We start from the raw sequence: 245,721 nt of genomic DNA, 5'->3' as shown, positions 1-245,721 counted from the left end.
TTATAATCAGGCATGCAGCACCGTGCCCGGCTAATTTTTGTAGTTTTAGTAGAAACAGGGTTTCACCATGTTGGCTGGACTGGTCTCGAACTCCTGACCTCAGCTGATCCATCTGGCTTGGCCTCCCAAAGTGCTGGGATTACAGGTGTGAGCCACCATGCCCGGCCCGGCTAATTTTTTTGTATTTTTAGTAGACATGGGGTTTTACCATGTTGGCCAGGCTGGTCTCAAACTCCTGATCTCAAGTGTTCTGCCTGTCTCAGCCTCCCAACGTGCTGAGATTACAGGCATGAGCCACTGTCCCCAGGCTTGCAGTAGATATATTACCTATTTATGTGGTTTTTTTTTTCTTTATATGGAGTAGATACATTTTCTAAGGCCAGAAAACCTACCCATGGATTATGTTCTACAAAAAGGACAGAAGAACTAACCTGCTAAGATGACATCGTATCACTAACAAACTCAGTGATCTGGGCATGGTGGTATGTGCCTGTAGTTCCAGCTGCTCAGGAGGCTGGGGCAGAAGAACTGCTTGAACCGGGGAGTTTGAGGCTGCAATGAGCTATAATGGTGCCAGTGTGCTCCAGCCTGGGTGACAGAGTGAGACCCTGTCTCAAAAACAAAAACTGGGTGCGGTGGCTCACGCCTGTAATCCCAGCACTTTTGGGAGGCTGGGGCAGGCAGATCATGAGGTCAGGAGATTGAGACCATCCTGGCTAATACGGTGAAACCTCGTCCTACTAAAAATACAAAAAATTAGCCGGGTGTGGTGGTGGGCGCCTGTAGTCCCAGCTACTCGGGAGGCTAAGGCAGGAGAATGGCGTGAATCTGGGAGGCAGAGCTTGCAGTGAGCCGAGATCGTGCCACTGCACTCCAGCCTGGGTGACAGAGCGAGACTCCTTTTCAAAAAAAAAAGGCTGTTACAGAGCTGTATGGCAGGGCCACCCCTGAGACTCCAGACCTGTAGAGCCATCAGCATGCAATACCTGCCTGAGAGAGCCCAGGTACCTCTCTTCACCTGCTGAGAGCTGCTGGGTTGGAACTGTGCCCAGCAAAACCATGGGGTAGGGCTGCCCCGGGGCTTTGGGGGTCCAACCCCCAGCCCAATGCATCCTGAAGGCAAGATACTGAGTCAAGAATTATTCTCAAGCTTCAAGAGTTAATGTTGTTTGCCCTGTTGGGTTTTTAACTTACTTGGGACCTATTACTCCTTTCTTCTTGCCTATTTCTCCCTCTTGGAATGGGAATGTCAATCCTATTCCTGGCCCATCATTGTGTTTTGGAAGCACATGTATTTGATTTCACAGGCTCACAGCTGGAGGAGAAGTTGCCTCAGGATGAGTCATGCCTTGAGTCTCATCCATATCTGATTTAGGCGAGACTCTGGACTTTATAGTTTTGAGTTGGTGCTGGAATGAGTTGAGACTTTTGGGGCTACTGGGACGGACAAATGTATTTTTGGGTTTTTTGTCTGTCTTTTGAGACAGTGTCTCCCTTTGTCCCCCAGGCTGAAGTGCAGTGGTACGATCTTGGCTCACTGTAAACAACTTCCACCTCCCAGGTTCAAGCAATTCTCATGCCTCGGCTTCCAAGTAGCTGGGATTATAGGTATACACCACCACGCTCAGCTAATTTTTTTATTTTTAGTAGAGACAGGGTTTCACCGTGTTGGCCAGGCTGGCCTGGAATTCGTGACCTCAAATGATCTGTCTGCCTCAGCCTCCCAAAGTGCTGGGATTACAGGTGTGAGCAACAAGCGTCCAATAAATGTATTTTGCATGTGAGTAGGACATAAATTTGGGGGGCCAAAGGCGGTAAGCTATGGTCTGACTGTGTCATTCAAAATTCATCTGTTGAAAATTGCTAATGTGACAATACTAAAAGGTAGGGCCTCCAGGAAATGATTAAATCATGAGTACAGAGCCGTCATGGATGAGATTAAGGCCCTTAAAAAAAGGTTTGAGGGCCACCACAATGGCTCACACCTGTAATCCCAGCACTTTGGGAGGCCAAGGCAGGCGGATCACCTGAGGTCAGGAGTTCGAGATCAGCCTGGCCAACACGGAGAAACCCCGTCTCTACTAAAAATACAAAAATTGGCTGGGCATGGTGGTGGGCACCTGTAATCCCAGCTACTCGGGAGGATGAGGCAGGAGAATCACTTGAACCCAGGAGGGAGAGGTTGCAGTGAGCAGAGATCATGTCACTGCATCCAGCCTGGGTGTCACAGCGAGACTCTCTCAAAAAAAAAAAAAAAAAAGAATTATCGGCTGGGCACGGTGGCTCACACCTGTAATCCCAGCACTTTGGGAGGCTGAGGCGGGCAGATCACGAGGTCAGGAGATCGAGACCATCCTGGCTAACACGGTGAAACCCCATCCCTACTAAAAATACAAAAAAATTAGCCTGGTGTGGTGGCAGGCACCTGTAGTCCCAGCTACCTGGGAGGCTGAGGCAGGAGATTGGTGTGAACCAGGGAGGCAGAGCTTGCAGTGAGCTGAGATGGCACCACTGCACTCCAGCCTGGGTGACAGAGCAAGACTCTGTCTCAACAAAAAAAAAAAAAAAAAAAAGAATTATCACAGATGAATGGATAAGCAAAATGTGGTATACACATATAATGGGATATTTTTCAGCCTCAAAAAAGAAGGAAATTCTGGCACATTCTACAACATGAATGAACTTTGAAGACATGCTAAGTGAAACAAGCTAATTACAAAAGGGCAAATACTGTTATGGTTCCACGTACAGTAAGTACCTACAGTAGTCAAATTCATAGAGACAGAAAGTAAAATGATAGTTGTCAGAGGTTGAGGGAAGGAGGAATAAGTTTTTGTTTAATGGGTACAGTTTCTGAAGATGGTAACAATTGCCCAACAATGTGAATGTACTTAATGTGACTGAACTGCACATTTGAAAATAATTTAAATGGGGCCAGGCGCAGTGGCTCTCACCTGTAATACCAGCACTTAGGGAGGCCGAGGTGAGTGGATCACTTCAGGCCAGGAGTTGGAGATTAGTCTGACCAGTATGGTGAAACTCTGTCTCTACCAAAAATACAAAAATTAGCCAGGCATGGTCGCGGGCGTTTGTGATCCCAGCTACTGGGGAGGCTGAGGCTGGAGAATTGCTTGAATCCTGGAGGCGGAGGTTGCAGTGACCTGAGATCATGCCACAGCACTCCAGGCTGGGCAACAGAGCAAGACTCCGTCTCAAAAAAAAAACCCACAAAAACAAAACAAAACGGGTTAATGGCATATCTACAGACACTGAATCCCAATAGACCATATCTGGGTTCAGTAATTTATATTTCTAAAAAGATCCCAAGACTTAGAAATCACTGATGTATATCATCAAACACACTGGTCACGCTTACAATACTATATATAACCTAAGCATTATCACAGAACGTAATGTAACTTTTTTTTTTTTTTGAGACGGAGTCTCCCTCTGTTGCTCAGGCTGGAGTGCAGTGGCGCACCCTCGGCTTACTGCAACCTCTGCCTTCTGGGTTCAAGCAATTCTCCTGCCTCACCTCCCGAGTAGCTGGGACTACAGGCACCCGTCGCCACGCCCGGCTAATTTTTGTATTTTTAGCAGAGACAGGGTTTTACTATGTTGGCCAGTATGGTGTCGAACTCCTGACCTCAAGTGATCCGCCTGCCTCAGCCTCCCAAAGTGCTGGGATTACAGGCGTGAGCCATAGCGCCCCGCCCGTAATGTAACTTTGGGGGAAAGATATGGGTGGCTTACGTTTCAAACATTTCTGAATTTTTGAGTTATCTCAACTTGAAGCAAAGGCCCAGCAGTTCAGTATCAGGAGTAATAAACGGTAAAGAAAACAGAAACAAAGTACAATCAAGCAATGCCAATCAGCAGGAGACTGTGACATGGCCCTTCTTAAGCCAGAGTAAACTCTTGTGAGCTTGCCACTAACTCCCGTTTTAACAAAATTATTCATTTTAGGAAACCTCAAGGTTTTTTTTGTTTTTAATTTTTTTAATCTTTGCAAGACCTGTCAGATCAGAAGGTTGTATTATTTATTTGGTTCTAGATAAAATTTTGAACTATATCGAAATTATAAACTGGCTTTCTGGAAAGGAAATGGTCCTAGACAATTTATAGGCTAACGAGCAGAGACCCACCATAACAAAATTTTGTCCCCAAAACGAAACAATAGAACACACGTGGGTGGATCCTAGCAGGGAGAAGGGGTGGGCGGGGTCAGGCACGGGGCGGAGCCAGCCCCTCGGCTGAGGAGAGCCCAGTCCGGTCTCCGCCTCCGTGACGTTTCGGGAAGCGCCGCCCACAGCTGCCCGGGACTCCGGTGATCGCTGCGGCTCGCTCGCGCCCCGGAAACTGCCCCTTCTCGGGGGTCATGATGGGCAGCAAGATGGCGTCTGCCAGTAGGGTCGTTCAGGTAAAGCAATTTGTCGCGTTTCCGCATCTTGGGCGGTAGGGACGGTGCTGACTATGGCGACGGCGTCGGGGAGTAAAGGCGGTGGCAGAGGCTGAGCGGTGACCGCGCCTCTGCGGAGGGCCAGTGGCGGCGCCCGCGGGTGTGTGTGAGGATGGGACTCTGAGCCTGTTGGACCGGGCAGTGAGGTGGGTCCGGCGCTGAGGGTTCGAGCCTTGCGGCAAGCGTGCAGCAACTTGGCAGGTAGGTCCTTTACCTACTGCCGGGATCCCCGGCTCCTCCGCCAGGACCTTGTTAGTCTTAGGCGTTTGCGGGTGAGGCGGCCCTGGCGGTAGCCGTCTAGGATTGGCTGTGGTGCCCCCGCTCAGCCAATCGGAAGGAAGGCGGTAGCGGGGCGTGGAAGGAAGCGAACCCTGGATCTGACCCAGTGTCCCTTCAAGGTCTCGGGAATGGTCGGGCAACTGGCCCCGCGTACTGCGTCCTCGCCGGAGCGGGTTCTCCCCAACCTCTCCAAGCGTCTGGCTACAGGCCAGATGAGGGAAATCGAAAAATGTTATTTAAGCTTAATTAGTGTGTGTGTGTGTGTGTATAAGCGTTGGTTTCACAAGCCTATTTTCCCTTGGTTTAGATAGACAGCTAAAGTAACTTTGTTAATCCACCTATCAGCTACTAACTCCTGATAGCCTTTTTATTTGTTCCTTCAGCTGTGGTTCTAACTTAGGCAAAATTACTATATAAGTGGAACACAACCTCCACTTTTGTGGTTGGTTTACGTAGTCTTTGAACCCTGAAACTGTATTATTTTATAATTGACTTTTATTTTTGATATGAGAAGTACATTCCGCTTTATATAAGTACATCTCTTAAAAGACCTTTTTCTAAGTTCCTGAAATTGTTGTCTGAATGATAATCCTAGATCCCAGTCTTTGGTCCCATTGCAATGAATGATCCTTACTTATTCAGTGGGTAGTTATTGAGCATTGACTAGTTAAAGATTCTGTAAGGACTGAGAGTATCTGACAAAAGTCTGTTATCCATAATATATAACCATATGTATCAATAATATATAACAATTTAAAAATGGGTAAAAGACTTAGCGTGTTGCACAAAAGATACCCAAATGAGCAATGAACATTTTTTTTTTTTTCTTTTTATTTTTTTTTTATTTTTTTTATTTTTATTAATTTTTTTTGCATACAAAAACAATAAACATTTTCTAAAAATACATACAAACAAAAAGATGCGTATCAAACATATTAGGAAGGTTGCACATGGGAAGTCGGGGAATAGAAATGGGGGTGGGAGTTAAAATAAATGATAGAGGGACTTTATATGGATCAGTGATAATAACTCAATCCTCTATTTGACAAAGAAGAGGGAGAAGGAAGAGGAAGAAAAAGAAAGTGGGATAAAGGATCAGAAAGGGAGGAAAATAGAAAAAATTAGAGTATGACTCCAGGGTAGACCTGTTTTGTTGTCACTGAGTTGGTTGGTTGGTTTGTCTGTTGTATTCCTCATGTTTCGCCAAGTTGGCCAGACTGGTCTCGAACTCCTAGTCCGAAGTGATCAACCCGCCTCACCCCCCAGAGTGCCGGGACCACAGGCGTGAGCCACCACGTCCAGCCCCCACATTGCTTCTGGCCTCCATGGTAGACCTCCCAGACGGAGCGGCCAGGCAGAGGAGCTCCCCACTTCTACCCAGACACGGGGCGGCCGGGCAGAGGGGCTCCTCACTTCCCAGACGGGGCGGCCAGGCAGAGACGCTCCTCACTTCTTCCCAGACGATAGGTGGCCGGGCAGAGGCGCTCCTCACTTCCCAGACGATAGGTGGTCGGGCAGAGGCGCTCCCCACTTCCCAGACGATGGGTGGCCGGGCAGAGGCACTCCTCACTTCCCAGACGATGGGCGGCCGGGCAGAGGTGCTCCTTATCTCCCAGACGATGGGTGTCCGGGCAGAGGCACTCCTCACTTCCCAGATGGGGCAGCCGGGCAGAGGCGCTCCTCACTTTCCAGACGATGGGTGGCCGGGCAGAGGCGCTCCTCACCTCCCAGACGATGGGTGGCCGGGCAGAGGCGCTCCTCACCTCCCAGACGGGGCGGCCGGGCAGAGGCGCTCCTCACTTCTTCCCGGATGGGGCGCCCGGGCAGAGGCGCTCCTCATTTCTTCCCGGACGGGGCGGCCGGGCAGAGGCGCTCCTCACTTCCCAGACGGTGGGTGGCCGGGCAGAGGCGCTCCTCACTTCCCAGACGATGGGTGGCTGTGCAGAGGCGCTCCTCACTTCTTCCCGGATGGGGCGGCCGGGCAGAGGCGCTCCTCACTTCTTCCCGGACGGGGCGCCCGGGCAGAGGCGCTCCTCATTTCTTCCCGGACGGGGCGGCCGGGCAGAGGCGCTCCTCACTTCCCAGACGGGGCGGCCGGGCAGAGGCGCTCCTCACTTCTTCCCGGACGGGGCGGCCGGGCAGAGGCGCTCCTCACTTCTTCCCGGAAGGGGCGCCCGGGCAGAGGCGCTCTTCATTTCTTCCCGGACGGGGCGGCCGGGCAGAGGCGCTCCTCACTTCCCAGACGGGGCGGCCGGGCAGAGGCGCTCCTCACTTCTTCCCGGACGGGGCGGCCGGGCAGAGGCGCTCCTCACTTCTTCCCGGACGGGGCGGCCGGGTAGAGGCGCTCCTCACTTCTTCCCGGACGGGGCGGCCGGGCAGAGGCGCTCCTCACTTCTTCCCGGACGGGGCGCCCGGGCAGAGGCGCTCCTCATTTCTTCCTGGACGGGGCGGCCGGGCAGAGGCCCTCCTCACTTCCCAGACGGGGCGGCCGGGCAGAGGCCCTCCTCACTTCCCAGACGGGGCGGCCGGGCAGAGGCGCTCCTCACTTCCCAGACGGTGGGTGGCCGGGCAGAGGCGCTCCTCACTTCCCAGACGGTGGGTGGCTGGGCAGAGGCGCTCCTCACTTCCCAGACGATGGGTGGCCGGGCAGAGGCGCACCTCACTTCTTCCCGGACGGGGCAGCCGGGCAGAGGCGCTCCTCTCTTCTTCCCGGACGGGGCGCCCGGGCAGAGGCGCTCCTCATTTCTTCCCAGACGGGGCGGCCGGGCAGAGGTGCTCCTCACTTCCCAGACGGGGCGGCCGGGCAGAGGCGCTCCTCACTTCTTCCCGGACGGGGGCGGCCGGGCAGAGGCGCTCCTCACTTCTTCCCGGACGGGGCGGCCGGGCAGAGGCGCTTCTCACTTCCCAGACGGTGGGTGGCCGGGCAGAGGCGCTCCTCACTTCCCAGACGGGGCGGCCGGGCAGAGGCGCTCCTCACTTCTTCCCGGACGGGGCGGCCGGGCAGAGGCGCTCCTCACTTCTTCCCGGGCGGGGCGGCCGGGCAGAGGCGCTCCTCACTTCTTCCCGGACGGGGCGGCCGGGCAGAGGCGCTTCTCACTTCCCAGACGATGGGTGGCTGGGCAGAGGCGCTCCTCACTTCCCAGACGGGGCGGCCGGGCAGAGGCGCTCCTCACTTCCCAGACGGTGGGTGGCCGGGCAGAGGCGCTCCTCACTTCCCAGACGGGGCGGCCGGGCAGAGGCGCTCCTCACTTCCCAGACGGTGGGTGGCCGGGCAGAGGCGCTCCTCACTTCCCAGACGATGGGTGGCCGGGCAGAGGCGCTCCTCACTTCCCAGACGGTGGGTGGCCGGGCAGAGGCGCTCCTCACTTCCCAGACGGTGGGTGGCCGGGCAGAGGCGCTCCTCACTTCCCAGACGATGGGTGGCCGGGCAGAGGCGCTCCTCACTTCCCAGACGGTGGGTGGCCGGGCAGAGGCGCTCCTCACTTCCCAGACGGTTGGTGGCCGGGCAGAGGGGCTCCTCACTTCCCAGACGGTGGGTGGCCGGGCAGAGGCGCTCCTCACTTCCCAGACGGTGGGTGGCCGGGCAGAGGCGCTACTCACTTCCCAGACGGTGGGTGGCCGGGCAGAGGCGCTCCTCACTTCCCAGACGGTGGGTGGCCGGGCAGAGGCGCTCCTCACTTCCCAGACGGTGGGTGGCCGGGCAGAGGCGCTCCTCACTTCCCAGACGGTGGGTGGCCGGGCAGAGGCGCTCCTCACTTCCCAGACGGGGCGGCCGGGCAGAGGTGCTCCTCACCTCCCAGACGGGGCGGCCGGGCAGAGGCGCTCCCCATCTTCCAGATGGGGCGGCGGCCGGGCAGGGGCTGCAATCCCAGCACCCTGGCAGGCCAAGGCAGGCGGCCGGGGGGTAGAGGCTGCCGCGAGGCCAGACCATGCCACCGCACTCCAGCCCGGGCAACACCGAGCACTGGGTGAGCGAGACTCCGTCTGTAGTCCCAGTACCTCGGGAGGCTGAGGCGGGCAGAGCACTCGGCGTCAGGAGCTGGTGACCAGCGTGGCCAAGATGGCGAACGCGTGCCTGCATCCAAAGGAGATAAGGCAGGCAGCGGTGGCGGGCGCCGGCAGTCCCAGGCAGTCCGCGGCGCGGGCAGCAGCAAGCCGAGTAGATTGTAGCCTGGGCCAGAGAGGGGAAAGAAGAAAGAAAGAAGGAAAGAAAGAAAGAAAGAAAGGAAGGAAGGAAGGAAGGAAGGAAGGAAGGAAGGAAGGAAGGAAGGAAACATTTTAAAAGGTGCTCAATATCATTACTTGCCAGGAAGGAAAGAAGGAAGGAAGGAAGGAAGGAAGGAAGGAAGGAAGGAAGGAAGGAAACATTTTAAAAGGTGCTCAATATCATTACTTGCCAGGAAGGAAAGAAGGAAGGAAGGAAGGAAGGAAGGAAGGAAGGAAGGAAGGAAGGAAGGAAGGAAGGAAGGGAACATTTTAAAAGGTGCTCAATATCATTACTTGCCAGGAAAATAAAAATTAAAACCATGAGGTCCTACACATCCACCAAAATGACTAAAATTTAGAAGTCAGTGGTGATGAGAATAAATGTTCATAGAAAAAAAAGAGTTACTAGCAAAGAACTGGGGTCCAGAGCTGAGGAGTTCCAGCCTGGCAGCAGGAGTGTGGCATCTCAGCAGGCAGGTACTGTACATACTGCCCTCGGGTCCCTGGCTCTATTTCTGATAGCCCCCAAACCACAAACAATCTGTATGTCTGTCTTTTGCATAAACAAATTGTGGTAGTTTGTTAAAATAGTAGAGTCCAAAGCAATACTAACAGCTGATGTATGCAAACAAATGAAGAAACTGTGAGATACACAGTAAGGAATGGTCTGTGCCCTTGTAACATAGGAACAAAGACCTGTACTCACCTATTTAGAATTCAAACCAGGTTCATGACTGCGCTCTAAAAAAAAAGAAAAATAAAAAGAATACAACCAATATGCTAATATAATATCACTTGAGCCTAGGAGTTTGACGCTGCAGTGAACCACAATCATCCCACTGCACCCCAGCCTGTGTAACAGGCTGTGTAACAGAGCAAGATCTGGTCTCAAAAAATAAATAATAAAGTATGTGCTAATATTATGTAATAATTACATATAACATTAGCAAAATTTGTTGAGTATCTCTGTGACAGGCCTATAAAGCTAGAACTACAGTACCAGTAAGAGATAGAGTTTAGGCCAGGCTCACTGGTGTATGCCTGTAATCCCAACACTTTGGCAGTTTGAGGCAGGAGGATGGCTTGAGCCCAGGAGTTCAAGACCAGCCTGGGCAACATAGCAAGACCCCATCTCTATAAAAATTTTAAAAAATCAGCTGAGCATGGTGACGTGCACCTGTGGTCCCAGCTACTCAGGAGGCTGAGGTGGGAAGATTGAGCCCGGGTGATCAAGGCTACAGTGAGCCATAATCATGCCACTGTATTCCAGCCTGGACAATAGAGCTAGACCCTGACTCAAAAAAAAAAAAAAAACAACATAGAGCTTAGAATTTGGTTGTTGATCCATATCTTGAAGGAAGAGAAGAGTGCCAAAAGACTGATTGGTACAAACTGATAGGAAGTCACAAAGCGTGGTCTCAGAACATTAAGTAAAGACAAAGCCGGCTGGGCACAGTGGCTCACACCTATACTCCCAACACTTTGGGAAGCCAAGGTGGGAAGATTGCTTGAGCCAGGAGTTCAAGATTAGCCTAGGCAACATAACAAGACCCCATCTCTATAAAAATTAGCCAGGCAGGAGGGGTAGTGTGTGGGTGTGTACTTGTAGTCCTAGCTACTCAGGAGGCTGAGGTGGAAAGATCACTTGAGCCCAGGAGTTTGACGCTGCAGTGAACCACGATCACTCCACTGCACCCCAGCCTGTGTAACAGAGCAAGACCTGGTCTCAAAAAATAAATAATAAAGTAAAACATTTTCAGACTAGCTAACAAATGAAAATCCAGCGCTATGCTATTTATAAGAGGCATAGCTAAAACTAAGATTTGGAAAGGTAAAAATAAAGAGACAGTCAACTGATCTTTGACAAAACGAGCAAAGGGAATACAATGGAGAAAAGATAGTCTTTTCAACATGGTGCTGAAAAAATTGGATATCCATCTAGACACAGACCTCACGTTCTTCACAAAAATTAACTCAAAATGGATCCTAGACCTAAATGCAAAATGCAAAACTATAAAACCCTTAGAATATAACATAGGAGAAAATAAAAATAACTTTAGGTTTAGGAATGACTTTTTAGATATAACACCAAAGGCATGATCCATGAAAAATTAATTGATAAGCTGGACTTCATTAAAATAAAAAATTCTGCTCTGTGAGACACTGTCAAAAAAAGGCAAGCCACATATTGGGAGAAAATACTTTCAAAAGACATTATCTGATAAAAGACTATTATAGAAAACATAAGGCTGGACACGGTGACTCATGCCTGTAATCCCAGCACTTTGGGAGCCCAAGGCGGGCAGATCACCTGAGGTCAGGAGTTTGAGACCAGCCTGGCCAACATGGCGAAACCCCGTATCTACTAAAAGTACAAAAATTAGCTGGGAGTGGTGGAGGTTGCAGTGAGCCGAGGCAGGAGAATCGCTTGAACCTGAGAGGCAGAGGTTGCAGTGAGCCCACTGCACTCCAGCCTGGGTGACAGAGCAAGACTCCGTCTCAAAAAAAAAAAAAAAAGAAAACAAGAACTCAACAATAAGAAAATAAATAAAAATAAATGACTGAATTTTAAAATGGGCAAAACAGCTGGACACCTCATCAAAGAAAATACACACACTTTGGGATGCTGAAGTGGGTGGATCGCTTGAGCCCAGGAGTTCAAGACCAGCCTGGCCAACATGGTGAAACCCTGTCTCTACAAAAAATACAAAAGTTAACTGGGTGTGGTGGTGCACGCCTGTAGTCCCAGCTACTTGGGAGGCTGAAGTGGGAGGATCGCTTTAAGTGGGAGGATTGCTTGAGCCTGGGAGGTTGAGGTTGCATTGAGCTGAGATCACACTACTGCACTCCAGTGGGCAACAGAGTGTAATCCTGTCTCAAAAAAAAAAAAGAAAACTGATATATTTAAATGACATAAAATAGGTGTCATGAATGACACCTAGGTCTAATGAAAAGATACTCAGTCAGGCACGGTGGTTCATGCCTGTAATCCCAGCACTTTGGGAGGCCGAGGTAGACGGATCACCTGAGGTCAGGAGTTCGAGACAAGCCTGGCCAACATGGCAAAACCCCATCTCTACCAAAAGTACAAAAATTAGCCAGGTGTGGTGGTGTGCACCTGTAATCCCAGCTACTTGGGAGGCTGAGGCAGGAGAACTGCTTGAACCTGGGAGGTGGAGGTTGCAGTGAGCCGAGATCACGCCATTGCACTCCAGCCTGGGCGACAGAGTGAGACTGTCTCAAAAAAAGAAAGAAAAGATATTCAACATCATATGTCATTAGAGAATTTCAAGTTAAGACAGCCATTACACACCTATTAGAATGGCCAGAATCCAAAACACTTGACAACACCTAATGTTGACAAAGGTGTGAATTCTCATTACTATCCCACCTAACAGGAACTCTCATTCATTGCTGGTGGGAATGCAAAATGGTACAGCCACTTTGGAAGACAGTTTGGCAATTTCTTTCTTTCTTTTTTAGGCACATACCACCATGCCTGACTAATTTTTGTATTTTTTGTAGAGTCAGGTTTTCACTATGTTGCCCAGGCTAGTCTTGAACTCTTGGACTCAAGTGATCCACCTGCCTTGACCTCCTGAAGTGTTGGAATTACAAGCGTCAGCCACAGCGCTGATCCCAGTTTGGCAATTTCATACAAAAGGAAACATAATCTTACCACACGATCTAGCCATTACACTCCATAGTAGCTACCCAAGTGAGTTGAAAACTTACGTCCACATAAAAGCTGCACACAGATGTTTATGGCAGCTTTATTCATAATTACCGAAATTTAGAAGCAAACAAGATATCCTTCAGTAGGTGAATTGATAAACTGTGGTACATCTAGATATTGAAATATTATTCAGCACTAAAAAGAAATGAGCTATCAAGCCATGAAAAGGCATGAATAGGCCGGGCGCGGTGGCTCACGCTTGTAATCCCAGCACTTTGGGAGGCCGAGGCGGGCGGATCACGAGGTCAGGAGATCGAGACCACGGTGAAACCCCGTCTCTACTAAAAATACAAAAAAATTAGCCGGGCGTGGTGGCGGGCGCCTGTAGTCCCAGCTACTCGGAGAGGCTGAGGCAGGAGAATGGCGTGAACCCGGGAGGCGGAGCTTGCAGTGAGCCGAGATTGCGCCACTGCACTCCAGCCTGGGCGACAGAGCGAGACTCCGTCTCAAAAAAAAAAAAAAAAAAAAAGAAAAGGCATGAATAAATCTTAGATGGGGCCGGGTGCGGTGGCTCATGCCTGTAATCCCAACACTTTGGGAGGCCGAGGCGGGCAGATCACAAGATCAAGAGATTGAGACCGTCCCGGCCAACATGGAGAATCCCCATCTCTACTAAAAATACAAAAATTAAGGCCGGGCGCGGTGGCTCACGCTTGTAATCCCAGCACTTTGGGAGGCCGAGGCGGGCGGATCACAAGGTCAGGAGATCGAGACCACGGTGAAACCCCGTCTCTACTAAAAATACAAAAAAATTAGCCGGGCGTGGTGGCGGGCGCCTGTAGTCCCAGCTACTCGGAGAGGCTGAGACAGGAGAATGGCGTGAACCCGGGAGGCGGAGCTTGCAGTGAGCCGAGACTGCGCCACTGCACTCCAGCCTGGGTGACAGAGCGAGACTCCGTCTCCAAAAAAAAAAAAATAAAATAAAATAAATAAATAAATACAAAAATTAGCTGGACATGATGGCACATACCTGTAGTCCCAGCTACTCAGGAGGCTGAAGCAGGAGAATCACTTGAACCCGGGTGGAGGTTGCAGTGAGCCGAGATCGCACCATTGCACTCCAGCGTGGGCGACAGAGCGAGACTCTGTCTCAAAAAAGAAAAAAAAAAAAATCTTAGATGGATAGTTTGACCTTTTCTAGAATGTCATATGGTTGCAATCATACAATGGGAGACTTTTCAGATTGGCTTCTTAGTTATCCAACTAATATACAATTGGAGTTATTTGTTTGTCATATTTGTATTTAGAATCTAAAAAGACAGTTGAGAAGGGGAAATTTTTGTTTTGTTTTGTTTTGTTTGAGACAGAGTCTCACTTTGTCACACAGACTGGAGTGTAGTGGCATGATCATGGCTCATTGCAGCCTTGACCTCCCGAGGTTCAAGTGATCCTCCTGCCTCAGCCCCCCAAATAGCTGGGACTAAAGGTGTGCAGCACCACTCGCAGCTAAGTTTTTGGTATTTTTTGTAGAGACAGAGTTTCGCCATGTTGCCCGGGCTGTTTCAAACTCCTGAGCTCAAGAAATCCACCTGCCTCAGACTCCCAAAGTGCTGAGATTACAGGTGTGAGTCACCACACCCAATCAAGAAGGGGAAATGTGAGCATAAGCTAAATATTAGATGATAGTAGGAATTATTGTTAGTTAAGTGTAGCAAAAGTATTGGGGCTCACCTGAACAAAAACTAGGATGAACTAAGGTGTCTACCATGATTATATTTGGAATCTCATTAGTTAATAAAGTGACTTTTTTTTTTTTTTGAGACAGGATCTTGCTGTTGCCCAGGCTGCAGTGCAGTAGCATGATCTTGGCTGATTTACTGTAGCCTCAACCTCTTGGGATCAAGTGATCTTCTCACCTAAGCATCCCAAGTAGCTGGGACTACAGGCCCACGCCACCATGCCCAGCTAACTTTTTAAAATTTTTAGTAGAGACAGGGTCTGACTATATTGCCCAGGCTGGTCTCTAACTCCTGGGCTCAAGTGATCCTCCTGCCTCAGCCTCTCAAAGTGCTGGGATTACATGCATGAGCCACTGAGCCTGACTTCACTGCTTTCAAATTGGAAAAAAAAAAAGTATTGGAGTTATGATTTAACAAAAATTCTGTTTGTCAGTAATGTGTGGAAGGTATTAACAGATGAGATGGGATTAAATGTATGAGATTTGTTTAATCAGGGAAGGGATTATGAAATAAGATTGACTATATTATTGTTGAAGTTGTGTGATGAATATATCAGGGTTTATTTTATTTTATTTTATTATTATTATTATTATTTTTTTTTTTTTTTTTTTTTTTTTTTTTTTTTTGAGATGGAGTCTCGCTCTGTCGCCCAGGCTGGAGTGCAGTGGCGCAATCTCGGCTCACTGCAAGCTCCGCCTCCCGGGTTCACGCCATTCTCCTGCCTCAGCCTTTCCGAGTAGCTGGGACTACAGGCGCCCGCCACCACGCCTGGCTAATTTCTTTTTTTGGATTTTTAGTAGAGACGGGGTTTCACCGTGGTCTCGATCTCCTGACCTTGTGATCCGCCCGCCTCGGCCTCCCAAAGTGCTGGGATTACAAGCGTGAGCCACCGCGCCCGGCCTTATTATTATTATTTTTTGAGACGGAGTCTCACTCTGTCGCCCAGGCTGGAGTGCAGTGGCACCATCTCGGCTCACTGCAAGCTCCGCCTCCCGGGTTCACACCATTCTCCTGCCTTAGCCTCCCAAGTAGCTGGGACTACAGGTGCCCGCCACCACGCCCGGCTAATTTTTTGTATTTTTAGTAGAGACGGGGTTTCCCATGTTAGCCAGGATGGTCTCAAACTCCTGACCTCATGATCCACCCACCTCAGCCTCCCAAAGTGCTGGGATTACAGGCGTGAGCCACTGCGCCCGGCCTATATCAGGGTTTATTTTATACCATTCTACTTTTTTGCATTTAAAACACTTTCTAGGGCTGGGTGCAGTGGCTCATGCCTGTAATCCCTGTACTTTGGGTGGCCAAGGCAGGAGGATCGCTTAAGCCCAAGAGTTCAAGACCCACCTAAGGAACATAGGGAGATCCCATCTCCACAAAAAATTTTAAAAATTAGCCAGGCGTGGTGGTGCACACTCATAGTCCCAGTTACTTTGGAGGCTAAGGTGGGAGGATCACTTGAGCCTGGGAGGTTGAGGCTGTAATGAGCTGTGATCATACCACTGCACTGGGCGACAAGAGCAAGACCCTATCTGAAAATAAAAATTTTTTTGTTAAAAAGTAGGGATACCAAACAGTGCGAATTAAATTTTTAAGACCATATTATTATTATTGTTGGGTTTTTTTGTTTTTGTTTTTGTTTTTTTTGAGATGGAGTCTCACTCTGTCGCCCAGGCTGGAGTGCAGTGGTACAATCTTGGCTCACTGCAACCTCCACCTCCTGGGTTCAAGTGATTTCTCATGCCCCAGCCTCCTGAGTAGCTGGGATTACAGGCCTGCGCCACCACACCCAGCTAATTTTTGTATATTTAGTAGAGACGGGGTTTCACCATGTTGACCCGGTTTGTCTTGAACTCCTGACCTCAAGTGATCTGCCCGCTTTGGCCTTCCAAAGTGCTGGGATTACAGGTGTGAGACACCGTGCCTGGCCTATAAGGCCATATTAAATCATGTTTTTAAGTATATAAAAGCAATGTTGCAAATGATTCCTTCTCTGCAGTGTATGTATATTTGTATAAGTATATAATACATATTTACATGCCTATACAGTTAGACCTAACTTACAAATGGTTTATTCACTTATTTGGCAACTGTTACTTGGGCATTTACCATGTAACAGGAATGCTGCTGCAGAAGTGCTTAATTTTCTGTCTCTGACTGTCCAGGAGCTTAGCGCTCTCCTATAATCATTGGCTAACTTATCTGTCCTCTGAAAACATAAGGAGAGTTTTTAACTCAGACTTTGGAATTTGGGAAAGGTTCTTAGAGAAGAGTGACATTTGAGCTGTTGTAAAGGATAAGCAGTCAGAAGGATAGGCATGGAAGTGGAATGGGATGGGAGGGAGATTTCATGGCAGAGGACGTAAGCTCTAGATGGAATGAGGATAAATAGCAGGATGAATTGGGGAAAGGAAAAATACTTCAGAATACTTGGAGCAACCGGTACATAAGAGAGTAGGGGAGAAAGGCTGGCAAAGTAAGGAGAGGCCAGATCACAATGGGTGTTGTGGGTGCCAAATGAGAGTTTGAACTTTATCCTGAAAGCTGTGGAACATTTTTCAAACTTTTTTTTTCTTTTAAGTTGTAGAGAGGGAGTCTCATCTTCTTGATCAGGCTGGTCTCAAACTCCTGGGCTCAAGCCATCCTCTTGGCTCAGCCTCCCAAAGTGCTGGAATTACAGGCATGAGCCACTGAGCTCAGCCAGTTTTCAAACTTTTAAATAGGGGAGTGACAATAGGATAGATAGAACATTCTCTTAAGAAGCTTGGCTATGAAAGTGAAGAAACAGTTAATAGAGAAGTTTTTGTTTTTTTTTTTTTTTGAGACAGAGCCTCTCTCTGTCACCTAGGCTGGAGTGCAGTGGCTTGATCTCGGACTTCCACTTCCCGGGTTCAAGCAATTCTCTGCCTTAGCCTCCCGAGTAGCTGGGATTACAGGTGCCCACGACCACGCCCGGCTAATTTTTTTATTTTTTTAGTAGAGACGGGGTTTCACCGTCTTGGCCAGGCTGGTCTTGAATTTGTGACCTCATGATCCACCTGCTTTGGCCTCCCAAAGTGCTGGGATGACAGGCGTGAGCCACGGCAACAAAGTCTTTCTCTTTTGCCCAGGCTGGAGTGCAGGGGCACGATCTCGGCTCACTGCAACCTCTGCCTCCCAGGTTCAAGCAATTCTCCTGCCTCAGCCTCCCGAGTACCTGGGACTACAGGTGTGTGCCACCACGCCTGGCTACTTTGTATTTTTAGTAGAGACGGGGTTTCTCCGTGTTAGCCAGAATGGTCTCGATCTCCTGACCTCATGATCCACCACCCACCTCGGCCTCTCAAAGTGCTGGGATTACAGGCGTGAGCCACCATGCCCAGCCGAGAAGTTTTTTAGTGTGGAAGACTTGAGCATGATTTTATGGTGAGGTAGAGAATACATTCCAGCATTTTCTCACAGCCACAGAATTACAGTGGTGAATTTTTAGGTCAATCCCATACCTATTTGCTTCTGTGCCCATATAAAATGCATAATATGTACTACAAATATATTGCAGATAAACACACCTCAGTCTCATTCGTTACATAGCAATTTATAGATTAGTTGAAAATAGTACTTTGTTCATTAGATTCTTAGCATTGTATATTCAGAAGATTTCATATTGACAGGTTCATTTAAGGTCCTCTATACCACTATCTGGAATTTTACGGACAAAATTGTTAATACTTTTCAAACATCTGTTATAAAAACAGTATTCCAAAAATATGTATTCCAGGCCAGGCATGGTGGCTCACACCTCTAATCCCAGCACTTTGGGAGGCCTAGTCAGGCAGATTGCCTGAGGTCGGGAGTTCGAAACCAGCCTGGCCAACATGGTGAAACCCTGTCTCTACTAAAAATATAAAAATTAGCTGGGCGTGGTGGCGGGCACCTGTAATCCCAGCTACTCGGGAGGCTGAGGCAGGAGAATCACTTGAACCCTTGAGGCAGAGGTTGCAGTGAGCCATGATTGCAGCACTGTACTCCAGTCTGGGCGACACAGCAAGACTCTGTCTCAAAAAAAAAAAAAAAAAGTATTCCTATGGGTATAGGAAAAAGACTAAAATAAAGTGCTATCAAATGTTTTAATTTGGGCTGGGCATGGTGGCCCACGCCTGTAATCCCAGCACTTTGGGAAGCCGAAGCAGGTGGATCATTTGAGGTCAGGAGTTCAAGACCAGCCTGGGTAAAATGGGGAAACTCCATATCTACTAAAAATACAAAAATTAGCGGGGTGTGGTGGTGCAGGCCTGTAATCCTGGCTACTCAGGAGGCTGAGGCAGGAGAATTGCTTGAACCTGGGAGGTGGAGGTTGCAGTGAACAGAGATTACGCCACTACATTCCAGCCTGGGTGACAGAGGGAGACCCCATCTCAAAAAAAAAAAAAGTTATTATTTGTTTTATGTGGGTCTTGGGATGATAGTGTTTTCTTCTTTTGCTTTTCTGTGTTCTTCCAAATGTTTTACACAGAACTTGTGTTACTTTTGTAGTCAAAAAAAGTATTCTTTAATTTTCTCATTTTCAAAATGATTGTTTTTTCTTACCTGTTAGGTATTAATATAGTAGGGAAATAACACTCAAAACAAGTCAGGAGGCCAGGTGCAGTGGTTCATGCCTGAAATCCTAGCACTTTGGGAGGCTAAGGCGAGAAGATTGCTTGTACCTAGGAGCAAGAGGTGGAGGTTGCAGTAAGCCCACATCATGCCAGTGCACTCCATCCTGGGCAACAAGCCAGACCCTGTCTCAACAAAAAACTTAAAAAGTCAGTAAATTTCCGCCGGGTGTGGTGGCTCACACCTGTAATCCCAGCACTTTAGGAGGCCAAGGTGGGCGGATCATGAGGTCAGGAGATTGAGACCATCTTGGCTAACACGGTGAAACCCCGTCTCTACTAAAAGTGAAAAAAATTAGCTGGGTGTGGTGGCACATGCCTGTAGTCCCAGCTACTCAGGAGGCTGGGGCAGGAGAATCGCTTGAACCCAGGAGGCGGAGGTTCCAGTGAGCTGAGATCGTGCCGCTGCACTCCAGCCTGGGCGACAGAGTGAGACTCCGTCTGAAAAAAGGGAAAAAAAAAAGGCAGTAAATTTCCAGTGTTTTTTGTTTGAGATGGAGTCTCACTCTGTCGCCCAGGCTGGAGTGCAGTGGCAAGATCTGAGCTCATTGCAACCTCTGCCTCCTTGGTTCAAGTGATCCTCCCACCTCAGCCTCCCAAGTAGCTGGAACTACAGGCACATAGCACCACATTTATTTATTTATTTTTTTTTGAGATGGAGTCTCACTCTGTGGTCAGACTGGAGTGTGGTGGCACTATCTCTGCTCACTGCAACCTCTGCCTCCTGCGTTCAAGCGATTCTCCTGCCTCAGCCTCCTGAGTAGCTGGGATTACAGATGCGCACTACCACCACGCCCTGCTAATTTTTGTATTTTTAGTAGATATGAGGTTTCACCCTGTTGGTCAGGCTGCTCTCGAATCTTGACCTTGTGATCCACCCGCCTCGGCCTTCCACAGTGCTGGGATTACAGGCGTGAGCCACCATGCCCAGCCACCTTTTTTTTTTTTTTTTTAAGATGGAGTCTCACTCTGTAGCCCAGGCTAGAGTGCAGTGGCACGATCTCAGCTCACTGCAACCTCCGCCTCCGGAGTCCCGGTTCAAGCAATTCTCCTGCCTTAGCCTCGCAAGTAGCTAGGATTACAGGCATGCACCACCATGCCCAGCTGATTTTTGTATTTTTAGTAGAGATGGGGTTTCACCATGTTGGCCAGGCTGGTCTTGAACTCCTGACCTCGTGATCCACCCGCCTTGGCCTCCCAAAATGTTGGGATTACAGGCGTGAGCCATCACACCGGGCCTTGTTTTTCTCTTTTTGTTTTTGTTTTAATTTTTGGTAGAGACGGGGTTTCACCATGTTGCCCAGGCTGGTCTCAAACTCCTGCACTCACGCAATCTGCCCACCTGGGCCTCCCCAAATGTTGGAATTACAGGCATAAGCCACTGCGCCCAGCCAGCTTTCATTTTTACCAATCAATAAGTCATGCAACATAAACTCTACATCATCTCCTCCATTGGGTTGCTTTGAAGTGAAGTACACCTTCGATAGTACAATGAAAGTCTTGTGATATATAAAGTACAAAGTTGTGTTTACCGGGTAGACAAGTTAATAATTCATACACCAGCTTTCCTGGTTGGGGAAGAGTATAATTTAAAGTTGCTGTCAAAGAGTAATTTTAACAAAAGTATCTACTTATGAGGTTTAGTAGATCATTTCTTTTAGTTAATGAGATTGTTTTTCATGCATATTATTTTTCCTTTAGGTAGTCAAACCACACACTCCATTAATAAGGTTTCCTGACAGAAGAGACAATCCTAAACCCAATGGTGAGTTGTATTTTATTTAGATTTCTTTTAAAATTGTGTACATGAATATTTATAAATGAGTATTTTATTATAGGCAATATTTCTCATTTTAAAATCAGTTAAGACTATTGCAGCTTAGATCAAAATAGTGCCTTATGTAGCATGCAAGTAGAAATTAACTTATGGCTGGGCGCGGTGGCTCACGCCTGTAATCCCAGCACTTTGGGAGGCCAAGGCAGGCGGATCGCCTGAGGTCAGGAGTTCAAGACCAGCCTGGCCAACATGGTGAAACCCTGTCTCTACTAAAAAATACAAAAAAATTAGCCAGGCGTGGTGGCGGGCTCCTATAGTCCCAGCTACTCAGGAGGCTGAGACATAGAATTGCTTGAACCCAGGAGGCGGAGGTTGCAGTGAGCCGAGATCATGCCACTACACTCCAGCCTGGGTGACAGGGCAAGACTTTGTCTCAAAAAAAAAAAAAAATTATTACCTCTATTTTATTTTATTTTTTGAGACAGGGTCTTGCTCTGTCGCCCAGGCTGGAGTGCAGTGGTGTTATCTTGGCACACTGCAGCCTCCCCCTCCCGGGTTAAAGCAATTCTCGTGCTTCAGCTTCCTTAGTAGCTGGGATTACAGGCATACACCAGCACGCCTGGCTAATTTTTGTATTTTTAGTAGAGGCAGGGTTTCACCATGTTGCCTAGGCTGGTCTCGACTCCTGATCTCAGGTGATCTGCCTGCCTCGGCCTCCCAAAGTGCTGGGATTACAGGCGTGAGTCACTCACCGGGCCTTTATTACCCCTATTTTAAAAGGTAGTGACTCAATAGAAGATGTCTCTGAATTTCTAGTGAGTTTATATGGGCAAAATTTTATCCTACATTTATTCTCTCCTATCCTTTAGAAGATTCTCCCATGCTTACATTTGCAGAGACTGGGAAAATAATAACCATTCCTGTTTCTCTCCTCACCAACCATCTTTTCTTTCATTCATTCATTTATCTGTTCATCTAGTCAGTAAATATTTTTTGGATTGCCTTAATCCTTAGCATTTATTCAAAATTAATGGGAGAAAATTCTGAAAGGGTTCTGTTTTTCTCTGATTCCCGCCCTTTTTTAAAAAAAAACCAGATCCTCTGTGCCTCTCTTGATCTTTAATTCAGGCAATTTTAACACATTTTATAGGTATATTTTTAACTTATTGTAACTATTGAAGAATGAAGATGTTTAAACAAGTGTAAAGATATTGAGAAAACTACCCTCATTTACATTTACTGACTTTCTTATTCCTTATTGTAAGATATTACCTGTAAACTCCACCATGTGTTGGCCTATGAGGGGTTATGTGACATAAGCTTAAGTAGTGTAGGTTCCCCTAAAGGGCTGAATTCCACTAACTAGAAATTTCATTATTTTACATTTTTGTAATTCGTTTACTTAAGACCGCCCCTTAGCTGGGTGCAGTGGCACATGCCTATAGTCCTGACTACTCACAGGCTGAGGTGGGATGGCTGGCAGGATGCTTGCTTGAGCCCAGGAGTTCAAGATCAGCCTGGGCAACAAGGCAAGACCCCATCTCTAAACAATAAATATATAAAAATTTTAAAGCTATCTCCTTAGTTTTTAAAAACCTTTATGAAATTATATATAGCCAACTGAGTTACTCTACAATATTTACCTTTTGGAATTATAATACTTCAAGAGTTATTTGAAGAATGACTTTATTTCAAGAATGACTTGATTATTTGATAGTATTTTAAGACTCAGTATTTTGACATCTGAACAATTTCTCTAATAAGGTCTTTTTTTTTTTATTTCAGTATCAGAAGCTTTGAGATCAGCAGGGCTACCATCTCACTCTTCTGTAATTTCACAACATTCTAAGGGAAGTAAATCACCAGATTTGCTGATGTATCAGGGTCCACCAGACACTGCAGAAATAATAAAAACATTACCTCAGAAATACAGAAGGAAACTTGTGTCTCAAGAAGAAATTGAATTTATCCAAGTATGTCGTTGCTCTTTGTCCCAAGACTACGCAAAACACCATAACATTTTGGCTTTGGGGATTTCATTTGCTGATTTACATGCTATTCCTATTGTCTTGTCAGAGTGTGGTCAGAGCTAAGACAGGATGGTCAGGTAGGCCAAGACTATGAGAAAGAAACCATAGTCAAATCCCTCTGTAAATATGCGTGATATATCAATATCAAAAGATATAATCACATAAAAAACAGTTCTTTGGGGTCCTCAATTCAGAGTATGAAGAGCTTCTGATACCAAGAAATTTAAGGACGGGTCAACCTTGAGTCCCTTCCAGGTCTGAAATTATGTTTATAAGAATTGATAAGAGGGCTGGGCATGGTGGCTCACGCCTGTAATCCCAGCACTTTGGGAGGCCAAGGCAGGTGGGTCACCTGAGGTCAGGAGTTGGAAACCAGCCTGGCCAATGTGGTGAAACCCCGCTTCTACTAAAAATACAAAAATTAGCTGGGTGTGATGGCGGGCGCCTATAATCCCAGCTACTCGGGAGGCTGAGGCAGGAGAATCTCTCGAACCCTGGAGGCAGAGGTTGCAGTGAGCCAAGGTCACACCACTGCACTCTAGCTTGGGCAAGAGTGAAACTCCGGAAACTCCATCTCAAAAAAAAAAGAAAAGAATTGATATGAGTACCCAAAAGTTTTGACTAATTCAAAACTATTTTTAAAAACTGAAGATTACGGCCAGGCGTGGTGGCTCACGCCTGTAATCCTAGCACTTTGGGAGGCCGAGGCAGGTGGATCACAAGGTCAGGAGATCGAGACCATCCTGGCTAACACGGTGAAACCCCATCTGTACTAAAAATACAAAAAATTAGCCGGGCGCGGTGGCAGGCGCCTGTAGTCCCAGCTACTCGGGAGGCTGAGGCAGGAGAATGGCGTCAACCCGGGAGGCGGAGATTGCAGTGAGCTGAGATCCCGCCACTGCACTCCAGCCTGGGCGACAGAGCCAGACTCCGTCTCAAAAAAAAGAAACCGAAGATTACTTACTGAAGATTGTATAAATTTGTAAAATTGCCATCAAAACATTTCCTGCGTCAATTTAACATCTAATCTTACTGCTTTATTTTTTCCTTTTCAGCGTGGAGGTCCTGAATAACCATGGTGGCTGCTGTTTGTCATCAGACAATAGAATTGTCTTTACAATAAAGGACTTCCAGAATGACAGATGAGAAACTGTATATTAAACACCTTTAATAAATATTATGAAAAAAATGAAATATAGAAAATTTAGGTGGACACTTGTATTTCCTAATTTATGTATCTTGGTCAGCTTCTCCACAAGCTTACCTAATTGTTTATATACTTTATACTTATTAAAGTATATATTTTTAAATGTTAGCCTATTAATTTACTCTTGATTATCAAACATTACCAGTGTTAAACTATTAAAAGCACACAATGTATAGTAAACTATCATAGGATTCCCGTAATTTCACTTTACTTTCTGTTCAGACATGGAAAAATTTATCAGTCAGAATTGCTGTTTTAGGGACATGATTTTCCTGAAATTGGGTGAGGATTAGTGAAATAATTGCTCTATTACTTGTTCTTAATTCTCTGTTCTCTAATGTTTTTTCATTCACAAGTTTACTGGAGTATAACTGGCTTAGTAAGTATATCCTACTCGGAATGATAAAAATATAGTCAAGCTAAAATAGGTGACTATACTATTAAGATAGAGGAGATCATACAAAAGATTCCAAAGATAGTCAAAAAGTGTAAAATGGAAAATAAGAGATCAAAATGAATCTAGCATAGGAATAAAGATTTCACTAGAAATTGCAATTTATTATGTTTCAGAGGTTGTAAGGAAGTCTTGTTCTTTGGTTTATTTTACTGTTTTGTGATCTTGTATGCAAATCCTGATAACCATTAACTTTCTCAAACTTAATGTCTGAAAGCCTCATAAAATCAACATATTTACTTATTAAGCAGTTTATGAAACTTTCATGGGGCCCCTCCTGTGCCAAGGGTATGTATACTGTGAAGTAAAGCCTCACAAAGCTAAATAAATTCTCTTCCATACCTTTAATGATTTCTACAATATGCTTTAAAGAAGTCCTCCCTGAGAGTTAAGGGTAGGTCATGAGCAAGAAATAGAATTGGTTTTGAGTATGCTTCTGTATTTACTGAGTTGCCTGTGGGTTAATTTTTACTTATTTCTACTACTCCACAGAGTTGATCTACTTCTCTTATAAATTTTTTGCTGTGGCCTAGTGTAAATGTTCAGCACAAATATGAGATAGGGATTGGAGTTTGATGCTGGCAATAAGCTGTTCAGGTGACTCATTGAAAAACATGATTCAGGCCAGGTGCAGTGGCTCATGCTTTGTAATACCAGCACTTTGGGGAGCCAAGGCAGGTTGATCACCTGAGGTCAGGAGTTCAAGACCAGCCTGGCCGACAGGTGAAACCCCGCCTCTACTAAAAATACAAAAATTAGCCAGGCAATTGTGACACGCACCTGTAATCTCAGCTACAGGGAAGCTGAGGCCAGAGAATCACTTGAACCCAGGAGGCAGAGATTGCAGTGAGCCAACATTGTGCCACTGCAATCTAGCCTGGTCAACAGAGCGAGACTCCATCTAAAAAAAAAAAAAAGAAAAGAAAAACATAATTCATTTCTTTATTATTTAAAAATGTATTGCCAGGTGTGGTGGCTCATGCCTGTAATCCCAGCACTTTGGGAGGCCAAGGCAGGTGGATCACCTGATGTCAGGAGTTCAAGACCAGCCTGGCCAACATGGTGAAAACCCACCTCTACTAAAAATACAAAAATTAGCTGGGCATGGTGGCAGGCACCTGTAATCCCGGCGACTCAGGAGGCTGAAGCAGGAGAATTGCTTGAACCTGGGAGCTAGAGGTTGCGGTGAGCCGAGATTGCACCATTGCACTCCAGCCTCTCCAGCTTGGACAATAAGAGAAAAACTCCGTCTCAGAAAAAAAAAAAAAAAAAAGCCCAGGGCCATTATTTTGCTTTCAGAAATAAATTCGGATTCAGGTAGTGAAGAGTGGTATGAGTAATACTGTGAGCCAACAGTTAGAAATCCTAATACTGAACTGTGGATGTATATCTGAGGGCAATCTTTACTACAGCTGCTGCTGTGAAAGTCAGAATGAAGCCGGGCGCGGTGGCTCACGCTTGTAATCCCAGCACTTTGGGAGGCCGAGGCGGGCAGATCACGAGGTCAGGAGATCCAGACCACGGTGAAACCCCGTCTCTACTAAAAATACAAAAAATTAGCCGGGCGTGGTGGCGGGCGCCTGTAGTCCCAGCTACTCGGAGAGGCTGAGGCGGGAGAATGGCGTGAACCCGGGAGGCGGAGCTTGCAGTGAGCCGAGATTGCGCCACTGCACTCCAGCCTGGGTGACAGAGCGAGACTCCGTCTCAAAAAAAAAAAAAAAAAAAAGTCAGAATGAAGAAAATCTGTCACTGTTAGAGAATTTGTGAGTATAGGTATGGCAAAAGGTATGCCAGTGGGAATTGCTGTCACAGGATGAGCTCCCAAGGAGAGTATTATAGACTTCTGGTGAGGCTTACAGTCAAATAGCCTGTATTTTCATTTAGAGGTTAGGCACTTAAATATATGTAATCAGCAAATTGCTTAATTTGTCCAAGTTTCCATTTTTCTTTCCAGTACTACACAGTGTGATAGGCAGGATCAAATTAGTGTATTATCTATTACTTTGTAACAAATGACCCCAAAATTAAGTGGCTAAACTCTTAATTTCTCTGGTTTCTCTGGGTCAGGAATTCAGAAGCAGCTTCACTGGGCAGTTTTGACTTAGTGCCTAATGCGGTTGCAGTTAGAAGCCACTGAGGCTACAGTCATCTGAAGGCTTGGCTGAGGCTGGCTGATCCACCTCCAAGATGGCTCACTCACAGAGCTGACAAGCCGATGCTGGCTGTTGGTAACAGGCCTTAGTTTCTCTCCACATGGTTGCCTGAGTGAATTCATGACATGGCTGGCTTTCACCAGAGCAAATAATCCAAGCATGCGAGTCAACAGCATCCTTTTATGTTCTAGCCTTATAAATCACACTTCAGCCATATTCTATTGGTCGCACAGAACAGCCTGTTTCATTGTGGGAGAAGACTACACAACAGGATTAATACCGGAAGGCAAGGATCATCATAGCCATCTAACAAGTTGGCTAATACAGATGCATGGAAGTGCTTTTAAACTGAAAAATGCTTTGCAAATGTGTAATGCTATTTTTTTTCTTTTGGTTCAAAGTGCTCAAGTGATATTTTATATATACAGTGTCTCACTGTCTCAGAATATCATCTAAATGCTGTCTTCATTATCCTATTTTAAATGTCCCAGAATGGGAATTTACTTGTCAGCAGCATGCTGTAATATACTGATTATCAACTCATACGCCATGGCACACTTGGGGACCTCAAGTCTCACAACGGTATCATCAAATTTAGCTCACTAGCTTCTCTCTCTCTCTCTCCCTTTTCTTCCTTTCTTTCGACGGAGTTTTCACTCTTGTCGCCCAGGCTGCAGTCCAATGGTGCCATCTCTGCTCACTGCAACCTCCGCCTTGCGGGTTCAAGTGATTCTTCTGCCTCAGCCTTCCTAGTAGCTGGGATTACAGGTGACTGCCACCACACCCAGCTAATTTTTGTATTTTTAGTGGAGACAGGGTTTCACCATGTTGGCCAGGCTGGTTTGGAACTCCTGACTTAAGGTGATCCACCTGCCTCGGCATCCCAAAGTGCTGGATTAAAGGCGTGAGCCACTGCACCTGCCGCTCACTAGCTTATTTCTACAAGTGAGGTTAAATTATTATTTCAGTGATACCTGTCAGAAGAAACTAGGACAACAGCATCACTAGGTATGACTTGCCTCAAGACAGATGGTGTGTTTTCTGCAATGTGTGAGTTTTGCCTAGACCCAAGTAATGACAAGGGACTGAAAGATAATGGCTAACATATAGTAAACACTTAACTGTCAAACATTATTCTAAGGGCTTTGCAGGTGTGAGGTCATTTAAGCCTTGGAGCAATCCTTTGAGTAGATCCTATTAGGGACGAAGTAACTGGAAACAAAGTAAGTAATTTGCCGTAGTTGTATCTAGTGGCTGAATACTGATAGGGCCGCTATTCAAATGCAAGCAGTCTGATTCCAGAGTTAAAAAAAAATAACTAAATTATTGGCCTTGGTATTTTGCTACTTTCTTCAACATATCTCTGAAATTTAGGATTTTCAACTCTTAGAAATACCAAATGTAGGCTGGGCGCCGTGGCTTACGCTTATAATACCAGCACTTTGGGAGGCCGAGGAGGGTGGATCACCTGAGGTCAGGAGATTGAGACCAGCCTGGCCAACGTGGTGAAACCCCATCTCTACTAAAAATACAAAAATTAGTTGGGTGTGGTAGAGCAGGCCAGTAATCCCAGCTAATCGGGAAGCTGAGGCAGGAGAATCGCTTGAACCCGGGAGGCAGAGGTTGCAGTGAGCTCAGATCGTTCCAGTGTACTTCAGCCTGAGCAACAGAGTGAGACTGTCTCAAAAAAAAAAAAAAAAAAAGAAAAAAGCCTGCGGGAGGGGGGCACATTTCCATGTTGACAGCTGCTCTGGCTCAGAACCTTTTAATTATCCACTAGTAGAGCCATCTGGATTACTGCAATAGTTCTCTAATAGGCCTTTTTTCTTTTTCTTGTCCCTCAAAATCTATAATATAGTCTCCCAGCAGCAAGAGTGAACCTTTTAAAAGCGAGTCAGGTCATATCACTTGTCTGCTCCAACCCCTCCAGTGGGTTTTCAGTGATGCCTTTCTTGTACCACCCTATTTAAAACCTCCATCCCTGCCCCTGCCCTGATTTGCTATCCTTTATCTGCTTTATTGTCTCTATAACACTTACCACCTATGTATCATAACACATATTTGACTTGTTTTTTATCTCCTCCCATTGGAAGGCAGGGATCTTTGCTCCCTGCTGATATCTCAGATTCTACAATGGTGCTTGGCACATAGATAACACTCAATATCAGCATCCTAAGAGAGGGAAAAATGAAAAAGGAAAAGCACTCAATGTATGTTTTTGAATAAATGAATTAGTGTGTTATGACAATTTATGATAATCAAGGAGTTGGGTACTCATTACTAAGTTAATTGAGCTCTGTCTCAATTGAGTTAATGTCTAAGCTTTCTGCATGTTTCATTTAATACCCACAATCACCTGTGATGTAGTTCATTTTTTTTTTACATTTTACCGAGTAGAAAACTGAGGACTAGAAGCTGATTCCCATAGCACGTTTCAGTTGAGTTGGATTTTGTTTTCCTGGGCCTGCTTCTTCATAAAGGGACTGGACTAATACTCTTGACCAGCCCGTAAGAACTTGGCACTCGTCTCAGTAATCTGAGATAGCAGGGTTTGGCGTCCATAGCAACCATGGCGACAGGACGCGCTCGAGCAAGAACCAAAAAGCGAGAACAGGTACAAGGCCAAACCTTCTACATTCACAGACACCTACCAAATCCCGAACATGGAACACCAAGTTAGAACGCTGACCAGTCCCTGGTAATGTAGAAAATACCCAAGTTAAAACGGTAACAGAGTGACACAGCAGACCTTGAAGATGCCCCACTTCAGGCACCGACAGGCGTCACGTGACGGGTGGGGAACGCAAACCGCCTGGGCCTAGCGCAGCTTCCTCCGCCCACCACGGAAGTGGGGCGGGGATACTAAAGCGACAGAGCCCAGTGGACGGAAGTGGCTGTTGGAGGCTTTAAGGTAGCTTTAAATTCGTGCTGTCCTGAGAGCTCGTCCCTTTCGGCTGCAATCCGGCTTTACGGGGCCGTGATGGCTCTGGACGTGAAGTCTCGGGCAAAGCGTTATGAGAAGCTGGACTTCCTTGGGGAGGGACAGGTGAGGCTCTCTGGAGGGACGGGGAGGGCCCCGAGCTGACAGCCCCGCGCCGCCTCCACCTTTGCCGGTTTTCCCGTGGAGGCCAGAGGTCTGGCTTGGCTGCTCGTTCTCGTTGGGGGAAACCGCCCAGACGCACTTGCTGCCCCTTTACATCCTGGGGGTGAATCCCTGAGCGGCCTTTCCTTGCCGAAGAGTAGCCTGGAGCTGGACGGAGACTGACCCGCCACGTTTCCAGCCGCCGCGAGTCTGCTTAGGAACTCTGGGCTCTTTGCTTCGCGAAATGTAAAAATGCAAAAAGGCAAACACAAAAACTCCCATAAACTTATGTTATTCCTATTCTTCTTTCTAGTTTGCCACGGTTTACAAGGCCAGAGATAAGAATACCAACCAGATTGTCGCCATTAAGAAAGTGAGTTACCTTTTTATGTTGTTTTTCTTCAAGTCTCCTTGAAGATGTCTGTATTATTAATTGATAGCCATTTTATTAGTGTTGACCATACTCTGATAATGAGTTAATCATGTCATTTTCAGAGACAAAATAATTAATTAGTGCTTTGTGTTCCCAAACGGAACTCTAGGGTTGAACCCGTTTTAATTTCTATTGAAATGAAGAAGAAGCTGTATGTTATTTTCACTGCATAAACTCGTATGTTGTGGGCAAGTACTGCCCATCTTTTCGGTCCTCAGAACTATTTGATACCATGATCTTTCTAGGTCACTGTTTATGCCTCACCTGCATCCACTCAGTGTGTCGTATCTGTATTTTCTGTGTACGGATTTACCATGAAAGACTTTCATGAGCATTAACAACATTGATGTGAAGTCTAAAATGAGTTCAGTAGCTTCTTATATTCATTCAAAAGACTTGGGTCGGATTCAGTAGCTTCTTATATTCATTCAAAAGACTTGCGTCGGGCCGACAGCGGTGGCTCACGCCTGTAATCCCAGCACTTTGGGAGGCCGAGGTGGGCGGATTACTTGAGGTCGAGATCGAGACCATCCCGGCCAACATGGTGAAACCCTGTCTCTACTAAAAATACAAAAATTAGCTGGGTGTGGCGGCACGTGTCTGTAATCCCAGCTACTCGGGAGGCTGAGGCAGGAGAATCACCTGAACCTGGGAGGTGGAGGTTGCAATGAGGCAAGATGGTGCCACTGTGCTTCAGCCTGGTGACAGAGGGAGACTCCATCTTAAAAAAACAAAAAAAAAACTTGGGTCGTCATTACATAACTCACGTTCACCTACATTGTTTCTTTTAACCTTTAAAACAATCTGTAAAGTGGTTAAAAGTAACCCTATTTTACACTTGAGGGACCTGAGGCTGAGCGATCAGGTGATTTGTCAAGATGACACAGTTAGTAATTGCCGAAGCTGGGATTTAAATCCAGGTGTCCTGATGTTGCTTTTGTTACCGTTGCTACTTTGAATCTGCTTCTCCTCCTTCAAAAACCCTAACTCCTTGGAAGTTATCCATATTTAATATTAATTCCCCCCTTTTTTGGTCATCTTCCAGCCTCCAGGCACTCTCTTGCATTCATTTAAAACCTGGCTGACTCCTTCTTCTCAATTATTCCTGCCATAATTTTTTAATTTTTTATTTTTATTTTATTTTATTTTTTTTTTGAGACGGAGTTTTGCTCTTGTCGCCCAGGCTGGAGTGCAATTGTGCGATCTCGGCTCACTGGAACCTCTGCCTCCCAGGTTCAAGCGCTTCTCCTGTCTCAGCCTCTCCAGTAGCTGGGACTACAGGAACCTGCCACCATGCCCAGCTAATTTTTGTATTTTTAGTAGAGACAGGGTTTCGCCATGTCAGCCAGGCTGGTCTCGAACTCCTGACCTCAGTTGATCCACCCACTTCAGCCTCCCACAATGCTGGGATTACAGGTGTGAGCCACCGTGCCTGGCCTTTTTTTTTTTTAGTTTTTTGTTTTTTAACTTTTTTACTTTTGTTATGTCCTTGTTTTCCGGTTTATGTTTTATGATCCACCACTACAGCCATTCCCTTTAAAACCCTTAACTCTCCTGAATCTTTCATCATCTTTCTTTCTTTTGTGGTGGCAGGGTGGGAGGAGGTCTCACTCTGTCGCCCAGGTGGAAGTGTTGGAGTGCAGTGGCACAGCCATAGCTAACTGCAGCCACGAACTGCTGGACTAAAGTAATCCTTCCACCCCAGCCTCCAAGGTAGCTGGGACTATAGACACATGCCACCAAGCTTGGCTTAGTCATCTTTTTAATTCTCTCTCTGGTTCACTATATAATAGCCACACTGACTTTTCTGTCCCTGTACAAATTAAATTTATTCCAGTCCCAGAATCACAGGATCATTGCATTTGGTCTGGCTTCTTGGTTGGTATATTTTCCCTCTAGAACATGGCGTGGCTGATTACTTATCATCCAGGTTTCACTCAAATGTCTCCTCTATAGAGGCCTTCTTTGTTCATTCCAGCTAAAACAGGTATGCCTCCCTCATTCCCTATGCTTTGCTGTATTTCTGTCATCGATGTGGCATTTGTCAAAATTTGAAATCCTCCTATCTATGAGTTTATTGTCTGTTTAATTCCATTCACACTGTACCTAGGGCCATGGCTAGTACATTTGTAGACACTGTTAAAAATGTATTGGCCTTTCGGCTGGGCACGGTGGCTCACGTTTGTAATACCAGCAGTTTGGGAGCTCGAGGCGGGCAGATCACCTGAGGTCAGGAGTTCAAGACCAGCCTGGTCAACATGGTAAAACCCCTGTCTCTACTAAAATGCAAAAATTAGCCAGGCATGGTGCCCCTGCTAGTCTCCTGGCCTCAAGTGATTGTCCTGCCTAGGCTTCCCTAATTGTTGGGATTACATGTGTGAATCACTATGCCTGGCTTGTTTCTTGAGGTGTTTTTTCTCCTCCAGTTTTAGACGTTGTGTATACTTTCTACTATGAACATTGAGGATTTGGTGTTGTAGACCTTATTCCAACACTCATAATTTCTACTCCCATTCATTTGCTAGCATGTGTTTAATTTTATAAAAAGAGAAGGAATGATTAAATAAGTTACTCTGTACTCATTCACCTGTTGTGTCTTGGACTTTAGAAATACTGATTTATCTCATCCTTTTAAAAAGATTATGTGGAATTTGTTTCCCAATTTATTTAACCAATCCCCTATTGATGGCCTTTTGGATTATATCTCCTTTTTCAGTGTGTGTCTCAAATCTGTGTATCTCAAAACAATACATAGTATTGCATACTTTTTTTTCCTTTTTCTTTTTTTTTTTTTTTTTCTTTTTTTTGTGAGACAGCAACTTGCTGTGTGTTTCCCTGGCTGGAGTCTAGTGGCACAATCACAGCTCAGTGAAGCCTTGACCTCCTGGTCTCAAGCATTCCATCTGCCTCAGCCTCCCAACCAGCTAGGAGTACAGGTGCATGTCACCATGCCCCACTAAATTTGTTCTTTTTTTGTGGAGACAGGGTCTCACTATGTTGAGTAGGCTGGTCTTCAACTCCTGGGCGCAAGTGATCCTTCCACCTTAGCCCCCCAAAGTGCTGAGGTTACAGGTGTGAGCCACTGTACTCAGCCAGTATTGCATACTTTAAGCTATATATGTATATTTGGTATATTCTTTTTTTTTTTTTTTTTTTTTTTTGAGACGGAGTCTCGCTCTGTCACCCAGGCTGGAGTGCAGTGTTGCGATCTCCGCTCGCTGCAAGCTCCGCCTCCCGGGCTCACGTCATTCTCCTGCCTCAGCCTCCGGAGTAGCTGGGACTACAGGTGCCCTCCACCACGCCCGGAGAATTTTTTGTATTTTTAGTAGAGACGGAGTTTCACCGTGTTAGCCAGGATGGTCTTGATCTCCTGACCTCGTGATCCACCCGCCTCGGCCTTCCAAAGTGCCGGGATTACAGGCCTGCGCCATCGCGCCCGGCCGGGTATATTCTTCTGCAACTTCTTTTTTTTCTTTTTTTTTTTTTTTTTTTGAGACAGGGTCCGACTCTGTCACACAGGCTGGAGTGCAGTGGCGTGATCTCGGCTCACTGCAACCTCCACCTCCCCAGGCTCAAGCAGTTCTCCTGCCACAGCCTCTCAACTGCTGACCTCAGCTGTTCCGCCCACCTCGGCCTCCCAAAGTGCTGGGATTACAGGCTTGAGCCACCACACCCAGACTGCAACTTGTTATTCTGAGTCAACATATTTCCGAAATCCTCTATATCATATGATACATGTAGATCCAGTTGATTCACGCTCATTGATTATTAGATTCCATTATGTGACTACACTGAAATTTTCTATGCAAACTCTCATTGATAAACATTTAGGTTGCTTTTTTTTTTTTTTTTTTTTTTTTGAGACGCAGTCTTGCTCTGTCACCCAGGCTGGAGTGCAGTGGCGCGATCTCGGCTCACTGCAAGCTCCACCTCCCGGGTTCACGCCATTCTCCTGCCTCAGCCTCTCCAAGTAGCTGGGACTACAGGCGCCCGCCACCACGCCCGGCTAATTTTTTTTGTATTTTTAGTAGAGACAGGGTTTCACCGTGGTCTCGATCTCCTGACCTCGTGATCTGCCCGCCTCGGCCTCCCAGAGTGCTGGGATTACAAGCGTGAGCCACCGCGCCCAGCCTTTAGGTTGCTTTTTAATGTTTTCATCTAATACATTCCTTCTCTGGATAGTCATCTGTGAGTCATCTTGTATGCAGGTTTAAGTTTCTCTAGAGAATGTATCTATAATTGAAACAAATTATGAATTGTTGCTTCAGAGTATCACAACCATCAGCTTTACCAGATATGGTCAAATTGCTCTCCAGAATGATTGGACCAGTTTACTGTCCCACCACATTCTCAACATCATTTGCATTGTCAGACTTTAAAACGTTTGTCAATTACGTAGATTGAAAATGGTATGTACTTATTGTTTCAATTAACATTTCTCTGATTACTGGTAAAGTTCATCATCTTACACTTACTGGCTTCTTAGATTTTCTCCTGTTTTCTGTTGGATTACTTACATTTTTTTGTCCTATTGATTTATTGGACTTATTCATACTTTTTGTTTTTTTTTAATAGAGACAAGGTTTCACTTTGTTGTCCAGTCTGGTGTCAAACTCCTGGCCTTAAGCAATCCTTCAGCATCAGCCTCCCAAAGAACTGAGATTACAGGTGTGAGCCACAGTAACCAGCCAGAATTCTTTTATATTCTGGATATTGATCCTCTGTCAGAAATATACATTGCATATATCATCTCCCAGTCTTTGGCATGGCTTTTAGTTTATTTATGGTATCTTTGAGGTACTTGAAAGTTAAATTTTTTTATTTTTATTTTTATTTTTTTTTGAGACGGAGTCTTGCTCTGTCACCCAGGCTGGAGTGCAGTGGCGCAATCTCGGCTCACTGCAAGCTCCGCCTCCCGGGTTCACGCCATTCTCCTACCTCAGCCTCTCCGAGTAGCTGGGACTACAGGCGCCCGCCACCACGCCCGGCTAATTTTTTGTATTTTTAGTAGAGACGGGGTTTCACCGTGGTCTCGATCTCCTGACCTCGTGATCTGCCCGCCTCGGCCTCCCAAAGTGCTGGGATTACAAGCGTGAGCAACTGCGCCCGGCCGAAAGTTAAATTTTAATATGATTGAATTTGTTAATTTTTTTGAAACCTTTAAAGGCTTCCTTTTTATGTGCTTTCCTGTTTCTGGATTACAAAGAATTCTCCTGTATTTTCTTCTAAAATTTTTAAAATATTGATTTTAATACTTAGATCTTTATTCCATCAGCAAGTTTTTTTCTTTGTTGTATGATATGAGGATCCAGTATTTTTTTTTTTTTTCAACAGAGACAGGGTCTTTTTTTTTTTTTTTTTTTTTTTTTTTTTTGAGACGGAATCTCGCTCTGTCACCCAGGCTGGAGTGCGGTGGCGCAGTCTCGGCTCACTGCAAGCTCCGCCTCCCGGGTTCACGCCATTCTCCTGCCTCAGCCTCCTGAGTAGCTGGGACTACAGGCGCCTGCCACCACACAGGGTCTTTCTATGTTGGCCAGGCTGGTCTTGAACTCCTGGCCTCAAGCCATCCTCCTGCCTCAGTCTCCCAAAGTGCTTGGATTACAGGCATGAGCCACTGTGCCTGGCTAAGATTGAGTATTTTTTCTCCAGTTGTCCCAGTACTATTAATAGTCTGTCCTTTTCCCAATGAGTTGTAATGCCATATTCCCCATACCCTTGCAATACCAAGTTCCAGTATTGGAACTTGGGTCCAATTTCTGGGCACACTATTCTGTTCCAGTGGTGGGTTTTTTTTTTTTTTTCCCATTGCTGCTGAAATACTACAGTGGCTTTAATAAGTCTTAAAATCTGTCAGCTCCCATACATCTTGTTTTTCTTCTTCAAAATCGTTTTGACTACTCTATGAGACAGTTGGGAAATCTGAATCAGGAAAATTTGAATAGGAACTAGATATTAGATGCTACTGTGGCATTATTGTTAATTTTGTTAGGTGTCAAAATGGCATGGTTATGTAAGAATGTCTATTTTAGAGATGCTTACTTAAGTATGTTGGAGTGAAATGACATGAAGTCTGGGGTTTTAAAATATTTTAGCCAACAGAAAGGAGAGGTTGGATGAATGAAGTAAGTTTGGCAAAATATTGATCACTGTTGAATCTGGGTGATGGAGTAGAGGGCTTTATGAAATTACTCTATTTTTTATTATGTGTGGAAAATGTAAGAATTTTAAAATCAACTGTTCTTAGCTCCTTCCTTTTTTTTTTTTTTTTTTTTTGGAGACGGAGTCTCCCTCTGTCGCCAGGCTGGAGTACAATGGTGCAATCTCGGCTCACTGCAACCTCCGCCTCCCAGGTTCAAGCAGTTCTGCTGCCTCAGCCTCCTGAGTAGCTGGGATTACAGACACATGCCACCACACCCAGCTAATTTTTTGTATTTTTAGTAGAGACGGGGTTTCCATGTTGGCCAGGATGGTCTCTATCTCCTGACCTCAAGTGATCTGCCTGCCTCGGCCTCCCAAAGTGCTGGGATTACAGGTGTGAGCCACCGCGCCTGGCCTCTTTTTTATTTTTGAATGTTACTCTTTGTGTATATGCACCACATTTTCTTTATTCATTCATTTGTTGACGGATGCATAGATTGCCTCCAACTCTTGGCTATTGTGAATAGTGCTGCAATAAACATGGGAGTTCAGATATCTCTTGGACATACTGATTCCGTTGGTATATATACATAGCAATGGAATTGCTAGATCATATGATAGCTCTATTTTTAGTTTTTTGAGGAACCTCCAAACTGTCCTCCATAGTGGTTGTGCTAATTTACATTCCCACCAACAGTGTACCTAGGGTTCCCTTTTCTCCACATCTCTCACCAGGATTCATCCTTATCTTTTGGATAAAAGCCATTTAAACTTAGGTATCTCACTGTAGGGTTTTTTTTTTTTTTGAGATGGAGTCTTGCTCTGTCACCCAGGCTGGGGTGCAGTGGCGCAATCTCGGTTTACTGCAACCTCCGCCTCCCAGGTTCAAGCAATTCTCCTGCCTCAGCCTCCTGAGTAGCTGGGATTACAGCTGCGCACTGCACCACCACACCTGGCTAATTTTTGTATTTTTAGTAGAGACATAGTTTCACCATGTTGGCCAGGCTGGTCTCGAACTCCTGACCACGTGATCCGCCCGCCTCAGCTTCCCAAAGTGCTGGGATTACAGACATGAGCCACCGGGCCCGGCCCTCATCATAGTTTTCATTTGCATTTTTCTGATGCTCAGTGATGTTGAGCACCTTTTCTTATGCTGTCTGCCATTTGTATGTCTTCTTTTGAGAAATATCTACTCATCTTTTGCCCATTTTTAAATTGGATTATTAGATTTTTTTCATATAGAGTTTGAGCTTATTATATATTCTAGATATTAATCTCTTATCACATGGATAGTTTGCAAATATTTTCTCTCATTCTGTGGGTTTTCTCTTCACTGTGTTGTTTTCTTTGCTCTGCAGAAGCATCTTAACTTGATGTGATCCCGTTTGTCCATTTTTGCATTGGTTGCCTGTGCTTGTGGGGTATTACTCAAGAACTCTGCCCAGTCCAATGTCCTGAAGAGGTTTTCCACTGTTTTCTTTAGTAGTTTCATAGTATGAAGTCTTCAGTTTAAGTCTTTAATCCATTTTGATTTGATTTTTGTATATGATGAGAGATATGGGTCTAGTTTCATTCTTCTGCATATGGATATCCAGTTTTCCCAGCACCACTTATTTATTTTGTTTGCAGCAAAGAAAGAGTTTAATTGTCACAGGGCCAACCAAGTGAGGAAGACAGTAGATAATTCTCAAATCTGCCTCCCTGAGAATTCGGAGGCTAGGGTTTTTCAAGGATAGTTTGGTAGGCAGTGGGCTAGGGAATGGGGAATGCTGATTGGTTGGGTCTTGGATAAAATTGTAGGGAGTTGAAACTGTCTTCTTGCCCTGAGTCAGTTCCTGAGTAGGGGTCACAGAACCGGTTGAGTCGGTTTCTTCTTATGGGCTCCTGGTCCAAGTGGCACCAATTGGTCCATCAAAACGCAAGGTCTGCAAGATACCCCAACCACCAGTTTTACATTTTACGATAGTGATGTTATCTATCGGAGCAATTGTGGAGGTTGCAAAATTCTTGTTACTTTTGGCTACATAACTCCTAAACAATAATTCTAACCTCGTGTAATTTTACGAAGATGCTTTTAGTCTCTGAGCAAGGAGTGGGTTAATTTTGGGAAAGGACTGTTAATCATCTTTGTTTTAAAGTTAAACTCTAAACTGGATTTCTCCCAAGTTAGCATTGCCAACACTCAGGAATGAGCAAAGAGCTTGTGAGATTAAAAGCAAAGATAGGGCCAGGCGCAGTGGCTCATGTCTGTAATCCCAGCACTTTGGGAGGCGGAGGCAGGCGGATCACCTGAGGTTGGGAGTTTGAGACCAGCCTGACCAACATGGAGAAACCCCGTCTCTACTAAAAATACAAAATTAGCCGGGCGTGTTGGTGCATGCCTGTAATTCCAGCTACTCGGGAGGCTGAGGCAGGAGAATTGCTTGAACCCAGGAGGTGGAGGTTGCGGTAAGCTGAGATTGCACCTTTGCACTCCAGCCTGAGCAACAAGAGCAAAAACTCCGTCTCAAAAAAAAAAAAGCAAAGATGGAGTCAGCTATATCAGATTTTGCTCACTGTTGTAATTTTTGCCAAGGTGGTTTCAAAAATATGCCTTTTGGCATGTTGATTATTGTGAGCTGGTCATCCTGAGAAACTGCAGATACAGGAGTAGTTCTGAAAAGTTGCCCTTTTTTAAGGGAAGTGTACGTTTGTAAAGGAGTATCTGTTTGACAGGTGTCTCCCTCTCTGCACCAGGAAGAGAAGAAAGACTAGAAAGACTAAATCTCTAGAGACTATCAATGCAGAAGGCATCAACTTAAATCTGTACAGCAAACCTAACCTCTGCTTAAGGCACAGCACCATTTATTGAAGAAACTGTCTTTTCCTCATTGTATGTTATTGGCACCATTGTTGAAAATGAGTTTGCTGTAGATGTATGGATTTTTTTCTGGGTTCTCTATTCTGTTCCATTGGTCTGTGTGTCTGTTTTTATGCCAATATCATGCTGTTTTGGTTATTATAGCTTTGTTGTATGAAGTCGGGTAATGTGATTCCTCCCTTTTGTTCTTTTTTCTTAGGATAGCTTTGGCTATTCTGGGTCTTTGTGGTTCCACACAAATTTTAGGATTATTTTTCCTATTTCCATGACGAATATCATTGGCATATTGATAGAGATTACATTGAATCTATAGATTGCTTTAGGTTGTATGGACATTTTAACAATATTGATTCTTCCAATCCATGAATATGAATTATCTTTCCATTTTTTTGGTGTGTGTCTTCAATTTCTTTCACCAATGATAGTTTTTTTTTTGTTTGTTTGTTTTTGAGACGGAGTCTCACACTGTTGCCTGGGCTGTGGAGTGCAATAGTGCTATCTCAGCTCACTGCAACCTGTGCCTCCTGGGTTCGTGCCATTCTCCTGCCTCAGCCTCCTGAGTAGCTGGGATTACAGGTGCATACCACCACAGCTGGCTAATTTTTTGTATTTTTAGTAGAGACGGAGTTTCACTATGTTGGCCAGACTAGTCTCGAACTCCTGACCTTATGATCCGCCCTCCTTGGCCTCCCAAAATGCTGGGATTACAGGTGTGAGCCACCGCACCCATTCAATAGTTTTTGTTTTGGAGATCTTTCACTTAATTTGGTTAATTCCTAGATATTTAATTTTATTTCTAGCTGTTGTGAACGGGATTACTTTCTTTTTTTTTTTTTTTTGAGACGGAGTCTTGCTCTGTCACCCAGGCTGGAGTGCAGTGGCTCGATCTCGGCTCACTGCAAGCTCCGCCTCCCGGGTTCACGCCATTCTCCTGCCTCAGCCTTTCCGAGTAGCTGGGACTACAGGCGCCCGCCACCACGCCCGGCTAATTTTTTTTGTATTTTTAGTAGTGACGGGGTCTCACCGTGGTCTCGATCTCCTGACCTTGTGATCCGCCCCCCTCGACCTCCCAAAGTGCTGGGATTACAAGCGTGAGCCACCGCGCCCGGGGGGATTACTTTCTTGATTTCTTTTTCAGATTGTTCACTGTGGGCATATAGCAGGGCTACTGATTTTTGTATGTTGATTTTTGTATCCTGCAACTTTTGTGAATTATCAGTTCTAGTCGTTTTTTGGTAGAGTCTTTAGATTTTCCCAAATACAAGATCATATCGTCTACAAACAAGAAGAAGAATTTGACTTCTTTGCTTGCTCTAGCTAGGACTTCCAGTACTGTATTGAATAACAGTGGTGAAAGTGGGTATCCTTCGTGTGTTCAAGCTCTTAAAGGAAATCAGTTTTTCCCCATTCGGTATACTGGCCGTGGGTGTGTAGTATATGGCTTTTATTATGTTGAAGTATGTTCCTTCTATACCCAGTTTTTTAAGAGTTTTTATCATGAAGGGCTGTTGGATTTTATCAAATGCTTTTTCAGCATCAATTAAAATGATTATATAGTTTCTGTCCTTCATTTGTTGATATGATGTATCACATTGATTGATTATAGCATATGTTGAACCATCCTTGCATCCCCAGGATAAATCCCACTTGGTCATGATGATCTTTTTATGTATTGTTGAATTCACTTTGCTAGTATTTTTTTGAGGATTTTTACATCAATGTACATCAAGGATATTGGCCTGTAGTTTTCTTATTTTGGTGTGTCTTTGTCTGATTTTGGTATCAGGGTAATACTGGCCCCATAGAATGAGTTTGGAAGTCTTTACTTCTCTGTTTTTTGGAATAGTTTGAGTAGTATTGGTATTAGCCCCCTCCTCTCCCCCCTCCTCCGTCCTTTTCCCCTCCCTTCCCCCTCCCCTTTCCCTCCCTTACCCTACCCTCTTATTTATTTATTTATTTTTCTCGCTCTATCGCCCACCCAGGCCTGGAGTGCAGTGGCGTCATTTCAGCTCATTGCAACCTCCACCTCCTGGGTTCAAGTGATTCTCCTGCCTCAGCCTCCCAAGTAGCTGGAATTACAGGCATGCACCACCACCCCCGGCTACTTTTTATATTTTTAGTAGAGATGGGGTTTCACCATATTGCCCAGGCTGGTCTCAAACTCTTGACCTCAAGTGATCTGCCTGCCTCGGCCTCCCAAAGTGCTGGGATAGCCACTGTGCCCAGCCTAGCCCTTCTTCAAATGTTTGGTAAAATTCAGCATTGAAGCCATCAGGTCTTGGGCTTTTTGCTGGGAGATTTTTTACTATGGCGTCAATCTCATTACTTGTTACTGGCCTGTTTAGGTTTTCAATTTTTTCCATGGTTCAATCTTGGTAGTTTGTATGTGTTTAGGAATGTATCTATTTCTTCTAGGTTTTCCAGTTTCTTGGCGTATAGTTACTCATAGTAGCCACTAATGATCCTTTGGATTTCTGCGGTATTGGTGGTAATGTCCCCTTTTTTCACATCTGTTTTTATTTATTTGCATCTTCTCTCCTTTTCTTTTAGTCTAAAGGTTGGATAAGTTTTTTAGTGGTCAGGGTTTTTATTGGGACTGGTCATGTAGGCATTTTCTGCCTGGCATGTACCAAAAATCCAGACTTAATCATGGCAGAAGGTGAAAGGGAAACAAGGCACCTCTTATGGTGGCAGGAGAGATTTTTTTTTCTAGAGCAGGAGTGGAAGTTTGTTTGTTTATTTTTTGAGATGGAGTCTCGCTCTGTCACCAGGCTGGAGTGCAGTGGTGCGATCTCGGCTTACTGCAATCTCCACCTCCCAGGTTCAAGTGATTCTCCTGCCTCAGCCTCCTGAGTATCTGGGATTACAGGCGCCTGCCACCACGCCCGGCTAACTTTTGTATTTTTAGTAGAGATGGGGTTTCACCATGTTGGCCAGGATGGTCTCGATCTTCTGACCTCGTGATCTGCCCACCTCAGCCTTCCAAAGTGCTGGAATTACAGGTGTGAGCCACCGCACCCGGCCAGAAGTTTATTAAAAAGCTTTCGAGTAGGAAAGAAACAAAAGTGCACTTGGGAGAGATCCAAGTGGGCAACTTGAAGAACATGTGTCCAGTTTTGATGGTCTTTTCAACACACCAACTTGTTATTTTGTTGATCTTTTGTATTTTTTTGTCTCAATTTCATTTATTTCTGCTCTGATTTTTATTATTTTCTTCTAACTTTGGGATTGGTTTGCTCCTGCTTTTCTATTTCAAGATGCATCATTGTTTATTTGAAGGTTTTGGGTTGTTTTTTTTTTTTCATGTAGGCAGTTACAGCTATAAACTTCCCTCTGAGTACTGCTTTCCCTGTATCCCAAGGTTTTTGATATGTTGTGTTTTCATTATCATTTCTTTGAAGAAATTTTTCAGTTTTCTTCTTCATCTGTCCATTGACCCACTGGTCATTCAGGACTGTATTGCTTAATTTTCGTGTATTACATAGTTTCCAAAATTCCTCTTGTTATTGATTTCTGGTTTTATCCTATTGTGGTCAGAAAAGATACTTGATATGATTTCAATTTTTTGGAATGTTTTAAGACCTGTTTTGTGGCCTAACATATGGTCTGTCCTTGAGAATCATTCATTTGCTGAGGAGAAGAATGTTTAATCTGCAGCCATTGGATGACATTTTCTATAAATATCTATTAGGTCCATGTGGTCTGTAGTGTGGATTAAGTCCAATGTGTCTTTGTTGATTTTCTGCATGGATCTGTCCAATGGTGAAAGTGGGGTGTTGAAGCCTCCAGCTATTATTGTATGGGGTCTGCCTTTCTCTTTAGTGCTAAAAATATTTTATATATCTGAGTACTCCCTTGTTGGGTGCATATATAGTTTCAATTTTTATATCCTCTTACTGAATTGGCGCCTTTATCATTATATAGTGACTTTGTCTCATTTTACAGTTTTTGCTTGAAATCTATTTTATTTAATATAACTACTCTTGTTCTTTTTTGGTTTCCATTGGCAGTGAATATCTTTTTTCCATCTCTTTATTTTTAGTCTGTGTGTGTCTTTATAGTTAAAGTGCTTCTGGTAGGCAACAGATCATTGGGGCTTCTTTTTTTATCCATTCAGTCACTCTGTGTCTTATGATTGAAGCTTTTAGCCCATTTATATTCAGTGATATTATTGATAAGTAAGAACTTTTATTCCTGCCATTTTCTTACTTGTTTTCTGGTTGTTTTGTGGTCTTTTCTTCCTTCTTTCCTTCCTTCCTGTCTTCCTTGTAGTAAAGGCGATTTTCTCTGGTGGTATGTTTTAATTACTTAATTTTTATTTTTAGTGTATCTATTGTATGTTTTTAGATTCGAGGTTACATGAGGCTTGCAAATAATATTTTAAACTGATGACAACACTGATTACATAAACCAACAAGCAAAAAGAAAACTAATAAAACTCTACGTTTTAACTTTGTCTCCCCACTTTGTTGTACTATGTCTTGAAAAATTGTTATTGTTTTTGATTGGTTCATTTTTTATCTTTCTGCTGGATATGAGTAGTTTACATACCACAATTACAGTGTTATAATATTATGTGTTTTTCTGTGTACTTACGATTACCAGTGAGTTTTGTATCTTCAGATGGTTTCTTCTTGCTCATTAACGTCTTTTCTTTCTGATTGAAGAACTCTCTTTAGCATTTCTTGTGGGACAGGCCTGGTGTTTATGAAATCTCTCAGCTTTTGTTTGTCTGGGAAAGTCTTTATTTCTCCTTCCTGTTTGAAGGATATTTTTGCTGAATATACTATTCTAGGTTAAAAGTTATTTTCCTTCAGCACTTTAAATATATCATGCCAGTTTCTCCTGTCCTGTAAAGTTTCTAGTGAAAAGTCTGCTGCCAGACATATTGGGGGCTCCATTATATGTTATTTGTTTCTTTTTTCTTCTTGCTGCTTTTAAGATCCTTTCTTTTTTTTTCTTTTCTTTTTTTTTTTTTTTGAGACCGAGTTTCATTGTTGTTTCCCAGGCTGGAGTGTGGAGTGCAGTGGCATGACCTTGGCTCACCGCAACGTCCTCCTCCCAGGTTCAAGTGATTCTCCTGCCTCAGCCTTCCCAAGTAGCTGGGATTACAGTCATGTGCCACCATGCCCAGCTAATTTTGTATTTTTAGTAGAGGCAGAGTTTCTCCATGTTGGTCAGGCTGGTCTCGAATTCCCGACCTCAGGTGACCCACCCTCCTCGGCCTCCCAAAGTGCTGGAATTACAGGTGTGAGCCACCGTGCCTGGCCTAGGATCCTTTCTTTTTTTTTTTTTTTTTTTTTTTTGAGACAGTCTGGCTCTGTCCCCCAGGCTGGAGTGCAGTGGCACCATCTCGGCTCACTGCAAGCTCTGCCTCCCAGGTTCACGCCATTCTCCTGCCTCAGCTTCCTGAGTAGCTGGGACTACAGGCGCCTGCCACCACGCCCTGCTAATTTTTTTGTATTTTTAGTAGAGACAGGGTTTCACGATGTTGGCCAGGATGGTCTCGAACTCCTGACCTCGTGATCCGCCCACCTCGGCCTCCCAAAGTGCTAGGATTACAGGCTTGAGCCACCACGCCCAGCCGGATGCTTTCTTATTCCTTGACTTTGAGAGTTTGATTATTAAATGTGTTGAGGTAGTCTTCTTTGAGTTAAACCTGCTTGGCATTCTATAACCTTCTTTTCTTTTTTTTTTTTTTTTTTTTTGGAGATGGAGTCTTGTTTTTCTTGCCCAGGCTGGAGTGCAGTGGCACAGTCTTGGCTCACTGCAACCTCTGCCTCCTGGGTTCAAGTGATTCTCCTGCCTTAGCCTCCTGAGTAGCTGGGATTACCGGCGTGAGCCACCATCCCCAGGCCAGTGTTCCATAACTTTCTTGTACTTGAATATTGGTACCTATTTCTGCATTTGGGAAGTTTCCTGTTATCCCTTCAAATTAACTTTCTTCTTTGCCTCTCTCTCTATCTCCTTTTTAAGGCCAAAAGTGCTTAGATTTGCCCTTTTGAGCCTGTCTTCTAGATCTTGTAGGCATGTCTCATTTCTTTTTTATTTTTTTCTTTTGTCTCCTCTGTTTTCAAATAGCCTGTCTTCAAGCTCATTAATTCTGCCTTCTGCTTTATCAATTCTGCTATTAAAAGGCTGATGCGGCTGGACACAGTGGCTCATGCCTGTAATCCCAGCACTTTGGGAGGCCGAGGTGGGTGGGTCACTTTAGCTCAGGAGTTTGAGACCAGCCTGGGCGACATGGTGAAACCCCATCTCTACAGAATGTAGAAAAATTAGCTTGACATGTTGGTTTGTGCCTGTGGTCCCAGCTTCTTGGGGGGTATGAGTGGAGAGGATGGCTTTAGCCTGGGAGGCGAAGGTTGCAGTGAGCCGAGATTGCACCGCCACACTCCAGCTTGGGTGACAGAGTGACAGAGCAAGACTCTGTTTCAAAAAAGGAAAAAAAAAAAAAGGGTTGGGCATGGTGGCTGACACCAGTAATCCCAGCACTTTGGGAGACCACGGCGGGTGGATCATTTAGGTCAGGAGATGGAGACCAGCCTGACCAACATGGTGAAGCCTCGTCTCTACTAAAAATACAAAATTAGCTGGGCATGGTGGTGCATGCCTGTAATTCCAGCTACCTGGGAGGCTGAGGCAGAAGAATTGCTTGAACCCAGGAGGCAGAGGTTGCAGTGAGCTGAGATTGTGCCATTGCACTCCAGCCTGGGCAACAAGAGCAAAACTCCGTCTCCAAAAAACAAAGACTGATGCATTCTTGAGTATGTCAGTTGCATCTTTCCACTCCAGAATTTCTGCTTAATTCTTTTTAATTCTTTTGTGTATTTGTTGAATTTACCTGATAGGATTCTGAATTTCTTCTCTGTGTTATCTTGAATTTCTTTGAGTTTTCTGAAAACAGCTATTTCGAATTCTCTGACTAAAAGGTCACATATCTTTCTCTGCAGGATTGACCCCTAGTGCCTAATTTAGTTCATTTGGTGAGGGTATGTTTTCTTGGATGGCCTTAATGCTTGTGAGTGTTCACTGCCATCTGTACATTGAAGAGTCAGGTATTTATTATAGTCTTCACAGTCTGGACTTGTTTGTACCATTCTTATTGGAAGGTATTCCAAGTATTCAAAGGGAATAGAGTGTTGCGATCTATGTCTTTGGTCACTGTAACCGTATGTGCATTAGGGGGTACCCCGAACCCAGTAATGCTGTAGTTCTAGACTCATAGAGGTACCATGTTGGTGGTCTTGGATAAGGTCCAGAATTCTCTGTATTACCAGACTCTGTATTACCATTCTTTCTTCCCCTTTCCTCAGGCGGAGGAGTTGCTCCTATGTCCACCAGCACCACAGGCCCATGGGGAGGGGAGTATTGCCAGGGTACCACCAGTGTTCACTTAAGGCCCAGGGCTCCTCAGTCAGCTTATGCTGGATGCTGCCAGGCCTGGGACTCACCTTCAGGGTAGTGGGTTCCCCTCTGTTCCAGGGGTAGGTCCAGAAATGCCATCCAAGAGCCAAGGCCTGGATTCAATGACCCTAGTAGCCCACCTGGTGCTCTTCCCCAGGGCAACCAGGCTGGTCCCTAAGCTGCAAGACAGAATCCCCCTTACTCTTCCCTCTCATTTGCTCAAACAGGAGTCTCTCTTGGTAGCCACTACAGCTGTGAATGTGCTGTGTCATACCTGAAGCCAATATGTCTCAGAGTTTCACCTGAGGCCCATGGTGAGGCCCTGGTTACCACTGCTGATTATTCAGGGCCCAGGGGCTCTATAGTGAGCAAATCATGAATCCTAAATGGCCTACTTTAAGAAATTCTGTGGGTTTTTTTTGTTTGTTTGTAGAAGTAGGATTTCCTGTTCTGTTGCCCAGGCTGGAGTGCAGTGGTGCAATCATAGTTCACTGCAGCCTCGAACTCCTGGGCTCAAGCAGTCCTCCCACTTCAGCCTCGCAAGTAGATGGAACTACAGGCACATGCAACCGTGCCCCGGTAACTTTTTTGTTTGCTTGTTTTTTGTTTTTTGAGACGGAGTCTTGCTCTGTCACCCAGGCTGGAGTGTAGTGGCACGATCTCGGCTTACAGCAAGCTCCGCCTCCTGGGTTCAAGCGATTATTCTGCCTCAGCCTCCCAAGTAGCTGGGACTACAGGCATGTGCCACCATGCCTGGCTAATTTCTGTATTTTTTTTAATGGAGACGAGGTTTCACCATATTGGCCAGGCTGGTCTCAAACTCCTGACCTCATGATCTGCCTGCCTCGGCCTCCCAAAGTGCTGGGATTACAGGCATGAGCCGCCACACCCAACCAATGCCCCGATAACTTTTTACATTTTTTGTAGAGACGGAGTCTTGCTGTGTTGCCCAGACTGATCTTTAATTCCCGTACTCAAGCGATCCTCCTACCCAGGCCTCCCAAAATACTGGGATTACAGGCATGAGCCACCTGTGTTTTTGTTTGTTTGTTTGTTTGTTTGAGAAAGTCTCTCTCTGTTGCCTAGGCTGGAGTACAGCAGTGTGATCATGGCTCACTGTAGCCTGGGCTCAAGCAATCTTCCTGCTTCAGTCTCCTGAGTACTTGGGACTGTAGGTGTGTGCCACCACTCCTGGCTAATTTTAAAAAATGTTTAGTAGACACAAGGTCTTGCTATGTTGCCCAGGCTGATCTTAAACTCCTGGGATCAAGTGATCCTCCCACCTTGGCCTGTCAAAGTGTTGGAATTTACAAGTGTGATCCACCACGCCCCGCCAGTGTTTTCTTGATTACTGACAGTTTTTTAAAAAACAGTGAGAGAATGTTCTTTACCCAGGTAATTTATTTTGTGTAAGACTAAACCTGCTAATGTAATTTGTTATGTTTATTCAGAGTAACAACATTTTAACCATCACAATTTGGAATTTTGCTTTTTGAAAAATGTGTCTAAGAGCATATTATTGGGCTTACTACCAACTATACAGCATGTTATTTTCTGTATCTTTCCTCCCAAGTGGGCTAATTTGAAGTTACGTATTTATTTTTAATCAGGATACTCTTAGTTATTTGGTCCACGTTGAACCTTGAAAAGATAAAATAGATTTTTCTTAATTTTATTATTTGAATGTGTAGTTCAGAAACTTAAGGGACAAGGGTAGGTATTTGATTCTCTCTTATATTGTTTATCTTTCTGATCATGATTCCTACTCTCTTTTTGCCTAGTAGGTACATATCGGTTGCTAATTGTTTTTTTTCTGTGGCGAAGTATTTGAAGTGTTTACATATTATTCATTGATTCTAAATAATTTAACACATTTTTAATATATTTGGGTTTTTTTCTCTTTCTACCAGATCAAACTTGGACATAGATCAGAAGCTAAAGATGGTAAGTATTTCATGTAATCTGACAGATAGGAAAAGTTTTCTCCTTTTTTTTTTTTTTTTTTTTTTTTTTTAAAGACAGGGTCTTGCTCTGTCACCCAGGCTGGAGTACAGAGACACAATCGTAGCTCACTGCAGCCTCAAACTTCTGTACTTAAGCAGTTCTCCCACCTCAGCCTCCTGAGTAGCTAGGGCTGTAAACATGTGCCACCACTTGTGGTTAATGTTTTATTTTTTGTAGAGACCAGATCTGGCTGTGTTGCTCAGGCTTCTCTCAAACTCCTGGCCTCAAGCTATCCTCCCACCTCGGCTTCCCAAAGTGCTGGGATTACAGGCTTGAGCCACCATGTTTTCATTCTCACTGAAGAAACGAGCAAAGTATGAATTAATAAGAGTTCGTAATGGTTCTGGATAGAGTTACTGCAGGGTCCCCGAAGAGTAAAGATAGACTCAGCATAGAGAAGGAGTATTTGGTGATTTTTACCAACTGGATGTTCAGAGAAACATTCCAAATCACCCACATAAATGGAAGGCAGCAAGCTTAATTAGTCCTTCTGTCTTCATTACTGTTTTAGGTGTTACAAGCCATTGTTTTTTCTGTTTCTGAGTTTCTAATTACTTTGAAAATTCAGGATACATTTTCATGAAAGTACATAAAGTTTACTATGGAATAGATACACGAGGAAAAGATTTCATTAAACTTTCTTCCAAAGTCTTATTTATTAGGAGTCATCTTAAAATAGCTCTTATAAAAGAGATCCATTGTCTGTGTAAGTGCCAATACTATATCTTATTTTTATTTTATTTTTTTTGAGACAGAGTCATGCTCTGTTTCCCAGGCCGGAGTGCAGTATCGCGATCTCGGCTCACTGCAACCTCCACCTCCCGGGTTTAAGCGATTCTCCTGCCTCAGCTTCCTGAGTAGCTAGGATTACAGGTGCACATCACCATGCCCAGCCAATTTTTTGTATTTTTAGTAGAGATGGGGTTTTGCCATGTTGGCCAGGCTGGTCTCAATCTACTGGCCTCAAGTGATCTGCCCACCTAGGCCTCCCAAAGTGCTGGGATTACGAGCCACCACGCCCGGCCTGTATCTAATTTTTAATTTTGAAATCTGTCATTTGTATTGGAAAATATAATATCTTATCACTAGTTTGCTTTTAGCACAAACAATATGCCACTAATATTTGTAGGGCAAGAGTAGGGAAGCTTATCACCTATATGCTGCACCCTTACATATGTTGTTAGTCTAGTAGTGGTCTTCAGATCCTGATATAGATGAAGTGAAATTGTTTTCACCATTTGCCATAGTCTTTGTTAAGCTATTTGAAAAGTAAAGCAATATAGGCCTGGTATGATGGCTCACGCCTGTAATCCCAGCACTTTGGGAGGGTGAGGTGGGTAGATCGCCTGAGCTCAGGAGTTCGAGACCAGCCTGGCCAATATGGCAAAACCCCGTCTCTAACAAAAATACAAAAAATTAGCCAGGCGTGGAGGTGCATGCCTGTGGTCCCAGCTACTCGGCAGGCTGAGGTGGGAAAATTACTTGAGTCTGGGAGGTGGAGGCTGCAGTGAGCCGAGATCATGCCACTGTACTCCAACCTGGCTGACAGGGTGAAACCCCATCTCAAAAAAAATAAATAAAAATAAAGCAATGTAAAAGAACAACAGATTTGACATAAAAATTGTCAAAGTAGCCCTTATTTTTGTGTGTAATGTTCACTATTTTCTGAGATTACTAACCTTTCTTTAAAAATATGTGTTTGTGGGCCGGGCGCGGTGGCTCACGCTTGTAATCCCAGCACTTTGGGAGGCCGAGGCGGGCGGATCACGAGGTCAGGAGATCAAGACCACAGTGAAACCCCGTCTCTACTAAAAATACAAAAAAAAAAAAAAAAATATGTGTTTGTGGCTGGGTGTGGTGGCTCACGCCTGTAATCCCAGCACTTTAGGAGGCCAAGGCAGGTGGATCACAAAGTCAGGAGTTCGAGACCAGCCTGACCAACATGGTGAAACCCCGTCTTTACTGAAAATACAAAAATTAGCCAGGTGTGGTGGCACGTGCCTGTAATCCCTGCTACTCTGGAGGCTGAGGCAGGAGAATTGCTTGAACCCGGGAAGCAGAGGTTGCAGTGAGCCGAGATCATGCCACTGCACTCTAGCCTGGACGACAGAGTGAGACTCTGTCTCAAAAAGAAAAAAAAAAAAAAAAAAGTGTAAGGTTTGAGATTTCGGAATTATTCACTTTTTGCTTTGCCTTTTTATATAGGTATAAATAGAACCGCCTTAAGAGAGATAAAATTATTACAGGAGCTAAGTCATCCAAATATAATTGGTGTGAGTATGATCAAAACTGTTACTGGAATTTGGGACTCTGCCTTTTCTTAATATAATGGATGTTGATTAAAGGCTTAGCACGATGACTTGTTCTAGATGAGCCTTGCAGAAGCTTAAAGGAAATACATTTCTTATCCCAGTTGTTTTGGTAGGCATTGTCTTTAAAACAATACCACTGATTAAATAAATGAAATATTGACATGTAGGCTAATTTTGTCGGAAATAATTTTGAAGTCTAGGGAGCTCTAGCATATAGTGGCTGAGCGTGTCAACCTGAATTCAAAACCTTTCTTTCTGCCTGTGTGAGACCTTGAGTGTGTTCACTCACAACTCCCCAGAGTCCCTGCCTCATAGGGTAGTTGTGAGACTAGCCAATTGAATAGATGTAAAGTATCTGGAATAGTGCCTACCATAGAAAATGTATTCATTCATTCAATGATAGCTGCTGTTATTTAGAGGATTTCTTAAGAATCACGTTTGGGACTTTTCTTTTGAATTGGAGACTGGAATGAGGTTTTCATTTGTCAATTTCTTAATTCTAACTCCAAATATTTGGGGAAAGAGGTTGGGTATTTTTTTTAAGTAAAATTTAATATTTTTGTGCTTCAAAATACTAATTCCTTTAGTACTGTCTAAAAAAGGACAAATGTCAAATTTAATCAAATGATTTAAGCTTTATAGGGAATTACCAAGAGTTTAAATGCTTTTTAAATTTTTAAAAATTGCCTCAGTTGCTATGATACTGTCAGGTATTAAATAGTGAATCACATTTTAATTTTTTAACTTTGCAGCTCCTTGATGCTTTTGGACATAAATCTAATATTAGCCTTGTCTTTGATTTTATGGAAACTGATCTAGAGGTAAGATTAAGATTCCTGGAGAAATTCCTTTGTCCCAGTTTATCAAACAAGAACCTAAATATTTGTTTTCTACCTAAGAAGATACTGGTAGTAAAAGAAAAAAAGCTTAATTTTGTTGAAATTTGGATGTACTCTGAGTCAAAAGGATCTCTTGAGTTATTTTCTTCTAATCATTTAGTGATATTCCCAGTGTTACATACAAAGATTTGGATTTCATTGGCATTTCTGCCTTCTCAGTTCCCATAGCTAGTTGACGTCATTTTTGGAGAAATGAGCATTAGACCTATAAGATTTTTTTGTTGGTTTTTTTTTTGTTTTTGAGATGGAGTCTCACTCTGTTCACCCAGCCTGGAGTACAATGGCGTGATCTCGGCTCTCTGCAGCCTTCACCTCCTGGGTTCCAGTGATTCTCTCACTTCAGCCTCCCAAGTAGCTGGGATTACAGGTGCCACCACGCCCGGCTAACTTTTATATTTTAAGTAGAGATGGGGTGTCACCATGTTGGCCAGGCTGGTCTTGAACTCCTGACCTCAAGTGATCTGCCCACCTCAGCTTCCCAAAGTGCTAGGATTACAGTTGTGAGTCACCATGCCCAGCGACCTATAAGAATTTAAAGTTTATTTCTGGCCAGTGCAGTGACTCACGCCGGTAATCTCAGCATTTTGAGAGGCCAAGGCAAGAGGATTGCTTAAGCCCAGGAGTTCAAGACCAGCCTGGACCACATAGTGAGATCCTGTCTCTACTTTAAAAATTATATTAAAAAATAAACTTATTTCCATATAATCAGAGTAATAGTCATTCTTTTGAAAGCCAAGTTTTCTTTGTTTTTGTTTTTGTTTTGTTTTTTTTTGAGACAGAGTCTTGCTTTGTTACCCAGGCTGGAGTACAGTGGCGTGATCTCAACTCACTGCAACGTCTGCCTCCCAGGTTCAAGTGATTCTCGTGCCTCAGCCTCCCGAGTAGCTGGGATCACAGGCGCCCATCACCATGCCCAGCTAATTTTTTTGTGTTTTTAATAGAGACGGGATTTCACTATGTTGGACGGGCTGATTTCAAACTCTTGACCTCTGGCGATCCACCTGCCTCAGCCTTCCAAAGTGCTGGGATTATAAGTGTGAGCCACCATGCCCGGCCTCTTTTTTCTTTTTTTGAGACGGAGTCTCGCTCTGTCGCCCAGGCCAGAGTGCAGTGGCGCAATCTCGGCTCACTGCAAGCTCCGCCTCCCGGGTTCACGCCATTCTCCTGCCTCAGCCTCTCTGAGTAGCTGGGACTACAGGCGCCCGCCACCACGCCCGGCTAATTTTTTGTATTTTTAGTAGAGACGGGGTTTCACCGTGTTCTCGATCTCCTGACCTCGTGATCCACCCGCCTCGGCCTCCCAAAGTGCTGGGATTACAAGCGTGAGCCACCGTGCCCGGCCTCGGCCTCTTTCTTTTAGATAAATACTAGCAGTGGTATTGCTAGATCACAAGATTATTGATTAGTGGTATCGATCACAATATTAGTGATGCTATTATAGATCACAATACTAATGGTATTGATGCTGGAAGGACCTATCACAATAGGCTATGGACTCACCACTAGGCTATGGATTGCACCACTGCACTCCATCCTAGGTGACAGAGTGAGACTCCCATCTCGAAAAAAGAAAAAAAGAAACAAAAACATATGCCAGAATTCAGTTGGTACACAGATGTTTGGTTTATTAATAATTTTCAAAACTGGAACAATTCAAACATCCCTCATTCTAACTGTACAAACAAACTGAAATACTACTCAGGAATAGAAACACGCTATTGATAAATGCAACAACACAGATGAATCTGAAATGCATTATACTAAGTGAAAGAAGCCAGGCTAAAAAGACTATGTATTGAATCATTTCATTTATATGATATTCTGGAAAAGGCAAAACCAGATCAGCAGTTATCGGGGCTTTGGGGTAAAGGAAAGGAGTAAGTACAGAGGGGCCTCAGGGAATTTTGGGAGGTTACGGAACTATGCTTTGATTATAGTGGTGGTTACATGACTGGATGCATTTGTCAAAACTCATGGAACTATACACTAAAAAGGGTATGCTTTACCTTAAATCTGATTTTAAAAAAAGAAAAGGGGAACTTTTAGTACCTAACTGATAAATCTAGAATAAACTGACATTAGGCACAGCTCATAAATAATGCCATCAAAACTCAGTCTTACACTTTAAATCAGCTCCGTTTTCTTTTTTTTTTTTGGAGACAGAGTCTTGCCCGGGCTGGAGTGCAGTGGCTGGATCTCTGCTTGCTGCAAGCTCTGCCTCCCGGATTCACACCATTCTCCGGCCTCAGCCTCCCAAGTAGCTGGGACTACAGGTGTCCGCCACCATGCCCGCCTAATTTTTTGTATTTTTAGTAGAGACGGGGTTTCACCGTGTTAGCCAGGATGGTCTCGATCTCCTCACCTCATGATCCGCCCACCTCGGCCTCTCAGAGTGCTGGGATTACAGGTGTGAGCCCGGCCAAATCAGCTCCGTTTTCTTCTCTGTTGCATTCTTCATGTGTACAGTTCTCAATATGGTGTTCCAGATGCTTCTAGGTATATGTTTGTAGAGTTTAATAATACCTGAGGAACGAAAGTGCTTTCTTTTCTTTGATTCTAGCACAAGTACTTGCCCTGGTTGATTGACTTGTCTTGTATCCCTGAACCAGTTACTTGGCCAGGAGACTGCAGTGTGATAATGGGGATGCCTGGGTCATGTGCCTACCTCTGGAGGCCTTAGGTTGGCTCAGTCCTACCTTAACCATTTGGACTAAGCTGAGAAGAGACGGCTTCCCAAAGGAACACTTAACTGCTGTTGTCAGAAGACGCAAGCAAAAACAACAGGTGTTTGCTACTTTCATGCAAAAGCAGTAGAGGACAAAGCACTGCTTTCTTTTCAAACCAGAAATGCTCTGCCTACCCATCTAACTCTGGAGATTCTGACAGTTCTTCCTGAGGAAACTTAGATACTCTTTCTTGAGAGTCTCCTGTATTGATACTTACATTTTAAGTCTGTAAATTGTTTTATGTGGTAGAGTTTATTTGAAATAATAAAGGGTACCTGTATATTGTATACTTGCTTTACAGGTTATAATAAAGGATAATAGTCTTGTGCTGACACCATCACACATCAAAGCCTACATGTTGATGACTCTTCAAGGATTAGAATATTTACATCAACATTGGATCCTACATAGGGTAAGGTTTTTAATATTGCTTCTTTATACTAGTCAAGTTTGATATAGCCAATTTGGTACATAATGGTCTGAATATGTAAATTGTTTAACAATTAATTTATAGCTGACCGTTTTATCCCATCTTTTTCCTATATATTGTTCCCTTCACTTGTTGCAGCAGTTGGTGCTGTGAGGACTCCATATTACTTTGTGAAATTTAGAACTGGAAGAGATCCAGTCCCTTATTTTATTTATTTATTTATTTTTTTGAGATAGTCTTGCTCTGTCACCCAGGCTGGAGTGCAGTGGCATGATCTCTCACTCACTGCAAGCTCCGTCTCCTGGTTTCATGCCATTCTCCTGCCTCAGCCTCCTGAGTAGCTGGGACCACAGGTGCCCGCCACCACACCTGGCTAATTTTTTGTATTTTTTTTTAGTAGAGACGGGGTTTCACCGTGTTAGCCAGAATGGTCTCGATCTCCTGGCCTCATGATCCGCCCATCTTGGCCTCCCAAAGTGCTGGGATTACAGGCATGAGCCATTGCGCCTGGCCCCTAAGTGACCTGACCATGGTTATATTTTTTTTCAAGGTTGGCTGCTGATAATGGACAGAGTATTAAAACATAGGTTTTGACCCAGGCATGGTGGCTCACTTTTGTGTTCCCAGCACTTTGGGAGGCTGAGGCAAGCAGATATCTCGAGCCCAGGAGTTCTAGACCAGCCTGGGCAATATAGCGAAAACTCGTCTCTACAAAAAATACAGAAATTAGCTGGGTGTGGTGGTGCATACCTGTAGTCCCAGCTGCTCAGGAGGCTGAGGTTGGGGGATCACCTGAGCCCAGGAGGCAGGGGTTGCAGTGAGCTGAGACCTCACCACTGCACTCTAGCCTGGGTGACAGGGTGAAACCGTGTCTCAAAAAAAAAAAAAAAAAAAGAACATAGGTCTTTTGGCTTTAACTTCAGTATTCTTTGTGCCATAATGTTGTTGTGGGGAAAAAATATAGTTATAGTGATGGTCTCGGATTAACTCATACAATGCCAAAATACTAGAAAAGTAGTGTTTCTTGTAGCTCTAAAATTCAAGGTACAAAATACGGTTTATGAAATAGTGGGAACATTCAGCTTTTAGAACAACGCTGATAATTTAGCTAGGTAGATGCTAGCTACCTAGCTATTTAGATAAGTAGCTAAGAATATATAATTTATAACTAGTAATTCTCATATCGTAAGTTTAGAATCCCTCTTAGGTTATTGCTGATGTCTTTAGCATAGATTTTGAAGAATGTCATCCTCATTCTTATATTATACATTAACAAATGTGTATCATGAAAGTTCATATTTATTATTAAATTAATAGGAACCATTTATTGAATGCCTACTATGAGCCAGTTATTACACTAGACTACAGAAAATATCAGATTTAATCCTCACAGAAACTCTATGAAGTATGTAAATTATGGCTTAGTGAAATTAAGTGCCTTACCAAGGTTATATATTATAACCAATCCAATTTTGCTTTGATGGGATTTTATATCAGTGGAAAAAAAAATGATTGTTTAGATTTCAGGTGTTACCTTGTTTTTGCTAAGTTTAAAGTTATGCCAACTAAATGTAGCACTACAGTGTTCTCCCTTACCCTGCTTATTTGTTTGTTTAAAACTTCCGTCATATAGGATCTGAAACCAAACAACTTGTTGCTAGATGAAAATGGAGTTCTAAAACTGGCAGATTTTGGCCTGGCCAAATCTTTTGGGAGCCCCAATAGAGCTTATACACATCAGGTTGTAACCAGGTAAGAATCCCTTAAAGCTACATGTACAGGAGGTTGATTAGAAATGAGCATCAACTGGCTTCTCTGAACTATCTTGGCAGAGTTAAGGAATCATTGTTGATTGATATCCTCTTAAAAAATACTGCCATTTGGCCAGGCGCGGTGACTCACGCCTGTAATCCCAGCACTTTGGGAGGCCAAGGCAGGCAGATCACGAGATCAGGAGTTCGAGACCAGCCTGGCCAACATGGTGAAACCCCCGTCTGTACTAAAAATACAAAAAAATTAGCCGGGCATGGTGGCGCGCCTGTAATCCTAGCTACTCAGGAGGCTGAGGCAGGAGAATTGCTTGAACCCGAGAGGCAGAAGTTGCAGTGAGGTGAGATTGCGCCACTGCACTCCAGCCTGAGCGACAGAGAAAGACTCCCTCTCAGGAAAAATAAACAAACAAAAAAATGCCATTTTTATGTTAGGTATACTTTACCATGATGAAAAAATACATAGCCCCTTTTCAAACAGAGTCTAACTCAATCCTAAGACATTTACCTTGTAAATGGGAACAATTTATACTTTTACATTTTAGTTAGATAATCTAGAATTTCAGTGGCTATTCTTCTACCTAATCATCTGATTTATTGGACCCATGTTTATTATGTTGGTCAGTGCTGATTCTGTATCCTTCTATGTAAATGAAAATACTGTAAACAGAGCAATGTCTTGATATTTGAATTTTTCATATTGGTAATTATATTTTCCATTTGTATTTTTGATGTGAAAAAACAGAAAATCACATTAAATAGGAATGATAGATTTTATAATTTTTGTCCCAGTGGCATTTTGTTAATTTCCAAGACCGTTTTAAGGATCTGCAGATTTTCAAATTCTCTATTTTTTCTTTTTCTTTTCTGAGACAGGATCCCACTCTGTTGCCCAGGCTGAAGTGCAGTTGTGCAAACAGTACTCACTGCTGCCTTGACCTCCTGGGTCCAAGCAATCCTGCTACCTCAGCCTTCCAAGTATCTGGGGCCACAGTCATGCCCCACCATGGATGGCTAATTTTTTTAAAGTTTTTATAGAGATAGGTTTCGCCATGTTGCCCAGGCTGGTCTCAAAGTCCTGCACTCAAGCGATCCTCCCACCTCAGCCTCCAGTAGTTCTGGGATTACAGGTGTGAGCCATTGTGCCTGGCCCCAAATTCTCTAGTTTGAATTATTTTGCCACCTTCTTCCAAATAGATGTCACTGAGTATAAATCACCTAAGCCCTGAGTAAGAAGTAGGGGATGTGAGTAATTGTTTATGTAATTGCTAGAGCAGTTAAGCTCAACATTCAGGAACTCATAGAAACAGGGGCCTGTGTACAAGAGCATTGTTAACAGAGCTTTCTTATCTACCAGTTTCTCATATTTTCTCTGTCTGTAAATCAAATTAAGATGAAGACTCTGAGAATTGACAATGGGATTTAGCAGTGTGGACATGACTGATAAGGTTGATAAGAACAGTTTTGGTGGAATGGTAAGGATGAAAGCCTGATTGAAAAGGTCCTTGTGTGCGTGTGTGTGTGTTGTGTTTTGTTTTGTTTTGTTTTGAGACGGAGTCTGTCACTGTCACCCAGGCTGGAGTGCAATGGCGCAATCTTTGCTCACTGCAACCTCTGCCTCCCGGGTGCAAGCAATTTTCCTGCCTCAGCCTCCCAAGTAGCTGGGAATTACAGGCACCCGCCACCATGCCCAGCTAATTTTTTGTATTTTTAATAGAGACAGGTTTCACTATGTTGGCCAGGCTGGTCTCAAACTCCTGACCTCGTGATCCGCCCGCCTCGGCCTCCCAAAGTGCTGGGATTACAGGCGTGAGCCACCGCACCCGGCCTGAAAAGGTTTTAAGAGAGGATGGAAGAAAAGGAATTAGAGACAGTAAGAATAGACAATTCTATGAACTAACCAGAGAATGAGGAGGCACCTATTAGGGGAGGTAGGGTCCAGAGAAGTTTAAGACTGGAAAAATACTAGTATGTTTGTACACTGTTGGGAAAAGTCTAGTAGAAAACAAGACTGATGCTGTAGGAGAAAAGGTAGAGAACTGCAAGAGTATTATATTTAAAACTTCATGAAAGAGTATGGCATCTAGTCCTTAAAGTAAGGGATTGGCTTTAAAAACAGACAAGGATCGTTCAGCTCTAGAGATAGAAGTGCTTTGATAATTTCATGCTAAAATGATACTAATTCTTTTTGTTCTTTAGGTGGTATCGGGCCCCTGAGTTACTATTTGGAGCTAGGATGTATGGTGTAGGTGTGGACATGTGGGCTGTTGGCTGTATATTAGCAGAGTTACTTCTAAGGGTAAGTCTAAATTAATGTACACACTTTAATATTGTTGTTGCAGTTATTTGTTCTTACAGTTTGTATAAGAATTCTTGTCCTAGGCCAGGCACGGTGGCTCACGCCTGTAATCCCAACACTTTGGGAGGCCGAGGCAGGTGGATCACTTGAGGTCAGGAGTTCAAAGCCAGCCTGGCCAACATGGTGAAACCCCATCTCTACTAAAAATAGAAAAATTAGCTGGGCATGGTGGCGGGTGCCTGTAGTCCCAGCTACTCCGGAGGCTGAGACAGGAGAATCGCTTGAACCTGTGAGGCAGAGGTTGCAATGAGCCAAGATTGTGCCACTGCACTCCAGCCTGGACAACAGAGCAAGGCTCCATCTCAAAAACAAAAAAAAAAAGAAAAGAAAAAAAAAGAAAAAGAATTCTTGTCCTGCCAATGTCCTTACAACAAAAAGCCTACAAATAGTCCAATTTTTAAAAAGCCAAGTGCAGCATTTTTTAATGTTAATATGAAATGAGAATATATTCCATTTAGAACAATAAGAACTTTATTGTAGATAGTTTTATACTTCAGAACATAGAAATTCACTTGTAATATGGAAGTATCTCTATAATAACTAAATATGTTCAGATAAACTTTTGTCCTCCTGAGGGGTTTTTTATTTGGGGCTGTTTTAAGTACGCTTTAGGAGATGTATAATACCAACCACTGCAGCTACTACTCTGTATAACTTAAACCTTGTGTGAGACCATTATTTTAGTTCTGTTGAAACAGAACAGATACAATGTTACTATAGCATTTCTGTGACTGAGACCATCATCTTACAGTAAAAAAAATCCCCTATTTCCCCTCACCAGAGAGAAAGATGCTGACTTGGAAACTTCTCTTTAGCTATGAAGTTTAGATCTCCAGAAAGACTAGCCCTTATGAATGATGAAGGTAAAGGGATACAGAGGAATCCTGAAGCTGGGAGTTTTTTTCTCTCCATATTCCGACCCCTGCTCTCCCTCTCCTTAAGCCATATGTATTTAAAGAAATTCAAACCAAGATTGAATAGCTTTTTTATCTCCTTGAACACAGAAAACAACTTCTGTACACCAAAGAGAAAAACACTAAACTAAAAATGTTTAGTTTAAGCATAGTGGTGGCTCACGCCTATAGTCCCAGCTACTTGGGAAGCTGAGGTGGGAGGATCACTTGTACTCAGGAGTTTGAGGCAAGCCTGGACAATATAGCAAGATCCCAATCTCTTAAAATAAAAAAAAGTAAATTCTGTGCATCATTTTGAGAAACTTACCCAATGGGCATTTGTAGAAACACACATTCAAACTTGGAAGGCAATATGGGAATCACAGTGCTAACAGGGGGTCCTGTGAATCAGCTGGCATGATAACTCTGCTACTTAGCCTGAACACAGAGTATACCAGAAATTCACATTGAGAATTTATCAACCACCACAATCCATTCATGGCCAAGAAGAAAACAGAATTCCATAGCCCCTAATGTTTTGACTGATCACTGCATTGAGAAAGCAAGTGAAGAGAGACAGCAGTTGAGAGTTAACAGGTTAGAGATTGTGGACCTGTTAACAATCATACTTGGAAGTTTTTTAGTCATTGGCATTGTTGCTGGAATCATCTTTAAAGTTATAAGGAAAATGACATGCAGACTAAAGAATCGTTCTTCTGCCATGCCTTTTGTCCTGTTTTAAGCTGTCCCTGTGCTCAATTGAAAAGGTAAAAATGTTGCCCATATGAATGCTTAGCCAGGGATCACCAGATAGTTATTAAGGATCTTCAGATAGTAATGAATACTTCCAAAATGAAAGGCAGACTGAAACAAACTAAAAAGAAACTTGGAAAAAACGGAAACAACCAAAGCAGAAGAAAATTCACTGCCCCCAGCCCCCTTTCCAAATCTTCAGGGATCTAAGAGATTATAGTGCATCTATAGAATAAGCACACCATACTTTTTTAAAAGGGGAACAATCAAATAAGAGATACTTGAAATATTAAAAATAGAAGATAGCCAAAGGCAAACAAAAACAGTGAAAGGAATGGGAAAGTAAGCTGTAAAACTCTTTCATTAAGTAAAATCAAAAGATGAAGAGATGGCCAGGCACAGTGGTGCACACCTGTGGTCCCAGCTACGTGTGAGGCTGAGGCCGGAGAATCTCTTCAGCCCAGCAGTTCAAGACCAGCCTGGATAACATTGTGAAACCCTGTCTCAATAAAAAGATAGATGGACTATAGTAGAGAAAAGATAAAATTAACAGATTGATCCAGGATTGATTCTAGAATGTACCAAGAGAAAACAAAGAAAATGGAGGGTAGGAAATCTCAAAATAGTGAAGCATTGCTAGATGTGAATCGTCAGACTAAAAGTGCCATGAAGAGTACAATTTTGAGGCTGGGTGCCGTAGCTCATGCCTGTAATCCCAGCACTTTGGGAGGCCGAGGCGGGCGGATCACCTGAGGCTGGGAGTTTGAGACCAGCCTGGCCAACATGGAGAAACCCTATCTCTACTAAAAATGCAAAATTAGCTGGGTTTGGTGGAACATGCCTGTAATCCCAGCTACTCGGGAGACTGAGGCAGGAGAATCGCTTGAACCCGGGAGGTGGAGGTCGCAGTGAGCCAGAGATGACGCCATTGCACTCCAGCCTGGGCAACAAATGTGAAACTCCGTCTAAAACAAAAAGGCCAGGCACGGCGGCTCACGCCTGTAATCCCAGCACTTTGGGAGGCTGAGGCAGGCAGATCACGAGGTGAGGAGATTGAGACCATCCTGGCTAACACAGTGAAACCCCGTCTCTGCTAAAATTACAAAAAAAATTAGCCAGGCATGGTGGCGGGCGTCTGTAGTTCCAGCTATTCGGGAGGCTGAGGCAGGAGAATGGCATGAACCTGGGAGGTGGAGCTTGCAGTGAGCCGAGATTGCACCACCGCACTCCAGCCTGGGTGACAGAGCGAGACTCCGTCTCAAAAAATAAAAATAAGAGTACAATTATGAAAATTACAAAGAAAACTTTTTAAAAAAATACTGTAAAGTCTCTGCATAAATAAATGAAAAAAATACCTGTACCAAGACACACTGTTGTGAAATTTCAGAATACGAAGGGATAAGGAAAATTTTATTTCCACAGAGAAGAAAAGCAGCATACATAGAAAAGAAAAGAAACTGTTAGTGAAAAAGAATGACATGAGCCTTCTCAACAGCAGCACTGGAATCTGGAAGTGTTCACATTGTGAGGGAAAATGATGTTCAACCTAGAATTCTTTGCCTGTTCATATTTTCAGTTAGCTCTGAGGGCAACTACAATTTATTACATCAGAAATTTACATCTAGGCCAGGCGGGGTAGCTCACTCCTGTAATCCCAGTACTTTGGGAGACCAAGGTGGGTGGATCACTTGAGCTCAGGAGTTTGAGACTCACTTGGGCAATGTAGTGAAACCCCGTCTCTACCAAAAATATAAAAATTAGCCAGGCATGGTATTGAGTGCGTGTTTTCCCAGCTACTCAGGAAGCTGAGGTGGTAGGATCACTGGAACCTGGGAATTTGAGGCTGCAGTGAGGGTGAGATCGTGCCACATCACTTCAGCCTGGGTGACAGAGCAAGATACCATCTAAAAAAAAAAAAAAAAAAAAATCAAGAAATTAGCCAGACATGGTAGTGCATGCCTGTAGTCCCAGCTGCTTGGGAGGCTGAAGTAGGATTGCTTGAGCCTAGTTGTCAAGGCTGCAGTGAGCCACATTTGTGCCACTGCATTCCAGCCTGGGCAGCAGGCTGGGGTTCACCTTTAATTCGGCTCTGCAGGCGCTTCCGTGCTCTCCACCTGGTGTGTATAGGGCATTTGGGGCCTTTAGAGGGCGCACTTGCGGTCAGCAGGCTGAAGAGGCTGCAGCGGCGAAGGCTGGGGAGCTGAGCTGAGCTGGTGCAGAGACAGCACAGGAGAAAAACAGAACTGAAAAATTCACACCAAATTAGAGGAGACAGACCTTGTCTCAAAAACAAGAAAGTTTAGGGCTGGGCGCGGTGGCTTATGCCTGTAATCCCAGCACTTTGGGAGGCCGAGGCAGGTGGATCACCTGAGGTCAGGAGTTCGAGACCAGCCTGGCCAACATGGTGAGACCTGGTCTCTACTAAAAATACAAAAATTAGCTGGGCGTGGTGGCGGGCGCCTGTAATCCCAGCTACTTGGGAAGCTGAGGCGCTTGAACCCACAAGGCAGAGGTTGCAGAGATAAACCAACAGGAAGACATGAGATGCAGGGAACATAAGATTCAACACAGGAAAGAGGCAATTCAAATTCTCATTTAATAGTGAAGGAAAGTTCTGGGAAAGCAGGTATGCATCAGGCCTGGAGAGTAGCTAGTCCAGATGGGAGCAGGTGGGGTGAGGACTTCAGCAGGAGTGGCTTCCAGGAAAAAAAAAAAAAAAGGAACCAATGGATATGATTGGTTTAGTCATATAGAAACTGATATTTAATAACTGGAATATTTAGCTTTTATATAAACCAAGTTGCCAAAGAGCAGGCATTACAAGTTGGTGGCGGAGGGCTAGGAAATCATTACCTTTAGGAAAACCAAATTGTATAAGAAGGGGAATTAATCTTAATTTTGGCTCTGCACTGAGCAAAAGTTACATAATTATCAAAAGTGAGAGGGAGTTGATGGGTCAAAGAACCAATTTTTATTATAAGTCCTTAGTACTATTTAGTGTTTTAACAAGGTTCATGTATTTAATACAAATAAGACATTTTAAACACACAGCTTAAGTCCCAAAGCAGCTCTTTCTTTAGGGAAAAATAGTTTTTTTAGTATGGATATTTTCAAACATGCAAAAGCAAAGACTAGTAAAATGAGCCTCTATACTCATCAGCCAGTTTCAACAGTTTCAACATATGATCCATTTTATCAGTACTCTCCCACACTAGATATTTTTGCCACAAATCCCAAACATGTAACTTTATCCATGTTTCTTTCGTATTTTTCTCTATAAGGATTCCTTTTTTTTTCTTTTTCTTTTTTTTTTTTTTTTGAGACAGAGTCTTACTTTGTCGCCCAGGCTGGAGTGCAGTGGCATGATCTCAGCTCATTGCAACCTCTGCCTCCCAGGCTCAAGCGATTCTCGTGCCTCAGCCTCCCAAGTAGCTGAGATTACAGCCGTGCACCATGACACCTGGCTAGTTTTTGTATTTTTTAGTAAAAATGGTTTTGTGATGTTGACCAGGCTGGTCTCGAACTCCTAGCCTCAATTGATCCACCCGCCTCACCCTCCTAAAGTGCTGGGATTACAGGAGTGAGCCACCACACCCGGCCATCTATAAGGATTCTTTAATCATAACCATAATACCACTGTCATCTGAAAAAAGTGAACATTAATTCCTTAATAAAATTAAGTCTGTATTCAGATTTTCCTACTTTTTCTCATAAATGTCTTTTACATAGGCTTGTTCAAATTGGAGTGTGAAATCCATACATCAGACAGCTTAGTTTCATTTTTACATCATACAACAGCACACCAATTCTTAAAATTTGTTTAAATTACAAACTTGTCCACAATTTGGTCTGCAAAGTGAGGGTACAGGTGCCCTACAAAAGAAAAAAGATAATCCTTTTGGGTTTAAGAAGAAAATTAGTATGTCTAAAAATAGTTGTAATATTATTTAATATCCTTTTAGTTTTTTTTTTTTTTAAGATGGATTCTTGTTCTGTCGTCCAAGCTGGAGTACAGTGGCTCCATCTCTGCTCACTGCAGCCTCCATCTCTCAGTACAAGTGATTCTCCTGCCTCAGCCTCCTGAGGAGCTGGGACTACAGGCGTGCACCACCATGCCTGGCTAATTTTTGTATGTTTGGTAGAGACAGGGTTTCAGCATGTTGGCCAGACTGGTCTTGAACTCCTGACCCATCTAGAGTAGGTGCCCTTTCGATGTGGTCTAGGATCTTGTACTTACTCAACACACCAAATTGTAAATGCTTGTTTATGTGTATCAGCACTGCTTACCACCTCCACCTAAGGGGAGGGCAGGGAATGTCTCATTTTCCTCTCTTAATTCCTGAGGCTTAGCACAATGCCTGTTATACGGTGAGTGTTTATTAAAATTTGGAGTGAATAAAATGGATAATAAAGGTGCTATTCTGTTGGTTAGCAGTGGCAGGATCTAATAACATACCCAATATACTTCATACTAAATTTTCAATATTTGTTGCAGAGTTTTTAAGTTTTTCTTAATTACATTTATAGTATTTGTCTAACAGGTATCAAAAACCACCTCGAAGGCCAGGCATGGTGGCTGACGCCTGTAATCCCGGCACTTTGGGAGGCTGAGGCGGGCAAATCACGAGGTCAGGAGATCTAGACCATCCTGGCTAACACAGTGAAACCCTGTCTCTACTAAAAATACAAAAAAAAAAAAAAAATTAGCCAGGCATGGTGGTGGGTGCCTGTAGTCCCAGCTACTCTGGAGGCTGAGGCAGGAAAATGGCCTGAACCCAGGAGGCAGAGCTTGCACTCCTGCACTCCAGCCTGGGCAAAAGAGCGAAACTCTGTCTCAAAAAAAAAAAAAAAAAAAAAAAAAAAAACCCACCTCGAAGCCTGGCGTGGTGGCTCATGCCTGTAATCCTAGCACTTTGGGAGGCCGAAGTGGGCAGATCACTTGAGGTCAGGACTTCGAGACCAGCCTGGCCAACATGGCAAAACCCCATCTCTACTAAAAATACAAAAATTAGCCAGGCATGGTGGCATGCCCCTGCAGTCCCAGCTACTCGGGAGGCTGAGGGAGGAGAATCGCTTGAAATGAGGAGGAAGTTGCAGTGAGCCAGGATCGCATCACTCACTGCAGCCTGGGTGACAGAGCGAGACTCTGTCTCTCTAAAAAAAGAAAAAAATTAAAAAAAAAAAAACCCACCTTGAAAAGTCTCCCTCTTACTTTCTTTCAGGTTCCTTTTTTGCCAGGAGATTCAGACCTCGATCAGCTAACAAGAATATTTGAAACTTTGGGCACACCAACTGAGGAACAGTGGCCGGTAAGCCTTTATGCATTTTCTTTGAAATGTAATTAGGACTCTGTAAAGTTCTTAAACTGTCATATACTTTATATAGTGCTGTCACGTGAATATTAAAGACATTCATTATAATATGTACTCAGAACATTTTAAATGATAAAGTATATAAAGAAGTTACAATTGTGATATACCATCCAACCCCTTGTATACATGTAGTCCTTTCCCCCCACCCCAGTAATCCCGACCTCGGAGTAATAACTATTAATAATTCAGTGTAAAGTCATGTTAGGAGTTTATATGCACACTGTGAACATAAAAGGGTTGCACGTTCTTTCACTCCTTGACAAAAATGGGTTCACGTCGTATATATACATGGTGTGAACCCATTATATATATAAAACCCATTACACACACGCACACACGTAGGTATACATATATGTATATATGATGTTTCTCTTAGATTTTTTTAAAATCAATTTTTGTATTTTTTTTTTTTTTTTTTTAATAGAGATGGGGTTTCACCATGATGCCCAGGCTGGTCTCAAACTCCTCGTCTCAAGCAGTTCTGCCTCGGCCTCCCAAAGTGCTGGCATTACAGGCATGAGCCAGCGCACTTGGCTAACATGATTTTCTACATAGTAATTGCTTACTGATGTTTCTCTTCGATTTTTTAAAAATTAAACTTCTTGGCAGGTGCGATGGCTCACGCCTGTAATCCCAGCACTTTGGGAGGCTGAGGCGGGCAGATTATTTGAGGCCAGGAGTTTGAGACCAGCCTGGGCTACAGAGTGAGACTCTGTCTCCAAAAAAAAAAAAAAAAAAATTAAACTTCTTATTTTGAGAATATTATTCACATGCAATTGTGAATATATAATTCACAATTATATCTTGTGGCTGGGTACAATGGCTCATGCCTGTAATCCCAGCACTTTGGGAACTGAGGTAAATGGGTCACTTGAGCCCAGGAGTTTAAGACCAGCCTGGGCAACATAGTGAGACTTCGTGTCTATAAAAAACAAAAATTAAAAATTAGCCAGGCATGGTGGTGCACACATTATGGTCCCAGCTACTCAGGAGGCTGAGGTAGGAGGATTGCTTGAGCCTAGGAGGTCAAGGCTGCAGTGAGCTGTGATTGCACCACTGCGCTTTACCAGCCTGAGTAACAGAATGAGTCCCTGTCTCAAAACGATAATAGTAATACTACAGACATATTTCATGGACCCTTTACCTAGCTTTTACAAGATGGGAGCATCTTATAAATAAAATCAGTACAGTATCACACCAGGATGCTACAGTCAAGATACAGAATATCACCACAAGAATCTCATGGTATTCTTTTATGGCTGTGCTTACTTTCCTTGTACCCACTCCTTAACTCTTGGCAATCACTAATTTGTTCTCCAGCTCTGTAATTTTGTCATTTCAAGAATGTTATGTAAATGGATAAATGGAATCACACAATATGTAACTTGGTGGGATTAACTTTTTCATATCCATCATAAATGGAAGTTCATTCAGGTCATTGCATGTTAATAATTCATTCTCTCTTTTGTTAACTGCTGAGTATTGTGTGGATTTATTTCAGTTTCTTCAACCGTTCACCCATTGAAGGACATCTGTATTTGTGTTGTTTCCAATGTGGGGCTATTACCAATAAAACTGCTCTAAACATTTATGTACAGTTTTTTATATAAGAATATATTTTTATTTCTCTGGGATAAATGCCCAGGAGTTCAGTTCTTGAGTCATATGGTAGTTACATATTAATTTTTAAATAACCTGCAAAACTCCAGAGCAGCTGTACTGTTTTACATCCTCATCAGCAGTAAATGAATGCTCCAGTTTCTTGGAATCCTCTCCAGCATTTGGTGTTGTCACTTTTTAATTTTAGGCATTCTAATGAGTGTGTCATGATAGCTCATTTTGATTTTAATTTTTCACTGCCCTAATGGTTAATGGTGTTGAATATCTTTTCTTGTGCTTATTTGCCATCTTTAGTTAAATGTCTCTTCCCCATTTTCTGATTGGATTCTTTGATTTTTGACTGTTGAGTATTGAGAGCTCTTCATATATTCTAGATAGTAGTCCAAAAAGTATATGTAGTTTGCAGATGTTTTCCCTTGTGCTGCCTTTTCATCCTCTGCAAAATTGTAATCAGGCTTGTCACTTTTTCTTTAATTGATCATCCTTTTGATGTCAAGTCAAAGAGCTCTTTTGCCCAGCCCAAAGATTTTTTGACAATTTTTTTTTTTTTTTTTCCTCAAGACAAGATCAGGCTCTGTTGCCCAGGCTGGAGTGCAGTGGTGTGATCTCAGCTCACTGCAACTTCCACTTCCCGGGCTCAAGCCATCCTCCCACCTCAGCCTCTTGAGTAGCTGGGGCTGTAGGCGTGCACCACCACGCCCAGCTAGTTTTTGTGTTTTTTGTAGAGACAGGGTTTCTGCATGTTTCCCAGGCTGGTCTGAAACTCGTGAGTTCAAACGATTTGCCCGCCTTGGCCTCCCAAAGTGCTGGGATTACAGGCATGAGTCACCATGCCCTTGGCTGTGACAATTTTTTTTTGTATTTTTTTCTACAAGTTTTGTGGTTTTACACTTAAGTCCAAGATCTGTTTAGAGTTTACCTTTATATGATGTGTGAGACTTAGGGCAAGGTTCAGTTTTTGTTTTTGTTTTTTTCTTTGACATGGTCTCACTCTGTTCCCCAGGTTGGAGTGGGGTCTCATTTTCTTGTCCAGGCTGGTCTCGAACTCCTGAGCTCAAGTGACCCTCCTGCCTCAATCTCCCAAAGTGCTGGGATTACAAGCGTAAGCCACCACACCCAGCCAAGTTCAGATTTTTGCACATGTATGTCAAAGTGCTCTAGCAGTATTTGTTGAAATGAATGACTGTCTCTTCATTTAGTTTTTCACTTTTTTCAAAAATCCTTTTGGCAGATTTGTGTGGATTTCTAAGTCCTTTATTGAGTTCCATTGATTTATGTATCTCTCTGCCAATACAACACAGTCTTAATCAAAGTAGCTATATATTAAATCTAGAAATCAGGTAAAATGAGTCCTCCCACTTTATTGTTCTTTTTCAAAATCATTTTAGCTACTGTAGTCCTTTGCCTTTCCATATAAATTGTAGAATAATTGGTCCTATATCTAAGATAATTTTGCTAGGATTTTGATAAAAATTACATTAAACTTGCAAATCAATTTGAGGATAATTAATGTCTTTCCTCTGTTGAATATTCCAATATGTGAACATGGTATGTTTCACCATTTATTGAGATCTTTTGATAATTTTCATCAGTATTGTATAGCTTATAGTATATTACCCTATACATGTTTTGTTACATTTTTCACCTGTTTCATTTTTCTTTTTGGGCTGATTAGAAATAGTACTGTGTTTTTAATTTTGATGTCCACATATTCATTGCTAGTGTACAGAATTACAATTGATTTTTAAATTTTCAATTTATATCATTTTCAGCCTTGCCTTACTACTAGTTCTAGGACTTTTTAATAGATTTCTTGGAATTTTCTATATAAACCACCATATCACCTGAAAATGATTTATTTCATTTGCAATCTATATGCCTTTAATCCTTAAGTTTGAATTATAAAATTATTTTTACAGGACATGTGTAGTCTTCCAGATTATGTGACATTTAAGAGTTTCCCTGGAATCCCGTTGCATCACATCTTCAGTGCAGCAGGAGACGACTTACTAGATCTCATACAAGGCTTATTCTTATTTAATCCATGTGCTCGAATTACGGCCACACAGGTATTTTAGTGTATCTTTTTTATACTAGGAAATATAAAAATAATCTTAACTGTAGCATTGATAAAAATAGAATTTCATAAAATTAACATTTTTTAAATACTGGAAAGATGTGTTTTTGTTTTAAGAAATAACAAACTTTGTATCTTTTCCCCAAACCACAAACACTATTAAGACTGAGATTAAATTATATGCACCCAGAGACACAGGAGAGTTTACACTTATTACACTTGCTTAGGGACACTTAATTGGCTTGTAAATACTTTACTTAGAGAGAAAAAGAAAACCAAGGCTTTTTATTTGTTAAGAAACTGGTATATTTCAGTTGAGCTCTTTCAAATTCATTTAAATCTTGTAGCAAGCCTAATGCTGAAAGTAGTTTGTTCGGCTTATTTTTCCTTCCCTATATAATGCAATCCAGGTATGCATGCTGGTCATTTTCACATTCAGAACATGGGGAGGAAATGGTATAGTCAGATATAATTGTATGCTTACAAAAGCTTGAAAAATATTTGAAATAAAACAAAAACTGAAACTAACTGCTGTTTAAAGGAAATAACAATCAAACTCATGAAAAATTTGGAAGACCTAGAATAACTTAGGGCAGAGCAGTGTACAACACAGTGCAGTGATTTTACCTCATGAAGGGAGAGACTAATGAAAGTGGGATCACAGGTCTTTATGGAAACATATTAATGTACAGTAATATTAAGCATACAAAATAGATTTTTTTCTCTTTAGGTTTGTTCCAGGCTACAAAATCATTGTTTAATGCATTTGCTTGTATAAGCCTTCTCTTTTTAGCAATATGTGCTATGTGAATATAGAGATGGATGGATGGATGGATAGATGGATAGATAGATAGGTAGATATAGATGGATAGGTAGGTAGGTAAGTATATGCTGGGTATTTACCATTAGAATTATTCTTCTAATTTCTTTTTTAAAAATTTTTCTTTATTATTTTTATGTCCATGTGTACACATACTCTTTTAATTTCAAACAAGTAATTTGTTGCCTTTTCACTCATACTTCTATGTATATTATTTCCATCATAATAAACTTGAGACCACATTTAATTATCTAGAAAGTTGTTTTCATTGGTAGTATAGTTTGAAACTTAACAGAAAAATACTAGTTGTTGTATTTGGGTTGTATTTTAATAGAATGAAGTTTTTAAAGTGAGTTTGGTTTCATGGATGTCTTTATTAAAGTTGGAATGAGGTATTTTCTTAGATCTTTAGCACAGAATTAGCCTAATTTGCATATAGAACTGCTGTGATTTAGAAGTAATGCCTTCAAAATGCAGCTGTAGGCTGGTGCAGCGGCTCACACCTGTAATCCCAGCACTTTGGGAAGTGAAGGAGCAAGGATAGCTTGAGCCCAGGAGTTGGAGCCCAGCCTGGGCAACATGACATCATCTCTACAAAAAATAAATAAATAAAAAATGAAAATGCAACTGTTGAAGTAAGGAATCTCTAAATTACTGCAAATAATATTGGGAGTGGTGAGGAATGCTTGCAAAGTTTATATGGGCTTCATCTTTCTTAAAGGATTATCCTAAAGGAAGTATTTATTTATTTATTTTTGAGACGAAGTCTTGCTCTGTTGCCCAGGCTGGAGTGCAGTGGCACTGCAACCTCTACCTCCCAGGTTCAAGTGATTCTCCTGTCTCAGCCTCCCTAGTAGCTGGGATTACAGGTGCACACCACCATGCCTGGCTAATTTTTGGATTTTTACTAGAGACAGGGTTTCACCATGTTGTCGAGGCTGATCTCGAACTCCTGACCTCAGGTGATCCATCTGCCTCAGCCTCCCAAAGTGCTGGGATTATAGGCATGAGCCACCCTGCCCTGCCAGAAGTATTTTAAATCATTGTAGCCACTGGACAGCACTATGCTGCTGATGTAAATAGACAAGCATGTGAACCCAGGAGGTGGAGGTTGCAGTGAGCCAAGATTGTGCCACTGCACACTCCAGCCTGGGCAGCAGGGTGAGACTCTGTATCCAAAAAAAAAATAGACAAGCATGACCTGACAAACTTGTCATTTAGGATATAATTGTTTTTATCAGAATTGTGGACCCAAGTCAAGAAAATGTCATACTATAGCACTATAGTGGGGGGAAGAAAGAGAAAATGTATTATAGAACATTGGCCTGGTAATTAATAGAAATAATCTTGGAGAAGCCCTTTCAAGTAAAATTTCTGTCCATTTGCAATGGATTGTTGAATTAGAATCCATTGGTTCCAACCTACTGTATTTTTTTTTTTTTTTTTTTTTTTTTTTTTTTTTTTTTGAGGGAGTCTGGCTTTGTCGCCCAGGCTGGAGTGCAGTGGCGTAATCTCAGCTCACTGCAACCTCCACCTCCCAGATTCACGCCATTCTCCTGCCTCAGCCTCCTGAGGAGCTGGGACCACAGGCGCCTGCCACCACGCCCAGCTAATTTTTTGTATTTTTAGTAGAGACGGGGTTTCACCATGTTAGCCAGGATGGTCTCGATCTCCTGACTTTGTGATCCGCCTGCCTCGGCCTCCCAAAGTGCTGGGATTACAGGCATGAGCCACCACGCCCGGCCATACTATATTTTTTAAAAAGCCTTATTTTTTAAGAATTTATATTTTACATGACTTGGAATTTGAATATATATGGATAGTGTGGCCAACTTGTAAGTTCTTTTTAAATTTCTCTCTTTGCATTTTGAACTGTAGAGCTCAATATGTAGAGAATGGAAATGTACAATATTTCACTAAGGATAGCTCATAATTAGTATAGGTTGAGCATCCTTAATCCAAATATCTGAAATGCCCCAAAATCCAAAGCTTTTTGAATGCTGACGTGACGCCACATGTGGAAAATTCTACACATAAGGACATTAACACAAACTTTGTTTTACGTACAAAATTAAAAATTTTGTCAAATTAAAAATATTTTATAAAATTACCTTCAGCCAGGCGCGGTGGCTCACACCTGTAATCCCAGCTCTTAGGGAGGCAGAGATGGGAGGATGGCTTGAGCCCAGAAGTTCAAGACCTTCCTGGGCAATATAGCAAGACCCCATTCTCCACAAAAAAAAAAGTGTAAAATTACCTTCAGTTTATATGTATAAGCTGTATATGAAACATAAATTTCATTTTTAATCTTGGCTTCCATCCCCAAGGTACGTCATGTATATGCAAATATTCCACAGTCCAAAATCTGAAGCACTTCTGGTCCCAAGCATTTTAGATAAGAGATATTCAGCCTGTATAGGCTATTTAATTATGGAAAAATTAGAAGGGAATCTCTTTTTCTTTCCTTTTCTTTTTTTTTTTTTTTTTTTTTTTGATATGGAGCCTCGCTCTGTCGCCCAGGCTGGAGTGCAGTGGTGCGATCTCGGCCTACTGCAACCTCTGCCTCTGGGTTCAAGCAATTCTCCTACCTCAGCCTCCCGAGTAATGGGGACCACAGACGTGCACCACCACGCCCGGCTTATTTTTGTATTTTTAATAGAGATGGGGTTTCGCCACGTTGGCTAAGCTGATCTTGAACTTCTGACCTCATGTGATCTACCCACATCAGCCTCCCAAGGTGCTGGGATTACAGGCATGAGCCACTGTGCCCGGCCAGTCTTTTAATGGAATTATCAGCCAATCTTAGGATCCTAGATGTTTATTTGTAGTAATTTCCATTTGTAAATACTTGACATTAATTTTGTTTTGTTGGGAATGAGGGCATTCACATAGTATTTTTAATGCTCCCTATAATCTTGAAGGTAAGATTTTCCTCAACACATTTCAGATACTCACCTACCTTACTTTTGGTGTCTTTTAAAAGGCACTGAAAATGAAGTATTTCAGTAATCGGCCAGGGCCAACACCTGGATGTCAGCTGCCAAGACCAAACTGTCCAGTGGAAACCTTAAAGGAGCAATCAAATCCAGCTTTGGCAACAAAAAGGAAAAGAACAGAGGCCTTAGAACAAGGTAAGATTCCCACTTTTATAAGAAATTAAATGAATTTAGAAAACTCCAAATAGCTCATGTATGGCTAGCGACTGAACAACAGCAAAGAAATGTAGCTTGCTAGCTATTTAATTTTTATAAATTTAATTGTATGAAGTAGAGAGACTGTGCTGTTTTAGGTATGTTTACTTTCATTGTGAATACTTCAGCAACTTTTGTGTATACCTCAGAATTATGGCAACTATCTATGTGTACCTTGTTCCCTTCATAAATTCCTTCTGTAAACTGCATGCTAAATGTTTAACAAGTGCTGCTGGAAAAATGTGTCAGTGAAATAATGTAGTTGGAATGCAGTGACTGGTTAAAATTGCTATGAGAATGTGAACTTTGTTAAATGTGAACAACTTTTTTTTTTTTTCTTTTTTTTTCTTTTTCTTTTTGGTTCCTAGGAGGATTGCCCAAGAAACTAATTTTTTAAAGAGAACACTGGACAACATTTTACTACTGAGGGAAATAGCCAAAAAGGCAAATAATGGCAAAATAGTAAACATTAAGTAAATGCTGTAGAAGTGAGTTTGTAAATATTCTACACATGTAAAATATGTAAAACTATGGGTTATTTTTATTAAATGTATTTTAAAATAAAAATTTAATTCTGGTTTTTCTGATTAGAGTGCAAAAGTGAGAAAAGTTCAATTCTCTTGAAATGTAGAATTGAAAATGCATTAGGGAAAACTTAATAAAAATTATTACCAGTTATTCGGAAGATCTGACCCATATAGTATCACAAATCTGTAGTAGCATGGGTAGAGTTTAAAAATAAAAATGTTGGCCAGGCGTGGTGGCTCACGCCTGTAATCCTAGCACTTTGGGAGGCCGAGGCAGGTGGATCACAGGTCAGGAGATCGAGACCATCCTGGCTAACACAGTGAAACCCCGTCTCTACTAAAAATACAAAAAAAATTAGCTGGGCGTGGTGGCGGGCACCTGTAGTCCCAGCCACTCAGGAGGCTGAGGCAGGAGAATGGCGAGAACCCGGGAGGCAGAGCTTGCAGTGAGCCAAGATGGCACCACTGCACTCCAGCCTGGGTGACAGGGCGAGACACTGTCTCAAAAAAAAAAAAAAAAAAAAAAAAAAATGTAGTAGTGGTGTAGTAAATACTACCCAAACTTAACAAATATTAATATACGGGATGTACTAAAAAAAGAAAACATTACAGATAAAATTGAGATTCCCCCCAACCTTTTTTCTGAGGCAGGGGACAAAGTCTCACTCTGTCACTCAGGTTAGAGTGCAGTGGCGCAATCCCAGCTCACTGCAAACTCTGCCTCCCAGGTTCAAGTGATTCACTTGCTTTAGCCTCCTGAGCAGCTGGGATTGTGGGCACGCACCACTACACCTGCCTAATTTTTAAAATATTTTTAGTAGAGATGGGATTTCACCATGTTGGCCAGGCTGGCCTCTAATTCCTGACCTCAAGTGATCTCCCCACCTCGGCTTCCCAAAGTGCTGGGATTACAGGCATGAGCCACTGCACCTGGCCAGAGGTTCCCTCTTAATTCACTTTTTTTTTTTTTTTTTTTTGAGATGGAGTCTTGCTCTGTCACCCAGGCTGGAGTGCAGTGCCATGATATTGGCTCACTGCAACCTCCGCCTCCTGGATTCAAGCAGTTCTCCTGCCTCAGCCTCCCAAGTAGCTGGGATTACAGGCATGTGCCACCACGCCCAGCTAATTTTTTTTTGTATTTTTAGTAGAGACAGGATTTCACCATATTGGCCAGGCTGGTCTCGAACTCCTGACCTTGTGATCCACCTGCCTTGACCTCCCAAAGTGCTGGGATTACAGGTGTGAGCCACCGTGCCCAGCCAATACTTCATTTTATTTCTATTTTTTCCTTTTCACTTTCCCCAGAGGGAAATAACTCTATGAAATTGGTGTGTATCTTTCCATGATTTTATGCTTCTATTCTGTAAGAATGCATGTAGTGAGATGCATAACAATGTACAGCATTGTTTTGGGTCTCAAAATTGTATATAAATTGATAGAATCTCTCTCTCTTTTTTTTTTTTTTTTTTTTTTTTTGTGAGAGAGTCTCTGTTGCCCAGGTTGGAGTGTAGTAGTGCAATCATGGCTCACTGCAGCCTCGAACTCCTGGGCTCAAGCCATCCTTCCACCTCAGCATCCCCAGTAGCTAGGACTACAGGTGCATACCACCATGCCTGGTTAATTTTTCTTTTTTTTTAATGAGACAGAGTCTTGCTCTGTTGCCCAGGCTGGAGTGCAGTGGTGCAATCTCAGCTCACTGCAACCTCTGCATCCTGGGGTTCAAGTGATCCTCCCACCTTAGCTTCCCAAGTAGCTGGGATTACAAATGTGTACCACCATGCCCAGCTAACTAAAGTAACACAAAGGTATTAGCTCACAGTTCTGTAGGCCATATATCTGGCTCAGCTGTGTTTTCTGCTTAGGGTCTTACAAGGCCAAAATCAAGGTGTTAGTCAGACTACAGTTTTATTTGGAGGCCCCTGGAAAGAATCTGCTACCAAGCTTATGCAGGTTTTTTTTTTTTTTTTTTTTTTTTTTTGAGATGGAGTCTTGCTCTGTCGCCCAGGCTGGAGTGCAGTGGCACGATCTCGGCTCACTGCAACCTCTGCCCCCCGGGTTCATGCCATTCTCCTGCCTCAGCCTCCCGAGTAGCTGGGACTACAGGCGCCCACCACCACACCTGGCTAATTTTTTGTATTTTTAGTAGATATGGGGTTTCACTGTGTTAGCCAGGATGGTCTCGATCTCCTGACCTCGTGATCTGCCCGCCTCGGCCTCCCAAAGTGCTTGGGATTACAGGCGTGAGCCACCACACCTGGCCACTCATGCAGTTCTTATAGCTGGAATCCTTGTGCTCCATTGCCCCATTTCCCTTTTGACTGTTAGCCCAGGGCCTCTCTCAGCTTCTTAAGGAAACTTCCATGCCTTTGTCCTGTGGCACTCACCACAGGACAGCAGCAGTGCATCAAACCCACTTGTGCTTCAGATGTGTCTGATTTCCTTATCTGTGTGTGTGTGTGTGTGTGTGTGTGTGTGTGTGTGTGTAGACAGGGAGCTGCCAAGGGAGAAGCAGCTAAGAGTCCAGGAGATAATAGTGCCAAAGGCATCTGAGGACCCTCATAAAATGTGTCTAACACGTGAGGCAGGATAGGAGTGTATTATTCCGTTCTCACCCTGCTATAAAGATACTACCCAAGACTGAGTAATTTGTAAAGGAAAGAGGTTTGACTCACAGCTCCACATGGCTGGGGAGGCCTCAGGAAACTTACAATCCTGGCAGAAGGGGAAGCAGGCATGTTTTACATGGCAGCAGGAGAGACTACTATGTATAAAACCATTGGATCTTGTGAGAATTCACAATCATGAGAACAACATGGGGGATACCACTCCCATGATCCAGTCACCTACCACCAGGTCCCTCCTTCAACCTGTGGGGATTATGGGGATTACAATTCAAAATAAGACTTGGGTGGGGACACAGCCAAACCATATCAGGTAGTCAAGGAAATGACCATGTTCTCATGACCATACAGCCAACACAATAAACCTCAGCATTCACATTGTAATTGAGCTCATTTAAGCAAAGCTATCTTCAGTAGGGACTTTCCCTTCTAGAGAGCATGCACATTTTGATTTTACCTGTCCTCAAACTGATCCTTTGCACATTATAATAATAAAAAACATACCTCTAGGTGGAAATTTAAGATGCTAATGAGACATGTGATGTACGAGCAAGCATTAACAGCTACTGCACCTGTGCAGAGGACCACCCAGGACATGATTACTAGCAACACTTCACCTCCTTATGAATAATAATGCAAAATTCCCATAAAGGGAGTTTCTCCAGCAATGATCAATGCTGTCTCACCCTTATGAGCAGCCGGCCCTGAATTCTCTCTCTCAGGTGTACTGTCTATTCTGCACCTAACTTTCAAAATATTCCTTTTGCAATAAGTTATGCTGCATCTCCTTTGCTGTCTCATTTAAATTCTTTTAAACCAAGAAGATAAGAACTGAGGTATCACAACAGCTGTCAACACATGCATTTTGCTTTATTCATTTGCTTTATCTTATGGAGCTCTCCATTTTGTAGAGTATTCCATTGTATGGCTGTACAGTAATTTAGATAAACATTTTTGTATTGATAGCCTTTTCTTTTGGAGACGGGTCCCTGTCACTCAGGCTGGAGTGCAGTGGCACAATCACAGCTCAACTGCAGCCTCAAGCTCCTGGGCTCATGCCATTCCTCCTGCCTCAGCCCCCTGAGTAGCTGGGACAAGAGGTGCATGCCACCATGCCTTGCTGAGTTTTTGTATAGATGGGGTTTCACCATGTTGCCCAGGCTGGTCTTGAACTCTGGACTGGTCTGGACTCAAGAGATTCAGACCAGATCTGTGAGCCACTGCACCCGGCCTTGATAGCCATTTGTTTTCATACACAGAGCAGCATTTAGTAGCCATTTAAGATATCTGTGCGTCAGGCTACAAGAAATACAAATGTACAGGGTAAAATCCTAGCTGGATCAAATATGAGCTTTGTAAATTTTTAAAAACTTTTTTATTGAGTTGTGGTGGTGTATGCCTGTAATCCCCGCACTTTGACAGGTTGAGGCAGGAGGATCCCTTGAGGCCAGGAGTTTGGGACCAGCCTGAGCAACACAGTGGGACCCTGTCTACACACACACCCCACCCCCACACACCCCAATTCACATACCACAAACAAACTCCTAGAAATCACCTTGGCTCAGGCAGCTTCTTCAGATTCCTGAGACCCCATTTCCTGGATCATCACAACCATCTCACAGGATGCAATGAAAAGAGCTGTTAAGCACTTTATAGACTTGGCTACAAATCTGTGCAGATTTGGTTGCAAAATGTTACTACCCTGACAAGAAGCCATGAACGTAGCCGACAATGACTCAATATACTTCTGCCAAGGTTCCACCATCATAACTGTCTTATTGAAGTTAAGGAAATTGTTATTTCTAAACTTTATATGGTAAATGAAAAATACTGAACAAGGCAAATAAGATAAATGAATTCCAGAAATTAACATTCAGTCACTCCTAGGTATTACTTTTTAGAGCATTAAGATATATTGCTATATTGTTGATTTAGCCAATCTAAGATCCCTATAGTCAATCAAAATAGTTAAATAATTTTTTGTTTTCCCAAAAATCATTATTATTTTTTGTTTTAGGATGTTGGCAAACACTGTAATGTGTTTTTTTTTCTTTTTTTGAGACAGTTTCACTCTTGTTGCCCAGGCTGGAGTGCAATGGCACAATCTTGGCTCACCACAACCCCCGCCTCCCAGGTTCAAGCAATTCTCCTACCTCAGCCTCCCAAGTAGCTGGGATTTCAGGCATGTGCCACCACGCCTCGCTAATTTTTTGTATTTTTAGTAGAGACGGGTTTCTGCATGTTGGTCAGACTGGTCTTGAACTCCAACCTTAGGTGACCCACCATGCCCAGCCTGTAATGTAATTTATAAATACAGTAATGTAATTTATAAATAAAATGTCAACACAGAATACTAATTTCTTGTAGAAAATGTAGAAAATAGGCTGGGTGTGGTGGCTCACGCCTGTAATCCCAGCACTTTCGGAGGCCAAGGCGGGCGGATCAATTGAGGTCAGGAGTTCAAGACCAGCCTGGCCAACATGGTAAAACCCTGTCTATTAAAAATACAAAAATTAGCTGGGCATGATGGCACATGCCTGTAATCCGAGTTACTCAGGAAGCTGAGGCAGGAGAATTGCTTGAACCGGGAGGCGGAGGTTGCAGTGAACCGAGATCACACCACTGCACTCCAACCTGGGTGACAGAGCGAGACTCCATCTCAAAAGAAGAAAAAGAAAATGTAGAAAATATTTGATTTAAGCGACCTCCTAAAATTCAGAAATACCTAGGAAACACAACTTCTCAAGATGCAGCAAAATTTACAAAATCATTTCTCAAAGTATCTTGATAGAAACAACTCAGTTCCAGTTTCAACTGGCTTGTCTTTAAAATAAGATACTTGATGGCAAAGAATGGGATCTTTTAAGAGTTCTATAGTTTGGATCTATTTGAGAGTGCTGGATTGAACAAATGCAGCCCACAGAATTTAAAATGCAGACACTTGAATGCATAGGATCACCCAAAACAGAGAATTCTGAAGCCTTACGCCAGGGGTTGTTGAAAGAGAAATTCTGTTTTATAGGATTTTTTTCTTTATTCTCTTTTGAAGCAGTGTCTTTGTCTTCCAATGCCCGAGCAAGCATGTAACTAACTTTTCTTTGATGAGCCAAAGCTTCTTCTTTATCATTAAGCTGCATGCACAGAAATTAAATATCTACAAGTTAGTCAATAAATCACAGAATATATTCAGAGAAATATTGTACTATTTTATAAAATATTCAACCCTAATATTCATATTGATCTGTCCATCAGTATGAATAAATTAGGTATCACCTGATCCCCAAACATTATACTGCGTGTTATTCACGATTCTTTTTTTTTTTTTTGAGACGGAGTCTGGCTCTGTCGCCCAGGCTGGAGTGCAGTGGCACGATCTCCACTCACTGCAAGCTCCACCTCCCAGGTTCACACCATTCTCCTGCCTCAGCCTCCCAAGTAGCTAGGACCACAGGTGCCCGCCACCACACCCAGCTAATTTTTTGCATTTTTTAGTAGAGACGGGGTTTCACTGTGTTTGCCAGGATGGTCTCGATCTCCTGACCTTGTGATCGGCCCACCTCTGCCTCCCAAAGTGCTGGGATTACAGGCGTGAGCCACCGTGCCCAGCCAGTTCTTTTTTTTTTTTTTTTAAGACAGGGTCTGGCTCTGTTGCCCAGGCTGGAATGCAGTGATGCCATCTTGGCTCACTGCAGCCTCTGCCTCCCAGGCTCAAGTGATTCTTGGGCCTCAGCCTCCCGAGTAGAGTAGCTGGGACTATAGGTGTGCACCACCACACCTGGCTAATTTTTGTAGGCTGGTCTCGAACTCCTGGCCTCAAGTGATCCACCCGCCTCAGCCTCCCAAAGTGCTGGAATTACAGATGTGTGCCACCATGCAAGGCCGACAATTTTTTTTTTTTTTTTTTTTTGAGACAGAGTCTCGCTCTGTCACCCAGGTTGGAGTGTAGTTGCACGATCTTGGCTCACTGCAAGCTCCGCTCTCCCGGGTTCACACCATTCTCCTGTCTCAGCCTCCCACATAGCTAGAGACTACAGGTGCCAGCCACCACACCTGGCTAATTTTTTGTATTTTTAGTAGAGACGGAGTTTCACCGTGTTAGCCAGGATGGTCTCGATCTCCTGACCTCATGATCCACCCGCCTCGGCTTCCCAAAGTGCTGAGATTACAGGCGTGAGCCACTGCCCAGCCCCGACAATTATTTTTTAAAAGAACAGAAGACAGCATTGAAAATTTTGCAAGTCGTCTGGAAATGAAGGGAAAATATAGATCTATATGAAGTGTGTATAGATATATCAACATATAAAAAATATATCAACGTGCATATTTATAAAAGAATGTTGAAGTTATTAGTATATAAAATTGCTTTCATATATTTGTATGCAAATATATAACAGCCTAGAGATAAGTATGTTCATATAACCTGAGTCTCAGTGTCTTAGTTTGAGTCATCTGTGGAATGTGGGTAGCAGGACTGTAAAGGATATGATGTGTGAGGAAATGCCTTGAACACTTTAAAAATGCCTCAATAAACAGGCAGACTTGTCACAAACTGTATATATATAAATGTAGATGGCAAAACTGGGCTGGAGTTAACTACAGGAGCCCCCTGTTTTCCAAGATGGAGCCTTTAAACCTGCACGGAAAGAATATGGATGACGAGAAAAGAGGAGCTGAGGGAGATAAAGATCATGAAGGTGGAGTCTGGTACTCCATCTGGGAAAAGGACATAGAAGGCAAGTGCAAGTCTAGAGAGATGAAGAGTTGAATTAACAGGAAGCAAATAGATTAGCTTAACCTAGGGGTGAACAATCTTTTGGCTTCCCTGGGCCACACTGGAAGAAGAAGAATTGTCTTGGGCCACACATAAAATATGCTAACACTGGCTGGGCACGGTGGGTCACGCCTGTAATCCCGGCACTTTGGGAGGCCAAGGCGGGCAGATCACTTGAGGTCAGGAGTTCAAGACCAGCCTGGCCAACATGGTGAAAATATCTCTACTAAAAACACACACACAAAATTAGCCAGGCATGGTGGCGGGCACCTGCAGTCCCAGCTGCTCTAGAGGCTGAGGCAGGAGAATTGCTTGAACCCGGGAGGTGGAGGTTGCAGTGAGCCGAGATCGCACCACTGCACTCCAGCCTGGGCGACCAAACAAAACAAAAAACCAAAAAACAAAACAAAAAAATGCGCTAACACTAATGATAGCTGATGAACTAAAAAAAAAATAATCTCAAAAAGATCTCATAATGTTTTAAGAAAGTTTACGAATTTGTGTTGGGCCACATTCAAAGCTGTTCTGGGCTGCATGCTGCCCACAGACCGTGGGTTGGACAAGCTTGGCTTAACCATAACCTGCAAAAAAAAGAAAGCAAAGACACTAACCAAATCTATGAGCATCTTAAGGACCTCTTGAGGACTGTCCTGGTCTTCCACCCTCTTAGAACTGTTTTCTGAAGGGAGCATATCCAACAGTCTCTGCCCGAAGGTTTTCTTACTCCTTGGAGATGGAAATCCTAAAATTGAACATGAAAATCCGCTGAGACATTAAAATATCTTCACTGATATACTTCCAGCAAAAGAGGTAACTTGATCTCTAGGACAAGTGAGTCCAGGAGCACACAGTGGAATGTAGTGAGCAGAGCACTGCCTTCAGAGCGAGGAGCAACGCAGGTGAGAGGCAGCAAGACTGCTACCCTGCCATGCAGCACAGCCACCCCTCTGTGCCAGCTGACACACAGGCCACACAAGAACACAGTCCATGTCACTGGATCATCACAGTCTTCAAGAGCTGCCAGAAATGCAGATCTGCCGTGACATCTTCCAATTCTAAATGTCAGCCACTAGTCTTATTGTTTGAATACACTAAGCCAACCTAACAAAACATGTCTGCAGGCCACAGGGGGCCTCTGAGCCATGCAAACTCTGCTTCCGAACCGCAAAGACCTGGACCTGAATCCTCATTCAGCCACTTACTAACTGTATGACCTCAGGTGAGTTTTCTCGGCTTGATTTCCTCATCTCTAAAATGAAAATAGCATTACCTTCTTCTCAGGGAACTGTGCCATTAAATAATAAATCACACGGGCTGGGGAAGGGGAAGTGAGGAGTTAACTGTTTCATGGGACAGGGTCTCTGTAAAGAAAGATGAAAATGTTTTGGAGCTGGATGATGATGAAGGTTACATTACAATGTGAACATACTTAATACCACTCAAAAACAGTTCAAATGGTAAACTTTAGATATATATATATATATATATATATATATACACAATTTTTTTTTTTTTGAGATGGAGTCTCATTCTGTCGCACAGGCTGGAGGTGCAGTGGTGCAATCTCAGCTCACTGCAAGCTCCGCCTCCCGGGTTCACGCCATTCTCCTGCCTCAGCCTCCCGAGCAGCTGGGACTACAGGCACCCGCCACCACGTCCGGCTAATTTTTTTGTATTTTTAGTAGAGACGGGTTTCACTGTGTTAGCCAGGATGGTCTCGATCTCCTGACCTCGTGATCCGCCCACCTCCGCCTCCCAAAGTGCTGGGATTACAGGCGTGAGCCACCGTGCCCGGCCAACTTTAGATATATTTTTCCACCATCACAACAACAACAAAAAATACCACAATTGTCAAAGGCCCTGCCCAGGTATTAGCATAATACTTAATATTTCACGTTCATCCACTGATGTCCTTCTTCATCCATTGAAGGAAAGTAATTTACAGAAGGTACAAAATCTCAGATTGTACAAGGAAAATTTCAAGAATGTTTTTGGAATATTCTCCAAAAGTGGTTTAGTGGGAAACTGAGAGCAGATGAGGGGAGATCCCCTTCCCACCAATCCTGACAGAGCACAGTGACGAGGGCGGCCCTGACCCCTCCCACGAGGAGCTGTGGCAAACAGAAGTCAGAGAAACTGACACTTTGATGAGTGGATGAATCTGTGTCCCTATTTTCAGTCTAAAAAAAGAAATAGCTCGGTGTGATGGCTCAAGCTGGTAGTCTGGAGGATTGCTTAAGCCCAGGAGTTTAAGATCAAAAAGAAAAAAAAAAACCCAAAAACAAAAAAAACAAAGAAAGAAGTATGCTTATAAACTACTTCCGAAAACTTGTCTAAACTGCCATATCAAAAAGAAAGTTGATATTAAGTGTTACTAAACATAATCTGTATCACCCTGTACCTCTTAAGATTACTGAAATATACTAATAAAATGAATTAAAGTCTTGTCACTGAGAAACTGCAGAAGAACTACTGAAACTTGTATAGATTTATAAAAGCTGTGAGAGATTAATCCATTTTTTTTTTTTTTTTTTTGAGATGAAGTTTCGCTTTTGTCGCCCAGGCTGGAGTGCAACAGCGCGATCTTGGCTCACCACAACCTCTGCCTCCCGGGTTCAAACATTTCTCCTGTCTTAGCCTCCCGAGTAGCTGGGATTACAAGCTAATTTTGTATTTTTAGTAGAGACAGGGTTTCTCCATGTTGGTCAGGCTGGTCTCAAACTCCCCACCTCAGGTGATCCACCCGCCTCAGCCTCCCAAAGTGCTGGGATTACAGGCATGAGCCACCACACCCAGCCATCAATTTTTTTTTTTTTTTTTGAGACAGGGTCTTGCTCCATCACCCAGGCTGGACTGCAGTGGTGGGATCATGACTCACTGCAGCCTCAGCCTCCCAGGCTCAAGTGATCCTCCCACTTCAGCCTCCCTAGTAGCTGAGACCACGGGTATCTACCACCATGCTTGGCTATTTTTTTTTTAATAGAGACAGGGTCTCCCTATGTTGCCCAGGCTGGTCTCAAACTCCTGAGCTCAAGCAATCCTCCTGCCTCAGCCTCCCAAAGCACTGGGATTACAGGCATGAGCTACCATGCCCTGCCTAAATCAATTATTTAAAATTCTGCCTTCGGTCTCTCCCAGTGCCTTACTGGAACTCAGAGTTTGGGAGCTATACCCCTCTGAATTGAATTTTTTGTGGGAATCTTCCTCAGATTTGTCAATAGCTGAGTGTGATATTGTAATATAAGAAATATATATTTGGTCTTTGCCCTAAGTTCCTGACACAGAGCTCCTAAAATCCTAGTAGATAGGGGTGTTAGGTGAATCTTTTCTCATAGTTGGTCTTTGACCCCAGTTCCTAACACACAATTCCTGACTGTAATTTCCTCAGTGCTAGAAGCATCTGACACGGAGCCCCTAAATCCCTTGGAATTTCCTGGGTAATAGGATCATGTTTTGTTCTAATGAGGCTCTTGGTGGGCTCCTGGACAGCCTCAGGACGGGGGCTGGTTGTTAGGGGAACCAATCTTGTGATTAGAAAGCTGGAACTTTCAGCCCCAATCCCCAAACTCCGGGGAAGAGAGAGGGGCTGAAGGTTGAGTTGATCGCCAATGGCCAATGACATACCATGTCCATGTAATGAAGCCTCCATAAAAACCTAAAAGGGTCTGGGGAGCTTCCAGATAGCTGAGCATGTGAGGTTCCTGAGGGGTGGTGCGCCAAAGAGAGCATCCCTTCCCACGTGCCTTGCCCTGTCCATCTCTTTATCTGGCTGTTCATCTGCATCCTTTGTAAGATCCTTTATAATAAACTGGTAAACGGAAGTGTTTCCCGGAGTTCTGTGAGGCATCCTAGCAAATCAATGGAGCCTGAGGAAGTGTCATGGGAGTCCCAATGTATATACAGCCAGTCAGTCAGGAGCAGCAGACACAACCCCGTGCTTTTGACTGGCATTTGGAGTGCAGGCCATCTTGTGGGACTGAGCCTTTAACCTATGGGATCTGACTCTAACTAACTCCAGGTAGACAATGTGAGAACTGAGGGAAATGATAGGATACCCAGCCAGTGTGTGGGGAACCCCCCACCCCCAACATCTGGTGTCAGATGTGCTGAGCTGAGTGGTGAGTGCTGTGTGAATAGGAAAACACTTTGGTTTTTCCTGTCTCTTACACAGAGGAAGGTAGGAATTATGGAACATCAAATGCACATATTCTCAAGTGCTGAAATGAGTATGAATCTAGCTCTTGAGAAAAATGCAGCTTTGTCTACACTGCACTATCCTAATGGCCAAGCTCCACACAGGGTTGTAGGCCTTGCATGCATGTGACAGGGTCTGACAGACTTTCATAAGATTAAGATTACTTTAACCCTGACTTTCCCCTTCGTCTCTTCTTTTTCCCATCACTTTTCTTTCCACCTCTATCAAAACAAACAAATATTTACAATCTGACTTTCTAAGAAGATCTGCCTTCAATTAGCACAAAACACCAGGGCTTTCCTCAAAGAGGATTTTACAATCCAGCTGCTATTAAGGGCTTAGCTGAGAGAGGAGGTGTCTGAGGAAGATTATCTACACATAGCTGTGGTCCGTGGTAGAACCAGGTATTCTTAGTGTTTTCCACTTGTTCCTAAAAGGCTAAATACATGGACCGTGTTAGCTTTTTCCCTGGCAAAATCACCTACCCTGGATTGAACATTAAAGTTCTACCTCGGCCAGGCGCGGTGGCTCACGCTTGTAATCCCAGCACTTTGAGAGGCAGAGGCGGGCGGATCACGAGGTCAGGAGATAGAGACCACAGTGAAACCCCATCTCTACTAAAAATACAAAAAATTAGCCGGGCTTGGTGGCGGGCGCCTGTAGTCCCAGCTACTCGGAGAGGCTGAGGCAGGAGAATGGCGTGAACCTGGGAGGCGGAGCTTGCAGTGAGCCGAGATCGCGCCACTGCACTCCAGCCTGGGTGACAGCGTGAGACTCCGTCTCAAAAAAATAAATAAATAAAGTTGTACCTTCAGCTTTTATCAAGAGATCATTATAGAAAATGACCATATTATCTAAATACATTATTTTGTATTTATTATAAAACATTGTTGGCCAGGTACAATGGATCACATCTGTAATTGCAGCATTTTGGGAGGCCGAGGAGGGAGGACTGCTTGAGCCCAGGAGTTTGAGACCAGCCTGGGTAACATAGTGAGACCTCACCTCTACAAACAAATACAAAATTTAGCCTGGCATGGTGGCACGTGCCTGTAGTCCCAGCTGCTAGGGAGGCTGGGGTGGGAGGATTGCTTGAGCCCATGAAGTAGAGGCTGCAGTGAGTCATGATCACACCACTGCACTCCAGCCTGGGCAACAGGACAAGATCCTGTCTCGAAAAAAAAAAAAAAGCTAAAACATTGTTGGGAATTTAGCCATTATATTTTCTCAAAACTTTCGTATCAGAAAACATTTTTAGAAATTAATTTCAGGATAATATGAATTACTTTCTCAGAATGACTGTTATAAAACATTATATTTTCCTGTTTTGCCCTGGCTTCCATCTAATGAACACTCCAAACTTGTAGCTTCTATGATCTGTTTTTCCCTACTCTGTAGTTCTGATTTACTGCTTCTGTTTGTATCATCCCTCTGCATCACTTCTTACCCTTTTCAGCAAAGAAAAGGAGGAAAGCTTAGTTAACGAAACTAAAATTCACAACAGCTGACTCCTATACTATTAGTAATATATACTGTTCGAAAAGAAATATTTCAAACAAAATGGCTATCTATTATAAAGGTTTCATTTTCTTCTTATTATTATTTTTTTTTGAGACAGAGTCTCGATCTGTCACCCAGGCTGGAGTACAGTGGCACGATCTTGGCTCACTGCAACCTCTGCCTCCCAGGTTCAAGTGATTCTCCTGCCTCAGCTTCCCGAGTAGCTGGGATTACAGGTGAGTGCCATCATGCCCAGCTAATTTTTGTATTTTTAGTAGAGATGGGGTTTCTCCATGTTGGCCAGGCTGGTCTCGAACCTCAGGTGATCTGCCTGCCTCAGCCTGCCAAAGTGCTGGGATTACAGTTGTGAGCCACCGCGCATGGCCAAGTTTCATTTTTCTTTTCTTTTTTTTTTTTTTTGAGACAGTCTCGCTCTTTCCCCCAGCCTGGAGTGCAGTAGTGTAATCTTGGCTCACTGCAACCTCCACTTGCCAGGTTCAAGTGATTCTCCTGCCTCAGCCTCCCAAGTAGCTGGAACTACAGGCGCCTGCCACAATGCCCAGCTAATTTTTGTATTTTTAGTAGAGGCAGGGTTTCACCATTTTGGCCAGGCTGGTCTCAAACTCCTGACTTCAAATGATCCACCCACCTCGGCCTCCCAAAGTGCTGAGATTACAGGCGTGAGCCACCACACCTGGCCACCAGGTTTCATTTTAAATATTTTCTATGATGGTGTTCCCCTAAGATCATTTTAAATATTACAAGATGTGTATTAGTCTTTCTAAATTCACCTGAATATGAGATATTAGAATTAGAATTATAGATCTGACAGATAAGAAAATATTTAGAAATACAGTCATCCTAGAATTTTTCTATAAAACATTTAAAATTCTTATAAACTTCACTTGATTCTTTCTCAACTGATAAATGGTTTCAAATTATAATTTGGCATTTTAAATTGAAGCAATATGAATTGTACAGAATAATAGTGATAAATAAAAATTGATATGAACTACTTAGAGAAACTAATATTTCTAAAAAATAACAGCTACTTTGTTTATACTGGAAGATCCTCAATTCTCTCAGGCTATTTTAATATATTTTTTAATATACAGATATAATAATACTCAATACTGATCATTAACTTTTTTTTTTTGAGATGGAGTCTCATTCCATCGCCCAGTGGCGCGATCTCAGCTCACTGCAACCTCTGCCTCCTGGGTTCAAGCGATTCTCCTGCCTCAGCCTCTCAAGCAGGTGGGATTATAGGCGTGTGCTACCATGCCCGGCTAATTTTTGTGTTTTTAGTAGAGATGGAGTTTTGCCATGTTGGCCAGGCTGTTCTTAAACTCCTGACCTCAGGTGATCCACCCTCCTTGGCCTCTCAAAGTGCTGGGATTACAGGCGTGAGCCACTACACCCAGCCTGGCCATAAACTTTTGATGGGCTCATGTACCAAAACCTAAACTTCTGCTTCATGTTTTCTAAGACTATTTTATTAATTTGTCCAACTTAAGGTTTTTCCTCTATTCCTCAATATCCTTCTGAGAAGGATACATTTCAATAAAGTTTAATTAGATAGATACATTTAATGTCATGTTTAAATGACATTTTTCACATTACTTCCTTCTTGGCAGTTTCCCTTTAATCACCTAGCACTTTTATTGTAAAGTTTTTTCACTAAACATGGTCTTATTTAAATGAAACAGAAGAGTACTAGAAAAGAGATATTCCTGTTATGTTATGGTTTGTAGATTCCAATAGTTCATCTGCACATGTAATATCCAATGACTACTTTTCTTCCATAGTTGCTAAGTTTTTAAGTAAACCACAACCACATGTGAAGTTTCAATTATTTTTGCCCACATTGGATTAAGTGTGCTTCATCAACTTGGATTATAAACAAAACAAAATTACACCTACTTATTGCCATTATAATTCATAGTTACCATCCTCTTTAAGGCGCTTCCAATTCATCCATTTTGTTGCTTTTTTACGCATTTTATCCATTTGTGTCAATTGTAGTGCCTGGTCATTTTTTCTCATTAATTGTTGCTCAAATGCAATTCTGAAAGCATCTGCCATCACGTAAGCTTCTTCTTTACTCTTCTGCAAAAGTTCCAACTGATTTTGAAAGAAAGTTTAGAGGTGTCAGAGGCAAAACCAGAACAATTCTTGCTGAATGGGGAGTCAAATTAACATATGCAATCTCCCTGCCTAGCACTGGTCTATTGCCTGTGTCTGATCTAGTTTATCTGCTTATGCTAATTAATACTTGCTACTTCTGCAGTAGCAACTTATTCTGATCCAGATTATCAGCAGTTTCCCTTGTGGTGCCTGTCAACTGCCTGCTAATCTAACCCCTGGACCTCACTACCCCATGCAGGCCCTGCTCAAGTCCTGGGACAAAGGGCCCAGCATGAAAGATAAGAGGATGCCAAAGGCTGCGTTTCAACTCAGCTTTGGGCCATTCCAGACCACACCACTGAAAATAATGATGAATACCACCTTTCAAATACTTCTCATAGATGACCTTGACTTTGATCAATGTAATCTCATGTTTTTCTTTTCTTCTTCTTTTTTTTTTTTTGACGGAGTCTCGCTCTGTCACCCAGGCTGGAGTGCAGTGTCACAATCTCAGCTCACTGCAAGCTCCCCCTCCTGGATTCAAGCAATTCTCCTGCCTCAGCCTCCTGAGTAGATGGGACTACAGGTGCATGTTGCCACGCCTGGCTAATTTTTTGTATTTTAGTAGAGGTGGGGTTTCACTGTGTTGCCCAGGCTGGTCTCGAACTCCTGAGCTCAGGCAATCCACCCGCCTCAGCCTCCCAAAGTGCTAGGTTTACAGGCGTGAGCCCCTGCACTTGGCCTTTTTTTGTTTGTTTTTGAGACAGGGTCTCTCACTCTGTCACCCAGGCTAGAGTGCAGTGGTATGAACACGGCTCACTGTAACTGTGATGTCTTAGGCTCAAGTGATTCTCCCACCTCAGCCTCCCAAAGTGCTGGGATTACAGGTGTAACCCATTGCCCCCTCATGCTTTTCTTAATGAATGGCTACTGTCCAACTGTTGGCTTTCCTATATACTTTAAAGACTTTATTTTGGCTGTGTGCAGTGGCTCACGCCTGTAATCCCAGCACTTTGGGAGGCCGAGGTGGGCGGATCACAAGGTCAGGAGTTCAAGACCAGCCTGGCCAACATGGTGAAACCCCATCTCTACTAAAAATACAAAAATTAGCCAGGAGTGGTGGCAGGCGCCTGTAATCCCAGCTACTCAGGAGCCTGAGGCAGAGAATCAGTTGAACCCAGGAGGTGGAGGTTGCAGTGAGCCGAGATTGCACCACCGCATTCCAGCCTGGGCAACAGAGTGAGACTCTGCCTCAAAAAAAAAAAAAAAACTTTAATTTTTTTAAATGTAATTTTGTCCTATTTTATTCTATTTTAAGTTCTAGGATACAGGTGCAGGATGCAGGTTTGTTACCTAGGTAAATGTGTGTCATGGTGGTTTGCCACACCTAAGGACTTTAAATTCCATAACTTCAAAGACCAAATATAATGGCAGCTATCATTTGAATTAATGTCTGGCATGTTCATGGTGCTGTGCTAAACATTTTATGTCTATTTCCTCACAACAACCATCCAAGGTAGTTATTAACCTCCACTTAACACAGTAGGAAAACTGAGACCTACCCCATCCAAAGCCACACAGCTAGTAAATGGTGGAGCAAAGATGCAAACCTAGGTCTGGCTGGGACAAAGTTTCCTTTCACTGTGCCTTGCTGCTGTTCAAATACACTCCATGCTTATCTCTCCATTAATCAGTGTTGCTGATCCTAGTGATTTTAAGCATAAATGTACATTTTCCTTCTGTTATATAGTAATTTTAGGGCCATGTATAGATGAGAACAATATAAGTTTTAGGAATATTAATTATGAGCTTAAGCAAATGACTTTAGGTAACTTCAAATATCATGCCAAGTACTTTTTTTTTTTTTGGAGACGGAGTTTCGCTCTTGTTGCCTAGGCTGGAGTGCAGTGGTGTAATCTCAGCTCACTGCAACCTCCGCGTCCCAGGTTCAAGTGATTCTCCTGCCTCAGCCTCCCAAGCAGCTGGGATTACAGGTGACTGCCACCACGTCTGGCTAATTTTTTGTATTTTTAGTAGAGACGTGGTTTCACCATGTTGCCCAGGCTGGTCTTAAACTCCTGACCTCAGGTGATCTGCCTGCCTTAGCCTCCCAAAGTGCTGGGATTACAGGCGTGAGCTACTGCACCGTGCCCCAAGTACTATTAATATTTGTATTTTGGAACCAGGTAAACAAAATCCAGTTAATAAGTTGATGCTATCACATGAAAACTAAGCATAAGTTCCATAGTCAATAACTACTAAAATGAAGTTAATTATTGCAAACATGTCCATTTATTCTACTATTAATAGAGAAACAAAACTAAAGCTTTTGCTGTTGCGATAACGCAATACCTCTTGTTTGAGCTGAAGAAGCAGTTTCCGAGTGGATGCTGCCATTCTGGCACAAGAACAGGGGTTCCCTCCAGGCCCATGACAAAGGCAGGCTCCGAGGACTGCAAGCTTTAAATTGAAAAGCATTGCTCCTGTTACTAAGTGTCACACTGTTTTAGCTGCACACAAACACGGGGGCATTTACACACATATCCATGCACACTACTACTCAGGCATCTGATCCAAAAAAACTGGAAAGGAAAAACAAAATAGAAGAAAGCTGAGACTGGGATCTTAGAATACAAATAGAAATTAACTACAAATGATGAAAAGAATGTCATGACTTGGACACAAACAAAAGGGAATTTTACTTTCCTTCATCTCACTCTTAAAACCTTTAATCCTGGGCCGGGCGCGGTGGCTCACGCTTGTAATCCCAGCACTTTGGGAGGCCGAGGCGGGCGGATCACGAGGTCAGGAGATCGAGACCACGGTGAAACCCCGTCTCTACTAAAAAATACAAAAAAATTAGCCGGGCGCGGTGGCGGGCGCCTGTAGTCCCAGCTACTCGGAGGCTGAGGCAGGAGAATGGCGTGAACCCGGGAGGCGGAGCTTGCAGTGAGCCGAGATTGCGCCACTGCACTCCAGCCCAGGCGACAGAGCGAGACTCTGTCTCAAAAAAAAAAAAAAAAAAAAAAAACCTTTAATCCTGGCGCCACTCTCCTATAGGTCTGAGTCCTTGGCAGGAGTTTAGCCTAACAATATGGTTAACGCTAACATCCACAGCACACCTTTCCTGTGACAGTGTGGCCCTGATGCCTGGCATTCACTACTGCCAGTTTCCTCTAAGCTGAGTCATCTACTCAGAAATGACGAGGGAATTTTAATATATAATGAGAAAAAGTCATCCCTCCACTCCTAAAAAAAATAAAAAAATACGATTGATTCCTGTGTAAAAGAATAAAACTTTAGCACCATCCAAACTTATGCCAAGGGTGAAGTTAAGCCCTGGAGACTGAGTCAGGTAGCATGTTTGAAATTCTGCCTCTAGATTAGAGAGTAACCCTCTTCCTTGTTGCTCTTGTTCTGTAAATGAGGAGGAGAGAACAGAGACCAGATCTTTCTGCTTCCATCACTGACCTCTGTTACAGATTAGCTGTCTTATTTTCTTATACCTAACTCAGACTAGATGACTTCCAAAAGAACCCCATGGCTGTTACATCTTCAGTGTGGAATGTTAAATATACCTTCCCCAAAAGAAAACGATCACCTCAACTAATAAGATCTCTGTAACTATGCACCAAACCATACCATCAAAAGATGCTGAAATTCTGTTAAACTTCCCTAAACATTGTCCATATAAGCCAGCACAAACTTCTACACTTTAGAACACTGACTTTTTTTTTTTTTTTTTTTTTTGAGACAGAGTCTCGCTCTGTCGCCCAGGCTGGAGTGCAGTGGCGCGATCTCGGCTCACTGCATCCTCCGCCTCCCAGGTTCACGCCATTGTCCTGTCTCAGCCTCCCGAGTAGCTGGGACTACAGGTGCCCACCACCATGCCCGGCTAATTTTTTTGTATTTTTTAAGTAGAGACAGGGTTTCACCTTGTTAGCCAGGATGGTCTCGATCTCCTGACCTCGTGATCCGCCCGCCTCAGCCTCCCAAAGTGCTGGGATTACAGGCGTGAGCCATCACACCCGGCCTAAAACACTGACTTCTTTGGAATATGTGGCTCCTTGGGTGATCCATCCTCCACTTTTGTGCTTGAATAAACTCTTTAAACTAGATTCTGGCCAGGCGTGGTGGCTCATGCCTGTAATCCCAGCACTTTGGCAAGCCAAGGCAGGTGGATGACCTGAGGTCAGGAGTTCAAGACCAGCCGGACCAACATGGTGAAATCCCGTCTCTACTGAAAATACAAAAATTAGCTGGGTGTGGTGGCTCATGCCTGTAATCCCAGCTACTTGGGAGCCTGAGGTAGGAGAATCACTTGAACCCGGGAGGCAGAGGTTGCGGTGAGCTGAAATCATGCATTGCAACTCCAGCCTGGGCAACAAGAGCAAAACTCTGTCTCAAAAATAAATAAATAATAAACTAGATTCTGATCCCTTATTTTTGGTTGACACTTGGTTGACCACTGTAGTTGGAAGAAAAGTAGTATAATAATTTTACTTTTTAAAACTCCACTTTAAAAGCTAACCACAAGTGGGCCAGGCATGGTGGCTCATGCCTGTAATCCCAGCAATTTAGGAGGCTGAGGCAGGTGGATCACCTGAGTTCAGGATTTCGAGACCATCCTGCCAACATTGTGAAACCCGTCTCTACTAAAAAATACAAAAATTAGCTGGGCATGGTGGTGGATGCCTTAATCCCAGCTACTTGGGAGGCTGACGCAGGAGAATCGCTTGAACCCGGGAGGCAGAGGTTGCAGTCAGCTGAGATTGCACCATTGTACTCCAGCCTGGGCAACAGAGCAAGACTCCATCTCAAACACAAAGCTAACCACAAATACTTTCCCAACATATTCCAGTATGTACCAATTTCACAGGAGCAATCTATACAACATAATGTGCCATATATTTTATTTTATTCTTATTTATTTTTGAGATGGAGTCTCACTCTGTCACCTAGGCTGGAGTGCAGTGGTGCGATCTCAGCTCCCTGGAACTTCTGCCTCCAAGTTCAAGCTGAGATTTCAGGCATGTGCCACCATACCCAGCTAAATTTTTTTTGTATTTTTAGTAGAGATGGGGTTTCACCTTGGTGGTCAGGCTGGTCTTGAACTCCTGACCTCAAATGATCCACCTGCCTCGGCATCCCAAAGTGCTGGGATTATAGGTGTGAGCTACTGCGGCTGGCCTGTGCCATATTTATTTATTTATTTATTTTTCTGAGACAGAGTTTTGCTCTTGTTGCCCAGGCTGGAGTGTAATGGCATGATCACGGCTCACCACAACCTGCGTCTCCCAGGTTCAAGCAATTCTCCTGCCTCAGCCTCCCAAGTATCTGGGATTACAGGCATACACCACCACACCCAGCTAATTTTGTATTTTTCCTGGAGACAGGGTTTATCCATGTTGGTCAGGCTGGTCTCAAACTCCCGACCTTAGGTGATCCACCTGCCTCAGCCTCCCAAAGTGCTGGGATTACAGGCGTTAGCCACTGCACCTGGCCCATATTTTAAAGTTTCATATGGGCTAGGTGTGGTGGCTCACACCTGTAATCCCAGCACTTTGGGAGGCCAAGGCAGGCAGATAGCTTGAGCACAGGAGTTCGAGACCAGCCTGGGCAACATGAGACACTGTCTCTACAAAAAATAAACAAAAAACATTAGCTGGGTGTGATAATGGTGTGCACCCGTAGTCCCAGCTACTTGGGAGGCTGAGGTCAGAGGATGACTTGAGCCCAGGAGGTCTAAGCTGCAGTGAGCTATGACTGTGCCACTGTACTCCAGCCTGAGCTACAGAGTGAGGCCCTGTCTCAAAAACAAAACAAAACAAAACAAAAAGATAAATTAAAAATAAAGTTTTGTGTGGAATTTACTGTAAAATTGTTATCTAAGCATCTTCCTGTTGCTGTACATTTCACATGGATGAGCTGACATAAAATATAATCCTATTTTAGAGGCTTTTCAGAGAGGAAAATTCCACTGCCTCCCTTAGTGTAAAGGCCATTTCGGAACATTCTTTCTCACATCAATGATAACCGTGAAGCACAGAGTGAGCTTTCAGTTGAGCTGAATGTACAAATGGTGGATCTGTGGCAGAAAGGTCTTTTCCCTTTTCATTTTCCTACTTCTGATAATCGCCCATGCCTAAGTTGCCAAAAGCAGCTAAGACCTGGGAAGGGCCAATATAAATCACAGCAGGTTTCGGCCAGGACCCCTGACTCCCGGTGCTACTTCCTCACCTCAGTGCTCCCTCACCAGCTATGTCGGGGCCTTTGTTCCTGCCTGGCTGGAGGTAAGGCTGGCCCGTAGTCTACTCGAGACTATCATAAAACACCCTGTCCCTAAACTTTCTTTAAGCTGTTTCTTGCATTTTTCCTTTTTGCTATTATACTAGTTTTCCACCCATGGCAGTAGAACATGGTGCTCAAAAGCACAGACTCTAAGCTCAGTCTACAGGCTGCAAATCCCAGCTCCACTATGCACTAGCCATGTGACACCAGGCAAATTACCTAACCCCTCAATGCCTCTGTTACCTCATTTGTGAAGTGGGGGTTATAACAGTACCCACTTTATGGGGTATTTGTGTAGACTAAATACATCAATGTATGTAAAGCACTTAGAACATCATCTGAACTTGCTCAGGACTATACAGGTATTTGCTATTGTTATTACCAATTTTTCCGAAGTCCTACAATAAGTGCATGGCCGCCCCCTATCACTCTACTGCTCCATTATTTTTTTGTGAGTCCCAGGCCCCTGCTGACCTCATTAGCCAAACTCCCACATTGCCAGCCATTGGCATTGCACCAGCAGATTTTTTTCTGAACCTGGCTTTACCACAGGTTGACCTTGCCACCTCAGGAAAGTAACTGAACTAATTTGAGCCTTAGTTTCCTCTTCTCTAAAATGGTGAAAATACCTGCTTTGCAGCCCTCACAAGACTCTGATGAAGATCAGATACAACAATGTGTATGAAACCACTCAAACGGTTAAGTCTCGACCCACATGTGAGACATTACCAACACAGCTTCTGCTGGAACTGTAAAGATGAGAAATAAACGGGGCAGAAGTGGCCAGCACATTCCCTCATGTCCAAGAATGTCCTGTATGAAGGGCATGGAACCAGCAGAACTGGAAGAACCAACCTGGGCCCAGGGGCGTCTCTCACTGTCATCCTCAAATTGCTAAGTATGTGCTATCCTAGAATGTGTACACAAGGGCAATGAGGGAAAGAAAAGGAAAGTAGAAAATGTCCCTTCTGTTCAGCTTTCCTGCATGCTTACCTACCTCAAGACCTGAAGCCTCTGCAAAGCCACTTTTATCACAGCTCATGTTTTCCTGAGCCATCTTCTGCTGTTTGATATCAAGCATGGCGAGGGCCTCCAAATACCGTTGATTCAAAACTAGGAAGGGCCATATGAGAAAGTATTCATTATGAAGCCTAACTCCACCCTCATCCAATCTAGTTACCCCAACATCACATATTCATTTCGTACAAGCAATACACTACCCACAAGATCTGGCTCCATTCAGAAAACCTATCTGATAGAATAGTGAGTATCACGTAAGATCATATATATGTAATACTAGATGAGATGGTGTCATTTTTAATGGAAAAGCATCTTAACTTTGCAACTGAAGTTGGATTCCTGTTTCCTCTTGGAAAATTTGTAGGATTTTCCAAAAGGGAATATGTAAAAGGAAATTATTCAGAGACTTTATGGTTAGTGAGAAAACTGGATGGTGAGATCTCATATATTGTATCCATATCAAACATACCAGCTATCCAAGCTCCATCAGATTTTTGTATTAGGAGTTTTCACAAGAAGACCTCAAACCAAACATTTAGAAAGAGAGGGGTCCTGATGTCTACTGGAGAGCAGAAAACAGTATCTTTTCCCTGTCACTGCAGGGTGGAGTGGTAGGACAGAAGGGGAGGACTTATGATGGTGAGCAGCGTCTGTCCTGAACTTATCTAACAGAGGAGACATCTGGAGTCCCTGGTGCTGAGAAGCGCCAGCTGTGTGTGCAGATCTCAGCTGGAGGCGTTTATACAACTCAGCTAAGACACAGCATAAAGTGCCGCTCTCAGCCCCAGGGCCTAATTTAGAGCTTTTTTTGTCCTTTTCTTCTTTTTTTCCTTCCTTTTCTTTGTTTAAGAGACAGAGTCTTGCTCTGTCACCCAGGCTGGAGTGCAGTGGTCCAATCATAGCTCACTGCAACTTCAAACTTCTGGGCTCCAGGGATCCTCTCACCTTAACCTCCCAAGCAGCCAGGAAGTTGCAGTGAGGTGAGATTGCGCCATTGCACTCTAGCCTGGGCGACAGAGCAAGACTCCCTCTCAAAAAAAAAAACCAGGTGCATGCTACCATGTCTGGCTAATTTTTGTTTATTTTTTGTAGAGGAAGAGTCTCGTTATGTTGCCCAGATTGGTCTCAGACTCCTGGCCTCAAGCAATCCTCTCCCCTTGGCTTTCCATAGCACTGGCCATTACAGGCATGAGCAACAGCGCTTGGCTTGTGTTTTGTCCTCCTCAAGCCACCTCTTTAATTTCTGCTAAGAAGGAAGAACTAGCCTCTTCTCTAAATTTTTAGGGCTGGGTGCAGTGGCTCACACCTGTAATCCGAGCACTTTTGGAGGCCAAGTTGGGAGGACTGCTTGAGCCCAGGAGTTGAGCCCTCACAAAGTGAGTCACCCCCATCTCTACAAACATTTTTTTTTTAATGTTGCACTTTGGGAGGCCAAGGCGGGCGGATCACCTGAGGTCAGGAGTTCAAGACCAGCCTGGTCAACATGGTGAAACCCCGTCTCTACAGAAAGACAAAAATATTAGCTGGGCATGATGGCAGGTGCCTATAATCCCAGCTATGTGGGAGGCCAAGGCGGGAGAATCCTTGAACCCGGGAGGAGGAGGTTGCAGTGAGGTGAGATTGCACCACCGCACTCCAGCCTGGGCGACAGAGTGAGACTCCGTCTCAAAAAAAAAAAAAAAAAAAAAATCTGGGCATGGGGTGGGTGTCTGTAATCCCAGCTACTCAGGAAATGGAGGCAGGAGAATCACTTGAACCTGGGAGGCAGAGGTCATAGTGAGCCGAGATTGTGCCACTGCACTCCAGCCTGGGCGACAGAGTGAGATTCTGTCTCAAAATAATAATAATAATAATAATAATAATAATATATTTTTTAATTAGCTGGACATGGTGGAACATGCCTGTAGTACCAACAACTTGGGAGGCTGAGGTGGGAGGATCTCTTGAGCCCAAAAAGTCGAGGTTGCAGTGAACTGAGATTGTGTCACTGCACTCCAAACTGGGCAACAGAGCAAGATCGTGTGTGAAAATAAATAAATAAATAAATAAATAAATAAATAAATAAATAAATAAATAAATAAAATATGTAAAAAGTTAACATCAGTTCGGACATGGTGACTCATGCCTGTAATCCCAGCACTTTGGGAGGCCAAGGTGGGTGGATCATTTGAAGTCAGGAGTTTGAGACCAGCCTGGCCAACATGGTGAAACCCTGCCTCTACTGAAAATACAAAAATTAGCCAGGCGTGGTGGCGGGCACCTGTAGTCCCAGCTACTTGGGAGGCTGAGGCAGGAGGATCACTTGAACCGGGAGGTGGAGGTTGCAGTGAGCCAAGATGGCGCCACTGCACTCCAGCCTGGGCAACAGTGAGACTCCATCTCAAAAAAAAAGGCCAGGCGAGGTGGCTCACACCTGTAATCCCAGCACTTTGGGAGGCTGAGGCGGGCGGATCACAAGGTCAGGAGATTGAGACCATCCTGGCCAACATGGTGAAACCCCTGTCTCTACTAAAAATACAAAAATTAGCTGGGTGTGGTGGCATGCACCTGTAGTCCCAGCTACTCAGGAGGCTGAGGCAGAAGAATTGCTTAAACCCAGGAGGCAGAGCTTGCAGTGAGCTAAGATTGCACCACTGCACTCCAGCCTGGCGATACAGTGAGACTCTGTCTCAAAAAAAAAAAAAAAGTTAACATCAAATATCTTAGTATCCTTGCGTCAACTTTCATCGTAAGGTAGACCATTATATAAGAGATATATAACATATAAATTATATACATATATATATCATTTCTACTTAGGTTCTTCAAATATCAGGTGCTCTACAATTTTGCTTTAAGTGAAAACTAAATAAAAAGGAGAAAATAGGGAGAAATTGCTTAATAGATATGAGATTTTACTTTGGAGTACTGGAACTGTCTGGAACTAGACAGAGGTGGTGGTTAGGCAACTTTGTGAATGCCACTGAATTGTTAACTTATTTTTTCGAGACCGAGTTTCGCTCTGTCACCCAAGCTGCAGTGCAGTGGCACAATCATGGCTCACTGCAGCCTCAACCTCCTGGGTTCCAGCAATCCTCCCACTTCAGCCTCCCAAGTAGCTGGGACTACAGGCCAGTGCCACCACATCTGGCTAATTTTGGTTTTTCTGTTGTTGTTGTTGTTTGTTTGTTTCTAAAACAAGGTTTTGCTATGTTGCCCAGGCTGGTCTCAAACTCCTAAGCTCAAGTGATCCTCCTGCCTTGGCCTCCCAAAGTTCTGGGATTACAGGCATGAGTCACTTTGCCTGGCAAGAATTGTTCACTTTTTTTTTTTTTTTTTTTTTTTTGAGATGGAGTCTCACTCTGTTGTCCAGGCTGGAGTGCAGAGGCACAATCTCGGGTCACTGCAACCCTGGCCTCCAGAGTAAAAGTGATTCACCTGCCTCAGCCTCCTGAGTAGTTGGGACGACAGGTGCACACCACCATGCCTCGCTAATTTTTGTATTTTCGGTAGAAATGGAGTTTCATTATGTTGGCCAGGCTGGTCTTGAACTCCTGACCTCAGATGATCTGCCCACCTTGGCCTCCCAAAGTGCTGGGATTACAAGCATGAGCTACTGCGCCCAGCCAGGAATTGTTCACTTTTAAATAGTTTTATGTTATGTGAATTTCACCTTGATAAATTTTCTTAAATTTAAAAAACCTAAATGATACATTTCTTCCCTCTATTATACTTAATGTATATTATTTCAAAATACTAGCATGTTATCTTTACTGATACATGTGCTCTTAATACAAAAATCATCATTACCTGCATTGTCAGACTTCAGCATTTTAATTTCTTCTGTTTTCACTTTCAAATTCTCTTTGAGGACTGCATTTTCACAGTTTAGCCTGGAAAAAAGTAGCCTTCAAATAACTAAAACATTAAAACTTCCTTGCTGAGTGAGAATATTTTTATTGCCATAATTGGAACACAAAAATCTAAATATAGTTTTTCCTACTTCAAAATAGTGTGGAATTTACATGTATCATAAAAATAAAAACGATTTAAAGGAATGTGGTAAGATTTTTTTTTTTTTTTTTGAAATGGAGTCTCACTCTGTCACCCAGGCTGAAGTGCAGTGGCACAATCTCAGCTCACTGCAACCTCAACTTCTTGGGTTCAAGTGATTCTCCTGCCTCAGCCTCCCAAGTAGCTGGGATTACAGGCGTCTGCTACCACACTTGGCTAATTTTTGTATTTTTAGTAGAGATGGGGTTTCACCATGTTGGCCAGGCTGGTCTCGAACTCCTGACCTCAAGTGATCAGCCCGCCTCAGCCTCCCAAAGTGCTGGGATTACAGTTGTGAGCCATCATGCCCAGCCAAGATTTTAAATATACCCCTTTTTTTTTTCTCTTTTTGAGACAGAGTCTTGCTCTGTTACCTAGGCTGGAGTGCAGTCGTGTGATCTCAACTCACTGCAACCTCTGCCTCCCAGGTTCAAGTGATTCTCCTGCCTCAGCCTCCTGAGTAGCTAGGATTACAGGTGCCCGCCACCACGCCCGGCTAATTTTTGTATTTTAGTAGAGAAGTGGTTTCACCATGTTGGCTGGGCTGATCTCAAACTCCTGACTTCAAGTGATCTGCCCACCTCGGCCTCCCAAAGTGCTGGGATTACAGGCGTGAGCCACTGCACCAGGCCTAAACATACTCTTAACCCTTCTTAGTTGAGACATAATCAGAACCAGAAGTATTTCTAAGCCATCCATTTTGCATACTCATTCTCTTTACTTAATAACCATTTGAATATCAACTATATGCTTAGGTCACCTTCAGAAACTTACATACATAGGTCCTCATGTAAACTATGGACTTCGGGTAATAATGATATATCAACATTGGTTATAAAAAATGTACCACTCTGGTGGGGGATGTAGTCAGTGGGGGAGGCTGTGTATATGGGAAATCTCTGTACCTTCTGATCAATTTTGTTGTGAATCTACAACTGCACTAAAAAAAAAAAACCAACAAAGTATTTCACGGAAAAAAAAGATACATAGGGTACACCCATGTTCATAGCAGCATCATGCAAAATAGCCAAAAGGTAGAGTTAACTCAAGTGTCCATCAGGAATGAATGGATAAACAAAATGGCCTACATACGTAACACAGAATATTATTCAGTCTTTGTTTTTTTTTTTTTTTTTTTGGATACAAGGTCTCGCTCTGTCATCAAGGCTAGAGTGCAGTGGCCCAGTCTCAGGTCCCTGTAGCCTCTACCTCCTGGGTTCAAGCGATTCTCCTGCCTCAGTCTCCTGAGTAGCTGGGATACAGGTGTGCGTCACCATGCCCAGTTAATTTTTGTATTTTTGGTAGAGACAGGGTTTCGCCACATTGGCCAGGTTGGTCTAGAACTAACTCCTGGCCTCAAGTGATCCACCTGCCTCAGCCTCCCAAAATGCTGGGATTATGTAGAGAGCCGAAAGCCAGAGGATCATGACCAACTTAGCATTCCACTGAGGCTATATGATCCAACAGCAAACTGTTTATCATGAATGCAGGATGTGGGCAAACTCACATCTGCACCTGCCACCAGAAGGTTTGCTGACGGCAGTCACTCTCTGGCACCGTGCTCCTTGACGTTATCTACTGGAACATCTGGATACTACTGTTCAGAGAATGCCGTTCTGCAAGCCTGCACCGAGTCACGCAGCTGACTGACAACCACCTCCTCCCTATCTCCTTTACTCAGTAAATACGAAGGGTGCTAAAAGCTCAGGGCCCTTGTTCACTAGAGCAAGGAGCCCCCTGACCCCTTCTTCCAAATATACTCTTTTGTCCTTATTTTTATTCCCACGTTCGTCCCCCTTTGTTCAGTCCAACAGGGATTGGGGTGCGATAGGATTGTGTGAGCCACCATACCCAACTGAAATGACTGACTTTATAGTAAGTGTATAACTTAAAGTTATTAAATAAACTCACACAAATAAAAGAGTTGTTCCAAAGATATTTTTTCTCTCTTTGGAGTTGATTGTCAGAACATAAAAATTTACCATCTTAACTATCTTATTTTTCATCTTTTTTTTTTTTTTTTAACAAGATGAGGATCTTGCTATGTCATCTAGGCTGGTTTTGAACTCCTGAACCAAGCAGTCCTCCCACCTCGGGCTCCCAAAGTGCTGAAATTACAGATCTGAGCCATCATGCCCAGCCCCTCAAAAGATTTTGTTTGAAAAAAACAAATAGTTCCAATTCTAAAATAATTCTTACACTGTATTTTAAGATAGAGTTTATACTATTTTGGTTTTAGTTTTTTTGTTTTGTTTTATTTTTGAGACATGGACTCACTCTGTCATCCAGGCTGAAGTGCAGTGGCACAATCATGGCTCACTGTAGCCTCCAACTCCCGGGCCCAAGTGATCTTCACACCTTAGCTTCCCATGTAGCTGGGGCTACAGATGCAAGCCACCACACCCAGCTACTTTTTGTATTTTTGTAGAGATAGGGTTTCAACATGTTGCCCAGGCTGGTCTCAAATTCCTGGACTCAAGTGATCCTCAGATCCAAGTGCCTCAGATTCCCAAAAGTGCTGGGATTAAAGGTGTGAGACACCACACCCAGCCTATGCTATTTTTTTTCTTTAAGGAAAATTAACACTAACAAAAATATGTGACTAGTAAGTGGATAAGCAATAAAAATTTTATAATCTTTTGCACTTGGCTCAAAGAAGAAAGCATAAATTACTTTTGAATTACATACATTTTAAAGGTTGTCAAAGAAAAATAATGGAGTAATATACAAACCTGTCATATTTTTGGATCCAAGATTCCTCTATATTTTTAAATCTATTATGATCAAATTCTATTTCCCACTGCAAGGCATTTATTTCCTATGGAAAGAAAATAGTACCTTCGTGGCAAATTACTACAAATAAATCATTTCAGGACATTGTGAATAGCTGAAATAAATCATATAATCAGTTCTCAGAAATGGTTTAAAGAGAAAAATTAATTATTGCTCTAAAAGTATCTCTGACATTTGCAAACACATATGCCTCTTTAGCACTCAAAACAACTCTGCCAAAACTCACTTAATATAGAAAAAATTTCAAATTGTTTGCCTTCAAAATTTGCTGGACTGCTACACCTAGATTTCTCAGTGCCCACCTCCGCTGCATGTAGAGACCTCAAGCAAAATCCACTCCTGGAAATCTTAGCTCAATTGTCCCATCAAGGGAGAACACACCAAGCACAGGAGACATGACCATCTAGGATGATTCCTAACTACCTTTATAGTGAAGATGAGATGGTCAGAAAGACATACGTCCTGCCAGGCAAGGATAAGGATTTAAAAAAAAATTTTCTTTTGAAGAAAAATGGGCTGGGCACGGTGTCTCACTCCTGTAATCCCAGCACTTTGGGAGGCCAAGGTGGGCAGATTACAAGGTCAGGAGATCGAGACCATTCTGGTTAACACGGTGAAATCCCGTCTCTACTAAAAATACAAAAAATTGGCCGGGCGTGGTGGCAGGCACCTGTAATCCCAGCTACTTGGGAGCCTGAGGCAGGAGAATGGCGTGACCCCGGGAGGCAGAGCTCATAGTGAATGGAGATCGCGCCACTGCACTCCAGCCTGGGCGACACAGCAAGACTCCATCTCAAAAAAAAAAAAAAAACCGAAGAAGAAATGAGAAGTACCAATTTGGCAGGCTTCCTACTACCTTAATATGGGGAAATAAAAATAACCTGAATTCATTGTGCACATGACAATCTGTTTTAGATTGTAAACTCCAAAAGGGAAGACCATCAGAACTGAAGCACACCTAGCAGAGGGTATGCACAAATGACAGATCCATTAGTATGGTGAGTTTAGGGAAATTATATTTAAAGCTTATTGGATTCAGTAAGTCTACACTGAAAGCACCAAATACCTTCTCCAAGGATCTGTTTTGTTCCATAGTTTTTTGAAGCACTGCCTGCGTATGACTTGTGGCTTTGCCAAGTATTGCCTAAGAAAAATAAAACTAGCATCAGTATAAATTAAATCTGTAATCACTCCTATGTACATCATGAAGTTCTCTTCTATTTTAAGGCAATGGAAAATTAAGATGAATTGAGATAAGAATTTCCCAGTGACCACCTTTTATGGAGAGTCTGATAGTTCAAAAGTCAGGAGATCTTGGTTTGGCTCTTTTCCCATGAATGTGGAAATTAATGAATGAATTTTCCACACAAAGAAAGTGTTCAGAACAGTACTATTCATCAGTCAAAAAGTGGAAACCACCTGATATGGTTTGGCTCTGTGTCCCCACCCAAATCTCATTTTGAATTGTACTCCCATAATTACCACATGTTGTGAGAGGACCCAGTGGGAGATAATTTGAATTATGCGGGCGGTTGTCCCCATACTGTTCTCATGGTAGTGAATAAGTCTCACGAGATCTGATGATTTTATCAGGCGTTCCGCTTTGGCATCTCTCTCATTTTCTCTTGCTGCTGCCATGTTATAAGTGCCTTTCGCCTCCCGCCATGATTCTGAGACCTCCCCAGCCATGTGGAACTGTAAGTCCAATTAAACCTCTTTTTCTTCCCAGTCTTGGGTATGTCTTTATCAGGAGCATAAAAATGGACTAATACAGTAATTTGGTACCAGTAGAGTGGGGCATTGCTGAAAAGATACCCAAAAATGTGGAAGCTACTTTGGAACTGGGTAACAGGCAGAGATTGGGACAGTTTGGAGGGCTCAGAAGACAGGAAAATGTGGGAAAGATTGGAACTTTCTAGAGACTTGCTGAGTGTCTTTCACAAAAACACTGATAATGATATGGACAATGAAATCCAGGCTGAGGTGGTCTCAGATGGAGATGAGGAACTTGTTGGGAACTAAAGCAAAAGTGACTCTTGTTATGTTTTAGCCAAGAGATTTGTGGCATTTTGCCCCTGCCCTAGAGATTTGTGGAACTCTGAACTTGAGAGAGATGATTTAGAGTATCTGGTGGAAGAAATTTCTAAGCAGCAAAGCATTCAAGAGATGGCTTGGGTACTGTTAAAGGCATTCCATTTTAAAAGGGAAGCACAGCATAAAAGTTCAGAAAATTTGCAGACTGGCAATGCAATAGAAAAGAAAATCCCATTTTCTAAGGATAAATTCAAGCTAGCTGCAGATATTTGCATAAGTAATGAGGAGCCAAATGTTAATCCCCAAGATAATGAGGAAAATGTCTCCAGGGCATGTCAGAGACCTTTGCAGCAGCCTCTCTCATCACAGATCCAGAAGTCTCGGAGGAAAAAATGGTTTCGTGGGCAGGGCCCAGGGTCCCCGTGCTGTGTGCAGTCTAAGGACTTGGTGCCCTGCATCCCAGCCACTCCAGCAGTGGCTGAAAGGGGCCAAGGTACAACTTGGTCTGTGAATATAGAGGGTGCAAGCCCCAAGCCTTGGCAGCTTCCACGTGATGTTGAGCCTGTGGGTGCACAGAAGTAAAGAATCGGGGTTTGGGAACCTCCACTAGATTTCAGAGGATGTATGGAAATGCCTGGATGTCCAGGCAGAAGTTTCCTGCAGGGATGGGGCTCTCATGGAGAACCTCTGCTAGGGCACTGCAGAAGGGAAATGTGGGGTTGGAGACCCCACACAGAGTCCCTACTACACCACTGCCTAGTGGAGCTATGAGAAGAGGGCCACCATCCTCCAGACCCCAGAATGGTAGATCCACCCATGGCTTACACTGTGCACCCCGGAAAGCCACAGACACTCAATGCCAGCCTGTGAAAGCAGCCAGGAGGGAGGCTGTACTCTGCAAAGCCACAGGGGCGGAGCTGCCCAAGGCCATGGGAACCCACCTCTTGCATCAGTGTGACCTGGATGTGAGCCCTGGAGTCAAAGGAGATCATTTTGGAGCTTTAAAATTTGACTGCCCTGCTGGATTTTGGACTTGTATGAGCCCAGTACCCCCTTTGTTTTGGCCAATTTCTCCCATTTGGAATGGCTATATACCTACATCCTCATTGTATGTAGGAAGTAACTAGCTTGCTTTTGATTTTACCAGCTCATAGGCAGAAGAGACTTGCCTTGTCTCAGATGAGACTTTGGACTGTGGACTTTTGGGTTAATGCTGAAATGATTTAAGACTTTGGGGGACTGTTGGGAAGGCATGATTGGTTTTGAAATATGAGGACATGAGATTTGGAGGGGCCGGAGCAGAATGATATGGTTTGGCTCTGTGTCCTCACCCAAATCTCATCTTGAATTGTACTCCCATAATTCCCATGTGTTGTGGGAGGGACCCAATGGGAGATAATTTGAATCATGGGGGTGGTTTCCCCCATACTGTTCTGGTATGTGAATAAGTTTCATGAGATCTGATGGTTTTATCAGGGGTTTCCACTTTTGAATCTTCCTCATTTTCTCTTGCTGCTGCCATGTAGGAACTGCCTTTCACCTCCCACCATGATTCTGAGGCCTTCACAGCCATGTGGAACTGTAAGTCCAATTAAACCTCTTTTTTTTCCCCCAGTCTTGGGTATGTCTTTATCAGCAGCATGAAAATGGACTAATACACCACCCAAATGTCCATCAACTGGTGAATGCATAAGCAAAACATGGTGCATCTACACAATGGAGTATCACTTGGCAATAAAAAGGAAGAAAGTACTGATACATGCTACGACATGTATGAACCTCTAAAACATGCTAACTAAAAGAATCTCAATGCAAAAGAATCCAGTCACATATCTTATGATTCTATTTATATTAAATAGAAAAGGCAAATCTACAAACAGAAAATAGATTACTGGGGATAGGGGTGGGAATGAAGAATGACTGCTGATGGGCACCAAGTCCCTTTTTTGGTGTTGGAAATGTTCTAAAATTAGATTATAGTGATGGTGGTACAACTCTTATATCTAGTAAAAATGAATTGTAGTGTACATTTACATGTGAACTTCATGATATATAAATTATAAAGCTCTTAAAAATATATATACCTAAAAAAACCCTCAACTATATTAAGTCCTTCTGCTTTGGTTTTAAAAGTTAAAACCATACCAACATTATTATTGGAATGTGTAAGTGGTGAAAGTTTAAAAACAACTTCTTACCATGCTTTGAAGAATTTTCAATGCTTCCTCTTTACCTCTGAGTTGTCTTTGAGATGCCTCAAGTTCAGTTTTTAAAATTTCTACCTCCTGAGGACAGAAAGAAAATTAGTCTTCCTATCTGCAAGATATGCAACCCTAAAATTATCAGTTTGGCTAGTCTACATTTACCCTTGGCTCAAACCACTTACAAATGAGGCTGAAAATTCTTCTAAACTTAGTGAGTGAACCAGACCTACTAAAACTGAAAGCCTCGGCCGGGCAAGGTGGCTCACGCCTGTAATCCCTGCACTTTGGGAGGCCGAGGTGGGTGGATCACCTGAGGTCAGGAATTCATGACCAGCCTGGCTAACATGGTGAAACCATGTCTCTACTATAAACATACAAAAAATTTGGCGGGCGTGGTGGTGCATGCCTGTAATCCCAGCTACTCTGGAGGCTGAGACAGGAGAATCACTTGAACCCGGGAGGCGGAGGTTGCAGTGAGCCGAGGCTGAGGCACTGCACTCCAGTCTGGGTGACAGCGAGACTCTGTCTCAATTAAAAAAGTAAAAAATAGCTGGCCATGGTGGCTCACACCTGTAATCCCAGCTACTCCGGAGGCTGAGGCATGAGAATTGCTTGAACCAGGAAGGTCTTTGAGACAGTCTCACTCTGTCACCCAGGCTGGAGTGCAGTGGTGTGATCTCAGCTCACTGCAACCTCTGCCTCCCAGGCTCAAGCGATTCTCCTGCCTCAGCCTCCTGAGTAGCTGGGATTGCAGGCACGTGCCACTACTGCCTGGCTAATTTTTGTATTTTTAGTAGAGACAGGGTTTCACTATATTGGCCAGGCTGGTCTCGAACTCCTGACCTCAAATGATCCACCTGCCTTGGCCTCCCAAAGTGCTGGGATTACAGGCATGAGCCACTGCCCCCAGCCCCAGTTGGCTTTCATGTTGTTTACATACTGAGGTTGCAGTTCCTTATGTAGGGACTCAAGGTGAGGAGGCAGCTGCAGGCCCCAATCCAATGACTAGTGTCCTTATAAATCGAGGGAAATTTGGACCCAGATTCATAGGGAGAAGGCCATGTGACAGGCAGAGGCTGGATTTCTGCAGCTACCAGCCAAGGAACACCAAGGATTGCAGCAAGCATCAGAAGCTAGGAAGAGCCAAAGGACTCTCCTCTAAAGCCTTCAGAGGGAGCACGGCCTGATGAAACTTTGGTTTCAAACTTCCGCCTCCAGAACTAAAAGCAAACAGATTTCTGTTGTTTTAAACCACCAGTTGTGGTACTTTGTCTCGGCAGCTGAATACAGTAGCTTTCACGGGAAGAGTCCCAAACACACACTAAGGTGGGCTTCCTATTTCCCAAAGGACAGACACCGCTCGCAGAAACTGCTATTTCCACCAAGGCAGTGGGCTACTCAGTCTGCCTGAGACTCTGGGCTTCTGACTTTAATGAGGTTAAATTAAGTCAGATTGTTTGAAGCCACACATACGGGGAAGGCAGGTGGAAGGAAGTGATAACTTACTTTCTCAAGGAGGAGATAGGAGAAGTGGGGTGGAAAGGAGAACTGGTGGGCATGTTTACATAAGTAGTTTCTTTTAAGAGATGAGGTGGATAAGAAACAGAGGAGGCCAGTTGAAAAAGATGAGCTCTCAAGTTCAGCAAGAATATCTGGAAAACCAAAATTTGCCTTCCACACAGATTTGGTACCATTTAAACAAAATATCTATCAATGGACTTTATTCACTTGAGAATTTTTTTTTTTTTGTAATCGAAAGTCTCTTACTGGTCCTGCTTCCATGAGTAGCAGTGACCAGGGGAAAAGGGAGAGGAACCAGCCAGCACAGGGAGGGGTCATCTCCACAACATTCCATTTATACACAGAACTAAACAGACAAGCACAGAGTCACTATTGCAGTTACCAGTCAGCAGCAAGGGAAGGGGGAGGAACGGGTGGGGAGTGGGGGTGTTGTTAAAGAAAATACAGGCCGCCCCATAACTGGGGTGCCTGGGGGGAACTTGGTCTTCTTCAACCCAAGAGGAATCAGAAGATCGAAAGCAGTTTCAGAAGGCCAGAACCATCAGGGATGGAGGGAGGAGGAAAATCCAGGGGGTGGGGGGTCTGTTTGGCAATTGGGGTGAAGGGATTGCCCTTCCTCTGCTGGGATTCCCCCAGCCCCTCCTATCTGGATGGAAGGGGGCAGCCTGCAACCCCCAAGGACAGGTGTGGGGCTGCCAGATGCTCTAGGCAGGGGGCCAGAAGGGGCTCACAAAGGCTTGCCCTCCAGGGAGATGATGGCACTGCCCCCCAGCTTCTCTGCCAGGGTGCAGTGGTCCTTGACCTCCTCATAGTAGTTTGCTTGTAATTCTTGCTTGATTCCTGTCAGCTTCTTGTTGATGGCGTCCTTGGAGCTGGCACTGATAATTTTGCTCTTAAGGGGCGCAGACTCAGGGGCCCAGAAGATAAACACCAGGTCCTCCTTCTTGCTCTCCTTGGTCTCGTAGGTTGCGTCATAGAGGGCACAGAGGCAATCCTTATCTGGTAGCATCTTGACAAAGATGGCATAGGGGTCATCAATGTTCTGGTCCACATCGCCCAACAGGATCTCCTTGCCCTCCCCTTCAAGATGATGTTCTTCTTGTCTTCACTCAGGCAGAAGAGCACCGCCTTCTTGCGCTTCTTCACCTCCTCTGGTGTTGAAGACTTACACACCTTCATGTCGTTGAACACCTTGATGACACCATCAGAGACAGCCACACCAGAGGCCATGTTTCCGGAAGCGAGAAGGAGAGGGCATGGAGAGCTGCAGAAGACAAGAGCACTGCAGCCGCTGCTGGGACCCAGGTAAACCGAGAATTTTTATATTAGCTAGAGTACCTACCTCTAAAGTTTCATGAAGACATTGCCTTAATTCTTCATTTGACAATTCTGAATTCGAATCTACTTGGAGGGGAGGAGAAAAGAATCTATTAGGGGAAAAAATTTGAATATTTTAACTAATTAAACAGGACATTTGTTTACAAATTACCAAATACAGGTATCCCCTAAATTGCAAAGAGAAGAAAATTATAATATACCACCAGGTGCAGTGGCTCACGTCTGTAATCCCAGCACTTTGGGAGGCCAAGGCGGGCGGATCACTTGAGGTCAGGAGTTCAAGGCCAGCCTGGCCAACATGGTGAAACTCTGTCTCTACTAAAAATACAAAAATTAGCTGGGCGTGGTGGTGCCTGCCTGTAGTCCCAGTTACTTGAAAGGCTGAGACAGGAGAATCACTTAAACCCGGGAGGAGGAGGTTGCAGTGAGCGGAGATCGTGCCACTGTATTCCAGCCTGGGCGACAGAGTGACTCTGTTTCAAAAAGAAAAAATTATAACAGACCAAATTATGGTAAAAATAGGAGTGTAAAACATTTCACAAATGAAAAGACATATACTGTACTTTTGAATAAAAAAAATTTTTAAATAGACTCTAAGGATCACTTGAGGCTAGGAGTTAGAAACAAGCCTAGGCAACACAGACCTCCGTCTCTACAAAATATGAAATAAAAAATTAGCTAGACGTGGTGATGTGCCAGCAGTCCCAGCTACGTGGGAGACTGAGGTGGGAGGATCACTTGAGTCCAGGAGTTTGGGGCTGCAGTGAGCTATGACTGTACCACTATACTCCAGCTTGAGCAACAGAGCAAGACCATCTAAAAAAAAACAAAAAAGGACTCTAAAATAAAACTGATGTTAATGAGTTGGTTAATTGCTACATTCAAACAAAAATATAGAAAAACATGAATATTGGTGAGTAAAATAAATAGATTTTGGTGTTTTGGCTTAAGCTTGAATGATGTAGTGGTATAAATACATAAGAAATAACTTTGGGCACAGTGGCTCACGCCTGTAATCCCAGCACTTTGGGAGGCCGAGGCGGGCGGATCACTTGAGATAAGGAGTTCAAGGCCAGCCTGGCCAACATGGGGAAACCCCGTCTCTACTAAAAATACAAAAATTAGCTGGGCATAGTGGTGCCTGCCTGTAGTACCAGCTCCTCGAGAGGCTGAGGCAGGAGAATTGCTTGAACCTGGGAGGCGGAGGTTGCAGTGAGCCGAGATTGCACCATTAGACTCCAGCCTGGGGGATAGAGCGAGACTCTGTCTCAAAAAAACAAAAAAAAAAAGGCCAGGCGCAGTGGCTCACGCTTGTAATCCCAGCACTTTGGGAGGCCGAGGCGGGCGGATCATGAGTTCAGGAGATCGAGACCACAGTGAAACCCCGTCTCTACTAAAAATACAAAAAAATTAGCCGGGCGTGGTGGCGGGCGCCTGTAGTCCCAGCTACTCGGAGAGGCTGAGGCAGGAGAATGGCGTGAACCCAGGAGGCGGAGCTTGCAGTGAGCCGAGACTGCGCCACTGCACTGCAGCCTGGGTGACAGAGCAAGACTCCGTCTCAAAAAAAAAAAAAAAAAATTAAACAAACAAAAAAATAAAATAAAATAAAATAAATTGGCCAGGTGCGGTGGCTCACGCCTGTAATCCCAGCACTTTGGGAGGCCGAGGCGGGTGGATCACGAGGTCAGGAGATCGAGACCATCCTGGCTAACACAGTGAAGCCCCGTCTCTACTAAAAATACAAAAAATTAGCCGGGCGAGGTGGTGGGAGCCTGTAGTCCCAGCTACTTGGGAGGCTGAGGCAGAAGAATGGCGTGAACCCCGGGGGGTGGAGCCTGCAGTGAGCCGAGATCGCGCCATTGCACTCCAGCCTGGGCGACAGCGAGACTCTGTCTCAAAATAAATAAATAAATAAATAAATAAATAAATAAATAAATAAATAAAATAAAAAACCTGAAGGCTGAGCGCGGTGGCTTACACCTGTAATCCCAACACTTTGGGAGGCTGAAGCAGGCAGATCACCTGAGGTCAGGAGTTCAAGACCAGCCTGTCTACATGGTGAAAACCTGTCTCTACTAAAAATCCAGCCTAGGCAACAGAGCAAAATTCTGTCTCAAAAAAAAAAAAAAAAGGCCGGGTGCGGTGGCTCACACCTGTAATCCTAGCACTTTGGGAGGCTGAGGAGGGTGGATCATCTGAGGTCAGGAGTTCTAGACCAGCCTGGCCTACATGGTGAAACCCCATCTCTACTATCAAATACAAAAATTAGCCGGGCATGGTGCTGAAATTTCATTAACATGACAGTATCTAAGGCAAAACCTAAATCATGTTTGTACTGTGATGGATGATACAGGTTTCCAAGGAGGGACAGAGTGACTCTGGGTTGGTGGTGACAAGTTCTATTCTATTAATACTTGTGGTAGGCAGAATATGATGTCTACATGCCAATTCCCAGAAGCTGTGAACACATGGCAAAAGGAACTTTGCAGATGTGATGAGATTAAGGATTTTGAGATGGGAGAGTACTTTGGATTATCCAAGTGAGTCCAGTGTACCTCATAAGAGTCCTTATAAATGAAAGAGGGAGACGAGAAGGTCAATGTCAGAGTGATACGATGTGAGAAAGACTCAGCCATTGTTGGCTTTGGAGATGGGGAGGGGCCACGAGCCAAGGAATGCAGTAGCCTCTGGAGCTAGAAAAGGTAAGGGAGTAGAGTCTTCCCACTGAACCTCCAGAAGGAATGCATCCTGCCAACACCCTGGCTTTAGCCCACTGAAATTTATTTGGGACTTTTTTTTCCACAGATAGAGGGTCTTGCTTTATTGCTCAGGCTGCAGTGTTCCTGCATCAGCTTCTCAAGTAGCTGGGACTACAGGTGCACACTACTACACCTGGTTAATTTTTAAACATTTTTTTGTGGAGTTGTGGTCTTTCTATGTTGACCAGGCTGGTGTCGAACTCCTGGCCTCAGGTGATTCTCCCACCTTGGCCTCCCAAAAATGCTGGGATTATAGACATCAGCTACCACACGTAGCCTATTTGGGACTTCTGACCTACAGAACTGTAAAATAATAAATTTGTGTTGTTTTAAGCCATTAAATGTGTGGTATTTTGGAAATTATCTATTAGTGATAGGGCCAACTTTAATAAAAAGAAAAGTTCATAACCCAACAAAATGGGAACTCATACTATCACTATTTAAATCTTATTTATACCCCAGTGTTTCTTAATGCTGTTTGTTTGTTTGAGACAGAGTCTTGCTCTGTTGCCCAGGCTAGAGGGCAGTGGTGTGATCTTGGCTCACTGCAACCTCTGCCTCCCGGGTTCAAGTGATTCTCCTGCCTCAGCCTCCCGAGTAGCTGGGATTACAGGCACCTGCCACCATGCCCAGCTAATTTTTTTGTATTTCTAGTAGAGACGGGGTTTCACCATCTTGGCCAGGCTGGTCTCAAACTCCTGACCTTGTGATCCACCCACCCCAGCCTCCCAAAGTGCTAGGATTACAGGCGTTAGCCACTGCACCTGGCCTATTCATGTTTTTATAAAGGCATCTTAGCATCATGCTCAGTTTTCAACATTTTGCTTGCAAAACAGTATCCATTCTCTATACACAATAAGGAATTGGAAGAAAAATATAAAAATAATCCCATTCTAATTTCAGAGGGATTTTGAAGGATGGGGACGAACCCTGAGCTATCATGTATTTTTGTAAATCTCAAACCATGTTTCTTAAATCACTCTCATGTTGTTCTAATTTGTGTTTGTTCAACTTTGAGGGGAAGTTTCAGAAGAGGAAGTTTTACAACATAGATTACAAAATATTTAGCCAGATAAGAGCTGGTGCCATGGTACAGGCATGGGCTTATCCACAAATTCCCGATCATTTTGGAGTTGTAACATTTTATCACAATATGATGCTAAATTTTATTATTTCCATAAGGTAAGGTATAATTTCTTTTTGGTTATGATAAATTAAGACGAACTGTTTTGACAATTTTTGAGAGTTTCATGGCATCCTAAAATAACCAGAAGCATCTTTTTTCTTCCTGGAACACTCCTTTCCTAAAGATCCACTGCCTTACTCCCCCCTTCATTCTGGTGCTCAGGCCAAGGTGGGAGGACTGCTTGAGGTCAGGTGTTTGAGACCAGCCTGGGTAACACAGTGAGACCTTGTCTCCAGAAAAAAAAAATTTTTTTTTTTTGAGACGGAGTCTTGCTCTGTCGCCAGGCTGGAGTGCAGTGGCACAATCTCAGCTCACTGCAACCTCCACCTCCCAGGTTCACGCGATTCTCCTGCTTCAGCCTCCTGAGTAGCTGGGATTACAGGTGCATGCCACCACGCCTGGCTAATTTTTGTATTTTTAGTAGAGATGGGGTTTCACCACGTTGGTCAGGCTGGTCTCGAACTCCTGACCTCGTGATCCACCCGCCTCAGCCTCCCAAAGTGCTGGGATGACAGGCGTGAGCCATGGCGCCTGGCCGAAAAAATTTCTTTTAAATTAGCTGGATATGGTGGAACATGCCTGTAGTCTCAGCTACTCAGGAGACTGAGGCAAGAGGATTGCTTAAGCCCAGGACGTTGAGGTTGCCGTGAGCTGTGATCATGCTACTGCACTCCACCTTGGTGACACAGTGAGACCCTCTCTTTTTAAAAAAGAAAAAGGCCGGGCACAGTGGCTCACGCCTGTAATCTCAGCATTTTGGGAGGCCAAGGTGGGTGGATCACTTGAGGTCAGGAGTTTGAAACCAACCTGGCCAACGTGGTGAAACCCCATCTCTACTAAAAATACAAAAAAAAAAAAAAAAATTAGCCAGACATGGTGGCGTGTGCCTGTAATCCCAGCTACTTGGGAGGCTGACGCAGTAGAATAGCTTGAACCCGTGAGGTGGAGGTTGCAGTGAGCTGAGATCGTGACACTGCACTCTAGCCTGGGCGAAAAGAGTGAGACTCCACCTCAAAAATAAATAAATAAATAAAAATAAAAAGAAAAGAAAAAAAAAGTCAACTTACAGAAGCCTTCCTAACCCTGACTTGAAATACTAGCACCCCATTCCCCATAATCACTCACTATCCCTTCACTTACCACTGCCCAGTGTTACACATCTGTTGATTTGCAGGGTTTTGGTTTTTTTTTTCTTTTTCTTTTTTTGAGACAAAGTCTTGCTCTGTTGCCCAGGCTGGAGTGCAATGGTACAATTTTGACTCACCACAACCTCCGCCTCCCAGGTTGAAGCAATTCTTGTGCCTCAGCCTCCCGAGTAGCTGGGACTACAAGCACGTGCCACCACACCCAGCTAATTTTTATATTTTTAGTACAGATGGAGTTTCGCCATATTGGCCAGGCTGGTCTCAAGCTCCTGACCTCAGGTGATCCACTTGCCTGGGCCTCCCAAAATGCTGGGATTACAGGCGTGAGCCACTGCACCCGGCCTGTAGGTTTATTTTCTATCTCCTCTGTTAGAATGTGAAATCCATGACATTAGGGCCTTTGTCTATTTTGTTTACTGACATTATTCTCAGAAATTAGACCTGTGCCTGATACCTAATGATGCCCAATAAATATTTATTGACTACAAAAAAAGTACATCACAAAAAAGGCAAGGCTGGTAATCACTTACAGACATCATTAACAAATATATTAGGTGCATAACTACTGTACTTCAAATCTGTACAATTTTAGAAATATAAACATCAATTACTTTTGTACTACCACCAGTCCCAAGAGATGAATGAAGATAAATTTCTAAAGGCTGGGTGCGGTGGCTCACGCCTGTAATCCCAGCACTTTGGGAGGCCGAGGCGGGCAAATCACTTGAGGTCAGGAGTTTGAGACCAGCCTGGCCAAGATAGTGAAACCCAGCCTCTACTAAAAACACAAAAATTAGCCAGGTGCAGTGGCTAAGCTGTAATCCCAGCTACTCCAATGGCTGAGGTAGGAGAATCGCTTGAACCCTGAGGGCGGAGGTTTCAGTGAGCCGAGATCACGCGCCACTGCACTCCAGCCTGGGTGACAGAGCAAGACTCTGTCTAGAGAAAAAAAAAAAAAAATTCTAAAATGCAATGTGATTATTTATTTTAGATTTTGGAAGGGTTATAGCTTTGATACTATTCACAGGAGAAAGAAAGGAGAGGAAATTCAGCATTCTTACCAGTGCTACTTTGTCGTCTGTAATTGGAAATTCTGGACACTTGAGGGAATGTATCTTGCAGGCTGTTATGCTTGGAATACTGAAAACTCGCTTCACTTCTTTCTTCTCCTTTTCTCGGAAATGGAGGAGGGCTAAAATTCTTTCCATCTGATCTTTTTCTAGACCTATGTGAAACTTCTACCTCATAAATCCCACCAGGTTTCCTTCCAAGGCCATACCCTAAATCACCTTCTGTCATGTCATCCTCTTCTGTTTCCCAGAGCTGCACGTCTGACTCACTTGATGACCTCGCCACCTTGCTCATGAGCCAAATGCCGTCTTTATCATAAGAAAGAAAGGGTTGTCTGTAGTTAAGAAGAAGAGTAGTTAGGAAATCATCAGTAGATCCAGCAACCCCACTTCTGGGTATTTACCCAAAACATTTGAAATCAGTATGTCAAAAAGATGTCTGCATTCCCATGTTCACTGCAGCATTGTTCACAATAGCCAACATATGGAATCAACCTAAGTGTCCATCAAAGATGAACAGGTGAAGAAAATATGGTGTAGTGTGTGTGTGTGTGTGTGTGTGTGTGTGTGTGTACACAATGGAATACTAGTCAGCCTTGAAAAAGAAGGAAATCCTGTCATTTGGGACATCATGGACAAAGCTGGAAAACATTATGCTAAGTGTAATACGCCAGGCACAGAAAGATAAATGCCACATGTTCTTTCTTATGTATAAAATAAAAAACTATCAAACTCAAAGGAGCAGAAAGCAAAATGGTGGTTACCAGAGGCTGGGGGATGGGAGGAATGGGGAGATGATGGTCAAAGGGCACAAAGTCCTAGTTAGACGGGAAGAATAAGGTTCTTTCCTTTGCCATACATTGCACAGCACGGTGAATATAACAAAAATGTATTGTACATTTCAAAATTGCTCAGAAATTTCAAATGTTCTCACCACAAAAATGGTAACATGATGGATATGTTAATCAACTTGATTTAATTACTCCAAATTGTATTCATAAATCGTAACATCATTTTGTACCTCATAGACAGCTATAATGTCAATTTACAATTAAAAAAACAAAAAACCTAACAAACAAAATGAAGAAAACCCATCAGTAAAGTCATGTGTCACTTAATGATGGGAATACATTCTGAGAAATGTGTTGTTAGGCAATTTTGTCATTGTGTGAACATCGTAGAGCATACATACACAAACTAGATAGTACAGCCTACTATACCCCTGGGCTACATGGTGTAGCCTACAGTTCCTAGTCTACAAACCTGTACAGCATGTTAAAGCACTGAATACTGTAGGAAATCGTTACACATGGATCAATATTTGTGTATGTAAACATACCTAAACATAGAAAAGAAACAGTAAAAATACAATAGTATCTTATGGGACCACCACTGTCTATGTGGTCTGTCATTGACTGAAACATAATTTGGTAAACAACTGTATAATAAAGCTGAATTTTTCAGGGAAAAAAGTTTCTTCCTGTATTATACAGGCATGAATATCCCAGCAATGCACTCACATATAAATGCCCTTGCAATCCAATTATAAGTATTTAACATTTCAGAATTCTTTTTTTTTTTTTTAGACAGAGTTTCACTCTTGTTGCCCAGGCTGGTGTGCAGTGGCACAATGTTGACTCACCGCAACCTCCACCTCCCGGGTTCAAGCGATTATCCTGCCTCAGCCTCCCAAGTAGCTGGGACTACAGCCATGAGCCACATGCCTGGCTAATTTTCTATTTTTTTTTTTTAGTAGAGACGGGGTTTCTCCATGTTGGTCAGGCTGGTCTCAAACTCCTGACCTCAGGTGATCTGCCTGCCTCAGCCTCCCAAAGTGCTAGGATTACAGGCGTGAGCCAACGCGCCCAGCTGGGTTTTGTTTTTTCATTTGTTTGTCTGAGAGATGAGGTCTAGCCATGTTGCCCAGGCTGGTCTCCAACTCGTGGGCTCAAGTGATTCTCCCAACTCAGCCTCCAGAGTAGCTGGGATGACAGGAGTGAGGCACCACATGGGGGTGGGGAGCAGATATACTCCACACTCAATAAATACTTGTTTAATAACTGAATAAAGGAAGACAGAAATAAAGAAACAAACTGAAATACAATCATCCCAAAGAATCCAAGGGGAACTGGTTCCAAGACCTCTATGTATTTCCTTGGATCCTCAAATTCTTAGCCAGGCATGGTGGCTCATACTTGTTAATACCAAGGCTTTGAGAGGCTGTGGCTAGGAGAGGATTGCTTGAGCCCAGGAGTTTGAGGCCAGCCTGGGCAACACAGTGAGAACCTGTCTCTACAAAAAATGTTTTTTAAATTAGCTGGTGGCACATGCCTACTCAGGAGGCTGAGGTGGGAGAATTGCTTGGGTCTGGGAGGTGGAGGCTGCAGCGAGCCATAACTGTGCCTCTACACTCCAGCTTGAACTATAGAGCAACACTCTATCTCAAAAACATTTTTGTTAATTTATTAATAAAAAAGGTATCATATTTGCATATTATCTAGGCACATCCTCCTGTGTACTTTATATATATTTTCAATTGTCTCTAAATTACTTATAATATCTAATACAATGCCTATACATCACTTCATTCCCGTGGATTTAACCTCGTACTCTGAGTGCTGCAAACTCGTCTTTGTTTTTGGAACACTGTGGATTTTTTTTTCCAAATATTTTCAACCCTGGTTGGTTGAATCAACCAACTGGAACCCACGGAGCTCCTATCCTACCTCAGGCCATGCAGAGCAGGTTTGCTTAGACTGTACTTGCTTTTAGGGCAGAAAAACAAAGCCAGCACCCTAGCAGGACTCCACAGCAGATACAAAGGAGTTACGCCTCCCTTTCTTCCCAGCAGAAAACTTCTCCTGGCAAAAATGCCTACCAATCAACTAGTATCACTGAGCCCTCCCCATGTGGAGGCCACCCCAGTCACCTACCTGGTGACAGCGAAGCAGCCAGGAGAAGCAGAAATGCTCAACCTTGTGCCTCCAGTACAGAGTGCAGTTAAGAGGGACTTTCACCACCAGGCATTTCAAAACAGCTGCTTTGCTATAGCTATTTAGAAATATTTCATCCTTCTCTCAAGTCTCATTTAAAAAAAAAGTGGAGTGTGGGGGTTTAAACACATCTAACATTTTTCTCTAAATATCCTGCTGTTTAAGTAGTTGCTTCCAAAACTTCCAAAGAAATTTAATCTCAGTCTTGCATTTGTTGTGGAGATCTCTCCATTCTTCCACTATTAAAACCTTATGTAGATACCAAATAAATCTGACCACGTATTAAGGAATTTCTGTCATTTTTAGGGTCAAAATGCCATATATTTTCAATGTTAAAAACAAAGACCCTTAAAAGATTCGAACAGATATGTCATAAAAGAAGATACATGGATGGAAAGATGCTCAGCTTCATTAGTCATCAGGCAATTATAACTTAAACCACAGTGAGATTCTACCTCACAGCACTGACAATTCCAAGTGCTGCTGAGGATGTGGAGTAACTGAAAGTCTCACACATTGGTGATGTGAGTTAAACATGGTACAACCACTGTGGAAAACAATTTGATAGCTTCTTATAAATATGTGACATGGCAACTGCATTCTTAAGGATTTACTCAAGAGAAATAGAACCCTATGTCCATATAAAGATGTGTGCATGAATATTCATACATCACTCAATTTGTCAAAAATTGGAAACAACCCAAGTGTCCATCTCCAGTAAAACAAAGGAATTATAGTCTGTCCATACAACAGAATATACTTGTCAGTAAAGAACAATGCATTTCTGATATATGCAATGAATTTCCCAGACATTACGCTAACAAAAAAGCACATACTAGGCCAGATGTGGTGGCTCCCGCCTGTAATCCCAGCATTTTGGGAGGCTGAGGTGTGAGGATCACTTGAGGCCAGGAGTTCGAAACCAGCCTGGACAACATAGCAAGATCCCCATCGCTAATTAAAACAATAAATAAATCAACAGCAGCATATACCGTATGAAATACTGGCAAAAACTAACATACAGGCCGGGTGCGGTGGCTCACGCCTGTAATCCCAGCACTTTGGGAGGCTGAGGCGGGCGGATCACGAGGTCAGGAGATTGAGACCATCCTGGCTAATATGGTGAAACCCCGTCTCTACTAAAAAATACAAAAAAAAAAAATTAGCCGGGCATGATGGCGGGCACCTGTAGTCCCAGCTACTCAGGAGGCTGAGGCAGGAGAATGGCATGAACCCGGGAGGTGGAGCTTGAAGTGAGCCGAAATCGCGTCACCGCACTCCAGCCTGGGTGACAGAGTGAGACTCTGTCTCAAAAAAAAAAAAAAAAAAAAAAAAAAAAACTAACATACAATGATGGTAAACAAATTAATGGTTGCTTGGCATGGGAGAAATGACCACAAAGGGCATGACGGAAGTTTTCTGGGGTAATGGAAAACTTCTATATCTTCACTAGAGTGGCTACTTATCAAAACTCATTAGGCTAGGTGTGATGGTTCACGCCTACAATCTCAGCAGTTTGGGAGGCCAAGGTGGATGGATCACCTGAGGTCAGGAGTTCAAGACCTGCCTGGCCAACATGGTGAAACCCTGTCTCTACTAAAAAATACAAAAAATTAGCCAGGTGTGGTGATGCACGCCTGTAGTCCCAGCTACTTGGGAGGGTGGGGCAGGAGAACGGCTTGAACCTGGGAGGCAGGGGTTGCAGTGAGCCGAGATTGGACCACTGCACTCCAGCCTGGGCAAGAGTGAGACCCTGTCTCAAAAAAAAAAAAAAAAAGATGTAATAATACCTAGCACTTGTTGCCTGCTTTCCATGTGCTAGACAGTTTTAAGTGCCTTAGATTATTATATTTATTCTTTACAAACACTCTGCAAGACAATACCATTATTAAGTATGAAAATTAAACTGAAGCAGAGACTGAGTAACACAGCCAACCAGAAGTGGACATGGATTTTAAGAGACAGGGTCTTGGGCTGGGCATGGTGGCTTATGTCTGTAATCCCAGCACTTTGGAAGGTCGAGGTGGACGGATCACGAGGTCAAGAGTTCAAGACCAGCCTGGCCAACATAGTGAAACCTCGTCTCTACTAAAAATACAAAAATTAGCTGGGTGTGGTGGCGGGCACCTGTAATCCTAGCTATTTGGGAGGCTGAAACAGGAGAATCACTTGAAACCAGAAGGCGGAGGTTGCGGTGAGCCAAGATCGTGCCACTGCACTCCAACCTGGGTGAGAAAGCAAAACTATCTGTCTCAAAAAAAAAAAAAAAAAAAAAAAAAAAGAGCATCTCATTCTGTTGCTCATTGCTTAGGCTGAAATGCAGTGATGCATCCACAGCTCACTGCAGCCTCAACCTCTTAGGCTCAAGTGATTCTCCCACCTCAGCCTCCAAAGTAGCTGGGACTACAGATGTGTACCACCTTGCCAGGCTAATTTTTAATTCATCTTGTAGAAACAGGGTCTCGGACCAGCCAGTCTTGAACTTCTGACCTCAGGGGATCCTTAGACCTCAGCCTCCCAAAGTCCTGGGATTACAGGCGTAAGCTACCACCCCTGGCCCAGAGACAGATTTTTAATCCAGATGCCTGATGTCAGAGCCAACACTCTTAGCCACTATTTTGTATTATTTGCAGAATTTCAATGAAATTAACATCAGAGTATACCAAGTTTCTATTATTTATGACTTCAGATAGAACTTAAAGTCTAAAATACCTAGTTTGAGCAATATCTAACAGAGATTCTGGATCCATTTTTTCCCAGATTTTTATAAAATCATCTTGGTTCTTTTGCAAGATTATTTCCTTAAAAAGGAGATTTATCTATGTTGTCAAGGTAGATAGGAAGATATTTATTGAATCAAAGAATAATCCCTCGGGAGGCTGTGTTTTACCTCTAGTGCAGTAGACTCCTGCTTATTAAGGCAACCTCTTGCCTGCGTTAAGAAGGGTGTGGTCAGGATTAGGCAGGCAGCAGAGAAGAAAATGGAATTGGTCAACACAAAGGGGAAAAGCTGTAAAAGGAAAAAGTAAGCAATTGTAGAGTTAGCTAAGAACATTTTTCAATGCACCACATAAATTCAGGCATCATGGGTACGTCTTCCTGCTATTCAGAGTTGAATATAATGAGGTGGTGGTGGTGTTGTTTTGTCTGTTTTTTATCCCTGCCTACTGTTTCTTAAACTTAACTTCAGGATGGGAATGGTGGCTCACACCTGTAATCCCTGCACTTTGTGAGGCCAAAGCAGGACTGCTTGAGCCTAGTAGTTCAGACCAGCCTGGGCAACACAGTGAGACTCATCTCTACAGAAAAAGGAAAAAAAAGAAAATTGCTGGGTATGGTGGTGCACACCTGTAGTCCCAAGCTACACAGGAGCCTGGTGGGAAGTCGAGGCTGCAGTGAGCTGTGATCACACCACTACACTCTAGTCTGGTGAACAGAGCAAGACCCTGTCTCTAAAAATAAATAAAATGTAACTTCAAGGACTGCTGACTGTATATTCTCCCACCTTTTTTTTTTTTTTTGAAAGGGAGAATGCTCTGTCCCCCAGATTGGAGTGCAATGGCGTGATCTCAGCTCACTGCAAGCTCTGCCTGCCAGGTTCACACCATTCTCCTGCCTCAGCCTCCTGAGTAGCTGGGACTACAGGTGCCCGCCACCACGCCTGGCTAATTTTTTGTATTTTTAGTAGAGATGGGGTTTCACTGTGTTAGCCAGGATGGTCTTGATCTCCTGACCTCGTGATCTGCCCGCCTCAGTCTACCAAAGTGCTGGGATTACAGATGTGAGCCACCCCACCTGGCCTATTCTCCCACTTTTTATATGCTAATAGTAAGGTAACATGAAATACCATACAAATTAAACTTCACTTTTGAAACACATTACTTCCAAGAAAGTGAAAATATTTGAAGTCACTAAACTATTCAACCAGTTTTTTTTTTTTTTTTTTTTTTTTTTTTTTTTTTTTTTTGAGACGGAGTCTTGCTCTGTTGCCCAGGCTGGAGTACAGTGGCGCAATCTCGGCTCACTGCAAGCTCCGCCTCCCGGGTTCACGCCATTCTCCTGCCTCAGCCTCTCCGAGTAGCTTCAACCAGTTTAATGTATTCAGGGTTGATGACGAGGGAAGCAGCAGGATGTGTTAACGGAGAAGGCACTGACTCGAGAGGTCTGGGTTCAAATCTCACTTCACCACTTGCCGCTTTTTGATCTTAGGTAAGTCATTTAACTTCTTAGAGCCTGTTTTATTTCTTAACAGGGGTTTAAGCATAACTACTTTATCGGGACACTTTTGGGCACCATTGAGATATTTGAAATCAACTGTGGTAGCCAAATCAATGTTTATTGAATTTGAATACTATTTTCTTCAATTGTCAATTTAGGGGACTAGATTTTTGGTTCTTCAGAGCTCTAAAATTGTTTCTGTATCAGCATTTTCCAAAGTGTGCTCCATGGAACATGTTCTCCAGACTATTAGATTTTGCTAGGAATAAAAGTGTCCTTTTGGTTTTATTGAGGGCTTTTTTTTTTCTTTGAGATGGAGTCTCGCTGTATCACCCAGGCTGGAGCGCAATAGCGCAATCTCAGCTCACTGCAACCTCCGTCTCCTAGGTTGTAGCAATTCTCGTGCCTCAGCATCCCAGGTAATTGGGATTGTAGGCACCTGCCACCATGCCCAGCTAAAATTTGTATTTTAGTAGAGACAAGGTTTCACCATGTTGGCCAGGTTAGTCTCGAACTCCTGACCTCAGGCAATCTGCTCGCCTCTGTCTGCCAAAGTGCTGGGATTACAGGTGTGAGCCACCATGCCCGGACTTTTTTTGTTTTAATTTTTTAAATTAAAATGAGTCTGTATTTATGCCTGTTTTATGTTCAATCCATTCAGCGATTTACTCTACCATTTAATTTCCAATTGGACAAAATTAGGAAATAATAAAATATGTTGAACAATAAAGAAACAGTTAAATCTTGGTTTAACAACTTTATAAAATACTATGCAATTAAACAAAAGTAACTAAATAAGTATTAGAGTTATAGTATATTTAACATAGTTTAAGAATAATCTCCAGCCTGGGCAACAAGAGTGACACTCCATCTCAAAAAATAAAAATAAAATAAAAATAAAAATAAAAATACTATGTCGTATAGACTAGGCAGCAACATGATAAATGCTCACATATACAAGTGTAAAACATAAAAAGCAGAATTCAAAGTTGTCTGTACTAGGGACAAAGATTAGAAGAAAAACAAAAGATAAAAATAAATTAGTAGGATTAGAGTATTTTTCCATATACCATTTTTACAATATTGTATTTTTTAACAGTACCACAAAATCTAAGAATATCTACAGCTGATTCTGTACTATATGGTAATCTTGAATAGATAAACACAGAGGTTCCTTCATACTTTATACCTTTGACTTTTTTTTTTTTGAGATGGAGTCTCGCTCTGTCACCCAGGCTGGAGTGCAGTGGCGCCATCTCAGCTCACTGCCAGCTCCGCCTCCTGGGTTCACACCATTCTCCTGCCTCAGCCTCCTGAGTAGCTGGGCCTATAGGCGCCCGCCACCATGCCCAGCTAATTTTTTGTATTTTTAGTAGAGACGGGGTTTCACCGTGTTAGGCAGGATGGTCTCGATCTCCTGACCTCGTGATCCGCCTGCCTCGGCCTCCCAAAGTGCTGGGATTAGAGGCGTGAGCCACTGCGCCCGGCCTACCTTTGACTTTTTTTTTTTTTTTTCTACCTTTGACTTTTAAAAGACGGCTTGAACCAATATATGCTGTCTAAAATAGATGTGTCAACTTTTAGGATTAAAGTATTTATTTTTATATGGACGGAGTCTCAGTCTGTTGACCAGGCTGGAGTGCAGTGACAGCTCACTGCAGCCTCGACCTCTGGGCTCAAATGACCCTCCCATCTCAGCCTCCCGAGTAGCTGGGACTAGAGGCATGTGCCACCACACCTGGCTAATTTTTTTGTTCCTGTAGAGGCTAATTTTTGTATTTTTTGTAGAGACAAGGTCTCCTTATATTGCCCAGGCTGGTCTCGAACTCCTGGGCTCAAGCAATCCTGCCTCAGCCTCCCAAAGTGCTGACATTACAGGTGTGAGCCACCATGCCCAGCCAGTGGGACGGAGTTTTTTTGAGACGGAGTTTTGCTCTTGTCACCAAGGCTGGAGTGCAATGGCGTGATCATGGCTCACTGCATCCTCTGCCTCCTGGGTTCAAGCGATTCTCCCACCTCAGCCTCCCCAGTAGCTGGGATTATAGGTGCCCACCACCACACCCAGCTAATTTTTGTATTTTTAGTAGAGATGGGATTTCCCCATATTGGCCAGGCTGGTCTCGGACTCCTGACCTCAGATGATCCACCTGCCTCGGCCTCCGAAAGTGCTGGGATTACAGGCATGAGCCACCGAGCCTGGCTCGGATGTATTTTTTTCTATTCCAGTCCAGGCATACATGACTTGCCCCAAATACAATGGTAATTAGCAGCAGAGCCAGGACTAGAAACAATATTTCTGGCTCTTTGTCCAGTCCTCTGGCCACTTGGGAAAGGCTGTAGGATGAATAGATTATAGTCTGTTAGCAGTCATCTCACTTTTCCACTAAAACAACTCTTTAAAAGATAACCAGTTACTTCCTCATAGATAAATCCAAGATCAAGTTTCATTCCTCAGTCTCCTCTACCTTTGCAGGAGCTGTGACACTACTGACTCACTAAGTCCAGGTCCACCTGACTCCTGAAGCCCCAAGAAATAGAAATCTGATCCTCCTCCTTCCCTGACTCATATCTCCTCATATCTGTCCTCTAAGGCTCTTTTTCTTTTTCCTGTCCCTTTTGTAAATGTTTGGCTTCCTCTCTTACTACTCTTAAATACACATCAACTGGATATTCCGCCAGCAATCCAAGCACATCTTGCTCAAAAACAAATTCACGGCCGGGCACAGTGGCTCATGCCTGTAATCCCAGCACTTTGGAGGCTGAGGCAGGCAGATCATGAGGTCAGGAGTTCAAGACCAGCCTGGCCAACATAGTGAAACCCCGTCTCTGCTAAAAATACAAAAATTAGCTGGGCACAGTGGTGTGCACCTGTAGTCCCAGCTACTCGGGAGGCTGAGGCAGGAGAATCACTTGAACCCGGGAGGCAGACGTTGCAGTGAGCCGAGATTGCGCCACTGCACTCCAGCCTGGGCAACAGAGCAAGACTCCATCTAAAAAAACAAAAAAAAAATTCACTATCCTCCCAGCCCCCAATCCAGGTCTCCCTCTGAGTCCTCTATTTCTGCAAATGCATCAACCATGCTCCAAAACACTCAGGAGCAAAACTTTAGAATTGTTTTTTCCTCTTTGGTCTTCACATGCCTTCAGTTGCTAGGTCTTCTAGACCCACAAAAATCTCCCCAAACCATGTCATTCTTTGCACATTAATTTCACTGCCCTGGTGGAACTTCTCTTTAATTCCCCAAGACTAGCCTGATAATTCCCTAATTGGTCTACTTCAAGCCAACCTACATACTGCTGCCAAGTCAGTAATATCCAAGTGCAAACCGAATGATGTCTCTCTCTTGCTGTAAAACATTCCATGGCTCCCATGGCATGTATAATTATAGTCAATGTCACCCTGTTTTCCTTTTTAAAAAAAATTTAGGCTGGGCACAGTGGCTCACACATGTAATCCGAGCACTTTGGGAGGCTGAGGTGGGCAGATCACCTGAGGTCAGGAGTTCGTGACCAGCCTGGCCAACATGGTGAAACCCTGTCTCTACTAAAAATACAAAAATTAGCCAGGTATGGTGGCAGGCACCTTTAATCCCAGCTATTTGGGAGGCTGAGGCAGGAGAATCGCTTGAATCTGGGAGGTGGAGGTTCCAGTGAGCTGAGACAGCACCATTGTCTGTCGCCCATGCTGGAGTGCAACGGTGCGATCTCGGCTCACTGCAACCTAGACCTCCTGGGTTCAAGCGATTCTCCTGCCTCAGCCTCCCCAGTAGCTGAGATTACAGGCGCCCACCACCATGCCCGGCTAATTTTTGTATTTTTGTAGAGACGGGGTTTCACCATGTTGGCCAGCCTGGTCTAGACCTCCAGACCTCAGGAGATCTGCCCACCGGTCTCCCAAAATGCTGGAATTACAGGCGTGAGCCACTGCGCCCAGCCGAAACTCTGTTTCAAAAAAATAAAAATAAAAATAATGTATCCAACTGAAGTGTCACCCTGTTTTCTACAACAAAGCTACAGTTTTCACCTCCAGTTTCATCTGGCAGTACTCCCTGGATGTACTCTGTGCTTCCACGTAAGAGGAACTGCACTTGCTCCCAGGGCTCCTCCCTCAGCTCAGCTTGGTCACCTGCAAGCCTCTGTTGGTGCCATTCTTCACCCCGGGAATGCTGTCTCCTCTCAGACCCCCCTCAGTTCAGGACAGCACTCCCTCCAGTAGCCTTCCTGACTCCCTTGGACCAGATGTGATTTCTTCCACATCTGAGTCTTCCCAGTTCTGGGAGGTTTTATTGAATCTTTTTAATAGTGCTTACTTCCTACCTGACCTAGACTGACTGTATATTCCCTTGTGCAGAGACTTTGTGTGTCTCGTTTGCTTATGCACAACAGGTGTTCCAAAGATATTTGATAGAATCGAAAGAGAAAACCGATTCCTGCCCGGAAACCTTTGGACAGAAGAATCTACATTCAGTAGCCTGACAACTCTGCCTTAGCAAACAAGTTGGTCAAACACGCCTAACTCCCTGACAAAGAGGAACTCACTTGAGCCCTCCCTGGTGAACAATGGCCTGCTGCACTTTGCTTTAGGATTTTGTTTCTTAATTTTTCATTTTAGAATAATTTTAGATGTACAGTAAATTGCAAAGATAGGACTAAGAATTCCTGTATACCTTTTCCCCAAATTCCTCTAATGTTAACATTTGTGCACAATTTGTCAAAATTAAGAAATTAACATGGGTACGTGCTATTAGCTAAACCACAGCCTTTATTATTTTTTCCACTAATGTTCTTTTTCTGTTTCAGGATCCAAACCAGGATACTGGCGCTATAGTTTTATGAGGCTCAAAATTAACAGAAAAGAAAAAAAATAAAGCAGGTGGGGAGGGAGACAGAGAGAAATAGGGTCTCTGAAATCTATTTCTTATTTTTTTCTTATCAGACGAGGCCACTAAACTGGCATTCAGGGAAAAGGAGCCAGTTTGGGCAGTTTGTCCACAACCTGCAGAGTTTCCACGAATCTGCGCATCCCGCCCCCGCCCTGGGTCCTCCCCACTCCCGGTTCCCACCTGCCAGGTCTGACCCCGGGTACCCTCTCAAGGTCCGTGGCGGGGACCGGAGCCCGGACTCTGGCTCAGCGAGCAGCGCCCTCTTACCGCCCCGGCGCCCCAGTCAGCTCGCTCACCTGGCAAGGAGCCTCCTCTCCGTGCGCGTGCGCAGCTGCCGCCGCGCGTCCTCTGGGCCACCACGTGACCGCGTGGGCGCAGTCCCAGACCGGAAACGCCGGTGAGGTCGCCCTGGGCCTTCGAGGCAGCTTGCGCTACTTTTTCGCGACCTCACTCGGTTCCTGTGTGCAACCTGATGTTAGCTCTGTCCACCTTCAGCTCCAAAGCCAACCACAGGTAACCAATATACAAACAATGACATGAGATTTAGAAAAACAACAAGACGGGGCGTGTGTCAATACAGGTAAAATTCGGTGGTTCAAACATTGAGGCTCAGACCGGCGCGGGGTTCCACATCTGTAATCCCAGATTTTTGGAGGCCAAGGCGGGAGGATCGCTTGAGGCCAGGAATTCGAGACCAGTATGGCCAACATAGTGAGTCCCCACTCTACAAAAAAGTTAAAAAGTAGGGCCGGGTGCAGTGGCTCACGCCTGTAATTCCAGCACTTTAGGAGGCTGAGGCGGGCGGATCACGAGGTCAGGAGATGGAGATCATCCTGGCTAACACGGTGAAAACCCTTTTCTACTAAAAATACAAAAAATTAGCCGGGCGTGGTGGCGGGTGCCTGTAGTCCCAGCTACTCGGGGGGCTGAGGCAGGAGAATGGCGTGAACCCGGGAGGCGGAGCTTGCAGTGAGCCAAGATCGTGCCACTGCACTCCAGCCTGGGCAACAGAACGAGTCTTCGTCTCAAAAAAAAAAAAAAAAAAAAATTAAAAAGTAGCGGGTGTGGTGGTGCGTACCTGTAGTCCCAGCTACTCGGGAGGCCAGGAGGCCGTCAGGTGGGAGGATCCCGTGAGCCTGGGAGATCCAGGCTACAGTGACCACTGCACTCCAGCCTGGGCGACGGAGCGGAGACCCTGTCTCAAAAAAGAAACAAACCAAAACCAAAATATTAAGTCTCTAGGAATCCTGTAAGAGAAAGGTAGATCGGGCCAGGCGCGGTGGATCACGCCTGTTAACTCAGCACTTTGGGAGGCCGAGGTGGGTGGATCACCTGAGGTCAGAAGTTTGAGACCAGCCTGGCCAACATGGTGAAACCCCATCTCCATTAAAAATACAAAAATTAGCTGGTCGTGGTGGCAGGTGCCTGTATTCCCAGCTGCTCAGGTGGCTGAGGCAGGAGAATCGCTTGAACCCGGGAAGCAGAGTTTGCTGTGAGCCAAGATCGCGCCACTGCACTCCAGCCTGGGTGACAGAGCGAGACTTTGTCTTAAAAAGAGAGAGAGAGGGAGGGAGGGATGGAGGGAGAGAGAAAGAGAGGGAGAGATCTAAGCTGAAGTTCAGAGGTAGGGGCAGTCATTGAAAAACAGGCTTTGGGGGGCGGGCGGCGTCCACTGCAAGGATGTGCTGTCTGGCTCCCTCTGGAGCCCTTGAGCCTGTGGATGCTGGCCTCGGCGGCCGGCAGGCCATGCTGGAGTATCTGCCAACCTGATGAAGACCAGGACGTCCCATAAGTTCCAGACAGACATGGCCGCCAAATTAATGAGGAAAGAAAAGGAGTCTTTTTTTTTTTTTAAAGACAGAGTTTTGCTCTTGTTGCCCAGGCTGCTGTGCAGTGGTGCGATCTCAGCTCACTGCAACCTCTGCCTCCCAGGTTCAAGTGATTCTCCTGCCTTAGCCTCTGGAGTAGCTGAGATTACAGGTATGCACCATGCTCAGCTAATTTTGTATTTTTAGTAGACAGGGGGTTTCTCCATGTTGGTCAGGCTGGTCTCGAACTCTTGACCTCAGGTGATTTGCCCGCCTTGGCCTCCCAAAGTGCTGGGATTACAGGCGTGAGCCACCGTGCCTGACCAAAGGTGTCTTAGGCTTAGAAAAATTATAAAAGATATAAAAGCTGCCTAGGAGTGAAACTACTGGTCATATGAGGCTCCTTCAGGGTGAGCAAAGGCCTGAAAACCAGCATACAGATAAGGAAGGAAAGAGACCATCAGTCCATGCAGTTGTCAGCTGGCTGGGAGCTGAGGAGAGTCACTTGTGGAGGCACCTGGTCTTTGTCTCCCATGTCCCAGACAAGCCAATATCTCACCTTCAGAACTAAGATGCTTGGGAAACCAAGACAAGGAACTGTGTATTGCAAACAGCATTACCCTAGAGAAGAGGTGGCAGGAGATGACCTACAAAAAAGTGGAGCAATAGCCTAGAGCAAGAAACACAGAACAAAAGAGAACTGAGACATTATACCACCTCCTGGAAGGTCACATGAGATAAGCACATATTCAGGGGCCTCCAGCATCCTCAGATGGGGCTAGACACTTTTTACATAGACATTCAAGACTAGAGAACTCAGGGACATCTGATTTATACCACGAAATACATACACAGCAGATGTGTGCCTGTGGAGCAGAATTCTGGAAAAGCTCACAGCCCAGAACATAATGCAGACTCCCCCAGCCACAGCACCTTCTCATCCTGAGAAGAGTGCTGATTCTCCATCTGAGCACCCATTCTCCTGCAACATTATGGGAGAGGAGTTCACCTAAGGATCAGACCAGTGTCTCCAAACCCAGCTCCCCACCTCTGCGTGTTGGTGGCACTTGTGGGTGAAGGGGAGATGGTATGAAAAGACTCACAACAGGAGTCACCTGAACAGGGTGGGGCTTGGTGGAAACTGACATTTGTTCCTGTTGGAGGCAAATGTGGAATTTGGCATCTTGCCCTAGCATCAGACACATGAAATTCTCCAGTGCCCAGGACTTTTGACAGTGACTTCAAAGCACAGCTGGGAGACCCATGTGGCCCAGGCTCTACCCAGGCAGGAGCTCAGCTTCACTCACAGCAGAATTCCTAGTGCCAAGAACACCATGGGTGCATAGCAGGTGATCAAAATAATTGTATGTGGCTGAATCAGTGAGAGGTAAGAGAGAGGACTTGAGGCCGGGTGCGGTGTCAGCTGTCCATGCAGCTGACAACTGCATGGACTGATGATCTCTTTCCTTCCTTATCTGCATGCTGGTTTCTAGGCCTTTGCTCACCCTGAAGGAGCCTCGTATGACCCAGTAGTTTCACTCCTAGGCAGCTTTTATATCTTTTATCATGACCGTAATCCCAGCACTTTGGGAGGCTGAGGTGGGCGAATCACAAGGTCAGGAGATCAAGACCATCCTGGCTAACATGGTGAAACCCCATCTCTACTAAAAACACAAAACATTAGTCGGGCCTGGTGGCACGTGCCTGTAATCCCAGCTATTCGGGAGGCTGAGGCAAGAGAATTGCTGGAAGTCGGGAGACGGCGGTTGCAGTGAGCTGAGATTGCACCACTGCGCTCCAGCCTGGGCCACAGTTCGAGACTCCATCTCAAAAAAAAAAAAAAAAAAAAGAGAGAGGACTTGATCCTAGCGGCAAACTAAGAGACCTCATTAAAACCTAAAATGTGGCCGGGCGCGGTGGCTCATGCTTGTAATCCCAGCACTTTGGGAGGCCAAGGCGGGCGGATCACGAGGTCAGGAGATCGAGACCACGGTGAAACCCCGTCTCTACTAAAAAAAATACAAAAAAATTAGCTGGGCGTGGTGGCGGGCGCCTGTAGTCCCAGCTACTTGGAGAGGCTGAGGCAGGAGAATGGCATGAACCCGGGAGGCGGAGCTCACAGTGAGCCCAGATCGCGCCACTGCACTCCAGCCTGGGCGACAGAGCGAGACTCCGTCTCAAAAAAAAAAAAAAAAAAACCTAAAATGTGAGGCCCAGCAAGGTGACTCATACCTGTAATCCCAGCACTTTGGGAGGCTGAGGCTGGAAGATTGCTTAAGCCCAGGAGTTCAAGACCAGCCTGGGCAACATAGTAAGACCCTGTCTCTTAAAAAAAAATTAGATGAGCATAGTTATAGTCCTAGCTGCTTGGGAGGCTAAGGCAGAAGGACTGCTGAAGCCCAGGAGTTTGAGGTTAGAGTGAGCTATGATTGCACCACTGCAATCCAGCCTGGGCAATGGAGCGAGCCCTCTCTCTCTCTACAAAAATCATATATATATAATATATATATAACAGATACATAATATATATAATGTATGTAATATATAATATATACATAATATATATAATATATACATAATATATATAATATATATTTAATGTGTGTGTGTATGTGTGTGTGATATCAGAAAAAAAAAAACTATTCATCGTGAAGTAAAAAAGAGCCTGACTTTGGAGGCATATAAGCATGGCATTGGGTTCAAATCAAGCTCTGACCATTACCAAGCTCAGCCTCAGCATCTCTACCTGTGAAATTGGCTTGATTCAGTACCTACCACACAGGGCTGCTATATGAATTAATGTTTGTGAAATATTTAGAATGGTGCCTGACACGTGGTTCACAGTAAGAAACAACTATTGCTATTATTAAGTGCTTTGCACTTTGGTTTTCACAGAGCTAATGGTTTTCACAGAGCTAACAATTTTTACTGTCTAGCTTTGCGTCTTTGAAAGATTTTTGAGGTCTAAGAATGCCCTTTTAAAACCTCTCAACACTCCTGGAAGAGTTCACACCTTGAGCTTCAATAACTGCCTTTTTTTTTTTTTTGAGACAGAGTTTCACTCTTTTGCCCAAGCTGGAGTGAAGTGGCGTGATCTCAGCTCACTGAATCCTCAGCCCCCTGGGTTCAAGCAATTCTCCTGTCTCAGCCTCCCGAGTAGCTGGGATTACAAGCACCTGCCATCACGCCTGACTAATTTTTGTATTTTAAGTAGAAACAGAGTTTCGCCATGTTGGCCAGATTGGTCTCAAACTCCTGACCTCAGGTGACCTGCCCGCCTCAGCCTCCCAAATTGGTAGGATTATAGGCGTGAGCCACCATACCCGGCCAATAGCTGGCATTTTTGTCAATTAGTTAACAGTGTGCTTAGAGCAAGTCCCTGTAGAGAGTGTCCATGGGCATAAGCCACAGGGAATACAGTGCGAGGCCTGCCACCCAGGACAGTTCTTTGTTAGCTACCCGGTGGCAGCCCGGACACCTGAAGATAGAGTTGAAGACACCTCTAATGCAAGAGGTGGATGCCCCGGAGATGTGGCTGATTCCTGCAGCCCCGCCATCGTGCAGCTTCGAGACTTCCTGGAGAGCCTTACATGCAAGCAGAAAAGTCCCAGAATAAAGCAATGTGGATATTGCAAACATTTTTTTTTTTTTGAGACGGAGTCTCTCTGTGTTGCCCAGGCTGGAGTGCAGTGGCTCAATCTCGGCTCACTGCAAGCTCCGCCTCCTGGGTTCACACCATTCTCCTGCCTCAGCCTCCAGCGTAGCTGGGACTACAGGCGCCCGCCACCACGTCCGGCTAATTTTTTGTATTTTTAGTAGAGACGGGGTTTCACCATGTTAGCCAGGATGGTCTTGATCTCCTGACCTTGTGATCCACCCGTCTTGGTCTCCCAAAGTGCTGGGATTACAGGTATGAGCCACCATGCCTGGCCAATTGCACACATTTTTAAAAGAACTGGAGGGGTGAAGAGGACCAGCTGTCCCTACTGGGCCAGGACTGCCCTGGTTTTAACACTAAATGTCCCACATCCTGATAACCCTTAATCGCAGGCAAATCAGGCCAGATGGTCATCTACTTGGAGGTTATCAAAGGAGGTGGGTTTTAGCGTCCCTTCCCTTTCCTGTTACATTGAGACCATGGGGTGCTATTAACTTGATTTAGTTTCTTCAAAAATGCCAGAAATTGAGCTAATACGTTTTCCTTATATTTGTTAATTGAATTAGACTATATACAGTCTGCATGTTTACCTTATTTTCCATTATATAATGGCACCAAATATTGCAATAATTTTTTTAAATTAATGTCTTTGGTAGTGGATTGCTAGGTGTTGAAATGCTTTAATATATTTATGAAAACATTTGTACAAATAATTTTATCCTCCACATGACATTTAGAAAAGTTTAGTCTGGCTGGGCATGGTGGCTCACTCATGTAATCCCAGCATCTTGGGAGGCCGAGGTGGGTTGATCACCTGAGGTTAGGAGTTTGAGACCAGCCTGGCCAACATGGTGAAATCCTGTCTCTACTAAAAATACAAAAATTAGCTGGGCGTTGTGGTGCGCACCTGTAGTCCCAGCTACTCGGGAGGCTGAGGCAGGAGAATCACTTGAATCACTCTGGGAGGTGGAGGTTGCAGTGAGCCAAGATTGCACCACTACACTCCAGCCTGGGTGATAGAGTGAGACCCCGTTTAAAAGAAAAAAAAGAAAAGAAAAGAGAAGAGAAGAGAAAATAAGAAAATAAAAGGAAAGGTTTTGTCTGAAATTCCATTACTGAAAGTTCTTGGGGTTGGGGGAGGTGGAAGGCAGTATCTTTTTGCTGTTATATTTCTTATACTGCAGTGTCAGTGAAACTACATCATCCTTTGTAAAATCAATAAAATCCCTGATAATTAAAAAAAAAAAAAAAGAACAAAAGAAAAGCAGGCTTTCATTACTGAGAAACCAAGCAGGCATTGTAGGCCAAAGGAATTCCTGGAGCAAAGGCATGGAAGTGGAAACCAACAAAAGGGAATGGCCCTGTGGGCTTAGAAAGCTACTACTGGAGACTGTTACCTATTCCTGGTGGTTTTCTGAGATGGGTGCTACCTACCTATAACCCCATGAAAGCATGCTGGATCATAACTTCATTACCTTGGTGAAATAATTTTGGTTTTATTTCCTAATATCCTACAACCTTGGAATAACTGAAGGGACGTGGTAGTCGTCAAAAAACTGCTGGGTCTAAAGATCATTCTGCATTAACGACAAAGACAAGTAATAAACACTTTCCTCACAGTGACAAACCTCTTTATTCTTTCTCTTCTTAAGATCCAGCTCACATTTGCCTTAACCACTTATACCCCAAAAGTAAACATATCTAGGTATACTGGGAAATATACGAGACTTAAAATTGAGGCTCTAAAATTTCTCCTGATTATAAATAAGATCAATGCTATGTGCACATTAGATGCTCAAGGATTTAAGATTATTTTAAAAGATTAATACATAGGCTGGGCGCAGTGGCTTACGCTTGTAATCCCAGCACTTTAAGAGGCCGAGGCAGGCAGATCACGAAGTCAGGAGTTCGAGACCAGCCTAGCCAACACAGTGAAACCCCATCTCTACTAAAAATACAAAAATTAGCCAGGCGTGGTGGCAGGTGCCTGTAATCCCAGCTACTCAAGAGGCTGAGGTAAAAGAATCACTTGAACCCAGGAGGTGGAGGTTGCAGTGAGCCGAGATCGCACCACTGCACTCCAGCCTGGGCAACAGAGCTAGACTCCGTCTCAAAAAAAAAAAAAAAAAGATTAATACATTTATAGTTTTAAAGTCAGTTTGCCTAGTATCTATTATGGTAGAGTAGGCACATCAAATAGCTTTTGCAAACCAAAAATAATTTTTCTTCACTTAAAACTCTGACATGTGGCTGGGCGCGGTGGCTCACGCTTGTAATCCCAGCACTTTGGGAGGCCAAGGCGGGCGGATCACGAGGTCAGGAGATCGAGACCACGGTGAAACCCCGTCTCTACTAAAAAAAAAATACAAAAAATTAGCCGGGCGTGGTGGTGGGCGCCTGTAGTCCCAGCTACTCGGAGAGGCTGAGGCAGGAGAATGGCATGAACCCGGGAGGCGGAGCTTGTAGTGAGCCGAGATCGCGCCACTGCACTCCAGCCTGGGCGACAGAGCGAGACTCCGTCTCAAAAAAAAAAAAAAAAAACAAAAACAAAACTCTGACACGTATTTAAAACAGCAGTCTTTACCCTAAAAATATTTCAAGGTTTACTCCCACCTGTCCCCCTTTAAAAAACTTTAAGATAACCCTAATTTCTTTGTCAGAACTTTTCCAAAATTTAGAACTGTGGAGGCATGGATATAAAATTTATTTTTGGACTGGGCACGGTGGCTCACACATGTAATCCCAGCACTTTGGGAGGCTGAGGCGGATGGATCACCTGAGGTCGGGAGTTCAAGACCAGCCTGACCAACATGGGGAAACCCTGTCTCTACTAAAAATACAAAATTAGCCAGGCATGGTGGTAGGTGCCTGTAATCCCAGCTACTTGAGATGTACTCAAATTGCACATAGAGCTTTTAAAGACTTTCAGCATATATTTGTTAAGCAATAGTTTAGCAGCATTGTACATGTATTTTTTGTCTTTTTTTGTTACCTGAGCGTGTTTTTTTAAAAATAAATTTTATTTTAATTTTTTTTGAGATGGATTTTCAGTCTTGTTGCCCAGGCTGGAGTGCGATGGCACAATCTTGGCTCACCACAACCTCTGCCTCTTGGGCTCAAGCAATTCTCCTGCGTCAGCCTCCTGAGTAGCTGGGATTACAGGCATGTGCCACCACGTCTGGCTAATTTTGTATTTTTAGTAGAGATGGGGTTTCTCCATGTTGGTCAGGCTGGTCTCGAACTCCCGACCTCAGGTGATCTGCCCACCCTGGCCTCCCAAAGTGCTGGGATGACAGGTGTGAGCCACCGCACCCAGCCAGTACTGCATTCTTTTTATGGCCAAATAATATTTAGTTTTATGGACATACCACAATTAACTTACACCATTCAGGCCGGGTGCAGTGGCTCACACCTGTAATCCCAGCACTTTGGGAGGCCGAGGTGGATGGATCACCTGAGGTCGGGGGTTTGAGACCAGCCTGGCTAACATGGTGAAACCCCATCTCTACTAAAAATACAAAAATTAGCTGGGTGTGGATGAGTGCCCTGTAATCCCAGCTACTCAGGAGACTGAGGTGAAAGAATCACTTGAATCTGAGAGGCGGAGGTTGCAGTGAGACAAGATCGTGCCACTGCACTCCAGCCTGGGTGACAGAGTGAGTCTCCATCTCAAAAAAAAAATTATACCATTCATCAGTTGATGAACATTTGGATTGTTTCCAATTTGGGGTAATTATGAATAATGTTATAAACAGTCATGGACAAGTTTTTGTATGGGCGTATGTTTTCATTTCTCATGGGTATAGAACTAGGAGTGAAATTGCTGGGCCATATAGTACTCTGTATTTAACATTTTGAGGAACTGCCAAGTGGTTTTTCAAAGTGGCTGCACCATTTTATATTAACACTAGTTATGTGTAAGGGTTCCAGTTTATCCACATCCTCACCAACACCTGTTATTGTTTGTCCTTTTGCTTTTAGTCATTCTAGTGGGTGTGAAACAATCTCTCATGATGGTTTTAATTTGCATTTTTCCTAATGACTAATGATGTTGAGCATCTTTTATGTTCTTATTGGCAATTTGCATATCTTCTTTGAAGAAATGTCCATTAAATTTCATTGTCCATTTTTCAGTAGGGTTATTTATTTATCTTTTTATGATTAAGTTATAAGAGTTCTTACTACTACTAGACTCTAATCAGATATAATTTGCAAATATTTTCTACCATTGTGTAGGTTGTCTTTTCACAGTCTTAAGGGTGTCTATTGAACCACAAAAGTTTTTAAATTTTGGTGAAGTCTGATTTATCTATTTTTTTCTTTAGTTGCTTATGCTTTTGGTGTCATACCTAAGAAGGCTTTGCCTCACAAAGGCTGATGAAGGTTTACTCCTATGTGTTCTTCTAAGAATGTATTTTTTTAGCTGTTACGTTTAGATCTGTGATCCTTTAGAGCTTTAGAGTTACTTTTTGTGTATATGTGAGGAAAAGATTCTTCTTTATTCTATTTTTTTTTTTTTGAGATGGAGTTTTGCTCTGGTTGCCCAGGCTGGAGTGCAGTGGCACACTAACGGCTCGCTGCAACCTCCGCGTCCCGCGTTCAAGCCATTCTCCTGCCTCAGCCTCCCAAGTAGCTGGAATTCCAGGCATGTGTCACCACGCCCAGCTAATTCTGTATTTTTAGTAGAAATGGGGTTTCTCCATGTTGGTCAGGTTGGTCTTGAACTCCTGACCTCAGGTGATCCGCCCGCCTCAGCCTCCCAAAGTCCTGGGATTACAGGTGTGAGCCACTGCGTCCAGCATCATCTTTATTCTTTTGTGTGTAGTTTTCCAGTTGTTTCAGCACTATTTGTTTAAAAGATTGTTCTTTCATAGCATTAGGAGGAATACCTAATGTAGGTGATGGGTTGATGGGTGCAGCAAACCACCATGGCACATGTATACCTATGTAACAAACCTGCACGTTCTGCACATGTATCCCAAAACTTAAAGTATAATTAAAAAAAGAAAAAGACAAACACACAAAAAAACAAAAAACAAAAACAAAACACAACAAACAAAAAAAGATTGTTCTTTCGACATTCAGTTGTCTTGGCAAGCTTATGAAAATTAATCGGTCATAAATAGGACTTATTTTTGGTCTCTCAATCCTATTCCATTAATCTGTATGTCTATTCTTATGCCAGTACTACCCCGTCTTAATGTGGCATTAGTAGTAAGTTTGAAAATCAAGAAATGTGAGTCCTGCAACTTTGTTTTGGCAGTTCTGAGTCCCTTGAATTTCCGTATGTATTTTAGGATTAGCTTGTCAGTTTCTACAAGGAAGCCAGCTGGGAATTATGATATGGATTGTGCTAATACTGTACATCAATTGGCAAGTATTGCCATTTTAGCAATGTTAAGTTTTCTGATCCATGAAGATGGGATAGCTTTCTTTTTTGTGTGTGACATGGGGTCTTGCTCTGTTGCCCATGCTGGAGTGCAGTGGTGCGATCTTGGCTCAATGCAACCTTTGCCTCCTGGGTTCAAGCAATTCTCTTGCTTCAGCTTCCCGAGTAGGTGGGATTACAGGCATGCACCACCACGCTCAGCTAATTTCTTTTCTTTTTCTTTTTTTTTTTTTTTGAGACAAAGTCTCATCGTTTTGCCCAGGCTGGAGTGTAGTGGCGCAATCTCAGCTCACTGCACCCTCCACCTCTCAGGTTCAAGCAATACTCCTGCCTCAACCTCCTGAGTAGCTGGGATTACAGGCATGCGCCACCACGCCCAGCTAATTTTTGTATTTTTAGTAGAGACGGGGTTTCACCATGTTGGTCAGGCTGGTCTCAAACTCCTAACCTCGTGATCCACCCACCTCAGCCTCCCAAAGTGCTGGGATTAAAGGCATGAGCCACCGCACCCGGCCGGGTCTTTTTTTTTTGAGACATAGTCTCATTCTGTCCCCCAGCTTGAGTGCAGTGGGGCAATCTCAGCTCACTGCAACCTCCACCTCGTGGATTCAAGCAATTCTCCTGGATCAGCCTCCCAAGTAGCTGGGATTACAGGCTCCCACCACCACACCCAGATAATTTTTTTTTTTTTTTTTTGAGAAGAAGTCTCGCTCTGTCACCCAGCCTGGAGTGCAGTGGTGCAATTTCGGCTCACTGCAAGCTCCGCCTCCTGGGTTCACGCCATTCTCCTGCCTCAGCCTCTCGAGTAGCTGGGACTACAGGGGCCCGCCACCACGCCCGGCTAATTTTTTTTTGTATTTTTAGTAGAGACGGGGTTTCACCATATTAGCCAGGATGGTCCTGATCTCCTGACCTCACGATCTGCCCGCCTCGGCCTCCCAAAGTGCTGGGATTACAGGCGTGAGCCACTGCGCCCGGCCTATAATTTTTGTATTTTAGTAGAGATGGGATTTTGCCATGCTGGCCAGGCTGGTCTCGAACTCCTGACCTCAGGTGATCTGCCTGTCCCAGCCTCCCAAAGTGCTGGGATTCCAGGCATGAGCCACCGTGCCCAGCCTTATTTATTTGTTTGTTTATTTTTCAACTTAACATCCTTTTTTTTTTTTTTTTTGAGATGGAGTCTTGCTCTGTTGCCCAGGCTAGAATGCAGTCACACCATCTCAGTTTACTGCATCCTCCACCTCCTGGGTTCAAGCAATTCTCCTGCCTCAGCCTCCAGAGTAGCTGAGATTACAGGCGCCTGCCACCATCCCCGGCTGATTTTTGTATTTTTAGTAGAGATGGGGTTTCACCATGTTGGCCAGGCTGGTCTCGAACTCCTGACCTCAGGTGATCTGCCCACCTTGGCCTCCCAAAGTGCTGGGATTACAGGCATGAGGCATCGTGCCCAGCCAACAGCAATTCATCCTTAATATAAACTTTTTAATATGTGTTGGGAATTATTCCCTCATCTTCTATTTGTTGGGAGAAATTTTAAAATAAGTGGTATTGGCTCTTTTTTAAACATTTAATAAAATTCACCAGTGGCTCTCTCTTCTTCCTGCTCTAGCCATGTAAGACGTGCCTGCTTCTCCTTGGCCTTCTACCATGATTATAGGTTCCCTCAGGCCTCCCCAGCCATGCTTCCTGTATAAGCTGTGGAACCATGAGCCAATTAAACCTCTTTTCTTTATAAACAATAAAAAAAAATCGCCAGGTGTGGTGGCTCACACCTGTAATCCCAGCACTTTGGGAGGCCAAGGTGGGCGGATCACCTGAGGCTGGGAGTTCAAGATCAGTCTGGCCAATATGGTAAAACCCCATCTCCACTAAAAATACAAAAAATTAGCTGTGTGTGGTGATGGGCGCCTGTAATCCCAGCTACTCGGGAGGCTGAAGCAGGAGAATCGCTTGAACCCGGGATGCAGAGGTTACCCTGAGCCGAGATGGCACCATTGCACTCCAGCCTGGGCAACAAGAGCAAAGCTCCATCTAAAAAATAATAATAATAAATTAATTAATTAATTAATTTAAAAAATCACCAGTGAAGCCATCTGTGCCTGGACTTTTCTGTGTAGGAAGTTTTAAAATTACTAATTTGTTACGTTTTCTTGTTATAGGCCTATTCATAATTTGTATTTCTTCTTGAATCAGTTTCACAAGTCTGTGAATTTCTAGGAATTTGTCCATTTAATATGAATTATCTAATTTGTTGGCATACAGTTATTTATAGTTTTCCTTTATAATCCATTTGATTTCCATAGTCAGTAGTGATATCCCCTCCCTTCTCTTTTTTGTTAATCTTGATTAAGTTTTGCCAATTTTGTTGATTTTTTTAAATCAAGTTGTTTTATTATTTTGATAATTCTGTACATATTCTAGATACACACCTGATATCAGATATTCATTTTGCATTTTCTCCAATCTGTGGTTTGTGCTTTCATTTTCGTTCTCTTTTTTAAAATTTGTAGAGATGGAGTCTTGCTATGTTGCCCAGGCTGGCATGCAGTAGCTATTCGCAGGCACAGTCATACCTCACTACAACCTTCAACTCCTGGGCTCAAGTGATCCTCCTACCTCAGCCTCCCTAGTAGCTGGGAATAGTTGGGACTAGGGTGAGCACCACTGCCCTGGCTCTTTGTGCTTTCATTTTCTTTTTTTTTTTTTTTGAGATGGAGTCTCGCACTCTCGCTTGGGCTGGAGTGCAGTGGCGCGATCTCGGCTCACTGCAAGCCCTGCCTCCCGGGTTCATGCCATTCTCCCGCCTCAGCCTCCCGAGTAGCTGGGACTACAGGCGCCCACCACCATGCCCGGCTAAATTTTGTATTTTTTAGTAGAGACGGGGTTTCACCATGTTAGCCAGGATGGTCTCGATCTCCTGACCTTGTGATCCGCCCGCCTCGGCCTCCCAAAGTGCTGGGATTACAAGCATGAGCCACCACGCCCAGCCTGTGCTTTCATTTTCTTAACATTGTCTTTTGAAGAAAGAAAGAGTTATGAATTTTGCTGAAGTCCCATGTATCAGTCCCCTTATGGTTTGTGCTTTTTGTGTCTTATCAGAAAAATCTTTTTTCTAATCCAAGACACTAAATTTTTTCACATGTTGAAAGATTATTCTTTCCTCCATTGACTTGCCTTTGGACTTCCATCAAAAATTGCCACAAGGCTCGGTGGCTGTCACTAGTAACCCTAACACTTTGGGAGACTGAGGCAGGATGATTGATTGAGCCCAGGAGTTCCCGACCAGGCTGGGCAACGTGGTGAAACCTTGTTTCTACACAAAGTTAAAAAATTAGCCAGTTGTACTGGCGAGCACCTGTAGTTCCAGCTACTTGGAGGCTGAGGTGGGAGGATCACCTGAGCCTGGGGAGATTGAGGCTGCAGTGAGCAAAGAGCATGTCATGGCATTCCAACATGGGTGACAGAGCAAGACCCTGTCTCAAAATAAAAAAATGGCCCATCAACTATTGTCAGCTTCAGGTGTGTGGGGGGGACTTTAAAAAGAAAACATTAAAAAAATGTGCCCATATGTGCAGATTTCTTTGCTTTTTTTTTCTTTTTTTTTTTTTTTTTTAGACAGGGTCTGTCTGTGTTGCCCAGGCTAGAGTGGTGCAGTGGCGCAATCTCAGCTCACTGCAACCTCCACTTCCTGGGTTAAAGCAATTCTCATGCCTCGGCCTCCCGAGTAGCTGGGATTACAGACGTGTGCCACCATGCCCGGCTAATTTTTGTATTTTTAGTAGAGAGGAGGTTTCACCATGTTGGCCAGGCTTTTTTTTTTTTTGAGACGGAGTCTTGCTCCATCGCTCAGGCTGGAGCACAGTGGCGTGATCTTGGCTCACTGCAACCTCCATCTCCCAGGTTCAAGCAATTTTCCTACCTCAGCCTCCTGAGTAGCTGGGATTACAGGCACCCACCACCACGCCTAGTTAATTTTTGCATTTTTAGTAGAGACAGGGTTTCACCATGTTGGCCAGGCTGGTCTCAAACTCCTGACCTCAGGCACCAGCCTCAGCCTCCCAAAGTGCTGGGATTACAGGCGCGAGCCACCGTGCCTGGCCTTTTTGAAAATTTTAAGATGGTGTCTCACTCTGTCACCCAGGCTGGAGTGTAGTGGTGCGATCTCAGCTCACTGCAACCTCGAGTTCCTGGGTGTAAGCGCTTCTCCCGCTTCAGTCTCCTGAGTAGCTGGGATTACAGGCACGTGCCACCACACTCAGCTAATTTTTGTTGGTTTTTCTTTTTTCTTTTCTTTGTTTTTGTGATGGAGTCTCACTCTGTTGCCCACATTGTAGTGCAGTGGCACAAACCACTGGCCTAATTTTTGTATGTTTTGTACAGACAAGGTTTCACTAGCTACTCGGGAGGCTGAGGTCAGAGGATCACTTGAGCCCAGGAGGTCGAGGCTGCAGTGAGCTGTGATGGTGCCACAGCACTCCAGCCTGGGTGACACCGCAAGAGTCTGTCTCAAAAAAAAAAAAAAAAAAAAAAGGAAAAAAATTAGTCTACTAAATGTTAAGTTTGCGTACAATTTGTCTTTGGGAATTTACTCAACAGATAAACTTGCTCATATGCATAATGCATATGCATTAGGGAACACAACTTAGTGAGTGAAAGCCTGCCTAAGATAGAACCCCGTAGCTGATACTTTTTAGCTATTATCTTGGATAAGCCACTTAACTCATCTGTGCCTTGGTTCCTGTAATGGAAATAATAATAATATCTACCTCAGAGAGTGGTCATGTGGATAAAGAATTCACTTTTGAAGTGTGTTTAGAAGTTTGTGGCATAGTAATATATTTACTGTTTATTATTCTTACATCATTGTAATAGTAAAAAGCTGGAAACAACCTAAATGTCCATTAGTAGAAGACTGATTAAATCAAACTTGGCATGTCTTTTTTTTTGAGACAAGTTCTCACTCTGTCCGCCCAGGATGGAGTGCAGTGGCTCAGTCACGGCTCACTGCAGCCTCAACCTCCTCAGGCTCAGGTGATCCTCCTGCCTCAGCCTCCTGAGTAGCTGGGACTATAGGCGCATGCCACCACACCGGGCTATTATTTTATATTTATTTATTTATTTTTTTGGAGACAGTGTCTCACTCTGTTGCCCAGGCTGGAATGCAGTGGCATGATCTGAGCTCACTCCAACCTCCGCTGTCTGGGTTCAAGCGATTCTCCTGCCTCAGCCTCCCGAGTAGCTGGGATTACAGGTATGCACCACCATGCCTGGCTAGTTTTTGTATTTTTAGTAGAGACGGGATTTCACCATGTTGGCCAGGCTGGTCTCGAACTCCTAACCTCAAGGGATCCACCTGCCTTGGCCTCCCAAAGTGCTGGGATTACAGGCATGAGCCACTGTGCCCAGCCTTTTTTTTCTTTTTTTTAAATAGAGACGAGGTCTCACTATGTTGCCCAGGCTGGTCTCGAACTTCTGAGCTCAAGTGATCCTCCCACCTCGGCCTCCCAAAGTGCTGAGATTACAGGAGTGAGCCACCGTGCCTGGCCTATTTTTTTTTTTTTTTTTTTTTTGCGACGGAGTGTGGCCCAGGCTGGAGTGCAGAGGCACTATCTTGGCTCACTGCAAGCTCCGCCTCCTGGGTTCACGCCGTTTCTCCTGCCTCAGCCTCCCGAGTAGCTGGGACTACAGGTGCCCGCCATCACGCCTGGCTAATTTTTTGTATTTTTAGTAGAGACGGGGTTTCACTGTGTTAGCCAGGATGGTCTCGATCTCCTGACTTCGTGATCTGCCTGCCTGGGCCTCCCAAAGTGCTGGAATTACAGGCGTGAGCCTCCGTGCCTGGCCTGGCCTATTTATTTAATTTAATTAATTAATTAATTTATTTTTAGGAATAGCGTTTCACCACGTTGGCCAGGTTGGTCTCAAACTCCTTGGCTTAAGCCATCCGCCTGCCTTGGACTCCCAAAGTGCTAGGATTACAAGTGTGAGCCACAGTGCCTAGGTACTCGGCATATCATTAATGGCATTTTTTTTTTTTTTTTTTTGAGATGGGAGTTTCACTCTTATTGCCCAGGCTGGAGTGCAATGGTGCAATCTTGGCTCATTGCAACCTCCACCTCCTCGGTTCAAGCGATTCTCCTGCCTCAGCCTCTCAAGTAGCTGAGATTACAGGCACCCACCACCACGCCTGGCTAATTTTTGTATTTTAGTAGAAACAAGGTTTCACCATGTTGGTTAGGCTGGTCTCAAACTCCTGACCTCAGGTGATCCACCCACCTCAGCCTCCCAAAGTGTTGGGATTACAGGCATGAGCCACTGGGCCTAGCCTCATTAATGCCATTTTATGCAAACATTAAAAAGATGAGGGGCAAGCAGTCATGGTGTTCTGGATGCTGGAGGGCCTACTTGACCCATCACCAGAAGGTGTTGCTGCTTTGTAACCAGGCACTACACCACCTCAAGCCATGGTGCATCCAGAGATAAATAATGGTATATTTTGCCTGTTTGATGAGAGCCTGGTTTGAAGAGCATAGGGAAAAAAAAGGATATGATGGGGGCTACCCTGCTGCTGAGGGAGGCAGAGGAATTCTGGTATTGTCAGCATTCACAGCCATTCTCTTCCCTGACTCTCTGGGGGTACTTCCTATGAGAGATATGCTACAAGTCTCTGGAGTGGTGCTTAGATGACTGGAATCCTTCTGAGAAGGCAATGTACCCTGATTACTTAGCCAAGAGAGAGCAGTGGAAGAAACTGCAGAGGGAAAGCGGGGAGTGAGAGGTTAAGCAGCTGCAGGAGGAAATCCCACCTGGTGGTCTAGGACTGAAGCTTTGCCCCCTGTGGTGGTGTATTGTGACCAGACCCCAGGAGTGGCCCATGTAGAGAGAGAGACCTCACCCTGTCATGCCTGCAAGTTAAGTTAAGTTACAGAACATACACACACTTACCCTAATAAAAATCGCTGAAATGGTAAAAGTCAACAACAAAGACCGTAACAAGTGTTGGCAAGAATGTGAAGAAACTGAGTCCTTAATACATTGATGGTGGGAACATAACATGCTGCAACCACTTTGGAAACCAGTTTGGCATTTCCTCAAAAAGTTAAACATGGTAGCCCTATGACCCAGCAATTCCCCTCCCAGGTGTATGCCTAAGAAAACTGAAAACATACATCCACACGGAATCTTGTACATGAATGCTCATAGTATGCTACTATTATGTATTCAACTTCACAATACCCAAAGTGGATACAACCCAATTGTGCAAGTGATGGAAACATAAGCAAAATGTGGTAAATCCATATAATGGAATATTATTCAACCATAAAAAGGAATGAAATATTGGTACTTGCTATAACTTAGATGAACCTTGAAAACATTATGTTAAGTGAAAGAAACTGGACACAAAAGGCCACATACTGTATAATCCCATTTATATGAAATATCCAGAATATGCAAATCCATAAAGTAGACTAGTGACTGCAAGGGGATGAGGAGGAAAGAATAGAGAGTGACTGCTAAAGGGCAGAGGATTTCCCTTTATCATCACTGCTTCCCCCACAGTTGACAGTTACATAACCTTGTTAATAAGCTAAAAACCAATGGATTATAAATTTTATTTATGTTTATTTTTAGAGTCTAAGGTTTCACTATGTTGCCCAGGCTGGTCTTGAACTCCTGCCACAAGCGATTCTCCACCTCAGCCTCCCCATTTGCTGGGATTACAGGCATAAGCCACCATACCCGGTTCTGATTATACACTTCTAAATGGTAAATTTTATTGTATGGTATGTATGATATGTATATCTCAACTAAAAAAAAGAAAAGGGAGGTCTGTACTGAGATGATATAATCTTCAAATATATTAAGTGAAAAAAGAAAGGTACAGAATAGTGTGCACAATATACTGTTATATTCTTTAAAAAATGTACACATGTACATATACACTGTGCAGGCATAAAACCTCTAAAACGACATACAGGAAACCAGTAACATTATTTCCTAAAGGGAAAGAACCTGGGGTGCCTGGGGATAGGGTGGTCTGGAAGGGAGACCTAACTTTTCAACATGCTGTTTTGTACCTTTTGAACTTTGTATCAAGTAAAACACTTAACTTTTTTTCTAATTTAAAGAAAGAAAAAAGGAATACTCTGTTGCTTTATCTTTAGTTTTATTTTAAGAGATCATCTGCATTTTTTTCTGTAATAAACTTAAAAGATATCCACCCATTTTGTCAGATTTATTTATTCTTTAGCAATTTAAGTATTAAAATCACAGTTTTTGTCTCAATCCTTAATAATACTATATTCATTCTATTTCATGTTTAGCTTTCTCATGGAGAAAAAGAAACACAGGCATAAACCTATATACTATCTACCTGCTGGTCCTGCAACGTGATTTTAATAAAGTGTTACTGATACTTGAACAATTTCTATGATGTCGGCAGAGATATCAACAAGTATCAACAAGAGTGATTATTAAGTAGCTAGCCTTATAAGTCAAGAGTTATGATCTTTGATCCACTGCTCAATCCATTTCAAGATCTGATCTACATTATTTTCTAGCTCTTCTGGTTTATTACTGGGCAGCTGATGCACGATTTCTTCCTTGTAGGATGCTGTGGCTTCTTCATAAAGAACTTGAAAAATCTCACACTGAATATTGTCTGTTAGTTTCTTCTCATTATAACCCCTAGAAGGCAGGGAGGTTAAGCAAACAAAAAGCAAAATAAATGGCATTAACTGGAGTTTTAGAAACATACCAGAAACTGGACACTTTTCAATACATGAAAAATTACTGAAATGGTCTCTTCACCTAGAGAGGAGTGACTGGTGCCTGTTTATATGACAGAGTTTCTTGACACTAGGGTTAAACTAAAGATCACCAAACCAGCATTTGGGTTTGTTTGAATTTTTCCCCTCACAATTTGTCAGCTACTCAATAAATTCCCAATGAATTAGTAAATTAGCAAAACTCTAATAACTTAGTAATAAAAAGATTTGTAACCCAATTAAAACTTAAGCAAAGGATCTGAGTAAATATTTCTCCAAGAAAGATATACAACTGTCTAATAAGGACATGAAAAGATGTTCAGCATCTCTAGCTATCTAGGAAATGCAAATCAAAATTACAATGAGATATTACTTCACATCCAGTAGGATGACTACAACCAAAATATGAACAATAACAGCTGTTGGTGAGGATGTAGACAAATTAGAACCCTCATACACAGAGAGTGTGAATATGAGATGATGCAGCCACTATGGAAAACAATCTGGCAGTTATTGGAAGGGTCAAATACAAAGTTTCCATATTACCCAGAAATTCAATTCCTAGATATGTAAACAAGAGAAATAAACACATGACGTCCACACAAAAACATGTGCAAGAATGTTATGGATACAATATTCATAACAGCCAACAAGTGAAACAACCCAAATGTCCACAACCTGATAAATGTATTTAAAAAATAATATATCCATACAATGGAATATTATTTGGCAATAAAAAGAAATGAAGTACTGGTATATGCTACAACATGAATGAACCTTGAAAACAAACTAGTTTGACAGGAGACAGGCATAAAAGTCCACATCCTGTATGATTTCATTCATATGAAATGTCTAGTATAGACAAATCCATAAAGATAGAAAGTAGGTTATTGGTTGCCTAGGGCTGGGGAACTGAGGGTAAATGGGGAGTGACTACTACTGGGTATGGGTTTCTTTTTGGGGTAACAAAAATTTTCTATTTTTTTTTTTTTTTGAGATGGAGTCTCGCTCTGTTGCCCAGGCTGGAGTGCAGCGGTGTGATCTCGGCTCACTGCAACCTCTGCCTTCCGGGTTCCAGCAATTCTCCTGCCTCAGCCTCCTGAGTAGCTGGGATTACAGGTGCACGCCACCACGCCCAGCTAATTTTTGTATTCTTAGTAGAGACGGGGTTTCACCATGTTGGTCAGGCTGGTCTCGAACTCCTGACCTCATGATCCATCCACCTCGGCCTCCCAAAGTGCTGGAATTACAGGCGTGAGCCACTGTGCCCACCCCCAGAATTTTCTAAAATTGGTTGAGGTAATGATTGTACAACTTTTTGATATACAAAAAAACAAATGAGCAACTGATATACACACCTACTATGTACCCATAAAACTAGAAAAAAAACCCTGAATTATGTACTTTAAATGGGTGAATGTAAACTAAATCTCAATAAAGTGGATATTTTTGTTTTTTGGTTGCTTTTGAGACAGGGTCTTGCTTTGTCAACCAGGCTGGAGTGCAGTGGTGCAATCACAGCTCACTGCAGCCTCAACTTCCCAGGCTCAAGCATTCCTCCCACCTCAGCCTCCAAAGTAGCTGGGACCACATGTGCATGCCACCACACTTGGCTAAATTTTTTATTTTTGTAGAGACCGAGGTCTTGCTATGTTGCCCAGGCTGGTCTCAAACTCCTAGGCTCAAGCAATCACCCTGCCTCAGCCTCCCAAATTGCTGGGATTACAGGTGTGAGGTGTGAGCCGTCCTGCCTCCCCCTCACCACCCAACCATGCCCAGCCTAAATCTGTTACTTTTTTACAACCTTTTCAGTAGTTAAAAATACTAACTAGCTCTCTCATAGTTTTTTCATACCTTAGTCATACCCTTGGCTATATATGTAAAACAGTAATTTTTTAATCAAAATTTTAAATTGTCTTGATTGAAAAAAAGCATATGTACCATATAGTCTCTATTACTTCTCTGCCCCAAAACTTTTAATGGCTTTTCACTGCCTAAAAAAGATAAAAGTTTTAGGTTTAGCCCCAATTTAACTTTTTCTATATGTGTATTTGCTGCCATACTATTCTGTGCAAGGATTTACAAGTATCCCAAATAATAGTGGTTAGTCAGAGTTGATTATAATCAGTGAAAACCACACATTCTGACCCCAACCTTAAGCAAAATTCTGGAGCTTTCCTTTCTGAGATTGCTCTCTAATTTCTCTAGAATCCCCATATTCCCACAGCTTTGATCAAAAGACAATGGGGATAAAAGACTTCCCTAAAAGTTTCTCTTTACTGGTTCTTCCGCATTAAATCTGATGCTCTATTTGTGGCTTTAACTCGGCATCTATTAAAGACGGTGAAATGCTGGTTTATTTTGTTAGTTTTTCATAAACTTTCCCATTCCTGATGTGGGGATAATTTGAGTGGGTAGTGTTCAGTCAATAAGCAAAGAATATGTTAGGGGCTTGGCTGTTTTCCTAGCAAGGGTTTACATCAAAGAAAAAGCACAGCTAAATAGGGTTTCTTTCTTTTTTTTTTTTGAGATGGAGGCTCACTCTGTTGCCCAGGCTGGAGTGCAGTGGTGCGATCTCAGCTCACTGCAAGCTCCACCTCCCGGGTTCACGCCATTCTCCTGCCTCAGCCTCCTGAGTAGCTGGGACTACAGGTGCCCGCCATCACGCCCGGCTAATTTTTTTTTTTTTGTATTTTTTAGTAGAGACGGGGTTTCACCATATTAGCCAGCATGGTCTCGATCTCCTGACCTCGTGATCCTCCCACCTTGGCCTCCCAAAGTGCTGGGATTACAGGCGTGAGACACCGTGCCCGGCTGACTAAATTGGGTTTCTACACAGTACATTTTACTCAATCAGACTGTCAGTTGAGATATTAATTTACTCAAAAAATACTGCCCATATTTTAAAGTAGTCATATTTTCAAATAAAACCCTTTATTAGCTGGGTGCTATGACTCACACCTGTAGCCCCAGCACTTTGGGAGGCCGAGGTGGGCAGATTGCTTGAGCCCAAGAGTTCGAGACCAGCCTGGGCAACATGGGAGACCCCATCTCTACAAAAAATACAAAAATTAGCCAGGCAAGGTGGCATGTGCCTGTTGTCTCAGTTAGTCAGGAGGCTGAGGCACAAGAATTGCTTGAACCAGGGAGGTGGAGGTTGCAGTGAGCCAAGATCACACCACTGCCCTCCAGCCTGGGTGACAGCAAGACTCTGTCTCAAAAAAACAAAACAAAACAAAACAAAAAACAAAAATCTTATCGTGGCCAATTTCAGGAATCTGAATAAAAGTTAATATTATGCTTTAAGAATCTGATGTTTTTCCTTTCTTACCTTGTTTCAAGTCTTTCGTACAATACATTGGTATCTGTTCTCAGCACAAAAACTATATGAAACCAGCGTTCAGGGAAGAAATCACAACCATGGTAATCAACAATAACTCCACCTTCTCTCATTTGGTTATCTAACTCATCAACTACCTGTAAGAAAAGTTTTAAAAAAAATGCTTCTTAAGAAAACTGAAGTCAACTTTCCTATGAAATTCAACAAATGCATACTTTATGAAAAAGTCATACTTACTCTGTCTTCATCTAAAATGGGACAATCATACTCTTCATCATAGCCATCATACAATTGCTCTAAAAGAGATTTAGAATTGCTTGTTGAAATATTTTCTAAGTAACTTTAAGTAATTTTCAATTAATTCTAGACTTTAGGAAAGGAAATGTATCATCAATTATTCTTTTAGATACAAGGGTGGATACTAACAAAATAAATGTCACATAAACACCAAATATAAAGGAGCCATACTAACTGATAAATTGGAATTTTGTCTAGAGGGAAACTTGGATAGCAATATATCTAAAACTGCTTGAAATATCAAAACTGAAACCAACTAAAAAGAGTGAATAACGAACTTCAGAATTTGTGGGGCTATTAGGACTACACTATTTTTGTTAAACTACAAATTGGTGGGAAGAGGAAACACCTGAACAGATACAAACACACTCACATACATTTAAAAGCAGATTAACTTATCAAAAGCAGTAACAGGCCAGGCGTGGTGGCTTTGCACTTGTAATCCCAGCATTTTGGCAGTACGAGGTAGGAGGATCTCTTGAGCCCAGGAGTTCAAGACAGCCTGGGCAATATGTTGAGAACCTGTCTCTACAGAGAAAAAAAAAAAAATTAGCCAGGCATGGTGGCACACACCTGTAGTTCCAGTTGCTTGGGAGGCTGGGGCGGAAGGATTGCTTGAGCCTGGGAGGCGGAGGTTACAATAAGCCGAGATCACACCACCGTACTCCAGGCTGGGCGACAGAGCAGGACACTGTCTCCAAAAAAAAAAAAAAGAAAAAGAAAGAAAGAAAAAAGCAAGAACAGATTCTTTATTCCAGAAATGAATGCTCTGTCACTGAGCTCACATCCTCATGGGGATAGAGAAGGGTCAGGACCCAAATGCTCCTGAACAGTATCTTTACTTCTAGATTTCCAGCATCCCAAACTGCCGTTCCTCATAAGAGTTAAATAGTCTCATTTCAGAAGGCAAAACAAAAATAATGTTCAAAGTTACAAAGGAGGCAAATTTAAATTTAACATAAGAACGTTCCAACAAATCACAGCTGGTTTTCAAAAGAAGTATTTTTTCAGGAGGTAAGACATACCATCTTACCCTTAGCCCCAGCCCTTCGGAGGTATTAATCTAAGGCAAGCTTAGATCATCCATTAAACATCTCTCAGAGCATGTTATATAGCAGTCTTCCCACCTCTTTCCCCTTAATATTTTGGTACGGGTTGAAATGAGGTTAAAATGAACATAAATTCTTTTTTTTTTTTTTTTTTTTTTGAGGCGGAGTCTTGCTCTGTCGCCCAGGCTGGAGTGCAGTGGCGCAATCTCGGCTCACTGCAAGCTCTGCCTCCTGGGTTCACGCCATTCTCCTGCCTCAGCCTCTCCGAGTAGTTGGGACTACAGGCGCCCACCACCACGCCCGGCTAATTTTTTTTGTATTTTTAGTAAAGACGGGGTTTCACCGTGGTGTCGATCTCCTGACCTCGTGATCCGCCCGCCTCGGCCTCCCACAGTGCTGGGATTACAAGCGTGAGCCACCGCGCCCGGCCAAAATGAACATAAATTCTGAAGGGACACAGGAGTAGTCTGATGGTCACTGGGGGGCACAGAAGCAGTTGTAACTCCTTGTCTTGCCTGGAGGGTCTGTGGACTGATTCTGGGCACATAAACCACCTTTCTAGCACTCTAGTGTGGCCTCTGCCTCCTTGGGCTATTGCTCACCTACCAGAAACTCTACCAACCTAAAAAATTAAACTGTCTTGGTATGAAGAAAACTGGTTAACAATTTAGAAAACAATCTAAATCCTTACTTTATACCACAAACCCCAGATAGAGCTATAAAGGAATGATTCATTTGAGTTTGTTGAGTGGCAGAAGAAGTAAAAAGACTGATCCAGTTATTTAAAATGTTGACTCTCTGTTCCTTGAGAAATAATCAAATTCTAAGAAAAGTAACAGAATGGGAGAAATAACAAAGGACTGAAATGTAGATAATATAAAGACCTTAAAACCAAAATTACAATTGCTCAATAAACAAGAAAAGAATTCACACAAGATGGAAGAGTGGAAAAAAATCAGTAAACACACATGAAAAAATATTGAACTTTCCTAGCTATTAAAGAGATGCAAATTAAAATGAGTCTGTATTTATGCCTGTTATATGTTCAATCCATTCAGATATTTACACTACCATTTAATTTCTAACTGGACAAAATTAGAAAATAATAAAAAATGTTGAATAAGAAAATAGTTAAATCTTGATTTACCAACTTTATAAAATATTATGTAATTTTGTAAAAATTATGTAATTAAAGTAAATAAGTATTAGAGTTATAGTATTATAGTTAACATAGTTTAAAAATACTATGTAGTATAGACTAGGCAGCAACATGATAAATGCTCACATATACAAGTGTAAAACACAAAAACCAGAATTCAAAGTTGTCTTTACTAGGGAGAAAGATTAGAAGAAAAACAAAAGCTTTGGAGTATTTTTCCATATACCATTTTTACAATATTGTATATTTTTTTAACAGTACCACAAAATCTAAGAATACCTACAGCTGATTCTGTACTATGTGGTAATCTTGAATAGATAAACACGGAAGTTCCTTCATACTTTAAATCTTTGACTTTTAAAAGATGACTCTGGCTGGGTGCGGTGGCTCATGCCTGTAATTCCAGCACACTGGAAGGCCAAGGTGGTTGGATCACCTAAGGTCAGGAGTTGAGACCAGCCTGGCCAACACGGTGAAACCCCATCTCTACCAAAAATACAAAAGTTAGCCAGGTGTGGTGGCGGGTGCCTGTAATCCCAGCTGCTTGCGAGGCTGAGGCAGGAGAATCACTTGAACCCGGGAGGAGGAGGCTGCAGTGAGCCGAGATCATGCCACTGCACTCCAGCCTGGGTGACAGAGCAAGACTCTGTCTCAAAAAAAAAAAAAAAAAAAAAAAAAAAAAGAAAGATGACTTGAACCAATATATGCTGTCTAAAATAGATGTGTTAACTTTTAGGATTGAAGTCTTTATTTTTTTTGAGATGGAGTCTTGCTCTGTTGCCCAGGCTGGAGTGCAATGGCACCATCCCAGCTCACTGCAAGCTCTGCCTCCCAGGTTCATGCCATTCTCCTGCCTCAGCCTCCCAAGTACCTGAGACTACAGGTGCCCGCTACCACGCCCAGGTAATTTTTTTGTATTTTCAGTAGAGACGGGGTTTCACCATGTTAGCCAGGATGGTCTCGATCTCCTGACCTCGTGATCCGCACCCCTTTGGCCTCCCAAAGTGCTGGGATTACAGCCGTGAGCCACCGCGCCCGGCCAATTTTTATATTTTTAATAGAGACAGGGTTTCACCACTTTGGCCAGGCTGGTTTCAAACTCCTGACCTCAAGTGATCCGCCCGCCTCAGCCTCCCAAAGTGTTGGGGCTACAGGCGTGAGCCACTGCGCCCAGCCATGTTAATGTATTTTAATAAAATAGTGTAATCTAAACTTTTATCTTTTATTTTTGAGTCAGGGTTTCACTTTGTCACCCAGGCTGGAGTGCAGTGGTGCGATTTCAGCTCACTGCAGCCTCAGCCTCCAAGGTTCAAGTGATCCTCCTGCCTCAGTCCCCCCAAGTATTTGGGACTACAGGTGTGTCCTATCATGTCTGGATAATTTTTATATTTTTTGTAGAGACAGGTGTCACCATGTTGCTCAGGCTGAATCAAACTTCTGAGCTCAAGCAATCCGTCCGCCTTGGCCTCCAAAAGTGCTGGCAATGCAGGCATGAGCCACTGCGCCCAGCTGTAATCCAAACTTTTAAATACTCATTCCAAAAAACATTTACCAAACACCATATACCAGTAACCTAAGGGATAATGAGGACATAATTTATAAAGTGAACAAGTAGACAAACAATCCTTCCCTCAAAGAGTTTAAAATAAAATGGGAGAGGACCGACAAGTCACCTGGAAATTATAATATTTTAATGTTATGGTTCATGGTGATATGGGAGCAATAAGGATGGGCACCTAACATAAACTTGGGATGTTAAGAGAGGCTTCCTGGAGGAAGTGATGTCTAAGTAGAGATTTGCGGTAGTTATATACATAAAAAAAACACTAGGGAAGACTCTTCTAAATAGAGAAAACAAGATATTCAAAGGTAGAGACTAGGAAGGGGCAGGACCTTTCAAGGGAGGGAAAGTCAGAACAATGAGAAAATAAGTGGTAAGGGGTAAGCTGAGGCCAGATCAAAAAGGGCCTTGAAGGCTGCATGAAGGAGTTCAGACTTTATCCCAAGGCCAAGGAAAATCATTAAAGGATTTTCAGCATTAAATGACATGATAAATTCCAAATTCAAAAAAATCATTTTTTTTTTTTAATGCAGAATGAGTTGGAAGGAACCAAATCCAGAAACAGGGACTTCTTATCAAGTCTACTGCAGATTTTTAGGTAAGTGATGATTGTAGCCTGTACCAGAGAAATGAACGGATCCTAAACTTCATTTCAAATTTCAAAAAAAGAATAAATTTTATGCTACTTTAGAAAGTTTCAATTAGAAGCCAAATTTATACTTGCCTACACATAGGATCTTAAGCAAAGATGAAAAAGGTTGATTTGGTTAAATGACTGAGAGATTAGAAAATTAAATTAACTTTCTTTTTTTTTTTTTTTTTTTTTTTTGAGACGGAGTCTCGCTCTGTCGCCCAGGCTGGAGTGCAGTGGCGCAATCTCGGCTCACTGCAAGCTCCGCCTCCCGGGTTCACGCCATTCTCCTGCCTCAGCCTCTCCGAGTAGCTGGGACTACAGGCGCCCGCCACCACGCCCGGCTAATTTTTTTTTGTATTTTTAGTAGAGACGGGGTTTCACCGTGGTCTCGATCTCCTGACCTCGTGATCCGCCCGCCTCGGCCTCCCAAATTAACTTTCTAAACAAAGTTTTGCAGTTTATTTTTTTAATTCCAGGTACAGATATATTGCTTGCAGAAAAAAAACCAACTGTGGGGCCAGAGTTAAAAGGCTGAGCATGGTGGTTCGCGCTTATAATCCTAGTACTTTCAGAGGCCAAGGTGGGAGGATCGCTTGAGCCTAGGAGTTCGGGATCACCCTGGATAACATAGCAACACCCCACCTCTACCAAAAGAAAAAAAAAAATTAGCCCAGCATGGTGGTGCCAGCCTATAGTCCCAGCTACTCTGGAGGTTGAGGTAGGAGGACTGCTTGAGGCTGGAGTGAGCCAGGATTGCACCACTATATTCCAGTTAGGGTAACAGCGATATCCTGTCTCAAAAAAAAAAAAAAATTTTTTTTTTTAAATTTTGAGACAAGAGTTTCACTCTTGTCACCCACGCTGGAGTGCAATGGCATGATCCTGGCTCACTGCAACCTCTGCCTCCTGGGTTCAAGCAATTCTCCCACCTCAGCCTCCCAAGTAGCTGGGATTACGGGTGCCCACCACCACGCCTGGCTAATTTTTGTATTTTTAGTAGAGATGGGGTTTCACCATGTTGGCCAGGCTGCTCTTGCACTTTTGACCTCAGGTGATCCACCCGCCCTGGCCTCCCAAAGTGCTGGGTTTACAGGTGTGAGCCACTGCGCCAGGCACCACAAAAAATTTTTTTAAAGCTCATTCTTACCTTAAAAAACCTTCCCAGCTGCTGCTGTTTGTCAAACTGTAAAATCATGACATTATGTTTAACTGCCATCCTAGAACTTATATACACTCAAGTGAAAGCTGTTCTTTAATCATATTGGGATGCTAGTTGTTTTGACACTGCTGCCAATACTTAAAATTTTTATTTTCATATTTCTTCTTTTGAAAACATATTCACCACATTTACCTCAACTCAACAAGAAGCTGATAACTCTTAAGCAATTACAACAAGAAATTAACTGGTTTAGAGTGATTAGATGCCTTTAAAATACCTGGCTTTTTATGTGAAAAGAAAAGGGCAATTAATTCTGCATAGTGAAGTTAGAGAGCCAAAGATATGACATTGCAGTTGGGCCTCCAAGCAGTTGTAAGGAAGATAAGGGAACCTATAAAGAGAACAGCATGCATAAATACTTGAGGTGGAAAATTCCTAGTGTGAGAACAGGGTATGATGGCTGCACTGAAGGGGACATAGAGGGGAGAGAATGGCTGCAGGTAAACTGTGGCCATTTTATAAAGAATCTCCTATATTTCCTTAAGGAGAATGGACTATGTGAGTAAAAAGTTCAAATCATGTCATTCTCCTTCCCCGCTTTTAAGAAAATGATAGTGTAGAAGAGGGAGGAAAGAGATACTGAAGAAGTCAAACAGGAGACTCTTGGTAGGATTCTAGGCACAGCACCAGGGGTCTTGATGAAATAGGGGTACTGTAGGGATGTGTCGGAGAAACCATCAAGATTTAAAGGCCAAGTGGATCTGTGTGGAGAGAGTGAATGTGTATTTACATGCTTGGGAGGTAGAAATCAGAAGAGTGGGCAAGCATAGTCAAGGATGCTTTTAGAGCACGTGCTTTAAACATACTAATTTAGAGCTGTAAACTTCTGGGAACTATCCAGATGGTTGTCTAATAGGTGTCTGGAAATTGGGCTGTTTTAATTACAAATTTAAGTCATCAGCACAAGGGAGTGAATAGTTCTGAATGAGTGAGATTACTAGTGGGAGGGACAGAATTACAAGATGGCTGCAATGAAATCATGGGGGAAACAGGTGGAAGGGGAAGGACCAGAGGCAAAGATGGGGAGAGAGCAGTGTCAGAGAGGTCAATAAAGGAGTTAGTTTCCAAGGCTTCCAGTGGGAGTTGATAAGAGGAGAGAAAAATGTGATTCAGAAAAGGATAGAACAGGGATCAGCATTTTTTTTCTGTAAAGGGCCAGATAATACCTTACGCTTTGCAAGCTAGTCTTTAGCTCAGAAGTCATACAAAAACAACAGTAGCTTGCCAACCCCTGGGTTAGAGATATATCAAGACTCTAAGTGTTCAAAGCCAAGCTATGGTTTACAATTTCTACTGGAAATGGATCCAATGTCAATATATTACTTCGTCTAGACCTATGGGTATCCTGCAGTTAGGAACAGAGGCTGAAGACTGAAAAACTGCTGCCAGAAAAATTAAGGATGCTAGTAAGAGTATAAAAATGATTGTATATAGATAGGAAAGGATATCAAGTGAGGAGGAGTCTTGAGACTGGAAGAATAGCAATAAGAGAAGCATTCTTATAGTCATACCACAGTAAGACTCTTTTTTTTTTGAGACGGAGTCTCGCTCTGTTGCCTAGGCTAGAGTGCAGTGGCGCGATCTCGGCTCACTGCAAGCTCCGCCTCCCAAGTAGCTGGGACCACAGGCATCTGCCACCACGCCCGGCTAATTTTTTGTATTTTTAGTAGAGATAGGGTTTCACCGTGTTAGCCAGGATGGCCTCAATCTCCTGACCTCGTGATCTGCCCGCCTCGGCCTCCCAAAGTGCTGGGATTACAGGCGTGAGCCACTGCGCCCGGCCCACAGTAAGACTCTTAATAGTTTTTTTTTTTTGAGATGGAATCTCTCTGTCACCCAGGCTGGGGTATAGTGGCACAATCTCGGCTCACTGCAACCTCCACCTCCCAGGTTCAAGTGATTCTCCTGCCTCAGCCTCCTGAGTAGCTGGGATTACAGGCGCCCTCAGCAACGCGGGACTGATTTTTTTTTTTTTTTTTTTTGAGACTGAGTCTTGCTCTGTCTTGCCCAGGCTGAAGTGCAGTGGTATAATCTCGGGTCACTGCAGCCTCTGCCTCACGGGTTCAAGTGATTCTCCTGTCTCAGCCTCCCGAGTAGCTGGGATTACAGGGACCCACCACCATACCTGGCTACTTTTTTGTATTTTTAGTAGAGATGGGGTTTCATCATGTTGGACAGGCTGGTCTTGAACTCCTGACCTTAGGTGATCCACCCGCCTCGGCCTCCCAAAGTGCTAGGATTATAGGCGTGAGCCACCGTGCTGGGCCAAAGTGCTGGAATTTACAGGCATGAGTCAGTTTTCTTAAACTTAATTCCCATCTAATTTTTTTTTTTTTTTTGCCTTGGTTTTGGGAGTGAAGATGACCTCTCTTAACTACTGCAATTCCACATGATCACTAGGATGACAGTAAACTTTTAGAAATATGTTTAAAACTAGGGTTTTCTTAAAAGCCTCGTTTCTTTTTTTCTGACTTTAGTGAGCATCAGACTAAGCCTTTTTTCTTTACAGCAAGATTTCTCAATCTTATTACTATTGACATTTTGAGTCTGGTAATTGTTACTAAGGGAGACAGGGGACTGTCCTGTGAACTATAGGATCTTTAGTAGAATCCCTGGCCATCACCTCCCCCTCCATGTCACAACCCAAAACGTCTTCACACATTGCTATACCCCCAAAGGGCAAAAATCACCTAGTTGAGAATCACTGCATTATAGATGATTGCCTGGTTTCCCTTAAAATATATCCCCACTTGAAATAAAAATGAGGTTGGATGCCTCAGAATATTTCCAGATATATTCAAACAGGATCTGGGTTAAAAAATCTGGTATGTCAAACCTTACAAAGTACCTCATCAGGCCGGACGCAATGGCTAACACCGGTAATCCCAGCACTCTTGAGGCCAAGGTGGGAGAATCACTTGAGCCTGGGAATTGGGGACTAGCCTGGGCAACACAGTGAGGCCTTTTGTCTGTCGTCCCAGCTACTGGGGAGGCTGAAGCAGATCACTTGAGCCCGGGAGGCTGGGGTTGCAGTGAGGGGAAACTGTGCCACTGTACTCCAGCCTGGGCCACACAGCAAGACCCTGTCTCAAACAAACAAACAAACAAAACCCACAAAGCACCTCCATCAAACTCCATGTCAAGTCAGACCAGAAATCTTTTATCTGGCATTACAGGAGGGGAAAAAAAATACTTTTCCTTTAAGACTTAGATCCCATTTTCATGAAATAATCTAATAACAAAGAGGATGGTTGGGACTATACACAACTGACTAAAATGGTGTTGAGTACTCGAGGTACTCTGGCTCTCGTCTGTAATCCCAGCACTTTGGGAGGCTAAGGCAGAAAGATCACTTGAGCCCAGGAGTCAACCAGCCTGGGGAAAAAAGCCAGACCCTGTCTCTGCAAAAATAATTTTAAATTAGCCCAGCAGGATGGTGTGTGCCTATAGTCCCAGATACAAGGGAGGCTGAGGCAGGATGATCACTTGAGCCCAGGAGTTCAAGGATGCAATGAGCTATGATCAGGCCACCACACTCCAGCCTGGGCAACAGAGCAAGACTCTGTCTCAACCAAATGAAATGGTGTTAAGTACTGGCAGGAGAGGACCCAAAGAAGAGGAAGACAAGTGCCTTATACTGTATTGTCCTTGGTCTGGTGTTACCATTGCTCTCAATGCTATTAATGCTCTAATTAGTTTAGAAATGTTAAATTGAGTGAAAGTAACATTGGAATGCATGAATGAAATTATTATGTGACTCAGAAATCACTTGTCAAAAATGGTGGGTTCAACAGTGAGGAACAAAACCATGTTTCATATAGACATAAAACAGAAAGGCCGGGCTTGGGGCGGTGGCCCATGCCTGTAATCCCAGCACTTTGGGAGGCCGAGGCGGGCGGATCACGAGGTGAGGAGATCGAGACCATCCTGGCTAACACGGTGAAACCCCGTCTCTACTAAAAACGCAGAAAATTAGCTGGGCGTGGTGGCAGGCGCCTGTAGTCCCAGCTACTCGGGAGGCTGAGGCAGGAGAATGGCGTGAACCTGGGAGGCAGAGCTTGCAGTGAGCCAAGACTGTGCCACTGCACTCCAGCCTGGGTGACAGAGTGAGACTCTGTCTCAAAAAAAAAAAAAAAAAAAAAGGAAAGGCCAGGTGCGGTAGCTCACACCTGTAATCCCAGCACTTTGGGAGGCCAAGGTGGGCAGATCACTTGAGGCCAGGAGTTCAGGACCAGCCTGGACAACATGGCAAAAGCCCATCTCTACTAAAAATATAAAAATTAGACAGGTGTGGTGGTGCACACCTGTAATTCCAGCTACTTGGGAGGCTGAGGTGCAAAGATAGCTGGAACCTGGGACATGGAGGTTGCAGTGAGCTGAGATTGTGCCACTGCACTGCAGCCTGGGCAACACAATGAAATTCTGTCTCAGGAAATAAAGTAAAATGAAATGGAAAATGAGTAGTTGTATGATAGCAAATAAAAATCTAGGTTTTAGAAACTATAACCTTGATAAATTGATGTTCTTTTGGACAAAAAAATTTTTTAAATTAAAAAAAAATATACATAAATAAACTATAACCTAATTATCAGCCCTGGATCAAAAATGAACATGATACTGGCTTATAGTATCAGGAATATGAAAAACAAAGATGCTCAAAATTAACCTGCAAAAAGAGACACAAATTTTTTTTAAAAAGTGGAGACATACTGGGAGACACTAAGGGTCCTTAATATAACCAAAGGGACAGAAAAATGGGATCTAGGAAGTTGGGCAATTGAGGAAGATAATCAAAGCAGGTTAAGAATTCACTATGAATAAAAATCCTGACCAACTGGTCTCTCCAAAGAGGAATCATAGTTATACTTCAGCAATCTGAGAGAACAGAAGACGAGTGACGTACACACCAAAGATCATACTATGATCTATATATCTGAAGACGCTTAAGGTGACACTCTAGTGGTCAAAAATAGACTGCAGTACTGCAAACTGCTGCAACTGCCAACTGTTACTCCTCTTGGTGACAACAGGGAGAAAATTGCTTTTAAAAACATAACTGCCAAAGCACCAACAATCAAATGAATGAATGACTTTATTTTTCTTACACTTTTAAGGCCGATGAAAAACCTTCATTTCAATTGAAAACTATGGTAACTGTGTTTACTCATTAATTATTATGAAAGTTTTCTAAAACACAACTTGAAAACATCCAGCATGCATGTTTAATATCAGTACAATGAATTCAAGACCAAGTATACATGTTACATTCAGCAAGGCTAGATTACAAATTATCATAGTCATCATCATCATCATCGTCATCATCATCATCTTCACGTTTTCTTTTCAATGCATTTGATGATTCATTGGCAGTATTTTGTGATGATACCATATTAGTGGTAATAAGAATGTTTTTGGACCCGATTAATGATGGATTAATCAGAACATTCTGAACTGCTGAGGTTGCAGGAATTGAAGCTTTTACAGCCGGAGACTGAGAAGTAGGCATCTGTACTGTAAACCTTTGACCTGTGAGGGACATGGGAGTCCCTACTTTAGTTGAAACAGACATGGTCTGTGGGGTTGGTGTGCCTAGTGTGGGAGTACTTGGTCTGCTAGTAACTGAACCAACACTTAACCGCGGGACTGTTATTCTTCCCGCAGAAGTTGATGCCTTTTTCTGTAAAGATTTCAGCCTATAGTTTGGAGCTGTTAAGCAGTATCTATCAGGTGGCAACCTAGGACCTGAATATGGCTTGATCAATGGCAAAGGGGTTTGATTTCTTTGCCTTGCAATATCTAATAAAAAATCTCTTGGGGGAGGAGAGGTAAAAGACTGATCAGCGCGGCACTGGATTGCCAATCGCACATCATCTGCATCAACAGTAGCTTTCTTAGCATGGCTTGAATAAATTTTTGCATCATCTAGAATTGTGGTCACATATCGGAAGGCAAACTCCAACATCTGATTTATAACTCTTGGCTCATATTCTGTAATCCCCATATCCTTCAGGATTTGTGCCATCATCTGTGCATCTTTCGGCATGCTCTTGGGAGAAGCCATCTTGCCAGACTCCATGATATCCGATGATCAGACTTTAGATCATTTGAAAAAAATATGTACATTAGATCAATATGAAATAGTTACTTTAGTAGCAACTGTCAGGAGCTTAAAAAAATTTTAAATCTATGTTAAACTGTAAAAAACTTTTTTAAATTTAAACCATATGTTTTCTTAATTTTAATGAGGCATACTTAAGGTCGCTTTAATTTATTGAGTTCCTACCATGTACAAATCATTGTCGACTATAAAAAGATGAAGACACAAATAAGGGAGCGATAAAAGATTAGGGGAAAACAGGGTAAAATAAATAAAAACAATGATCATCTTAGAATATATGCAGTTGCATGCAAATCTCACACTAATCTAAGATACCATAGCATAGTCATGTCCTACACCTGAGCTCAAAACAGTCTCTTTCCAGTGAGACCAATATACTCACTGTGCTCATATATATGTTTAGCAGTACCAAACCTTTGTTTGCTCAACTTAAAAACATTCTCCTTATTCAGTCTACCTATCCAAAATCCAGTCTCTTTATAGGAGCCTTCCCAACCATTCATAAGAATTGCCAGCCATTTTCAAGGCAGAAGGGAAAATGGTCAAAATAACCAGGACACAGCATTAGACACTTAATATTTCTGTGGATTCCCTAACAGAGTATATATTCTTTAATGGCAATCTCTGTTTTTTGTACCCTATGACAATACCTAGCACTAACACTCCACTTATCAGACTTTAAAAAAAAAAAAAAAAAACAAATCTAACACCAAAGTGTCCCTTACCTTCTCGAGCTAAATCACCCACATTAATGTATTTCAGTCCTGATTTTGACGCAAGTTCTTTGGCTAGTGTGGTTTTTCCAACCCCTGGTGTACCTGTAAGACAAGCCACAGAAAAATACTGTTTGTGAAATACTACTTATCACACTGCAGTCCACCTTCTGCCCTTCCTTTTTTTATTTTTGGGACAGAGTCTCACCTGGCCTCTGACCTTAAAAGTTCTTCACAACTGAAATGAAAAATTTCCTAATTAGCAATCATACGTAAAATTTTTTTTTTTTTGAGACGGAGTTTCGCTTGTCGCCCAGGCTGGAGTGCAGTGGCGCGATCCTGGCTCACTGCAACCTCCACCTCCCAGGTTCAAGCGATTCTCCTGCCTCAGTCTCCTCGGTAGCTGGAATTATAGGTGCCCACCACCATGCCCAGCTAATTTTTGTATTTTTAGTAGACAGGGTTTCGCCATATTGGCCAGGTTGGTCTCAAACTCCTAACCTCAGGTGATCTGCCCGCCTCGGCCTCCTAAAGTGCTGGGATTACAGGTGTGAGCCACCATGCCTGGCCATATGTAAATTAGCATGTACTACGATCTAATAAAAATTTTCCAAAGCTAACTGAATGTCAGAATATTACCCAGTGTATTGATTCTCCAGGGGTGGGGCTCAGCGGATTCTGACGCCAATTCAAACTGCCTGCTGCTACCGAGGAACTGCTGAGAATAAAATTAGCCACTTCGTGCTGGGCGCAGTGGCTCATGCCTGTAATCACCGTACTTTGGGAGGCCGAGGCGGGCAGATCACGAGGTCAGGAGATCGAGACAATCCTGGCCAACATAGTGAAACTCCATCTCTATTAAAATACAAAAATTAGCCGGGTGTGGTGGCATGTGCCTGTAATCCCAGCTACTCAGGAGGCTGAGGCAGGAGAATCCCTTGAACCAGGTAGTTGGAGGATGCAGTGAGCCGAGATCGCGCCACAGCACTCCAGCCTGGCGACAGAGACTCCATCTCAAAAAAAAAAAATTAGCCACCTCGAATCAATTACAATAATTTATTTACCTTTTTCTTTTTTTAAAGACAAGATATCTCTTTGTTACCTAGGCTGGAGTGCAGTGGAACTTGGCTCACTAGAGCCTCCACCTCCTGGGCTCAAGCAATCCTCCCATCTCAGCCTGTCCGGTAGCTAGGACCACAGGTATGCACCATCATGCCCTGGTTAAATTTTGTAGAGGTGGGGTTTGGCTACGTTGCTTAGGCTAAGCTCAAACTCCTGAGCTCAAGCAATCCCCCCACCTCCACCTCCCAAAGTGCTGGGATTTACAGGCATGAGCCACCCACCTGGCCTATTTGCTTTAATTTATAAAGATTTAAAAACTGTTCATGGCCAGGTGTGGTGGCTCACGCGTGTAATCCCAGCAATTTGGGAGGACAAGGCGGGAGGATCGTTTAGGCTCAGGAGTTCGAGACCAGCCTGGCCAACATGAGACTCTGTCTCAAACAAAAACAAAAACAAAAACTGTTCATGTTAAAATTAAGCAGTCTGAAAGACACCTCTACTGACCCCTTGCACCCTTCCGTAGAGATAACCACTATAAACCAGTTTCCTATACAGGTATATATTCCCAAAGAAACCCTGTTTATGTTTGCATATAAATGTACGTGTACGTACATACTCTTTGTAATATATATAAATACAACATATATTCCCTTTTACATAAATGACAATACTATATACATTGCTCTTTACTTTCCCCTTCTGATACCTATTAAAATTACATTTCAAGATCATCGAATTCATAATTTTCAGCTATTCAGGTTTAACATCCCTGAAATTAAACTTGAGCATAAAGATAACAGGGATAATCCAGTTCCCATACCCAGAAGAGTAACAGTCACCTCAAGTCCACTATAATACACCAAGTCTGAACCCTGGACTCAACATGTTTTCAATAAAATGTTCACTTTGGAGTTTTGACAATGACTTAATAACCAGGGCACTACGTTTGATCCATACAAAAAGATGTAAAATCTTCCGCTTAAGGAATCTAAAATTCTAAACGTTATTTCTGGGGTGGTTAACCTGCACCTCTCAGAAACAGACATGTCTTGTGCGCTGCCAACAATTTTACGTTTGGGTGAATGATATAACTTTACTGTTCCCAGAAAGAGTCTTAATTTTTCCGTAAGTTGCAATAAAATCTACATGCATTAGATTTTTCCACGAATGGCCTACAATTTGATAAACACTTTCAGGACTAAACGGCTAGCAAAAATATTCGTTAAAGTCGTTACGCAGCATTTTAGTTCCCTTCACTGATAACACGCACCCTGAGTATGGCTTCAAAGCCCCACTCCTACGCGAGAAACGACCCGAAATGCTCACTGTATGCCTTCCTTTTAAGAGGCATGGGGAGCCACTATGGACCTCAACAAAAGCATACAGTAATTTCGTCACGTCACAAACATCTGAACTCGTTTAACCGAAATCTAATCTGAGGCGTTTACCAGAAGCAAAGAAAAAATAAAATACGGCCCACGGAGGCCTAAGGAGTGAGGCATCCACCATTAATGGCTCTACCGGGAAGCAGATATGGCCTTACGTTATTCCGCTAAAAATCCCAAGGCCAACCCTCCAAAGAATCAACAACCCATTTTACAAACGAAATACCAGATTCAGAAAGACTAAGCGGGTTGCCAAGCTGGAGAGCTGGATCTGCCGACCTCTCTCCACCTCCTCCAGGAGCCTCAGGCCAACGGAATTAACGTTCCGCGTCCCCTCCCCCGCCTCCCGCAACGCCCGCGAGGGTCGGCGCAGACAACCGCCTCGTGGCCCCTCTGCCTGCCTCTGAGGAGAGCAGTGAGGGGCCCCCACCTGGGCGCCCGATCCCCAGAGCACTCTGCGCCCCTAACCTGCCCCAGCCCAGCCCCTCCCGGCCGCGCGCCCTGACCGGTGAGCAGGATGTTCGGAAGAAACATGGTCCCCGCCGCGACGGCTTCGGGCGCCTAGCTCACGTGCCCTTTGCACTACGGGGAGGAGCCGGAAGGGGCGGGCGGCAGCAAAAGCCCAAGGCCCCAAAGGCCTCGAGGCCCACCGCGGCGCCCCTAGTCTGCCCCGGCGGCCCAGCTGCGGCCCACTGGTTACCTGGCTTTCGATGACACATTTCTATCGCAAAGTTGGAGGGTGGGCATAACTCGGGTCGGTATTTCGGTTCAGGCAGTGCGCTGGATGCCTAAGTCACACACTCCTTCGGCGGTCCCCGCCCTTCGCTTGCGCCGACCAGTCTGGAAGGTCCCCGGGAGGCCGTACCTCCGAGAGGCTCGGCGTTGAGCTCGGGCAGGGCCAGGTGGCTGCCCTTTCACCTAGGGTAGACCCTGGTCGCCTCCGCTCTTCGCCCAAAAGGGGATGCAGCTCCGGGAAAGTAAGGCCGCCGCGGCTGCGGCTATATTATGTATCTGTCTTAGAGACGCGAGTCTATCTGCCTTCAAGCTTTCCTGGGCTCTCGTCGCTCCTCCTCCCGACCCGCCCATCCCATCTAGGGATGAGAAGATTGAGGGTGCAGAGCCCTGTATTGCAGCGGGGATTTGCGAGCTCAACCTGGCACCCCACTGATTACAGGATTACGTTGGACGAATATTTGAGCTTAGTATTCCCTGTTCACTGTGTGGGGTGGTGGTGGGTCGGCTAGCAATAGTCTTGAAGGTCTACCTCTGACATCTCATTTCAGGAACCTGGCATCTTCAGGGACAGTTATCTGCTTTTTAAAGGAGGTAATTGTCAATCTTGTTTTCAAGAGTGAATAGAGCCCTGACCGTGACAACAGTCTGCATCTTTTTTTTTTTTTTTTTTTTTTTGAGACGGAGTCTCACTCTTGTCGCCCAGGCTGCAGTGCAACCTCTGCCTCCTGGGTTCAAGTGATTCTCCTGCCTTAACCTCCGGAGTAGCTGGGATTACAGGCGCCCACTACCACGCCCGTCTAATTTTTGCATTTTTAGTAGAGACGGGGTTTCACCACGTTTTGGCCAGGCTGGTCTCAAACTCCTGACCTCAGATGATCCGCCCGCCTCGTCCTCCCACAGTGCTGGGATTACAGGCGTGAGCCACCGCGTCCGGCCCCTGGTCTGCATCTTTTATTTCGAGCTACAAACTATATTTACTCAAATAGGTGTTTTTTTTCCACCTGTATACCTTTTGAAACTTCACAGTCTCTAATCGTGAACGATTTGGGGCGGAGGGCTGAACAATGTGTTTTCTAGTGTGTCGGGGTGTTTATAGGCTATGTGTGCCTCCAGACTGTAAAGTAGTCCAGTATACTTTCCAGTGTATAAGTTTGTAGGCCTTAAACTTTTCTTCTGGCTAACTTAAAATCGTTGAATTCACTAGTTTGCATAAACATTTAAGAATTTGAAAACGCGGTTGAAAAACACAGTGTTACCAAGAAATTTTCTAATAACATGTTCAAATGAAAACAAAAATTTTACAGTAAGACAAATTCTTCGTCCACAGCAAGTGAATTCATGGTATTTTACTTTTTTGGGAAATATTGGAAATGAAGAACTGCAACTGTAATTTGAAATAAGGAAAACTTTAATTTTCAGTATAAAAATTGCGCAAATAGAATTGCCTGATTTTAATGACAAAAGGTAAGTACATAGTATGTGTGGTTTTTTCTGTTTTTTTTTTCTAATACATCATTGAGTTCATGTGAAAAACTCCGTTTGTAACACCACAAGTAGATTATTTGATACAGTTATAGTCATTAAAATAAAATTATTTTAGAATTTTGATTTCTTGTATCACTTAAATTTACTGTTCTTTTTCACTAGTTCTGGAGCCTTTATTGTGTTGTTGATTATATCAGTATACATTTATTACTATAATTCTGCATTTACAATTTTTCTTCATTTGAGGGCTTCTTTTTTTTTCCCCCTAGGTGAATTATAGTTTAATGTACTACAAGTCTTAAACTACGGATGGGAACTATTACAGTTTATAATGTCAAAAACTTTTCTTAGACCAAAGGTATCTTCCACAAAGGTATGATACACTAGAATGGCCATGTAATAATTGCCTTAAAATAATTATTAATTTTTATATATATTCTTAATAACTTATTACTGCTATCAAAGTAATAGAGCCCAGTATCTATTGTAATTAATGATTTAAGCAAGTCTGGTAGTAAGTTGTGAAACAAGTGTTCTCTAAAAGCACAACCTTAATTTTGAAAAAGTGTTTTACAATCCCAGTCAGAAAGGCTGAAAACATTTGAATGAAAGAACATAGAAGAGCGAAATATGAGTGGTAGTTGGTGTTATAGCTTAACCAAAAGCACTACTTCTTAGAAGTAATGTGATTCAGTGTGTCAGTTCTCAGCAAGGTAGGGGTTAAGGTGGGATGGGGGTCAGACAGTTTCATGCATGCAGGGTAGCTATTTCCATAAGTAGTGGCTCTAAATTTTCTTTGATGTTAAGTAAGTTGCTTAACTTTGCTGTTTATCTTTCTCTTTTTTTTCAGTATATGGGAGTCCACATTTATGTAAGAAATGAAACGATAAAATGTATAAATAATTTGCAAATCAGAATTGCTGTCAAAAGTTTTACTATAATGAAAGATATTTTCATACACTCAAAAATATAGAGGAAAGGGGCCAAAATTATAGTACCAGTCACAATCTTTTGATGAGGACGAAATGAATCAGGTAGCTATGACTGAAATTTTTTCCAGTGGTCTTCCTTTTTTAATCCACTGCCGATAATATTCCTAACTCTCTGTCTTAAAAGAAGAGTGAAGTGTGACTTAGCATTCGTAAAGTATTTATAAGCCCCAAATTGTCTCCCCAAGCCTACTTTCAGCTCCAACTTCTGGTTCGTTTTCTTCAAGAGAGGAACATTGTCTAATAAATATCACACAACTATGATTGAGTATTCTTGAAGGAAATATATAACTTGGTTTCTTTTTGTTAGCCAGGCAGTAGATTCTACAACCAGATCTGAAGCTATATTTTTCTAGATTTATGCTATTAGAGTGTTAAAAAATCTAGTAAAAGTTTCTAATTTCTAATTATTTGTAATTATTAGCTAATAATTTCTAACTATTAGCAAAAAAAAATTTTTTTTTTTGAGACAGGGTCTCACTCTGTTGCCCATGCTGGAGTGCAGTGGGGTGATCATGGTTCACTGCAACCTTGACCTCCCGGGCTCAAGTGATTCTCCCACCTTAGCCCCCCAAGTAGCTGGGAATACAGGTGTGTGCCACCATGCCTGGCTAATTTTTTATTTTTTGTAGAGCTGAGATCTCCCTGTGTTATGCTAGCTGTTCTCAAACTCCTGGGCTCAGCAGTCCTACTGCCTCTGCCTTTGAATGTGCTGAAATTACAGGTGTGAGCCACCACACCCGACCATTCCTAGGCATTTCTGAGTGACAGTTCCCCCTCTGGAAAGCCTGCCTCAATTATAAAAATATTAGTTGCCTCAAACACTGAAGAAAAATATAATCCAGTTGTAATTACAGATTACAACGTTATGATCTTTGGCCTATATCTTCACTAAGTCTTCAAGCTGATACGGATTATTTGGATGTATGAAATGGTTCTTAGTTTGTGCATGTATTAACCTGGCCAAGGCAGATGTGTTATTGCTATTTCTGTTAAAATATTATCATTTGTTTATTTTGTTTTGCTTTTTTTAATAGGTAATTTTAATATGTTTCAATCCTACAGAGAGTCAAAAAAATCATTCTAGTGTTTATGCTGGGAAGGTTACAATTGATAAAAATAAGTTTGTGTTCTTTACTCCTTTAAGGTCAAGTAGACAAGTATGCACTTGCACTTACTGTAAAGTAGAAAAACAACTATTACAGAGAGAGTTTTATTTGAAAAGAGTTAATTTGTAAGATTTTTAGGCCGGGTATGGTGGCTCATACCTTTAATCCCAGCTCTTTGGGAGGCTGATGTGAGAGGATCACTTGAGCCCAAGAATTGTTTGAGACCAGCCTGGGCAACATGGCAAAAACCCATATCTACAAAAAATACAAAAAAATTAGTTGGGCATGGTGGTGCATGCCTATAGTCCCAGTTACTCAAGAGGCTGAGGCTGGAGGATTGCTTGAGCTGAGATTGTACCACTGCACTCCAGCCTGGGTAACAAAGTGAGACCCTGTCTCAAAAAAAAATTTTTTTAAAGGTTATAAATTTATGAATATGTTGTTTCCAGAGTAGTTCAGTTATTTGGGGGAATAGATGGGAGAAAATGTGATTATATTTACATGATTTCTTTTTTTTCAGGTAACAGACTGGGTTGACCCATCGTTTGATGATTTTCTCGAGTGTAGAGGCATCTCTACTATTACTGCCACATCATTAGGTGTGAATAACTCAAGTCATAGAAGAAAAAATGGGCCTTCTACATTAGAAAGTAGCAGATTTCCAGTGAGAAAAAGAGGAAAACTATCTTCCTTAGAACAGATTTATGGTTTAGAAAATTCAAAAGAATATCTGTCTGAAAATGAACCATGGGTGGATAAATATAAACCAGAAACTCAGGTACTGAAAAGCATGCAGACATATCTACATAATTTAATTTCAGGGTGCATAAGGGTGGATGGGAAGCAGAGGGATGTACATTTTCAGATTTTTTACTCATAAGAATCTTTCTAAGTGTTAGAAAAAATTCTGGATTTTTTTATTTTCCAAGGCTCAGATTTTTCTCAATAGTTATTCTAAAGTTGTATGATTAGTTGTCTTAGATTTAATTTAATCCCAACATAGAATTGATCTGTTTAAAAATTTTTGTACTAAATGTAATACTACTCTCTACTGCCTTCTCAAAATGTATTTCTGAATTTTAAAAAATGTTATAACTGCAAATTTGCCAAAATTATCATACAGAGGTATCAACTTAAGAATATAATTTTTCCATAATAGTATAAAAATTCAAGTATAATCAGAAGGATCATTTTATTATATAGACTGTTACTGATTTGCTACTTCTTTTTGTTAATGCTTCGGTTCGTATGTGCTGATGTACCAAAAAATCTTCAGTTAAGAAGTTTTGTTTTAAATTTGAAATTTTTGTTGTAGCATGAACTTGCTGTGCATAAAAAGAAAATTGAAGAAGTTGAAACCTGGTTAAAAGCTCAAGTCTTAGAAAGGCAACCAAAACAGGTAACTAAGAAATGTGTTTTTAAATATTTAACATCAAATATTTTTCTGATTTACAGTGTGTTGTTAGAAGTTAAAGTTTTATGATGATTTTGCTCAAAATAAGTCTAGATCTCCTCCAGTAGAAAGCTCCCTAGTGGGGCATGGTGACTCATGCCTGTAATCCTAGCACTTTGGGAGGCCAAGGCGGGAGGATCACTTGAGCCCAGGAGTTCGAGAGCAGCCTGGGCAACATAGGGAGACTGTCTCTACAGCTAATTAGCTGGGCATTGTGGTGCATGCCTCTGGTCTCAGCTACTTGGGAGGCTGAGGTGGGAGGATCGCCTGAGCCCAGGAGATGGAAGCTGCAGTGAGCTGTGATCACACTAGTACACTCTAGCCTGGGCAACAGAGCAATACCAAAAACCGTAAAAAGCAAAACAAAACAAAAAGTGAAAAAGAAAGCTTCCTGACTTTACTACTTCCAACTTGACTAAAAGACTCAGAGACTTTGAGTTTTTCCCTTTATTTGTAACTTTTTCTTTATGTCTTATTGTTAGCATAAAGAATCAGTAAACCAATTAGGGTACTAGTGTATTTAGCACATCAAATTATCTCAGGCTGAGGAAAGCAGGCAAATTACATGTTAGTTTCTCTACTAAATATAGCCAAAAACAGTCATTATTTATTTTAGACTGATATTTTTTGTTTCACTTCCTTACTGCACAATTACCTTGAACCCCCAAGGTAGAATATTCTCTCCTTCCATCAGTCTCGCTTTTTAAATGTTTTTATTTTGAGATTTTTCAAGCATAAAAGAAAATAGAATAATAAAAATATATATACAGAATATACTCATTGTTTGCCCCTTAAGTATTTTAAAGTAAATTATAAACATTGTGACATTTCAGTTAGACTTTTAGATACTTCAGTATGTCTCTGTGTTTTTTTTAAAAAAACGATTTTCCTAATTAATTATGCATACCATTATTCTCTCTAACAAAATTAACCAGGATGCCCTAATGCTGTCTAATGATCAATTCATATTCACGTTTCTGCATTTGTCCCCAAAATGTCTTTTGTAGCTGGTTTGTTTCAAACAGGATGTAATCAAGGATCACACGTTGCATTTGGTTGTCATATCTCTTAGGCCTTTTTTTTTTCCCTGAATCTAGTAATAGTTTACTAACCCTTTCTTTTCTCCAAGGCACTGACTTATGAAGGAGACCAGGCCGGTTGACTTGTAGAAGTCTCACACTGGATTTGTTAGGTTGTTTCCTCCTAATGATGATTAACTTGTTCTTCTGTCCTGCATTTCCTATAACCTGAAATTTTGAATCAAGGGCTTGATTAGACTCAAGTTGAACATTTTTGCAAGAATAAAAGTCATGTTGTGTGTTGTATAGGGTGTCAAACTGGAAAGTATTTGTGGTTCTCCTGCTGTCTTAAGTTTGGTCACTAGATTAAAGAGATGAAAGTCAAAAATCTTCATTGTAGAGTAACTTCCCCTCACAACTGGCACATAATCCATGGGGAGATACTGTAGCAGCATGTGAGTGCCCAGTTCTCCATCAGTCGTCCACCTAAGTGCTGTAGCTTCAATTTTTCAATCCTTGCCTGAATCACTTATTTTATTAGAGTTGTACAATAGTGACTTTCTTATAGTTCTGTTATTTCTACAGTTATTACTGGCATTTTTCTACAAAGAAAAGTTTGCCATCACTAGCTAGGGTTGTTTAGTTACCTTGAAATACATTTTCAACTAGAAAGGCAGGATAAGTTTTGTATCTTTTCCTTTTTTAAAAAATAGACTTTTATTTTTGGAGCAGTTATAGGTTCACAGCCAAATTGGGTAGAAGGTACAGAGATGTCTCACATATCCCCTGCCCCCACACATGCATAGCCTTCTCCTGTTACTAACCTTCCCTCACCAGAGTAGTACATTTGTTAAAACTGATGAACCTACGTTGACACATCACTAACACCCAGAGTCCATTGTTTACATTAGGTCTTTCCTTAAGTTTTCGACCTTGAGATGAAGGAGTTGGTGTTTTAGTTGCTTTGATGGTAACAGATCCTTCTCTTTTTTTTTCGAGAGAGAGTCTTGCTTTGTCACACAGGCGAGAGTGCAGTGGCATGATCTTGGCTCACTGCAACCTCTGCCTCCTGGGTTCAAGCGATTCTCCTACCTCAGCCTCCCGAGTAGCTGTTATTACAGGCATTCGCCACCACACCCAGCTAATTTTTGTATTTTTAATAGAGACAGGGTTTCACCATGTTGGCCAGGCTGGTCTTAAACTCCTGACCTCAGGTAATCTACCTGCCTCGGCTTCCCTAAGTGCTGGGATTGAAGGTGTGAGTCATCACACCTAGCCAATCCTTCTCTCTTGAACCAGGCTCCTTTCTTTCTGGCCTGTGGATCTAAACCTTTTGGTTTAGGGATAAGATCATGAATTTAAGATGGATTTTCAGTGTCAGCATTGGTATTCCTCTGATGTTTCATGGAAATCTCATCTCTCGTTTCCGAATACAGATTTTTGGGCAGTCTATCTGACACACCTCTTATATCCAAGCTTTTTCTTATTGATTTGTTTTTGGTCAGCTCAGCTAATAGTTTTTATTTTTCAGTGTCCATTGTGTTTTCTCACTTAACAATACTCTGTCAGTATAAACATTATCATGTCATAAACCTACATTGGTGTTACTATTATTATTCTACCAGTTGGATAAACTTAGGTATATATGTACATATATATATGTGTGTGTGTGTGTATATATATATATACGTATATACGTATATATGTATTGGGAAAAGTATTTTCTTTATGGTTTCAAAAGTTTTCCCCCTAAGGAGTTGGACTTTAATCATATACTCTATTTGTTTATTTAATTTTTTAGAGACAAGGTCTTGCTAGAGACGATTGCCTAAACTGGATTGCAGAGGTGCTGTCATAGCTCACTACAGCCTTGAACTCCTGGGCTCAAGCAGTCCTCCCACCTCAGCTTCCTGAGTAGCTGAGGACTACAAGCGTGTGCCACCACATCTGGCTAATTTAAAAAAAAATTTTTTTGTAGACATGGGGTCTTATGGTGTTGCGCACACGGGTCTTGAATTCCTGGCCTCAAGTAGACCTCCCACATTGGCATCCCACAGTGTCAGAATTAATAGGCATGAGCCACACCATGCCTGGCCCAAATCACTTACCCTTTATTTTACAGAAGTTTCAGTGATGTCAGTAATTAGAAAACGTCTTTATTCAAAAAAATTGGTAAGATCTAGATTTATCAATGGGCAAACTAAATTTACTTTTCAAAATTTATTTTAAATATAATATACCAAATATTTGCAGAGTTTAGTTTTTCAGGACAGCTTCTTTCCTTCAAAATTCAGTAAAACTCTGTTACAGTGTAGACATATGGGATTAACAAAATTCTTCACGTTATAATGTCCTGATAAGAAACTACCTCCTAGTTCTCTTACTGGAAGGGAAACTTGCTATGTGGCTATACCCAGTCTGTCAGAAAACAGGCACTTAAGTATATTATTACATGAGAAAAATGTATAATACCTGTGCATAGGCCTCTTTTTCTTTGTAAAGAAGTGATCTGTCTGGTATTGTAGTTCTCATTATTCAAGGTAGTTATGTTCTGTAAAGTTGCTGAATTAGCAAATACTGAACCATTATTTCTAAGAAAAACACTAAATTAGGTTTTTGCAAACCTCTGGTAATATTTTTGTCAACCCATCAATATATAGCCTTGTTTTATATGTGTTTTTATTTAAAGTTATTTAATGTTCAGTCATGCTTCAATTACTGATGGGGATACATTCTGGGAACAATGTGTCATTAGGTGACTTCATTTTTGTGAGAATATCATAGAGTGTACTTAGACAAACCTCCACCTAGGCTATATGGTATAGCCTCTTGCTGCTATGCTACAAACTTGTATAGCTTGTTACTGTATTGAATACTGTAGGCAATTATAACACAGTGGGAACTATATGTGTAAATAAACTATATGTGTAAATAAACATACCTAAAGCGTACCATTAAAAAGTACAGTAAAAAGGCCCCGGCCCTGAACTTGGTGGCTCAGGCCTATAATCCCAGCACTTTGGGAGGTCGAGGTGGGTGGATTACCTGAGGTCAGGAATTCGACACCAGCCTGGCCAACATGGTGAAACCCCATCTCTACTAAAAATACAAAAATTAGCCAGGCATGGTGATGTGTGCCTGTAGTCCCAGCTATATGAGAGGCACAAGAATCACTTGAAACCGGATGACGGAAGTTGCAGCGAGCTGAGATCGTGCCACTGCACCCCAGCCTGGGCAACAGAACAGAGACTTTGTCTCAAAAAAAAAAAAAAGTTTGGTAAAAACATGGTTATAAAAGATAAAAAATGCTATTATACATTTATATAGGGAACTTACCATGAATGGAGCCTGGATTGGAAGATGGTTAAGTCAGTGAGTGTGAGTGGTTAGTGACAGTCTGAGGACATTACTGTGCACTATTGTAGACTTTTATAAACATTGTACACTTAGGCTACACTAAACTTAAAAAGTTTTTTATTTAATAAATAACCTTCACTTACTGGAACTTTTTGTAAAGGCCACGTGAAGGACATTATGTAGCATTTTTACTTTATAAACTTCTAGATTCTTTCATAATAACACTTAGCTTAAAACACAAATAAATGGTATGGCTGTACAAAAATATTTTCTGTCTTTATATCTTTATAAACTTTCTTTGTATTAATTTAAAAAAATTTTTTAAGCTTCTTTTAACATTAGAAATGAAGACACAAACACACCTATTAGCCTAGGCCTACACAGGATTAGGATCATTAATAGCACTGTCTTCCGTCTCTACATCTCGTCCACTGGAAGGTCTTCAGAGGCAACAACACGTAAGGAGCTGTCATCTCTTATGACAACAGTGCCTTCTTCTGCAGTACGTCCTGAAGGACTTGCCTGAGGCTGTTTTATAGTTAACTTTTTTTTTTTTTTTTTTGACAGAGTTTCATTCTCGTTGCCCAGGCTGGAGTGCAGTGGCGCGATTTTGGCTCACTGCAACCTCCACCACCCGGGTTCAAGCGATTTTGTTGCCTCAGCCTCCTGAGTAGCTGGGATTATAGGAGTGCACCACCACGCCCGGGTAGTTCTTGTATTTTTAGTAGAGACGGGGTTTCTCCATGTTGGCCAGGCTGGTCTTGAACTCCTGACCTCAGATGATCTGCCTGCTTCGGCCTCCCAAAGTGCTGGGATTATAGGCGTGAGCCACCGTGTCCGGCCAACTTTTTTTTTTTTTAAGAACAAGTAGATTCTAGTAATAAAGATAGGCACTGTAAATACATAAACCAGTAAGATAGTTGTTTATTATAATTATCAAGCATTATGTATTACACATAATGAGATATACATGTAACACTTTTATACAGCACAGTAGGTATGTGTACACCAGCATTACCACAAATGTGAGTGATGTTTTGCATTATTGTTACTAGGAATTTTTCAGCTCCATTATAATTTTATGAGACTACTGTTTATATGTGGTTCATCATTGACTGAAAATTGATTATCTGGCGCATGACTGTATATTGTTGATCCATATAATTTGAACTCATGGTGAACAGCGCTATAAGTCATGCACTGCCCTTTTCAAAAGTGGGGCAGGCTCTCTTTGTCCAAGTACATAGATTCTTATTAAAGGAAAACAAGCAAGAATTATAGCCTACCATTGTATGTAGGAAATCTTTTGATATTTCTGTAGCTTTAACTTTTTTTTTTTTTAAATCAAATTTATGGTGCGAGGGAATGTTACTGGGATCCGTAACCTCTAGTCTCTTGTTAGAGTCCTATCTCTGGTAAATATGTTTCTTTTTTTTCCTTTTTTTTTTTTTTTTTTTTTTTTTTGAGACAGGATCTCACTCTAATGTGCAGGATGGAGTGCAGTGGCACAATCTTGGCTCATTGCAGCCTCCACCTCCCAGGCTCAAGTGATTCTTCCACCTCGGCCTCCTGACCAACTGGGACTATAGGCACACACCACCATGCCCAGCTAATTTTTTGTATTTTTTTTGGTAGAGACAGGGTTTTGCCATGTTGACCAGGCTGGTCTCAAACTCCTGGGCTCAAGGAATCCGCCTGCCTCAGCCTCCCAAAATGCTGGAGCTGCCGTGCTCTTCCCAAATATGTGTCTTAATATGCATTTCTGAAAGAATCTAATAACCAAACTGGGGTCTTTCCATAAGAATATTGTATTTGTATAACAGTAAATTATATCATCCAATGAGATGTCTATATTAAGTATAAATTTTGCTGGGAGCGGTGGCTCACGCCTGTAATCCCACTGCTTTGGGAGGCCATGGCGGGCAAATCACGAGGTCAGGAGATCGAGACCATCCTGGCTAACATGGTGAAACCCTGTCTCTACTAAAAATACAAAAAAATTAGCTGGGCGTTGTGGCGGGCACCTGTAGTCCCAGCTACTCGGGTGGCTGAGGCAGGAGAATGGCATGAACCCAGGAGGCGAAGCTTGCAGTGAGCCGAGATCACGCCACTGCACTCCAGCCTGGGTGAAAGAGCAAGACTCCGTCTCAAAAAAAAAAAAAAAAAGAATAAATTTTATGAGTTCTGGTAACCTCTAAAAATCTTTGTTTCAGACATCACCTCCCTAATTTAGCCAAAGTTTAGTATTTGGCTACTAAATAGTCCTTGGGAGGGACATAATGCAAAAATTGAGAAATTATCAGAAGGGGAATTTAGAGTTGAAGAATTAAGATTCTCTTGTTTCCATATTTGCAGATGTTTTTGTATGGAAAAGAGGGGAAAAAGGCAATTTAAAAAAAAGAAAAAATAAAGCTGGTTTATTCCAGCAAGCATTATTATGAAGTTTAATGTGCTTATTTTTATTTTATTTTATTTTATTTATTATGAAGTTTAATGTGCAAATATTTATAGAAGTAAATAATATTTAGAATGAAAAGTCAGAAATAATATTCTAGCATTCCAATGATTTTGGTTTTTAATTGATATTTGTATTTGATTTTAGGGTGGATCTATTTTATTAATAACAGGTCCTCCTGGATGTGGAAAGACAGCGACCATAAAAATACTATCAAAGGAGTATGGTATTCAAGTACAAGAGTGGGCTAATCCAGTTTTACCAGACTTCCAAAAAGATGATTTCAAGGGGATGTTTAATACTGGTAAGATTTGCTGTGAAGGTAGTGGAAGTAGTGGGGAAAACCTGTGCTTAAGGGAGCTTTCAGATAAAGTTCTATGAGTGCATTTTTTCCCATACATCTCGCTTTCAGAGGGATGGAATTTCACAGACCAGGTGTGATGGCTCTCACATGGGAGGCTGAGGCAGGAGGATTGCTTCAGGCCAGGAGTTAAAGACCAGGCTGGGCAACATACAAAGACCCTTTCAACATACAAAAACCCTGTCTACAAAAATAAAAAAATTAGCTAGGTATAGTGTTGTGCACCTATAGTTCTAACTACTCAAGGGGTGAGGTGTGAGGATCACTTGAGCCCATGAGTTCAAGGTTGCAGTGAGCTATAGTGGTGCCATTGTGCTCCAGCCTGGGCAACAGAATGAGACACTGTCTCAAAAAATAAATAAATAAAAGTTATTTCAGGAGAAGGAAAGAAAGCATGTCTCCAATGGAAGAGAATGGAACTTTTTGAAGATTAAGTCTTAACTTTTGTTAACATATTCTTCTGTTTGCATTATTTATCTACTTTTTTTCTAAGATCTGGCTAGGAGGTTAGACAGTATTAACTAAGATATTTTATTTGTTAAATCAAGCCTTAAGATGTGTTAAAAAGAACTTGCCCCCCAACAAGATAGCTTAGATCAGTAAGTACCTGTTAGAACAATATCAAATGAAAGCAAAAGGCAAAGATGTCTTTGGAATTTGGAAGGAGGCCTTAAGATAACGATTTAAAAATTGATAATAGTAACAATTTTATTTATTTATTTTTATTTTTTTTTGAGACAGAGTCTCACTCTGTCGCCCAGGCTGGAGGAGTGCAACCTCTGCCTCCCAAACTCAAGCTATTCTTATGCCTCAGCCTCCTGAGTAGCTGGGATTAGAGGCATGTGCCACCGCACCCAGCTAGTTTTTGTATTTTTAGTAGAGATGGGGTTTTGCCATGTTAGCCAGGCTGATCTCAGACTCCTGGCCTCAAGCGATCCACCTGCCTCTGGCCTCCCAAAGTACTGGGATTACAGGCGTGAGCTACCATGCGTGGCAGTAGTACCAATTTAAAGATGTAATACGTTATAAGTTCATGCATATGCTTATGTACCTTAGCACTTCATTTTTATCTTTCATAGTTTTCCATATTGCAACTCTAGGTGGTGAAACTAGGGATAGCCAAATCTCCTAGGCCATTTTGAAGGGAAAAGTGTTCTGTAGAAGTATAATTTTATTTTAATGTGGAGTGTTCCTCAAAATCCCTTCTCTGGACTCTTCTTTAATGCACTCCCTTGTGCTGCTAGTATCCCATCCTGCTGGGGCTTTTACTGTTTTCTTTATTATTATTATTACTATTACTGTTTTTTTTTTTTTGAGACGGAGTCTTGCTCTGTTGCCCAGGCTAGAGTGCAGTGGTTTGTCTCACTGCAAGCTCCGCCTCCTGGGTTCAAGCAATTCTCCTGACTCAGCCTCCCAAGTAGCTGAGATTACAGGCACCCACCACCATGCCCGGCTTATTTTTGTATTTTTTAGTAGAGATGGGGTTTCACCATGTTGGTTAGGTTGTTTTCGAACCCCTGACCTCAGGTGATCCAACCACCTCAGCCTCCAAAAGTGCTGGGATTACAGGCGTGAGCCACCACACCCAGCCCGTTATTATTCTTATTTTTTTAAGAGACAAAGTCTCACTATGGTGTCTAGAATGAACTTCTTAAGCGTTTGAGGGATTCTCATGACCCAACCTCTGGAGTAGCTGGGACTACAGACGTGTGTTCCTGCATCTGGCTTTTACTGCTTTCTAAATAGTAGCATTACTTTTGACAGTCTGATAAGCTTTAACTTAAACAGTCTTCAATATGAAACGTGTCTTCAGAGAGCTTCCCTCATTCTCAAGTTCACTAATCAGTTATTCTGTTTTTGTTGTTAAACCTTTATCACTCCAGCCTGACCAACATGGAGAAACCCTGTCTCTACTAAAAATTCAATAATTAGCCAGGCGTGGTGGTGCATTCCTGTAATCCCAGCTACTCAGGAGGTTGAGGCAGCAGAATCACTTGAACCTGGGAGGTGGAGGTTGCAGTGAGCCAAGATTGTGCCACTGCACTCCAGCCTGGGCGACAGAGCGAGATTCCATCTCAAAACAAACAAACAAACCAAACCCTTATCACTGAAGGTAATTCATTTATAGGCTTGAACTCATTTAGAGATTCTTCATTGGGTAGGCCACAGTCATAAATATTTTTACCAATTATATGAATGTTATACTGACAGCTGTGTTCTTAGGTCAGTTAACTCCGTATTACACAGGGTCGCACTCTGTCACCCAGGCTGGAGTGCAGTGACACAATCTTGGCTCACTGCAACCTCCGCCTCCTGGGCTCAAGCTATTACCCCCCCAGCCCCAACCCCTACCTCAGCCCTGCAAGTAGCCAGAACTACAGGCACAAGCCTCCACACCTGGCTAATTTTTGTATTTTTTTGTAGAGACCGGGTTTCACCATGTTGCCCAGGCTGCTCTTGAATTCCTGAGGTCAAACGACCCACCCACCTCGGCCTCCCAAAGTGCTGGGATTACAGGTGTGAGCCACTGCGCCTGGCTACATGTTGACTCTTGTCTTTTGAAAGGAATATCCTATTTTAAATTTAAATGATTTTTCCTAATTAGGAAACAGTCAACAGTATTGTGAGATGCATCAAGTATGTGTGTGTGTACATACAGATGTATAATATTAATGTATATAATTTGTTGAAAATAAAAGTGGTTATGTGTTTCCTTTCAGAATCAAGCTTCCATATGTTTCCCTATCAGTCTCAGATAGCAGTTTTCAAAGAGTTTCTACTAAGAGCGACAAAGTATAACAAGTTACAAATGCTTGGAGATGATCTGAGAACTGATAAGAAGATAATTCTGGTTGAAGTAAGGACAACTTTTAAAATCTTTTTTTTTTTGAGACGGAGTCTTGCTGTGTCACTGTCACCCAGGCTGGAGTGCAGTGGGCGCGATCTCAGCTCACCGCAAGCTCCACCTCCCAGGTTCGCGCCATTCTTCTGCCTCAGCCTCCCGAGTAGCTGGGACTACAGGCACCCGCCACCACACCTGGCTAATTTTTTGTATTTTTTAGTAGAGACGGGGTTTCACCGAGTTAGCCAGGATGGTCTTGATCTCCTGACCTCATGATATGCCCGCCATGGCCTCCCAAAGTGCTGGGATTACAGGCGTGAGCCACCATGCCTAGCCTAAAATCTTTTTTTTTTTTTTTTTGAGACAGAGTCTCACTTTAACCCCTAGGCTGGAGTGCAGTGGTGCGGTCTTGGCTCACTGCAACCTCCGCCTTCTGGGTTGAAACAATTCTCATGCCTCAGCCTCCCCCGAGTAGTAGGGATTACAGGAACCTGCCACCAGGCCGGCCTAATTTTTGTATATTTAGTAGAGATGGAGTTTTGCCACGTTGGCCAGGCTGCTCTCGAACTCCTGACCTCAAGGTAATCTGCCCGCCTTGGCCTCCCGAGTGCTGGGATTACACATGTGAGCCACCACACCCAGCCAACTTTTAAAATCTTGCTGCAGTTATTGACTAAACAATTGTGAGATATATCTTACATGATAACGTTAACTGTCTCTATAGTAGTGATATTGGTAAAGTACAACACAAAGGCTTTGTAATAGTAGAAACCTAATGTCTCTTTTAGTAAACTTGAATGGAATAGCTGTAGGATAAGGAATGTTATAAATTTTAATGATTTAAGTATAGAAAAACAAAAGAGAAATTTGGAAAATTGCTTCCTAGTGAAAATACTGTAACTGGAAAGCAACCCTAAGAAATTTTGTCTAAAAATTGGGATCCCCATTGATGTATATTACTGTTTGGGTTATCATCTATTTCATGTTTCCTTTCATTTCTATGAAAGTTCTGTTTAAAATACATTGAATAAATATATTTTTGCCTATCTCAATAAATATAAATTTGAAAAATAAATTTGCAATGGAATAAATCTATACTATTATTTATTTTTTATTTTCAATAGGATTTACCTAACCAGTTTTATCGGGATTCTCATACTTTACATGAAGTTCTAAGGTAGGTTTCAGTGAAGTATTCTAAAACTCCAAATTAAATGAGAAGTGGCTTAAATTTCAACATTGCTGTATTTTGTTATTTTAGGAAGTATGTGAGGATTGGTCGATGTCCTCTTATATTTATAATCTCGGACAGTCTCAGTGGAGATAATAATCAAAGGTTATTGTTTCCCAAAGAAATTCAGGAAGAGTGTTCTATCTCAAATATTAGGTAAGAAAGAAATTTCTGCTTATAAAGGTCTCATACATATTCTATTTTTAAATTAATCATTTAACTGCTATCTTTCTTTATAAAACTTTTAGTTTCAACCCTGTGGCACCAACAATTATGATGAAATTTCTTAATCGAATAGTGACTATAGAAGCTAACAAGGTAAGTCTCTGATTAATTAAACCTTACTGATAATTATAGAAAGCCTAGCTTAAATAACATTATGTAAACTGAAGGAGTATTATTTTAATTTTTTAGAATTAAAACATTTTATTATACTCATAAGGCATGTCATTTTAGCAAATATAGGAAATACTGATTTTAAAAATCTTTAACATTTTTCTACTATTAAACTTTCACTTTCACATTGAGGTAAATTTTTTCTTTGCTTGGTTTACTGTTCTAAATTGTGTCTATCAGCAAGAAAATGTTTTCTGGCATGTAGGTATGGTAGTTATCAACAATTCAACTCTTCCTGTTGTCCTGTTGTCACTTTTTAATTTTCACATTTTTTTAAATTGTGGTGAAAAACATGTATCATAAAATTTATCATCAACCATTTTCAAAGATACACTTCAGTATTGTAAAGGCTATTTACATTCATATACAGCTGTTGTCACTTTTTTTTTTTTGGAGACAGGGTCTCACTCTTTTGCTCAGACTAGACTACAGTGGCATAATCATGGCTCACTGCAGCCTCGACCTCTTGGGCTCAAGTGTTCCTCCCACTTCAGCCTCCCAAGCAGCTGGGACTACAGGCTGGTACCACCATGCCTGGCTAATTTTTTAATTTTTTTTAGAGACAGGGTCTCCCTGTATTGCCCAGGCTGGTCTTGAATTCCTGGCTTAAGTGATCCTCCCTCCTCGGCCTCTGAAAGTGCTAAGATTTCAGGCATGAACCTCTGTGCCCAGCTTCTTTTCACTTTTAGTACGTCATTTTTTCTATATTTCAAATCAAGATGATGTTAAAAACTGATGGACCTTCTGCTCCCAGCGTCATGGTTTTAGGGAATCCTGTTGGTATAAATCAAGCAAATCTTGCATGAAACATAATTTTTGTTGCACTGCTAGGACCACAGGAACTGAGGGAAATCTCCAAGGGAGAGGTTGTTTTGAGGATTAAACACGTTAGTGTAGAGCACCTAACAATAAATAACAGATATTAATAGTGAAAAATGAGAAACAAACTGAGTCCAATAATATAGGAAGCAATTACTGTGATGAATTATTATGCCATTAGTGTTTTGAAAATATTTAATGGGTCAGGTGCAGTGGCTCCCACCTGTAATCCTAGCACTTTGGGAGGCCGAGGCAGGTGTATCACCTGAGGTCAAGAGTTCGTGACCAGCCTGACCAACAGGCAAAACCCCATCTCTAATAAAAATACAAAAATTAGCCGGGTGTGGTGGCAGGCACCTATAATCCCAGCTACTCAGGAAGCTGAGGCAGGCGAATAGCTTGAACCCAGGGGGTGGAGGTTGCAGGGAGCCGAGATTGTGCTACTTCACTCCAGCCTGGGCAACAAGAGCGAAACTCTGTATCCCAAAAAAAAAAAAAAAAATTACCTGGGCATGGTGGTGTGCTCCTGTAGTCCCAGCTACTCAGAAGCCTAAGACAGGATGATCACTGGAGCCTAGGAGTTTGAGGCTGCAGTGATCTAGATGACATGACTGTAGTCTGTCATGGACAGAGCTAGACCCTGTCTCTAAAAAAACATCTACATTCTCGACTATAAGCATGAGAACTGCAAATTGAGCCATGGTGCATGCCTGTAGTCCCAGCTACAAAGGCTGACAGCAGTGGGAGGATTGGTTGAGCCTAGGAGCTCAAGACCAGCCCAGGTGTGATATAGTAAGACCTTGTGTCAAAACAAAATTTTTTTTTAGTGAATTGATTAGTTCAAGTGACTCTGGTTTAAAAAAGAGGAAGAAATAATTGGTGTAATTGTGGCTTTTTCATCCTCACCAGACTGTATAATGTGTTGAAAACCCTAGTAAAGGAATTTTCATGTAAATTTCATAAATTTGTTAGATTATTTTGTGTATATTTAATTTTATCACATTCTGTTGCATTTTGAGGGTTTTTTTGTGTGTACACATATATGTTGTTATATATCTGTGTGTACGTAGTGAGAAAGAGTAAAAACTTCAAAATACAACCTGGTCAAAGTGAAAAAGTAAAATAATACAGTATTTAATATTTCCTGAAAGTATACCTTAAACTGTAATAAGTCATTGAAGCTTGTACCATTCATAGACCAGTGTTTAGCATGAAGGCTTTTTAGTTTTTTATTATTATTTTAAGATAATTTTTTTTTTCTTGCTCTATTGCCCAGGCTGGAGTGCAGTGGCAAGATCATAGCTCACTGCAGCCTTCATCTCCTGGTCTCAAGTGATCCTGCCATTTCAGCCTCCCAAGTAGCAGGGACTACAGGCGCATGCCACCACGCCCAGCTAATTGTTTTGATTTTTTGTACAGATAAGGTCTTACTACCTTGCCTAGGCTGGTCTCAGACTCCTCAGCTCAAGTGATCCTCCTGCCTCAGCCTCCCAAATTGCTGAGATTATAGGAATGTGCCACCGTGCCCTTTTTAGTATTTAAATTTAAAAGAATCTAATTTACTTTAATTAAGTTTAGAAAATAGGTTGGGGTTTTTTGTTGTTATTTTTAAGAAAATACTTTTTTTTAAATTTAATTTTCTTATTTTAGAATGGAGGAAAAATTACTGTGCCTGACAAAACTTCTCTAGAGTTGCTCTGTCAAGGATGTTCTGGTGATATCAGAAGTGCAATAAACAGCCTCCAGTTTTCTTCTTCAAAAGGTAACTATGGAAGATACAGTCATGTGGCATTATATAGGTGACTGACTTAATTCATTCAATGAAATCAAACATTTTAACTTACATTTGGTCTATACCTATTTATCCTTCTTTATCATTGAGACAGTGGCTTAAAATTAAATATGTGCACATGCATACATACCCTTCTATGAATATGTCGTAGTATATATCCTTGTTTCTGTTTGAGATAGTTTACCTTTCAAAGTTAATTTAGAACGAGATTTCCTGGATAAAAATTCTGCCTCTGCCACTTACCAGTTATATAGGCCTATGCAAGTGACTCTTATCTTTCTGTGCCTCTGTTTTCTCACCTTTTATGTGAGCACTTACCTCTTAGGGTTCTATGAAGAATATGTGAGGTGATACTTATAGAGTGCTTCTTACAGTGCTTGATTCATATTAAGTGTTCAATAAATGGCCAGCCATTAATCAGTTTAATAATACTGTGCTGATGTAGGTTTACTTTTGAAATTATTATTACTTAATTTTGAAACGGAGTCTCGCTCTGCCACCCAGGCTGGAGTGTGGCATGATCTCAGCTCACTGCAAGCTCCGCCTCGCGGGTTCATGCCATTCTCCTGCCTCAGTCTCCTGAGTAGCTGGGACTACAGGCAGCTGCCACCACGCTCAGCTAATTTTTTTGTATTTTTAATTGAGAGAGAGTTTCACCGTCTTAGCCAGGATGGTTGCGATCTCCTGACCTCGTGATCCGCCCGCCTCGGCCTCCCAAAGTGCTGGGATTACAGGCGTGAGCCACTGCATTTGGCCTGAAATTATTTTTATAATAATTTATGAGATATGTTTAATAAATTTATTTCCTGTTAATATTAAAAAGTATAAATTTATGAGATTATGTTTAATAAATTTACTGTTAATATGTAGAAAGATGTTAAAAGATAGTTTCACTAATGACAGTGAGTTACATTTTTACTGTAATGATCATAGTTTACTGCATAGTCCTCCTTCAGAAGGCATTTAGCAGACTACTTAATGCTTAACATTGACAATTGACATCAAAGAGTGGGCCAGGAACTATGTTAGCAATTATGTTTTTTTCATTTAATTCTCATATCAACCTGATGAGATAGACAGTACTTTGATTCAAATCCAGATCCTGTGCTCTTTCTGCTGTTCGAGGTATCTTTTAAGCCATGCACTCTTCAGTTCTAAATAGCAGACTTAAAAATGAAACTTGGGGCAGGCATGGTGACTCATGCCTGAAGCCAACAAGGTGGGTGAATCACTTGAGCCTAGGAGTTTGAAACCAGCCTGGGCAACATAGCAAGACCTTGTCTCTACAAAAAAATTAAGGAAAAAAAATAAAAACCCAAGAAATTTGATCACATGCATATTCATAAATTGGATACTCTCAACATCAATAGAGAGGTTGTTAAACATAGATTGCAGAACCAGACTGCCTGGATTCCAGTCATTCACTCACTGATGACCTTGAGCCAATGACTTCACCTCTTTGTATCTCATTTCATTAACTGTCTAATAATAATTGGTCAGGTGCAGTGGCTCTCACCTGTTATCCCAACATTATAGGAGACTGAGGTGGAAGAAAGCTTCAACCTCAAGAGTCTGATACCAGCCTGGGCAATATAGCGAGGCCTCATCTCTAATTAAAAATATATATATATAGCCAGTATGGTGGTGCATGTAGTCCCGGTTACTTGAGAGGCTGAAGTGGGAGGATCACTTGAGCCTGGAGGTTGAGGCTTCAGTGAGCTATGATTGTGCCACTGTACTCCAGCCTAGGTGATAGAGCTGGACCCTGTGTCAAAAAAAAAAAAAAAAAGGCCAGGCATGGTGGCTCATGCCTGTAATCCCAGCACTTGGGGAGGCCAATTAGTGTGGTTGGGAAGTCGTGACCAGCCTGGCCAACATGGTAAAACCCCATCTCTGCTAAAAATACAAAAATTTAGCCGGGCATACGCCTGTAATCCTAGCTGCTCAGGAGGCTGAGGCAGGAGAATCACTTGAACCCAGGAGGCAGATGTTGTGGTGAGCCGAGATCACACCACTGCACTCCAGTCTGGGCAACAGAGCGAGACTTCATCTTCAAAAAAAAAAAAAAAAAAATTCTCCCTTCACAGGATTGTTATGAAGATTAAATTCATATGTATCACATGCCAAGAACAGTACCTTGCACATAACAAGATGAGAAACCAAGGCGATGTGACTGTACAGGTTGAATATCCTTTATTTGCAATTTTTGGAAATAAAAAGATTGCAGATTTTTTTTAGATTTTGGAATATTTGCATTATACGAATTGAAAATCCCTCATCTGAAAATCTGAAGTACAAAGTGCTCCAATGAGCATTTCCTTTGAGCATCATGTTGGCACTGCAAGTTTCATATTTTGGAGCATTTTGGAGTTTGAATTTTTGGATCAGGAATGTCAGCCTATATTAGAGATTGTGCTATTGTGCATGTGAAAGTTTGAAATCTGCATTATGAAATAACTTTCAGATAATACTTTATTCCATTTTAATGTTAGTAACCCAAAGAGGATTCTGACTCAGTTAATGTCATTTATAATTTTTGTTTATTAGGAAAACATATTTTAATTAGAATATTTAGTGTAACTATATCTGAAGTGTTCTTAGTTTTAATTTTCATATTTTAATTTAAATATTGTCACTTGGATGTATATTATTCAGGAGAAAACAACTTATGGCCAAGGAAAAAAGGAATGTCTTTAAAATCGGATGCTGTGCTGTCAAAATCAAAACGAAGAAAAAAACCTGATAGGGTTTTTGAAAATCTAGAGGTCCAAGCTATTGGTGGCAAAGATGTTTCTCTGTTTCTCTTCAGAGCTTTGGGGAAAATTCTATATTGTAAAAGTAAGAAATTTTTACATTTTTAACATCTGTTGGATATCACATAGTCTTAAAATGGAAATAAAATGTCACTTTTAAAAAAATGTCACGTATTTTGGTTCTGCTCTAAGAATTAGAGCTAGGTCAGATACTGTTTGCCTAGGCCTAAGACATAGTAGGAAATCAGAATATTTTCTGACCATAAGCAGGATTAAAAGTAAAAACATGCTATTGCAGGCCGTATCCATGTGTGTAAATCTTTAAAATTATAGTTTGCTGAAGGTAAGAGAGCAGATCATCTAGACTTTTAGTGGCAAGTGTTGGTAGCCTAAAGCCCTCTTAACACTGGCCTCCAGCCAACGAGCCTTAGACAGATTACCAAGTAGTTTAAGGTTTCTTTCAATCCTCTTGTATTTCTAATTTACAAGCTTTCTGTCTCCCCAACCAGAGATGTTTATTGCCTTTTCTGTCTTTTTTGATGACGTTCCCCCTCAGTTCTTTCACTCCCTATTGCCCATTTTAGTGTCCCAAATAGTCCCTCCTTTTGATAGCAAATGCCTGTTTTCCCTACTTTTGATAGCAAATGCCTGTTTCCCAAATAGTCCCTCCTTTTGATAGCAAATGCCTGTTTTCTTTCCTTTTCCTAAAGGAAAGAAATTGGGATTTCTAAATGGAAACCTTCATACCATTTGTGAAAAATGGGCATCACTTAGGTGGCAGTGAGGACACCCCTCTGTTACTGGATCCTCTTACTTTGAACCTAAGTGACTATTCCCACCTGATTCTTTTCTTTCTCTCCTTTCTTTTTTTTTTTTTGAGATGGAGTCTCGCTCTGTCGCCCAGGCTGGAGTGCAGTGGTGCAATCTCGGCTCACTGCAAGCTCCGCCTCCTGGGTTCACGCCATTCTTCTGCCTTAGCCTCTCCGAGTAGCTGGGACTACAGGCGCCCACCACCACGCCCGGCTAATTTTTTGTATTTTTTAGTAGAGACAGCGTTTCACCGTGGTCTCAATCTCCTGACCTCGTGATCCACCCGCTTCGGCCGCCCAAAGTGCTGGGATTACAAGCGTGTGCCACCGCGCCCGGCCTCTCTCCTTTCTTTTCCTCCCCAACATACGTTTTATCGTCTCTTCCATTAGTGAATGGAATTCGTATTCTTTCGTGTAGAGAGCAACATCTTCCTACATGGTAAATAAAAGAGTAAAGACCACTGTACTGAGATGAGAAACCAAGGGAAGAAAGCAACCCAAAGCTGAAAAAGGTGAAATGGGAGTGCATTAGGAAATGGAATATTTTAAGTCTAGAGAAGCCATAATCTAAGCATCAGAATTGTTAATTTAGTTCTTGCTAATATGGAAAAAATGGATGCTTGCTTCCAGTTGTTTTTTATTTATTTATTATTTTTTAACAGTTTGCTTACTATGTTGGTATTATATGTCTAAAATTTTCAAACTCTTCAAATGAGAGGTGCTATATAATTATAAAGAAGGTATTATCTTTAATAATTCCAGAAATTTTTTATAGGAGCATCTTTAACAGAATTAGACTCACCTCGGTTGCCCTCTCATTTATCAGAATATGAACGGGATACATTACTTGTTGAACCTGAGGTAAGTTCTTTAATGACAGTACAGGTTACAAAGGATATATTATTTGTGTGCATATATATTTGACCATTGCATTTTTACCAAATTTATGTATATATGCTTCTTTTTATAGGAGGTAGTAGAAATGTCACACATGCCTGGAGACTTATTTAATTTATATCTTCACCAAAACTACATAGATTTCTTCATGGAAATTGATGATATTGTGAGAGCCAGTGAATTTCTAAGTTTTGCAGATATCCTCAGTGGTGACTGGAATGTAAGACCAGTTGACTTAAAATGTTTATGTTTATAGTATTTCCTTAGAATTAAGAAAAGAAAGTTTACTTTTATCCCTAATTGTCTGACATTATTTTATGTGACTCTTCTTCATAACTATGCTAAAGTTAATGTGACCAACTCAGTGTTTATAATGAAGCTTCAGTAGCAAATCTGATTTTTCTGCTGATAATATAGCACCAATTGTTTCTAAAGTTATTTTCTTTTTTTTTTTTTTTTTTTCTGTGTGTGTATAGAGACAGGATCTCACTATGTTGCTCAGGCTGGTCTCAAATTCCTGGACTCAGATAGTCCTCTCACCCGAGCCTCCGAAAGTGCTGGGATTACAAGTGTGAGCCACCACTCCTGTCTCTAAATTTTCTGGTTTTGTGTTATGGTGGTTTTTTTTTGAGAAGAGGCTCTATCCACAGCTATGTTACCCAGTCTGGTCTTGAACTACTGGGCTTAGGGGATCCTCTCCTCTCTGCCTTCGAAGTAGCTAGAAATACAGGCACACACCACCATGCCCAGCTTATTTTCTTTTTTTTTTTTCGAGACAGTATCTTACTTTTTTGCCCACACTGGAGTCCATTGGTACAAACACGGCTCACTGTAACCTTGACCTTCTGGGCTCAAGCGATCCTCCAACCTCAGGCACTCCCCCATCGAGTAGCTGGGACTACAGGCAAGCACCACTATCCTTAGCTAATTTTTTTTTCTTTGTTTTTAGAGACAGGGTTTCACCATGTTACCCATGCTGGTCTCGAACTCCTGAGCTCAAGCGATCTGCCTGCCCTGGCCTCTCAAAGTGCTGGGATTACAGGAGTGAGCCACCATGCCCAGCCCCAGCTTATTTTCTGATTTTAAAATTAATACATACTCAAAATATGACAACCATTAAGAAGTAGATACAAGAGAAAGAACTGTACATGTTGCTATACTTTCTGCTAGTTTTTAAAATTTTCTTTTACATATTTGAAACTATTTACCATAAAATTTGTATTTTGTTCTTAACATCTTAACACTGCCCTTACCAGTACAACAGCCACCAACCACATGTAGCTGTTTACATTTAAATTTAATTAAAAATTCAGTTCCTCAGTCATACTAGCCACATCTCCAGTACTTGATAACTGCATGTGGCTGATGGCTACTTTATTGAACAGCCCAGATACAAAACATTTCCATCATTGCAGGACGTTCTGTTGGACAACACTGTTTTGATATGTTAATATTTCTGTGTGTTATAAATGTTAAAATAAGGCCGGGCTCAGCGGGTCACACCTGTAAACCCAGCACATAAGGAGGCCGAGGCAGGTGGATCACTTTAGCTCATGAGTGCGAGACCAGCTGGGGCAACGTTATGAAACCGCATCTCTACAAAAAATACCAAGAAAATTGCTTGGGTGTAGTGGTCCCAGCTACTCAGGAGGCTGAGGTGGGAGGGTGGCTTGAGCCTGGGAGGCAGAGGTTGCAGTGAGCTGAGATCACGCCACTGCACTCCAGCCTGGGCAATAGAGCCGGACCTTGTCTCAAAAAATTAAAAAATTGAAATAGCAGTAATAAGTAAAATTAGGAAAGACACAGAAAAACCATTTATGATACAGAGCTTCATTACTCAGCAGTTGAATTTGCTTAACTTTTAAAATAATTGTTTCTTTCTTATTTTGAAATTTTCCAACCTATAAATAAATTAAAAGGATAGTACAATGAGCCAGGAGCGGTGGTTCCTGCCAGTAATTCCGCACTTTAGGAGTCCAAGGCAGGAAGATCACTTGAGGCCAGAAGTTTGAGAACAGCCTGGGAAACACAGTGAGACCCCATCGCTAGAAGAGATTTTAAAAATTAGCTAGGTATGGTGGCATGCACCTGTAGTCCTAGCTACTTGGGATGCTGCGGTGGGAGAATCACTTGAGCCCAGGAGTTTGAGGTTGAGCTGCGATCGTGCCACCACACTCCAGGCTGGGCAACAGACTGAGACGCTGTTTTAAATAATAATACAAAATAACGAAAAGAGTATAATTGACTTGTTTGTGACACCAAGGATAAATGAGGTAATAGATACCCCATTTACCTTGAGGTAATTATTACACATTGTATGCCGGTATCAAAATCACTCCTGTAATTCATAAATATATATAGCTACTAGGTACCCACACAAATTAAAAATCTGAAGAAAAAAATGATAGTACAATGAATAGCTGCATATCCTTAACTTTTGTTTGGCAGTTTGCATATTTTGCCACTTTTTCTTAATCTCTCTATATATTTACATATTTGTTTCTGGCTGAATAATTGGAAAGTATTAGTAATTGCGAACATCGTGACACTTAAGCAGCATAAGGACATTGTTCTATTGCAACTACCATAGCATTATCATACCCCATTGAAACTAAAATATAACTAGTTAATATAACTGGCCTCCCAAAGTGCTGGGATTACAGGCGTGAGCCACTATGCCCAGCTGCATGGTCATATTTTAGTTTCAATTATATTTTAGTTATATTAGCTAATTAGTTACATAAACTAATTAGTTATATAATTAAGTTAACTTTCCAGAGAAACTTGACACTAATCTAGCAATATATTGTCCCTATTCAGATTTCCTCATTTGCCTCAAAAATGTATTCAAAGTTGTTTCCCCCACCCCTGTCCAAGATCCAGTCAGGGTTTACACATTTAATTTGATGGATATGTCCCAGTGGAATTTGCTTTAGATAAATTTATAATGCTGTTATTTATAGGGCTGTAGTGATGTTGAAGAAAGTGAACACATAGAAAATATGGTTAGTATTTTTGTATTTATCAGGAATATCAGTAATGCTCTTTTATAAATCTCTTTTCTTTCACATCTTGTCTCATTTGTTAGACACGCTCTTTACTCAGGGAATATAGCACATCTATAGCTACAAGAGGTGTGATGCATTCCAACAAAGCCCGAGGATATGCTCATTGCCAAGGAGGAGGATCAAGTTTTCGACCCTTGCACAAACCTCAGTGGTTTCTAATAAATAAAAAGGTAAAAAAAAAAAAAGAATTCTGTACTTTCAATATGTGAACTTTATGGTACGTGAATTATAACTCAAAGCAGTTATTTTCTTTAAAACATAACAAAGGAAAAAATATTTCATTTTTAATAAAATAGTTGCTAAGGTCCACAATTAGATTCTGAGTTTTTATAAAACATAAAAAGGTGACTCTTAAATGCTTATACAATTTTTTAAGGGAAAAAAAACCATCAAAATTTGAAAACATTAGTTCAGTTTTATTGAAATCAAAGCATAGTTACATTTTATTTTATTTTTTATTTTTTTATTTTTTGAGATGGAGTTTTGCTCTTTTTGTCCAGGCTGGAGTGCAATGGCATGATCTCGGCTCACTGCAACCTCCACCTCCCAGGTTCAAGCAGTTCTCCTGCCTCAGCCTCCCAGGTAGCTGGGATTGCAGGCGCCAGCCACCACGCCTGGCTAATTTTTTATATTTTTAGTAGAGACAGGGTTTCACCATGTTGGCCAGGATGGTCTCGATCTCTTGACCTCATGATCCTCTCGCCTCGGCCTCAAAGTGCTGGGATTACAAACGTGAGACACCATGCCCGGCCATATTTTATTTATTTATTTATTTTTTATTGAGACAGAGTCGTTCTGTTGCCTAGGCTGCAGTGCAGTGGTGCCATCTCGGCTCACTGCAACCTCCATCTCCTAGGTTCAAGCAATTCTCCCACCTCAGCCTCCGGAGTAGCTGGGATTACAGGCATCTACCTCCATGCCCAGCTAATTTTCATATTTTTAGTAGAGACGGGGTTTCACCATGTTGGCCAGGCTGTTCTTGAACTCCTGACCTTAAGTGATCTGCCCGCCTTGGCCTCTCAAAGTGCTGGGATTACAGGCATGAGCCACTGCGCCCAGCTGCATAGTTATATTTCAGTTTCAATTAAAAACAAACTTTAGGGCCAGGCATGGTAGCTCACACCTGTAATCCCAGCACTGTGGAAGGCCAAAACAAGAGGATCACTTGAGCCCAGGAGCTTGAGACCAGCCTGGGCAACATAGTGAGATCCCATATCTACAAGAAAAAGAAAAAAATTATAAATAAACCCTAGTTCAACCTGAGAATGCTGATTGGAAAATAGAAATCCCTAGTATATAAAATTTCAGTTAGGCAGGAGGAATGAGTTTTTTTTGTTTTTTGTTTTTGAGACGGAGCCTCTCTGGCCAGGAGGAATAAGTTTTAAGCTCAAGAGATACGTTGTATAACATGGTGACTATTAATAACAATGTGTCATGTATTTGAAAATCATGGCTGGGCATGGTGGCTCACGCCTGTAATCTCAGCACTTTGGGAGGCTGAGGCGGGCAGATCACGAGGTCAGGAGATCGAGACCATCCTGGCTAACACGATGAAACCCTGCCTCTACTAAAAATAAAAAAACAGCCGGGTGTGGTGGCATGCGCCTGTAGTCCCAACTACTCTGGAGGCTGAGGCAGGAGAATGGCGTGAACCCAGTCGGAGCTTGCAGTGAGCTGACATCGCGCCACTGCACTCTACCCTGGGAGACAGAGCAAGACTCCATCTCAAAAAAAAAAAAACAGAAAATCACTAAAACAGTAGATTTTAAGTGTTCTCACCACACACAAAAAATATATGTATGTAAGGTAATGCATATGTTCATTGGCTCGATTTAGCTATTCTACCATATATACATATTTCAGAACACCATGTTGTATACCTATAAATACATACAGAGCTTGTCAATTTAAATTAATCAAAGAAAGGAGAAGAAATCTTGGCCTTGCCTGTATGTAGACAAGGTATTCACCTAATGTGTTCTTACTCTCCACAGCTAAAAATGTAGATGATTGAATTATTTAGAGGTAAAAAATTGGTGGCACACAAGTTGAAAACAAAATACACAACACAGTTTTCAAAATGAATTGCCAGTCTTTAAAAATCAGACTAATGATTAAAAGTCAGATATGAATTTCGGCTGGGCGCTGTGGCTCACACCTGTAATCCCAGCACTTTTGGGAGGCCGAGGCAGGCAGAACACGAGGTCAGGAGTTCGAGACCAGCCTGACTAACATGGTGAAACCCCATCGCTACTAAAAATACAAAAGTTTTCCGGGTGTGTTGGTGCGCTCCTGTAATCTCAGCTACTCAGGAGGCCGAAGCAGGAGAATCACGTGAACCCAGGAGGCAGAAGTTGGAGTGAGCCGAGATCATGCCACTGCACTCCAGCCTAGGCGATAGAAAAAGCCTCCATCTCAGAAAAAAAAAAAAAAGTTAGATATGAATTTCTAGCTTCAGAATTTCTGGAATCTCCTGGTTTAAAAAAAAAAAAAAAAAAAGGCCAGGTGCAGTGGCTCACACCTGTAATCGGAGCGCTTTGGAAAGCTGAGGTGGAAGGATCACTAGAGCCCAGGAGTTTGAGACCTGCCTGGGCAATATGGTGAAACCCCACCTCTATTAAAAAAATTAAAAAATTAGCTGGGTGTGGTGGCACACACCAAGAGTTTGAGACCAGCAATATAGTGAGATCCCATATCTACAGGAAAAAGAAAAAAATTTTTTTTGTTTTTCCTACCTAGTCCCAGCTACTTAGGAGGCTGATTTGGGAGGATTGCTTAAGCCTGGGAGGCAGAGTTTGCAGTGAACAATGATTGTGCCACTGCACTCCAGCCTGGGCAACAAAGTGAGACCCCCATCTCTGAAAAAAAATAAAAGGAAAGTGAAGTATAACAGTGGCTCATATTTCTGGGTAGCAGCAATCACCTCGCCATGTAGCATCTGCCCCTTTGAGATGAGAGTAGTAGGCATCACTGTCCCCAGCTGGTTCATTCACTTATATTGCCTGCTTGACTTCTGTAATATCTGAATTCGTGACTCCTGGACTGGGTCGTCTCTGAGATGTCTTCCAGTTCTAAAATCATACAGCTGAAAATTACCCTGTAATTTATTACCTAGGACATTTTTTCCAACAGATTTCTTGGAGAATTTAATGACTTCTAAGCAATTTATATCTCATTGACTTGCTTTGTCTTTTATAGCATATACATTAATTTTGCATTGTAGCTGCATATAAATTATCTAAGACTGTTAGCTTCTTGAAGGCAGGGATTGTGCTTTTCTCTTGCTCACCATAACACTGTGTTGACTAAAGAAAACAAATTATTTCATTGAAAAATATTTTCCTGTATTTTGTGATGTGTGTGCTCATAAACAATTCCTTTGAGTTTTAAATTTGGTTTTCTTATACATTCAATGTCTTTTAAAAATTCTTGGCCGGGTGCGGTGGCTCACGCTTGTAATCCCAGCACTTTGGGAGGCCGAGGCAGGCAGATCGAGACCACGGTGAAACCCCGTCTCTACTAAAAAAAATACAAAAAAATTAGCCGGTCGTGGTGGCGGGCGCCTGTAGTCCCAGCTACTCGGAGAGGCTGAGGCAGGAGAATGGCGTGAACCCGGGAGGTGGAGCTTACAGTGAGCCGAGATTGCGCCACTGCACTCCAGCCTGGGCGACAGAGCAAGACTCTGTCTCAAAAAAAAAAAAAGGCCGGGCGCGGTGGCTCACGCTTGTAATCCCAGCACTTTGGGAGGCCGAGGCGGGTGGATCACGAGGTCAGGAGATCCAGACCATGGTGAAACCCCGTCTCTACTAAAAATACAAAAAAAAATTAGCCGGGCGTGGTGGCGGGCGCCTGTAGTCCCAGCTACTTGGAGAGGCTGAGGCAGGAGAATGGCGTGAACCCGGGAGGTGGAGCTTGCAGTGAGCCGAGATTGCGCCACTGCACTCCAGCCTGGGCGACAGAGCGAGACTCCGTCTCAAAAAAAAAAAAAAAAAATTCTTGTTTATCAAATGTGGAATAGTTGTGTAGGTAAAATACTTTATTAAACAATGCTAAAAAAACTACAAAGGACTACTTAAATAAGCTATTAAAAGTATATTTGTGGCATATAAACCTACAAGTTAATATAAACTTATCGTGTAAGTTTATATAATAAACTTACTTTGTCTAGGAATATATATTTTTAATTTCATTTTTCCTTTCATCTTTTTCTTTTCTATACAGTATCGGGAAAATTGCCTGGCAGCAAAAGCACTTTTTCCTGACTTCTGCCTACCAGCTTTATGCCTCCAAACTCAGCTATTGCCATACCTTGCTCTACTAACCATTCCAATGAGAAATCAAGGTAATAACATAGGTTTTTCTTTTCTTTTAAGAAGTAGGGTTTATTTATTTATTTATTTTATTTTTTTTTTTAGATAGAGTCTCACTCTATTGTCCAGGCTGGATTGCGGTGGCATGATCTCGGCTCACTACAACCTCTGCCTCCTGGGTTCAAGCAATTCTCTTCCCTCAGCCTCCTGAGTAGCTGGGACCACAGGCACGCGCCCCTACACCTGCTAATTTTTGTATTTTTAGTAGACATGGGGTTTCACCATATTAGCCAGGATGGTCTCGATCTCCTGACCTTGTGATCTGCCTGCCTCGGCCCCCCAGAATGCTGGGATTACAGGCGTGAGCCACCGCATGCGGCCAGAAGTAGGGTTTTATAGCAGTATCTTTTTGTGGGCCAACTTACTGCTATATGCAGTGAGATACTTTTTTTCCTTTTATTTTTTGATCCAGATAATTCTGGATCCTTTATGTTGTTTTTTTTTTAAAAAAAGCATCAAACAGGCCAGGTCCAGTGGCTCATGCCTGTAATCCCAGCACTTTGGAAGGTCAAGACAGGCAGATCACTGGAGGTTAGGAGTTCGAGACCAGCCTGGCCAACATGGCGAAACCCTGTCTCTACTAAAAATACAAAAATTAGCCAGGTGTGGTGGCACGCGCTTGTAATCCCAGCTACTCGGGAGGCTGAGGCAGGAGAATCACTTGAACCCAGGAGGTGGAGGCTGTAGTGAGCCAAGATCGCACACCTGCACTCCAGGCTGGGTGACAAAGTGAGGTCTGTCTCAAAAAACAAAAAGCATCAAATGATATAGAAATATATGAAGGGCCGAGCACGGTGGCTTTCACCTGTAATCCCAGCACTTTGGGAGGCCAAGGCTGGGAAACACCGTTTCTACTAAAAATACAAAAAATTAGCCAGGCATGGTGGCATGCGTCTGTAATCCCAGCCACTCGGAAGCTCGGAAGGCTAAGGCAGGAGAACCTTGAACCCGGGAGGCAGAGGTTGCAGTGAGCCAAGATCAGGCCACTGCACTCCAGCCTGGGCGACAGAGTGAGACTGTCTCAAAAAAAAAAAAAGTTTCTAAAGTAAAAATTGAGAGTACTTCCCCTACAACCACAGGTTGCTTTGACAGGTTAATGTAAATTCTTCCAGATACTCTTCTGTGAATGTAGAAACATGCAGAATGAGGCAAGCTTTAATTCGCTTATGTCACTTACTGTGGATAGCCTTTCATATCTTATAAGTTAATGTCAGAGCAGCAATCTAACTCATTTTTTTCCAATTTATAAACATTTTATTTAACCTTATGGATATTTTGGTGGATTTCAGTATTACAAAAATGCCTATTAATAGTATATTTTCATTATATTTCTATGTTATGAAATTATAATGCCACAAACATTATCTATGCCTGTGGCAGTATACATCTGCACAAGTTTTGAAAATGTTATGCATTCATAGGCAAAAATGGGATAACTTTTGGGCAGTGGTCATGATTAATCTGTTGATCAGAATCCAGAGATTGCCCTTCTCCTTGCCAATTGCTTTAAGAGTACACTAGTTTTTGGCCAGGTGCAGTGACTCATGCCTGTAATCCCAGCCGTTTGGGAGGCCAAGACGGGCGGATCACAAGGTCAGGAGATCGAGACCATCCTGGCTAACACGGTGAAACCCCATCTGTACTAAAAATACAAAAAAAAAAAACCCACAAAAAAAAAAAAAAAAAACCGGGCCTGATGGTGGGCGCCTGTGGTCCCAGCTACTCGGGAGGCTGAGGCGGGAGAATGGCATGAACCCAGGAGGCAGAGCTTGCAGTGAGCTGAGATCACGCCGCTGCCCTCCAGCCTGGGTGACAGAGCGACACTCTGTCTCAAAAAAAAAAAAAAGATTACACTAGTTTTTAAACTTTTTATTTTTTTTTTTGAGACGAAGTTTCACTCTCGTTGCCGAGGCTGGAGTGCAATGGCATGATCTTGACTCACCACAACCTCCGCCTCCCAGATTCAAGCGATTCTTCTGCCTCAGCCACCAAAGTAGCTGGGATTACAGGCATGTGCCACAAGACCCGGCTAATTTTTTTTGTAGTTTTAGTAGAGGTGGGGTGTCACCATGTTGGCCAGGCTGGTCTCGAACTCCTGGCTTTAAGTGATCTGTCCACCTCAGACTCCCAAAGTGCAGAATTACAGGCGCGAGCCACTGCGCCCGGCCACTAGTTTTTAAACTTTATTTTGAAATTATTTCAGGCCGGGCACGGTGGCACACGCCTGTAATCCCAACACTTTGGGAGGCCAAGGCGGGTGGATCACGAGGTCAGGAGATCAAGACCATCCTGGCTAACACAGTGAAACCCCGTCTCTACTAAAAATATAAAAAATTAGCCAGGTATGGTGGCGAGTGCCTGTAGTCCCAGCTACTCGGTAGGCTGAGGCAGGAGAATGGCATGAACCCGGGAGGCAGAGCTTGCAGTGAGCCGAGATCGCGCCACTGCACTCCAGCCTGGGCGACAGAGCGAGACTCCGTCTCAAAAACAAAAAGAAATTATCTTAAATGTAAAGATGCAAGAATAGTACAAAAAAATTCTTGTATATCCTTCACTAAGTTTCCTCATTGTTACATTTTTTTACCATATTTGCCTAATTATATTCTCTCTTTATAAGCATGCACATATATGTATTATTTTGCTAAACTAGTTTTGAGTAAATTGCAGGCATGATATCCCATTATTCTTAAAAACTTAAGTCTGCACTTGCTAAAAACAAGGACATTTTCCTTCATAACCACAGTATGCAATCAAATCAGGAAATTAACATTAATACCATTTATTTTATAGTCCCCATTCAAATTTTTCCAATTGTCCTAATAATATCTTTTTTTATTATTTTTAATTAATAGAGATGGGATCTTGCTATGTTGGCCAGGTTGGTCTTGAACTGCTGGCCTCAAGCAATCCTCTTGCCTCAGCCTCCCAAAGTACTAGGATTATAGGCACAGGCCACCGCACCCGGCCCTAATAATCTCCTTTATAAATGATAACTCCCCATTTCTTGTCCAGAATCCAATGAAAGATAACCTGATGCATTTAGTGATTTAGTTTCCATGTGTTTTTAGTCTCCCTTGATCTGGAACAGTTTTGTAGTCTTTCCTTATCCATGACATTTTAGGGGGATATAGGACAGTTACTGTGTATACTATCCCTCAATTTGAGTTTGTCTGGCGATTCCTCATTATTGGATTCAGGATATGTATTTTTTTGGCAGAAATACCACAGAAGTGATCTTAAAAAAAATTGGCAAGGAGAGGAAAGATATCTGGATTCTGACCAACAGATTCATCATGTCCACTGCATAAACATTATTTTTGCCTATGAATACACAACATTTTAAACACTTTAAGTATCAGTACTTACAAAAGCTATAAGATAAAACGCTTCATTGTATCAAAGTAGATATTTACTGTTTAATCCTTTCTTCTGATCACTGATAAGGTCAACTCTATCTTTAAAATTTCTGGGCCAGGCATGGCGGCTCATGCCTATAATCCCAGCACTTTGGGCAGCCAAGGTGGGAAGATCGCTTGAGCCCAGGAGTTTGAGACCAGCCTAGGCAACACAGTGATAACTTGTCTCTACAAAAAAATTTAAAAATTAGCTGAGTGTCGTGGCTTGCATCTGTAGTCGCAGCTACTTGGGAGGCTGCAGTAGGGGGATCACTTGAGCCCAGGAAGTGAAGGGTGTAGTGAGCTGTGATCACCCCACTGCACTCTAGCTTGTCTAGCTTGGGTGACAGGGTGAGACCCTCTCCAAAAAAAGAAAATAAAATTTCTGAGATGTTTTGGTAAGTTATATGGTAGATTACTAATATTTTTAATATGACACAAATTCTGTTTTCTATTTTGAAGATTAGCACTACAGACAGGTGATCATTAATGAAATATGGCCCTTAAAATACACATTACAAAAGAGAAACTGATGGTAAAATTGCTGGTGAAGTAAACTTTTATCATTTATCCACTAATTAAAAATTCAGATTCTGGGATCACATCTCTAAGCTGTTCATATCAAAGAGCTGTTTTTTAAAGATCCTGATTATAGGCAACAAAAGCAAAAATAAACAAGTAGAAAAAAATGAATACATCAAAACTAAAAAGCCTCTGCACAGCAAAGGAAACAACAGAATGAAGAGCCAACCTACATAATGGGAGAAAATATTTGTAAATTGTACATCTGATAAGGGGTTAATAATCAAAATATATAAGGAACTCAAAGAATGCAATAGTAAGAAAACAACCCAATTAAAAAACAGGCAATTCCAGCCTGGGCAACATGGTGAAACCCTGTCTCTACAAAAAAATAGATAAAATTGGCCGGGCGTGGTGGCTCATGCCTGAAACCCCAGCACTTTGGTTGGCCGAGGTGGGTGGATCACCTGAAGTCAGGAGATCGAGACCAGCCTGGCCAACATGGCAAAACCCCACCTGTACTGAAAATAAAAAAAATTAGCTGGGTGCGGTGGCGGGCGCCTATAATCCCAGCTACTCAGGAGGCTGAGGCAGGAGAATTGCTTGAACCCGGGAGGCGGAGGTTGCCATGAGCCGAGTTTGCACCGTCACACTCCAGCCTGGGCAACAAGAGCAAAATTCTGTTTCAAAAAAAAAATAGATAAAATTAGCTGGGTGTAGTGGCACACACCTGTAGTCCCAGCTACTTGGAGGCTGAGGTGGGAGGATGGTTTGAGCCTGGGAAGGGAAGGTTGCAGTGAGCCGAGATCACGCTGCTACATTCTATCCTGGGGGACAGAGTGAGATGCATGTCTCAAAAGGCAAAGGACCAGATAGACATTTCTTAAAAGAAGACTGGCTGGCCAGTAGGTATATGAAAAACTGCTTAACATTAAGGCTTAACACTAATGATCAGGGTAACACACTTTAAAACCACAATGAGATATCATATCACACCAGTTAGAATGGCCATTACCAAAAGACAAATGATTAACAAGTGTTGGCCAGGGTGTGAAGAAAAGGGAATCACAGAGTTAGTGAGAATGTAAATTAGTACAGCTGTTTTGAGGAACAGAATGGAGGTTCCTTAAAAAACTGAAAATAAGCCGGGCGCAGTGGCTCACGCCTGTAATCCCAGCACTTTGGGAGGCCGAGGCGGGTGGATCACGAGGTCAGGAGTTTGAGAGCAGTCTGGCAACATAGTGAAACCCTGTCTCTGCTAAAAGCACACACACACACAAAAACACCAAAAAAAAACTAAAAATAGGCCAGGCGTGGTGGCTTACGCCTGTAATCCCAGCACTTTGGGAGGCCAAGGTGGGTGGATCACATGAGGTCAGGAGTTCGAGACTAGCCTGACCAACATGGTGAAACCCTGCCTCTACTAAAAATACAAAAATTAGCTGGGCGTGGTGGCACATGCCTGTAATCCCAGCTACTTGGGAGGCTGAGGCAGGAGAATCGCTTGAACTTGGGAGGCAGAGGTTGCGGTGAGCCAAGATCATGCCATTGCACCCCAGCCTGGCAACAAGAGCAAAACTGTCTCAAAAAACAAAAAAACTAAAAATAGTACTACCATATGATCCAGCAGTCCCACTACTGGACATATATCCAAAGAATAGGAAGTCAAGGCCAGGCGCAGTCGCTCATGCCTGTAATCCCAGCACTTTGGGAGGCGAGGCAGGCGGATCACTTGAGGCCAGGAGTTTGAGACCAGCCTGGCAAACATGGTGAAACCCCGTCTCTACCAAAAATATAAAGAATTAGCCAGATGTGGTGTTGTACTCCCGTAATCCCAGCTACCCTGGAGTCTGAGGCAGGAGAATTGCTTGAATCCAGGAGGTGGAGTTACAGTGAGCTGAGATTGTGTTGCTGCACTCCAGCCTGGGTGACAGAGCCAGACTCCATCTCAAAAAAAAAAAAGAATATGAAGTCAGTACGTTGAAGAGATATCTGCCCTCCCTCCCATGTTTTATTGCAGCATTATTCACAATAACCAAGATACAGGGTCAGTCTAATTGTCCATTGGATGAAGAAAATGTATATATACACAATGGAATACTATTCAGCCATAAAAAAGAACAAAATCTTGTCATTTGCAGTAACATGGATGAACCTGGAAGACCTTATTTGAAATGAAATAAGCCAGGCACAGAAAGACAAATATTGCATATTCACACTTATATAGGAGCTAAAAAAGTTGATCTCATAGTAGTAGAGCACAGAATGGGATTACCATGGGCTTGGGTGGTAGGGGAGATGTTGATCAAAGAATACAAAATTTTGTTATGTAGGAGGAATAAATTCAAGAATTCTATTTTACAACATGGTGACTATAATTAATAGTAATTTGTGTGTGTGTGTGTGTGTGTGTGTGGTTTTGTTTCTTTTTTTGAGTCAGAGTATAACTCTTGTCACCCAAGCTGGATTGTGGTGGTGTGATCACAGCTCACTGCAGCCTAAACCTCCTTGGCCCAAGTGATCCTCCCACCTCAGCCTCCTGAGTAACTGGTAACCACAGGTGCACACCACCACACTTGGCTAATTTTTGTATTTTTTTTTTTTTTTTTTGTAAGGACGGGGTTTTGCCATGTTGCACAGGCTGGTCTTGAACTCCTGGGTTCAAGCAATCCTCCCACCTCAGCCTCCCAAAGTGCTGGGACTACAGGTGTGAGCTACCACACCCAACCAATATATTGTATTCTTGAAAAATGCTGAGAGTGAATGTAAAGTGTCTTTGCCACAAAAATAATAACTCTGTGAGGTAATATATATGTTAATTAGCTATAGTCATTCTACCATGTATGTATTAAAACAATATGTTGCCCACAGTAAATATATAAAATTTTGTTTGTTAATTAAAATAACTCTGTTTGTAGTAGATTTTTTTTTTTTTTTTTGAGTTGGAGTCTTGCTGTATCTCCCAGGCTGGAGTGTAGTGTCACCATCTTGGCTCACTGCAACCTCCACTTCCCAGGTTCAAGCGATTCTCCTACCACAGCCTCCTGAGTAGCTTGGATTACAGGCGCACACCACCACACCCAGCTAATTTTTGTATTTTTAGTAAAGATGGGGTTTTACTATGTTGGTCAGGCTGGTCTCAAACTCCTGACTTCAGGTGATCTGCCTGCTTCGGCCTGTGTAGTAGAATTTTTAACAGGTAAGTATCCAAAGGTCCTCATAGTGTTACATGTGCAAACTTTAAAAGGTTTATAAAAATTAGTAAAAGTAAGATGTTTTGGTTTTTCTTATCCATTTTTATACTGTTTCTTCCGCTTTTATTTACTATGTCATTTTCAGCCATTATTTCTTTAAATATTTTTCTGCTTCTTTCTGTCCTTCTAGTCTTTCATTAGGGTATGTTCACTTGACAGTGTTCCACATTTTTCTGAGATTTTGTTCATTTTTTTTTTTTTTTTTTTTTTTGAGATGGAGTCTCGCTTTTTCACCCAGGCTGGAGTGCAGTGGCTCAATCTCGGCTCACTGCAAGCTCCGCCTCCCGGGTTCATGCCATTCTTCTGCCCCAGCCTCTCCGAGTAGCTGGGACTACAGGTGCCTGCCACCACGCCCGGCTGATTTTTTGTATTTTTAGTAGAGTCGGGGTTTCACCATGGTCTCGATCTGCTGACCTCGTGATCCGCCCGCCTCGGCCTCCCAAAGTGCTGGGATTACAAGCGTGAGCCACTGCGCCTGGCTGTTCATATTTCTTCTGTCTTCTATAAGTGAATCTATGTCCAAGTTTTTTTTTTTTTTTTTTTTTTTTTTTGGAGACAGAGTCTCCCTCTGTTGTCCAGGCTAGAGTGCAGTAGCACCATCTCAGCTCACTGCAGTCTCCACCTCCCGGGTTCAAGCAGTTCTCCTGCCTCAACCCCCCGAGTAGCTGGGAATACAGGCACGTGCCACTATTCCCAGCGGGGTTTCGCCATGTTGGCCAGGCTGGCCTTGAACTCCTGACCTCAGGTGATCTGCCTGCCTCGGCCTCCCAAAGTGCTGGGATTATAAGCATGAGCTACCACGCCTGGCCTATGTCCAAGTTTGATGATACTTCTGGTTCAAATCTACTGTTGAGCCCCTTTAGTGAATTTTTCATTTTAGTTATTGTACTTTTTGACTCCAGAATTTTCATTTGGTTCTTTTTATAATTTTTGTCTTTTTGTTGATACTCTTCTTCATGAGACATTGTCATTACAGCTTTCTTTACTACTTTAAGCATGATTTCCTTTTCTACTTTGAAAATATTTTTAATGGCTTATCTGAAGTGTTTTTCTGTTAAATTTAATGTCTGAGCCCTCGCAAAGGCAGTTTCTTTTACCCACCTTTTTCTTGTGTGTAGGTCACACTTTCCTGTTTCTTTACATGTCATAATTTTTGTTGAAAACTAGATGTTTTAGGGAATATATTGTAGCAATTCTGGAGAATATTGATTCTCCTCCTCTGGGGCTTGTTTTCATTGTTGTGTGCTTGTTTATTTGTTTAGTGACTTAGCTAAACTCATGTAATGAAGTCTGTCTTTTGCAATATGAAGCCTTCCTCCCTCTTCAGAGAGCTCATCCTTGGCTGTGCCCACAGTTTACTTGGGATGATGGTGGTTTTAGCAGAGCTCACTTTTTCTCTTTCCCTGATATCTGTGTATAGCTCTTTGCTTCCTTTGTTATCACACTGTTGGCTACCCTAATTACTTTTTTTTTTGAGGAAAGGGTCTCGCTCTGTCACCCATACTGGAGTGCAGTGGTACGATGGCTCACTGCAACCTCCGCCTCCCAGGCTCAAGCAATTCTTATGCTTCAGCCTCCTGAGTAGCTGGGACTACAGGCGTGTGCCACCATCCCCAGCTAATTTTTCTATTTTTAGTAGAGATGGCGTTTCACCATGTTAGCCAGGCTGGTCTTGAACCTGACCTCAAGTGATCCACCCACCTTGGCCTCCCAAAGTGCTGGGATTACAGACGTGAGCCACTGCGCCTGACTGCTCCCTAATTACTATCTAATTGCTCTGTTTTCAGCAGTGTTCTAGGACAAAAATTTCTCCACAGTCTGATCCAATTTAATTTGGGCAGGTGTAGGCTTTCAAGCCAGTTTCTGAGGGTTGTTCTGAAACCAGGAAGGCTTTTCTTAGTTGTCTCTTTCCCTGGTTGTTTCTTATGAACTAGTTGGCTTATGCTTAGCTTGTTCTTATTTAAGAGGAGCTGGTTTCCGGGGTGCCCTTTAGGCTTGAACTTCCCCACACTATGTTTCAAATAAAGTGAGTTCCTTTGGGGAAGGCTTCAGAGCTTTTTCCTATGGACTGCCTCTCCTCTGGGCAAAATCTCTAAGCCACTTATTCTGGGTGGGTGCCCAGCTGCAGAGGTAGCCTCTGATTATTTTGGCTTGCCTCTCCCAGTGTGGACCCTCTGCTATGTAACAAGCTGGGGTAAGGGAGACTGCAGTTGGGACAGGGGACAGTGCCTTTGGGTTAGAACCTCTTATCCTATGAGTAGGGCCAGGTGGAGAAAGGAAGCCGCAAACACCCTGCTGCACTCCAGTAGGAAGGAGTCCTTAGTTCTTGGCTGTACCCACCTGGAATGAAATGTTCATCAAGCTGAGCCCTCTCAGCTCAGGGTTGGGAATGGGAGGGAGGAGATAATGGCTCAAATGCCTCAGATTCTTCATGTTTGATTTTCTTGAATAGATCTTTTCTCATTTGCTGTATGCTATTAGGACAATTTCCAGAGACTTTAAATGATTGATTTTTAAAAGTTTTCACCGATTTAGCTTATCTCTGGGAGTGGGTGCACAAGAGCTTATGCTGTCATCCTGAAAGTTTACTATGTCATTCTTTTTCTTTTTGAATTTTTAATTGTGATAAAGTATACAAAGCATAAAGTTTATCATCTTAACCATTTTGAATTATGCAGTGCAGTAGTGTTAAGTATATCCACCTTGTTCTGCAACCAGTTTCCGAAACTTTTGCTTCTTGCAAAACTGAAATTCTGTAACTATTAGCATTAATTCCCCATTTTCCCTTCCCCCTGGCAGCCACCATTCTACTTTTTTTTTTTTTTTTTTTTTTTTTTTTTTTTTGAGACGGAGTCTCGCTCTGTCGCCCAGGCTGGAGTGCAGTGGCGCGATCTCAGCTCACTGCAAGCTCCGCCTCCTGGGTTCACGCCATTCTCCTGCCTCAGCCTCTCCGAGTAGCTGGGACTACAGACGCCCGCCACCACGCCCGGCTAATTTTTTGTATTTTTTTAGTAGAGACGGGGTTTCACCGTGGTCTCGATCTCCTGACCTCGTGATCCGTCCGCCTCGGCCTCCCAAAGTGCTGGGATTACAAGCGTGAGCCACCGCGCCCGGCCAGCCACCATTCTACTTTCTGTCTTTATTAATTTATGACTCTAAATACTTCATATAAGTGGAATCATACAATATTCGTTCTTTTGTGACTGGTTTCACTTAGAATGATGTCATCGCAGTTCATTTGTGTTACAGCATGTGTCCTTTTTAAAGCTGAGTAATATTCCATTAGATGTATATACCATATTTGGTTATCCATTCATCTGTTGATGGACACTTGGGTTGCTTCCACCCATTGATTATTGTTAATGCTGATATGAACATGGGCATACAAATATCTTTTTGAGACTCTGCTTTTAATTATTTTGGGTATATACCCAGAAGTGGAATTGTTAGACCATATAATAATTCCATTTTTAATTTTTTGAGGACACACTGTACTGTTTTCCACAACAGCTACACCATTTTACATTCCCATGAGCAGTGCACAAGGGTTCCAGTTTCTCTACATCCTTACCCACACTTCTTGTTTTCTGGTTTTTTATAACAGTCATCCTAATAGATGTGAATTGGTATCTCACTATGGCTTGGATTTGCATTTCTCTAAAGATTAGTGATGTTCAGCATCTTTTCATGTGCTTATTGGCCATTTGTATATTTTCTTTGGAAAATTGTTTACAACTTTTAAAAAATCTGTTTCAGCTCAGATTTCTTTTATCCAAGATATTGGAAGGCTCCCTCTGAAGCGACACTTTGGAAGGTAAGCTGATCATCTCAATTTCCAAAAAGCTGATAATGAAATGTCTACTGAATATGTTCAATATGAATCAATAACTGTTATCTGTAACATCCAAGAAAGACATACTGGACCTAATAATTTATAAACATAATTGTATTGTAGACCCTTCCTTTTCTTTAATATAACAGCATATTTTCACCCACTCCCAATGGACTATACCAGATTAAATGGAAGCGTGGAATCACAAAGGCAGAGGAATCTTTAAGATCCTCCGATTCAGCAAATCTAGAAACCCCTTTCCAGCTTTCCTGTTGAGAGATATTCTTAGCCTATGCTTGAAGACCTGCAGTGACTAGGAACTGCCTTAGAAAGTAGAAGAGTCCTTCATATTTTCTTATTTTAGAAAATTTAGACAAGCAAAAAATAGATGTCTATCTATCTATATATATACTATTCATTTTATTGGAAAGTAGCTTCTGTGCCATTATCAGTGATTAACACAAAACCTATATTTCGGTTTGACTTAGCTTATTTCTAAGATCGAATTAAGCACTCAGGAATTGTTTAAAGATTTTTAAAATGGCCGGGAGTGGTGGCTCATGCTTGTGATCCCAGCACTTTGGGAGCCTGAGGCAGGTGGATCACCTGAGATCAGGAATTCAAGACCAGTCTGGACAACATGGTGAAACCCCATCTCTACTAAAAATACAAAATTTAGCCTGGTGTGGTGGCACATGCCTGTAATCCCAGCTACTCAGGAGGCTGAGGCAGGAGAATCGCTTCAACCCAGGAGGTGGAGGTTGCAGTGAGTCAAGATCATACCATTGCACCCCAGCCTGGGCAACAAAAGCAAAACTCCATCTCAAAAAAAAAAAAAAAAAATTAAAAAATCTTGCTTACTGAATGCATGGACAAAAGTAAGTGATAGAAATGGCAACTCTGACTCCTCCTACCTTTTCTCCTATTTCTGGTCCCAAATGGAAAACTCCTGTGATGTGAGCTTTTTTGCCCCTCTCTACCCTCAAAGATTCACTGAGGCCTTTGTAGTGTTAATGTTTTTTTCTGTATACTGGCTTAGCTATGTGGAGCCCATCTTTCCTATCACAGAAAGATCATGATGGATGGATCTTGAAGCATTGTCCCACTGGGATGTGATCAGGGCTTATACATTTCATAAACACTGCTTTTCTTCTCACATCCCTCTGAATGAAAGCAGGACCAAGTCTCTTTGATGGCTTCTCTCCCCCACCCACTAAGATTGTGGTATCAAAATAAAGACAAGTATGTTCTATTGTATTTTTGCTCCTGAGATGTATTGGGTTGCTGCAATTTATACAAGCCTAAATTGAATGAGAATCTTCACTATTTTATTATTGGTTCAACTACCTACTTGATGTGACTTGAGAGGCAGTATTTTCTTTTTTTTTTTTAGACAGAGTCTCGCTTTATCGCCCAGGCTGGAGTGCAGTAATACAATCTTGGCTCACTGCAAGCTCTGCCTCCCAGGTTCATGCCATTCTCCTGCCTCAGTCTCCCGAGTAGCTGGGACTACAGGCGCCTGCCACCACGCCCGGCTAATTTTTTGTATTTTTAGTAGAGACAGGGTTTCACCGTGTTAGTCAGGATGGTCTTGATCTCCTGACCTTGTGATCCGCCCACTTCGGCCTCCCAAAGTGTTGGGATTACAGGCGGGAGCCACCGCGCCCGGCCACGAGAGGCAGTATTTTCAGTGCTATATATTACAGTGACTGGTACTATCTTTTATTTATGTTGACCATATTTAAAACCATCGTTCATATGTTTAGTATTTAGTTTTAAATGTTAATACTTAATATTTAATAGATGTTTAATTTCCTATAATTCAACCTACACATTATTTTTGCCCATTTAGCTTTTTTTCAGCTTTTACTATCCCAGCCTTACAGATAAGTCATCATGCATTTCAAATACTATTTACTTAGAATGAATTCCTACAAATGAAATTGCTGGATCAATAGGTATATACCTTTTGGGGCTTTTCCTCTTTATTGCCAAATTGTTGGCAAGAATATTTTGCCAATTTTATATCCACTTACAGTGTATCAGTATGTTCTTTTCTCCTAACCCTTGCCACCACTGGGTTTTAAAAGTATCTTTGCCAGTTTAGAAGATGACAGTAATAGGCCAGGCGCAGTGGCTCATGCCTGTAATCCCAGCACTTTGGGAGGCTGAGCTGGGTGGATCATCTAAGGTCAGGAGTTCGAGACCAGCCTAGCCAACATGGTGAAACCCCATCTCTACTAAAAATACAAAAACTAGCTGGGTGTGGTGGTGCCTGCCTGTAATCCCAGCTACTCCAGAGGCTGAGACAGGAGAATCACTTGAACCTGAAGTGGAGGTTGCAGTGAGCCAAGATCGTGCTATTGCCCTCTAGCCTGGGCGACAGAGCAAGACTGTCTAAAAAAAAAAAAAAAAAAGATGACAGTAGTAGCTCATTATGTTAATTTTCATTTTTAAAATTACAAATTAGATTTAACAATTTTAGTAACCATTTGTATTTGTTTTATAAGTTGTCCATGTTTGTGCCCATTTTTCTATTATATTTCATTTTTTCCTTTTTAATTTGTAAAAATTCTTTACTGAAGGCTGGGTGTGGTGGCTCACACTTGTAATCCCCACACTTTGGGAGGCGGAGGCAGGTGGATCACCTGAGTTCGGGAGTTCAAGATTACCCTGACCAACATGGTGAAACCCCATCTCTACTAAAAATACAAATTAGTTGGGCTTGGTGGCGTGTGCCTGTAATCCCAGCTATTTGGGAGGCTGAGGCAGGAGAATCGCTTGAACCTGGGAGGCAGAGGTTGCAGTAAACTGAGATTGCACCACTGCACTCCAGCCTGGGCGATAGAGCAAGACAGTCTCAATAAAAAAAAAAAAAAAAGAAAAAATCTTTACTGAAGACATTATTTCTTTTTATTTTTAGGTGTTTTTGTTGTTGTTGTGGTTTGGTTTGTTTTTTTGTTTGTTTGTTTTTTGTTTGGAGACAGAGTCTTGCTCTGTTGTCTAGGCTGGAGTTCAGTGGCATGAGCTTGGCTGACTGCAACTTGCGCCTCCTGGGTTCAAACAATTCTCCTGCCTCAGCCTCCTGAGTAGCTGGGATTACAGACGTGTGCCACCACGCCTGGCTGATTTTTCTATTTTCAATAGAGATGGGGTTTCGCCACGTTGGCCAGGCTGGTCTTGAACTCCTGGCCTCAAGTGATCTGTCTGCCTTGGCCTCCCACAGTGCTGATAGTACAGGCATGAGCCACCGTGTTCAGCTCCTTTGTGTATTTTAAGTTGTAGGAACTTACTCACAGTTTGTCATTTACCTTGTAGTTTTGTTTCTATAAAGGGACTAGCTAAACAGCACAATGTAGGTAAATGAAAGATGGCTTCATAATCATCACACTCATGGTGTAATTTAACAGTCTCTTCCTTTGGTTCTTAATGCCTGCACTGTGAATCCGCCAGATTGAAAATGGAAGCCCTGACTGAGAGGGAACATGGAATGATAGACCCTGACAGTGGAGATGAAGCCCAGCTTAATGCAGGATATTCTGCAGAGGAATCTCTGGGTGAACCCACTCAAGCCACTGCGCCGGAAACCTGGTCTCTTCCTTTGAGTCAGAATAGTGCCAGTGAACTGCCTGCTAGCCAGCCCCAGCCCTTTTCAGCCCAAGGAGACATAGAAGAAAACATAGTAATAGAAGACTATGAGAGTGATGGGACATAGAAGCCAGCCTGCTAATCAGATTGCTACTTCACAGCTTCATTTTTGTTTCATTCAATGGTACTTCAGCAGAGTTAATATGCTTTTCTGATGAATTACACAACAGTTTGTTAATTCTTCATTCTTGTAGTATTTCATCACAAGAAACCTCTTCTGTCATCTTGAAGTAAATAGAAGATCAAGACTTCAAATCTCTTAATTTTTTCTGTATTTATTAAATCTGTGAGTGGTTTAAGGAGCGGTCAGTGTGTATAAAGTGTGTTTGAACATTATGCCAAATATCAAAATGTGAAGGACTAATTCAGGATGCAAAAACGTTATGGGGGGTTGTAAATATGAACTATACAACAGTTTAGGATGCAATTATGAGTGTAAACTGTGTGCCTTATTTACACTTTATTGTCTCCAGCTTCTCAGATAAAGTTTTGATGTGTTGTACAGTGGAATATCTTAGATACTTTTTGGAAAGTATTTACATAAGTTATATCACAATTAAAATGTTGAATTTCATTTTGTTTCTCCTGTCTTTTAACATTATCTAGCATGCACTGTCTGCCATGGGTCCTTAGGCACAGTGCACGAATCTCCCTCCCCCAGTGTCAAACTTTTCAAAAGATAGGGAAGAGGATGGCAACATTGCGATGAAAACTGTAAACTATCTTTCCAAAAGAGCCCAGTGTGTAGTCATTGCCGCGAGGTGCCGGCTGGTGGCACCGAGCAGCCTGGGCCCAGAGCGGGAGTCGGGCCGACAGATCCGGGCGGGGCAGAGCCGGGCGGGGCAGAGCCGGGCGGGGAAAGCTGGGCTCGTCCCGTCCCGGCCCCGCCCCCACCCCGGGAGCCCGATACCGGTTTCAGAGTCCCGGGCGGCGTGCGCGCTCTTCCTGGCGGCTGCGCAGGTAAGTGGGACCGGGGTGGGGCCACGTGACCGGGAGAGGAAGGCCCGGCGGCCCCCGGCCCAGGTGTGCGGGGCGGAGGGGTGCCCGCGCTCGGCGCTCAGCCTGCCATAGCGCGCGGGGGAGGCCGGAGCCAGGGATCCGGGGAGGCCCGCGTCCCGCCGGGTTTCGCTTTGAGGACGCAGGTGCGGCCGAGCTGCCGTCCTTCCGGGCGCGGGGCGGGGCGCCCACCTCGGGGCGATCCAGGTGTTCCTTACCTGGGAGGTCTTCTGTCTTAGTTTCGGCCTCGTTGGGGCGGAATCTCTAAAGAGAGTGGGCTTCAGCCAGAAACGCGAAGACGAACGCCTAGCCGGCGCGGGCAGAACCGAGGACACAATGAGATTTGTGGGACCGGGCGCCCAGAGGCTGGCGCAGGGGAGACCCCACAGCGAAAATGCTCGGTACCCCCGGACAGTCGTGGGTTAGTTAGAACTGCAGAGCCCTTCCTGACCCCTCGGAAGCGCAGAAGTATCCGAAATTACCCGTTTCTTGGGTCCAGCAAAACTTTTAAGCCAGGTAAACCGGTGGTTCTCCTTGTGTAAAGGTGACCAGGCATGATTCCTGTGACACTTTGCTGGGGGAGCCATTTCTCCTGCCACTGCCGCGGCTTTCCAAGATGAGTGTCCAAGAGTGGAGTAAGGGTCCGGGGGCCTGAGCAGGACAAAGACACACGCTGCCGCGGCCTGCGCGACCAGAACGGACTCTCAGTGACATCCTGAAAGACATTAGGGGTATCCAGATATTTAAGATGTAATGAAATACAACTAACCATTCCCTTCTAAAAATCGCATTATCTTGCTTTTCCACAACTCTTTAATAATTGCTTGTTTTTTCTTTAAAAATAGATAAGGTGGTTTGATTCAAATAAGCCACTTCACAGGTGAAGAGTTAAATCCATTACAGTGAATCGTATGTTTACCAGTGAATTGAATTAAGCATAGCGTATGCTGTAAATGCTATGTAAAACTTGCTAAAATAATTTGTTGTGCTTTTGCTTCTACATTTCTTAGAAATGTGTTTCAAAAACTAGAGTCGTAATAGCGTTTCTAGAACTTACACTTTTTTAGAGAAAGAAAGAGAAAGGTACAAAAATAACTGATTGTTATAATATACAGAGCCGCTTTGCATTGGGCACCCTGCTGGGGCCATCACAGTTAATCCTCTAAGGTCGGAGTGCCCTATTAGGAGACCCTGGGTTTCCACCCCATTCCCTTGTCTCCAGTCTGTACATACCCTCTGTGCCTTGCTTGCCCTCTTAACATTTCTACCTGGATTTTTAACGCATCTGAAACACTCTTCAGTCTGTTGCTTCCCAAGGCTAAGCTGGACGGGTGGAGAATGAAGTATAGATAGATAAAATGATCAGATGTCTGGGGTTTACTTCAGAGGACTCTATTGGCAGAGGAAATAGTATGGGGAGTATAAATGAAACAAGTTTGGCCATAAATTGGTAAGTGTAGAAGCGGGATGTGGGTACACAAGGGTTCATAATACTATTCTTTCTACTTTTTATTATGTTTAAAAAATTCTATAATAAAAATTTTAAATACCTGTCTAGCATTTGACCTCTTCTCACGATCTCAGTGATCCATTGGATTATTTCAATGGCCTAGCCAGTCTTCCTGTTTACCTCTTGCCTTCTGGAGTGTACTGTCAACACAGCATCCATAGTGATACTGTTAAAACAAGTCAAATCATGTCACTCCTCTATTCAGAATCCTCCAGTGGCTTCTCATCTCACTCCTAGCAAAAGACAAAGTCGTTTCTTTCCAGTGGTTTTCAAGGCCTTACATGATTCAGATGGCCTCAGTTCTACTATTCACCTTCTTACCCACTTTGCTGCTGCCACAGTAGCCTCCAGGCCTAAATATTTCTCGAACATACCAGGCACTCCTGTCTCAGGGCATTTGCGCTAGCTATTCCTTCTGCCCGAACACTTGTCCCTGATAATGGCCTGGCTTCCTCCTTCACCTTCAGTTCTATACTCAGATATCCCTTTCTCTATGAAGATATCTCTGGCCACTCGGTTTAAGATTGTAACATCCTGTCCCCATTTCAGTCTTTACCCCATTTCTCAACTTTGTTCTTTAGCATACTGTATATTTCATTTATCTATCATCTGTCAATCTGCCGGGCACTCCCCCAGTTAAAGCATCATGAAGGCAAGGATTTCAGTCTGGTTTGTCCACCAGTATACCTTCAGCATGCCTGTTGCAAGGCAGGTTAAATGTAGGGTCTTCGTTTTCCAAAGTAAAATAAAATAAAGCCTTAGGAATTTCCAAATTGTTCAACAGTGTAAAGATGGGGTTATCAGACCAAGTGCAGTGGCTAACACTTGTAATCCCAGCACTTTGGGTGGCCAAGGCAGGAGGATGGCTTGAGCCCAGGAGTTCAAGACCAGCCTAGGCAACATAGTGATACTTAATGTCTACTAAAATTTTTAAATAATTAGCGGCCGAGTGTGGTGTCTCACACCTGTAATCCCAGCACTTTGGGAGGCCGAGGCGGGTAGATCATGAGGTCAGGATATCAAGACCATCCTGGCTAACATGGTCCCCATCTCTACTAAAAATACAAAAAATTAGCCGGGCGTGGTGGCGAGTGCCTGTAGTCCCAGCTACTTGGGAGGCTGAGGCAGGAGAATGGTGTGAACCTGGGAGGCAGAGCTTGCAGTGAGCCGAGATGGCACCACTGCACTCCCGCCTGGGCGACAGAGCAAGACTCCATCTCAAAAAAAAAAAAAAAAAAGGAATTAGCTGGGTATGGTGGCATGCACCTGTAGTCCCAGCTACTCAGGAGACTGAAGCAGCTGGAGTGCTTGAGCCAGGGAGATTGAGGCTGCAGTGAGCTATGATTGTGCTGCTACGCTCTGGCCTGGGAAACAGAGTGAGACTCTATCTTGAAAATATTAAATAAACAAAACAATAACAAAAAAGATGGGGTTATCAATTTTAATTTTGAGACCTTCATAGTATCAAGTACAATACTATGTGCCCAGGTTAAGTCTTCAATAATGAGACTTGGCAGGGTGTGAATGAAAAAAATTTTTTAAGTCTTCAAGGAAAATACTTATAAACAATTTGAGAGAAATTCAGCATACCTTAAACTTAGTAGTTAATTCACAAATGGTTTCCTTCTTTCTGTATATGGGTGCAGAGCATTGATTTCATGAATCAACAGGCTTAGTAAAAGTGCATTTTCTTTGCTTTATTTTTGAGGTGGATTGAATACCTCCTGAGATACTTGAGTCTCTCCTTGGGAACAGTGAATCACCTGAATTGCTCTGGAAAGAGTAATAGTAATGGTCATTGCTGCCATTCTCTATTGTGCCTTGGGGGAGCCTTTGCCTTTGGTGATGTTGTCTCTGAGATTCAACTTTTTTACATCTAGTTTCAATTGTTAATATTTTAGACTGGAAGAAGCAAGTCCTCTAAAATGACTTTGTTGATTTAGGAAGGGGAAGGGCTGTGCACTCCCTGTTTTTTAACAGACTGCCTCTCCTAGGCTATTCCAAGTGAAAATGAAGAATATTTGCTGACTCATCAAATTTCGCTACACTCAAACTCTTAGTATTTTGATTTAGATGTTTGAGGAAATGACTGTAGTTGGGAGTGTGTTCGCGTTCTGTTTTGTTAAAGTTTTGTCACTTTTGTTCTTTATTTTATTGTTTAATAGGGCTCACAGATAAATTAGATTTACAAATACTTCATTTTTCATTTCTTTTTTTTTTTTCTTTTTTTGGAGACAGAGACTCGCTGTGTCACCCAGGCTAGAGTGCAGTGGTGTAATCATAGCTCACTGTAACCTCCGACTCCTGGGGTCAGGTGATTCTTTCCTCCACCTCAGCCTCCCAAGTGGCTGAGACTGTGGGCACAGCACCACACACGGCTAATTTTTAAAAATTTTTTGTAGATACAGGGTCTCACTATGTTGCCAGGCTGGTCTTTAACTCCTGGCCCTAAGTGATCCTCCTGCCTTGGCCTCTCAGAAGTGCTAGGATTACAGGCATGAGCCATCATGCCCAGCCTAAGATTTTAAATCTTGATTGCACTTAAAATGGCATAGAATGATGACTGTATCCCTGGGTAATATAATTGTTTAAAATATACAAAATCTATTGTTTTAAAACATACATATTTATCTTTTTTCTTTTTTTTTTTTTTTTTGAGACAGGGTCTAGCCTTGTCACCCAGGCTGGAGTGCAGTAGCGCAATCTCAACTCACTGCAACCTCGGCCTCCCGGGTTCAAGCAGTTTCAAGCGGTCTATACCTCAGCCTCCTGAGTAGCTGGGATCACAGGCGCATGCCACCACTCTTGGCTAGTTTTTGTATTTTTAGTAGAGATAGTGTTTCACCATGTTGGTCAGGCTGGTCTCAAACTCCTGACCTGAAATGATCCGCCTGTCTTGGCCTCCCAAAGTGCTGGGATTACAGGCATGAGCCACCGCGCCCGGTCTCATATTTATCATTTTTGTATATCATAATAATTAGACATGATCCTGTTGGTCTCCTAAATACTTTTTGCTACTACATGAATAAAATCAGCACCATTGAGAGGATAAGTAACTAATCATAAGTGATAACTTTAAATTTGGCCACAGGTGTGAAAATCACAAATGTCGTCAAATGATGGAAGATCCAGGAATCGGGACAGGCGCTATGATGAGGTACCAAACGACCTGCCTTATCAAGATAGCACCATAAGAACCCACCCAACTCTCCATGACAGTGAGCGGGCAGTGAGCGCTGATCCCTTGCCACCACCCCCTCTCCCATTACAGCCACCATTCGGCCCAGACTTCTACTCAAGTGACACAGAAGAACCAGCTATAGCGCCAGATCTCAAACCAGTAAGGCGCTTTGTCCCCGACTCCTGGAAGAACTTTTTCAGAGGGAAGAAAAAGGACCCCGTATGGGATAAGCCAGTGTCTGATATCAGGTACATCTCCGATGGAGTGGAGTGTTCACCACCAGCCTCTCCAGCAAGACCAAACCACTGTTCGCCCCCCAACTCCTGCAAAGATCCCTACGGAGGGTCAGAAGGAACGTTTAGTTCCCGGAAAGAGGCTGACGCAGTGTTTCCCCGGGATTCCTATGGATCTCTAGACCGACACACACAAACAGTTCGAACATACAGTGAGAAGGTGGAGGAGTACAACCTGAGATACTCCTACATGAAGTCGTGGGCAGGCCTGCTGAGAATACTGGGTGTGGTGGAGCTGCTTTTGGGGGCCGGTGTCTTTGCTTGTGTCACAGCTTACATTCACAAGGACAGTGAGTGGTACAACTTGTTTGGATATTCACAACCGTATGGCATGGGAGGCGTTGGTGGACTGGGCAGTATGTATGGGGGCTATTACTACACTGGCCCTAAGACCCCTTTTGTACTCGTGGTTGCTGGATTAGCTTGGATCACCACCATTATTATTCTGGTTCTTGGCATGTCCATGTATTACCGGACCATTCTTCTGGACTCTAATTGGTGGCCCCTAACTGAATTTGGAATTAACGTTGCCTTGTTTATTTTGTATATGGCCGCAGCCATAGTCTATGTGAATGATACCAACCGAGGTGGCCTCTGCTACTATCCGTTATTTAATACACCAGTGAACGCAGTGTTCTGCCGGGTAGAAGGAGGACAAATAGCTGCAATGATCTTCCTGTTTGTCACCATGATAGTTTATCTCATTAGTGCTTTGGTTTGCCTAAAGTTATGGAGGCATGAGGCAGCTCGGAGACATAGAGAATATATGGAACAACAGGAGGTAAGTGATTTCATAATCCCTCGTTTGTGTGTGTATGTTTGTTTTTTCGGTTATTTATTTGCTCCCTTGTTAAAAAATGGATAGTGCTCAAAACAGAAAGCTTTCATAGAAATCTTTTCTTTCTTTCTTTCTTTTTTTTTAAATGGTCTGAGATTCAAAAGTCCTAGTGCAATATCTGACATGCGTTGACTGGGATAACCCACTCTGGTGTTTGGCTGTTATATAACATTGCAAGTAGACACCAGATGTGTAATATATAGTTTGTTGGCTGCATTATTATGTCTGTCTGAAGCTTAAGGGAAAGATACAGCTACTGAATTTTTGCAAAGAAGAAGAATATACTCAGCAAAATAAGTGTCTCATCATTAAAGTAAGTTTGAGAACAGTCTTAATTCTTTAATAAAAACTCCTAATTTTTCATTTAAATGTTATGATTTTCTTTCTCCCAGTGAGTTGAATAAAGCCAAATAAGAATATGGTAAACCATGTTTGATTTTTTTAAGTATTGAGAGATTGAATTGTAATGAATATACTCTGAAAACTTGCCCAGTGGTTTTGATAATTTATCTTTATTTGAGGAAGACGTATGGTCCAAAATGAGAATGGAAGTCCTACAATGTTTTTATATTTCTAGAAATTAATAGGATAATAATGAGAATAAATAATAATGAGAACAATAAGAAGAATAAAATAATAATAACTGAAGGATGAGATAAAAGCCCTACCTAAAATTATTTTGATTGAACAGTAGTAAATGTTAGAGTATGTTCCACTGGCTACATTATTCTCTGAAGTTAGTTGATATTTTGCTTTCTTCCAAGGAGATGTGTGTAGTAGACTCTCCTATGCCACTGGAATTTTCAGTATTTACCTTAAAATTTTTTGTAATTTTAAGTTAACTGTATTATGAATTTTTGCTTTTCCACTTTTCCTAAGACTTCTTAGATACTATACAATTGCACATGGTATATATTGGGCAAAACTATAAATAAAAATTAAATCATGTCCTTATAACAGCACACACTGACATATGTATTTTGTTTTTAATCTTTTGCTTGAATCTGATGCATAACAACAAATAGCCCTTTGGTTTTAAAATTTTTTTATTTTTTTTTTTCTTTAGAGATGAGTATTTGCCATGTTGTCCAGGCTGGTTTCAAACTCCTGGACTCAAGCAATCCACCTGCCTTGGCATCCCAAAGTGCTGGGGTTACAGATGTGAGCCACCATGCCTGGCCCTTCTTTTCTTTTGGTTTTTTTAATTTTCTTTTTTTTTTTTTTTTTTTTTTTTTTTTTTTTTTTCTGTTTTTTTTGAGACAGAGTCTCACTCTGTTGCCAGAGTGTAGTGGCACTGTTGCAGGAAGTCAGGGACCCCGAACGGAGGGACCGGCTGAAGCCATGGCAGAAGAACACAAATTGTGAAGATTTCATGGACATTTATTAGTTCCCCAAATTAATACTTTTATAATTTCTTACTCCTGTCTTTAGTGCAGTCTCTGAACATAAATTGTGAAGATTTCATGGACACTTATCACTTCCCCCAATCAATACCCTTGTGATTTCCTATGCCTGTCTTTACTTTAATCTCTTAATCCCGTCATCTTTGTAAGCTGAGGAGGATGTATGTCGCCTCAGGACCCTGTGATGATTGAGTTAACTGCACAAATTGTTTGTAGAGCATGTGTGTTTGAACAATATGAAATCTGGACACCTTGAAAAAAGAACAGGATAACAGCGATGTTCAGGGAACAAGGGAGATAACCTTAAACTCTGGCTGCCCGAGAGTCGGGCGGAACAGAGCCATATTTCTCTTCTTTCAAAAGCAAATAGGAGAAATAGCACTGAATTCTTTTTCTCAGCAAGGAGCATCCCTGAGAAAGAGGATGCCTCCCTAAGGAGAGGCCTCTGAAATGGCCACTTTGGGGACAGCTGTCTTTTACAATCGTAGATAAGGGATGAAATAAGCCCTGGTCTCCTGTAGTGCTCCCAGGCTTATTAGGACAAGGAAATTCCCGCCTAATAAATTTTGGTCAGACCAGTTGTCTGCTCTCAAACCCTGTCTCCTGATAAGATGTTATCAATGACAATGCATGCCCAAAACTTCAGTAGCAATTTTAATTTCACCCCGGTCCTGTGGTCCTGTGATCTCGCCCTGCCTCCATTTGCCTTGTGATATTTTATTATCTTGTGAAGCATGTGATCTCTGTGACCCACACCATATTTGTACACTCCCTCCCCTTTTGAAAATCACTAATAAAAACTTGCTGGTTTTACGGCTTGGGGGCATCACGGAACCTGCTGACATGTGATGTCTCCCCCGGACATCCACCTTTAAAATTTCTCTCTTTTTTACTCTTTCCCTTTATTTCTCAGACTGGCCGACACTTAGGGAATATAGAAAAGAACCTACGTGAAATATTGGGGATGAATTTCCCCCATTATCTGGCGCCAGGCTGGAGTGCAGTGGCACAATCTCGGCTCACTGTAACCTCCACTTCCAAGGTTCAAGCGATCCTCCTGCCTCAGACCCCCTAGTAGCTGGGATTACAGGGACATGCCACCATGCCCAGCTAGTTTTTGTATTTTAGTAGAGACAGGGTTTTGCCATGTTGGCCAGGCTGGTCTTGAACTCCTGACCTCTGGTGATCCATCTGCCTTGGCCTCCCAGAGTGTTGAGATTACAGGTGTGAGCCACCGCACGCAGCCTTAGATTTTCTTTTTACACCTAGTAAAATGGGAAACAAATCGTTTTGTTGTCGTTGTTGTTGTTGATGGTTTGTTTTGAGGAAGGGTCTCACTCTGTCACCCAGCCTGCAATACAGTGGCACAATCATGGCTCACTGCAGCTTTGACCTCCCAGGCTCAAGCAATCTACCTCCCAGGTAGCTGGGACTACAGGCATACACCACCACACCTGGCTATTTTTTAATATTTTTTGTAAAGACAGGGTATCACTGTGTTACCCAGGCTGGTCTCGAACTTCTGGGCTCAAGCAATCCTCCTGCCTCAGCCTCCCAAATTGTTGGGATTATAAGTATAAGCCACTGTGCTTGGTGGAAAAAAATAGTTTTATAACAAGTACCTACATGTTATACAAAGAACTTTGACATGTGTCCATGTGATCTCTCTCTATATATTTTTTAAATTTTTTGTAGAGACGGGGTCTTGCTATGTTGCCGAGGCTGGTCTCAAACTCCTGGCCTCAAGCGATCCTTTCCCCTCAGCCTCCCAAAGTGCTGGGATTACAGGCATAAGCCATCATGCCTAGCTTGATTGTCACAGAATAATTTATCTTGCTAGAACTCTGCATAGATTCAAGTTATTTCTAAAAATGTGTCTTAGCACTTTAAGCATATTTCTTACATTTTTGTTTTTTTTATGTAACAAACCTTCACATGTATTAAATTTTTGTTTCTTAAAGTTACAATTTATTTCTTAAATGTACATCTCTGTGTACAAAGTAAAAAATGTTAATTCTAATCAATATGAAATCCAGATAGTGAAACACATACTTCCTCATAATTTTATGCTAGTTGCGTAAATTATTAAATCTTAATATTTAAAAATTCTATGTGAATAGAATGATCAACATAATAGTTTTATTTCTTTTTCCTTTCTCAACAAAAACTTATGTCTATGAGACTTTTCATAATGCCTAATTAGACTTCAGTCACCTGATGTTGAAGGTTGTGCCTGTCTGTACGTTGCTGTAACTTTCTAAAGGTTAGAAGATGTAATGGCCTAGGGCTTTTTTCTATTATAGAGTAATTGTCCTAACTCTTTAATCATGTAAAGTAATGGGAGGCAAGAGTAAATAAACTTTGAGGGTAATTCAGAGTGGTTTATCTAACAGTTTCCACCATCCCCATATTCCCTACTCCTCTCTATGCCCTGATTGACAGGGAATTACAGTTATCCCTCTTCTCAGTTCTCCACTGGCCCTTCAAAACCTAGGCAAAAAGAGGATGAGAAACACCCATCAAGTAGAGGATCGACCTCTTAAAATTGAGATTGGGCTATAAATGTAAATGGATGAAAATATTTGCAAAGTAGCTTCACATGCCTTTGAAAAACTATTTGAACTCTTTTTGTTCCAGATAAATGAGCCATCATTGTCATCAAAAAGGAAAATGGTAAGAATAAAGTTTACTTCACGTTATACTTTAGATTTGTTAATACTTTTCTCTTAGGTCTATTTATCTACATAGTAGTATTGTACATCTGTGAAATGTAGCTATTGGCCAGGCGTGGTGGCTCACACCTGTAATCCCAGCACTTTGGGAGGCTGAGGAGGGTGGATCACCTGAGGTCAGGAGTTCGAGACCAGCCTGGCCAAAATGGTGAAACCCCGTCTCTACCAAAAATACAAAAATTACCTGCATGTGGTGGCACACACCTGTAATCCCAGCTACTCCAGAGGCTGAGGCATGAGAACCACTTGAATCTGGGAGGTGAAGGTTTCAGTGAGCCGAGATCACGTCACTGCACTCCAGCCTGGGTGATAGAGTGAGACTGTTTAAAAAAAAAAAAGAAAAAGTGTAGCTATTAGATCGAGTTCGTATTAGGACTTTGAGCTTTTTTCCAGATACTAAAAGGACCAAATTAAACAATCATATCTGTAGCTTCTTTTAATTTTGTTAGATGAAAATTTATGCAAGTAAACAATGTATGTTTGAAATTTAATTATTTTTTAAATGAAAGTGATTCTCCCAAACTTTCTTCACTTGTATTTAAAGTTCTGTGGTGTTCTTTGTATCCTTCTCACCTTGCTTTCAGATGCCAAATTTTTTACTACACAGGACAGTTAAAAAATAAATTAATAATAATAATACTTTTTTTTTTTTTTTGGAGACAGAGTCTTGCTCTGTTGCCCAGGCTGGAGTGCAGTGGCGCCATCTCGGCTCACTGCAAGCTCCGCCTCCCAGGTTCACACCATTCTCCTGCCTCAGCCTCCTGAGTAGCTGGGACTACAGTTGCCTGCCACCGTGCCCGGCTAATTTTTTGTATTTTTAGTAGAGATGGGGTTTCACTGTGTTAGCTAGTTTCACGAGGTCAGGATGTTCTCTATCTCCTGACCTCGTGATCCACCCGCCTCAGACTCCCAAAGTGCTGGGATTACAGGCATGAGCCAGCGTGCCAAGCCAATAATACTTTTTTTTAAAGATGACAAATTTTATAGTGTCAGGGAATTTCTATTCCACAATTTACCAGCTGTGTGGCAGTAGACAAATTATTTTTCTATGCCTTCATTTCTTCATGTGTGAGATTGTAATAATAATAATAATTCCTACCTCGCAAGTTTGCTGAGAGGACTCAGTGAGATGCTGTTATCATTATTTACATATATGTAATAATTTATTTTAATAATCATAATTTTACCCTCATTGAAAATTTTACCCTCATTTTTTGAGATACTGGACATTATTATTATTATTTTTTTTTTTTTTTGAGACGGAGTCTCGCTCTGTCGCCAAGGCTGGAGTGCAGTGGTGCGATCTCGGCTCACTGCAACCTTCGCCTCCCAGGTTAAAGCAATTCTCCTGCCTCAGCCTCCTGAATAGCTGGGATTACAGGCGCCTGCCACCACGCCCAGCCAATTTTTGTATTTTTAGTAGAGATGGGGTTTCACCACGTTGGTCAGGCTGGTCTCGAACCCCTGACCTCGTAATCCACCCGCCTCGGCCTCCCACCATGCTGGGATTACAGGCGCGAGTTACTGCGCCTGGCCTGGACATTATTTCTTAGCAAGGAGTTGAGAATTCAACCTTTGGATTTGTTTCTCTGAAAAGAGAGCATATTTACTTGGTTGAAAATTCAAAAGAGTCTGTCAGCCAGGCTGAGGGCAGCCCCAAACTCCTGGGCTCAAACAATCCTCCCACCTTAACCTCCCAAGTAGCTGGGACTACAGGCATGCACCACCATGCCAGTTAATTTTTAAATAATTTTTGGTAGAGAAGAGGTCTCACTATGTTGCCCAGGCTGGTCTTAAGTGATCCTCCTGCCTCGGCCTCCCAAAGCACTGGGATTATAGGTGTGAGCCACCTTGCCCAGCCAGCAAGTGAACTTTAGAATCAGACAATCTAAATTTGAGTACTAGGTCAGCTACTTACTAGCTCTGCGATCCTGGGGAAATTGCTTACTTTCTCTGAACTTCAGTTTCCTGTTTGTTGTTTGGTCTAATACCAGGGGGTGCCTTCTTATTTTGTGTTTTAATTAATATAATTTTTTAAAAGCAAATAAGACCACTTTTAAAAGAAATAATAGATACAAGATAAGATCACATAGAGACAGCAACAAATTCTGGAGGCTGTGCTTTAAGTGCTGTGCAGGTTTATATTATAAGCTAGAAAAGCCAGAATCCAATGTGGGCATGGAACGTGATGGTATGGGTTTGAGGTCAGGAGTCTGTGCATTATTATATTATACACTCAAAGGGAGAGAGAATCAAGAATTGGAGAAGTAAATGCATGCTGAAACACATAGCTAGTTCTCCCTATATCTTTTCCCTTTTTTTTTTTGGTTTTTTTTTTTGAGACAGAGTCTCACTCTGTCACCAGGCTGGAGTGCTGTGGCATGATCTTGGCTCACCGCAACCTCCGACTCCCTGGTTCAAGCGATTGTCCTGCCTCAGCCTCCCTTAGTTCTGTCTATTTCTAACCTGACAGATATTCATTCAGCCCATTTTTAAGTTGAAAAGTTTAATAATTATATTCATAACATTACTTAGACTAGTTTTTGCTGGAAGCAAAGAACAGTCATGTTACTCTGGGGCACTGGGCCATTTTCCCCCTTCCTTTGACATGTCTGTCATCAAGAGTACTGTCTAAGAGTGGCCTTTCCCGTGCTGGAGCTTAATGCAGTCTTCCCACAAAAGCCTGACGAGGATTTAATTCTTTGTCTCATATGTGGTTTTAGATTTCTTCTCGATAGAGAACGGGTGCAGTGGCTCACGCCTGTAATCTGAGCACTTTGGGAAGCCAAAGCAGGTGGATCTCTTGAGGCCGGGGGTTTGGGACCAGCCTGGCCAACATGGTGAAACCCCATCTCTACTAAAAATACAAAAATTAGCCAGGCATGGTGGTGCATGCCTGTAATCCCAGCTACTCGGGAGGCTGAGGCAGGAGAATGGCTTGAACAGGGAGGCAGAGGTGGCAGTGAGCCAAGATCGTGCCACTGCACTCCAGCCTGGGCGACAGAGCGAGACTCTGTCTCAAAAAAAAAAAAAAAAAAAAAGTTTTTTCCCAATAGAGTTTTCCAAACTGATGATCAGGAAGGTTCATCCAAAAAGAGCAGAAAAAAAGTTAAGACCATGAAAATAAAAATTTAGGCCAGGCATGGTGGCTCACACCTGTAATCCCAGCATTTTTGGAAGCTAAGGTGGGTGGATCACCAGAGGTCAGGAGTTTGAGACCAGCCTGGGCAACATGGCAAAATCCCATCTCTACTCAAAATACAAAAAATTAGCCGGGTGTGGTGGCGCAAGCCTGTAATCCCAGCTACTTGGGAGACTGAGGTGGAAGAATGACTTGAACCTGGAAGACAGAGGTTGCAGTGAGCTGAGATCGAGATCGTTACCACTGCACTCCAGCCTGGGCAATAGCGTGAGACTGTCTCAAAAATAAATAAATTAAGTAATTAAAATAAATTTAAAGCAGATGAAATGTCTACATGGAAATATTCTGATTCCTTCAGGCTCCCTTTCTATATTAAAAGGTAAGTGTTAGAATTAGGGATGGGCAAGTAAGAAAAATGATTAGTTCTTCCTTAAAAAAATTTTATGTAGAAAACAAATTAATGATGAACTCTCTGCCCAAAGCAGCTTTGACCAGGAGATCTGAGATTGATGCTGGGACTGCTGCTGAGATCCAGAGGATCAACAAGCTCATAGCAGCTTCCTTAGCGCCATGAGATCTGGGTTGTTAAACATTTAGGAGTTAAACCACGTGCCCATATGGGGGTCAAAAAAAAGAAAACAAGTTAAAGAGAAATAGAAATTCATTTATTCAAGCCAAAAAAGCTCCCCCTAATGTTTAATACCATTATTCATTTTCAAGACTAAATATAGCTGGGTGTGGTGGCGGGCGCCTATAGTCCCAGCTGCTCGGGAGGCTGAGGCAGGAGAATGGCGTGAACCTGGGAGGCAGAGCTTGCAGTGAGCTGAGATCGCGCCACTGCACTCCAGCCTGGGCGACAGAGCAAGACTCCGTCTCAAAAAAAAAAAAAAAAAAAGACTAAATATATAGGAATTCATTAGGATGAAGAAATGGCATCCTAATCAGCAAGAAATACAGCAGAATAAATACTAACTTCAAAATGTGTTGCCTAAAAATATCCTGGCTTGATTTCATTTCCTCGGGGTACTCTGCTCGCCGCTCATGTTTTTGCAGATTTGGAGACCAAGTGGCGAGGCATGCTTTCTGCATCTAGGTGATCTGGCTTCTTTCCCACCTAGAGCCATGGTTGGAGAGCTTTTCCTTTTCATAACCTTCCCCTAGGGCTGGTTAGCAGCCTCCACACCTAATCCAATCTAAAGGGTGTGCTATTTGGTGAGTTAAAGTGCTAGTGGTTTTTAGAATGAGCTAATATTAAGCCAAAGCCAGTTTCAGGGTAAAGAAATCAGGAAACAGGATTTTTAAAGCTTCCTGGCAAGATGAAGATTAAGGTTTTAAAATCCTGTTTGGTTTTTTATTTGCAGTGAAGTAGGGGCCCTCCCAGGCCACTTTCAGTTTAGTTCAGCAAGCATTTCTCGAAGGCTTATGAGGTCAGTAGAGGGGAGGGAGGTTACTGCTCCAAAGAGGAATCATGTTCCCAAACACGATCTTACTTTCCGGTAGCAGTATGGCATTACTTGCCCTGTCCATCACAAGCTCACTTCTAGTGTGCTACTAGAACTTCATGCAACTTTAGGATATGAACAATATACATTTAAGTTAACAGGTTTCTTTATGTTATTCATTTAAAGTATCAATGAACCAGGCCAGGCACCGTGGCTCACACCTGTAACCCTAGCACTTTGGGAGGCCAAGGAGGGAGGATAGGTTGAGCCCAGGAGTTCGAGGCTGCAGTGAGCTATATGATCTCGCCACTGCACTCCAGCCTGGGTGGCACAGCGAGACTCTGTCTCAAAAAAAAAAAAGTATCAATGAACCAAATAGTTCTGGGGGTTTTATTTATTTATTTATTTGTTTGTTTGTTTGTTTGAGACACGGTTTCACTCTGTCACCCAGGCTGAGTGGAGTGGCATGATCACGAAGGTGCATGCCACCACACCCAGTTAATTTTTTATTTTTTGGCCAGGCATTGTGGCTCATGCCTGTAATCCCAGCACTTTGGGAGGCCAAGGTGGGTGGATTGCCTGAGCTCAGAAGTTCGAGACCAGACTGGGAAACATGGTGAAACCCCATCTCTACTAAAATACAAAAAATTAGCCAGTCATGGTGGTGTGCACCTGTAGTCCCAGCTATTTGGGAGGCTGAGGCAAGAGAATTGCTTAAACCTGGAGGCAGAGGTTGCAGTGAGTCAAGATCATGCCACTGCACTCCAGCCTGGGCAACAGAATGAGACTCTGTCTCAAGAAAAAATATTTTTTTTTAATTTTTTTTGTAGAAACAGGATCTCCTTATGTTGCCCAGGCTGGTCTCAAACATCTGGGCTCAAGCAATCCTCCTGCCTTGGTCTCCCAAAGTGCTAGGATTACAGGAATGAGCCACTGCACCTGGCCTAGTTCTGGGTTTTATTTATTTATTTATTTATTTTTGAGGCAGAATCTCGCTCTGTCACCCAGGCTAGAGTGCAGTGGCACAATCTCAGCTCCTTGCCACCTCCGCCTCCCGGGCTCAAGCCATTCTCCTGCCTCAGCCTCCTGAGTAGCTGGGATTACAGGCGCCCACCACCACGCTTGGCTAATTTTTGTATTTTTAGTAGAGACAGGGTTTCACCATGTTGGCCAGGCTGGTCTTGAACGCCTGACATTAAATGATCCACCCCCCTCGGCCTCCCAAAGTGCTGAGATTACAGGTGTGAGCCACCTCGCCTGGCCCAGTTCTGGGTTTTAATTGTGGCTTTTCTACTTAATAGTTATGTGACCTTGGAGAATTGACTTGACCTCTCTGAACCTCACTTCTGTTTTTAATTTTTTTTTTTTAAGAGACAAGAGTCTTGCTCTGATGCCCAGGCTGGAGTGCAGTGGACCATTCACACTCCCTGCAGCCTCAAACTCCTGGCTTCAAGTGATCCTCCCACCTCAGCCTGCCAAAACGTTAGGCTTACACGTGTAAGCCCCTGTGCCTGGCCTCAACCTCACTTCTTTTCTTTTCTTTTCTTTTTTTTTTTTTGAGACAGAGTCTCGCTCTGTCGCCCAGGCTGGAGTGCAGTGGCGCGATCTTGGCTCACTGCACACTCCACCTCCCGGGTTCACGCCATTGTCCTGCCTCAGCCTCCCAAGTAGCTGGGACTACAGGCGCCCACCACCATGCCCGGCTAATTTTTGTATTTTTAGTAGAGACGGGGTTTCACCATGCTGGCTAGGCTGGTCTCAAACACCTGACCTCGTGATCCTCTGACCTCGGCCTCCCAAAGTGCTGGGATTACAGGCATGAGCCACTGCGCCCGGCCAACTCATTTCCTTTTCTAATCCACTCAGTGGTTACTTACAATTAAATCATCCCAAATTGCCAGTATCATTACTTTCTCTTTCCATTTAAGTAGGCTTGTTCCATTTTTATCCTTGAATTTATTTTGAATTACATGTTTTATTCTTTTACGGTTAGTTGGGGTGTAAATTCTAAATAGGTAAGTTCTTAAGACTGCATGTTTGGCATTGCATCATCCACCTTTGACATGTACACGATTGGGGCTGGAGTGTGTTTTACCTACTGTGTATTATCATATCCCAAATGTGATCCCCTTAGCTATTACAGAAACGTTCAGAACAACTTTGTGACTATAAAACATGTAATTGTGATGTGAAATGTTAACTCTTATTTCCACTCTTCTTCCTCCTGTCTTCCTCCCCATTTCCTTCTTCTTTTTTTCCTTTTTTTTTTTTTTTTTGAGCCAGAGTCTCACTCTGTTGCCCAGGCTGGAGTGCAGTAATGCAATCACAGCTCACTGTTACCTCTACCTCCTGGACTCAAGCAATCCTCCCACCTCAGCCTCCAAGCCTCCCGAGTAGCTGCTAGTGGACTACAGACACACACCGCTGCATCTGCCAGATTTTTTTTTTTTTTTTAGACAGAGTCTCAGTCTGTCTCCCAAGCTGGAGTGCAGTGGTACAATCTTGGTTCACTGCAACCTCCGCCTCCTGGGCCCAAGTGATTCTCCTGCCTCAGCCTCCTGAGGAGTTGGGATTACCAACCCGCCACCACTCCCAGCTAATTTTTGTATTTTTAGTAGAGATGGGGTTTCACCGTGTTGGCCAGGCTGGTTTCAAACTCCTGATCTCAAGTGGTCGGCCCGCCTCAGTTTCCCAAAGTGCTGGGATTACGGGCATGAGCCACCATGCCTGGCCTTAAACTTTTTATAGAGACAGGGTCTTGCCATATTGGCCAGGCTGGTCTTGAACTCCTGGCCTCATGTGATCCTCCCTCTTTGGCCTCCCAAAGTGCTGGGATTATAGGTTTGAGCCACCCTACCTGATCTTTCTCCTCATTTTCTAAGAATAAATTCAGAGGGTTTTTTTCTACCTATATTTATTAACAAATCCTCTTTTTCTCCCTAACTGCAGTGTGAAATGGCCACCAGTGGTGACAGACAAAGAGACTCAGAAGTTAATTTCAAGGAACTGAGAACAGCAAAAATGAAACCTGAACTACTGAGTGGACACATCCCCCCAGGCCACATTCCTAAACCTATCGTGATGCCCGACTATGTGGCGTGAGTATCAATCTGAATTCTTCCTCAAGGTAGAAGTTGAAGGGCCTCATTTGGTCCTTTCATTTTCCAGTTTGTCTCCAAGTTAATACTCTGTGCTTAAAATCATGTATGTAAATAGTTGTTATCTGAGAGGTAATGTATTGAATTGAAGGTACAATATGATCAGTAAGGAATAAGATAAGCTGATTTCCCATTCAGCTTCTTTTAGTGAAACAATTACATCTTTGGCTTATGTTTTTCCCCCAGAAAATACCCTGTGATTCAGACAGATGATGAGCGAGAACGCTATAAAGCTGTGTTCCAAGACCAGTTTTCAGAGTACAAAGAGCTGTCTGCAGAAGTTCAGGCTGTCCTGAGGAAGTTTGATGAGCTGGATGCAGTGATGAGCAGATTGCCACATCATTCGGAAAGCCGACAGGTTAGTGTGTGCAGCTGCCTAGGAGGAGCACTGAAATCTAGAGGATGAATAAAATCTGGCTTTTTTTTTTTTTTTTTTCTGTGAGACAGAGTCTTGTTCTGTTGCCAGGCTGGAGTGCAGTGGCACAATCTTGGCTTGCTGCAACCTCCACCACCCGGGTTCAAGCGATTCTCCTGCCTCAGCCTCCCGAGTAGCTGGGATTACAGGCACATGCCACCACACCCAGCTAATTTTTTTCTATTTTTAGTGGAGACGCGGTTTCACCATGTTGGCCAAAACTGGCCTCAAGTGATCCACCTGCCTTGGCCTCCCAAAGTGCTGGGATTACAGTCATAAACCACCGCATTCGGCATAAAATCTGGCTTTTTTTTTTTTTTTTTTTGAGACAGAGTCTCACTCTGTCGCCCAGGTTGGAGTGCAGTGGCGCAATCTCGGCTCACTGCAAGCTCTACCTCCTGAGTTCACGCCATTCTCCTGCCTCAGCCTCTGGAGTAAGCTGGGACTACAGGCACCTGCCACCACGCCCAGCTAATGTTTTTGTATTTTTAGTAGAGACGGGGTTTCACCGTATTAGCCAGGATGGTCTCGATCTCCTGACCTCGGGATCTGCCCGCTTCGGCCTCCCAAAGTGGTGGGATTACAAGCGGGAGCCACCACGCCTGACCCTCAAAATCTGGCTTTTAAAAAAAATTATAACCATTTACATCTGCTTTCTGTGTCTAGGAAAGCATTTGAGATCCTCAAGGTGTCTAGTCAAGACGACAATTTAAATTATGTAACTTAATATCTTTTGTCTTCAATTATTAAACAGTATTTCTTCTTTTTTTTTTTTTTCACTCTGTGCTTACATTTTATTTTCTTACTTAAGTAAAATATGAATTTGCCTAAGATACATACTTAGTCAGTTAGGGTCCCAAAGGAGACAGCACATTCTAGCTAGGATAATTCACAAAGGTTTATTCAGAAAGGGAATGTAGGGAGGCCACGAGGGGCATTGAATTCCCCTGCTAAGCCAGAGCCCAGCAGTTAGCACCCCAGGCCCCAAGGCAGAGCGCCCGTTGAGTAAGAGTAGAGAGCAGAAATGGCGAGGCGCAGTGGCTTATGCCTGTAATCCCAACACTTTGAGAGGCCAAGGCGGGCAGATTGCTTGAGCCCAGGCATGCAAGACCAGTCTGGACAACATGGTGAAACCCCGTCTCTACAAAAAAATATACAAATTAGCCGGGCATGGTGGCAAGCACCTGTAGACCCAGCAGGAGGCTGAGGTGCAAGTATTGCCTGAACCCAGGAGGTAGAGGTTGCAGTGAGCTGTGATTTTGCCACTACACTCCAGCCTGAGGGACAGAGTGAGAACATGTCTCAAAAAACATAAAATAAAATAAAAAGCAGATATGAGATACGCTACAAATGTGAGTTGCTGGACACACACATCAGACAGGTAGCTGTGATTATGACAAAGAGGAAAACCAGGAGTGGAAATGGTAGTTACAGAGGCTTAAGCTTTTTTGTAGTGCTCTTCCCCGCCCCCCACATTTTTCACATTTTGAAATAGGAATATTGAAATAGGAATGCCTTATAACCTGTGCCATTTTTTAATTTTTATTTTTATTTTTTTGAGATGGAGTTTTGCTCTTGTTGCCCAGGCTGGAGTGCCATGGCGCACTCTTGGCTCACTGCAACCTCTGCCTCCCGGGTTGAAACGATTCTTCCACCTCAGCCTCCTAAGTAGCTGGGATTATAGGCATGCGCCACCATGCCCAGCTAATTTTGTATTTTTGTTAGAGACGGGGTTTCACCATGGTGGTCAGGCTGGTCTTGAACTCCTGACCTTATGATCCGCCCGCCTCAGCCTCCCAAAGTGCTGGGATTACAGGCGTGAGCCACCGTGCCTGGCCACCTGTGCCATTTTTTAATCAGATGTACTCTTTTTTTTTTTTTTTTTGAGATGGAGTCTTGCTCTGTCACCCAGACTGGAGTGCAGTGGCACAATCTCGGCTCACTACAACCGTTGCCTCCCAGGTTACGCGATTCTCCTGCCTCAGCTTCCTGAGTAGATGGGACTATAGGTGCACACCCGGCTAATTTTTGTATTTTTAGTGGAGACAGGGTTTCCCCATTTAGGCCACTCTGGTCTTGAACTCCTGACCTCAGGTGATCCACCTACCTCAGCCTCCCAAAGTGCTGGTATTACAGGCATGAGCCACTGCATCTGGCCCAGATGTACTCTTTCTAATTGAGATCTCATTCACATATAATAAATCCACCCTTTTGAAGTGTACAATTCAGTGAATTTTAGTATAGTTACAGAGTTGTGCAATCAGCACCACTCAAATTCCACAACAGTTTCATCACCCCAAAAAGAAACCCCATATTGGCTGGGGGCGGTGGCTCATTCCTGTAATCTCAGCACTTTAGGATGCTGAGGCAGGCAGATCACTTGAGATCAGGAATTCGAGACCAGCCTGGCCAACGTGGTGAAACGCTGTCTCTACTAAAAGTACAAAAGTTAGTTGGGCGCGTTGGCAGGCTGAGTAATCTCAGCTACTCGGGAGACTGAGGCAGGAGAATCACTTGAACCCAGGAGGTGGAGGTTTCAGTGAGCCGAGATTGCGCCACTGCACTCCAGCCTGGACAACAGCACGAGAACCTGTCTCAAAAAAAAGAAAAAGGAAACCCTTTACCCATTAGCAGTTATTTCCCATTCTCAGCTCTGTCCAACCATTGACAACCACCAATCTACTTTCTGTCCGAATGGATTTGCCTAGTTTGAACATTTCATATCAATCTTGTGTCTGGCTTCTTCATTTTGCATAATGTTTTCAAGATTCATCCATATTTTAGCATAAGTCAATACATATTCCTTTTTGTGGTGGAATAATATTCTGCTATGTGGATATACCATATTTTGTTTATCCATTTATCAAGAGATAGACATTTGGTCATTTCCAAATGTCTATATAGTCATTTCCACTCATTGGCTGTTATGAATAATGCTGGTATAAATATTTGTGTAATATTCTGTCTTTTTAAAAGAGGCTGTATTAATCTATTACATGTATGATTAAATTTTAAAAACACAGCTTTGTAAAAACTAAATGTCAGTCTGGCTGTGGTGGCACATGCCTACAGTCCCAGCTACTCGGGAGGCTGAGGCAGGACAGTCGTGTGAACCCGGGAAGCAGAGGTTGCAGTGAGCCAAGATCGTGCCACTGCACTCCAGCCTGAGCGACAGAGCCAAGAAAAAAAAACAAAAAAACAAACAAGAAAACTAAATGTCAAATTTATGTATGGGAACACACACACACACACACACACACATATATATAAATTTTTTACCTGAGAAGTTAGGTGTCTTTGTTTCAATCACAGACTCTTTGTTAAGTGTACATTTAAATCACATATCACTATGAGTTAACTAAGCCAAATGTGTATTACAGTGACATTTTCCTAATCCTGGAGCAATGGAATGGTGTTGGCTAAGAGACGCCAGTACCAGGAAGCAAGAGAAATTCAGCAAATACTGAGGTCGAATGTCAGTACCATTTGGAAAATAAGCAAGGCCCACAGGTCTAAGAAGGGTGACCTAGTTTAGAGGCTGTCAAAGGAGTGCAGGAAGGCATGAGGCCCCAGGAATCTGGATCAGCACAGGTTGGGAAATGCAGGATTGTTGGGAGAAATAATGCAGAAAATCCTGACCTGTAAGGCCGAGCGTGGTGGCTCACGCCTGTAATCCTAGCACTTTGGGAGGCTGAGGCGGGCAGATCACCTGAGGTTGGGAGTTCCGGACCAGCCTGACCAACATGGAGAAACCCCATCTCGGCCAGGCGCGGTGGCTCACCCCTGTAATCCCAGCACTTTGGGAGGCCGAAGCGGGTGGATCACCTGAGGTCAGGAGTTCTAGACCAGCCTGGCCAACATCGTGAAACCACATCTCTACTAAAAATACAAAAATTAGCCAGGCATGGTGGTGTGTGCCTGTAATTCCAGCTACTCAGGAGGCAGAGACAAGAGAATTGCTTGAACCCGGGAGTCAGAGGTTGCAGTGAGCTGATATTGTGCCACTGCACTCCAGCCTGGGCAACAGAGCGAGACTTCATCTCAAAAAAAAAAAAAAAAACAAAAACCAAAAAAAAGAAACCATCTCAACTAAAAATACAAAATTAGCTGCACGTGGTGGTGCATGCCTGTAATCCCAGCTAGTCGGGAAGGCTGAGGCAGGAGAATCGCTTGAACCCAGGAGGCGGAGGCTGTGGTGTGCTGAGATCACGCCATTGCACTCCAGCCTGGGCAACAAGAGCGAAACTCCATCTCAAAAAAAAAAAAAAATTGCTGGGCGCAGTGGCTCACACCTGTAATCCCAGCACTATGGGAGGCTGAGGCAGGCGGATCATGAGGTCAGGAGATCGAGACCAGCCTGGCCAACATAGTGAAACCCTGTCCCTACTAAAAATACAAAAAATTAGCCGGGCATGGTGGTGGGCGCCTGTAATCCCAGCTACTCGGGAGGCTGAGGCAGGAGAATGGCTTGAACCTGGGAGGCGGAAGTTGCAGTGAGACGAGATTATGCCATTGCACTCCAGCCTGGGCGACAGAGTGAGACTCTGTCTCAAAAAAAAAAAAAAACAAAGAAAATCTTGACCTTGACCTGTAATCTTTGAGCCAGCACCCAGTAGTATCTGGTTTGTGTGCTTTATATGAATGGACAAGGGCTGCAGCACGTGGTCTGCAGTTGGGAAATCAAGAGGGTCCTGATGACAGTACAGGTTGAGAGACCAAGTCTTCCCATGATGTTTCCACACAATATCAACAACAGCCATTACCTGTGATTTTTAACAAGACAGGGCTTGTAAGTAACCCAATGGCAGGCCCACGGTTATTATTATCAGTGTATCCTCCAGTCCTTATCTAAAGTAGAAATATTAACCGTATTACAAAAGTTAGCTTCTCCTTGGCCACAGGCTGAGCTTTGTCCTGGGCAGGAGTCCACAGGCTCATTCATTTTCCCACCATGTCCCCATCGAAGCATGTGAGGCATTTCAAAGCCCAGTGGGCCTGTTTGGAGGCAGATTCTCTCACAGACATGGTTGTGCACCACTGAAAAATAGTCACATGACTTTTCTGAGCCCATAACATAGAAATATTGCCCCAAACAGTCCCTCTGGTCCTCACCACTCCTTAAATTCAGTGACAGACTCTAGATGGATGTTACAGCTCATCTCTGCCTGCATCTCCAGCACAGCAGTGCTAACCCCAACAGCAAGTTTATTCCTTGTCCAGGATCTGTTATTACAGATTACAATTAAATCACCAGGTTTATCTTCACTGCTGGCAGGCATTCAAAACACAAACATACTCATGATCTCAGTATGTAAAAGAGACTGAAGAATTAAAATAGTTCAGGCAAGGGGGCTCATGGCTGTAATCCCCACACTTTGAGAGACAAGGCAGGAAAAGTGCTTGAAGCCAGGAGTTCAAGATGAGCTTGGGCAACATAGCAAGACCACGTCTACACACAAAAAAGTAAAAATTAGCAGCCAGGCATGGTGGCTCACACCTGTAATCCCAGCACTTTGGGAGGCCGAGGTGGGTGAATCACAAGGTCAGGAGATCGAGACCAGCCTGGCCAACGTCGTGAAACCCCGTCTCTACTGAAAATACAAAAAATTAGCTGGGCACAGTGGCAGGTGCCTGTAATCCCAGCTACTTGGGAGGCGGAGGCAGGAGAATCACTTGAACCTGGGAGGCAAAGGTTGCAGTGAGCCGAGATTGCACCACTGCACTCCAGCCTGGGCGACAGAATGAGACTCCATCTCAAAAATAAATAAAAAATAAATAAATAAAAATTAGCCAGGCCTGGTGATGTGCCGTATAATCCCAGCTACTCGGGAGGCTGAGACAGGAGGATCACTTGAGCCCAAGAAGTTTTGGTTACAGTGAGCTATTACCCCACTGCACTCCAGCTTGGGCAACAGAGCAAGACCCTGTCTCAAAAAACAAAAAACAAAAAAAAAAATGAAGAAAATATACTGGGAAAAGGATATGGATCAGTGATAGAAAAAGTTCTCAGGCCAAGCTTTTATTTTGTTAGTATTTTTATTTATTTATTTATTTTTGAGATAGAGTTTCACTCTGTTGCCCAGGCTGGAGTGCAGTGGCGTGATCTTGGCTCACTGCAACCTCTGCCTCCTGGGTTCAAGCGATTCTACTGTCTCAAACTCCTAAGTAGCTGAGATTACAGGTATGAGCCACCGTGCCTGGCTAATTTTTGTATTTTTAGTAGAGACGGGGTTTTGCCATGTTGGCCAGGCTGGTCTCGAACTTCTGATCTCAGGTGATCCATCCGCCTCAGCCTCCCAAAGTGCTGGGATTACAGTTGTAGGGCAAGCTTTTAGAACTATAAATTACTGGCTGGGCACAGTGGCTCATGCCTGTAATCCCAGTACTTTGGGAGACCAAGGTGGGCGGATCACTTGAGGCCAGGAGTTTGAGACCAGCCTGGGAAATATGGCAAAACCCATCTCTACTAAAAATACAAAAATTAGCTGGGCATGGTGATGCACACCTATAGTTCCAGCTACTTGGGAGGCTGAGGCTCAATAATAGCTTGAGCCAGAGAGGTGGGAGTTGCAGTGAGCTGAGATCACACCACTGCACTCCAGCCTGGGCGACAGAGGGAGACTGTCTTAAAAAGAAAAAAAAAAACACTGTAAATTATTATATTTATTTATTTATTAGGTTTGCATTGTCTGACAATCTCTATGCATAGGTTTGCATGGATGAATGAGGGCATTGCTATAGTAATCTGTTCCGTTTGGATAGGCCATTCAACTCCTTAACAAAGTTCGTATTTATTACAAAACTTAGAAAAAAGTTACAAGGAGCCTTATATTAGCTATTTTCAAAAGTTGCATACTCTCAAACTTCTTAATCCCAACACCTAATAACTCGAAAAAGAACTTTCCAAAGGGGATGAACTTTCCAGAAAGGATGAATATAATCATAGCTAATGTAGTTATTATGTGGCAAGCACTTTATAAGGATCATTTCAAATAAGTGAACCTTCTTACAACCCTTTGAGGTCATTATGGTTTTATTTCCATTTTACAATAAGGAAACTGAGCATGCCAGCTGTATGACCCTGGGCAAGCTATGTATCCTCCCTAAGGGCCCAGGGCTTGGGTCTGGTTGCATGTGGTCAGGGCCCTTTCTCTCTTTTATCGCCTGGGCCTAGCAGATAGTAAGCCTTCAAATATTTGCCTGTGAGTTGAATTTTTGTGTATGAATGTTTTCATTAGTTTCTTAGGTAAAAATTGTTTTTTGTTCTAATTCTCAGTGTGCTTTGAGATATGATTTGAGTAAATGCAGATGTTTTAACTTAATTATACCATATATTATTTTTAGGAACATGAGAGAATTTCAAGAATCCATGAAGAGTTTAAGAAAAAAAAGAATGTGAGTAAAACAGTTTTCTTCTTCAAACCGTATTCTCATCCAGGTACATACGTGATAATTGACAGACTCTATATTCTGTTAGATAAAATAGTTCCTTTTTGTATTTCATGAGATGCTCCTTTAAAGGGAAAATGGCTGCTGGATGCCATTTCTTGTCATGTCTGTTCTGAATACATTTTGCTGTGTCCTGATTTAGCAACCTAGAGAAATGAGCATTAATCAGGAATTCTCCACCTGTTCCTTCAAAAAGATGAACTGATTTTACATCTTTCCAACTCTAACTTAATCTCAAAATCAGTAGAGGTGGCTGGATACTGGCTCAGGCCTGTAATCCCAGCACTTTGGGAGGCCAAGGCAAGTGGAACGCTTGAGCCCAGGAGTTTGAGACCAGCCTGGGCAACATGGCGAAACCCTGTCTCTACAAAAAAATACAAACATTAGCCAGTAATGGTGGCACATGCCTGTAGCCCCAGCTACTTGGGAGGCTGAAGTGGGAGGATCACTTGTGCCTGGGAGGCAGAGGTTGCACTGGGAGACAGTACGCCACTGTACTCTAGCCTGGGCAACAAAGTGAAACCCTGTCTCAAAAAGAAAAAAAAAAATCAGTAAAGGCTGGAGAGACTGTTTATTAATATTTTCTATACTTTTTTTTTTTTTTTTTTTTTTTTTAAAGAGATGGGGTCTTGGCATGTTGCCTAAGCTGGCCTCAAACACCTGGGCTCAAGCAATCCTTCCACCTCAGCCTCCTGAGTTGCTGGGACTACAGGCACATACCACTGTACCTGGCTTTATTTCCTTTTTTATGTACATCAGATATTAAAATGAAAGGCGCCTCAGCACTTTGTACGTCTGCCTGATTTTGCTGTGAACCTAAAACTGCTCTTAAAAAAAAAAGTACATTTAAAAAATGTGTAGAGAGCTTAACTGTTACCCTGAGTTCAGAATCTGCTGTAGAGACTTTTGCTGTGTATGATCATTTCATGGGTGACAATGTATGTTTCTGTGTTTTTCACTGAGGACGCCAGGAGCCAAAATAATACTTATATTTCTTTTATAGGATCCTACATTTCTGGAAAAAAAAGAACGCTGTGATTACCTAAAGAATAAACTTTCTCACATAAAGCAAAGAATTCAAGAATATGATAAAGTAATGAATTGGGATGTACAAGGTTATTCTTAACCCTTATTTGAAACCACTTTATTTTTTATTTTATTTTATTTTTTGAGATGAAGTCTCGCTCTGTTACCCAGGCTGGAGTGCAGTGGCACGATCTCGGCTCACGGCAACCTCCACCTCCCGGGTTCAAGCAATTCTCCTGCCTTAGCCTCCCCAGTAGCTGGGATTACAGGTGTGCGCCACCACGCCTGGCTAATTTTTGTATTTTTAGTAGAGGCGAGGTTTCACCATGTTGGTCAGGCTGTGAAACTACTTTTTTTTTTTAAATAGCAAGTTTACTATTTATTTACTGTCTTTTTAATGCTAGCCTCTGTGGTAGAGAAGCAAGCGCTTCCCGAATCAGCTTCCAATTGGTTTAACCAGTATGCAACATTAAAGATTTTACTCAGACATTTTTAAACAAATTCAAATGTACTAAGGGCCTTTACTAAGAATGGAAAAAATCCTGTGTTCATCTTTCATCTGTGACCAATTTCATATTCATCTATCTCATTTAAATGTGTCATCATTTTAGAGATCGTATCCTGGCAGTGTGATGGGCAAGTGGACTATTAATTCTGGTGCTACTTTTTCCTTTTTTTCTCAGGCAGGTTCCTAGGATTTTTCTGGGACAAATTTCTCTTCCTAGAGAAATTCCTAGGGGATTTCTAAAGGATTTTTCTAAGGGAAAAAGAGTGACATCTTTCAAAGGTATCATTTATTCCCTTGAAAGGTGTTTGAATCCCAGATCAACATTTTCAGACATCCTGATCTTGGGCAAATTGCTTAATCTCTCTGTGCCTGTTCCCTCTTCTGTAAAATGGGGCTAGTAATAGTCCCTTCCTCATAGAGTTGTTGGGATTAAAGGAGTTACTAATATGGTAGGGACTATATTAGTGTTTGTGAAGTCTACAGAAGTGTTTGTGAAATGAATAAATTATAAAGAATGAGTCTCAAGAAAAGGTCCTTAATGAGCAAGCCCAACCTACTTAACCAAAAGCCCAAGTGTCTGGTCCCTTTCTGTTTTGTGGTGTTAACTCATGGCCTTAGCCTGATGCTTCACTGTGGCTCTGTGGCCCCTGGGGTTCCACTTGGCCTCCCTGTCTTTCATCAGTGTGACTGTACATCTCTCCATCTCCCCACAGTCCAGCCTGCCCTGGACACATTGAATTGTATGAATGGTATTGCTTTTCTTTTTTTTTTTTTTTGAGACGGAGTCTCGCTGTGTTGCCCAGACTGGAGTGCAGTGGCGCGATCTCACCTCACTGCAAGCTCTGCCTCACGGGTTCATGTCATTTTCCCGCCTCAGCCTCCCGAGTAGCTGGGACTACAGGCGCCTGCCACCACGCCTGGCTAATTTTTTGTATTTTTAGTAGAGATGGGGTTTCACTGTGTTAGCCAAGATGGTCTCGATCTCCTGACCTCATGATCCGCCCACCTCAGCCTCCCAAAGTGTTGGGATTACAGGCGTGAGCCACCATGCCTGGCTGGTATTGCTTTTCTGTCCCCTTTGGACATACATGCTACAGTCCCATGAGGTACCATTTCCTTGGAAACTCCCTTTGAATTTTTGAATTTTTGGGATACTTCATCTTTCTTTCTTTCTTTCTTTCTTTCTTTTTTGAGATGCAGTTTTGCTGTTGTTGCCCAGGCTGGAGTACAGTGGTATGATCTTGGCTCACAGCAACCTCTGCCTCCTGGGTTCAAGTGATTCTCCTGCCTCTGCCTCCCAAGTAGCTGGGATTGCAGGCACCCACCACCACGCCCAGCTAATTTTTTGTATTTTTCGTAGAGACAGGGGTTTCACCATGTTGGCCAGGTTGGTCTCAAGCTCCTGACCTCAGATAATCCACCAGCCTCAGCCTCCTGAAGTGCTGGGATTCAGGTGTGAGCCACCGCGCCCAGCAGGGATGCTTCATCTTTCTAGGAATTATCTTGGCTTTGGACTTTATTCATAAGAAATGTTTTATTTCTGTTAGTATGAACAATAGACTGCCTTAACAAAGTTTTTCTTTAAACAAAATCGTTCTTGTTGGATTTTATTCAGCAGCGTCTATCATGTAGATAAATTCCCAGGTGTAGCATTACAACTTCTGACTAATATAGCTGCCATTCAGACAATTAATGTTCAAAGAGTTTTCTAAAGTGATAAAACCAAAGAAAAGCATGTGGAAAAGCAGAAGCTTAGGAAGTTGTGGTCACTGAATGCACTCCCTGGTTTTTATGTGTCAGTGAAATCTTTATGCATTCATTGTTAATATTTTAATTCCATGGCTTCCCAGGCTGTGCTGTGTCTAAAGGGGTAACACCTAGGGAAGCATGAGGCCCCTTATGGGACCCCCTAAATGGGGAGTCAATACTTTCTATTTTATGTATTGAGCCCTGTGTTAACATTTCACTTAAGAAGAGCACCAGTGCTTTAAAAAAAAAAAAAAAAAAAAAAGAGGTAAAATATTACCATTTTGATAGACTGTAAAGAGTTAGATTCCTGTTGAAGTGTTAAGGAAATTTAACTTTGTGAAACTTGTAAAATAAAGTTTATAAGTGTAGCTAATCTTTGAAAAACCAATGTGGTAACACTGATTTGTAAATGTTGTGGTCAATCCCTAGGTGCATTAAAGTTTCAGTCACCTGCCGTGTGTGTGTGTGCCCTTTTATGTTTGCCTTCCTAGCATTCCTGTGTTCACTGTGCATGTTCTTGAAAATATTTTCACTTGTCAGAAAATAAACTGGAAAGTCATTGAAAACCTGTAGGTCACAATGCTCAGGTGACTCACTGTTTCTCCTTCCCCCATTATTTGCAATAATTCAAAGTCCAGGCCATTGTATTAGTTTCCTAGGACTGTCATGACAATGTACTACAAACTGAGTGGCTCAAAACAACTGAAATGTGTTGTCTCACGGACCTGCAGCCTAGAAGTCTGGAAGCGAGGTGTCAGCTGGGACATGCTCCCTCGAAAACCTGTAGGGGAGTCCTTTTCTAGTTTCTGGTGGTTTGCTGGCCATGTTTGACGTTCCTTGGCTTGTAGATGCATCTCTCCAATCCTCCATTCTCACATGGCCTTCTCCCTGTCTTGGCTATATGAGTCATATTGAATGAGAGGCCCACCTTCTCCAGCACGACCTCCTGTCAACTCATTACATTTGCTAGGACGCTATTTCCAAGTAAGGTCACGTTCTGAGATACTGGAGGTTAGGAACTTCAACGTTATCTTTTTGAGAGGCCACAGTTTAGCCTGTAATACCTACCTTTGGCAAGTTACAAGATTCAGAAGGAAAAGTACTTCCCTGTACATTTTCTTTCTTCCATATAATTTTTTCTTTTATTTTTTGTGGTGGAGACTCACTCTGCCACCCAGGCTGGGGTGCAGTAGTGTGATCGGCTCACTGCAACCTCTGCCTCCTGGGTACAAGCTATTCTCCTGCCTCAGCCTCCAAGTAGCTGGGATTACAGGCACTCACCACCACACCCAGCTAAATTCTGTATTTTTAGTAGAGATGGGGTTTCATCTTATGTTGGCCAGGCTGTTCTCGAACTCCTGACCTCAAGTGATCTGCCCACCTTGGCCTCCCCAAGCAATCCCCCTGCCTCAGCCTTCCAAAGTGCTGGGATTACAGGTGTGAACCACTGCACCCAGCCCTTCCATATTGTTTTAACATGTATTCTAATTTGAAAATTAATATGAGGATATGTCAGTATATCTAAAACTTGAAAAAAGTATATGCCAGTTATATGTCAAATGCTTTTATTGTGCCAGATGTGTTAGCATTAAAGATACTGAAATCAGTGAAACAGAGACTTTGGGGGTGGTAATGAAGTACATATTTCTAGAAATTGTTTCTGATATTGAGATGCACCGACGTTTGAAACATACAACACAGGAAAAGTCTACAATTTTTTCTGACCATCTTTTTTTAACTATTATAATTTTTAAAAATAATGAGTATAAAAGCTTAGAAGATAGAAAACAAAAGTCCTACCAGTACCAATTCTATTCCCTGGCAGTATATACTGTTTGGAGTATACCCTCCCAGACCTTTGTGGTGTGTATAATCACTTTTATTTATGTATTTATTTTTACAAAAATAGGTTTAGACATTTTATTTTATTTTATTTTTGAGATGAAGTATTGCTCTGTTGCCCAGGCTGGAGTGCAGTGGCATGATCTTGGCTCACTGCAACCTCCCCCTCCTGGGTTCAAGTGACCCTCCCACCTCAGCCTCCTGAGCAGTGGGGACTACAGACGCACACCACCACGCCCAGCTAATTTTTGTATTTTTAATGGAGATGTGATTTTGCCATGTTGGCCAGGCTGATCTTGAAC

At 42.9% G+C, this 245,721-nt stretch overlaps 7 protein-coding genes and 1 long non-coding RNA gene across 25 annotated transcripts; 5 read left to right on the top strand and 3 right to left on the bottom strand.

Annotated features, from left to right (window-relative positions):
• The first annotated feature begins 4,257 nt into the window (after positions 1 to 4,257).
• Positions 4,258 to 24,806, top strand: KGD4 (alpha-ketoglutarate dehydrogenase subunit 4). The gene is made up of 4 exons (XM_055253026.2): positions 4,258 to 4,420; positions 20,692 to 20,755; positions 22,553 to 22,740; positions 23,853 to 24,806. The coding sequence occupies exons 1-4, from the start codon at positions 4,379 to 4,381 to the stop codon at positions 23,868 to 23,870; spliced, it is 312 nt and encodes a 103-aa protein (XP_055109001.1). The 5' UTR covers positions 4,258 to 4,378; the 3' UTR covers positions 23,871 to 24,806.
• A 4,577-nt stretch (positions 24,807 to 29,383) lies between these two features.
• Positions 29,384 to 74,323, top strand: CDK7 (cyclin dependent kinase 7). Of its 5 annotated transcripts, none has more exons than XM_063623224.1 (12): positions 29,384 to 29,522; positions 30,007 to 30,066; positions 48,442 to 48,475; positions 50,741 to 50,808; positions 51,600 to 51,668; positions 54,774 to 54,884; positions 56,536 to 56,654; positions 58,871 to 58,970; positions 65,899 to 65,985; positions 69,588 to 69,737; positions 73,549 to 73,696; positions 74,125 to 74,323. In XM_063623224.1, exons 5-12 carry the CDS (start codon positions 51,651 to 51,653, stop codon positions 74,151 to 74,153), a joined length of 762 nt encoding a protein of 253 aa, XP_063479294.1. In that variant the 5' UTR covers positions 29,384 to 29,522; positions 30,007 to 30,066; positions 48,442 to 48,475; positions 50,741 to 50,808; positions 51,600 to 51,650; the 3' UTR covers positions 74,154 to 74,323. The 5 variants fall into 5 exon arrangements, with proteins under 5 accessions (XP_063479294.1, XP_055108991.1, XP_055108994.1 ...); XM_055253016.2 differs by having other exon boundaries at positions 29,461 to 29,657; XM_055253017.2 differs by lacking the exons at positions 50,741 to 50,808; positions 51,600 to 51,668 and adding an exon at positions 45,101 to 45,151 and having other exon boundaries at positions 29,480 to 29,657.
• Positions 74,324 to 77,755: 3,432 nt separating this feature from the next.
• On the bottom strand, positions 77,756 to 116,939 carry CCDC125 (coiled-coil domain containing 125). The gene is given in 13 exon segments (XM_063623189.1): positions 77,756 to 80,035; positions 82,287 to 82,417; positions 89,320 to 89,494; positions 91,850 to 91,957; positions 96,786 to 96,901; positions 100,598 to 100,680; positions 103,573 to 103,658; positions 104,700 to 104,777; positions 107,866 to 107,952; positions 110,195 to 110,470; positions 110,473 to 110,656; positions 110,735 to 110,793; positions 116,882 to 116,939. Coding segments are annotated over 11 exon segments (1,596 nt in total). The 5' UTR covers positions 110,623 to 110,656; positions 110,735 to 110,793; positions 116,882 to 116,939; the 3' UTR covers positions 77,756 to 79,729.
• LOC134733517 (uncharacterized) lies at positions 82,412 to 89,326 on the top strand. The gene is made up of 3 exons (XR_010117077.1): positions 82,412 to 82,894; positions 87,489 to 87,606; positions 88,530 to 89,326. It is a non-coding gene; the product is annotated as an uncharacterized lncRNA (long non-coding RNA).
• A 12,414-nt stretch (positions 116,940 to 129,353) lies between the features above and the next one.
• Positions 129,354 to 214,309, top strand: RAD17 (RAD17 checkpoint clamp loader component). 9 transcript variants are annotated; one of them, XM_055252990.2, is made up of 19 exons: positions 167,981 to 168,121; positions 168,428 to 168,470; positions 169,207 to 169,343; positions 169,634 to 169,737; positions 171,983 to 172,240; positions 172,778 to 172,861; positions 179,894 to 180,050; positions 182,828 to 182,964; positions 184,074 to 184,126; positions 184,211 to 184,336; positions 184,429 to 184,498; positions 187,046 to 187,157; positions 189,843 to 190,025; positions 191,525 to 191,610; positions 191,720 to 191,866; positions 194,735 to 194,884; positions 198,936 to 199,056; positions 210,012 to 210,069; positions 213,541 to 214,309. In XM_055252990.2, exons 4-19 carry the CDS (start codon positions 169,696 to 169,698, stop codon positions 213,800 to 213,802), a joined length of 2,046 nt encoding a protein of 681 aa, XP_055108965.2. In that variant the 5' UTR covers positions 167,981 to 168,121; positions 168,428 to 168,470; positions 169,207 to 169,343; positions 169,634 to 169,695; the 3' UTR covers positions 213,803 to 214,309. The 9 variants fall into 9 exon arrangements, with proteins under 9 accessions (XP_055108971.2, XP_055108964.2, XP_055108965.2 ...); XM_055252996.2 differs by lacking the exons at positions 167,981 to 168,121; positions 168,428 to 168,470; positions 169,207 to 169,343 and adding exons at positions 129,354 to 129,497; positions 156,547 to 156,611; XM_063623179.1 differs by lacking the exon at positions 169,207 to 169,343.
• On the bottom strand, positions 147,990 to 168,012 carry AK6 (adenylate kinase 6). Of its 2 annotated transcripts, none has more exons than XM_055253025.2 (5): positions 167,845 to 168,012; positions 164,710 to 164,802; positions 152,185 to 152,243; positions 151,939 to 152,084; positions 147,990 to 148,527 (listed from the first exon to the last, which is right to left on the bottom strand). In XM_055253025.2, exons 1-5 carry the CDS (start codon positions 167,861 to 167,863, stop codon positions 148,335 to 148,337), a joined length of 510 nt encoding a protein of 169 aa, XP_055109000.1. In that variant the 5' UTR covers positions 167,864 to 168,012; the 3' UTR covers positions 147,990 to 148,334. The 2 variants fall into 2 exon arrangements, with proteins under 2 accessions (XP_055109000.1, XP_055108998.1); XM_055253023.2 differs by lacking the exon at positions 167,845 to 168,012 and adding an exon at positions 167,651 to 167,789.
• TAF9 (TATA-box binding protein associated factor 9) lies at positions 162,941 to 164,806 on the bottom strand. Its single transcript, XM_055253021.2, has 2 exons — positions 164,710 to 164,806; positions 162,941 to 163,959 (listed from the first exon to the last, which is right to left on the bottom strand). Exon 2 carries the CDS (start codon positions 163,940 to 163,942, stop codon positions 163,148 to 163,150), a length of 795 nt encoding a protein of 264 aa, XP_055108996.1. The 5' UTR covers positions 163,943 to 163,959; positions 164,710 to 164,806; the 3' UTR covers positions 162,941 to 163,147.
• Positions 214,310 to 214,549: 240 nt separating the features above from the next.
• On the top strand, positions 214,550 to 244,031 carry MARVELD2 (MARVEL domain containing 2). Of its 5 annotated transcripts, none has more exons than XM_055253000.2 (7): positions 214,550 to 214,695; positions 219,333 to 220,496; positions 224,594 to 224,629; positions 232,222 to 232,370; positions 232,617 to 232,788; positions 240,190 to 240,240; positions 241,298 to 244,031. In XM_055253000.2, the coding sequence occupies exons 2-7, from the start codon at positions 219,348 to 219,350 to the stop codon at positions 241,418 to 241,420; spliced, it is 1,680 nt and encodes a 559-aa protein (XP_055108975.1). In that variant the 5' UTR covers positions 214,550 to 214,695; positions 219,333 to 219,347; the 3' UTR covers positions 241,421 to 244,031. The 5 variants fall into 5 exon arrangements, with proteins under 5 accessions (XP_055108975.1, XP_063479253.1, XP_055108976.1 ...); XM_055252999.2 differs by lacking the exon at positions 214,550 to 214,695 and adding an exon at positions 214,702 to 215,247; XM_063623182.1 differs by lacking the exon at positions 214,550 to 214,695 and adding an exon at positions 215,269 to 215,462.
• Positions 244,032 to 245,721: the final 1,690 nt, after the last annotated feature.

The sequence above is a fragment of the Symphalangus syndactylus genome, chromosome 18 (genome assembly GCF_028878055.3).
Source record: "Symphalangus syndactylus isolate Jambi chromosome 18, NHGRI_mSymSyn1-v2.1_pri, whole genome shotgun sequence".
NCBI classification, from domain to species: Eukaryota; Metazoa; Chordata; class Mammalia; order Primates; family Hylobatidae; genus Symphalangus; species Symphalangus syndactylus.
This window is presented reverse-complemented; position numbering and strand designations above follow the sequence as displayed.

What these genes read in the sequence shown, in the direction of transcription:
- KGD4 (XM_055253026.2), top strand. Translation starts at nt 4,379, where the DNA reads ATGATGGGCAGCAAGATGGCGTCTGCCAGTAGGGTCGTTCAG. An exon ending in CTGCCAGTAGGGTCGTTCAG is followed by an intron (nt 4,421 to 20,691) that starts GTAAAGCAATTT and finishes TTTTTCCTTTAG; the next exon opens with GTAGTCAAACCACACACTCC. An exon ending in AGACAATCCTAAACCCAATG is followed by an intron (nt 20,756 to 22,552) that starts GTGAGTTGTATT and finishes TTTTTATTTCAG; the next exon opens with TATCAGAAGCTTTGAGATCA.
- CDK7 (XM_055253016.2), top strand. Translation starts at nt 29,592, where the DNA reads ATGGCTCTGGACGTGAAGTCTCGGGCAAAGCGTTATGAGAAGCTGGAC. An exon ending in AACATTGGATCCTACATAGG is followed by an intron (nt 54,885 to 56,535) that starts GTAAGGTTTTTA and finishes TCCGTCATATAG; the next exon opens with GATCTGAAACCAAACAACTT. An exon ending in AACAGAGGCCTTAGAACAAG is followed by an intron (nt 73,697 to 74,124) that starts GTAAGATTCCCA and finishes TTTGGTTCCTAG; the next exon opens with GAGGATTGCCCAAGAAACTA.
- TAF9 (XM_055253021.2), bottom strand. Translation starts at nt 163,942, where the DNA reads ATGGAGTCTGGCAAGATGGCTTCTCCCAAGAGCATGCCGAAAGATGCA.
- AK6 (XM_055253023.2), bottom strand. Translation starts at nt 167,678, where the DNA reads ATGTTTCTTCCGAACATCCTGCTCACCG. An exon ending in TCCGAACATCCTGCTCACCG is followed by an intron (nt 164,803 to 167,650) that starts GTCAGGGCGCGC and finishes CTTGTCTTACAG; the next exon opens with GTACACCAGGGGTTGGAAAA. An exon ending in CCATTTTAGATGAAGACAGA is followed by an intron (nt 152,085 to 152,184) that starts GTAAGTATGACT and finishes CTTTTCTTACAG; the next exon opens with GTAGTTGATGAGTTAGATAA.
- RAD17 (XM_055252989.2), top strand. Translation starts at nt 167,855, where the DNA reads ATGACACATTTCTATCGCAAAGTTGGAGG. An exon ending in AATATAAACCAGAAACTCAG is followed by an intron (nt 172,241 to 172,777) that starts GTACTGAAAAGC and finishes TTTTTGTTGTAG; the next exon opens with CATGAACTTGCTGTGCATAA. An exon ending in AGAAGATAATTCTGGTTGAA is followed by an intron (nt 182,965 to 184,073) that starts GTAAGGACAACT and finishes TATTTTCAATAG; the next exon opens with GATTTACCTAACCAGTTTTA.
- MARVELD2 (XM_055253000.2), top strand. Translation starts at nt 219,348, where the DNA reads ATGTCGTCAAATGATGGAAGATCCAGGAATCGGGACAGGCGCTATGAT. An exon ending in TGTCATCAAAAAGGAAAATG is followed by an intron (nt 224,630 to 232,221) that starts GTAAGAATAAAG and finishes CCCTAACTGCAG; the next exon opens with TGTGAAATGGCCACCAGTGG. An exon ending in AGTTTAAGAAAAAAAAGAAT is followed by an intron (nt 240,241 to 241,297) that starts GTGAGTAAAACA and finishes TTTCTTTTATAG; the next exon opens with GATCCTACATTTCTGGAAAA.